Here is a 288358-nt window from a genome sequence, read left to right on the forward strand (position 1 = left end):
TCCAAGTAAGCATTTATATATATATATATATATATATATATATATATATATATATATACATACCCAGTTGTATCTTAGGTTTGTTTCAATTACTAAACCTTAACTGGGTCATCCACTTTTCTTGCAGGTACTGCTAGTAAATTAGATAGCCCTATAGTAAGTTTTTATGAGAGTTAATAGTTGGACAAATTTCAACACTTTGACTCTAGTTTTCTTATCAAGGGTCAACACACCTTCTTCCTTTTGCATGGTTGAATTTGCCAGGCCATAACCTGAAGGTTTATCCCCTTTAGGGGTTCTTATTAGTTTAATTTCTTCCCTCTTCCTCATTCATATGAAATGAGCCTATATAAACTATTATTTACTTATTATTGGATTTAATTGATCCTTTGCCTACCACTTCAAAACTTAGTGGTGGTTTCACTTGTCTTTATAGTGTAGCAATTTTTAATGTGTTGTTCCTCAAGTTATAATGGTTCTATTAAGATGTCATTTTAGGTGTATGTAGTTTTCTTGGGATTATGGTCTCTATTCTTACTATTTTGGTCTTTATCTAACATACTACTTGAACATTTGTGGGAAAGTGACTACGTGTCACTGTGGGTGGGTTTGGCCCTTGTCTTTCTCAATGCCATGGTATCTCCTATAAATATTTTTATCCTTTATGATATTAAATAAATGTTTTCTCATCATTGTAATTTCTTAATTTTGGTAGCATGATACTTATTTTCATTTCTTTAATTTTCTACACCGTCTAGTACTTAAAATTGTTAAGGAATTTTGGTCGAAATTCATGGGGGGATATATATATATATATATATATATATATATATATATATATAGATAGATAGATATACTTTTGGGGTTGTATAATGTAACGTAATAGAAATCATGGTTTATAACTGAGCATATTTTAAGTGCATCCAGTTTGTAACTGAACTTCTCTTAAGTATTTTCATCTGGTGTTATATTGGAACTATGTACTTAAATTAATTGTGTAACTATGTAGTATCACTAGCTGTAAGAATATATCTCTTTACCAGAGTTCGGTCAGGCACTATTTCATGTTATTGTTAGGGCTTCTTTCCCTTGTTTACCCTATTTATGATTTTATACAAATAATGGTGATTCATAATGAGTTTTCAAATATTAGGTACACGATTTGAATCTTCCATTTGACAGAAGAGATTATTCTAGTTTACCTCTTCAAATGTGGCAATCTCTCTTCCATATCTAACTAAACTATTTAATTTATTAGTTTACATCGCATTAGTTACACCTATATTAGTATTTAATTACATATATTCCTATGGTCCAACACAAAATTAAATATGATTCTCTAGTGATGAAAATCTAAAGATTTTCTTCGAATCAACCCCCTTAACACTTTAATCAAAATTATTCAGAGAATTAACGCTTCCCTCAACCATTCACGATATAATTCCCCCTTTAAATTCATAGTGGAGGACTTACCAATAGTCAGGGACTCAACATAGTGGGAGGAGATGGAAGGGAATGAACAACTATATACAAGAATGGTCAGATTCACATATAATAGTCCTTGTAATCTATACCTTTGTGTTCATATATTTGTGTTGTGACCTTAGAGCTCGACATTTTTTTAAAATTGCAATTCGAAACTGTTACAGACTTCTTACCTTCAAGTTATGGGACCTGCCGAAATCATGGCTTTGAGATTTGAAAGCCTCCAGGCTAGATGGTTCTAGGCTTGCCCCCATTCCAATTCAACCATTTACAATGGATTCCTTGTCCTTATCCTCTGATTGGCCTAATTTCCACATGTCAGCGACTTTTAACGAAAACCTCCACCAACCACCTATTCGCTTATTGGCCCCATTGAAATGTATTACTCTTAATTAAAATTACCTCCAGGCTTGATGACCCCATGCAATGGGAAAAAACTTGTACTTTGTAGCTCTCGTCAATAGATGATCCTTGGTGCTTGGTGGTTTTTAAAAAAATGCAATTTGTAAAACCTCGTGGGCTTCTTGGTTTCTGGGAAAACTCTCTTGTGGGTTCTGTTAGTTGTCAACTTCGGGTCCTATTAGATGAAGGAAATACCAAAATAAAGAAATTCACTAAGTATCGTGGTACTCATGTTATATTGGATATTTATATAGACCGATGGTCTGCTCCTCTTGGCCTCTTTTGATTCCTTTTGTTCTACTCACTCTCCTCTAGCATTGCGCCACTCTCTTGAGGAACTCCTCTCTGTAATTTCTCTCCTTAGCCCTTTTCTACTCCTCCTGCAACCCAACAATATATATTGTGTGTGTGTGTGTGTGTGTGTGTGTGTGTGTGTGTGTGTGTGTTGTATGTGTCTTTCTCCTCTAACAATTAAGCTAGGAAAAATAACTAAAGGACCACACACACTATTAATATAAATAATAAGAGATTGTAGAAGGAATGCTTGGAAAATAAAATCAAGAGCACCCTATTGTACCACTCGCGAACTAATTTTTTTATATTAAATCAATGAAATATAAAGATTATAAGAGAAGTTCAATTCAATCTAGATCCACGAATATAGGTTCTAAGGAGAAATTTAGGGAAAATTAAACAAAATTACAATCACTGCAAAAAATTGACTAATTTTCAATAACTACATGGAAATTCTAAACATATCCTATCCTAACAAACCACTCATTGAGGAGCCAACTCCCCTTGTAAATACTTTTGAGCTCTCAGTCAATGAGAATTATAGATGATCCTACATCATACTCACAAGGAACAAATATTTCATGGGCTCCTCTCCATGAGTTCTTTAATAGTTTTTCCAGCTTTTTATATGAGTGCGTTAGTAATCCAAGTTGCATATGAAACTAGAAAGCTTTTCCACTTCACCAAGTATTCAAAATACTTTGTTTCCTTGGTTTTCCTAATCAATCTCATATCCAAAATCCTTCAAGTTGCGAAGGTTCAACTATTGGAAACTAGTTTTCCCACTGTATTGGCTGCTACTTCTTCTCATCACTTTTGATTGTTCTATTTTAGGCTCATATAAATTTGTTACGTTAAATATTGGTGAAATTCCAACTCTAAGTGGCAATTCAAGTTCACAGAAATTAGCAAAGAATTTCTTCAGGATTTTGTAAGGTCCTATATTCTTAAATTTAATTTGTTTTACTCACCCTTTAGGAATCTCTCCTTTCACAGGTATGAAAGTACCAAATCTTCCACTTCAAAATTTTTCTCTCTTCTATATAGATCTACTCTACTCTTATATTTAAGACTATTTTCATGAAGTTTCTACTTTACCTGGTAATGGATTTCTCATATTGTTGTAGAAAAATCTTCTCCTGTTGCACTTCTCTACTTTTTTCTTCCTAAATTTATGATCTCATGCACTCCTTGGGTTCATCCCATACAAAATCTGAAAAGGGATTTTTCCAGTGCTTCTATTGGGAGTGTCATTGTATGCATATTCATCATGTGCTAAAATTTGGTCCCACTATTTAGGATGATCTCCAATCAAATTGCATAGAATGTTTCCCAAAATTGTATTTACTACTTCAGTATGACCATCAGTTTATGGGTGATATGTTGAGTTGAACTATAATGTTGTGCCAAATTTATTCCACAAGGTTCTCTAGAAATGTCCCAAGAATCTAGTATCTCGATCTAAAACAATACTCTTGGGAATTCCATGTAGTCTTACCACTTCTTTAAGAACAAGTTACAAACATGACTAGCATCACTAGTCATAGCACAAAGAAAAAAATGAGCAATTTTTTAAAATTTGTCTACAACCAAAAATATAGAATCATTATCTTTCTAAGCTCTTGGCAGTCCTAAAACAAAATCCATACAGAGTCCCAAGGCCTCTCTAGAATTGGCAATGGGGTATACAATCCAGTATTTTGGCTTCTTCCTTTGGCATATTGATAAGTTCTACATTTCTTTACAAACTTGTGTACATTAGCTCTCAACTTTGGCCAAACATAATTTATTTTCAATAATTCATAAGTTTTGTCTTTCCCAAAATGTCCTCAAAGTCCTCTATTGTGTTTTTCCTTAATCAAATTCTCCCTCATCGAACAATTGGGAATACACAACTAATTGTTCTTAAAGAGCATCACATCTTGGACCACATAGTCAAGCCATGGGATTTAGTATTGAGAAGTTGGGTTCTTCCAAGCTTCAAAAGCTTCTTTGGAATATGTCTCATTCTCATAAAATTTCTTCATAAAATAAAATCGCAACACCTGAATTTGACATTCTTTCAACAATAACTTCCTCTTGCTTAGAGCATCTACAATTTTACTAGACTGTCCATTGATATGATTAAAAGAAATGTAAAAATCTACAAGTACTCGACCCAATTAATGTGAATTTGATTTAGTTTAGGTTTCTGCATAATATATGGGATGGTATGATTATCAGTATATAAAATAATTTCCCTAGACAATAAATCATGCCTCCATTTTTTAAGAACTTAAGCCACTAAATATAATTCCTAGTCATAGGTTGTATACTTCCTTCTAGACTCATTTACTTTCTCACTATAATAACTTATAAGCAAAAAAAATTTCCTCTCGGTTGAGTACTACTCCAATCAAAACATTGTTGGCATTACTTTTCACTTGGAAAGTCTTGTTAGAAACTAGAAGTGCAAGGAATATTTGTTCTGTAATATTATTCCTTAGCATTTGGAACCCCTACTTAGCTTTAGCAGTCAACAAAAATGGTTTTTTATTCTTCTCAATTGTCTCCACAATTGGTGCACTCATTTTTTTGAAGTTCCTAATGATTTTCCTGTAAAAACTTGCCAAAACATGAAAACTTCTAACTTCAAAAATATTCCTAGGAGAGGGCCATTCTATAACAGCCTTTACCTTTCCTGGATCCATCTTCAGCCATTCTCTGGAAATGAAAAATACTAAATATACAAGATTTGGTTTTTAAAAGGTACATTTATTCAAATTTATAAGTAATTTTTCCTGTTGTAATCTCTCCAACGCATATCTTAAATATCATAGATGTTCCTCCTTTGACTGACTGTAAACTAAGATGTCTTCAAGATAAACAATTACAAAATTCCCTATGAATTATTTCAATACCTTATTCATCATTATCATAAATTACTGGGTGCACTAGACAATCCAAATGGCATGGTCATCCATTCATACAATACTTCCTTAATTTTAAAGGAATTTTTCCTCTCATCTCTTTCTCTTATTCTAATATAATGGTACCCACTTTTCAAATCAATTTTTGAAAACTAGCTAGCACACTTTTTCCCCCACAACAAAATGGGCCACCATCCGGACACTCTTTGCCCTAGCAGCTCAGAACGGTTGGAAAGTCCATCAAATGGATGTAAAAACTGCTTTCTTAAATGGAGATCTAAAAGAGAATGTTTTTATGTCTCAGCCTAAAGGATTTTTTGTGAAAGCACATGAACATAAAGTATGCAAACTTGTGAAGTCCTTGTATGGCCTCAAACAAGCACCACAAGCCTAGTATGAAAAACTAACTGAGCATCTTCCAAAACTCAATTTCAAACATTATGATCTTGATGATGCAACTTCATTTGTCAAGAAAGTTGGAAAAACAGTTGTATATCTTGTGGTATATGTTGATGATCTTTTGATGACAGGGAACAATGAAAGCTACATTGCATCCATAAAGAAGGAATTGGGGAAAAGTTTTGAAATGACTGATTTGGGCTATGTTCATTACTGTCTTGGCATTGAAGTAATCCAACATCCGAAGTCCATATTTCTTTCTCAAAAGAAATACATTGGAGATCTGTTGAATAGGTTTGGCATGACAAAATTCAATCCTCTTACTATTCCAATGGAACAGAACTTAAAGCTCACATCTATTGAAGGAAAAGAATTTGAGGATGCAACAAATTATAGACAGCTTGTAGCAAGTCTCAACTACCTAACTACTACCAGACCAGAGATTCTGTTTGTTGTTGGAATCCTCTCCAGGTTTATGCAAAAGCCTTGTGAGGGACATTGGTCTACTGCAAAAAGAGTTCTAAGGTACTTGAAGGGAACTCAAGACTTTGGAATCAAGTATACACAGGTGGACGACTTCAGCTTGATTGGATACTCTGATTCAAACTTCGATGGAGACAAAGAAACTGGGGTATCTACTTTAGGATATGCTATGAGTCTTGGATCAGGAGCTATCTCCTAGAGATCACGCAAACAATCAGTTCCAACAGATTCCACAACAGAAGCAGAATACATGGCAGCAGATGAAGCAACAAAAGAAATTGTGTGGCTCAGGAAAATTCTTGAAGATTTGCAGGTAAAACAAGTACAATCAACTCCACTCATGATTGACAATACCTCTGCAATAAAGTTTTCCAAGAATGCAAAGTTCCATGATCGAACGAAGCACATCAATACTAAATATCATCTGATTCGACATCATGTTGAGGCCAAAACAATCCATCTTCATCATTGTTCCACTAATGAGCAAATTGCAGACATCTTCACCAAAGCGCTTGGAAGAGAAAAGCTTGAACGATTCAGAATGATGCTTGGACTCACCAACATCCCTTCAGATTAAGGGGGGAATGTTGACACCTAATCCTCAGGATTGGGTGAATGTAATGTAAATAGATAAATAATTAATATGAACAGTCATCGGGAGATGAAGTGAACAGTCTCTCCCTCATGTATATAATGAAGACCTACTTGATGGAATAATATACGAATCATTTTTGCCTTGAGGAGTTACTGCCTGGCCTGACATAAACTAGTACAAGTGGTGTGTGCAGTCAAAGAAGGGCCAAAAGAAATTGCGCAATTCTCAATGAGTAGTTTCCTTAGGGGTTAATTCCTCATCAAACAGCACAAGGAAATAGGAGCTTGGCAGGCTGAAAATTTGGCTAAGTATTAGCTTGAGGCAGTCTGTGAGGCAATGAAATAGATTATATAGTACAGAAGTTGCTTAGGCTTGAGCAAGAATTGTGTTTCTTCTATCTTCTTTGATTAATGCAATACATATAGTATGGGGTTTTGAGAAAAAATTTCCCCTAAATAAAAATCTATGTATGTATGTTGAATCCTGATGCATGTTAATGATTTTTATTCTCGATCGTGATTCGCTTTCCACAGATGAGTAGATTAGCTTCAAGTCCTATGATCTAGTAAATTTCATGAGCATTTTTTAATCTACACATTAAATTTATACACATTTTTTATAATAGTTTTATCGTCTTGGTAGGGAATGCAATATGACAATTCTAGGTCTTGTAGATACATTGCTTCCATACTAGATCTCGTGAGATTGGTACCATTATTGAACAAGAGTATTGTTTTACCCCAATAGTTATTTAACCTATCACATCTTAGAGTTGAAGCAGGGATTCAATGGTGGACTCCATGCACACTGTATTGGGTATTGTTTCAATTTCTTTAACTGGGGAGAGATCTATACCACCACCTATATATCTAGAGTCTGATTTGCATTTTGTGGAAAACACTATACTTGGGTTCATAGCCACAAGGATTTATTGTAGTATGTTATTAGTGCCTAGAATGTGTATTTTAGATTACATAAAATATGTGGGCTAACTTATAAAGTAAAGATATAGTTGTGTGCAATTATGCATGTTTGAGTCATCTTTATCAATTGTTAATTGATCATATTAATACATGTAGAATTAATGCATTAAATAAAGATTTTTTGCTATTATAACATACAAATGTCTATATTACTAAATGAGCCTTACTGTAGCAAAAAATTAATTTCTTTTCTATACATGATAATTGGAGGGGACTTTATTAGTATATATTTGAATTCTAGAATTTTCCATTAATATAAATTACACAAATTTGCTTACATATATTTACAATTTGTTATTTCATCCTAACTTTCTTTGCATGTCCCTCATTTAGATTGTATAGGGTAAAGGCAAGGGTGTTTTTAATGATACTAAACCTATGGTTGAGCATGAGAACATACCCAAGGCTTGATCTCCATATATTATCTCTACTATAGAGGTAGGTACTCAACTTAATTTCCTAGACAATGAAGTACAATTGATGAATCAATTCAATTGAATCTAAGTTATACATCAATTTTTGAAACATTGAAAATTGTAGCTATTTTTTAATTTGAATATTTGCATGTAATGTCATCACACAAATGTCTAGGTGCAAAGGGTAGTCTATATGGAAATGATGGGAAGCATAAGTGGAAGACAATAATTGTGCAACACAATGAGAGTTCATCGATGATCCCAAGATATATCACACATGTATGAATCAATACAAATAGGTGTATAATTTGAGATTGAAATGTTCATTTGATTTTGAATGATAGGCATGTTTTTTTAATAATCATTTGGTTTCATGTTTCTAAAACACGGACATGGACAATCAGGTTCACTAGCATATGACTCACATAAGCACAAAGATTCATTTTCCATCTACACAAACTCAAATCCCATATACAACTTATTGTTAACTTGACACAAGTAAATTGATCCATCTAGTTAAAATTTGAAAATATTGTCAGGTTGTAAATTAGGTACAAAAATTTATTTAAAATGATTTTAAATTTGAATTCTAATGCAAGGCATTGGACCCCCGGATGCGGGTGACACGACAGCGGGGAAGGTGGTGCCACATGGTCACCATGGGCAGCTCCATGCATAAGCTGTGCATTAACTGCGAACCGCCGCCGGGGTACTCAAGCGTGGGTGCAGAGGCGATTAGGGACGGCAATTCATTGCTGCGTCCGGGGTTCAATCGAGCATTCAGTGAGCAGTTATGGCTTGTGGAGATCGAGGAAGAGCAGAGGCGCTTAAGTATGGTGAGGCTTGGGAAGGTCAGGTGTTCGGTGGCGTTCAGATCTCAGGAGTGGGCTTGTGGTCGAAGGCTCACAGAGCTGGAGCTCACGTCGCCCCTTTGGCATTTAATAGAGGTTTCAGGTCTGAGAAGGGAGTTTCAGGTCTCAATTCCTCTGTTTACTCTTATCCTGCTCCGTTTCGTTTTCTGTTTAACAGTGGCATCATGGTCAAGCCCCGTCAACGCCTCCTCAGCCGGAGAGGCTCTAGCAGAGGCGGGTCCTCTCGCCCCTCAGAGGCAGCTTCCTCCTCCCGCTGCTGTAGATGTCTTTGCCACCAAGTGGCCGAGGCTAATCCAATCCAGTCGAGCCACTTCATGGACGCCAGCGATTCAAATCCGGATTCAGCTCCGCTACCTGCGTTTGGAACCGCAGTCTTCTCCTTCAGCAATTCTCAGGGCAATTCTCGCATCAACGCCCATGTCTCAGTCCTTTTTCTGGAAGAACCGAAGGAAGAGGGCGCGGAACAGCCCAGCTCAAAGCCGCACCAAGCTGGAAGTTCTGGGGTTGCTGAGGGTCTGCCAGAGGACCGCCCAGAGCATGCTGACATTCCACCTTCTTCCCAGGCAGCACCTCCGCCATCGACTCAGGCAGCACCTCCGCCTGAAAAGGATAAAGCCGCATGGGACCTTCTCCCGGAAGGAATGTGCTGGATCATTGAGGAGGAACCGGACGAATAGGACTCCGCTCGCTCCGGTCTTCCACTCCAGGCGCTGCTCAGGTTCTCTTTTGTTATGCTTCGTGTGTTTTCATGGCCCTCTGTTCACTGTTGTTGTTCCTGTGTGGTTCGAAAATTTTCAAGTTCAATGTTTGTCAATGCCCATGCAAGGGCTCCATATGATAGTTTTCTTTCTCATTTTTGTGCCCCTGCGTGGGATGTTAATTATCGCTTTTGCTGCTCCTAATCGGTCTACCGCCCCTGTGTGGGTGTTCTGTCTCAATGGTGGCGCCCCTGCGTGGGTGGTTTTTCTCAATGGTGATACCCCTGCGTGGGCGATTTATCCTAGTGGCAATGCCCCTGCGCGGGTGAAGTGTCTAAGTGTTAGGGCCCCTGCGTGGGTGAAATGTCCTGAAGCAATGGCACAGGTGTGGGAGGTTTCTCTGATTACTGTCAGTCCAGAATGCCATTCTTGGCTTCTGGCAACATGACCGCATGACTGTAAAATGTTTTCCTGTTTATGTAAATAATAGCATAGCATAGTCTTAACGAGAAAAAAAAAAATGCAAGGCATTGGACATTATTTTCATGAGTTATATGTGTGTTGATGCTCCTGCAAGTGGTGAGGGTTCTAGTGCAGGTAATAGTAGTGGTGGCTATGATGTTTGTTATGAGGGTGATGGGGGCATAAAAAAGTGGCAATGGCAATGACGGTGGTCGTCAAGTTAGTGGTGCCACATGATTTACATTTGCAATGTTTTCTTATAGCCTAGTGCTCATTTCGTGTCGTTATATTTACCATGTTGCTTTGATTTGTACTAGATCTTATTGTTATATATATGAACTTATTTTTTGGTTATTTATATCGACTCCATGAATTTTGTTGGACTTTATAATGAATATTGAGAAAATAAATCATGAATATTGAATGTGCTATATTAAATTAATATCAAATTCTACATTGAACTTCAACTTATCTATCATTTCATAAATATTCGATTATATAGAAAAGTGTCTGCATGATGTTTTTTTTTTTTTTTTTTTTTTTTTTTTTTTTTTATTTAAAAAAGTCAATATAATAGCTTGTGGTGTTTAATAACAATTAAAAATCAAATGCAAAAAATTAGTAACTATAATTCACAAATATATCTTTTTAATTATTTTCAAAACCAAGAAATCACAGTATGGTGTGTTAAAACCAAGAAGTTTCTTTCCATAATTGTTCAAAATTATAGTGAAAATTGTGTACTTTTATAATTTTGAGGACTAGAAATTTTATGGTGTCTAATTTTATTGCCTATGAACCAAATTTATATTAAGTTTAAGAGATATGTTGATGTGTTTCTCCATCAAATCTAGTTCCTACTATATAAAGGGATCTTCAACAAGTATTGGTTGCAAAGGTAAGGGTGTAACTTTATGTTTCTCTATAAGCATTTTTCGAAGGATGGAAAATGTTAGAAACTTATAGCCATCAACAAATAATCTTCATTCTAAATTGTTCTAAAATTCCTTACTACATTGTTCCTAACGAAAAATGCACATAAAAAGTCATGACACATTCTTATAATACCCAACATGAGAATAATGTTTTTATGTAATTTTTTAACTTGAATTATTAAATAACATGCATACAAAATTAAAAATTGGAAGAATTTAAAAATATCATTAAATGGATATATAATTTGTGGTATCGAGATGAAGGTGAATCTTACCTGCATTATCAGATTCATTCACTATTACTAGTGGACTAGTGGATCATTTGCTAATGGATCTAAAGAAACAAAAAGCTTTGCATTCTTGACATCCAACCCTATGGACTTTCTTGGTTGAAAGGAAAGAATAAAAATGTTATTAATAAAAAGAATAACATAATATTTTCTTATAATTAATGGTTACATCCTTAATACTAACAATATAACATATGAACCCCAATTTATAGTTGTAATCAACGTAACTTAAAAACTACAAGACATAAGGTATACATTATGTTTACATAATTTCAAGTTGAATACATTTAAAGGAGTTTTAAAAAGGTTAAATTTAAATAGTGTAATTTGATTTCAACAGTTTCGTTATATAAGGTAATAAAGGTTCAAAACTTTTCATAGTAAGGAGACACCAAAATAATTCAACCATGTTAACGGTCAATGCATCCTACACTAAATGTGATCCATGAATGATTTTGATGTCTTAGATACCCCTAGTTCATGATTTCTTAAACCAAGGGTTATTATGCAAGTCATAGACACTAATAAACAGAGAAAGGGAATGTATAAAATAATTTCTAAATATTCATTTAAAAATATTTTACATATTATATTATATTCAATTAATTCTTAAACAAGAAAGGCATAATTTAATTAATTATACATTTAAATAATTAATGAAAATCCAAACTCAATGAGATACACAAATGAACTTTTAATTCAATTTAATTTTTTGAACTTTAAATCAATTATATATTATGAATCAAAACAAATGGAAAAAAAATGTGCAATATGGGTGATATTTTATAATTGACTTGTGTTTAAATGATGAAAATGTCAAAAGCATGTTTAAGGAACTTCTTTCTTAAGGGTTTTGATAATATAAATATGTATCAAGCAATTTAGATAATATGAAATGCACATAGTAAGGGAATTTTTGTGCATCATTCGTAGCACAAATTGTGATTTCTTTCAAATATTGAGAAATTTAAATTTAAAAGATTGATAAGTAGTGCATTTACAAGAAAAAACTTAATTTAAAATATTGATAAATACCAAACATATACCATATAGTGACATGTTAAATAAATAATTAAGAAGGAAAATCACACATTCAGAATTATTTTATATATTCATTTCCTTTCATATTTGTTTATGTCTTTCTCTAATTGTATAATTGTCATTTATCACAATCTATGCAAAGTTTTTTCTCAATCTTAAAATTAAGTGATGACTATCATTGAACAAATATAATTGAATCCACAATGAGTGATTATTGATCAAACACAAAAAGAACATTATGGAAGAGTAATAATAATGTTTAACTAAATGCACTTAAAGGTACATAGTTCAAATTATTTATTTTGTATAAATGGTGTTTTAACAAACAAATATAATCCCGATGCATCGACCCACACATGGTAGAAGATGGAGAAAATGATGGAATCCAACCTTAACCATCGTTAACTTATTATTCAATATAAAATACACATAAAATGATTAAAAACTACTTATGTCTAATATGTAAAATGAGAGCAATCTGATTTTTTGGCATGTTGGAAAATTCATGTTTCATGTATCATTTCCAAGCCTAGACATCGAATCATTGGCACCATGAGATTAGTCAATTTTCATATGCCATCATGGAAAGAGGCATAGGAAAAATTATATTCCATACCATTCAAGAGGAGGAAATCAATCAGAGTTTAGAGGAGTTGTAAAAGACAACTCAGTCTAATTCAATACTGAAGGAAGTTTCCTCGAACTTGAATAAAAAAAGCAATGAAAAGCAAGATAAAGTAAACATGGTAGCCTTTTCAAATTACAAAGAGGGGACATACAAGAATTTGCTACATTTGATGGATACCCAATCAAAAGCAATGAAGAGCAATATAATGCAAACATGGTAGATTTTTCAAGTTACAAAGAGGGGGCATAGGAGAATTTTTTGCCTTTCATGAAATAACCAATCATGATACTACTATGATCAAGGATTTGAAGGATATAGTTTTTCTTAACATAGGTACAAAATGTTAGAAGATATGGAAAATAAGTTCCTCTCAATTAAATATTCATCATATAAAAAAAATGTCAATATGAAACTATTTTTTCTATTCCAAAATAATTAAGGAAAGGGAAGGAAAAGGATTGCAATTTTGAATTGTTAATCAAAGGAAGGCATAAATCCATTAACCAAATTATTTATCAATGATATTCACACATAGGTTTGTGAGGCTATAAAACATTTTGGTAACATCAACAAAAGAAAAGTTATTCCTTTATATCATGCATTTCAAAACCATCTAAGGGACATGCGTAAGTATGTTCAATGATTTTTATTAAGATAAATTATATTAGTCTCCATGTTTTATTTAATGTAGTAGAATCCTTATCAATCATATCTATATATAAAATCTCATAATAAAGTTAAAACTTTTGATGGTGACAATTACTTGATGTAGGAGCATATATGAAAGAACTAAGCATATAATAAATCACAACATATAGGGATGCGCACATGGATTTGAACACACTAGAAAAGAAAAGCAAATGAAAGGAACACACACACACACACACTAGAGGAGGGTTTGACATAATTCAAGCACCAATAGATGTGGTTCATGAACATGATAGTAAACTATGTGCATGAAAAGTGTGATATATACATGATATGGAGAGTGCATGGTAGAGAGAGAGTTGAAAGAGAAGTTGGATGGAATTTTATACATATAGGGAGTTCAAGTGCACAAGAGGTTAGCTACATATAGTATATGCACCAAGAAGAGGAACACATGATAGAGAAATGAACAAGAGGCATAGAAATGCATAAAAGCTCGCATGAAGAGTGTTGCATGAGGGAAGTTAACGTGATTTGGATGGAAAGTGAAGTGTTAAGCAAGGAGAGGAAGAACATTATCACCACTATGATGCACAACCTAGGAAGAAAACGCATTGTAAACAATAAAAATGGTTATGCTCAAGGAAGAAAGTCAATAGTCAATGAAGAAGATCAAAAATTTTATTGGTTAGGAATAAATAGGATGTTAGCCTAGAGGAATGCTTTACCGTGTCCATAATGATAGATGATCATTTAGAGTTGGTAGTGCCAATTGAGGGACACATTGGACACTAAGGCACATATATAAATGTGTTATTGTATCTATATCTATTTAATAAGAATGAGTAGATATAATGCACTTGATACAAGTATCAGAGTCAGGATTTGAACCTGGGCCTATGGGTTATTGGCCCATTGTGCTTCTACTACACCACTCTGATGTGCTTTCAATTATATTTGATATAATTGAAAAAAAAAAAATTAGTTATATAATATAAATTAAAAAAAAAAAACAACAAAAAAAATTGCAATCCAACAAAGCAAGGAAATAAATTTCAACAAACATAGGATAAACATGCAAAATAATGTAAACACTACATTAACTCATTAGAAAAAAAAGTGCATCAAAGGGTTAACCTTAAAAAAGGCATATAGTTTATTCATCTAGTCATTGGATTATAGCAATGCAAGTCTCAATAATACGCATTCATGTTCAGTGTTTGTCATCTTCCATCTCCTCAATTCACCTCTCTCTCTCTCTCTCTCTCTCTCTCTCTATATATATATATATATATATATATATATAATCATTGTCTTTTTCCACATTTAAAAAAAAATAACCCATCATAACCATGCCACCAATTTAATGTGTAATCTCTATCATGTTATGATAGCACCAACTCATCAAGTAATAGGCAATATTTATTCATTTCCCATGGTGCAAAGACAAAAAATACATCACCATCCACCACAATCCAAAATATTAATCAATATATGTTTATTTGAGCTTGAAAGTTTAAGCATTAAGTTAAAACGGCCAAATAAAAGCATCATCAATCTATAACAAACCCATTAATCAAGTCATACACTTCTCAAACAACATTAGAAACTCATATAATGATCCAACAAAGCCATGGCTTCTTTAGCATGCATCTCTTGTCATGTTGGTATTAGATGCCACCCCTTTGGATTAAAAGGGACATATAATTCCATTGGTTCACATTTATCAAGTGCACATTCATCTATATCAACACAAAATCCACAAAATCATGTGTACTTTGACATCTCGATGGCAAAAATGTCACCACGTCTTTTCTCTTAACAAAGTGTAATTTCCTTGTGTCGATTTTATTTTCACAATACTAAGACATGAATCCATTCACATTGCCCGGTGCAACATTTCCAAAAGAAATTGTATCAAAATATCAAATATAATTTTTATACTAAGCATGTGTTCCAAAGTATGTTGAAATTTTGAGCTTCAATTTTTACTCCATAACCTCTTATCTACACATCAACCTCACTTGTCCATGAACTTCATGGACTGAATGCAATTTTTTAACTCAACTACTTCAATAGATGATTTGAATTGGACTACAACATGACTTATTTGGCACCTCCTAAGTGCTCATCTCACAAAAGCACCCACACCATTGTGTTCATCCTTTCCATGACTATTTTAGTAAAGCTCAAGTATGTTGAACTCGTGTCTTATTATGAAGTCGACGAACTCATGTCTTATTATGAAGTTGATTCAACCAACATAAAGAGTGGTAATTTGAATTCCCCCCCCCCCTCCACACACACCAAACAAAATGTAGTGTTCTATAAATGTTATCATGTTTTTTTTTCCTAAATGGCTCATAGATCAAACCACAACAATGTTGAACAGGCAACGCATTTTCTCACGTTCATCACTAACATAAAAATGATACCCCTTAATCACATGATTCTATAAAGTTATCCCTACCATCAACACTCATCGATGCACATCTATACAAGACATTCACAAATATAGACACTTTTGACATATAAGTCATCCATTAATGGAACTTTAATTCCATAGCACAATACCATAAAATGTGTGTGTCTATCTCTATGTGTGTGGAAACTACACATAAAATACTTAAAAAAATAATACCTAGTCAAAATAATAGTATTCATTCTATCTCTCTACAGAGCAAATGTATAATTCTTGGCAAAGTCGTCACTGATAAAATTGTGAAGGCTTAAATATTTCACAAGATTATTTGAATTAGGAAGCTTGCCACTTGCACCTATAAGAGTGTTTGATATATTTATAACTTTGATTTTGAAACTTTCCAATGATTTTTGAAATAGGGATATCATCTTCAGGTAGGTCAATCTTCTTAGAGGCCACACAAAAAGAAGTGGATGGATTCACAGTAGCATACCCATACACACCCCCCCACCCCCCCATGTGACTATGACGTCTAACAATACAAAATATACAAAATATGAAGGATCCACTGGAAAAATCCTATGGAACAATGTCAAATTACCACATTCAAGGGATATTCTTCCACCTAAACATGTTTTACTATTAAAAACCGTATCTTCAAGATTCCTCCTACGTAATATCATTGGAATAAAATCATGCACTACAGAAAGAGGGTCACCTTGCCAATGCATTTTGTAGAAATCTACAAATATGTCATAACAAAACTAGATATCAACATGGTACCAACAATTATAAGTGTCACAAAATGTGTTGGGCCTAATAGACCACACTTTCAATATATCAAATATGCTAACGGTGATGTTGACACTAAAGATTGATTTTTTGAAATTCCTCAAATAGTTCAACTTGAATCATCTCCAAAAAAATTCTTACAATTTTCATCATACTCTGCTCTAAATAAGTGTTACCAAAGAAAATGCTTCCAATCTAATATAACATGAGAATAAGTTTTCCAAAACTCTACCACCTTCTTTGTATTTCCTTGTAGAAATTTTTCTCAATAGCGTTTCTCGCATTCAACTTCTTGAAGTCCTTGACAACAAAAATTGTAATTTCCCTACAAACAACTAAGATATTAATGTTTCATAATTTGTAAAAAAAAATGTTTTTGATTATTTTGTGATGTATTCTCATGTGCATTTACATGATTAATATCCAAAAACCCAACAACATTGTTCCTTGTTTTAACATTCTTTTTTGTCAAACCATCTTGAATTTGAGCTTATGTAATCACAATTATTTTGCTCTAAAAGCAACCTAATTATGTTATTAAAATGTTCTCTAACTACCCGATCAAGGCTAATGTCCAAAAAGTATCCTCTTTGCATCCAAACTTACCAAAAAATTAAGAAAAAAAAAAAAAAAACGATTTCAAAACCACAATTCCTAATTATTCTTGAAACCCAACCGGGTACAAAGTTAATTGTAAATCATAAACCAAATATGAAGCAAAACTATGATTAGAATATGAATTTAGGTAATGTTGTGAAAAGTTGCCCATAATGCCATGAAGACTCTCAAGATACATGCATTGAATGTTGGTCAATGGATTGCCCTATGTTTTCTTCATGTTCTCCTCAAATTTACTCATCTTTATCTCATCCTCTCTCTAGCCTTCTTTCAGTGACTTATTTTCTTTTGCGCTATCTCATATTGCCTATCTTGATCACTAATTAATGTAGATTAATATGAGCTTAACATAACTTTCTTATAATTTAGTTTCTTCACAACGACAAAACATGTCAATTGGAAAATTTTTCTTCTATTTTGTTTTATGCGAAAATCTATTAATTTTTCTTTTATTTTAGTTATAGTAATACACCAATCCAGGTCATTCCTTGATCGAGCATTTTTATTTTTGTTTGCTAGCATGTCCAAGATTATTCTATGATCTAAGAAACCAGGACCCAAGAGTATCTAAGTCATCAAAATCACCTGGGAAACACACTTGGTTTGAGCCACATCAACCTTTAACATGGCTAGATTTTAAGTGCCTCCTAGCTACCATTAAGTTTCAAAACCTGGATCACCTTACAAAATGAGGCCCTTTGAAAGCAATCACACTAGCAAGATTTAAGATTGAGCATTTTTTTTAATCCAAGGACTCAATTGATGGTTTGATGAACTTTGGATCAGAGTATTTTGAAATTTTCTTTTGAGCACTCGATCAAGCTATAATGTTCAATCAAGGGTTTAAAAAGCAAAGATCTTTGAACCCTCTCTATAGGGTTTTCTACCACCTCAATTTTTAAGGGGTGAAACCCTACATCTCTACCATCTCATGCAATAGAGTTGATGCCACTAGATTCATCATTGAATCTTTTGTCCAGTGGCATGCCATTTTCACACTTGATTTTATATCTATTTTTAAATTGTCTTCTTCTGAAATTTAACCTTCATTTTTTCCTAAATTATAAAGATATTGGAGAAAAATCAATAGCATAAAAACTAAACCAAAAATTTTATATATATATATATATATATATGGATGCTTCCTCTTCAAAAGATATTTTTTTTTATTTTCCAAGAATTTAAATAAAGTTGTTGGGGACATAAACTATATTCAATTCAATATTAATTTGTTTCGAAATAATAATAATAATAACAATATAACCTAAAAAAAAAAACAAGACAAGAGTCATTGTATTTATTTTTTTATTTTCCAATAATTTATTTTCCAATAATTTAAATAAAGTTGTTGGGACATAAACTATATCCAATTAAATATTAATTTGTTTCAAAATAATAATAACAATATAACCTTACAAAATAAGTACATAAATAAATAAACAATTTGTTTGGAAATAATAATAATAATAATAATATAACCTTACAAAATAACTAAATAAATAAATAAACAAGAGCCATTGTATTTGGGTTCATGCTCGTAGAATTTTCTTTTTGAAAATTATACATTGCACACCAAATTAGGTTTTGGAAACAAAAGCCATTTGTTATCTTTTCTAGAAATTTGCAAGGGAAAACATTGCAAATCTGATCAATTAAACAATATTAATATGTTTTTGGGAAAAATATCGTTAAACAAGCAACATGATTCCCCACAAATTGTTTAATTTTCCATGTCAAAACTGATAAGGCATACATGCGTTTCAATTTAATCGATATGTATAATGTCAAATTTTCATCACTATATTTCACTAAAAGTTGAGATACGTCTTCATAAATCCAACCACCTTTACATGAGATTTTGTGTAATTGAAAGTTGTGACTCATTGGAACCTTCATTCAAGCATTCATTTGATTTTTCAGCTTTTGATATCTCTCGCTTGCGACCACTCAATGGATACTCAAACAAATGATTAATGATCATTTTCTTTTTTCTACTTATGTCCACTATTTACATATGAATTCATCCATAGAGTGATCGTAATGATCAATGAGCGACCACTCAATGGATACTCAAACCAATGATTAATGAACATTCCCTTTTTTCTACGTATCTCCACTAATTACATATGAATTCATCCATAGATAATCCAGATTGGATCATTATATTATTTATCGTCCATCTTGATGCTTTCATAGTGGAAAAAGTGGAAGAATCATATCTCAAGGCCATTTTTACCGGCAACCCCCAATTTGGCAAAACAGAGTCTAAAACCTTCCTAGAGTATTTTGAGACATCAAATGATATTCTTTGGGGGTAAAACTTTCCCACTTTAGCACCACACATTTTTTCCTATTCTACACATAGAGACATTTCCAACGGCACAAGAATCGCATCAATTGGAGTTTGTATGTGAAAGTTATGCCATTCAGAAGTTGACCTCCCTGTTTTCACCACCATAATTCAAGAAGATGCCACGTCAACCCCATTATTCATGAAAAATGGGCTAGCCATGTGATTATGATGTAGAAGACTCTAGAAGAGTCTATATTATAACTCTGGTTAAGGGTTGAGTAGTCAAACCTAAGCACTAGTAGGCTATTGGGTTGTGTTATAATTGGGTCATTATGAGGAAAAGGGTTTCCATTTTTTCCAGTGCATTTGTTCCATAGTTGAGCAAAAATAGCCAAGAGGGATAAGAGATAGAGCACACACAAAGAATTTATGCATTGTAGTAGTCCACAGGCCACACACCATACTTCTTTGTACCCGCAGCGATATTTCCATTCAGAGAAAGAGAGTGGAGTAGTCTCACCTTCCAACTGGGTTTTTCATCTGAAATGGTTTCCCAGATCATATCATGTGTCCAATGTGTTTGTCAGCGTTTATTACTTCGTTCTCTATTTTCTGCATAATTTTAATTCGCATGCATATCCTATTAACAATAATTTACATATCTATAAATCTAAAGAGAAATAAAACTGTAATAGTGTAGATCTTGGAATTTGAAGTATAATTTTATCAGATCTATTGTGACAAGGAGCTCTATGCCTTGGTGCAAGCTGTGAAGAAGTGGAATCACTATTAAATGGGAAAGGAGACAATAATCTACATAGATACCAATCACTACAGTACTTAAAGGTGTAGAGTAAGCTATAACAGACCAGGAATTACAAATGGATGAGGTTTCTACAACAATTTCATCTAGTGATTAATTTACAAGAAGGGCAACACAGACAAGTTCGCTGACACACTCTCAAGGCCACCCACATCAAAGATCATAGCTTTGGGGACTCTTATGGACATCGAGCCATTCAACCATGATGTATACATAGAGGCATATTCAGAGGATGAGGACTACAAGGAGATGTTTTAGTAGTTGCAGAGTCAGAGTCTTGTGCACAATGGCGACAACATCGTTGACTATCATCTCAAGGGATGGGTTACTCTACAGGTTGGATAAGCTGTGTGTTCCTAAAAGTGAGTGATTGCAGCTGATTAGAGAGGCTCACACTTCCAACGTCGCAAGGCACTTTGGTGTAGGGAAGATCGTGGCCAACTTGCAAAGGTATGTGTATTGGCCCAAGATGCAAAAGTAGTTAGCTAGGTTCATAAGAGGATGCATGCTTTGTTGTACCAGCAAGCCTAGGAATAGGAAACAAGGTCTATATCATCCCTTACATGTACCTACTCATCCTTGGGAAAGCATTTCCATGGACTTTGTGGGAGGTGGAAGGGACATAACTACATGTTCATGGTATTTGATAGGTTCAGCAAGATGTGTTTTGATGCCGTATAAAAAGACTATCAATGGGCAAGAAGCAACGAACTTGTTCATTGGACAAGTCTGGGTGTACTTTGGGATACCAAGGAGCATCGTTTTAGACAAGGATATGAGATTTCTCAATTCTTTCTAGACTACATTGTTCATGAAGATGGACACAAAATTGAAGAGATCTACAGCATACCATCCATAGACAGATGGGAAGATAAAAGTAGTCAATGCGACTTTGGTGCATTACGAAGGTATACAACCAGAGGCATCTAGAGACTTAGGATGAAAATCAGGTATACATACAACATTCTTACAACATAGCAGTCCACACTTCTAAAGGGATATTTGCTACCTTCACATTTGGACATTGCATATGGGCAACAAGGAGTGAGGGAAGATCTTACAAGAGACACCTTGAGGGATGAAAAATTTATAGAAAAAATAAGGTAGATCGATCTATAGGTGCAAGAGACAATGCAGAAGTCACAAAAACTATTATAATGCCACGCATGATCAGCATAGAACAGAGAAATCATTCTATGTGGGAGATAGAGTATCGTTACAGTTGAACAAGGAGAGGCTACAAGACCCTACTAAGAAAATCAAGGCTTTGAGGTATGGAACCTTCGAGATACTGGAAAAGGTGGGTGACAATGCTTATCAACTCAGTTTACCACCGTATATGTGCATTTACTCAGTCATGAATATCGAGAATTTAAAACTCTATGAGCCTTCCATGCTAGATCAATAAGAGAAATAAGTCCTACCTTATGTGGAGGATGTGGCACCAAATATGCTTAGGCAGAGTTGATAAAAGATACACTTTTGCAAAAAAGGTCTAGAACTACAAGGCATGGGCAACATGACCTTTGGCATAATGGGTTAAAATCACAACTTCCAGGCAAAGCTCAATGGTACACCAAAGAGAAGGTGGAGGAAAAATTTCAAAGCTAAATGGTACACAAGAGAGAACGTGTTGGAAAAAATTCTTCACTCATTCAGTAGAAGCTTTTAGGGACCAAAAGCCTCCCAAAATGGGGAGGTGTGATCCGGATTTGATCATTATATTGTTTGTCATCCATTTCGATAGTTTCGGAGGGGAAAAAGTGGAGGAATCAACTCTCAGGACCATTTTTACTAACAAGACCGTGTTTGACAAAACAATATCTGAAGCCTTCTAGGAGCATTTTGAGGCATCAAAAAACATTTTTAGGGGTAAAACTTTGTTGCTTTGGCGCAACACCTTTTTTTCCTATTCTACCCATAGAGGCCTCTCCAACAGCATAAGAATCGTGTCAATCGGAGTCCATATGCAAAAGTTATGCCACTTGGAAGTTCACCTTCATGTTTTCACCACCATAATTCTAGAGGATGACACGTCAACCCCATTATTCATGGAAAAAGGGCTAGCCACATGATTATGATGTTGAAGACTCTAGAAGAGTCTATATTGTAACTCTGGTTAAGGGTTGAAGTAGTCAAACCTAACCACTAGTAAGCTATCAGGTTGTGTTATAACCAGACCACTAGGAGGAAAAGGGGTTTCATTCTTTCGAGTGCATTTGTTCCATAGTTGAGAAAAAATAGCAAGAGGGATAGGAGATGGAGCATACACAGAAGATTTATGCATTGTAGTAGCCCACGGACCACGACCATACTTTTTTGTACTCACAGCCATATTTCCATTCGGAGAAAGAGAGAGAAGTGGCCTCACCTTCCAATTGGGTTTTTCTCCCCAAAGGATTTCTTAGATCATATTGTGTGCCAAATGTGTTTTTGAGCTTTTCTTTCGATGTTCTCTATTTTCTGCATAATTTTAAATTGCATGCATACACTATTAACAGTGATCTACAAATCTATAAATATAAAGAGAAATAAAATTGTAATAGCATAGATCTTGGATTTTTAGTATAATTTTATCAGATTTGTTGTGACAAATTGTCCAATGGAATACCCACAACAGTTTACGTATCAATAGAGTAATTGTAATGATCAATGAGCGTTTTCCTTTTGTTGCTTATATCCACTACTTAGACATGAATATATCCATAAAGTAATTGTAACAATCAATGAGCATTCTCCTTCTACTACTTATATCCACAACATACATGTGAATTCATCCATAGAGTAATTATATTTGATTTACAATTGAGCACTTCTCTAGAATCGTCACTTCTTCTCATAGTATCCTAAGGTATTATTTCAACACGAATTCATTATCCTTTTTACTTCTCTAAGAAATTGTGTATTTCCATGGTGAAATATTTTTGTGATTGTAATTAGATCTTTAACATATTTTATTTTTAGTGAATAATTAATTAAGCACGACACCAATCTTTTATAAGTGTATTCCAAAACCCTTTGCCACAAATTGGTCAAAGGTTAATCATTGTAGGAATTAACTTGCTATCCTTAAAAATAGGGATTGACTACAACGTTGGGTGCATGTTTTCTTTGTTGTCTTCTTTAGTCATTGCATTTTGTAACATCATTGGATATAAAATATTTTTCCAGGCTTTTGTCCTTGAATTCTCCAATTTTGGATGGTCTATAAATCAAGTCCCAAAAGGAAGCAACAATGATTGCCATTATTGCACTAACTTAAACCTTCAAGCTAGAGGCGAGGCATTTGAGTATGCCTTGGGAATTGAGCTCAAACATGGGCATTCAATCACCTATCACTCAGAAAACTCCAGCGACATTAGATGTAAGTATTCAACTTATGAGGAGTTGTATGTAATAATTTAAAGAGTGTAACATGGTCATACTAGCTCCTTGACAAAGAAACAATTCTACATTTTAATAAACATGTGTTATTCGTCCACTTAAAAAAAGTGGACCATGGTTGCGACATAAACGGATGGCATGTTTGTCGAGCTTTAACACTTTACTCTTTAACAAAAAAGGTTAAAGACAACGAGGTTGTAAATTTCTCTAGCTTACCTTAACTGCATTTTCAATGACACTTGACACTTAATGTTATAATTTAGATAGTTGGTTTGATCTCTATATGACCAACAAAAACTTCCAATGAACCCACTCCAACTTTGAATATTACGGACAACATGGTGGCAATTACCCTCTCAAAAACAAATTGCTCCATGGTTTTGGATAGTTGTGTTCTCAAGGAGAACTACATCAACATCTAAGATGGGAAGAAAATTCTTTGAAGGCTTCAAGTAACTTTGATATTGAAAAAACCCTTGTAAAATTGCAAACAATTTTTTGTTGGCCTTCTTTTGTTAAAGAGAAGACACAAATGTAGGTCATGCACTTCATGCAACATCGTAAAACTAGCAAACGACAAACTATGAAGGTAATAGACCTATAATAGAGCCATCTTAACCATTGGAATGAATCAACATGGAGACTTTGCCTATCTACACCTTATAAAGCATTTACAGGTTATATCAATGTTTGCAATTGATATGTAGTGTAAAATGGTCATTATGGGTCCTTGCACTAAGTCCATTACTTCTTCAAGATAGTAAATTACTCTTTGCACATGCTTGGGGACAAATCTGGTCCCTTGACCACACTTATATTTGATTATGACTTTATCATTTCTATAAATGTTGTTAGTTCATGCTCAGTCCACAACTCGATGGCATAGTGTATTTCACCTTTTGAAATTGTTAAATCAGAGTTCAATCATAGTCTCTTTCACCATACACGTGTACATCCATCAACACCTTTGCACATGGGAAGTGAACCTACGTTATATTCAATATGGCTATAATAAGGCTCTCCCCAACTCTACAAGCCACAATTTGTCTCAAAATTGTCTAGATTTCCAATCTTTGGGACTTGTATATTGGAATTAAGCGCCACTGACATCAACAAGACCATGACACCCAAAAGAACAGAATAAAGCAAAACAACTCAATCTATGGGATTAGGCAACGCCTCTAACAAGTACCAAATATCCTCCACAATAACAGAAGCACAAGGATAGACATGATGTAAATCGCACCCCTCATTAGCTTTTAATTGGAGTCTAGTAATTGCAAAAAGAGATACGCACAACTCCTCATGACTGATAAATGAAGCCACTTCAGTGTGTTCCATACACCATCATTTGGAAATGGAATTCCAAATCTTTTGCTAATTGGTTGAATCTATATGGAGATTTGGAGGGTGACTTTTGTTTTATAACCAAACCCTCCTACTACTACTATTGTTTTGTGCTAAAAGACTAACGATTGGGGTTTCTATTTAGAAATGGGCTTATAATGCTTTTTACTAAACGGTTTAATCTTTGTGAAGATTTTGTGCTTGTTTCCATTCTTGAAAATTGTAATTCTACTACTGTTTCTCCTGTCTGGTGGGAGGCCCACTGTATACTGCTGTGATACAACTATCACATATTGATCTCATGACGTTGTAATCACAACCCCAAACCTCCCACATTACTATACTTATACCAATTCAACCCATATAAATTAACGTTACTAATCATTAAGTTGATATGGTAAGATATTGTACCCATATGAAACTAGTCAACGATAAAAGCTCATTATCAATATATAGACAAAGCAATCATTAGGTGATTCCTAAATTTGAGGCCGAAATAAAGTTGAAACAAAGTTTATATAATTAGGGATGCTCATAAGTTAATAACATGCATGACTGAATCTTTTTTTCCAAAATAAAACCCTTGCGTGAATATCCATATGGAGGGAAACTCAACTGCTAGCAGTAATAGCAGTTGGTAATCCTTAGGGACTAAACCACCTTCCTCCTTCCCGAAATATCCAGATGGAGGGAAACTCAACTGCTAGCAGTAATAGCAGTTGGTAATCCCGGGGAACTAAACCATAATTGAACATGTGACTTCCGACCTCTCTGTAAACATGCCTTGAATGGATGTTTAAACCGATCATACAAACCCTTGAAACTAGTACATAGCAAAATTATTATTAGTGCATTTAATGCAATTAATTAAAAAATGTGGATGAATTTACTTTTTATCACTAAAATTGCTGGAATCAAGAGTGCACATTTAGTTAGAAAAAGATGTAATAGGAAAAAATAAAAAATGGTTTTGCCTATGAATAATAATTAGTGCCCAGTGTAAATAAATACCAATCCATGTTCATTAGTTTGATTTGTTCCATCACCAACTGTCATTTGCGTTAAATATAAGTTCCGTTCATACATCCTTATGATTGAAAATAAAAATTAGATCAGTCACAATTTGGAAATGAGTTTGGCTAACATATATATATAAACACACTTGACCTTGCTGACGTTAGGAAATGAAAAGTCAGAAGGCCCATGTAAATTTCTGAAACATATTTCTTGAGAGTTATGCAACATGATTGATTAACTTTCCATGATAATTGATTTGCCAAGGTCAGAAAAGCTCTACTTTGGAAGCAATCCAAAGAATTCAACAGCCAGAATTATTTCAAATATTTTAAATTTCTTACCTTTTTTCGCTTTTGTCTGTTATCTATCTTTGGGTGCCAAACTTTCTCTCTATTTTGAAGTAGCATAAATGCTATCGTGACTGCTCTAAATGTTTAAGAATGATGCAAAGCATAATCATAAGATTCTGTGACTAGAAGCTGCAATAAATGACAGTCCAGGAAAAACTAATATTATATTAAAACAATATAACAGAGAAAAAAAATTACATTAAGTGAAATTAAACAAAATTCCAAAGAGTTAATTCAAAAGATTTGTGATGAAAACTGACAGCAACTCTTCTAATTTCACATCAGAATGACCATAAATGACTATAAATTACAATTAAACAAACTTGCATTGGCAAATAACCCACAAATAAAGAAAAAAAAAAAAGAGAGAAAATAAGAGCACACATCAGTTTTCCTTCTTTTTGTGCGAATGATCATGCTTATCCCTTGTATGATACATATAATACACATCTTCATTGTCAGTATCAAAACCTGCATCCATTTGCCATCTAGTTTCCTCTATAGGGGCCAATACAGAAGTAGTCGACTTAGAATGACTCTTGGATTTGTGCTTACGATGCCTAGAGGTATGCAGCTCAGATTCATCTATAACATTGGTCTCAGTATCTCTAGTTTTATCTAGGCTATTTCTTTGATCATTCCTGCTTTTCTTTCTTCTTTTAGAATCCTCGCTGGAAAAATAAAGGTCATACTCACCTGGTGAATGCCTCCATTTCTTCCGATGATTGCTTCTATGCGTTTCATGTTGAACCTTTCTCTCTATGTTCTCTTCTTCAGCAGAGTCGTACCTGCATAATGAATTCGCGTCATCCTCTCCAGCATACTCTGAATATAAACGCTTCTTGGTGTCATTTTTATTATAAGATGTCCGTTTTAGATCTTCAGAAGCATCTACTTTGCTTCTATAACGACTTAGGTGACTATTGCACGGGCTTCCAGATTTCCTGTAAATAATCTTTCTGTCACTGGACTTTTTTGAAACACTCTGTTTGCTAGATTTTAAATATGCTAAATCTCCATGCACGGTGTGACAAGTTTCCCAAGGTTCATCTCCCTCCAGCTCAGAGTTAGATCTTTCTATACTATCTTCAAGGTGAAACTTACTACGGTTTCTGCCACTGTACTTCGGGGACTTAGAGTATCGATGCCACCTTTCTGAATGCAGACTATTACCTCTTTTATCATATGACAAATCATCTTCATCCTCACACATAGATTCTTTTCTTCGACATGCATAACTTTCAGCATATTTTTCTTGGGATCTTCCATGTAGCCGTTTTTTTCTCTTCTGACAATCACTCTCATTTGAAACAGTATCTTGCCCTTGCCATGCATTGCTATCAACATATTTTTCCCAAGAATACTTTTGTGTATGTCTCACACTCTTGCCCTTCTGATGATCACTGTCATCTGAAACAGAATCCTGTCTACGGCATGCATTACTATCAATATATTTCTCCTGAGAATGCTTTCGCATAAGCTTCCCACTTCTGCTTTTTTGATGAATACTTTCATCTGAATAATTTCTAACAGAATCCCGGTCAAGCTCATGTGCGCCATAAGGATTATGATGCTCATCATCAGAGATCTTCTGCTGATCATACCAATGCTTCTGAGATTCTAAACAATGCACTCGGGAGTCACCTTCCATTGAATTAGCCTTTTCTTGAATTCGTTCCCTACAAGTTCAGGGAAAACATCAGACCTCAATACAAATTTAAGAAAGGATACAAATTGAATTAGCCAACTGAAGGATATATAGATTTAAGAAAGGAGGAAAAATGCTCCGAAAATTGACAAATAACCCAAGCTCAATATTTCCAGTCATCTAAAATTAACGCTGTTGACAAGGAACTAGCAGCTTAAAACAACAAATGTGATGATGAGGAATATCAGGTACCTATCCTGTTGTTCTTGCATAAATCTGCGCCGTCTTTCATGATCCTGAAGTTGCATAAATTCTTCTCGGCTTAAAGGCCTTTCAGATGGAGCAACTAGAGAAGGTCCGACATTTCCCATTCTCATGAAGCCACTACATCAACAAGTCCAAAGATGCAATAGGCAGAAGAAATAAATTATTGAATTTACAAAGGTAAGGTTTCTGGTTACATGATTTAGGAAAAGGCAACCTGTACTAAATACAAGTGAAAATAGTAAAATGGAATAAGGTTCAAGTTTATAAAAGAAACCTACCAGTGAATAGGCACACCTGAATACATTGATGGCATATATGGAGGAATGGCATATGGTGCAACTGGCATTATTGAAGTCTCAAATGGCAAAGGTGGAGGCGTTGGCCCATACATACTAGGAAAGGGCCTGACATGGGGCATTGATGCTCCATGCCAGTATGTATTTGGACCATATGCAGGAATATTTCCAGGATACAGTGGTCCACCTGAAGCAAGTGCAAGGAGATGGCAAATGATGTGAAATTTCTGAGTGAAAACAATGCAAAAGAAGAGGCACTCAAATTCAAATATATATTTCATAATACCTGATTCACTCCTGCAAAAGAAAAGACAGTATCCATAACCTAACAGAAGTACATCTAGATTTTAAGAATACTGATTTGCTGAACAGGTAATTTTTGTTTAAATTAGGATCAAGCAGAAAGGATTCTTAGAATCTTACCTGCATGAAACATACCATGCTGAAGATAAGTGCCAGAATTATCTGGACAGTCCCTTGCCAGATGCTCTGGAGAACCACAGACATAGCAACAACGACCACCCTGTCTCACAAACGATACCAGTCAAATCAACGAAAAATGGAAGAAACAAAAACTAAATAAGATAAAAATACATCATGTTTAACTAAGGAAGCTCTGACTTGGATAGCTCACCTTCTTTAGCTTTCCAGAAGCCATGAAATTTGCAACTCCATCTCCTATAAATCAGACATACAAATCAACGAGTTCTAATTATTTTCGCTATGGTTGTTCTTCTGGTTAAAAAAATTGTGAATTCTGCTGAATTCTACAAGTCAATCCTACACAAAAGTGTCAAGCCAAAGCAATACTGCAAAAAAAGGAAAATTTAGCACCATAAATAACAAACCTGTTGCAGACAGAGGAAAAGACTTCTTCCTTTTTCTCCCTGACAAAATTGCAGCCATAAATGATAAGAAAAGAATCTAACAATTGAATGATACTTAGACAATGAATCAAGAACAATTGTTGGATAACTAAAATAGGCCATGTGTCCTTCAGAGAGACAATGCTAATTCTTCAAAAATATAATGAGCTGTCTACTATGATGTTGACTAACAGAAACATATGTTTTATATATGCAACAAAATTGCGGGCCACAATGCAGCTAGCCAATTGGGATAATGGTCCTGATTTCTTGAGATGTTCTCAATCTGATTGAACAGAAAATCCAGCCAGTTCAATGGCTATTTTGGATATACGAAATTTGGTTTTAGATATTCTCTTTAGTTCCCGCAGTCAATCCTAGAAACCGTTTCCTGCAGGCTGGAAACCCTTTCCCAGTTCCAAAAAGTGTCCACTCACTGGAAGCTATTTTGGAAACTGTTCAGTGGTTTCCAGTGGTTTCCAGTGGTTTCAACTGTTCAGTGGTTTCTAGTCATTTCCTGAAATGCTTTTCGAAACTGTAAACAGTTTAAAGAAAATTTTCACTTTTCCAGGATAGTTTTAAAACTAGGCCGGCCTGACTCGGAATTGGCCTGGTTGACTGAGCCATACCCCTGCCCAGACTGACTAGGCAAATTATCCGGTTCGGAGGCCGGTCCGTTACTGAACCGGCTAAGTTGGTCACCGATTCGGCCGGTTCGGTAATGGACCGACTGGACCAACCAAGCCCAACTTAAACTGGTTGGTCTTGGCAGTGGGAAAAAAGGCAGGCTGGGCAGACTCGAAATCATTTTTTTTTTGTTTAAACTATTTCCTAGCCCCTCTACCCTTCTCCCACACCTAGAAAGGTGACCCAACCCCCTCATATTTCCTCACAACTATCTCATTGCATTTATGTGAGCATTTGTGAGGAGTTTGTGAGCAGTTGGAGTTGGTTTTTGGAGCAGCATTGGTTATGTGTTTTTGTTCTGATCTTTATATATTACATGTATTGGACAGTGCACTCGGTGCCAATTTAATATAATAGATATATTCATGAGCATGCTTTGATCAAGTGTTGTCTTCTCTCTATTATTCTAATACTTTGAGTTTCGAAACATGAATGAAAATCTTTAAAAATATGATTTTTCATTAAAATTAAATATTTAACGTACTTTTTACAAAGACCGAGTCATTGGAATCAACTAGTCTGAGTCGGAATTCGAGTCAGAGTTGACCCTCGGAGTCCAAGTCCGAGTTTTAAAACTATGGTTTTCCGAAATGGTCCAAATAGATAAAAATGTTCCTAAACTAACCCTACCAATGACCAGTAGCCCTAATTTGTACAATAAAATCCATTTCAGGTAGAAAACAAACACATTCTAATCACAGTTATCAAACTAGCCAGACCAGACAGGTTCACACCCTGCAGTCCCTGAACAGGCTCTAAAAATCAGATTAGACAACCAGTTCCAATGTGGATGCCGCCAGATCCACCTTTCTGACATTTTAACCTAAGAAACCCGTTTAGCCAATTTTTTAATCCAGTTAACTGGCCAGTTCCCTGCATGACCCTTTGGCTGGTTTCAATTCCAATTCTGGCTCTGAGAAGTGATAACCTTGAAAGTTGATTCTAAGTTCCGATTTTCTAAAGTAGTGTAGCAGACCAGCAAAAGGAAGAGCACTATAGTAGGGTATCTTTTAGCATCTGGAAGCCATTTATAGTGTTCCCCATTTCGCATTGATAGAATGATGCCCCAAGCTTTCCAATATTTTTCTATGCTTTCTGTACCCATTTCTGGAAATCCATTTCCTCCCATTCCCCACTTCTTATCTTTAATACTTGAGGACACAGGTTTCCCACGAGCCAAGCCACTTAAGTGCTCAACAACACAACAGCCAAACCCAGCTGGAAAACATGCAAATCAAATGTATATACACATAGTTGATTCACCAATACAAGAGAATGGATTCCTGCCACAGACACGCCCATTTTATAGTTAACATTCCAAAACATCCAGTTTTCCAGGGCAGAACTCAAGAAACAAAACTTCACATCTTTTAATTTCACAACCCACGGTATAAAAGACAGATTTTACATTCAAGGGCAAATTGGTTGCATTTAGAGACTAACTTTCTACTATCTCTTTAGAGATCTTCAAGTAAGTAGTTGAAAACAGAAGATCTGCATACTTCCCCAAAACAACGAGACTACTATAGTCAGCATCTACATACATAAAACATATAAAAATGCATCTATAATATAAATAAACTAATTTGCATACACAAATGCATATACAATATACATATATGCACAATGCATACATACAAAGAGAAATTTCAAATATACATACGTGCATGTATACCTATAATGTGTGTCTCCATGCATATATGCAAAACATGTTATAGATGAAATAACCTCCAATTAATGGAATTAATTGAAATTAATCAAAATCAAAAACAATGTTATCAGAATTGGACCAGTCATCAAACAGGTCAACCCCAAAACCGGGAACCGGACTGGAACTAGAAAAAAAAACCATAACCAAATAAAATAAAATAAAAAAGGTCAACCAAAGAATACATAAATATCCAAATTTTGGACGAAAAAAAAAAAGATATATATTCATGTACATCCATATGAATCAAAACCAGCGCCTGCACACACAAATGGCAAGGGTGCCTATCACCAAAATGGCACTGAATGTGATCCATCTCTGAAACAAAAATACATCAACAAAGAGGCTCTAGATGGCCTCTAAAGTCCAGAAAAAAAATGATGCTACAACAAATATATATATATATATATAGCAAGGGTGCATATAACCAAAATAGCATTGAATGCAATCCATCTCTGAAACAAAAATATGTCAACAAAGAGGCTCTAGATGGCTTCTAGAGTCAAAAAAAAAAATCTTGCTACAACAAATACCTACATATCATCAAAATCATTGCCTATATTGGGATGTTCATCATCAATTTCTGAGCATTAAAATAAGATAGAAAAAGCTTAACAAGTCAATCGAAATTTTGTTTGAGTGATGGGTACGTTTTTACTAAGGTCATGACAAAGGAGTTCAACAATAAATGACACCAACATCGAGGAACATAGAGGGCTTGGTGCTCTTGATTAATGCAAGTTCCAAATCCTCATACATGACAGAATCCAATGGAAAACATTGCAATCACCCCAATCCTGAAACCCTGAAAATTGTTAAGTTTGTTGGATTTTGACTAAGATCTAAAATTCTACTTTCTCCATATGAAATCCAACGAGGTTGGAACCACTCTCAAACATCCTAAAACAATTAATAGTGATGTTAAAAATTTAAGTAAAAAGATGGTCTTTAAGAATTTAACATTACCATTAATTACATAGCATTAGTAGGGCTTGTTACCCATCATTTTGTGAGTGATATCCCTAGGAGAAAATTTTCTCCAAGATGGTCCTCAACCGGCAGCTAGTAGCCCCTTGCAGCCACCAACTAGCTCATTGTGTCATTTCTCCACTACTTGAGCCAGCGATGTGGTCCCTCACCCACATCTATCATGATCATATGTTTGAAGGTGGGCCTCCTGAACCTAAAGGTATGCCTCGTCATTTGGTAATTGAGTATTGTAGTTTTCTCATCATGGACACTTCTGGGCATGGATTAATGGGGGCAGTTGGCGGAAACTTGAAAGAGTGGGCCAGGTATGTACTCTTGTCCCCTAGGCCTTTTTTGGATGTCAACCTTGGACCTTAATCCCATGGGATATCTTTTACTGACCCTCGGGCTTTAGGGATGGTATTACATGGGAAACCCTGATTTTGGTTGTGTGGTCCCGCTCCCTCATCCATATATATTACTCCCCTTCCACTCATTATAACCTTGTTACCCACCATTTTGTGGGTGATATCCCTAGGAGAAATTTTTTCTCCAAGATGGTCAACCGGTAGCCAACAGCCCCTTGCAGCCACGAACTAGCTTGTTGTGCCATTTCTTCGCCACCTGAGCCATCCATGTGGTCCCTCACCCATCTTCCATGATCGTATGTTTGAAGGTGGGCCTCCCAAACCTAAAGGTATGCCTTGTCATTTGGTAATTGAGTATTGTAGCATGCTTATTGTTACCGCTCAAACTAGCAAGGGTCCTAGAAGAGGATCCTAGAGGGGCAACTGCTAGGTCAAGGGCAATAATGGAGCAATAGCCCACTATCACCTCAGCTAAAACTCCCTACTCTTTACGGACTTCCAACAATGGGAGGAAACCTAGTATGAAGGGAATCACCTAGATAAATGGGTCAATAAAGGGAAAATAGTGATTCCTGAAGAGGCCTATTCACAAGAGAGGCTCAATATATGGCTTACTTTCCAAGAGGCAAGATCAAAGGCTCTCTAAGAAGGGCTAAGAGGGTCTTAGGGGCTAGGTTTTGAAAATAAGCTTTGTAAAGGAGAGGAATAGTCCTAAAATCCCTTGTGACGACTTGGTTTCCAAATGGTCTTTGTGAGATTATCATCAAAAAGTTGCAAAACCACACGGGACCAAGTGGACCCAAAATTAGGTCAAGTAAGAGGGATTGGTCACTCAAGGAGTGCCTTGTCCTAATTGTGGAAGAGAAGAGAATCAATGGATAAATCTTCTTGGAATAGAATGCAATGATCCAAAGGATATCACTAACCAAGGGAAACCTAGGGCAGGAAATGGTCTTCAGTAACCAAGAGATTGTTGGAGTTCTCATGACCTCCCGTTCGAGTAGCTTTGACCACTTCTTCGAGAGATCACGTCCCAGTTGGAGCCAGATGTTACCCACCATTTTGTGGGTGATATGCCTAGGAGAAAAAATTTCTCCAAGATGGTCTCAACTAGTAGCCAGCAGCCACCAACAAGCTCATTGTGCCATTTCTCTACCACCTGAGCTATCCATGTGGTCCCTCACGCATCTACCATGATAATATGTTTGAAGGTGGGCCTCCTGAACCTAAAGGTATGCCTTGTCATTTGATAATTGATTATCGTAGTTTTTTTATCATGGACACTTATGGGCATGGATTAATGGGGGGATTCGACAGAAAAAATGGGCTAGGTCTATTCTCTTGTCCCCTCGACCCTTTTGGATGTTAACCTTGGATTCTAGTCCCGTGGGATCTCTTTTACTAACCCTTTTGGCTTTAGGGATGGTACTTCATGGGAAACCCTGATTTTGTGGTCCTGCTCCCTCATCCACATATATTTCCCCCTTTCCACTCATTATGCCCCCATTCATCATTTGTCCCACCTCAATCCACATTCCTCCACTGGGTCCACATAAGGTTAGCTCTCCCCTTCCCCTTGCCAACACCTTAGGTCAGGCCTGGAATGATGCCCCGAAGGTTGATGCAGCTGAAAAGAAAAGTAAAAGCATAATTGGCCACATTCAAAAGGAAATGTACCACAAAATGCAAAATATGGTCAGAACAAACACATTTAGCACATGGACAAAAGTCAATAGATGAGTTCTACCCCATCTTCATGGCCATCACATTGGTTCCTACAGGCCCTAAATGAGCCTCCTTTATCATTTAAGAACCCATGACTGTCCCAACCCCTAGTGGGCAATGAACCACCCTACCTTAAAAGGGGTATCCACTACCATATCTCACACATCATGCTCTTACCCTTTGAGCCCTGAGCAATTAATTAAAGAAAAATCATAAAAGGAAAAAGGCAGATAAAGAAGGGTGGAAAAATCAAGGTCGGGGCACCTCATGTACTGCGATTGCTCCCTCCTATACATTATATACCCAAGTGTGGGCTTCCCTTGACTAGGTACCCTTGTACCCCAGCATGTGGCCCAGTGTTGCCACGTTCATTCCCTACTACATTCATCTCTTTACCACATACCACCACCTTTAAAAGGATGTACCTTGGACATATTATCCCCTTTAGAAGTAGAAACCACCTAATGGGATACTTGGTTAACCCCATTTGGAGCTTGGAGACATTAGCACATGCCAAGGCCCATTATGAAAGGGCATGTCATTATGAAGTCCCCACATGTTGCCCATGGTGTGTAAGCTCTTTTACTCTATTTCCTTGATGACTTGTTGTATTGGAAGGCTAGGGGACGCATTGGATCTTATGTAGGAGTGTAGGTGGTCTCCATCTTGGGTTTGGTCTCCCTATACAGGGTCCTAACCCTCCCAAGGGCTACATTAGCACATGTAGGGTGTGTGTTGAGAGCTAGGGGTCTCCACAGCAGTAGACAACACTCCATGGATCCCCAGAGATGTTTACATATTGTTCGAGATTCACCTATGGGACGAGAAAGATGCACCTGGTTCACCTTTGCCCAGTCATCCCCACAGTTGTACCATGCACTTGGCAAATGACCTAGAACTTGTATGCTAATGTGGCATCACTTACACCATCATCTGAGCCCTTACATATGGACTACAAGCATCTTCGACTCACTTGGAGTCCCATGAGATCACTTGTGTGCCCTCACAACCATTGGGAGCACCACAGGTTTATTATGTGAGAACAAGGGGCCAACCCCTTGTCCATTACTTTTGTAAGTCCAATTCATCATTTTGGCACTTATGGACTTCATCAGGCCTCTTAAAGAGCCCAATGACATGCATTATTGATTATTTGACCTCTTGGGAGGCTTATTATTTTGTTTATAACCTAATTTGGCAGGCTTATCACCAATAGATAGTTATTTGCACACTATTTTAGTTGATGGGCTAATGTAGGCTCAAATTAGGTAATTTTAACTACTAATGAGTGTATACGAGAGAAATTAATTCATTTGTATCATCACTTGGATTCGATCATATGTTCTTGTAAGATTTTCGCTATCTTTTGAGGATGAGACCTTTCACTATCTTCTTCCTTGTCTTGGAGCTTCTATGATTACCATGATATATTCTTCTTACACGTAAGTACCATTTTAATGCTATTTTGATTCTTTTTGTTGTTGCATTCATGATATTGGGATTTTCGCTATTCTAGGGTTAATTTGTTGCTTTTCTTGGAATGAAATTGTGGGAATTGAATCTCTAAAAAGTGTTGTATCATGATTGGGCCATGTTTGAATGAATCAATGTTCCTAGAGACATCCTTGTCTTGATAAGTCACCACATATTGTTGAACGAAGTATAGATGACCTTGAAGCTACTTCCATTAAGCCCTAATGCCCAACGAAGTTATCTTTTAGGCCTCCTTGACAAGTGGAAATCAATCCAAACTCTAAATCTTCCATGACTACATCTCTCCCAAAGGACAAGGCACTAGTCCTCCTCTGTGATCACTTTAAAGCTAATTTATTTCACCTTCCCCTCTATTCTAGCCCTAGTCTACATAGGTCACCTAGGGCATCAACTATCTCACAATCTAGCCATCCAAATACTTTGATTTTTGGTCCACAATTGCTTTGGTGTGTTCTGAAGAAGCCCACAAAATTTCATGAGATTCCGACAGTCGAATCTTGAAATATCGCCAGCCCTACCTCGAAGACCAATTCTTGTCCTTGGTTTCCCTTAAGGCTAGTAGCCTCATTGGGATCCTTGCATTTCCTTTTATTGAAAATTCATTCTTTGATCCCTTTCTCCTCCCTAATTAGGTCAAGCATATCATTGGTTGCTAAATCCTATCCCCCTGACCTAACCTCAGGTCCACTTGGTCCTCTGTGGTCCCATACATTATCAAGGCTAATCCTTCAAAGATCACTTGGAACCAAAGTTTCCACAAGAATTTTAGGGCCTAGGGATCTCCTTATTAAAGAAACATACTCAAAACCTATCCCTTGAAATTCTCCTTAAGCCCTTCCTTGAGAGCCTTCCATCTTGCCTTCCAAGGCAAGCAAGCCACCATCTTGAGGCTCTCTTGTGAATAGGCTTCTAAGATCACCCCTCATCCTATCTTTGATCTATTCCTCTTCGTGATCCTTATTATATCGGGTCTCCTTCATCGGGGAAAGTTCGTAACGAGTAGGGAGCTTTAGCTTAGGTGGCAGTGGGTTATTGCTCCATTATTGCACTTGACCTAGAAATTGTCCCTCAAGGATCCCCCTTTAGGACCCCTGCAAATTTGAGCGGTAACACTTATCATGGACACTTTTGGGCATGGATTAATGGGGGGATTTGACGGAAAGAATGGGCTAGGTTTGTGCTCTTGTCCCCTAGACCCCTTTTGGATGTTAACCTTGGATTCTAGTTCTGTGGCATCTTTTTACTGACCATTTGGCTTTAGGGATGGTACGTCATGGGAAACCCTGCTTTTGGTTGTGTGGTCCCGCTCCCTCATCCACATATATTGCCCCCTTTCCACTCATTATAACCCCATTCATCATTTCTCCCACCTGGGTCCCCATAGGGTTAGCCTTCCCCCTCCCCTTCCCCACACCTTGGGTCGGGCCTGGAATGGTGCCCCGGAGGTTGATGTAGCTAAAAACAAAAATAACAGCATAATTGGCCACATTCAATAGGAAAATGTACAATAAAATGCAAAATATGGTTGGGATAAACACATTTAGCACGTGGGAAAAAGCCAATACATGAGCTCTACCCCATCATTATGGCCATCACCCTGGTTCCTACAGGCCCTAGAGGAGCCTCCTTTATCGTTTACGAACCCATGATTGTCCTAACCCCTGGTGGGCAATGAACCACCCTACCTTATAAGGGGTATCCACTGCTACAACTCACACACCATGCTCTTACCCCTTGAGCCCCGAGCAATAAATTAAGGAAAAACCATAAAAGGAAAAAGGCATATATATATAAGGGTGGCAAAATCAAGGTCAGGGCACCTCATGAAAGACGATTTCTCCCTCCTATACATTATATACCCAAGTGTGGGCTTCCCTTTTACTAGCTACCCTTGTACCCCAACATGTAGCCCAAGGCTAACCCCTTTGTATTCCCTACTCCATTCATCTCTTTATCATATACCACCACCTTTTAAATGATGTACCTTGGACATATTATCCCCTTTAGAAGTAGAAACCACCTAATGGGATACTTGGTTAACCCCATTTGGAGCTTGGAGACATTAGCACATACCAAAGACCATTATGGGAGGGCATGCCATTATGAAGTCCCCATCTACTATCCATGGTTTGTAAGCTCTTTTACTCGATTTCCTTGACGACTTGTTGTACTAGAAGGCTAGGGGATGCATTGGATCTTATGCAAGATTCCAGGTGGTCTCTATCTTGGGTTTTGGTCTCCCTATACAGGGCCCTAATCCTCCAGAGGTCTACATCGGCACAAGTAGGGTGTGTGTTGGAAGGCTTGTGCACCCACAACAGTACACAACACTCCATGGATCCCCAAAGATGTTTTCCGAGATTGCTTGAGATTCACCTATTGGATGAGGAAGATGCAGTTGGTTCACCTTTGCCCAGCTAGCCCCACAGTTGTACCATGCACTTGGCAGATGACCTCGGACTTGTATGTTGTTGTAGCATCACTTACACCATCATTTGAGCCCTTACAAATGGTTTACAAGCATCTTCGACTTACTTGGAGACCCATGAGGTCACTTGTGTTCCCTCACAGCCATTTGGAGCACCACAGGTTTATTATGTGGAGAACAAGGGGCCAACCCCTTGCCCATTAGTTTTGGAAGTCCAATTCATCATTTTGGCACTTGTGAACTTCATCAGGCCTCTTAGAGAACCCAACGACATGCATTATTGATTATTCGACATCTTGGGAGGCTTGTTATTTTGATTATGAGCTAGTTTGGTGGGCTCATCACCAATAGATAGTTATTTGCACATTAGTTTTAGTCGATGGGCTAATGTAGGCTCAAATTAGGTAATCCAAACTCTTAATGAGTGTATAAATAAGAGAGACATGAATTCATTGTGTATCATCACTTGGATTGGATCTTCTTCTCTCTTGAGAATTTCGCATTTCCTTCTTGGTGGACGAAATTGGACGATGGATGAATTTTGGATTGCATTTTCTTACCTTCGAGCTCCTTAATTGGCAAATGTATTGATGATTGGATATATTCTCTTACATGTAAGTACAACTTTAATGCTATTTTCTTTTACTTTGTCACATACATTGATCATGGAATTTTCGCTATTTTAGGGCTAATTGTTGCATGAATTTACTCCTTCAATGTGGAATTATGTTTCTATATAGCATATCTCTATGTATGGGCCATGTTTGTTAATCAAAATCTCCTAGAGATCAAAGTTATCTTGATAAGCCATCTCGATTTGCAAACGAAGTATAAACACTTTAAGGTCACTCTCTTTCTTTTCCCTAACACTAGACGAAGTTGCCCTTAAAAGCCTCCTTGAGCTAGAAACAAGATCCATTCTCATAATTCTTCTTCACTCCATATCCCCAAAGGAATTAGCCACTGATCCACCATAAGGTGATCACCTTGAAGCCTATTTTCTTCACCTTTTCCCCTTCTCTTCTAGGCCTAGCCATGTTGGGCCACCTAAGGCATCATTTCCCAACAAAATAGCCATTAAAAAAGTTCTATCTCTGGGCCTCTACTGGGTTGGTGTGTCCTCAAGGTCTCTTCCAAATTTGAAGAAGTTCCGACAGTGGGATTGCGAGATATCCCAAGCCCTAGCCCTGAGACTGAACTTTGCCCTAATGTTCCCTAGGCTAGTAGCTCATAGGATCAATTTGGCACCTTCAAGTGGAAACTCTTGTGTTGGTCCTTTCCCCTTCTTTGTTTAGGTTAGGATCAGCATTGGATGCTAAATTCACTCCCATTAACCTAGGCTGGGTCCACTTGGCCCCGTGTAGTCCCATACCTTTGAAAATTCAATTCTTCAAGAACCTCTTGAGAGTCAAGTTCAATAGCTTTTAGGGATTTGGAAACTCCTTTACAAGGCATATTCCTTAAACCTAGCCCTTAAATCTTCAACTCCTTCTAGAAAGACTTGTACCTTGCTTGAAGAGGAAGCAAGCTCCATTCTTAACCTCCTAGGAAAAGTATCATTAAGGTCACTTCAAATCCATTTGTTGATTCATCATTCATAAGTGACTTTCTATATACCAGGTCTCTTCCCATTGGTGAAATTCCATAAAGAGTAGTGAGTCTTAGCTGAGGTGACAGTGGGCTAAGTCATCATCGTTTCCCTTGAACTAGCAGTTGTCCCTTTAGGAGTCCCCTTTTTGGCCCTCTGCTAGTTTGAGCGGTAACATTTTGGCGTCGTTGCCGGCGAGGAAGAAGGTATACCTACCTAGTGAATCATTGAGGAATTGATTCATTAACAACATCTATAAGCATTCCTCTGGCAACTCCACTCATTGTCCAAACCCCTTGTTTACTTGAAGACAAGAAAATTCCTCCTTTAACTAGTGTTGTTGCAAAAAGGGGAGAATGAACTCCATCACATGTTGGAACTACCCTTCTCCCTGAATTCGAGAAAGTCGGTGATTCATCCCCAAAGATGCCATCTACTTCTAACACTGGCCCAAAACAAGACCAACCCAAGATGACCAAAAATGAAGGACACTTGGTTAGTGTCTTTGCCCCTTTAAAATTGAATGATGATCCCAAACCATTACGTGAAAAATATAACCAATGGTTACCCAAGTTCAAAGGGGTTGCTACTTGGACTACCCATGGCTTTATTGAGGAATTTTATTGGCAAATGTCCCCTAGGATAATCTTCGATGAAGATAGGCTCATGATGCTTTTTGCTTTATCACTTGAAGGTCAAGCAAGAGAATGGTACCTTAGCCTTCCCCCAGCATGCATAGAAGACTCGGATGACTTTGAAGACCTATTCATGAAGTGGTGGTCATGCAATGCCCAAGGAACCTTTAACATTTAAAATTTTATCAAATAACAAGGGGAAGGGAAGACATATGGGACTTCATTCAATAATTTGATAGGATAGTCAACTAAGAAACTGGATTCGTTGCCCAAGCCTCACGTGTCCTAAATCGGGCAAATCAGATAGGATTCGGTGGGACACATGTCCTCCGGATCGTGTTCGAGCATGTCCCATCAGGGCACCTTGTGTCCCAATCATGTCCCAACTCCAGGACACTTGTCACGCTTTTTTTACCTTCGCATGGCCATAAAAGGTTGATTTAGGCCATTCTAACTTCACAATACTCATTCTCTCTTGTTGTGGGTTTGTTGTGGATGTGTGAGAGCGAAGAGAAAAGGGTGTGGGAGCATTTTGGAGGCGATTCAAGCAACAGGTAAGTGCATTTTCTCTTTATCTTTTTGCATTTTTATTACAGCAGTTTGCATGTGCATTTTCTTTTTTTTTTACAGCATTCATGGCTCAATCAAGGGCAGCAGGGAAAGGGCAAAGGAAGGTGATACAAAGGAGGACGATGTAGCAGATGCAGAGATGACATTGGATGCAGAGGAGGAGGATGAAGCAGAGGAGGGCAATGGTGACCATGATGATGAGTACACTAATGCTAATTTTGAAGATGAGGATCGATGACTCATGAGCTACCTACTACCTTGAGGGTTGCAGTTGCTTTGCATTTTCTATTTCTATTTGCCATTGGCATTGCCACTACCTATGTAACACATTTTGATTTTGATGACTAAATGAGAAAACAACAGTATCTTGTCTTTCTCCTATTGGACCATTAATGAATATTGAATATGTATTATGTCACAATTGTATTTGTATGCATAATGTTACTCTGTAAAACTTACATCTTATGAAGATCTACGTTTGAATCAATGAATTTGTATCATCAATGAGAATGTGTGTAAGAAATATCTGATTTTTTAAATATATATATATAGATATATATATATATATATATATATATATATATATATATATATATAGCGTCTCATGTTGCGGGGGGTCAACGTGTCCATGTCCAACACTCGAATTCTCATGTCCTTCGTGTCCCGTGTGCCCGTGTCAGGTGACTTAGGTAGTCAAGGATATACCTAATCATTTGAAACCATCTGAAGCTAATATTCTTGATAAATTCATAAAAGTTGTGGGTGGCCACTTAACCTATATATTAAGGGACAAGAAACCTTCCACATTGGCTAAAGCCAAAGAGATAGCAATGGAACTTGAGGAAAACCTACAAATCTCGAAGGTAGATGTCACTAACCACCCTAGACCTAAATCCAAGGCCAAGAAGGAGAAGTCCAAAGATCAACACAAAGAAACCTTCCTTGTCATCCTCAAGAAAATGGAGAAATTCACTAAAGAAGCCAACGCACATGATGTGGAAATTCCAAGCTAGAATCTTGTTGCAGCAATTGATATTATTTCTCCTAACTGTTAATTAATTAACAATTTTATCTGCTACGGCAAATATCGAAATAAATACACTACAACCTTCACAAATAAAATTCTACGGAAAAATAAAATGCTAGAAGCTGAGAAATACTAGCACACACATAAAATTAACACAATTATTTTTGGACAAAAGTCTCCAGAAAAACCCAACTTGGGAAAACGAGTGTAGCAGCTGAGGGTTTTTATTATTATGCAACAATGAGAAATTATGAGTACAACTAGATGCCAAAATCTGGCAATCCTACAGAGAAAAATACTGGCAAAAATCTAGTGAGAAATTTTCCTCACCCCATAGGCAATCTCCCGCATAACTTTCCTTTAGAAACTCTGCCCTCTGACCCTCTGCGTCAACCTCTGCGCAGCATACTGGACGTCTAGCCTCTAACTGGTCTTTGATGAAATCGTTTTGCCTTCTGCTGACTGGAAAGATGCTTCTTCAGCACTCTGGGACTCCTCCTTGGCCTCTGGATGTGAAGACGTCAATCCCTCTCAACAAATCAAACTTGCCTCTAGAAGCTACTACGCAACCCCTGCGTTAGCATCTCTGTGGTTCTTCTACCTCTTTGCAAATGCACTCGCTGGATCTGGAATACTTCCTCCAGCCTCACTGTCTCTACCCCTCACTCACTACTTCGATCTCTAGCTCTCTCTGGCAACTGACTGCTGCTACTCTGGAGATCGATCTAACAAGAAATCAAATTGCTCAAGTGTCTCAAGTGATCCTCCATCGCCACATTGACCTCGTCTTATAATCCTTTGTTGGATCACCAACGGCCAAGATTAAAACATAATCGATGGTTAGGATCATCTCTAGATCAATCTGTGTGAGTTTCTAGATGATTCTCGCCTTGACTAAATTAATATTGATTAATTAACCATATTCCCTAAGTTTAGACTTGGGAAATATTAAAAAACTGGTTAATAATCTAATTAAGTCATATCTAATTAAGTCATTTCCAAGAAGAACTTCCAAAAACAATTTCTGGGTTTTGGAGATCTCATGTATTCTAGTCCCTCCACCGAATTTCGTGGCTAGAACACATCCAATGCTACAAAAACTAACACTCCCTTAGCGAGGAATGTGTTCTAGTGTTGCACATCCTACCACAACACCTTGTCTCTGCATCATCTCCTGTCACGTTGTTGATGTCTAGCGGCTGCTTCCCACCAACCACTGCGCAACTCTGATATACGATGCATCTGTGTTGCTGTTGACCCCACTGTACTACTGCCAACACTGCATCTGCATTGCAACTCCCTCTCATCTATTGTTGTTGCCACTGCAACATTTGCAACTGAAAAGCATACAAAATACTAAATCAATTGTGATCAGTGTGATGCATCTGTCTCCCTAGTCTCCAACTGCTACTAGCATCTGCACTGTCACTGAAGAATTTGTGTTGTTTCTAACTCTACATTGTGCCAACTACACTGTTGCCAACTCTGCACTGCGCTCTCTGGGATCTGACTGCTACTAGTCTACAACTGTCACCCTGGTACTAGCTGCATCTACTGCCATTGATCCATCCTTCTACTGAATACTGTGGGCCACTGTAGCCAGGTCTGATCCATGAGGTGGACTCCTCAAGGACCCTGCCCATATGTGGCACTCTGGGGCTACAAAACCAAGTCACCGCACCTCACTCCTGGAGTTATATCGGCAAACATCGCAAAGTCTTCCTCCAACTTAGAGGAAAACCTGTCGATCTCTGCAGAAGCTGCCTGTTGGTCCTGCTTCTCTTCCTCGTCCTTCTTTTTGAGAGGACACTAGGTACTGTAGTGACCAAGTTCACCACATCTAAATCATTTGACCTTTGACAGGTCTTTCTTCTTCTTTCTCTGCTTCCTCTACCCCTGACTGGGACCCTTAGATGCGAGGGCCACATTCTCCTTCTCCTTCACCTACTTCGATACATTGTTGCTGCCACTGATGGAGCTCTTCAATAGAGCTCATCTCAACTCCTCCTGCTGCAAATCGGCCCACATTCTATCCCAATCTAGTAGCTTATCTCTGCCCAATATGCTTTGGACAAATACCTACCACTCCTCTAAGACATTGTTGAGTGCCAATCGCACTAGATCTGTGGGTTGAGGCAATACCCCAATAACTGACAACTAGTCTCAGAACTCCTGAATCCTGGTAAGGAAGGGGTCTGTGCCTTCCGCTTTCAGCATCTGAATGAGTCTCAACTTCTCCTCTAGGTACATCTTCCGCTGCTCGAAAATACCCTGATAAAACGTGAAGAGAACATCCCACATTTGCTTGGCAGTATCATTGCCAGCTATATGTGAAACAACATGATCCCGGACTCCATCTAGGATCAACTGTTTTGCTAGCGCCATCTCCTTCTTGTACTCTTTCTGTTGATCTGCATCCTAAGGAACCACCACCATTGCATCAATATAGGCTTTCAGGCCATATTCATCTAGAAGGAAGGACATCATTGCCTTCCAAATGACGTAGTTGGAAGCACCATCCAACCTATCCTAATCACAAAGCACTGTAGTGGCCATCTCAATGAACTGTCGAAAACCTCCTCTTTCCTTCTACTCATTTGTTGCTCTGTTATTCGCACTCCCTTATGGAGTGAGAAGATCTGTGCACAACTACTGTCGATCTACAAGGCAAAATCGAACTTCTTGAGACTAGACATTCCCTGAGGAAAATTTTCCCATGAGTGTGCTCCTCTCTTCCACCCCGACGTTGGCTCTGCTCTAGCGAATTGTTGCAAAAACCACTGTGTCTAGCTATAGATCTGCTCAACGAAAAAACTAAGTTTCTCCCTCTACCTCTGGAATCACTCGATCTGGAAGGATGGAATTTTTCTGCCCCTCTCAGAAAAATCGGTCTTCCTCAAGCAACTCGGATTCTCTGGCAAAAGATTGCGGTGCCCTTGGAATTTCGACCTACTTCCCACACTCAGCAGTGAAATTCCTTCTTTTCGCCTCTGAGCTCTCCATCTAATCAACTGCACTCTGATACCATGTGAAAATTCCAAGCTGGAATCCTATTGCAACAACTGATATTATTTCTCCTAGCTGTTAATAAATTAACAATTTATCTGCTACAGCAAATATCAAAATAAATACATTGCAACCTTCAAAAATAAAACTCTGTAGAAATTAAATTAAATTAAAAAAAAAAAAAAAAAAAAATTGGAACCTGAGAAATGCTAGCACACACATAAAATTAACACAATTATTTTACGACAAAAATCCCCAGAAAACCCAACTTGGGAAAACTGGTGCAAAAACTGAGGGTTTTTATTATTATGCAGCAGTGAGAAATTCTAAGTACAACTAGATGCCAAAATCTGGCAATCCTACAAGGAAATACCAGCAAAAATCTAGTGAAAATTTTTCCTCACCCCACAGGCAATCTCCCATCACAACTTGCCTTCAAAAACTCGGCCCCTTGACCCTCTGCGTCAGCCTCTACGCAACCTGTTGGAAGTCTAGCCTCTGATTGGTCTCTGATGAAGTTGTTCTACTTTCTACTGACTGGAGAGATGCTTCTGCAGCACTCTGGGACTCCTTCTTGTCCTCTGGAACTAAAGACATCAATCCCTCTCAGCAAATCGAACTTGCCTCTAGAAGCTACTGTGTAGCCCCTCCATCAGCTTCTTTGTGGCTCTTCTGCCTCTCTGCAAATGAACTCGTTGGATCTGGACTACTTCCTTCAACCTCATTGTCTCTGCCCCTCATTCACTGCTTCGATCTCTGGCTCTCTCCCGCAACTGACTATTGTTACTCTAGAAATCAACCTACCAAGAAATCAAACTACTTAAGTGTCTCAAGTGATTTCTCCATCACCACATCGACCTCCTCTTATAATCCTATGTTGGATCACCAACGGCCAAGATTAAAATATAGTTGATGGCTAGGATCATCTCTGGATCGATCCATGTGAGTTTCTAGATGATTCTCGTCTTGACTTAACTAATACTGATTAATTAACCATATTCCCTAAGTTTAGACTTAGGAAATATTAAAAAACTGGGTTAATAATCTAATTAAGTCATTTCTATGCGGAATTTCCAAAAACAATTTTTGGGTTTTGGAAATCTCATTATTCTAGCATCTCCACCAAATTTCATGGCTAAAACACATCCGATGCTATAAAAGCTAACATGTGACATGGTTATCATGAATAAAATCACTACCTTGGAAAGGGCTAAAAAATCTAGTTATATTCCAAAAGGAAAACCCTTTCCCAAAAGGCAAAGTGAAGAAGATAGGCTAAGCTCGTCTCAATTCCCAAACACTTTGGCTCCAACTAATGTTGTTGAGCCAGACTCATCTTCTGAGGATGAGGGAAGTTAAGAGCAAGAGAGTGAGGATGAAGAAATTGATGAGCAGCCTAACCTTGTGGAATCTAACATCTTCAACATTTTGCTAGGGGGCTCTTACACACACCCTCCCATTAGTGAGGTCACCCTTAAGGAAGAAAAGGAAGAATCCATTCTTAACTCTGATAGAAAGGGAAGGTTTAAAGGGGTCCAATATTAACGAAAGGAAAATAACAAAGACTCTACAACCTCCAAGGAAACCTCTAAAAAAGACGCATTACCCAAGCAAGCCCCTCCTAAGGAGTCTCTCCGTGAAATTCCTCCCCAGAAGGATCCCCCAACCAAAGCCAAATCAAAAAAGGATCCTCCAAGGAAGGAAAACATCAAGAAGGAAGAAAAGGGAAAAGAGGCTAAACTTGACATTGACATAGGGGTTGTCGTAGGAAAAATAACCATATTGGTTCCCTTGAAAGAGATTGCAAGACTTCCTGAGCAACAACAACAAATCAAGAAGTCCCTAGGAATTCAAGAGGAAGAATTACTCGAAGAATTACAAAACATTCATACTCCTGACCGAAACCCTGGGTGTGAACCATTTATGCTCATTTTGGCTATCAATGACCTCTTCTTACACAATTGTATGTTCAACTCAGGGCTTCCACGAATATCATGCCCTTAAAAGTTATGAAGCAATTGGGTCTCAGCATTACTCGGTCGTATAAGAAGGTATGTGGGTTTAACTCCAAGCTTGTGTAGGTGGAAGGTCTCATAAAGGACCTTAAGGTTTCTCTGGCAGGAACCCCGACATATCCCTTCTCATGGATGTTGTTGTCAATGATATCCCTGATGTGTGGGGAATGTTATTGTATAGGAAATGGGGGGCTACCATTCGGGGCATGTTCAAATGGACTTATCATATGCTACCATCCCACAATCTGATGGAACCCTGCAGATGGTCTCCATCTTGGGTTTGGTCCTAACCCTCTAGAGGGCTACATTGGTACATGTCGGAGTGTGTAGAGATCCATGGGCCTCCACAACAGTAGACAACACTCCATGGATCCCCAGAGATGCTCAGAGATTGCTAGAGATCCACCTATTGGAAGAGGAAGATGCATCTAGTTCACCATGCCCATCTGGCCCGACAGTTGTACCATGCACTTGGCAGATGACCTAGAACCTATATGATGATGTGGCATCACTTACATCATAATCCTAGCCCTTGCAAATGGGCTGCAGGCATCTTCGATCTACTTGGAGACCCATGAGGTTACTTGTGTGCCCCCACACCCATTGGGTCAACCCCTTGTCCACTACTTGAGGGAGTCCTATTTTTCATTATGGCACCTATGGACTTCATCGGGCTTCTTAGACGGCCCAACGACATGGATTATTGATCATTCAACCTCTTGAGAAGCTTATTCTTTTGTTTATGATCTAGTCTGGTGGGATTGTCACCAAATGTTAGTTGTTTTGCACATTATTTTATTTTAGGGGCTAATGTAGGCCCAAGTAGCTAAACCGAACTCATTAGAAGTGTATAAATAGAAGTGATGAGGATTCATTTTAGCATCATCACTTGGATTAATCATTCTCTCTTAAGAGATTTTCGCTATTCTTTTTGGAGGACGAAATTGGATGGATGGATGAATTTTGATGTTTCGATATCTTCATTTTTGTCTTGGAGCTTCTATATTGGCATATGAAGATGATTGGATATACTTCTTCTCACATTTAAGTGCTCTTTTAATGCTATTTTTTCATTCTTTTCTGTCATAGAAATGATGATGGGATTTTCGCTATTCTAGGCCGAATATTTGTTGCTTTTCTTTGGTGAAAGGGCATAAATTTGTCTTTTATTAGCATTGCATCATGTTATGGGCCATGTTTGAATAAGTGAATGTTCATAGAGATATTTCATTGAAATTTATCTTGATAAGTCATCACATATTGCACATTGAAGTATAAAGACCTTGTAGCAATTTTCCTCATGCCCTAATTGTCATGTGAAATTGTTCTAAAGGCCTCCCTGACTGAATGAAACCATCATAATCATTGGAATCTTCTTGAATCCATTACTCCCAAAGGAATAGACACTGGTCTTCCATAGGTGATCACCTTAAAGCATATTTTTCTCACCTTCTCACTTTCTTTCTAGGCCTGGCCTACATAGGTCACCTAGGGCATCACTTATCTCACAATCTAGCCACCAAATAATTTGATTTTTGGTCCACAACTGTGGTTGAGTTTGGCGTAGACACCCTCCAAACTTGAAGCAAATCTGACAGTGGGATCTCGAGATATTGCAAGCCCTAGCTCAAGGACCGTTTCGTGCCCTAGGTTTCCTTTGGCTAGTGACCTCATTGGGATTATTAAATCAATTTCAAATAAAACTTCTCCTTTAATTCCTTTCTCCCCCTCAATTAGGTCAAGCACACCCTTGGTTGATCAATTTCATCCCCTTGACCTAATTCTTGGTCCACTTGGTCCTGTGTGATCCCACAACATATTAGAAATAAATCCACAAAGACCACTTGGAATCCAAGTTTCCAAAAGGATTTTAGGGTCTAGAAATCATACACTCAAAACCTAGCCCTTGGAATTCTCCTAAGCCCTTCCTAGAGAACCTTTCATCTTGCTTTCCAAGCAAGTAAGCCATACATTTGAGCCTTCTTGTGAATAGGATTCTGGGATCACCTTTAACCCTATCATTGAACCATTCATCTTCGTGATCTCATTATATCAGGTCTCCTCCCATCGATGAAAGTATGTAAAGAGCGAGGAGCCTTAGCTGAGGTGACAGTGGATTATCGCTCTATTGTTGCCCTTAACCTAGTAGTTTCCCTATAAGATCCCACTCCTAGGACCCCTGCTAGTTTGAGCAGTAACAAGTTCGATCGTTGATATGTGAAGGTAACAAGTCTAAGGTAACTAAGAGATTGTTGGAGTTCTCGTGACCTCTCGTTTGAGTAGCTTCATCCACTTCGAGAGAGATCACGTCCCAATTGGAGCCAGATGTTACCCACCATTTTGTGGGTGATATCCCTAGGAGAAAAAAAATTCTCCAAGATGGTCCTCAAGTGGTAGCCAGCAGCCACCAACTAGCTCGTTGTGCCATTTCTCCCCCACCTAGGCTAGCCATGTGGTCCCTCACCCATCTAACATGATCATATGTCTGAAGATGGGCCTCCCGAACCTAAAGGTATGCCTTGACATTTGGTAATTGAGTATTGTAATTTGCTTGTCATGGACACTTCCGGGCACGGATTAATGGGGGGATGCGGCGGAAAGAATGGGCTAGGGTTGTGCTCGTCCCCTAGACCCCTTTTTGATGTTAAACTTAGATTCTAGTCCCATGGCATCCCTTTTACTGGCCATTTGGCTTTAGGCATGGTACTTCACGGGAAACCCTAATATTGGTTACGTGGTCCTGATCCCTCATCCACATACATTGCCCTCTTTCCACTCATTATAACCACATTCATCATTTCTCCCACTTGGTCCACATTCCTCCACTGGGTCCACATAGGGTTAGCCTTCCCCCTCCTCTTCCCCACACCTTGGGTCAGGCCTAGAATGATGCCCCGAAGGTTGATGCAGCTGAAAACAAAATAAAAGCATAATTGGCCTCATTCAATAAGAAAATGTACCACAAAATGCAAAAGATTGTCGGGACAAACACATTTAGCAAGTGGGCAAAAGCCAATACACGAGCTCTACCCCATCACTATGGCCATCACCCTGGTTCCTAAAAGCCCTATATGAGCCTCCTTTATCGTTTAGAAACCCATGATTGTCCTAAATTTTGGTGGGCAATGAAACAAACTACCTTATAAGGGGTATCCACTGCTACATCTCACACATCATGCTCTTACCCCTTGAGCTGCGAGCAATTGATTAAAGAAAAATCATAAAGGAGAAATGCATATAAAGAAGGGCGGAAAAATAAAGGTCGGGGCACCCCATGTACCACGATTGCTCCCTCCCGTATATCATATAACCAAGTGTGGCTTCCCTTTTACTAGCTACCCTTGTACCCCAGCTTGTGGCCCAAAGCTGCCCCTTTTCATCCCCTACTCTATTCATCTCTTTATCATATATAACCACCTTTTAAAGGATGCACCTTGGACATATTATCCTCTTTAGAAGTAGAAGACACCTAATGGGATACTTCGTTAACCCCATTTGGAGCTTTAAGACATTAACACATACCAAAGCCCATTATGGAAGGGCATGCCATTATGAAGTCCTCATTTGTTGTCCATGGTTTGTAAGCTCTTTTACTCGATTTCCTTGATGACTTATTGTACTAGAAGGCTATGGGACGCATTTGATCTTATGCAGGATTGCAGGTGGTTTCCATCTTGGGTATTAGTCTCCCTATACGGAATCCTAATCCTCTAGAAGACTGCATTGGCACATGTAGAGTGTGTGTTGACAGCCATGGGCCCCCACAGCAGTAGACAGCACTCCATGGATCCCCAGAGATGTTCATAGATTGCTCAAGATTCACCTATTGGACGAGGAAGATGCACCTTGTTCACCTTTGCCCAACCAGCCCCATAGTTGTACCCAGTGTTGCAGGAACCATCCCCCCCCCAAGGATCCAAAGGCAGATCTGCATCCCATACGAATCCACCACCAATCCTTCGACGGAACCGCAAATCGGAAAATCGGATCCGCGGTTCCTCCTTTTTTTGGCGGTTCCTGCAAAATTGGATTCGTGGGGGCCCGATCCGCGGCTCCTACTGCCCGATCCGCGGATATGTGGAGGTTCAGGCATGTATCCATCGCGGGTTAGGAGCGGATCTGAGAGAAGGTGGACGGTTCCACGGGGCTTTTTTGTTTTTGAAAATTCCGAATTGTCCTGTGAGGAACTACACTTTCCGAATACTCCTAAGGTTCCCCTTGATGCTCCCTAGATGCTTACTAGATGCTCCCTAATGGTAATATTAAATTCTTAAAGTAAAAGTGGCATTCTCCTTTATCTTTCATTTCCATCCTTTTACTTAAATTTTTAACATTATCATGAAAACACTCAGGATGTTTGAGAGTGGTTCCAACCTCATCAGACTTCATATGGAGAAAATAGAATTTCATATCCCATTCAAAATTCAGCAGACTTGCCCACGGGGCTTTGGATTGACGGTGAATAGGTGCACTGTTAAGGCACTCCTTGCGATAGGTCACTGGTTCAAATCCCCCATGGGTGCTTACCTACCAAAAAAAATAAAATTTAACAGACTTAACAGTTTTCAGGATCAATGGGATTGTGGCGTTTCATTGGATTATATCATGTATGAGGGCATGTGATTGGCATTTAATCAAGAGCAACAAGCCCTATATGTACCCCAGTGTTGGTGTTATTGATTGTTGAACTCCTTTGTCATGGCCTTAGCAATTATGTACCCTTCACTCAAGTCAAAATCATTGATCAGGCATGTTAAGCTTTCTCTACCATATTATAAGGCTTGGATTAAGCTGTTTGATCAAAATTAGGCAATGTTGACTAAAATCCCTATAGAATTGAAGTAGAGGCAAAGGCTAGACAAGAGAAGAGGAATCTAGATTGTAGATGGTTGATGCTGGAATAATTAATCATTGATGTACAATGGATGCCATATCTATCTTGATTTATGTAAAAATATGCATGTTTTCATGTCTTCTACAACTAATTTGGTATTTTGGATGTTTTTTTAATATAAATGCAATATATATATATATAGTAGATGCTTCTGAGATGCTTCGCTTCCTAGATTTTTGGAAAATGATGCTTTCGCATCCCTGCTTCCAAAAAACGTCCCCATTTCGTCCCCGCTTCGTGCAACATTGGTTGTACCATGCACTTGGCAAATGACCCAGGACTTGTATGTTGATGTGGCATCACTAACACCATCATCTGAGCCCTTACAAATGGTCTACAGCCATCTTTGACTTACTAAGAGACCCATGAGGTCACTTGTGTGCCCTCACAGCAATTGGGAGCACCACAAGTTTATTATGTGGAGAAGAAGGGCCCACCCCTTGCCCATTACTTTTGGAAGTCCAATTCATCATTTTGGCACTTGTGGACTTCATCAGGCCTCTTAGAAAGCCCAACGACATGCATTATTGATTATTCGACCTCTTTGGAGGCTTGATATTTTGATTATGAACTAGTTTGGTGGACTCGTCACCAATAGATAGATATTTACACATTTTTTTTAGTCGATGGGCTAATGTAGGCTCAAATTAGGTAATTCAAACTCCTAATGAGTGTATAAATAGGAGAGACGTGAATTCATTTTGTATCATCACTTGGATTGGATCTTCTTCTCTCTTGAGAATTTCACATTTCCTTCTTAGTAGACAAAATTGTTGGATGGGTGAATTTTGATGTTTGGATTGCATTTTCTTATCTTGGAGCTTCTTAATTGAAAAATGTATTGATGGTTGGATATTTTCTCTTACATGTAAGTACAACTTTGATGCGATTTTCTTTTACTTTTTCACATACATTGATCATGGGATTTTCGCTATTTTAGGGCTAATTGATGCATGAATTTACTGCTTCATTATGGAATTATGTTTCTATATAGAATATCTCTGTGTATGGACCATGTTTGTTGAACGAAATCTCCTAGAGATAAAAGTTATCTTGATAAGCCATCTCGATTTGCAAATGAAGTATAAACGCTTTGTCACTCTTTCTTTTCCCTAACGCTAGATGAAGTTGCCCTTAAAAGCCTCCTTGAGCTAGAAACAAGATCCATTCTCATTATTCTTCTTGACTTCCTATCCCCAAAGGAATTAGCCACTGACCCACCATAAGGTGATCACCTTAAAACTTCTTTTCTTCACCTTTTGCCCTTCTCTTCTAGGTCTAGCCATGGTGGGCCACCTAGGGCATCATTTTCCTGACAAAATAGCCATACAGAAAGTTCAATCTCCCGGCCTCTGTTGTGTTAGTGTGTCCTAAAGGTCTCCTCCAAATTTGAAGAAGTTTTGATGGTTGGATTGCAAGATATCTCAAGCCATATCCCTGAGACTGAAGTTTGCCCTGGTGTTCCCTAGGCTAGTACCTCGTAGGATCAATTTGGCACCTTTAAGTGGAAACTCGTGTTGATCCTTTCCCCTTCCTTGTTTAGGTTAACACCATCATTGGTTTCTAAATTCCCTCCCCTTAACCTAGGTTGGGACCACTTGGCCCAATGTGGTCCCATACCTTTGAAAAGTCAATTCTTCAAGAACCACTTGGGAAGTCAAGTTCAATAGGATTTTAGGGATTGGGAAACTCCTTCACAAGGCATATTCCTTAAACCTATCCCTTAAATCTTCACCTCCTCCTCCTAGAAAGATTTATACGAAGAGCAAGCAAGCTCCATTCTTAACCTCTTTCTAGGAAAATGATCATTAAGGTCACTTCACATCCATTTGTTGATTCATCCTTCAAAAGTGACTTTCTATATAGTGGGTCTCCTCCCGCCGGTGAAAGTCTGTAAAGGGTAGGGAGTCTTCACCGAAGTGACAGTGGGCTAAGTCTCCATTGTTGCCCTTGACCTAGCAGTTGTCCCTTTAGGAGTCCCCTTCTAGGTCGCCTGCTTGTTTGACCGATAACAAACCCCATTCATCATTTCTCCCACCTGGGTCCACACAAGGTTAGCTTCCCTTCCCCTTGCCCACACCTTGGGTCGGGCCTAGAATGACGCCCCGAAGGTTGATGCAGCTGAACAGAAAAGTAAAAGCATAATTGGCCGCATTCAACAAGAAAATGTACCACAAAATGCAAAAGATGGTCAGAACAAACACATTTAGCACGTGGGAAAAAGCCAATGCATAAGCTCTATCCCACCACCATGGCCATCACCTGGTTTCCTGCAAACCCTAGATGAGCCTCCTTTATCATTTAGGAACCCATGATTGTCCAGACCCCTAGTGGGCAATGAACCGCCCTACCTTAAAAGGGGTATCCACTGCTATATCTCACACGTCATGCTCCTACCCCTTGATCCCCAAGCTATTAATAAAAGAAAAATCATAAAAAGGCAAAAGGAATATAAAGAAGGGTGGAACAATCAACACCAGGCCACCCCATGTATCATGATTGCTCCCTCCTACACATTATATACCCAAGTGTGGGCTTTACTTTTTCTAGCTACCCTTGTACCCCAACATGTGGCCAAGGGGTTGCCCCTTTTCATTCCCTACTCCATTCATCTATTTATCACATGCCACCACCTTTTAAAGGATGTACCTTTAGCATAATATCCCCTTTAGAAGTAGAAACCACCTAATAGGATACTTGGCTAACCCCATTTGGAGCTTGGAGACATGAGCGCATGCCAAATCCCATTATGAAAGGGCATTCCATTATGAAGTCCCCACCTGTTTTCCATGGTTTGTAAACTATTTTACTTGATTTCCTTGATGACTTGTTGTACTAGAAAGATAGAGGATGCATCGGATCTTATGCAGGAGTGCAGGTATTCTCCATCTTGGGTTTGGTCTCCCAATACAGGGTCCTAACCTTCCAGTGGGCTACATTGGCACATGTAGGGTGTGTGTTGAGAGCCATGGGCCTCCACAGCAGTAGACATCACTCCATGGATCCCCAAAGATGTTAAGAGATTGCTCAAGATTCACCTATTGGACAAGGAAGATGTGCTTGGTTCACCTTTGCCCATACAGCCCCACAGTTGTACCATGCACTTGGCAGATGACCTAGGACTTGTATTTTGATGTGGCATCACTTACACCATCATCTGAGCCCTTACAAACGGTCTACAGGCATCTTCGACTTACTTGAAGACCCATGAGGTCACATGTGTGCCCTCACAGCCATTGGGAGCACCACAGGTTTATTATGTGGAGAACAAGGGGCCAACACCTTGTCCATTACTTTTGGAAGTCCTATTCATCATTATTGCACTTATGGACTCCATCGGCTTCTTAGAGAGACCAACAATATGTATTATTGATCATTCGACCACTTGAGAGGCTTGTTATTTTGTTTATGAGCTAGTTTGGTGGGCTTGTCACCAAAAATTAGTTATTTGCAAATTATTTTTATTTTATGGGCTAACATAGGCTCAAATAGCTAAATCGAACTCCTTAGAGTTGTGTAAATACAAATGATGAGAGTTCATTTCTCCTCATCGCTTGGTTTGGACCTGTATCTAGCTTGAAATTTTCGCTATTCCTTCTAGGTGGACAAAATTTTAGAGCATGGATGAATTTTGATGTATGGATTGTCTTTTCTTATCTTGGAGCTTCATGATTGGCAAGGTTATTTTTGGTTGGATATATTATCTTACATGTAATTACAAATTTAATGTTATTACTCTTTTACTTTGTCACATGCATTTATAATGAGATTTCGGCTTACTAGGGCAAGTTGTTGCATGCATTTATAGCGAAATTGTTAAATTATGTTTCTATATAGTGTATCTCTATGTATGGGCCATATATGTTGAACGAATTCTCCTAGGGATAATTCTATGATTGAGTTTATCTTGACAAGCCACTTCACCTTGCAAAATGAAGTATAAAAGCTCTTAAGGTCACTCTCCTTTGCCCTAAATGACAAGCAAAATTGATCTTAGAGCCTCCTTGACCTAGAAACGAAGTCCATCTTCATATTCTTCTTGACTCCAATCTCCCCAAAGGATTAGGCACTTATCTACCATAAGGTGATCACTTAAAGAACTATTTTTCTTCACCTCTCCTTTATTCTAAGTTTAGCCACATTAGGGCTCCTAGGGCATCGTTTCCTGACAAACCACCCATAGAAAAACTTTGATCTCTTGGCCTCTACTGCACTGGTGTCTCTCCTAGGCCTCCTCCAAATTTGAGGAAATTACGACGGTGGGGTTGCGGGATATCCCTAGCCCTAGCCTCGAGATTGGTTTTTTCCCCAAGTTTCCCTAGGCTAGTTCCTCATAGGAGTTATTTTGCACCTTTGAGTAAAAATTACTTCTTTGATCCCCTTCTCCTCCTTGTTTAGGTCAAATCTATTATTGGTTGCTAAACTCCTTCCTCTTGACTTAACCTGGGTCCACTTGGTCCCGTGTGGTCCCATACCTTGTCAAAGTCAACTCTTCAAAAACCACTTGGGAAACCAAGTTCAACAAGGATTTTAGAGGTCTGGAAGCTCCTCTACAGTTCACACACCTTAAACCTAGCCCTCAAATCCTCATCCCCTTCTCCTAGAAAGCCTTGTACCTTGGTTAAGAAGCAAGCAAGTACCATTCTTGAGCCTCCCTAGGAAAGGGTCCCTGAGATCACTTCACATCCATCTTAGTTGATCTATCCTTGACAAGTGATTCTCTATATATCGGGTCTCTTCCCATCAGCGAAAGTTCGTAAAGAGTAGGAAGTTTTAGCTGTGATGATGGTGGGCTTTAGCTTCATTGTTGCTCTGGACCTAGCAAGTGCCCCTCTAGGAACCCCCTGCTAGTTTGAGCGGGAACAGGGCCCTAGGGTTGAATATGAGGCTGCACCACTCCAGTTCCATACAATGCAACTAAGGACCCTTGGAAAGCAAATTTAAGAAAAAAAAATAATAATTTATGAGTGGGGCGGTCTAATATTCAACTCTAGAGCCCTACTAATGGCTATGTAATGGTAATGTGCCACCAATGGGACCAGATAGGGCCTAAAAATGGCCAGACCAGCCAGTTCAACTGGGTCCAGTCCAGTTCTGATAACACGGATCACAAGTCCAAGAAGATTAATCACCCCTAATTAACAACAATTTTCCCTAAAACGAAAAAATGAGATTAACTGAAATATTTGGGATTTATTGAAATAATCAAGGATTAATTAGTTATCAACTTTCTGTTCATAGGAAATAATAGACTGTCCGTGGAAAAACATCAATAAATGTGTACAATCCAATTTTTTGGGGGTTATTGTTCTTTTCCACAGTTGGGGTTGAGAGCTAAGAAGCTGGAGAGAGCCAAGCCTCAATCTGAAGATAGACAAAGCATAGAATTCACCAGAAATGAAGATTTTTCTCACGAGGCATGGAAGTAAGTCACTGTTGTTCATGGTTTTCATTTCCCAGGTATGTGTTAATCAACATAATATTTCAATTTTTTGCAAATTTATTCAAGGGTTTGCAGAGTGCACACTACTTGCCCCTTGTTATTGGTTATTCATGGATGGGGCCAAAGTAGCTATCAAATATTTCTATGGAAAATACAAACACATGCTCTTGGAGAGGATTGATCACTGATGGAATGGGATGCTCCATAATCCCATTCATGCAGCAGCACTTGTCCTCAACCCCACCTTTTCTTATCCATGTAGTTTTGACTCCAATGATGAGGTTATGAAAGGTTAAATAAATGACTTCAGAGAATGGACCCCCTTGCAGATCACCAGATAATAATCATTAATTGGGATATGGTGCTCTATAGCAATGCTGCTGCACTATTTGGCTTTGACACGGTTGCCCCAAAAAATGATACTTTAACATCTTTTATTTGGTTTGTGACTTGTGTTTGGGTTTTACGAGACTGAAATGTAATTTAAGTCTTTTCTCTTTTGTTCTTATTTGTAATAAATGTATGGTGGAGAAATTTTGGCGGAAACACAACAAATTTACAGATATTTGCAGTTCAGGTGCTTACCCAAACCTGTAGTGATTCAGGTTATGAGTGCAATTGAGGTTTATTTGAAAAATTACACACAAAGAGGTGGAACAGTTTATAAATTATGACTTTTATAATTTATCACCCTCTAGTTTTTGTTATTTCCCTCAAGAATCAAGACTCATTAAATTTATTATGCCCCTCTTACAATGTAGATTATCAACACCTTGCTGATTTTGTTTATGTCCACTACAATAAGACAGCTTGTACACCCCCTCGATGCGGACGCCATTTCCTTAGAAACATTGACAACTTTGTTAATTTTTAGGGCTAGATTGTTCTCTCCTGTAGATAATTGCACTTTCAAAAAATTTCAACATTTTCATATTCCATTCACCCCATAACAGCATATCATTATTAGCAATTATGTAGAGAGAACAATAACTTCAATAATGCAGTGTAACAGTAAGGAACAACAGAAGAAAAGTATACACAATAGAGAGTCGAGACACTAGGATTTAGGTTGGAGACTAGGGCAAAACCCCACAAGGGGGGAAACCCAACCAGATTTTTCTTCTAAGATATTCATCAAATGTTCAGCTGAGATACAAAGTACAATCATCATGAGACATAAGTCTTTTGTCATCAATCACATTAGGCCACCTAGGGCCAATCCTCGATCATACCATATCCTTATAAGATAGCAAACATACAGACCCTCCTAACCCTGTCATGAGCATCATTGTCATGTACATCATGATCATAACTATCATATGCATCACCGTCGCATCTGTCATCGAGACACTGTCACATCTGTCACACATCACTGCCATAAACAAGGGCATACACCAAAGGTTACTGCCATACACCAAAGGTCACTGCCATACTATTATCAAGAACACTGTAGACATACTATTATCACTGCCGTCTAAATTACTGTTGTCACTGTCATGTCATTCATCAAGGTCACTGAGGTTACTGCCATGTTATTCATCAAGGTTATTGTTATATAGATCACTGTCATGTCATGTCATGTCATGTATGTTATCACTGTTATAAAAGGTTACTGCCATATTAAAGTTCACTGTCATATACCAAGAACACTGTCATGTCATATAGGTCATTGTTATAGGAACTAGAGTTGTTGCCTAAATATTATGGTCATAGGAGCAAGAATCATTGACATAAGAACTATTATCACTTCCATGTATCATGTCCATTCATCATAAATATTACTGTATGCATAACTGTATAAAAGTTAGTTCTCACTGTAGGATACCATGCCAAATATCATTAACACAACCCTATTGTCATGAGGGTTTCCTTAAGTGTCACTACTAGCATATATAACACAGAGAAGTATGCAAGTCACAATGTGAGCCATAGAGATGTAGCAAGCGATGGAGTATAGAAGTATAGTGAGCCAAAGAATATAGTGAACCTCTGAATATAGGAAGCTACTAAATATAACAAACCTTTGAGATAGAGCAAATCTCACCGTAATGACAAATGCGAGCCTCACTGTGATATGAATGTGATCCATAAGGGGATACCCACAAAGTTATGAGATACGAACCACTGTAATATATCAAATGTGAGCTTCACTATAATATGTATGTGATCCATAAGAAGATGCCAAAGAATATTACTATTAATGTGAACCACTATGGAGAGTGCAAGCCACAAATGCAAGCCACTATAAATGATGCGAGATGCAAGCCATTGAAAAGACAAAGTGAGTCACAAGGATAGAGACCGAGCCATAGAAACAAGTGAAAGCTACAGGTGCAATGTGAGCAATAGATAAGAGCGATCCACAGATAAAATAGCGAGCCACAGAAAGAATAGTGCGACCCATCTAAGAAAAATACAACCCTCAAACGTCTGAATTGATGTGTGTCAAATGGAGGAAGATTGACACCAATTTATAGTTGATACTTTGAGCGAAGGATCAACACCACTGGGCAAGCCGACATGTCAATTTGGATGGCCAACATGAAATATTTGAAGGGAAAATTACCCATTCAAATTTACTAATTAAACCTGGCACAAATACATTTGTCACATCATTAAATAATAAGAAGAGAAGTGCCAAACCAATAGTAATTTCCTTCATTCAATTTGAATTCATCCTTGGGGTGAGATGGGCTTCTTTGGGTTCCTATGGGAAAATTCGTCCCATAGCTGCCCCAAATTTCAACAAACTTGAGTAAGTGAAGAGTGGAACCTAAGAGGCCTATCGCTGCAAAATCTAGAAGGCTTTTAGATGAGGTTCACAAGGCGAGGACCATACCCTGTAGCAACAAGGGAGATTGTCACTATAACCACAACTATATTTCTCCGGCAATTTAGTGGAGTTTCACCACAAGGGAGGTTTCCTTGTATTCACCTATAATAATAATCTAGTTGTAAGGCTCCAAAGGATGCAAATAGGATATGTAGAGATGACTTATGTTGGACAAGGATCAATTCTTCTTGACAAGGGAGCAGTGTCTCATGCACCTAGGCAGATAAAGACCTCTACACTCTAGGGTTTATTTGATATGCAATAATAAAGGAATACCTAGACACAAAGAAGCAATGTTCCACCAAGTTTCTAGGACGGGGGCATGGGAACGAGGAGATGGACATGGGGGACGTGTGGGAGCACCCCCAAATTTTAATGAAATTTAGGGGGGAAGGGGGCATCGTCGGGGTGTGTGTATGTATTATAAACATGATTCAAATTCAATAATGAAATACATGGATTCACACATCATAAATGATTCAATGAAATAGAATAGTAAAATATTGTATACGTTAATTTAAATTCATCATTCATTATTCTAGAATCTGATTATTACTAAGCAAAATAGTAGAGATTAAAGTCTAAAGACTGGAATAGTAAATTGAAATTACTCAAAATAAAAAATGGTAAAAAGTGATGAGTCAAAGACTTGGTCTAAGGTCATTGGTACCTAGTGTTGAGAAACCAAGATGCTTATAAATAATGATGATTTCTCTTGACTTGATAATTACTTGTGAATGTTTGTTGGCTTATTATTAATATTATGTTCTCTTCATCAAGCAATTACCAAAACCATAAAGAACACAAAGAGGCAAAGAACACCAGAAATTAGGGTCGAAGCTAGGGCAAAACCCCACAAGGGGGAGACACAAAAATTCTCTTCTTATAGAATCAGATCAAAGTGAGATGTCCAATACCAAGACCAAGACAACCACAAAGACCCCAAGTCAACCCTCCTTCAAGTCTCCTATAACAAAGTCAACATTGGTCAAACCTTCCCAAATCTGATCAAATCACAAAAAAATTTCCCTGCAATTCGTACCTAAAGTTTTGGACATTTAATTTCGCAAAATTGCCCCAGTTCCTTTGCACGTGTCAACAAAAACAAGCTAGAACACTGAATTTCCTCTCTCCTTTGACTTCGCTCTCTCTAACCTTTGACTTTCGTTGATTTTCCTGCCTTTCTTGCACAAAAATCGATGTGATTAAGTGAGTAATGAATGAGGTCGAAGTGTCGTGTATTTATAGTTATCCAGGAGGTCAAATAGCTGCCTCTTTAGGCTAACTTGTCTAGGAAGAGCCAACTTGGTCTTGTGGAGGACACATTGACTCTTTTCACTCAAATAAAAATAATTTATCTTTCCTTACAAGAAGTCCAAATGGGACTTTGACTCGATACATTTCTTTGACTCATAATAAATTTTCTTGACTCAATAAACCCTATAAGCATGAAGAACCAATGTTTTAAAACTCCGACTCCAACTCCAACTCCGACTCTGCTGAGGGTCGACTCTGATTCCGACTCGGTATCGACTCGGTCGGTTCGATTTCAGTGACTCGATCGTTGTAAAAAATATATTAAATATTTATTTATTTTATAAAAAACATAATTTTAAAGATTTTCATTCATGTTTCCAAACACACAGCATTAGAATATAGATAGAAGACAACATATGATCAAAGTAGCCTCATGAATATATCCATTATATCAAAATGGCACCCAGTGCACTATCCAATACATACATGATGATGATATAGAGATCAAAACAAAAACACATAACCAAGGAGGCTAGAAATGGTGTTATCCTCCAAAATAGATTGTAAGTCATCAAGGAACTAATACAAGGGTCCAAGAGTGTTCCTCACTCCAAGAAAGTCCCAAAGTGCATGTGTACATCTTCAAAAGGTGCATCCTCCACCATGATATCATCTAGGAGAGACCCTATGTCACCCTTTTCAAACATGTGAGTGACATGGCACCCCTAAGGGTAAGCATTGTCATCAAAGAGGGATGTGCTAGCCCTCCTAAGTCATCTCAATGATAACCATCCTCATCTATGCTTTGGAAGAAGGCACCATCCACCAAAACAGGGTCAAGGCCAGCCAGGGGGCATCTTCAGTCCATTTGGGCATATCATTAAATAGTCCAACATCCAAGCTTTTAAGTTTAGTGTTTTAGCATTTGGAGGCTCATCAAGGGGTGTAGCATCATGTGGAATCAACTCAAGGCTCGATGCTCATCTTTGGAGGACCAAGGTTGGGGCCACAAAGTTAGGTTTGCTTTAAGAAAGGGGAAAAGAACCTATTGGAAGGTTTTGAAGAAGAATGAAGCTATCCCTTAGGGAATCTCTACTACATATGTGATACCACCTAAACAAACCTCTCAAGATCAAGCGAGATAAACTTATTTAGGGACAAAAAACCATTAAAGTATCATAATGAAAACTTTGGAGTCCCCCAATAAAAATAAAAATTGGTGTTTTTTAGTTCACGGGTCACTGTCATCCAACCCGGCCGAGTAGGCTCGGACTCGGCTGAGCCAGTCGGGTTATTACCAAGCCGACCAAGATGTTAGACAACTCGTCGGCTCGATAATAACCCGGCCGGCCGAACCGGTTCACTGGCCAAGTCGACCCGGTGAGGCCTTGACTCGAACCAACTCGGCCGAGTCGGTTCCGAGCCGGCCGAATCTTAAAACACTGTGAAGAACATGCTCTGACTAGAAATAAAAATAATAATAATGAATGTAATAAATGAATATAATAAGTACATCAATGATACCTTTGAATTACATTATGAAAATCGATACTAGTTACATTTTCAACACCTAGAGTCAAGACTCAAAAGTTAAAACTAAAAATGAACAATGGACAATGAACCAATGTTATCAAAGCCACACCGGTGATCGAACCAGTCGGCCCCAAAACTGGGAACTAGAAAAAAAATGAGTTGACCAAAGAATATATAAGCATTCAAATTTTGAAAAGAAATACGTAAATATTCATGTGCATCCAATATGAATCGAAACCATTATACATAAATATGCAAAGTATCTGATATATCTATAGCAAGGGTGCCTATAACCAAAATGGCATTGAGTGCAATCCATATGTGAACCAAAATACAATAACAAAGAGGCTATATACAGCCTCTATAGTCCTCCAGACACCAAGCAAGAGGATCTCAACATGTTGCATCTGTATACTTCTAGATATTTATCCAACATACAGCATAAATATGTAGAAGTATAAATGCTGCATCTGTAAGCTCAATATTGTTCTCTGGAAGGTGCAAAATGGCCTAGACAAGCTTTGTAGTGGAGAGATGTAATGTTCCCTCAAAGACCTCTATTGTTGTGTAAAGGACCACCTGACAAAACAATCTAAAGATCAAGAGAAAGCCACCAATCATTAGGGACAATGACCATGGATACATCATAGTGGACCATACTTAATTATTAACGGCACAATAACACTTCAAACTGAGAGCACCTTCAAATATTGAACTAGACCAAGTCCCATAAAATTGTTCCCTACCTACATTAGAGATGGCTAGATGACCAACCCTATTAGGTGTTTCCAACCCCTAAAGTGAGGTGACATGTCCTATGACAACCCTTTAATCCAAAGGTGCTTGTGATAATGGTGGCAATGGAGGGGAAGGACTTCAAGGCAAGGTGTCATGGCCAGGGGACTAAGTGATGTAGGTCCATCATATATATATATATATATATATATAAGGAGAGAGAAATCAGGGAGGCATGAGATACCCCTTTCCTCATCCTGCTCTTTCCGCCCCTCTAGTGTGCCTTTTACTTCTTTTTTATAATGCTTTGACTAGGAGCATAGCTTAGGAGTCCAAGCTTTCCTTTAATGATTTAGCATTTATTTACCCCTTAATGATGAGTCAGTTTCTCGCTCATCAGGGTTGGGACATGCAAGGGTTCCTTTATTATGTGATGGAGCATCAAGTGCTCAAGGAACTGGGAGATCGCTAATAAGGGGGTAGAGTTCATGCTAGGCTTTTTCCCACATGCCAATTAATATCCGAACCATCTTTTGCATTTTAACCTTTTTTTTCTTTCATTATGATCATTTTATGCTTTTAACGTTCTTTTAGTTACATCAACCTTTCGGACAAAGTTTCTGACCCAGACTCAAATGAGGATAAGAGGGTGTCAATCCCAATGAACCAATAACTGTAGGAATTTACAGGGTAAGTTCCTCAGAAAGAACACCAAAAGGACACCGCTCACAACCAGATCTCAAATCAATACACCAGTGTTTTTGACGTGGTTAAAACCCTCAAAGTGCAAGGAGGGAAACAGTCCACGGCCTGTCCCAACGTGGGTACTACAGGCAATTTATTAATCAAAGAATGAAAATTTACATAAGCTTCTCTCATGCACGGATTACCCGAACAATGACCCTCCATGCGCTTTAAATAGAACTCATGGACCAATCGGGTGTCAATCCACGGATCAAGTGTCGGTAATACCGAGGTGAGAGTGAACCGTCGGATCACTACATATCGTGACCATCGGATTGTAAGTTACAAAATGTACAACGGTAAAGAAACACACTTTACCTAACTCTAACCTAACTCTATACTAGACCAAGTTGAACTTAACTATATCCTATGTGTCGGAATATCCTAACATCCCCCCTTAAGAACAACTTGGGATAGGATTGAAGGATTTACAAATATGACACAATAGGAGAAGGAAGGAGGCACTAGAGCCTATCCCCCCTTAGTGACAACTTCCTGAACTCCAAGCATATATCGAAGTTTAGTGAACTTCGTCTCTGTGAGAGCCTTTGTGAAGATGTCTGCAACCTGATCATCTGTTGGACAATATTGCACTTCAAGAACATGGTCATGAATGAGCTTTCTGATGAAGTGCATGTGTAGTTCAATGTGTTTGCTGCGCTGATGCTGGACTGGATCTTTGCATAGCTGAATGGCACTTTGATTATCACACCAAAGTGTGGTTGGATGTTGCTGCTCAAAGCCAAACTCTGATAGGATCTGACGAAGCCACAAGGCTTCCTTACTAGCTTCCACGGCACCACGATACTCTGCTTCTGCTGACGAAAGAGAAATGGCAGCCTGTTTCTTACAAGCCCATGTAATAGGTCCTGAACCAAGAGTGAAGACATAACCGGCAGTAGACTTCCGATCATCAGGGTCACCAGCCCAATCAGAATCAGTGAAACCAACTAACAGAGGAGCTGCTTTGGCACTGTAATGAATCCCAAACTGTACTGTACCTCGAACATAACGAAGTATTCTTTTAGCTGCTTTCCAATGACTTTCACGGGGGTTTTGCATAAAACGAGCAACAAGGCCAACAGCAAAGGAAAGATCAGGACGAGTATGGGTTAAATACAAGAGTTTTCCGACAAGTTGACAGTATAAGGTAGCATCAACTTCAGGAGAAGTACAAGAGACTGAAAGTTTGACTCCAGACTGAAAGGGAGAAGGGGCTGGCTTACAGTCTTCCATGTGAAAATGACGAAGAATATCACAAGCATACTTGGACTGGGAAAGGAAAATACCCTCCTGGGATTGCAAGACTTGAAGACCGAGAAAATAGTGTAAGTGTCCTAAGTCTGTCATTTCAAATTTTTTTTTAAGGCTGGACTTCACATGGTTTATAAGGTTGGGATCACTACCAGTAAGAATAAGATCATCAACATAAAGAACAAGGATGATAAGAGAGTTGCCCACTTTCTTGGTGTAGACAGTATTGTCAGAATGACACCTAGAAAAGCCTGATTCTAAAAGAAAGCTATCCATTTTGGCATACCAAGCCCGAGGAGCTTGCTTGAGGCCATAAAGGGATTTCTTAAGTCGACAAACAAGGCTGGAGTTTGTTTGTATGAAGCCAATGGGTTGTTCCATATAGATTTCTTCCTGCAAGTCCCCATGTAAGAAGGCAGATTTAACATCCATCTGATGGACTTCCCATTTTAAAGAGGCAGCAAGGGAAAGAACAAGGCGGATAGAGTTCATTTTGGCAACAGGGGAGAAGGTTTCAGTGTAGTCAATGCCTTCAACCTGTGAAAAGCCCTTAGCAACGAGACGAGCTTTATGTTTATCAACTTTCCCATCTGGTCCATACTTGGTTCTGTAAACCCATTTACATCTAACAAGTTTGCGTCCCTTTGGTAGAGGAACAAGATCCCATGTATCATTTGTCATCAATGAATGATATTCTTCATTCATAGCTGCTTCCCAATGTGGATGGCCTGAAGCTTCTGCAAAAGTGTCAGGATCATGATTTACTGGAGCTTGAGCCAGTAAAGAAGAGGCTCTTTCAAACTGAGAACGTGTACGTCGCTGATCTGTAGGATCACCGGCAAGATCACCTGCTGCATCCCGAGTAGCACGGACCCATCGTGGAAGTTGAGGATCCTGAGAAGGTGGGGGAGGATTATCATCCTCGCTTTCATCATCTGAAGAAGAAATGTTTTCAAAAGTAGAAGAGATAGGAAGAGGTGGCACATCCGCCGGACTAGGCTCGCAGGCCGATTTATTTTCATCAAACTTTACATCTCTTCTAATGATAACATTTTTGGACTTAAATGGAATAAGTCTATATCCTTTTACATCTTCAGAATATCCAACAAAAGTACATTTCTCACTCTTAGGTTCTAAAGCTTTATGCTTTTCATCTGGAATATGGGCCCATGCTTCACTTCCAAACACACGAAAGTGACTTACATCTGGTTTAATGGAACTCCAAGCTTCTTCTGGAGTGATATTCTCTAGAACCTTAGTAGGAGTGCGATTGATTATATAATTTGCACAATTAATTGCTTCGGCCCAAAAACTAAGACTGAGTCCTTTAGATTGCAGCATACAATTAGCCATTTCCTTTAAGGTGCGATTTTTCCTTTCAGCTACACCATTTTGTTGTGGAGTGTATGGAACAGTATGTTGCATTTGAATTCCATTTTCGGTGCAAAAGTTGATGAATGTGTTTTTAACATATTCTCCACCATTATCAGTTCTTAGCTTAAGAATTTGATGTCCAGATTGTTTTTCAACAAAGGCTTTGAAGGCCAAAAAGGTGTTAAATACTTCGCTCTTGAGTTTTAAGAAGTATACCCAAGTGTGTCTGGAGAAATCATCAATGAAGGTTAAGAAGTACTTGCAGCCAGAGAATGAAGCAACAGGAAGAGGACCACATAAATCACTGTGCACAAGCTGTAAAGGGGCTGAGGCGTGCCAAGAGGCACGTTTGTCAAAACTGTCCCGATGATGTTTTCCGAGTACACATCCGGAACAAACACCATCTCTGCAAGATACCATAGGAAGACCTGTCACCATATTTTCTTTACATAGATGCTGAAGGGAGCGATAGTTTAAGTGACCAAATCGCTCATGCCAGAGTTTGCTCACTTCATCATTATGAGCAATAAATACTGAGGGAAGATTTGATGACCCAAAGTTGTGAAACTTATACAACCTTTTGGAATCATCAGCAAGACCAGTAGCTAGAATCTGTTTAGGATCTTTTAGATCCTTGATTACAACATCATGAGGTGAAAATTCAACAATTTTACCTTCACCTGAATGAGTTATCTGATAGACAGATAGAAGGTTGCAGGATAAGGTTGGAACACATAATACATCATTAAACTGACCATTGTCTAGATGAACAGTTCCAGTCCCTACAACATTAAGAGATCTATCATCACCAACATATATATTTTTGGTCTTACAATCATTTAAAGAAGAAAACATGGCTTGGTTTTTGGCCATGTGACAAGAGGCTCCAGAATCAATGAGCCACTCATGAGAATGAGAAGAAGAAGAAGATACATTTAATGCATAACCAGACTGAGATGATTGACAATGACATGCAGAAAGTGCCATTCCGGAAGTTGAAGTTGAAGTAAGCTCCACATGGATGTTATGTTTCTTCATTGCGGCTTCCAAGGCTTCCATCTTCTTAAAGCATTTAGATTCTAACTGGCCATCTCGATTACAAAAGTTACAATGTCTATCAGTCTTCTTCCATTTGTTTTTATTGGTCTTATCATTTTGCTGAAATGATCTTTCATTTTGAGGCTGAGATGGTTTAGGACCATTCTTTTGAGGATATGACTTCTTAGGATTCTTTGAATTTGGTTGCTGCTGGGCGGCTAACGCTTTCGTGGAAGAGTTTCCAAGATTAAGAAGACCAAGGTGTAAGAGTTTTTCTTGTTCTCTTATTAAGGAATCACAAAAGGAGTCAAAGGAAGGGGCCTTGTAGTCTTTTCCTTGACAAATGAAAGCTTCCCTTGTAGAATGGAAAGTGGAAACAAATACAGAGTAAGCTGGTCCCAACTTAGTAAGGATGGAATAAATAAGGTTACCATCTTCTTTCTTAACTTTAACACCTTCCAAGAGATATCTAAGGGTCTTGAATTTGGACAAGAAATCTTCAATGCAAGAAAAATTATTAGGATCCAAAGTAAGCAGCTCATTTTCAAGTTGATGGGCTCTAATTTCATTTTTAATCCCAAAAACTTTAGCGAGTTTTTCTAATGCTTCATGAGGAGTCTCAAGGTCTGCAATGTGGAATCTAAGATCAGGAGAAATAGACATCCCTATCAAACCACGTGCTTGATCTTGTCTATTTTCCCATTTTGCAACCTTGTCTTCATCTTTTGGTTTCTTCTCTTGGTCTGTGGCTATTCTGAAGAGACCTTTACTTCTAAGTAAATCTTCCATGTAGGCTACCCATTGGAAGTAGTTAGTGCTGTCAAGAATGACTTGGCATGGACTTTCCATTTTAAAAAAAAACTGAAGCTGAAGATGCTGAAAGTAAGTGTTCCAATGGATAGATCTCGAAAAAATAGGCGGTTTTAAAAAAAACGGCTCTGAAAAAGGCTTCCGGATGAAGAAGTTATGACTTTTTGAAAAAAAATTGTTGAAGTTGCCGGCAAAGTGCGCGAATGTGCGGGAATGAAAAAATCCGCCCCACAAAATGGAGACTTGAACCCAAGACCTCTACTCTCTTAAAATAGCTTTGAACCAATTGATCTATACAAAAAATTTGAGAGAGAGAGAGAGGGGGGGGGGCCTTGGTTTGCGTGCTTGCCTTGAGAAAGCTCTTTTTCCCTACAAAACACAAAACACAAAACCCAACACGAATATGCAAAGAAAAAACGAACCTTGCGGCTCGCAGTTAGCTTTAGCCAAAAAAACTAGAAAAAATTTTTTTAAAAAATCTCAAAGTTAGCTTTAGCCGAAAAACTAAATATTTTTCTCAATGTTTCTGATTTTCCGAGATCACACTAAGGTGCAGGGAAAAGAGCATACGCATGAGAAAAATCCTTCCTTTCTGTTTCTGATTTGCCCAGATCGCACAGAGTCGCAGGGCAAAGAGCATACGCAGAAATGAAAGGTATAGATTCGGTTTAGAAAAAAAAGGGCTAAATAAACCGAAACCGAAATAAGCAGAGAGAAAATAACAGTAAACTGCAAAAAAAAACACTGTATACCTCCCGATCTGAAAAATGATGCAGCTAGGGCTACCGGAAACCTTTTCGCGTGAAACGAAAGGGGTTCCTCACTGGAACAGATGCTCCGAACGCAACAGAGCAGTCCTCTCGGCCCGAAAGCAGTCAGAAACAGCAGATCTAGGAAACGACAGCCGCATGCAGTTCTACCGGCTTCAGATTTGGATCACCAACAGACGCGGCCCTCAAATAGCTCTGATACCATGTAGGAATTTACAGGGTAAGTTCCTCAGAAAGAACACCAAAAGGACACCGCTCACAACCAGATCTCAAATCAATACACCAGTATTTTTGACGTGGTTAAAACCCTCAAAGTGCAAGGAGGGAAACAGTCCACGGCCTGTCCCAACGTGGGTACTACAGGCAATTTATTAATCAAAGAATGAAAATTTACATAAGCTTCTCTCATGCACGGATTACCCGAACAATGACCCTCCATGCGCTTTAAATAGAACTCATGGACCAATCGGGTGTCAAGCCACGGATCAAGTGTCGGTAATACCGAGGTGAGAGTGAACTGTCGGATCACTACATATCGTGACCATCGGATTGTAAGTTACAAAATGTACAACGGTAAAGAAACACACTTTACCTAACTCTAACCTAACTCTATACTAGACCAAGTTGAACTTAACTATATCCTATGTGTCGGAATATCCTAACAATAACCACAAGCAAGAAGAATGGAGATGAATTCTAGGGAATGGTAGAAAGTGGTGGGTATGGAAAGAGAATTATGGACACACTACAACAATCCAAGTTTCCCAAGTAGTGCCCCTTCTATAACCCTAAGGCCTCAATGGAGGTCCTTGTTGCTACACAAACTAGCAGGCCCTGTAAAGAGGCAAAATGCTAGAGGGCACAACAACACCCTTGAACAGAGGCCCATTGTCACCACAGCCTAAGTCCCCTTCTCTACTCGGAGTTTCACTGACGGGAGGAGTCTTAATATTTATTTGAAGTGAGGCAAGGTAACTCATTCAATGGAAAGGTTCAATGAAAGTGTGAGCTTTGGCAGAAGGTAGGAAGACTTTCCACGAAAAACCCCTTGAAAGGAAAACTACACGATACCTAGGGTGAGATGTTCAGCAAGATATGAGTTCATCCAAGGTCAAGTTAGTCCAGAGAAAAGGCAATGAATGATATACTTCAATAAGTACTAAAGCACAAGCCTTCAAAGAATCCCCAAGTTGAAGGATTAACACCTAGGGTTCCCTCTTGATGTGATGGCTAGGGCATCAAATTTTGTGGAGAATCCACCATGAAAATTGCCTCAAATCTGGAGGATAGCTAGAGGAAACACTAGTGCAGTAGGTTGTCCAAATCGTTTTGCAAAAGCTCCTCTCTAATGCATTTCGCATCAAGCCCTAAGGATGCCTCCTCCTCAAAGAGGCAAGGAAAAGGGGGAAGGAAGATGGTGAAAAGGGAGATGATTTGTCGATTTAAGGTGATCACTAAGGACTTAAGACCAGTGCCTAGCAATTGGGAGAATTGGAGTCGAGGATAATTTCAATATGTCAACTTGCTCCTTCAAGGAGACCTAGAAGGGATTTCACTGCCCTTAATGAAGTAACAATAAAACAACTTCTAGATATTTATACTTCAATGACACCTTTGATGGAGTTTCAAGGATGCAATGTTAAAATGTAGCAAGAAAAGGCTTAATTTTACTAGTGCCTTAGTCAGATGGAGAAATTTGATTTTCCACATCAGCAGGATGACTTGGATTGCAATTAGCTGGAGTGACATGGCTTTGTCTCCTAGTTAAGTCAATATATTCGAGTTATAGGCCAGAAGTAGAGTTGTGCATGGATTGATTGCTAAAATTTAGGAATCTAGTCGATTTATTGTTAGTTAAACTCAATTAACTAAGCTCTAGTCTTTAGTGGAATCAGTACGAGTTCAGTTGAGTAGTTATAACAGTTGTTAACTCACTAATCTCTCAGTTCACTGATCAATTTACTAAAAATAAACCCAGTCATGCATGGAATTCAAATTTCTTAGTTGGAGTGGAGGAAAAGGCACATTGTAATTATCAATTGTATACTAGTTGAGTGTACAGACTTTTGCATTGAGAAGGTGGCCAATTCCTCTAGCAATTGCGCAAGGAAATAGGGAATTTCCCTATTATTTAGGAGCTAATTTCCTCCAGGATTTTGCAAGGAAATAGGAGGAATGTTGAGGCTTGAATTAGCCGAGTGTTGGTCAGAGCAGGTCAGTGAGCAAGAGATCAGAATTATGGTGTAGGGTGTGCTTCAAGATTGAAGCAATACATTGTAATTGATCCAAGACATTGTAATTGATCCCCTGTAAAATCTGTGTTCCTTGTGTTTTGATGGTTGCATGTTATCGCATGTGTTTTTATCGTGTTTTCCTTTTCGCATAATAGTAGAAGAATTTTGTCTCTTGATTTCAGTTTGATTTCATTAGCAGTAGCAAATTTCTTGCCATTTCTACATAGTATCAGAGCCTTAGAAGACTACATAGAAACCTTGTTCTAGATCTTCTCTCAGAAAAATTTCGATTTGCAGAGCTTTTGGGTGTCATTTCTCTTCGGTGCAAGAAAAATGTCTTTCAACGGATTGTGGCTGGAGTATGCATTGGAGAGCACCTTGAATTTTTGTGCTTGGAAAGACAGGATGGAAGTTGTCCTAAATGACATTGGAATATGAGAATATACACAAACTAATATTCTGAAACCAACAGCATCAGATGCACAAGCATTCGCTTAGTGGAAGAAAGACAAAGAAAAGCCCGGGAGGATTATTCTAGAGGGTGTCAAAGATCATGTGGTTTCAAACTTGCATGGAAAGGAGACTCCTTTTGCAATGTGGAAAACTCTCATAGATCTCTTCTAGAGCAGCAGTGATGCTAGGAAATTGGCATTGAGAGATAAACTCATAAGCATTCGAATGTGGAAAAATGAAACCATTCCACAATACCTATCCAAATTCACTCAAGTTCGAGACAAACATGGAATAGTAGGCGAAAATGTGCCATTATTCGAACGTGTGAGCTTAGCAGTCCTTGGCCTTCTGAAATCCTGCCACAGCTATCAGGATTCATTTAATGGAAGAGACAAGCTACTAGATTGGGACACTTTGGGTTGATTTGGTGCAAGAGGAGATCAGAAGAAACACTAGAGATGGTGTCACAGCCAGAGCTGAGGAGGAAGAAAACTTTGCCTTGGCAGGCAAGGGAAAGAAGGCCCAAGGCAAGCCAGAATCCATCTACAACCAGGGAAAGAAGAAGGACCTCAGCAAAATTAGATGTTTTCACTGCCATGAATATGGACACTATGCAACCAAGTGTCCCCACAAGAAATCTGGGACGAAGCCTGCAGGAGGAGCAGGAGATGATGCTCTTGCATGATTTCACCCTCATTGCATGCATGGCAAGTACTATACGAGGTAGAGTATGGTACTTGGACTCTGGAGCCTCATTTCATATGACAGGATCTAAGGAGTTCTTCAGCACCCTGCAGGAGAAGGACCTCCAATTACACATAGAACTCGGAGATGATGGGCGGTATAGAACCCAAGGGATTTGTACTGTCACCTTTAAGAGGGAGTCAGGCTCCCATCTTCACCTGAAAAATGTAATGTATGTTCCTAGGCTGAGGAAAATTTTGATTTTTGTAGTTGTATTGGAGGACAGAGGTTATGATGTAGTGTCTAGTAAAGGGAAAGCCTTTCTGAAGCATGTTGCTCTGGACAAGTAAAACAAATTGGTGTTAGAGTGAAAAATCTCTACAACCTAGAGGTGGATGCATGCGTTGTATTGAGCAGCAAAGTAGAACATGTTCAGATTCAAGATGTTGGAGAACTCTTGCATAAGCACATGGGTCACCTACACCATGGAGCTTTGAAAATCATGTAGTAGATCACCACAGGACTTCCAAAATGCACCCTTGACCAACATGATGTTTGCAAGGGATGCACTCTTGGAAAATATGTCAAAGCCTCCTTCCAGGGCCGAGATAGCAGATTTGGAGCCATCTTGGAGCAGGTCCACTCAGATGTGTGTTGGATCTATTTTATGAAGAAGAAAGATGAAGTGTTTGCAAAATTTGTTGAATTCAAAGCATTGGTTGAAAATGAGATTGGTCAGAAAATTAAATCCCTGAGAAATGATAATGGAGGAGAATTTGTGTTTAATGTTTTCAAAGATTTTTGTGCCAAGGAAGGCATTAGAAGAGAACCAATTGCACCCCACAACCCACGACAAAATGGGGTGGCAAGAGCAATGTTGAATGATCAGGGACTGCCACTATATTTGTGGGCAGAAGCATGCAATACAACAGTTTATTTGCAGAATCGGAGCCCTCACAAATTACTTGGCATGATCACACCTGAGGAAGCTTTCTCTCGGAGGAAGCCAGATGTATCCCATTTTTTTAATTTTGGAGCTACAGTCCATTGCCATGTCTCCAAGGATAGCAGGAAAAAGTTAGAGCCTGCAGCTGAGATGTGGATCTTTGTAGGATACACAGAGACACCTCATAACTATCGAGTGTATTTTCCCTCACTCAGGATGACAATGATGAGGAGAGATGTCAGATTTGATGAGGAGAAGGCTATGAGAAGCTCTCTAGAGAGAGAGTTGAGTATTCCACCAGAGGAGCTTCTAGCTCCAAAGGAGGAACCTCGGTCAGAGGCTCAGGGTGTTGTGGAGCAGCCACATGTGGAGGAGCAGAAAGGAGGCAGAGTGGAGGCACCCACTCAACCAGAATCTTCTAGAGAGGGGAGGAAGAGAACCAGAGAGGTTGACAGGTTGGTGCAGGATGCACAGGAGCATGTGGGAGCTCCTACATCCTTGTGCAGGCAGAGGAGATCACCAGACAGGTATACTAGTTATATGGCACTTATGACAAAACTCATTGATTTTGAGCCTTCTTCATTTGAGGAGGCAATTTCCCAACTAGTGTGGGTAGATGCCATGGTGGAGGAGTATGACTCCATCATGAAGAACAATGTATGGGAGGTGGTGTCAAGACCAGAGAACAAGTCAGTGGTTGGTTCCAGATGGATATACAAAGTGAAACATATAGTTGATGGCAATATCGAGAAGTACATGGCCAAATTTGTGGCCAAAGATTTCTCACAGGTAGAGGGAGTTGATTATGAGGAGACATTTGCTCCTGTGGCAAGATACTCCTCCATCAAAACCATTCTAGCATTTGTTATGCAAATGGGGTGGAAGATCCACCAGATGGAGGTAAAGATGGTCTTCCTCAATGGAGTGGTTGAGGAAGAGATTTATGTAGAGCAACCTGAGCTATTTGAGACATTTGATAGGGAGACACGTGTGTAGACTCATGAGAGCCCTTTATGGTCGCAAGCAAGCACCCTGTGCTTTGTACACTTGGATAGACACATCTCTCAGTGGATTGGGATTCACCAAAAGTGAAGCAGATGCCAATGTCTACTACATTCTAGTAGATGGCAAATTGCTCATTCTAGTCCTATATGTAGATAACTTGATACTGACAGGGGATGAGAAGTTGTTCCAGTCTTACAAGGAGGATCTTGCAAGAGAGTTCGAGATGAAGGACATGGGCTTAATGCACTACTTCCTTGGTTTGGAAGTGTGGCAAGGAGATGGAGAGTTGTTTAGAGGTCAGGAGAAGTATACTTCTGAAATACTTCAGACATTCCATATGCAAGACTACAAGTCTGTGGGCACTCCTCTAGCTACTTACTAGAGGAAGGAGGATGCTTCTACAAGAGAGGTGGTAGAAGCTACCATCTACAAACAGCTGGTGGGGTTCTACAGAAGGCCTAACATATGTTATGTCTTTAATCAACAGAGTCAATTTATGGTGAGGCCTACCAAGCTTCATTGGAAAGCAGCAAAACATGTGCTTAGATTCCTTAGAGGCAAAATAAATTTTGGGTTATGGTACAGGAAGACTTATGGTGTGAAGCTCCAAGGCTTCACTAATGCAGATTGGGCAGGGAGTCCATCAGACAGGAAGAGCACTTCAAGAGCTATCTTCAGTGTTGGGTCCAGGGTTGCGGGGGAACGCCCCCTGCCCCTCGAACCTGCTCCCAAAGCACGCTCCGCTCGACAGTGGACGTGGATCAACCTCATGAGTGCTCCCTTTAAAAAAAATTAGCTCCCTGGTTTTTCGAGAGCATACAAGGGAGCGGTCAAGGAGCATTTGCTCCCTAGTCGCTCTCGTTTGCTCCCCGTAGGCGAATTTCGTGGGTTGTGCTACGAACAAAGGAGGGAGGGGAAGGGCCAAAAGAAATAAAAGGCCCTCCTCCCCTCCCATTATTCAACATTTGCATTGAGAGAGAGCAAGAGAGGGCTTTTGGAATTAGAGCTTGAGTTGAGAAGGAAGAATGAGAGAAAGGTTGAGAGTATTGCTTGGGAGCTTGAGGAGCTTGCAAGGGAGATTGGAGCTTGGGATTGAAGGCCAAAGAGATAGATCTTGGCTCTAATGTAGCATTTGTATTATATGTTCATTGTTAAATGAAAATGTTCTCTTCTCTCTTTCCCATTCCCATTCCTCCATTTTATTGTATATGTTACATTCTCTCCTTTATGGCATAAGTTACTAAGGCATGTGTTGATCTCCTTTATGGCATAAGTTACTAAGACATGCGTTGGTCTCCTTTATGGCATAAATTACTAAGGCATGTGTTTCTGCCCTTAATGGCATGAGTTACACTCCACTAAATGGCATATGTTACTCTTCCTCAAGGCATGTGTATTGCTCGTCCTTTATGACAAGAATTCGTTGCTCCCCCTAAATATACCTCATATCATCTCATCTCCTCACTAATTGTGCATTGTGAAAGAAGAATTCGAACTTGAGAGAGAGAGTTGGAGAGACTTGAAGAAGATTGTGAGAGAGAGACTTGGAGAGTAAGAGCAGAACTCGATGAGCCAAGGTCGATTCAGTGTTTCAGTGTTGATTCAGTTGAAGGGGAGTTTGATTCAGTGTTTGCATCTGTTGTTGCTACCAGTGATCTTGATGCTACAACTTGTTCAAATTTGGGCGAATTTACTCATTCATTGTACTTTCTATCTCTGTTGAACAATTGATATCTAATAGAAGAAGAATTTGGTTGGGTTTTCCCCAGGTTTTGCTCTAGTCATTGGAACTGTTACCACTCAAACCAGGAGGGGACCTAAAGGGTTCTTAAGAGGGCAACTGCTAGGTTAAGGGCAACTATGGAGGCTTAGCCCACTGTCACCATAGCTAAGTCTCCCTACTCTTTACAGAATTTCGCCAATGGGAGAAGTCCCGGTAGGGTAGGTACTAGGGATTCACTTGTAAAGTATATGTTAATGGATAGTGAGAAGTGACCTTGAAAACCCTTTCCCAAGGATCTAGTGAAGAATGGAGCTTGCTTGCTCTTTAAGCAAGGGACTTGGTCCACTAGGGATAATGGGTGAGGATTGGAGGGTTGAGGGAGAAAGGATAGGCATATGAACAAGTTTCTCAATCCGTATAATCCTTGGAAAACTTCGATTCCCAAATGTTCCTTAAATATAGTCTTTATTGAGAAGTGGGACCACAAGGGGCCAAGTGGACCCAACCCAGTTTCAGGAATGGAATGTAGCAACCAATGATGTTCCTATCCTAGACAAGGTGAGGGGAAAGGACCAAACAAGAATACTTTCTTCAAAAGGTTGAATTGATCCTATTGGGTTCTAGCCTTGGGGATGCCTAGGCACAATTCAATCCTAGAGCTAGGGCTTGAGATTCCCAGGGATTCCACCGTTAGAATTGCCTCAAATTTGGAGGAGAGGGAGCGGACCCACCAACGCGGTAGCCTATAGGAGATCAAATTTTTTCCTTGGGTCAATTTGCGGGAAATTGATGCCCTAGGTGACCTAATGGGGCTAGACTTGGGCAAAAAGTGAAAAATGGTTAAGAGAGAGTTGAAATGATCACCTTTTTTGAGGGATCAGTGCCCTGTTCACTTGGGGATATGGAGTCAAGGATAATGATGAGTAAGAACTAGGCTTCTTGATCAAGGAGGCCCAGAAAGTCAACTTCGTCCAATGTTGAGAGAAAGAAAAGAAAAGTGACCTTCAAGCATTTATACTTCAAAGAAAATGATGCAAGCTTCTCGAGATAAATAAATCTCCAAGACATTTCATTCAAATAACATTGGCCCAGACATTAAATTAGCTAAAACATGCTCAATTCCACATTTCCATAATGCAGCAACTAGCCCTAATTTTAGAAGTATGCAACAACAAGGATAATAGCATCAAATTTTACTTACAACGTTATAGAGTATATCCAACCATCATTTCATTTTCTCAACAAAGCTCCAAGATGAGATATAGCCCAAATCCATACATCAAAATTCATCCATCTCCAAAAATATCCACCAAGGAAAAAGTGTGAACATTCTCTATGATTAGAGAGATCCCAAGTCAAGTGATGATACAAATGAATGTATCTAACATCAATATATAGCCTCCTAAGGAATTCAAACTAGCCTATGGACCTACGTTAGCCCCTAATGATAAAATAATGTGCAAATAAAATCCCCATTGGTGACAAGCCCACCAAACTAACTCAGAAGTGTAAAAATAAGCCTCACAAAGGGCCAAATAATAATGTGTACATGTCATAGGGCCCTCCAAAGGCATAATAGTATCCTGAAGTGTCATATTGAGGAATAAATTCCTCGAAATATGATGGACAAGGGGGTGGCCCCTTGTTCTCCAAGTAGTAGACCTGTGGTGCTCCCATTGGGTATGAGGGCACATAGATGACCCCATGGGTCTCCATATGAATCGGAGATCCTCTGCAAGGGTCCAAGTGGTGGAATGAATGCTTCCATGACATCGTACAAGTCCTGGGACACCTGTCAAGAGTGTGGGGCTCTTGTGGGGGCCTGCTGGGCATAATGTACCAAGCATATCATCATCATCCCAAAAGTGGATCGTTAGTAATCTCTGAGCATCCATGAAGATCTGTAGAGTGTTGTCTGTTATTGTGGAGGCCTATGGCTCTCTATGCACACCCTACATGTGCCAATGTAGACCTATGGGAGGATCCCATATAGGGAAACCAAACCCAAATGAAAACCACCTGTAATCCTGCATAAGATCCAATGAGTCCTCTAGGCTTCCAGTACAACCAGTCATTAAAATAATCGGGTAAAAAGCTTACAAAACATGGATAACAACGTGGGCACTTCATAATGGCATGCCCTTCCGTAGTGGGCTTTGCCATGTGCTAGTGTCTCCAAGCTCCAAACGGGGTTAGCCAAGTACCTCATTAGGTGGTTTCAGCCCTTAAAGGGGATAGTATGTCCAAGGTATATCCCTCTAATGGGGGTGGAAAGTGACAAATAAGTGAGATGGAATAGGGAATCAGAGGGGCAGTCTTGGGCCACATAATGGGGCATAGGGGTAGCTAGATAAGGGGAAGCCCACACTTGGGTATGTAATGTATACAAGGGAGCAGTCGTGGTACATGAAGTGCCCCATCCTTGATTTTTCCGCCCTTCTTCATATACCCTTTTTCTTTTATGAATTTTCTTTAATTAACTGCTCGGAGCTCAAAGGACAAGAGCATGATGTGTAAAATATAGCAGTGATTACCCCCTTTTAGGTAGGATGGTTCATTGCCCTCCAGAGGTTGGGGCAATCATGGGTTCCTGAATGATAAAAGAGGCTCATCTAGGGCCCACTATTTTAAAAAATGGTCGAGCCAACTCCAACTCGGCCGAGCCAACTCCAACTCAAATTAATAATTATTTGATTACATTGGGATAATATTTCTAAATCCATAACAACTAGTTTTCTAATTAGTCAACTTCTAACAAATAAATAACTACTTTACATTAATTCGATAATATTAAAATTCAATATTTTATTTTTAAATACTCCTTAACAACTATTTTTAACTAAACATAGAATATTTTAATAAAATAACTCCTTACCACTAACTCCCTAATAATTAATTCCTTTACCTATTAACTAATTCACCAACAGCTAGTTTTTAACGACTAATTATGGGCAATGTTGCATCCTTACTATTTATTCCTTTTGATCGATGGATTTCTCAACTAGTCCTGAAAATGAACCACATTAGTTGGTTCGAAACATCAACCAAATCCTATCAATGTGATTAATCCGAAAGACTTTCTTCAACATTATGGATCACAAAAGTCTTAGATCTAACTCCATATATTTATCAAGGATTCTTACTACTTAGAAAAAGATAGATGTTCAAAAATACAAACATAGGGGTTTGATGAATATCAGATTAATTTTCAGTTTGTTAAGGTTTTGTTAATTGTCATTGATTTTGCTCTTGATTTCATAAATCCCTCCAATATAACAAATCTTCTCTAGCCAATCTTTTGTCTGCATATAGTCAAGAGACCAAGCAGACGTTGAGAAGATTGAAATATTCAAATAGGTCTTGACGGAATATCTCAATTATCCCATGGGCCTTTTAATTTCCATGCAAGGAAGATAGATACCATCTGCCATGCATGACACATTCTTTGAAGGCGCTGAACTTGAAAGCACAAGGGCTGTAGCATTTCTGATTACATAACTAATGATGATGATAATATGTTGAATGTTATAATAATCACTAATGATGATGACAATGTTTATGCTGAAAATTTTCAGTATCTGTTTCAAACCCTGGGCCTTTTAATTTCCATGCAAGGAAGATAGATACCATCTGCCATGCATGACACATTCTTTGAAGGCACTGAACTTGAAAGCACAAAGGCTGTAGCATTTCTGATTACATAACTAATGATGATGATAATATGTTGAATGTTATAATAATCACTAATGATGATGACAATGTTTATGCTGAAAATTTTCAGTATCTGTTTCAAACCCTGTATCCGTATCCGTTCTTGTATCTGTTTCAATGCAACTAAGATATACAGAAAACAAAACCAGAGAGAATGCTTTGCTCATTCAATCCATATTATTATTCAAAAAGCCTCACTAGTGCATCAAAACATACCTTTGCTAGCCTGAAACTCCATAGTTATGCCTTCATCTTTATGAGAGAAAGACTGGAGTGCCTTATAGACCGTGACACCCTCTCCATTGTCAAGAATGGACTTCCGGACCTCAGACAGACCTGGGAATAATATACCAAAGCCTTTGCTTAGTTAAACATTGAACTTCTGGTTGTTCCTGGCTCATGATCCTCTTTCTTTTAATGTCTTTTATATCTCTTTTATTTTGATAACACTTTAGTATCTATGAGGGCTCTAGACACTCCCATCGCCTGGTGGCCACTGCTGTACTCTGTATACCCATTGACCTATTCGTTGGTTATTTGTGGACAGTTTAAAAAAAAGATCTTATTAGCTTTGGAGTTACAATGGAGTTGCATTTGCACTCCCATGTCTTGTATTTACACTGGATGTATGCTTTAGTCCGATTGACCAACTTTTGTGGTCACCCGAGGACATTAATAAAATTATCTTATCTTGAGATATTATCAATCCGTATAAAGGCCACAATACTAAGCAGCATAATTCTGACTACAAATAACCAGAGCAATAATAGACAGTTTTTTTTATATTTCCAGTTATGAAATCACCTGCAGATTCTAGAAAAACGTTATTACACTCTTTTTATGTTGGTCCAAACGTTGCCTATGGGGATTGCAATGCATTTAATTTACCTTGCCTGTGAGATAGGGCTTGTGAGGCTGCTGCCTTTGCTTGAATTCCAGATTCCCCATCTGCAAACAATAATAAAATTTGATTTTTAGAAACGTTATTTTAAGTTAAAATTATGACATCCAATAAATTGAATGCAGTCATCAGTTGCCCACCAGGTGCATGTTTCGCTCCACAATCTTCTGCAGTACTGATTGTCACTTGAGACTCGAGAAAGCGTTCAATTGCTTGACGAAGAGCAATATTAGGAAGTAGCTCATCAATCTTGAATTTAGTAGAATTACATTGAGGACATTTACCCTTCTCAACCAATACCTGTCTAATACCTTTAGACACAAGCAAGAGTTTCACAGTACATCATGAATTGATTCATATTAAATACAAAGGCTACTCAGATTCAGAACATGCTTGAAAATTGACACATGCTTTAAAAGAGTTACAGTCAGTTGTAAAAGAGCTTACACTCATGGCAGAAGCTAAACTGACAACATGGTATCATAACAGCCCCCCGAAAGATTCCTTGACAAAGTGAGCACCTCAATTCAGATGGAAGCTCTGAATTCGGTACTGCAGGAAGGATGGCTTCTAATTTTTTTGGTAAAGCCATTCTGAAATGAATAACAGAAATAGGTTTTATCAATGATGTTTAAACAGAAATCCACAAGCCCTGGCTATCAATGTAACATAACAATAAACCAAGGAACCATATGAGAAAGCATCATACTGATCAGATTTCATTGCATTAACTAGTTGCTCGGGGAACTTTGCTATCTTGTTATCATATGTTGGATCGGCATTTATTGGAGAGTGTTTGTCATAATGTCCTGTTGCAGTAAAGATTACCCAACAAAAACCATCAGTAATTAAAAATACAAAGTAACTGAAACACTTCCATACATAAACTGCTTCTACCAAATTCACCATTGCAATAGCAAATAAAACCATAAGGAATCAAATGCCTAAGATGGTATGGTGAAATAATTAAGATAGATCTCTACCACATATGATTTCCTTTTAATACCTCTTGCCAAGGCTCTACCAGAATCACCAGCTTCGAACATTTGACTGCCAGAAGATGGCCCCTGACTCTGCCTGCAAGACAGAGGCAAGTTAATTGCCCCAAACAGGAACCAATAATGTCTACTAATTAGCTTTGAATATTGTTACACACCATGAACAACTATAATGAGGCACACTCAATTTGGTTTTCACTGCAAATATGTAAATTCATAGACATTAAAAAGAGAGGAAAAGCAACCAGAAAAAATATACTGAAGATTTGATAGAAAACCAAAGCTAAGAAAGCAAAGATGAATCTCCATTGTCTAAGCCAACCATGAAAAAAGTAGATAAGCAAAATTCAGCATTTTAAAAACATGTACCAGAAAGAGAGGTATCCCAGAACCTGTTAGAGGTAGTTAGAGAAATATATTGTTCCAATGCATTCTTCTATATCATCAGTGTTCCAATGCATTCTTCTAGAGATGGTTGTTTTCCAATGTAAATGTGAGTTATAACCACGTAGATATCACTATCGTCCAGTAATAATAAGCTTTCCCATTGCAATAAATATGGGGCTCTATTGTGTGTTTGGTGGTATCAAATATAATAAAAAACTCTCTTCAAGAGAGCTTTGCTATCTTGTGTTGTTTCTATTTTTCTAATTTGGTATCAGATCCAGAGGCCTGTGATCTGAGAGCCCTGAAGGCTCTGGGATGTTAGAGAGGGCACATGAATGTGAGAAGTTCCAAGATCTGTGAGGACTGTAAAATCTGAGTGCCGCCAACTTTTTTCCCACAGAGTGTTATCCCCAGAATGAGCATGCTGCCCACTGGTAGTTATCGTATGGAGAAAACCATCAGGTGAAGAGGTGGAACCGGTTGAGAGCGCATCAATTTATGTGGTACATTCATACTATGTACTTTATATTATTAAAGTCACTTTATGTTTTTAAGTTGACTTTATGTGAAAAAAGGTACAAAGTACAAAAACAACATTAAAGTGACTAGGGAGCTCATTAATGAGGGGGGAGACATAAAAAGGGGGTCAACGGGAGATTAGATCTCCACCCTTGATCTAGGAGAGCTGAGATCTAATCTCAGCCCTTGATCTAAGGGTTAGGGTTCTCTCATGGTGACGAGACTAAAAAGGAAGGGAGAAAAGGCAAGAAGGCTCATTCTTCATGTGAATTTTGTTGGAGAAAAGAAGCAAGGAGGATGAGAAGAGTTGAGGCTGTGACAGCTATTTTGCAGGAGGAGATAACCTACAGCAAGACCATAAAACTCTAGTTACCAGGCTTGAAGAGCAGCACGTAGGAGTGATTCTAGCACTGAGTTCAAGGTTTGAACTGCGTATACCAAGCAGAAAAGGCCAAGTTATTAGGCTGGGAATTAAGCAAACAGACCAAGGAAATAAGCTCAGTTTTAGCATGAGTTACCAGGCCTGAAAATTTTGGAGCAGCGCAAATTCCAGGCTAATTGTTGTCAGGCCTGTGGCATGCTTTTCCAGGAGAGATTCTTAGTTTGTCTACATTAAGTTCAAGGTTGAAGACTCAAAGTCAGTAGCATGAATTTCAGTGGGCATTAGTTATTGTCTGTGGCACGAGATTCAAGATTTGGGGGTCTGACATTCTAAGCAGAGAAAAGCAGACTGGCACAAACTTCAATACTGAGATAGCTGAACCTGTGCACATAGTTCCAGATCATTGGTCAAGTTACTTGAAGCAACAGGGAGAGATAAGTACCCTGTATTTGTAATTGATGCTGTAACAATTTTATGAGATTAGCAAAATCAAAAGCCTCCTTAATGTTGGTTTTCCCCTTGTGGGTATTTCCAGGGTCAAAGTTGACCAAAAATAAGTGTCTCATTTATGTGTGTATGCTTGTCTTATTTTCTTATCAACTATAAAGAGAGTGAAAGAAAAGTAGAAGTACTCCTTTAGTGTTTCTCTTGCAATTTGCATTTAAGTTTTATATGCAATATAATGTGGTTTGGGCATTAAACTTCTATGCAAAACCATTGGAACGCAGAGCCTCAGAATTTTCTGTAGAGTGCAATCCATCCCTGAACCGAAAATACATCAACAAACAGGCCTTAGATGGCCTCTAGCATCCAAAAAAATCATGCTACAACAAATACCTACATATCATCGAACTCTTTGCCTACATTGGGATCTTCGTCACCAATATCACCCTCTAAGTATTAAAATAAGATAGAAAAAGCTTAGGGTGTCAAGTCAAGATTTTGCTTGAGTGATGGGTACATTTTTAGCAGGATCATGATACAGGAGTTCAACAATCAATGCCACTAACATCAAGGTACATAGAGGGGTTGGTGCTCTGGATTAAATGCTAATTCCATACCTTCGTACATGACAAATCCAATGGAAACATTGCAATCCCCCCAATCCTGAAATCCTAAAAACCTATTAAGTCTACTGGATTTTGAGTGGGATCAAAAATTCTACTTTCTCCATATGAAATCCAATGAGTTTGAAACCACTCTCAAACATCATGAGTCAATTAATGGTAATGTTAAAAATTTAAGTAAATGGATGAGAAAGATAAAGGAGAATGTCAATGTTAAAAATTTAAGTAAATGGATGAGAAAGATAAAGGAGAATGTCACTTTTACTTTAAGAATTTAACATTGCCATTAATTGCATAGCATTAGCAAGGCAATATGGTCAAATACTAGGCTTCCCCAGTCATAAATCATTGCTTTAAAAAACAAATGCATTCAAAGGGTCCTTGATAGCATAGAACAAAACCAGCCGGTTCAATATCGAACCAATCAATTCAATGAAAAAAGGTTGGTTCGTCACTCAACAAGTCAAAAACGATTTAGTTCGCCAGTTCGAACCGATTTTTCCCTCCAACCGTTGGACCGGCCAGTTATGACCAGTTTTGTCTAGTTCTAATAACATTGCTCCCAGATCCCATTCTGCATCAACGCCAATGCTATCCTCTCCTTCCAAGGACTGGAGTTGGATACACCCTCCAACCAGTCTTCAAATCTCACTACAATTGCAGCCATCCTTCCAACCTCCAAATCAAATACTCAACCCAGAAAAATATTACTACTAGAAATTATTTTGCTGAAACCCTAGAGACAAATCGATCTTCCACTCTTAAAGATTTAAAAGCTTTGATACCATGTTAATTTTTTGAATACCAGATCTGATTTAAATTCCTAGCAATTTATTTTATGCCAAAAAAATTATTCACCCCAATAAATTATTTTTTGAAAAACTATTGAATACAAATACATTGGTATTTTAACTTGAAAATATTTGCAGCAAAAAAACAAGTGAAAAAATAATAACAAACATAGCATAATGTTTTCCCTCCAATTTATCTCTCATTAAATTGCTTAGAAAAAATAAGGGCTCCCTTAACAAGGAAAATGGCCCTCAGAGAAATATATAAATTATAAAACAAAATGGAACCTGGAAATATCGACCCCTTGGAAGTTTCGGCCCTCTAAAAACTTGGCCACAGGGAAACTTTTGGCCCTTGGAAAAATTGACTTCTCCAACCTACAATTCCACCTCCTCTCTCCTAGCCATGTATGGCTTGCGCACTAGAAGGATAATTCACCCTTCACCTAGGTCGTAATGCAACCCTCTAAGCTGAGTTTTAGCTTCCCTGCAAATTTAGCCTTCTCTCTCCATACCTTGACCCCTTCAGAATTCTCTCACAGGAATTTCCTTGCTATAACTCTTCCTTCTCTTAAGCCTTGAATCTCTCACTTGAAAAATATATCTCTCAATGATTCAATGTGTCATTCTCCTCCCTTGGGCTTTATTGTATAATTATCATTGAGCCAAGACCCTAACCCTCAATCTCCAAAGTGATAGTTGGCTAGGATTAAATCCTAACCCACTTAGTTAAACAATAGAGATAAAGATCTAATTCACCAAAGTAATTAAATCACTTTTCCTCATAAAAATTTAGCCCAACAGTCAACATTAATTAAATAATTAATCGATGTGTTTTTCCTAAGTTAAACTTAGGAACAGTGTTGATAACATCGACATTGGAAAAAATCAGTGAGGGTCCAGAAAATATCTTCACGAAAACATCGGCAAAAATATCGACAGACCACAAAAAACAATAAAAAATACAAATAATCGTTGTTTTCAAAATTTTAAACATAAAAGCAGTGTTGCACATATTGCGATAATATTGGAATTATCATAATATTATTGCCAAACTGACCCTCGCAAATATTATTACCATAACTTATCGCGATAATTTCTTTGTTTTGAATGTATAATGATAATTTAGGTAATTATCGCCCTGTCTCTATCAATTTCAACATATTACCAATTTTTTTCTTTTAACCCTAATTTTTTTTAAATGAGTTGAGGATTGAGTTGTGAGGATACTTTGCATATTTCCATCAAGTAAACAAGGGGAAATGTATTGTTTTCATTTACCAAGATTCATTTCATGAGATACATACACTAGTAGTTAATGGAAATATTAAATTCTTAAAGCAAAAGTCTTTTTACTTAATATTTTAACATTACCATCAATTGACTCGGGATGTTTGAGAGTGGTTCCAACCTCATTGGACTTCATATGGAGAAAGTAAAATTTTAGGTCCCACTCAAAATACACCAAACTTTACAGTTTTTAGGATTTCAGGGTTGGCGAGATTACAACATTTCTACTAGATTTTGTGATGTAAAAGGGTATGGAACTAGCATTTAATCAAGATCACAAAGCCCTGCCCTCAATGTACCTCAATGTCGGTGGCATTCACTATTGAGCTCCTCCTTCATGACCCTATTACCCACCACCAGTGGGTGACCTCATAAGAGAATTTTTCTCCTAGATTTGTCTTTAGCCAGCAGCCCCTGACAACCACCAATGTAGCTGATATATTGTGCCAGTTGATCTCCACTCCCTAAGCCAATCATATGTCCCCTCGCCCATCTATCAAGAGCGTATGTTTGAAACTTTGAAGGTGGGCCATCCAATCCTAAAGGTATGTTTTTCATTGTGCAACCGGGTGCTTATGCTTATTTTTCCTTGGGCACATTGGGTATGGATTATTGGGTGACTTGAAAAAAGGGTTTTGACTGTAATCTTGTTCCCTCACCTTAAATGGGGGGGTTAATCCTCAATCCTAGTCTCGTGGGACCTCCCCTATTGCTTATAGGCACTACTTGGAAGACCCCAATTTTGGTAGCGCGATCATGTTTTCCAGTTTCATATTTTTCACTCCCCTCCGCACATTACAAGCCCTATTTCATAATCTTCCCTCTCTAGGTCCACATGACCACTAGGTCCAGAAGGCTCTGGTACTCCCCCTCCCTTTGTCCACATGTTTGGGTTGGGCCTAGAAATGTTGCCCCGAAGCTTGATGCAGCTAAAAAAAGATAAACGCATATCATGGCCACATACAAAAGAAAATAATATCAAAAAATGCAAAAGATGGTCGAGACACTATAATAGCACATGGGAAAAGTCAAACATGAGCTCTACCCCTTCATTGTGGTCATCACCCTAGTTCCTAGGGCCCTATTACCCACCATTTTGTGGGTGATATCCCTAGGAGGACAAATTTCTACAAGGTGGTCCTCAGCCGGCAGCCACCAGCCACCAACTAACTCGTTGTGCCATTTTCTCTGCCACCTGAGGCAGTCATGTGGTTCCTCACCCATCTGTCATGATCGTATGTTTGAAGGTGGGCCTCCCGAACCTAAAGGTATGCCTTGTTATTTGGTAATTGAGTATTGTAGTTTACTTATCATATACACTTCTGGGCATGGATTAATGTGGGGATTCAGCAGAAAGAATGGGCTAGGTCTGTGCTCTTATCCCCTAGACCCCGTTTGTATATTAACCTTGGATTCTAGTGTCGTGGGATCCCTTTTACCGACCAATTGGCTTTAGGGATGGTATTTCACGGGAAACCCTGATTTTGGTTGTGTGGTCCCGCTCCCTCATCCACATATATTAACCCCTTTCCACTCATTAGTACTCCATTCATCATTTCTCCCACCTGGGTCCACATTCCTCCACAGGGTCCTCATAGGGCTAGCTCTCCCCTTCCCCTTGCCCACACCTTGGGTCAGGCTTGGAATGATGCCCTGAAGGTTGATGCAACTAAAAAAAAAGCAAAAAAAAATATTGAACGCATTCAACGGGAAACGTACCACAAAATGCAAAAGATGGTTGGGACAAACACATTTAGCACTTGGGAAAAAGCCAGCACATGAGCTCTACCCATTCATCATGGCCATCACTCTGGTTCCTATAGGTTCTATGAGCCTCCTTCATCATATAGAAATCCATGATCATCCCAACCCCTAGTGAGCAATGAACAGCCTTACCTTGAAAGGGGATATCCGCTACTATAGCTCACACATCATGCTCTTACCCCTTCAGCCCCGAGCATTTAATTAAAGAAAAATCATAAAAAGGAAAAAGGCATATAAAGAAGGGTGGAAAAACCAAGGTCGAGGCACCTCATGTACCACGATTGCTCCATCCTATACATTATATGCCAAGTGTGGGCTTCACTTCTACTAGCTACCCTTGTATCCCAGCATGTGGCCCAAGGTTGCCCCTTCTCATCCCCTACTCCATTCACCTCTTTATCACATACCACCACCTTTTAAAGGATGTACCTTGGACATATTATCCCCTTTAGAAGTAGAAACCACCTAATGGGATACTTGGTTAACCCCATTTGGAGTTTGGAGACATTAGCACATGGCAAAGCCCATTATAGAAGGGCATGCCCTTATGAAGTCCCCACTTGTGGTCCATGGTTTGTAAGCTCTTTTACTTGATTTCCTTGATGACTTGTTATACTGGAAGGTTAGGGGACGCATTGGATCTTATGTAGGATTACAGGTGGTCTCCATCTTGTGTTTGGTCTCCCTATATGGGGTCTTAACCCTCTAGAGGGATACATTGGCACATGTAGGGTTTGTGTTGAGAGCCATGGGCCTCCACAGCAGTAGACAGCACTCCATGGATCCCTAGAGATGTTCAAAGATTGGCCCGAGATCCACCTATTGGACGAGGAAGATGCACTTGGTTCACCTTTGCCCAGCCAACCCCACAGATGTACCATGCACTTGGCAGTTAACCCAGGACCTGTAAGATGATGTGGCATCACCTAAACCATCATATGAAGCCTTACAGATGGTCTACAGGCATCTTCGACTCATTTGGAGACCCATGAGCTTATTATTGTGCCCCCACACCCACTAGGAGCACCACAGGTTTATTGTTTGGAGAACAAGAGGTCACCCCATTGTCCATCACTTTTGAGGGTCCTACTCTTCATTATGGCACCTATGGACCTCATCATGCCTCTTGGAGGGCCCTACGACAGGTATTGTTTATCATTTGTCCACTTGAGAGGCTTATTATTTCATTTATGAGCTAGTTTGGTGGGCTAGTCAACGAATTCATCTTATTAAGCCATCGCCTTTTGCAAGTCGAAGTATAAAAGTTGTAAGGTTGTTTCCCTTTGCCCTATAAGGCAAGCTAGCTAGTCTTAAGGCCTCCTTGACTAAGAAACAAGGTCCTCATTCATATTTATCATAGACTCCATTCTCCCAAGATTAAGGCATTGATCTACATGGACATTGAGGGGTCATCCCCTTGTGCATTAGTTATGAAGCCCTCTCTCTCATTTTGACACTTAAAGGACTGAATGCGGCCTTCCAACGACCTCACTTCATCATAACATCATCATTTCGGCCTACTATTGGATGGATTATTCATAATTTTTTAAGCTACTTGGTGGGCTTGTCACCAAGGCCTTATTTTTGCACATTAAAATAATTTTAGGGGCTTTAGAATAGGAATTCGACCTCTAGAGGTCTCATATAAATAGAACTTGTTCTCATTGTGAGAGAGCATCATCATCACTTCGATTACTCTTGTAAAATACATTCACACTTTTTCTCTTGGATGAATTCGAGACTCTTTGATGCATTTTGATATCTTTGGAAGCTAGAATTTCATTCTTCTTGGAACTACATCTTGTTTTATGGTTGGATATATCTCATTGTCATCCTGTAAGTGCTCTTTTGATCCGGATCTTGGGAGGAGGCCCCCAAGATCTAAAAGATTGAAATGGATCTTGGGGGGAGAGAACCCCAAGATCTGAAAGATTGAAATGGATCTTGGGGAAGAGACCCCCAAGATCTGAAAGATTGAAATGGATCTTGGGGAAGAGACCCCCAAGATCTAAAAACTTGAAATGCTAGAAGAAAAAGAGGAGAATGCCCCATAAACAAAACCACAAAGAAACTTTTTTTATTAAAACCGATAATAACTGTAAAGGCTACATTGTGGCGGACCATCTGTCCTTTTACAAAATGTGACTTGTTACTTATAGTATTTTTCAGTTACAATACCACGGGTCAATTCCATGGGTGAATGAATACCATGGGTGGATTTTACAATACCACATGCAGATGCCATTTACAATACCATGGGTAAATTCCATGGGTGAATGAATACCATGGGTGGATTTTACAATACCACGGGCGGATGCCATTTACAATACCATGGGTAAATTCCATGGGTCGATGAATAATATGGGTCGATGAGTACCATGGGTTGATGCCATTTTCCATTCAGATCATTCCTCCCTCCTTAAGAAGCAATGGTCCCCATTGCGTAAAGTTCCCTCCTGCAAAGCCTTTGTTGAATATGAAGATCCACTGAAGATAAGGGTTTTACGTGGTTAACCCAAAACCCTGATAAATGAAGATCCGAGGATAGAGATACCCTGTAATGCTTGTGACCAACTGTGATTCTGACAGTGTGTGGCCTAGCAAATGGACTTCGATGAACTGTGGGTTTGTGGATGACCCATAACCATGAAGAACGAAGATCCGAGGATAGAGATACCCTGTAATGCTTGTGACCAACTGTGATACTAACAGTGTACGGCCTAGCAAATGGACTTCGATGAAGTGTGGGTTTGTGGATGACCCACAACCATGATGTTGGTTGCTGATGAAGTAGCAGGTGCCTACATAACCTGGGGTGGGAGGGCACATCTCCAAATAACTCAAGCCGATTGCTGCTATGTTGAAACTGATGAATGTGAAGCAGGTGCCTACTAAAGTGGGGTGGGAGGGCACGTCTCCAATGGAAACCCACTCCGAATGCTGCTCCAGAATTAAAATGGACATAACTCGGCCAATATAACTCAGAATATTTATTATAACCTGTTTTTGGAAGCAGAAAGACCATTTTGCATCTGCCCATATGATAGAAATCCTGATCCAGGCACTAGAATTCCAGATCTGCGCTGCAACTCTCCCGCCGTCACCAAAATTTCTGCAAAAAGGAGCTGATTTTAAATCAACGATATCTCCCTCATCCGGACTCCGATTCGACTGATTTTTTTTTTGAAGTTGGGTAGTTTTTCCCAAAGAATCCAGATCTGCAATTAGATTTTGCAGATCTTGTACCAGGACATCTATATCTGCGCCGCAAAATCGCTGCCCTGAAAATTGTCTGCAACCCCACTGATTTTTAAATCAGCGATATCTTCTTCATCCGGACTCCGATTCAACCGATTTTTTTTTGAAATCGGCTATTTTTTCACCAGGAATACAGATCTGCAATTATATTTTGCAGATCTTGCACCAAAATGTACAGATCTGATCTGCAAAGTCGCCGCCCAAAAAAAAAATTCTGCAAAAAAATGAGAAAAGAAAAATTCTTCTTGCGTGACCCAAGAAAGTGCTATGTGGAGGTTGTAGCACATGCCTGACGTTTGTTGAATATTGCTGCAAAATTTGAAACTGAAACATGCATCAAACCCTCGTTCCCATGGAATCATAACCTGCTCTGATACCACTGATCCGGATCTTGGGAGGAGGCCCCCAAGATCTAAAAGATTGAAATGGATCTTGGGGGAGAGAACCCCAAGATCTGAAAGATTGAAATGGATCTTGGGGAAGAGACCCCCAAGATCTGAAAGATTGAAATGGATCTTGGGGAAGAGACCCCCAAGATCTGAAAACTTGAAATGCTAGAAGAAAAAGAGGAGAATGCCCAATAAACAAAACCACAAAGAAACTTTTTTTATTAAAACCGATAATAACTGTAAAGGCTACATTGTGGCGGACAATCTGTCCTTTTACAAAATGTGACTTGTTACTTATAGTATTTTTCAGTTACAATACCACGGGTCAATTCCATGGGTGAATGAATACCATGGGTGGATTTTACAATACCACATGCAGATGCCATTTACAATACCATGGGTAAATTCCATGGGTGAATGAATACCATGGGTGGATTTTACAATACCACGGGCGGATGCCATTTACAATACCATGGGTAAATTCCATGGGTCGATGAATAATATGGGTCGATGAGTACCATGGGTTGATGCCATTTTCCATTCGGATCATCTTTTGTTGAAGAATTCTCGTGAAATAATGTCTTATGAGTGGAATTATTGCAACTAGTTAATTCTCTTGTGCCCTAATTTGTTGAATATCATTGTAAAAAGTTATTTGGTTGTAAATTGCACATGTTACTCATTGCATGACAATTAGATGAATGTTCCTAGTGGATGAGAACTTGTTTTTCTTCCATGAAAATCCATAAATATTGAGTAGGTAAATGTTGAAGATTGGTTGCTAGGGCATCACTCTTTAACCTCCTTGATCCAAAATGGATCTTGGATAAACCTCTAAGTCTAAAAGACTTCATATAAGAGGTAAAAGGTGCTAAATGGCACAAATCCTTTATAAATCTGAGTCAGATAAAGAAAAGGGTCAAAGGCGGAGTTTTATATAAATATCGCATCGGAAAGGTTCCAAAGGGAGGACTTAAGCAAAGGCGGAAGGACTCCCCGATTAGCGATCTCCGACATATTGCATCGAAGGAAGGCGTCATGCAATATCGGAACCTCGGGCCGTTTACATGTGCGATTAGCGATTGCGATATCGGCGATCGACGATCGAGTCACGCAAATACCAAGGGGGGCCGTTACATGCGACATACGTCGATGCGATACGCCGATGCGATGGGCCGATAGCGATAGCACTGATAGAGCGATCGGCGATCGGTGAATCCCCGATACAAGGGCCGTTGCGGCTTGCGACATGCGATTGCGATATGCGATCGGCACAAAGGAGCCATGCTAATGCAACGTGCGATTGCGACATGCGATAAAGCCCGGACTTATAAGGTTAGGGATGCAATTTCATAATATTTCAAATCCAGATTTGCGGATTTTCTTTGTATTTCCGTGTCATTTGGTTTTTTTGGCCATAAGCAATGCGATTGTGATATGCGATAGAATGACGAACCCGAGAGGATTATAGGGGCGATTGCATATATTTTGAGTTCCGGTTAAACAACTCATGATGTGTTTTGCCTGTGTATTCCGTTATTTGGCTATTTTCGGGATTTCTGCACAAAAAGGCCAAACAACCACGGTTCCTGTGCCCGCCAGTTCATTTCCATTGGAAACAGTCCATTGCACCTGTGCCACACTATGAGCGGGCGTTTCTGTAACAGGAATGCGTACGAAGCACGAAGAGACAGAGCCGGAAAGGGATGATTCCTCATGATTAGGGGACAGAGGAACGGATGGAAGCCGCAGAGTCGAAGGATTCCTCAAAGGCTAGAGAGCCAAGCGAAGGAGCAGTTTTCCCTTTAGAGAGCTGATAGAGGCAGAGCCACCAGAGGTTGGAGGTAGAGCCGCAATTCCAGAGAAAGCCAGAGAAGCCACCAGAGGTTGGGGGCAATGGCAAAGGGGTGATTCCTCAGAGAGCTGAGCGCAGCAGAGTTGCAGAGCCAGAGAGCTGAACGTAGCAGAGTTGCAAAGCCTGAGAGCCTAAGAGCCAGAGAGCCAGAGGGCAGACAGAGCCAGAGAACAACAAAGAGATCAAATGATCAAGCTATTGTTGATGTCCGATGTGTGTTGAAGACAGAAGAAGGAATTCCAAAGACAGTGAAAGAATTCAGAGGGAGTTGGTGCAAGCTAGAGCTCAAGATAACTCAGAGCACTGACTGAAGGAGTCTAGTCCAGAGAAGCCTAGATCTGTTTGCAGAGTATGGACAGCCAGAGGGATAAGATGGTATTCTAAACCCATAGGTTCAGTTGTAAACCAATGGAGTTGAGTGTGGAACTTGTAAAAGAAGCATTACCATAATCCCAAAGAGCCTAATCGAGTTGATTGGAGCTCAAGGAGATGTAGCCCAAGATATCAGGGTGAACTCCATATTAAGCTTGTTGTCTTGTGGTTTGTTTATTTGCTGCATCTTGTTGCTATGTGTATGATGTTTATTGCTGCATTGTTTCACTGTTATATGCTACATATCAGTTTATGCAAATGGACTTAAAGCAAATAAACAGTTAAAGACAAACACAAGCATAAACCTCTTTCAAGTTCTTTTATTTCCGCAAATTGTCAATCATAATCCTAGATCTTGGGAATATATAAGCTTTGGAGCGGGAGAGGTTCTTGTAAGCATGACAAGAAGCCTTTAGTGCCCCATTTCAGATCACTCCTTGAAGACGTTTTTGGCAAATATTGAATCATCTTAGACTCCATAGCCCAAGGATTACGCGTTGGTCCAAGAAAAATTGGTGATCAACCTTTCCTTCCCAACCGTGGTTGTTTTGCCTGTGTATTCCGTTATTTGGCTATTTTCGGGATTTCTGCACAAAAAGGCCAAACAACCACGGTTCCTGTGCCCGCCAGTTCATTTCCATTGGAAACAGTCCATTGCACCTGTGCCACACTATGAGCGGGCGTTTCTGTAACAGGAATGCATACGAAGCACGAAGAGACAGAGCTGGAAAGGGATGATTCCTCATGATTAGGGGACAGAGGAACAGATGGAAGCCGCAAAGTCGAAGGATTCCTCCAAGGCTAGAGAGCCAAGCGAAGGAGCAGTTTTCCCTTTAGAGCGCTGATAGAGGCAGAGCCACCAGAGGTTGGAGGTAGAGCCGCAGTTCCAGAGAAAGCCAGAGAAGCCACCAAAGGTTGGGGGCAATGGCAAAGGGGTGATTCCTCAGAGAGCTGAGCGCAGCAGAGTTGCAGAACCAGAGAGCTGAACCTAGCAGAGTTGCGAAGCCTGAGAGGCTAAGAGCCAGAGAGCCAGAGGGCAGACAGAGCCAGAGAACAACAAAGAGATCAAATGATCAAGCTATTGTTGATGTCCGATGTGTGTTGAAGACAAAAGAAGGAGTTCCAAAGACAGTGAAAGAATTCAGAGGGAGTTGGTGCAAGCTAGAGCTCAAGATAGCTCAGAGCACTGACTGAAGGAGTCTAGTCCAGAGAAGCCTAGATCTGTTTGCAGAGAATGGACAGCCAGAGGGATAAGATGGTATTCTAAACCCATAGGTTCAGTTGTAAACCAATGGAGTTGAGTGTGGAACTTGTAAAAGAAGCATTACCATAATCCCAAAGAGCTTAATCGAGTTGATTGGAGATCAAGGAGACGTAGACCAAGATATCATGGTGAACTCCATATTAAGCTTGTTGTCTTGTGGTTTGTTTATTTGCTGCATCTTGTTGCTATGTGTATGATGTTTATTGCTGCATTGTTTCACTGTTATATGCTACATATCAGTTTATGCAAATGGACTTAAAGCAAATAAACAGTTAAAGACAAACACAAGCATAAACCTCTTTCAAGTTCTTTTATTTCCGCAAATTGTCAATCATAATCCTAGATCTTGGGAATATATAAGCTTTGGAGCGGGAGAGGTTCTTGTAAGCATGACAAGAAGCCTTTAGTGCCCCATTTCAGATCACTCCTTGAAGACGTTTTTGGCAAATACTGAATCATCTTAGACTCCATAGCCCAAGGATTACGCGTTGGTCCAAGAAAAATTGGTGATCAACCTTTCCTTCCCAACCCCTCTTCCCTTGGACATCTATCTAGGGCATCCAGCAAAATTCCTTAGAGGAGGAATTTTCAAATTTCGTTTAGATAGAACTCTTCCATTGTGTCTCCTCTAGAAGACCTCAAATTTTGGCAGAATTCCCACCGTTATTTCTCCATAAATTTGTGTGCCCTAGAAGGGCAACCTTGTTAATTTCCCTTGGATAGGGTGGCCTTCTTGAGGGTCATACAAGCCTTGTATTCAATAGAATAAATCATAAGAGACCCTCTCCTCTCCCTTTGGCCTAGAGAGAATACCTTGGAGGAACTTCTCCCATGATTATTCCAAAACCCTAGGTCTAGTGTAAGCTCTTTCTAGGTCTATCAAAGGAGCGAAGAGGCTATTTGAAGCATCAAACCATCTCACAAGTTTCTTAAGAGGTCCTATCTCATCTTTGGAGTCTTGACTTTAGACATACCTATCATCATTGTAAATCTTGAACCCTACGTCTTGATTTTCATCCTAGGTCTTTCATGGAGAGCCTTTAGCTTCCTTAAAGCATTGAACCATTATTATGTCTCTCCTTGAATGGGCTTATTGTAATCACTTCACACATTAACCCTTTCTTTCCTAGAGTGGTTCCTCTCATATTGGGACTCCTCCCTTTGGTAAAAGTTTGTAAAGAGTCGAGGGCACTGACTAAGGTGACAGTGGGTCTTTGTCCCATTGTTGCCATTTGGCCAGGTAGTTGTCCCGTAGGTTTCCCTCCTAGGGCCCTGCTAGATTGTAGCAACAGACCCTAGTAAAAAATGTACGCTTCACTCAAGCAAAATCATCGATTAAGATGTTAAGCTTTTTCTATCTTATTTTAATGCTTAGTGGGTGATCTTGATAAGTGGGATCCCAATATAGACAATGATTTTGATGTTATGTAACTATTTGTTGCAGCATGATTTTCTTTGGATTTCGGAGGCCATTTAGAGCCTCTTAGTCTCTATTAATCTATTTTGATTCAAAGATGGATTGCACTCGGGGATATTTTGGTTATGTGCACACCCTTGCCATACGGGATTTTGCATATTTGTGTATAATAATTTGGATTCGTATGGATGCACGTGAAGTATATGTTCTTTTCAAAATTTGAATATTTTATGTATTTTTGGTCGTCCAATATTTTGGTCCAGTTCTAATAACATTGCAAAGGATGATGTGACCATTTCACATCAAGCAAACAAGGGTAAATCCATTTGTTTCATTCCCATGATTCATCTCATGAGATACATTTATTTTTGTTTTGATATGATTTTGCATCATTCTATTAGATCTTGTGACTTTGGACAAATATCATATTTCAATATCGATATCTAATGTATCGATTGACATCTTATACATCTTATATATCGATTTTATTTTCATATTTACATAGCAATGTGTTTGTTTGATGTTGATATTGTTTTATAAGTTAAAAATTTGAAAAAAAAATATTATTATTGTAATTTTTAAGTTTCCAAATTATTGTTGATATTTTATGATATATTCCGTGATATTGTTGATAATTTACATCATAAATCGTCGATAACGATTAATGTAACATTGAAATAAGGCAACAACAACACCAAAAGAACACATTGACACATAAATATGGAGAAAACACAATATTTATATAGTGGATGCCAAATAAAAAATGATACATCACAGTCGATATTGAATCTTGAACCCTAATAGTTGTCCAATCAAGAACTCAAAAGTGGAGAACTAAGGACTTGGACCTATTTTTCACCTTTCCTTGCTTTTCTATTAACTTGATTTTCACTGGGAGGATCAACAAATTTGTAAACAATATGATATAAAGGTAGTTGAGGATGAAGATCATTTTTTGTAACATGCCCGACCCTTAACAATATTCTATATAGCTTCTTCTCATTTCGTTGGCCTAACCTAGAGGGGATTTGAACCTTGAATCTCATGGTTTACATAATTCTTCATAACAAGGCAATCACACATGGTGAGATTATTGCCTATACATATAATGATAATTTGAAGTTTTGAAATTATCACAATAATTTCAGTAATTATCACAATAATTTGGAAATTAATGCCCTGTCTACGTCAATATCACATTAAAACGTAAGTCACATGACACGATGACACGAAACACAGAGTAAACAGAAATACAAATGTCTAACATGGGACACGAAGACCCCGCAAATAGGACATGGTTTACACACACACACACACACACACACACACACACACATATATATATATATATTGAATCGTTGAAAACTTTATGTTCTATGATATTGCTAAAACAATTACTTAAAAATAATACTTCTTCAAGTTGCAATATCAGTTAAGCGTTTGTAGATAGAACATAATCCATATAAACCCTATGAAAAATAGCAGACAACCAAGAATAGAAGGAGACACGTAAATTTAGGTCCAATGACCAAGGAAAAACCCACAAGGGAAAACCCCAATTAGATTCTTCTTCTATTAGAAATCAATTGTTCTGCAGAGAAATAGATTATAATGAGACAATGAAGTTCACCCAAATCTGAAAAAACATCTTTGATAGTTGTAGTTGATGCAAACATTGAATCACTTTGGCTCAACAAGTTTTGCTCTTACTCTCCAAGTCTCTCTCTCACTCTCTTAATCCTTCACTAGTCTCTCCAAATCTCTCTTTCACAAGTTCGAAGTCTCCTTTCACAATGCACAAGTGAGTGAGAGTGAAGATAAGAGGCACATATCTATAAGAGGAGCAAGGAGATCGAGCCATGAAGGAAAGAGGTAACTCACATACCTTGAGGGGGAGTTACATATGCCATTCAGGGAGGTACGCATGCCTTTGTAACTCATGCCATTAAGAGCAATATGCATGCCTTGAAGGAGAGAGTGTAACTTACGCATTGAAGAGTGCGTAAGAGGAATCTTTTATTACGAGACCTTAATGTGTGTAAGAGAAGTGCTATGACGAATCTTTAATGCACATAAGAAAGTGTAAGAGGAGTGCAACAAATCCATTAAGTGAGAAAGAGAGAGGGGTACAAGTGCCATCAAAGAGAGAGAGAGGTACAAAGTGGCATGATTGAGTGCCAAGTCGGAGAGGTGACATGTATTCTATTTTAATAATAATAATATTATAGTAACATAAGGATAATAATAATAATAATGATGATTAAATAAAAATTGAACAATTGAAATTGATTAAGGATAAGTTAAGTGATTTTCCATCATCTATAATTAATTACCAACTGATCAACATGATTTACTTTTTTGGAAAGTCATGTTTGAAATTATAGACATGACTTTTTATTTTTAGAAAGTCACTCTAGAATAGTTAGAAATGAGATTTTATTCAAGGAAATTCATCCCTTATCAGCCAATTTTCAACACGCCCTCTCAGCAAGGGAGGATTTCTTTCTGAAACAGGGAACTCTGCTTTGAACAATGATGTTACAATCTAATGAAGAAGAATCATCATAGGGGAGATTCATCCATCACCCTATATTCACTTGAGGGGATTACCACTTGCCAACACACGATAAGGATCTCGCACAACCAAGTTTGATCTCTGCTTGCGGGGATTACCACTTGTCAAGGATTACACACAAACAAATCTCTACTTGGGGGGATTACCAGATGACAAGGACCACACACAACCAAGTCTCATCTCTGCTTGGGGGGATTATGTTAAATTAGCAACTAGGGCCAAACTCCACATGGGTCATCTATTTATGACAGTTGATATTTTCTTGGATTCCTCTCTCCGAGAGGTGTAGGATTGATCTAAAAATCACCTGATTTTGACATGCACAAATGAAGTTATGAATTTATTTTGATCAGTGTTGATAATATCGCCGAAATATCGGCGATATTCGCAAATATCGCGATATTTTCGGCGAGCCGAAATATCGCCCCCGAAAAATCGCGATATTTGCCTGTTTTCAATTTCTCGCGAGATTGGCGATATTTCGGCGATATTTTCTAAAATATCGCGAGACGATAGAAAATATCGCCGGCGGCCTGTTTAAATTGGTTTTTCAGTTCATTGTTTCACGTCATTTCGTTTATTTCGTTTTTGTGAGAGCTGGAGACGCTGCGAAGGAGGGTTTGGCTGCGAAGGAGGGTTTGGCTGCCACGAACAGGTTTGAATCCGACACCAACCCGCACGTCCATTATCTGTCTGCCCGTCCATTATTTGGCTGCCCGCACGTCCATTATCTGTCTGCGTTGCCAGTGACAAGTGTTACATTTCGTTTTTTGAAGCTGAACTGTAGACAGAAACCATATAAGTATTAAGTAATATAGTTTCAACTTTATTCCCTCGTAGTTGTTTAGTATCTCCACCGCTGCTTGACCATTGAAAGTTCTCGTTTATGGGATAAAGTTATAAACACGTTTTTCATCATAAAAAATTCCGAGATTCAAGACATACCGAGAGAGATCCCATAAGCGAACAAACACCGATGTATACCATAATATGAGTGGGACCATAATATGGAACAAAATGGAAAATGATAACTATAGTCGCTGATACAACCAACGCCGCATATAACAAGAAAGCTGTTTGCATAAAATGACAGTTTAAACTTTAAATTTTTAAAACATATGTCAGGAGTCGAGACAAAGATATAGTTCGCAAGATATCATCGGTAAATAGTAAATACTAAAATGCATTGCTACATAGGTTAACAGTAAAGCAACGGAGTCATGAATATTAATTGTTATTGGATATAACTTAGTGCCTGTAGATATGGGTAGACATTGATCCTTATGAGGAAAGCGACATTAAATGAAAAGGGAAAAACAAGGATACTTAAATCATTTCCATTGATATACCTCCAATAAATGAAAGGATATGCCGAGTATCTACTGGTAATATATGCAAAAGAAGGCACAGCTTATGTCCAGATCTGAGTTACCAAGTTAGTAAACAGATTATGAATTCATGTATCTTCATGTATAACAAGTTGTACATCCATTACATGATAAAAGTGCTGTTATTGTTATGCCAGTTTAATATTGAGGAACTTGGTCAAAGACTCATCATAAAGACCCCAAAGAAAACCTGATCACAATAGCAGACTCTCTTGAAGTTAATGGCAGTCCAATAAAAGGGGTCAACACAAGACATACTGGATGTAAGAAGCACCGTAAAAAGTTTTCAGTGTTATCACATACTTATCATTTCTATTTGACATCATATATATCAGTGTTTTCTTCATATTTATGTGCCAATGTGTTTATTTCATGTTGTTATTGCTTTATATGTTTAAAAATCTGAAAAAAATGAATATATTATGCATTTTTTATGCTTGCCGATATTTGCTGATATTTTGCCGATATTTTCACCGATATTGCCGATAAGATATTTTCTGGACCCTCGCCGATATTTTCCCGATACCGATATTATCAACACTGATTTTGATTATGGTCAAATTGTCAAGGTCGGCCAGCAAACTTATGTAGGCTCAAAATCCCAATAGTCTATTCATCCTCAACGATGCATATAAATAGAAGGTGACTTAGCCTCATTAGGACACTCATCTTCGCACTTCTCTCTCTCCACATTGATTGGGTATGGGTTTCTAGGCCTCTCTCTCTCTCCACATGTCCGAAATTTCAAGAGGCCGAAATTTCAGGAGGCCCAAATTTCAAGAGAGCGAAATTTCAGGATGCCAAAATTTCAAGAGATCGAATTTCTAGACAGTTTGACCAAGCGTTGACCAACTTGCGTTGACCTCCTTTGACTGCATTTTTGTGAGGGCTATCTATGTTTGGGCAAGCCGCATTTCTGGGCACAAAAATCAAGGCTAAACATTGATTGTTGACCAGCGTTCAGTGCAGCTAGGGCTGACCATAGGTGGGCTATTTGACCAAACTTTGACTCAGTTGAATTTGATTATTTTGAGGGTTGTTTTATCTTGTTGTTTGGAAGCTGAAGTTGACTGAATTGTTGAGGGTCAAATTTGCCTTATTGACCAGCGTTGACTTTTCTGGTTAGGGCTCTTTTGATGCTGTTGTAAATTATCAGATTTGTAAATTGAACTATCTCTCTCTGTTGAACTATTGAAGACTAAAAGAAGCTTTGATCAAAGGTTTCCCCACATTGAGGTTTGTCCCTGGCTGGTGCCACATTTTGTGTCCTCTTGTCTTGGCTTGTCTTCTACTGTTTATGTTTATGTTCTATCGGCATTTTACTATCATGTTGATGTGATTGCTAATCTGAATATTGATACTAGCCTAATAAAGAAATTGAAGTAAAATTTCTCTAAAGCATTGAACATACCATTGTTGCCTTAAATTAACATGGTATCAAAGTTGAGGTGAAGACAAAGCCCAAGCAAGAGTGAAAGAGCAATCACCAAAGACAGTTGGACAAGGACAAAAGATTGAATGGGTTCCTCACCCTACTTCTCAATTGAAGACAAGCTCCATGATAAATCTGACTATCATGGATGGAAGATGTCTCTTGATTTGACCTTGGAAGAAAAAGAAGTGATGGACTATGTGCAAGGTAAAATCCCTGAACCTCCTTCAAATGCATCGGCTACTACGAAGACCAAGTACAATAGGGCTGAAGTCAAAGCAAAGAAGATTATTAGGGATTCCATTGACAAACATTTGGTGGCCTACATCTCCGAATTGAAGACCTCCAAAGAGATCTACGACAGGTTGGTCAGCTTGTTCAAGGTTAGTAATGCTAATCAAATTCTATTTCTCAAGAATAAGTTGAAGGATATTAAGAAGGGCAAGGACAAAGATATTCAATCCTATTTCTTGAGGATTACAGAGATCAAGAATGATCTACTCTCGATTGGAGAAGTCATTTCTAACAGGGAACTTACTCTCACCACCCTTGGAGGACTCCCACCTGAGTGGTATGTATTTAGAACCACCGTCCTCAACAATGATCGAATTCCAAGGTTTGAAGATTTGATGTCAAGATGCATTCAAGAAGAAATAAGAATGGTGGAGCAAGAAATGCCTTCTAATAGAAGCAACCCCACTGCATTCTCCGCTCATGTCAAAACGAGAAATAATGCAGGGTCTAAAGGTCATTTCCATGGAAAGCTTGGATCTAAGTGAGGAAGGAAGGTCAGGTGCTTTGTTTGCAATAAGTTTGGCCACTATGCAAGGGAGTGTCCAAATAGAAGGGACACATCGCATGATGATGATCACAATCATTCCAGGGGCAACTTCAACAACAACGATCAAAGGAATGGCAAGTCCAATGGCAGAGGAAAAAGGAATGCAGGACATCAAGGAAATGGTCTACCCTCCAAGAAATCAAGGAACTCCAGGTATGAAGAATCAAATGTTGTTAACAATAAGCAAAAAGAGTACTATCTTATATTAGCCCTCTCCGCTACCTCTCCTCCAGACACTTTGGGAAATTGGTTGATTGATAGTGGTGCCTCAAGGAACTTCACCAGACACAAGGAAGCCCTCTCTAATCTGATAGAAAAGGAGACAAACTTGGAGATCATCCTTGGAGATGATGCCACGTCTCCCGTGAAGGGAGTAGGGAATGTTACCCTTCAATTGAATCAAGGTAACACTATTCATTTGCAAGAAGTACTATATGTACCTGATCTCAAGAAGAACCTGGTGTCCATTTCATCCATGGAGGACAAAGGATTCAAGGTGGCATTCATCGATGGAAAGGTACGTGTTTGGAAAAGAAATTTTAAAGATGCTTTTACTCTTGGGTTCACAGTTGACACTTTGTATCAAGTTGGAGGAAGTCCATTGGAAGCCATGTCTTGCGACACATCTCTAAGATCTTAACTATGGCACTGGAGGTTTGCCCATCTTCATTATAAGGCCCTACCCAATGTGAGACAGATGGTGACAGGGATGCCCGAGTTCAAAGTAGAGCATGAAGGTGTATGTCCGGGATGTGCCGAAGGAAAACTTACAAGGGGACCATTCCCCTCAAGTAATAACAAGACCCACTCCGACATATCTGGTATGATGCCCGTAAACTTTTTGGGAGGATAATTATATTATCTTACCTTTAGAGATGATTATTCTCGCAAGACCTGGATCTACTTCTTGAAGAAGAAGGATCAAGTGTTCACCTAGTTCTGACACTTCAAAGCCTTGATCGAAAACCAATCCAATAAAAAAATCAAGATATTGAGGACTGATAATGGGACCGAGTACGAATACAATGAATTCCAAGATTATTGCAGAGAAGCTGGCATTAAGAGGGAGACTACAACGCCATACACTCCTGAGCAAAATGGTGTGGCTGAAAGGAAGAATCGCTCTATTGTAGAAGCAGTTCATGCCATGCTTCATGATCAAGGCCTTTTGAAGTTCCTATGGGCTGAAGCTACAAATACCGCCGTGTATGTCCAAAACCGATGCCCTCATCAAGCATTGGACTCCAAGACTCCCGACGAAATGTTCACTGGTAAGAACGCTGATGTCTCTCATTTTAGAATTTTTGGAAGTCCCGTATATTTTCATATGCCGAAAGAGAAAAGAAGCAAATTGGGTGCATCTGGGAAGAAAGGAATCTTTGTGGGCTATAATGAAAATTCTAAAGGATATAGAATTTATGTGGCTAGTCAAAAGGAAGTTGAGATAAGTCATGATGTCACCTTCGACAAAGATATGGCCCTTAGAAAGATCAACAACCTTCCTATCCTAAGGAAGGACAAAGAAGCTGACACCGGAAATCAAGGTACAAAATAAGACGAAACGATGCCTGATGTTGATGAACCTATGGATCCTATTGATCCTCCTCGTCATGAGCCCCCTCCTCCAAAAGGAGACACTCATGGCTTAGGGAGACTCTTGGTTCAGGGTTGACACTTTGTATCAAGTTGGAGGAAGTCCATTGGGAGCCATGTCTTGCGACCAGTGTTGCAGGAAGCGCCCCCCCCCCGCTCCGAAGCTCGGAAGTGTGCCCCGTACGGAAGCGCCGTACGAAGCGCCTTCCGAAGCGCGCTTCGGAAATTAGGAAGCGCGATTCCTAAAAAAAATTGCGCTTCCTGGTTTTTCCGAAGCGCCAGCTCCGAAGCGCGCTTCGTACGGCGCTTCGGGCCGCCGAAGCGCCACGCTTCGGAGCAGGAAGCGTGCGCTTCACGCACGCTTCCGTACGCTTTGGCGGAAAGGGGCGCGCCCAAGAGAAAAACAAATTTTTTTTTTTATTTTTTTTTAAAGTTAACTAAAGCTTAAGGGAGTGGGTTAGGGTGAGGTTAGGGTGAGTTTAAGGTGAGGAATGAAAAGAATAAAGCCACCATTCATTCCTCATTTTCTCACTTTGAGTTTATGAGAGTTGGAGAAGAGAAGAGAGGAGAGGAGAAGAGAAGAGAGGAAAGGAGAGGAGAAGAGAGGAGAGCTTGGAGGAGTGAAGAAGGAGGAGCTAGGAGAAGGAGGAGGAGCTTGGAGCAAGAGCTTGGAGGACTTCATCTACAAGAGCTAAAGAGGTAAGTTCAAACCCCAAACTCCCTTGTTTTTTTGAAAAAAAAATTGTATTTTTCTCCTCCCTCTCCTACTCTTTCCCATTGTTTCTACTTGCTCCTTTATTTACAGGTTGCCGTTGTCCACCACCTATATCCATATTCCAAGATGGTGTTCTTTTGGCTTCTATGTATCATTCCACTCTTGGTTTTAATGATGGCAAGGGTGAGGAATAGAAGGGAAGAAACAGAAGAGGACATTGGTGATGGTCCTAATAGTAGTGACCCAATGTATGATGAGGAGGAAGGGTTTGAAGAGGAAGGGGATGAACTTGAAGGGGACACTGAAACACAAGATGGGAAACAAATTTGCCCAAACATTTCAACTGAAGAAAGAAGAAAATACATCCAAATAGAGATGGCTGCACAACAAAAAAACAAGAAACAAAAAACTCATTCTGAATCAAGTGCAACCTCTAAATTTGGTAGTTGCTCATCTCCTCATGGTACTTCTGCAAGCTCTGGAGGTAGAAGAACAATAGGGGATTTCCTTAATGTTGCTGGGAGGGATGATGTGGATGGAAAGATAGTCCGTTTTCTTTGTGCTTGCGGTGTACCATTCAATGTGCTTCGCTCTCCCTATTGGCATGAAATGGTAAAGGCCATCAATGAAGCCCCAAAAGGATACAAGGCCCCCAACTATGAGAAAGCTAGAACAGTGTTATTAGAAAAAGAAAAAGCTAAGGTTCAAAGAGCTTTGACACGTTTTACAAATGAGTGGGTAGATTCTGGGGTATCCATTGTATCAGATGGGTGGACAAATATTAGAAACCAACATTTGATAAATGTTCTTGGTGTTTCTTCTAGTGGTGCAGTATTTATTGCATGTCATGACTCCTCCTCCATCACTGCATCTGCACAAAACATTGCAGATCTCCTATTGAAATCAATCAAAGATGTTGGTCCGAATAATGTGGTTCAAGTGATCACAGATAATGCAGCAAATTGTAAGGCAGCAGGAAAAATTATTGAGCGTACTCATCCACACATCTTTTGGTCTGGGTGCCTGGTTCACACATTGAACCTTTTGATGCATGATATTGTGAAACACAAAGATTGTGGGTGGATTGCTGAGGTTTACAGGAAAGGGAAGCAGCTCATTAAATTCATCACAGGGCATACAAGGGTAAACTACTTCTATGGCACTTACTCCAAGTTGCAATTGCTTAAAATTGCAAAGACAAGATTTGCTAGTTATTACCTCACCTTTAGGCGGCTAGTGAGGGTGAGACAAGCTTTAACTAATCTGGTGTGTGCTGAAACATGGGATGAAATTAACACTGACACAGATGGTGCTAATGCAGTCAAGGACACTGTTCTTGACAGTTACTTTTGGTCACAGGTTAAATATGTTTTGCAATTCACCAAACCAATTTATTACATGATCAAGTTTGCAGATTCAGATCGACCAGTAATTGGGGAGGTGTATGAGCAAATGGATAGCATGTTGGGGCAGATTAAAGACATTGTTAAGCCTAGAGATACCACCTTGTACAATTATATTCGTGTAGAGGTGCAAAACCGATGGGAAATGCTAAATATTCCATTGCATGCATTAGCATATGTTTTGACACCTAAATACTATCATCCATCATGGCTTTCAACACCAGCACCTGGGGGGGGAAGCAGGAGAAAACCACACCAAGATAAAGAGGTTCACGAAAAATATATGGCTGCATTGAGTAAATTAATCCCTGATGAGGAGGACGCTGCATTGGTACGGAGACAGGTGAGCAACTATACGCTCAACACTGGTCCATTTGGGAGCATGCATGCAATTAAAGATCGAGAGACTTTTTCTGCTCTTGAGTGGTGGAACATGCATGGAGGGGGTACTCCACTTCTACAGAGTTTGGCATTGCGGGTGCTATCACAGGTGGTAAACACTTCTTCTGCAGAGAGGTGTTGGAGCTCTTATTCTTTCATCCACAGTGTTAAAAGGAACAGGTTGAGTTTAGACCGGGCAGAGAGCTTGGTTTATGTTCATTACAACTTGCGATTGTTGTCCCATTACTGTGAAGATGCAAAGTCTAATAAAGACTTGTTGATTTGGGACAAGAATCCAGAGGAGCCCAATTTGGAGGATGGAGTGTTGCGACTAGAGCAATTAGAGGATGCTCTTATCCAGGTATGTCCATTGTGGTATGAATTTTCCAATTTTCCCTTATAAAGCATTTCTCTAATTCATGTTTTTAATTTTTTTGTTAACTAGTGTTTTTTTTTTTTGCATGAATTTTTTGAGCGATTCTAGGATGATGATGACCGTGTTGATATGCCACCACCCCCACCCCCATCTGGTCCCTTGGTTCCTAGGTTCCATGGTTCAACACCAACAGCAGGGGGTTCTTCTTCATCAGTTTCAGTGCCACGACTTACACAGGCACCATCTTCTTCATTGCCACCGCGTGGAGGCCCGCCACCATGTTCTATTCGTGGTGGAAGGAGGAGAGATTAGTAGATATATTCACAATCTACTACTTTTTGTCATAGATTACTCATTAGACTTGTAGACTTGTGAATTTGAATTTTGAACCTTTTTGGCTTGGCGGTGACCAAGTGACATATTTTGTAAACATTATTATTTGAATTTTGGACATGACAAATGTTGACAGTTGCTCACTTGCTAGATAAATCATAATATGCTCTATGTTTTATGTTTTATAATATGCTTAAATGTTTTATGTTTTATAATATGCTTAAAAATTTGATGTATGTTTGTAATAGCTAGAATATAGATGATTGTTGTACATACTAGTAACTACAATGGAATCATGGATGCCATATCTATCTTGATTTATGCAAAAATATGCATGTTTTCATGTCTTCTACAATTAATTTGGTATTTGGGATGTTTGTTTTGAGTATAAATGCAAAAAAAATATAAAAATATATATATATATATATAGCAGACGCTTCCGCGAACGCTTCGCTTCCTAGATTTTTGGAAAATGACGCTTTCGCGCTCCCGCTTCGTGCAACATTGCTTGCGACACATCTCTACAATCTTAACTATGGCACCGAAGGTTTGCCCACTTCATTATAAGGCCCTACCCGATGTGAGACAGATGGTGACAGGTATGCCCGAGTTCAAAGTAGAGCATGAAGGTGTATGTCTGGGATGTGTCGAAGGAAAAATTACAAGGGGATCATTCCCCTCAAGTAATAGCAAGACCCACTCCGACATATCTGGTATGATGCCCGTAAACCTTTTGGAAGGATACTTATGTTATCTCACCTTTACGGATGATTATTCTCGCAAGACCTAGATCTACTTCTTGAAGAAGAAGGATCAAGTGTTCACCTGGTTCCGACACTTCAAAGCCTTGATCGAAAACCAATCCTAGAAGAAAATCAAGATATTGACGACTGATAATGGGACCAAGTACGAATACAATGAATTCCAAGATTATTGCAGAGAAGCTGGCATTAAGAGGGAGACTACAACACCATACACTCCTGAGCAGAATGGTGTGGCTGAAAGGAAGAATCGCTCTATTGTAGAAGCAGTTTGTGCCATGCTTCATGATCAAGGCCTTTTGAAGTTCCTATGGGTTGAAGCTACAAATATCGTCGTGTATGTCCAAAACCGATGCCCTCATCAAGCATTGGACTCCAAGACTCCCGAAGAAATATTCACTGGTAAGAAACCCGATGTCTCTCATTTTAGAATTTTTGGAAGTCCCGTATATTTTCATGTGCCAAAAGAGAAAAGAAGCAAATTGGGTGCATCTGGGAAGAAAGGAATCTTTGTGGGATATCGTGAAAATTCTAAAGGATATAGAATTTATGTGGCTGTTCAAAAGGAAGTTGAGATATGTCATGATGTCACCTTCGACGAAGATATGGCCCTCGGGATCAACAACCTTCCGATCCTAAGGAAGGACAAAGACGCTGACACCGGAAATCAAGGTACAAAAGAAGACGAAACGATCCCTGATGTTGATGAACCTATGGATCCTATTGATCCTCCTCGTCATGAGCCCTCCTCCTCCAAAAGGAGACCCGCATGGCTTAGGGATACTCTCGAAGATGCCGAGAGACACATTGCACCAAGGGGGACTTTCCGTGAAAGCAAGATGCCGAACAGGTATCAAGGATATCTCACTGCCATGAGCACTATCATTCAAAATGAGCCTTCATCATTTGAAGAAGTCGTGAAGCATCAACTATGGAAGGATGCTATGAATGAAGAATATGAGTCAATTATGAAGAATGATGTCGGGGATGTGGTCCATAGACCCCAGGACAAATCAATTCTCACCTCTAAGTGGCTCTACAAAATCAAGCATGGCGCTGATGGAAGTGCAGAAAAGTTCAAGGCTCGCTTTGTTGCTCGAGGCTTCTATCAAAAGGAAGGTGTAGATTACGATGAGATATTTGCACCTGTTGCCCAATACACCACCATCCGCTCGATCATAGCCCTACTGCCTTGCAAGGATGGATATACATCAGATGGATATCAAGACCGCTTTCTTGCATGGTTCAAACAAAGAGGAAGTCTATGTGGAACAACCCAAGGGGTTTGAGGTTCATGATCGGGAATCTCATGTATGCAGGTTGAAGAAAGCTCTCTATGGATTGAAGAAAGCACCTCAGGCTTGGTATGAGAGGATTGATAACTATCTGATGAAGTTGGGATTCACTAGAAGTGTAGTTGATCTGAACCTTTACTTTAAGGTTGAAAATGATAAACCTCTCATTCTGGTACTTTATGTGCACAACCTCTTTCTGACAGGTGCAGACCCTCTCATTCACAAATGTAAGAGGGAGTTGGCTTCTGAATTTGAGCTAGAGGGACCTAGGACCAATGCACTATTTCCTAGGGTTGGAGGTTGTCAAGATATTGGAAAGATTTGGGATGGTGGACTACAAGCCTGTGACTACTCCGGTGGAACTTAACTTTATGAAGTTATGTGGTAGTGTTGTTGGACCTGAATTGGGAAATGCTTCTAAGTATTGTCAACTCATAGGAGCATTGATGTTCTTGGTGAACTCCCATCCGGACATATGTTTTGCAGTTAACACATTGAGCCAATATATGGTTGAGCCTCATCATATACATTGGATTGGTGCCAAGAATCTTCTGAGATATCTTCGGGGCACAATCACTCATGGACTGAAATAGTTAACGCATTAAGCCAATATATGGTTGAGCCTTATCATATACATTGGATTGGTGCCAAGAATCTTCTGAGATATCTTCGGGGCACAATCACTCATGGACTGAGATACACTGCTGGAGATGTGAGGTTGCATGGTTATTCTGATGTTGATTGGGCTGGAAGTGTGGTGGATCGCAAGAGCACTTCTAGATGTTGTTTTTCTTTGGGTTCTACTTCGATATCCTGGATGAGCAAGAAGCAGAAATCAGTTGCCTTGAGCACCGCCCAGGCCGAATACAGAGCTACTAGTATGGACTCTTGTGAAGTTGTCTGGTTGAGGAAGCTCTTCAGTGCGCTGTTTGGACATGTGTTGGATACCACTGCGATCCTCTGCGAAAACCAAAGTGGGATCCGATTATCAGAGAATTTTGTGTTTCATGATCGCTCCAAGCATATAGATATCAGTTACCACTTTATCCGCGATATGGTACAACGAGGAGCAATAAGGCTCCATCAAATTGGGACTGATGAGCAGGTCGTCGATATTCTTACAAAGCCCCTGGGGAAGGTCAAGTTCTTGGCCTTCCGAGAACGACATGGAGTCGTGGAGAGACCCTCTTATGAGGGTCCTGTATGAAATGGACATTGAGCTTTGGGAGCTCCAGGGGGCTTGCAGTACTTCTTGGAGCGATGAGAAACCATAGGGTAAGTGGTTCAGCCTTCCCCTAGTGGTTTGTTGTGTACAGGGTGAGTGGTTCAGCCTTCCCCTGTGATACCCCTTGGCGACATGTAGGCAGGATGAGTGGTTCATCCTTCTCCTGCTGAGACATCCTACCCATGCAGTCTGGGACTCATGGGAAGTACCTCTCATCTGGCCAATGAGTAGGCAAATGAGGATAGGGACCATAGTACTACCAATGGACGCATCATGCGCTACCGTACTCCCTATGCTAGGATGACCGATATTGATCTAGGATCAATTGGAACTGATTTCGGGTCAATAAGAGTGGTATGAGGCACTCTCTTTTGATTGGAACTGACTTCAAGTCAGTAAGAATGGTATGACACACTCTCCTTTGATTGGGACTGACTTCCGGTCAGTAGAGAATGGTATGATACCACTCTCTACATCCCCATGTGAGGCTGCAGATGGAGTTCTCCCTAGTTGAGAGGGAGTGTTAAAATTGGCAACTACGACCAAACTCCACATGGGTCATCTTAATTATGACAGCTGATATTTTTATTGGATTCCTCTCTCCGAGAGGTGTAGGACTGATCTAAAGATCATTTGATTCTGACATGTACAAATGAAGTTATGAATTTATTTTGATTATGGTCAAATTTTCAAGGTCGGCCAGCAAACTTATGTAGGCTCAAAAGCCCAACAGTCATGTCTATTCATCCTCAATGTTGCATATAAATAGAAGGTGACTTAGCCTCACTTGGACACACTCATATTCACACTTCTCTCTCTCTCCTCATTGATTGGGTACGGATTTCTAGGCCTCTCTCTCTCTCTCCACACGTCCAAAATTTCAGGAGACCGTATTTCTGGACAGTTTGACCAAGCATTGACCAGCATGCGTTGACCTCCTTTGACAGTGTTTTTGTGAGGGCTATCTCTGTTTGGGAAGGCCGCATTTCTGGGCACAGAAATCGAGGCTAAACGTTCACTGTTGACCATCATTGACTGCAACTAGGGCTGACCGCAGGTGGGTTGTTTGACCAAACTTTGATTGGGCTGAATTTGACTGTTTTGCAGGTTGTTTTATCTTGTTGTTTGGAGGCTGAAGTTGACTGAATTGTTGAGGGTCAAATCTGCCTTGTTGACCAGCATTGACTTTTCTGGATAGGGCTCTTTTGTTGCTGTTATAAATTATCAGATTTGTAAATTGTACTATCTCTCTCTGTTGAACTATTGAAGACTAAAAGAAGATTTGATCAAGGATTCCCCACAATGGGGTTTGTGCATGGCTGGTGCCACATCTTGTGTCCTCTTGTCTTGGCTTGTCTTCTACTGTTTATGTTTATGTTCTATCTGCATTTTACTATCATGTTGATGTGATTACTAATCTGAATATTGATAGTAGGCTAATAAAGAAATTGAAGTAAAATTGCTCTAAAGCATAGAACATGCCATTGTTGCCTAAAATTAACAGATTACCACTAGTCAAGGATCACACACAACCAAGTCTCTGCTTGGGGGGATTACCACTTGATAAGGATCACGCACAACCAAGCCTCATCTATGCTTGGGGGGATTACCACTTGTCAACGATCACGCACAACCAAGTCTCTGCTTGGGGGGGATTATCACTTTACAAGGAACACGCACAACCAAGTCTTATCTTTGTCATCCATGACCGCCCCCCTAGAAGGGTCACATCTGTCAGTCCAAGTTGCTCTCTAAAAACCAAGAACTTTCCTTTAGGCAAAGGCTTGGTAAGTATGTCATCCATTTGATCATCAATCGTAATATGATGGAGTCTCACTGCTCCTCTCTACACCATATCCCGAATATAGTGGTATTTGATCTCAATGTGCTTGGACTTCTCATGGAACACAAGGTTTTCAACAAGTCGAATCCCTCTCTTATTGTCACAGTAAATAACTATTGCATCCAATACATGCTCAAAAAGCTCTCCAAAGAGATTTCTTAGCCATATTGCCTCACAGTTAGCCATGCTAGTAACAATGTACTCGGCTTCAACTATGCTAAGCGCTGCAGACTTTTTCTTTATGCTCATCCTAGATATCATCGCAGTTCTCACGCTGAAGCAGCACCCAAAAGTGCTTTTTCTATTAGTAGAGTTAACAGCCCAATCAGCGTCAGAGTACACCCATGTAGTCTTATGTCTCAAGCAGTATATTTCAATCCAAGATTGATAGTCCTATGCAGGTATCTTAACACATGCTTTGCAGCAATCTCGTGTGCATGTGATGGCTTAATCATATATTGGCTCAGAGTATTGACCGCGAAACATATGTATGGTCTAGTGTTCACTAAGAACATTAGTACCCTAATCAGTCGACGATACTCTGAAGGATTAACCAAATTAGGTCCTACATAGCTTCTTAAAATTCATCTACATTGGAGTATTCATGGACTTACATTTTGTCATGCCAAATCTTTCTAGTAGCTTGACAACATATTTTCCTTGAGACAGGAAAACTTCACCAAACCTTTGCCATACTTCTAGACTTAGAAAGTAGTTCATCAAATGAAGATCTTTCATTTCAAATTTAGAAGCTAACTCCGCCTTACACGGGAGGATAAGCGATTCACCACCGATCAAAAATAAATCATCAACATATAATACCAAAATCAAAGGCATACCTTTCGAACTAAAGGTTGGGATCAACATTGCTTCTAGTAAATCCAAGCTACATCAAGAAGCCATCAATACGGGCATAACAATCTCATGGGGCTTGCTTCAAACCATAGAGGGCTTTCTTCAATCTACACACATGAGTTTTCTAGTCATGTACTTCAAAGCCTTTTGGTTGCTCCACAAATACTTCTTCCTTGAGGAAGCCATGCAGAAAAGCAGTGTCCACATCCATTTGGTGAAGAGTCCATCCTTGGCTAGTAGCTAGAGCCACAATAGATTGAATGGTGGTGTATTGGCAACAGGTGCAAAACTATCATCATAGTCTATTCCCCCTTTCTGAGAGAAACCTCCAGCCACCAATCTAACTTTACGTTTTTCAATACAGCCATTAGCACCATGCTTAATTCTTCAACCATTGCATCTTTCCACACTTGATCTTTCACGGTTTCTTCAAAAGTGCATGGTTCTGCTTGAATAATGTTGCTCATGGCTACAACATATCCTTGGAACCGACATGCTTTCTTGCTTTCTCTAAAGGTTCCTCTGGGGACAACATGTTTATCATCATCTTGAAGAGTGTAACGAAGCCATAATAGCCTCTTTCTAGCAAGAGGTTCACATGGAGAACGATCCAAGAGGTCTATGGGCTCCATGGGAGCATCAACACCATCAGTTTCAACTTCGGGATCTTGTTTCTCATATACATCATCTTGTCTATCAACATTAGCAGGAGGAAGAGGAGTGTCTCTTGCCTTTCCCAGAGTTGCATCTTCATCAAATGTTACATCCTTGCTAAACTCTATATTTATTTGATCACGTATATTTTGTAACCTTTAGAATTCTCACAATAACCAACAAACATAACTTTCTTACCTAAAGCTTCCAACTTGTTCCTCTTTTCTTTTGCTACATGATAGTAGATAGGACAGCCAAAGATCCTCAGGTGCCCAACCTCGGGCTTTGTTGTCAAGTGCGCCATCAGCTTTATACTTGTTCTTGTAGACCCACTTGCAGCCAATTGGTTTGGTTCCCAATGGAAAATCAACCAACGTCCAAGTGCCATTCTTTATTAAGGCATCATACTCCTTTTGCATTGCTCCTTTCCATTCATCATGGGAAGCAGCTTCTTTGAAGGAAGTTGATTCAAAATCTGTAGACAAATTCAATTCACAATCATAAAAAACATCCATATCAACAGGTGAATGAGAGTCATCTACATCACCTCCATTTTGTCGGGTTGAATTTCTAGTTCCCGTCCTTCCAACCTCATCAGGATGAACACTTTCAAGTGTCTTTGTCAACCACTTTGGGGGACCTTTCTGAGATGGTCCAGGCTGCTTCGTTGATTGAGTTGGGACTGAATCAAGATTGAGTCTCCCTATTTTTTCAATCACATTACTCAAAGTATCATCCATTGTTGGAGTTTCATGTGGGGGAGAGAGTACTTCAGAAGAAGATTCCACAGGTTGATCTAGTATAGGAATCCCCCCTTCAAGATGTGGAATCTGATTATCAAATTCTTGAAATCCAAGCAATCAAGTTTTCGCTCAACAACATTGTCAGTTTTGGATGATTCAAGAAAGATTACATCTCTAAATACAGCAAACTTTTTATTGACTTCATCATAGAGACGGTATGCTTTGGAGGTGTTTGAATACCCCAAGAAGATACACTTACGACTTCTTGCACCAAGTTTCTTTCTATGTCCCTTTGGTATCAAGGCATAACAGGTGGAACCAAAGACCCTGAGATGCTTTACTGAAGGAATGTGCCCATACCACATTTCATAAGGAGTCTTGTTTCTAATAGCATTAGATGGACATCTATTCTTTACATATACAGCATCAGCGCAAAACATCAATTTTACATTTTTGAAAAACATCATGGAGCACACCATATTTAAGATTGTCCTATTCATTCTTTCAACTACTTCGTTCTGTTGGGGATTATAAGGCACAGTTGTTTGATGTTTGATCCCATGTTGGTGAAGATAGTTTTCAAATTCATTTCAAGTGTATTCTTTTCCATTATCAATGTGAATAGAACCAATATGAGATTGTGCATCATTTTCAATCCATGTATGAAAGTTCTTGAATGTTTGAAAAGCATCAGATTTGTTCTTCAATAAATAAACCCAACACATTCTAGTGTAGTCATTAATAAATGTCATCATATATTTATTTCCATTTGCAGAAGGAACAGGCATTGGACCACATAAATCTAAATGAATGAGTTCAAGTTTTCTATGTGCTCTCGAATGTGAATCTTGAAAATACTGTTTGTTATGCTTTCCTAGAATGCAAGCATCACATTGCTTAACTTTCCTAGGAATTGTAGGCAAACTAGTAACACCATTTTTCTTCAACAAGCGGAGGTTGTCATAGTTAAGTGTCCAAATCTAGCATGCCATAATAAACTTGATGGAAATGTACCTTCTTCATAATGAGAATTGTATGAGAAATTTTGTGCACGAGCAGAGGTACCCTGCAGCTTGAGAAGCCTTTCTTCTTCTATCCCCATCATGACAAATGAGTGGTTTGATGCTTTTCTCACCTCAAGCTTCAAACATATGAATCGAGTGTCCTTGTTGGCGGATGTGGACCAAGGACAGCAAGTTTCTCCTCAGCTATGGGAGATATAAAACATGATGCAGAAGAAAGTCTGGAATACCAGGCAATTTAAGCCTGATTGTACCAAGCCCTGATGGCTTGAGTTTTGATTTGTCTGCAAAGTATACTACTCCTACTGCTCCATCAACATTGTCAGTAAATTCTTCAAAAAAATCTCTTCTAAAAGTCATGTGGCAAGTTGCTCCTGAATCAAGCAACCAATCATTTTTCCAAGAAGCAAGTGAAGCATTAAATAGGTCTTATTTACTCCAATATTACAGTGTGCCACAACATAGTGAGCAGATTCAGGTGCTTTACCTTTCTCTTTTTCATTAGTTTTACCTTTCGGTTGGTTTCTTTCCTGCTCAATTCTGTCCCAAGGAAACTTGCATGTGGATGCATCATGTGATCCATCTCTTTTGCAGCGTATGGAGTGCAAATCTGACTTTTCTCCTTGAGAGTGTATGTCCCCCTTGCCTCTGAAATTTCTTCCTCTTCCTCTTCGACCACCTCTTCCTCTAGAAGAATCTTGAGCAAGATTCTTCTCTCTATGTGCAAGACATACAGCCTCTTTAGAAGACTGAGGAGTTTTCTTCTTCCCAAAATCTTTCTCTCTTTCAGCAAATTTTTTCACAAGGGAGTAAAAGGTAATATCTTTGAGGTTTCCATTTGCTTGCAATGACTCAAGATAATTTGAGTAAGTGGGATAAAGTGCCTTGAGAAAATCTATCAGAGGAATGTCTAGTTCAACATTAGTGACTTTGATATCATGCATAATAGATTTTACTTCTAATGCAAGAGCAAGAGGATCATCATTTTGTAATTCAAGGGTGAACAATTAATCATGAGTTGAAAAACTTCAAGTGCAAAGTGTGAGTCATAGAGTTCCTTCAGTTTTTGTAAGGCTTCGAAAGCATTTGAAAATGGCGAAATATGGCGACTCACCTCTTCATTTGCTGATGCTACAATCAATGCATAAGCGTTGATGTTCTTATTTTCCCAAATGGCGAATTCCTTGTCTGAGGTACGTTGTTCTGGCTCTTTGTCCCCGTTTCCAACACACACTCCTTTCCACAGCTCATTAAAAATGAGAGTGTGTTTGATTTTCTGCGACCATTTTGGATAGTTCTCCTTCTCGGTGAGAACCACTCCCACAATAGATATCAATGAATGCATTTTAAAAAAATGTACCCTGCTGCCAATATATAAAAAAATGCACTTCTAGTAATAGATATCAATGAATGCATTTTAAAAAAATGTACCCTGCTGCCAATATATAAAAAATGCACTTCTAGTGGTTAAAAATTGCACTCTGATATATTAAAAACAGAGGTATTATTTTGGGGAGGTAATATATGGGGGAGGGAATATTTAGGGAAGGTGGTATATGGGGAAGGGAGAATTTGGGGGAGGTGGTATATGGGGGACAGCGTGGGAGCCAAACGCAGGAGCGTTAATATATGAAAACAACAGAATATAGGAAAACAACGTTATATATGATACAGCGTTATATATGAAAACAACAAAATATATGAGACAGCATTATATATGAGACAGCGTTATATATGATACCACCACAATATCGCAACACGGGAGGCGCTATACCACATACCACGTGACTGTGTATTCTCGGATGGGAGGTATGGTTCTGTTGCGCAGTGGAGAGGAGTTTATACCAGAAACCGGAGCAGGTTGATATATCGTTGCAGAGTTATATATCGCAGTTACAAAACCTAGTATGGTAATGTGGGCCAGACGTTAATGTGAAAATGTTCATTAAACGCAGTGGGTCGGAAGCATGGAGTATAATGCCAACACAGGTGCGAGATGGTATAAGAGTGATGGTGTTGGAGCAGCAGTGGTATAGAGGCCGCAACATAAACTTGGCATGGACCGGGCGTATTACGGTATGGGGAGACCAATAGTCACGATTGCAGCAGAGTTATATATAAAACGATGCCGCAACACAATAATAGCACTCAACGCATTCAAAAACACAGGCACGCCATATAAAACGACACAACACAATAATAGCACTCAACACATTCAAAAACACATTGAATGCGGATGGTCTGTCCAAATGCAGAGAAAAGAGGCAGAGGGCAGGAAACTGACAGGAGTTACAATGCGGAAAAATAAAAATAGAGGTTGGCTCTGATACCATGTCAGGCCAGGAGGTAACTCCTCAAATGAAATTGTATTATTCATTTAGGTTGTTCATTATTATATACAAGAGGGAGTGATGGTTCAGTTTCATCTCCCGATGACTCTCCATTTCCTCTATTATTTATTTACACTAATTGCATTTGTTCACCCAATCCCTATGATTAGGTGTCAACAAGTTCCATACCCTAGTACATGACAAAATCCAATGGAAACATTGCAATTCCCCCAATCCTGAAATGCGGAAAAACAGATAAGTCTGCTGGATTTTGAGTGAGATCTAAAATTCTACTTTCTCCATATGAAATCCAATGAGGGCTAAACCACTCTCAAACATCTTGAGTCATTTCATGGTAATGTTAAAAATTTAAGTAAAAGGATGAAAATGAAAAATAAAGGAGAATGTCACTTTTACTTTAAGAATTTAACATTACCATGAACTGCATAACAACACTAAGGCCATAGGCTTGAACATTAGGCTCACCCACTCAAAAAAATCCTCTTTTTTATAACTTGAGAGGCATCTAGAAGCATCCAGAAGATATTTTAGTCGCAAATAAAAAATTATAAGCGAAAAAATAAAAATAAAAATACAAGAAAAAGTCAAGTTAGAAGAGGAAACTTCGTCGTACGGCCTGGAAACTCGTTTCCGACCGTACTGGCCACGTTTCCTCCTCGAGAAACGGGCCAGTATGGCCGGAAACGAGTTTCCAAGCCGTACAGTACGAGTTTCCTCGTTTCCATTTTGTTTCCGGCCAGAAAGGAGCCTTCTTCAACGTTTCCTGCAACTTAGATATGACACGATTGAGTCTCATGATTGAGAGACTTGAATTTCTTTTTAATAATAATATAATAATAACATAAAAAAGATAATAGTAATAATAATAATAATATTGATGATTAATTTAAAAATTAAACAATTGAGATTGATTAAGGACAAGTTAAGTGATTTTCCATATGATTACGAATTGATGGAAAGTGATTTACTATTTTGGAAAGTCAAGGTTGCAAAGATAGACATGACTTTCTATTTTTAGAAAGTCACTTTAGAAAGGTCAGAAATGAAATTTTATTCAAGGAAATTCATCCCATAGCTGTCACACCCCTTCATGAGCTGGGGTCAACCTGTCCATCATGGAGCCTACATGAACCATATATAAAAAAATAATTTTTCTTTTGACTTTTTGACTTCAAATACCGACCGCAACTACACATTTTCAATACTCCCTCATAGCCAATGAGGTATTTTCTTCTTGACTTCAACAAATGTCCAAATTTCATCATAAGGAAATGTTGATAGCAACAAAACCCAACTAACCAAGGGATCAATCAACATCGTTCATGAGGCCAAACTCTCCAACCATATGAAATGGTTTCTCACTCGAGCACAATGACCCAACAGAGTAATCAAAATCAATCTGTTCGACCATAACAACGATCTCTCAGTCCATGACCTAAGGGAGGAATCCCTATCTCGATATCAAACTCCCCGACTATATAGTCTCTCAGTCAAACACAATGACCTAAGGGAGAAAACTCAAAATTAGTGTCCCTGACCAAACCACCTGGTTTCTCAGTCAAACACAATGACCTAAGGGAGCACTCCAAGCCTCAGAACTAACCTCCCAACCATAATGGTTTCTCAGTCAAACTCAATGACCTAAGGGTGTAATGAAGACAATCTTCCCAACCATAAACCATGGTTTCTCAGCCATGCCCAAGGAAGATTGCTATTCTCATGATGTTATACATTCAATGTGTTGATTCCTGTTAGCATCGGATGTGCTCTAAGTCTCAAATTTTGCAGGAAGGCTTAGACACATGCATTCTCCAATACCCAAAAATATTTTTGGGAAATTCCACCCAAAAATAGTTTTATTAAAATAGTTAATTTTTTTAATGGGACCCTAAGTCTAAACTTAGGAAAATAAAATAAAGGGTATTAATATAAATTGTGGGTGAACTTCTAGAAGAAGGCGGAGATCAAGTCAATATGATCCTAACCATTGATTAGAATCTAATTTGGGTCGTTGATTGATCAACAAGAGGATTATAAGAGAAGGCTTGATGGGCACTCGGAGAACACACATGCAGAGTTCAGAAGTTCGCTTTTTTGAAGCAGAGCAGAGGAGTTGCCGGGAGAATTTCGATAATGAGCTGTTGCAAATAGGGGCAAAGAGAGTTTGGCTGGAGGATCATCTCCGGAGCCAAGAATACTCAGCAGCGAGGCAGAAAGACACACAGGAGGTAGCGCAGTGGGAAGAGAGGGTGACGCAGAGCCAGGGAGGCCCCACGCAGAGCAGCACAGTAGCTTCCAGCGCAAAGGTCCAAATTTGCTGAAGGAGCTGATGTTTTTGAGCCGAGAGAGCTGGAAAAGGCTCCTGAAGGCAGATTGATTCTCAATTGGGTTGACGCAGTGACTTAGAGGCTAACGCAATGCCCATGCAGGGGCAGCACAGAAGTAGTTGGGGAACTCGCAGTTCGACTACCGGATCAGCCAAGCTCATCATGTTGAGTGAGGTAATATCACCAGTCTTTCTTGCCAAGTGATTTTCTTTGTAACTGGATTGCCAGGAGGGCATCCAGAGTTGTATTCTGAATACTTTTTCATAATAATAAAAACCCTCATATCTGCAACACCGATTTTCCCGCATTGGGTTTTTCCAGGGACATTTGTCCAAAAAAATCTGTGTCACTTGTGTATATCTTTCTCTATTGTTTTGTTCTTGTTTTGGGCAAATTAATTAATTAAGTGAAGGTTGCGGTTGTATTAGCTTCGATATTTGTTGTAGGAAGTAGTAAACAATTTGTTTCAATAATTAACAAATAGGAGAAGTTTAATGAGTTGCTACAGTAGTAGATTCGAGTGGGATTCTCGAATTTTCACATGCTATCAAAGCTAGTGTAGGTGAAGCAAGAAGAACGGTGCCAGAGAACCCAGTGTTGAGCAGAAGAGAGAGATCGAAAAAGTTGGAGAGGCAGCAGTTCGAAACCCCAGAGGGTTTGCGCAGTCCTAGCAGGAGGGCTGATTTTCGAGGCAATCTCTCTCTGAGTGAGTCCATAGAGAGGACGGACTCCCACTTCGAAAGTTTGTCGGAGCAAAGGGAGCAGCACTGAAGCCTCAGCGTGAGGAGAAGCTGGTGGCACGTAATCTTTTCTGCAGGTCGTTAGCATGAGGAGAAGCTGGTGGGACGTAATCTTTTCTGCAGGTCGTTTTGTTGGGCAGAAAGACCTCAGAAGAGAAGGAAGAAGCACTGTGAGGGAACCTTTCCTCGGTAGACTTCCCGCCAAGAAGTTTGTTTTCTTATTTGTTGAGCAGCGGCAATAAGCAACAGAGAGGAGCAGTTCTACATTTTCGTGTGGCAGAGATGGCAGCCACATCTCCAGGAGGGAGGTGGGGAGATTTAGAGTTGTAGTTCGAAAGAGCTACAAATGGGCAGGATCCTTGAGGGACCCACCTTTCGGATCAATTCCTTGCTAAGGGAGCCCAAATCAGAAGTAGCAAGATGGACTAGTGTCGAGGGGTGTCAGAGAGATAGTTACAGTGGCTAGGAGTGCTAGAGACTGAGCAGAGTTGGCAACAGTGTAGATGGCACAGAGCAGAGGTCAGCAGCAGCGCAAAATATTCAGAGGGTCAACGCAGAGAGTAGCAGCAGTCAGGCCCCAACATTCACATGGTATCACACTGAACATATTTAGTTCAGTAATTTGGGATGTTTTTCTGTTGTTGCTGCAGTAGCAGCAGCAGTTTGCAGTGTAGTGGCAATTGGCAGTGGCAATCCCTACAGTAGCACAGATGCAGAATTTCAGAGGGAGTTGCAGTACGGATGCAGTATTGACAATGGCAAGGTCAGTAGCAGTACAAATGCAGCATTTGCACAGTGGTTGTTGGACAGCATGTCAGACATCAGCAACGCAGAAGGAAATGTTACAAAACAGAGTGATGCTTCAGCGGTTTGCATTGCTAGAGCACATTCCTTGCTAAGAGGGAGTGTTGATTTCTGGTAGCATCAGATATGCTCTAATTGTCAATTTTGTAGGGAGGCTTAGACACATGCATTCTCCAATACCCAGAAATTGTTTTGGGAAATTCCACCTAGAAACAATTTTATTAAAATAATTAATTATTTTTAATGGGACCCTAAGTCTAAACTTAGGAAAATAAAATAATTAAAGGGTATTAATATAAACTGTGGGTGAAACTTCTAGAAGAAGGTGGAGATCAAGTCAATATGATCCTAACCATTGATTAGAATCTAATTTGGGTCGTTGATTGATCAACGAGAGGATATAAAAGAAGGCTTGATGGGCACTTGGAGAACACACACACGGAGTTCAGAAGTTTGATTTACTGAAGCAGAGTAGAGGAGCTGCGAGGGGAATTTCGAGCGTACATTGTTGCAGAGAGGGGCAGAGAAAGTTTTCGCTGAAGGATCTTCTCCGGAGCCAAGAATACCCAGCAGAGAGGCAAAAAGACACATAGAGGAGGCAACGCAAAGGGCAAAGAGGGTGACGCAGAGCCAGGAAGACCCCACGCAAGCCCCACGTAGAGCAGCACGGCAACGTCCAGCGCAGAGGTCCAAATTTGCTAAAGGACCTAACATTTCTAAGTCAGGAGGGCTGGAAAGGGCTCTTAAAGGCAGATCGATTCTCAATTGGGCTGACACAGTGACTTAGAGGCTGACGCAGGGCCCACGCAGGGGCAGCGCAGAAGTAGCTGGGGAACTCGTAGTTCAACTGCCGGATCAGCCGGGATCAGCAGTGTTGAGTGAGGTAATCTCACCAGTCTTTCTTGCCAAGTGATTTTCTTTGTAACTGGATTGTCGGGAGGGCATCCAGAGTTGTATTCAGAATACTTCTGCATAATAATAAAAACCCTCAGATCTGTTGCACCGGTTTTCCCGCATTGGGTTTTTTCGGGGACATTTGTCCAAAAAAATTTGTGTCACTTATGTGTATCTTTCTCTATTGTTTTGTTCTTGTTTTGGGCAAATTAATTAATTAAGTGAAGGCTGCAATTTTATTAGCTTCGATATTTGTTGTAGGAAGCAGTAAATAATTTGTTTCAATAATTAACAAATAGGAGAAGTTTAATCCATTGTTCCAGTAGTAGATTCGGGTGGGATTCTTGAATTTTCACACAATGCTCTCTCTCTCCAGGAAGAATTCTCTGCCACTTCAGGCTTCTTGCAAAAGCAAGAAAACTTCATCCAGGATAGTGGCTTTGTCAAAAGATCAGCAACCTGCTCATCAATAGAAATGTATTCAAGCCTCACAACTCTTCTTTGGACAACATCCTGGATATAGTGACACTTGATCTCAATATGCTTCGACCTATCATGAAAAAGCAGATTCTCATAAATCTTTACACGGCTTTGATTGTCACAATATATCACGGTCGATTACAACACCAATCAAACAAACCAGCAAACAACTTCCAAAGCCAAACTGCTTCACAATAGGTTAAACAATCAGTTGCATACCTAGCTCCATCCGTGCTAAGTACAACAAAGGTTTGCATCATACTCATCCATGATATCCAAGCTAAAACAGCATCCAAAAGTGCTCTTTCTATCTTCAGAACATCCATCCCAATCAAATTCTGCAAATACATGTAGCAGATAGTTCAACGAACCAATTAGTAGGATCAACCATGTTAGAATCGAAGTCTCATAACTTCTTCAAATTTGTCATCACGGGAGTCTCCATGGACTCCATGAGGCCAAATTTCAAAAGGATCTCAACAAGGATTTCACCAATCTTTTGTCATGCTTTTGATCCAATGCATTAGACCCAGATACTTCATTTAAAATCAGCTCCCTCTTACACTAGACAAAGAGATCCTCAACCCTTGCCAGAAACATATCATCAACATATAGTAGAAAAATCAAGGGCTCATATTCAACAGCTTTGTAGTACAGATTGGGATCATCATTGCTCTTCAACAAATATCAATACAAGCTCGAGGTGCCTGACTTCATAGTCTTCTCCCTCTTACTAAGGTAATCCTTCACTTTGTACTCAATCTTCATCTTCGAATTCACAACTAACTTCTTTTCGACAAAGATCAAAACAAGCTTCAATCTGGTTGATCTGTCTGCTCCCTTTAAGTCCAAAGCTCATCTGAAGCATAAAAACTGATAGCTTGTTGACTTAAATTTAAAAATACACAAAAGTATTTTGTAATAATAATTTATTAGATATAAAAATGTATAAGTGATGAATGTTAGAATGAGGACTGGACTTGTCTTTTAGACATGCCTTTTCACTTAACTTAATGACTATTTAACATGACCAATATTTGATTATTTAGCATTTACATTAATTTTATTTATTTTACTTGTTATGAATTATATTCATAGCATAGCCCCTTCCTTCAGAAGCCTTGTCCTCAAAGCTTTAATGCTGTGGGTTTTCTTCACTTAGTGTTTGTTGTCTCGATGTATATAATCTGGCCATCCTCTCATCATCATAATATTCCCTTGGATTTTTTTATTTTTTATTTTTAATAAATTTAATTAATTAAACTATGTTAAACGTAACTATATAAATTAAAGTTTAAAATATGAATTAAAAATATGGCGAGTAAGTTAAATTAGAGTTAAAAATATCAATGTGCACTTCTTTTGTTTCATTTCCTTCCAGCATTGCATGGAATACATCCGACTTACTCGCCAAGATGAGATAGTGTGCGTGAAACAAAGTTCCATCAGAATTGCAAACTATGGTAACATCAGTAGTCGAGGATGCTTCACCGGGAGTGAAGTCCCACTTTCTCAAAAATTCAACCTCTTCGTTCGAATTTTGAAGAGCTTCCAACTCACATGAATTTTTCGTTCGTTGGTTTTCAAGCTCTCGTTTCAACTCGTTGAAACGAGTCCACGTATGATTAAAACAATTAGCACATGCACAATTAACCCCTAGCACAAAATCACAGAGTCTGTACAAGGTCTGATTTGGTTTAGAATTGACACCATGTGCCATGCCAGGTTGTGGATTCTGCACCAAATTAACACCATGTGCCATGCCAGGTTGTGGATTTTGCACTAAATTGACACGGTGTGCCATGTCGGGTTGTGGATACTGCACTAAATTGAGACCTTCTGCCATGCCAGGCTATGGATTTTGCATTTTTTAATGCAAAACGAATCAATAAAAAACTCATTTTGATAAATTGAATACACTACTTGAGAACGAAGCAACAAGTTCCAGAAAATGCTTGCTCCGGCCAAAACGAAATTATAGAAGCAATGAACCAGCACTGCGGCACCTTGCAAATCAATTCGTGTAGAAATACAAAAAGAAGCGGCCAAGATACTGTGAATATGCGTTACCCAACTGCTATCTTCGAACATAACAAATCACCCATCAGGTGAAAAGTTAACTTGGCAAGCATATCCTGCTGCAATATGCCCCACAAACCTCTTCTTCTTATTGAATTGGAACCTCTCCCTTGTACTGTAGATCAGAATTTGATTATCCAAACTTTATGCAGCAAGCCAATTTGTGATTGCATGAAGAGAAATCGAAGGCATTGAATGCATGTGAGGCTCACTGATGTATTTAATGACCACAGGAATGCCGAATTCCCAAACCCTCAGGGACTTGTCATCGCTCGATGTCACAAACCTCCTATTATTGTCTACAAAAGTAATGGTATTCACAGCACCAAGATGTTGATCATACTCTTGAGTGATCTCACCACTATTCATGTCCCACTGCACGATCTTCTTATCACTCATACCTGCTAGTAGCACATTTTGCTTATCCTCGACCGGGTGGAGCTTCACAACATATGGTATCTTCCCTGTGGAGAATGTCGAAATCACCTTCCCTGTCTCAGTTTCCGACAATTTGATATTCCTATCATACCCAGCACTCAAAAACTTGGAACCATCATTGATTAATGATATGTCACGCACCGCCTTCAAATGACCCATGTAAGTCCTCACGCATTTCTCACTGTTAAAAACATCCCAGATCTTCACCTTGGTATCCATGCCAACAGATAACAACAGATGGCCATATTTGGGGAAGAGTCGGATCGCAGAAACCCCCTTTGTATGCCCACTCCGTGTATGCACCCAACTCTTCGGAATATAACAATGATCATTGGTTGCCTTGGCATCCTTGGGAAGATCAATCCAAGACCTCCCCTGGTAGTCCCTCTCCTCCTTGCCATGGAAAGTAGTCTTATCTACAATCTCAACCTTCTCACCCTTCTTCTCAGCCTGTTCCTGAGCATACTTCTTCTGCTCCTCAGTCAATTCAGTGTGCAAACCCTCCTTCTTACCAGCCCAAGGGCTTTTCCTATTCTTCTTCAGCCACTCTTCCGTGGAAGGATTATCAACTTCCTCTCCAACTTCTTTTTCCTCCTCCTCGTTCTCGTCCTTCTGTATCATTTTTTTCTCGAGTTTCTGCTTCTTATGCTCACTTTTAGGTAAATTATACACAGATGCCCCATCGTTTTTCTTCAAAGACTCTAAATCACCAACAATATGACTACCCAAAGAAGCAGAAGGGTCGGCAATGTAACCATACCTGTGAAAAGTATTCTACTGCTTGTCGAACATGAAGGGTTAGATGGTCGAATCCTTCACAAAACCAAGTTTGTGGTTTCTCATGCCCTGAGCGATCCCGTCCTTGACATAAGGATGAGCAGGGCCGTAAAGTGGAGCCCAGAGCTGATCATAACTTGGATTGAACGTCACGATGTGCTGCGTAGCATCGATGGGCTTGTTGTAATTGTTAGTGTCAGTCTTTCCGGCCTTCCTCCAGTGATCAAATATGCTCTTACAAAGTGGTCTCAGAGTGTCAAGGTCAAATTTTGTCATTTCAAAGAGTTTTCAAGCAAAATTTGGTCACTAGGCATTAGGTCTAGGGTTTGCTTTCACTCCTTCTAAAGTTGTCCAAATGGCGCTCCATGTCATCATTCAGCTGAGTCTATCATCATTCATAGGGTTTTCATTATCATCTCAGTGTCTAATGAGTCTTTTTACACCTTGTCCATGCTTCAGTTGCGCCTAGGTAAGGTCATTTTCCTCTCCTAGGGTTTTGAGGGCAATTTCTCTTGGACGGTCAAATCATCGGCAAAATTTGTATCCTGATGTTCATACACCTTCCCCTATCCTTAAAGTACCTTACCAAATGCTTCCCATCACTGAAATCCCCCAAATTCCTCATTTTTGCACAAACCCTAGTTTCTAGCTACAACCTGGCAATTTTCTAGGTTGGGCCTGTGTTTTGCCCTTTTGGACCCCTTCCCCTCGCTCAATCTCTGAGATTCCACTTTCCCCTGCTTCCTAACATCCCTCCCCACTCCCAAAAATTTCCCCAAGAATTTAGAAGCCCCCTATACCCTTCATTTCGCTCCATTTCGACAAAATTCCTTGTTTCACACATCGGGACAAGTCGCACTCAAATGATGTTCCAGAGCAATAAAAGATGAATTTTGGAAAACTGAGAGAGGTTTTTGTCCATAACATGCCAAAGAAGAAAAACCTCTTTCACTTTTTGCACAGGTGTCATGGTTTTAGAGAAATGTCAAAATTGCAATCGCCAGATCCAAGGAGGTTGGCCAAGGCACTAAAACGACGGAAAAGGCCCGATCCACTCTAAATTTTGGCCAAAGCCTCTTTGACTGACCAAGGCACTAAATAGCCTAGCCACAGCACAAATCCCAAGAAATTTTGAGCATTTTGGGTAAATTTTGGTTTTTTCAGGCAATTTACAGGTTTTCTCCATTAACGGGTCTCACCCCCCGCGCGACCCTTCATCCTAGCAACTCCATTTTGCAAAAACTCAGCATTTCCAGATTTGTCATGAGAAGTTACATATGCTCATCCATGGACGAGATTTTATGAAGTTTTGGGCCTCCAAAAAGTCAAAAAACAAGCAAAAAATGACTTTCTGCCACATTTTTGAGACACAGAAAGCAGTCTTGGGAGATTGCACTTTTGGAGGGGCAAATGACCACCAAATTCAGAAATTCCAGTTGGGTTGGAAAGTAGACTCACAGACCTTTCCAACAAGCCTACTCTTGCTCAATTTGGACACCTGGAAGTGCCCCAAAAGTGGTCCCAAAGGCGCGCGACCCGTCAGGCAGAGGCGCGCGACCCGTCAGGCAAATTTCTCCAAATTTCAGTGTACAGCTCAGAAAAACGCAATTTGACCCTGTTTGACTTTTTGGGGTGGATTATTATGCTCTTTGATGTAATTAATGTACTTTTATGACACTTTTACACTTATGTATCTCTTCTAGAAGATTCATTCATGAAAAAGGTGAAAATTAAATGAATGAATTGGTTTCCTAGCTTATAGAGGCAAGTTGTTTTGACTGCCTAGTTTGTAGTGTTTAGTTTAGAAGTGGTTGAAACAACTCCTAGGATAGTGAGCTCGACCCATGGAGGCAGGGAAAGAGGTTAGATGATCTATATTATGTACTTTCTTGCTCATTTTCATGGTTGGACTCTTGAGGGATAAGCTATCATTGTATTATTCACTGTATCTCTGCAATTTTTGGCTAAGGAAGACCAGGGTTTTGCAGTCCTCTTTGGGATTCTTGTGGTTACATGTATTGATGGTGCGTTTCTCTATGTACCTGTAAGTGTGTTATGTGAATCATTTCCTTTCTTTTCCTTCTGCACATTAAGCAAACGAAGTGTTAAAGTAAGAATTCATGACTGTCATGCTCTGCTTTTAAGTTTGTTTAATTTCAATGTTTTCTACTATTCAAGGAGAATTCAAAGTTATTGTTTGCTCTCCTTAGCTCCTCACCTGTCATTCTGGACCATCCACCTCAATCAAAAGCATCAATACTGTCTCCTATCTCGCCCCAAAGAACCCCCTGCAGAAACTGTGTCCAATCCTCGCACCCAAAATTGCCATTTCCCCAATTTTCCACCAAAAACCCTAAAAACCCCAAATCAACCCTTTTGATCAGTTTACTAGCCTAAAATCAGTGTTACCCTATTGGTCATCTCGTCCATTGAAGATCTCACCGAGATAGATCGGAGAGAGCCCTCTCCCGCCCCGTAGGGCTAGCTACGAGGCGAAGTGGTTTGATGTTGCCTTGAGGTTTACCTTTCTCAGCCTGAGGTGAAATTTCAAGCGCTAACAGTAATTATTTTTTTTCTTGGAGCCTGGAATTGTACATGGAGGTAACATAGAAGATGAAAGAGAGTTCTACATAAAACCACTAGAATGTGAAGCAGTGGAACCTTGAGAGGGACTTGTCGCTGCCAGAGTGTTAGCACTCGAGACCGAAAGAGGAACATGCCCAGCGTAAGTACTCTTATTCTTTCCAACAACAACCATTTTGTATGATGGAGGCACCTGTGAACTTTGAGACAGCAACATGCTATTTGAAGCCATAGAATCTCCAACTCCTAGTCTTCCTGATGCACTGACAGACCGTGACAACAATGGAACAGTTTGAATGGGTACAACAAGAACAGCAGGTCTTGGGCCTGCAGGTATCAACGAAGCACTTGATGGCCTTGATATGCCTTCATCATAATATTGAACATTATAATCATCTACTGCTTCATCTTCTTTCTTTTCTTCACTATCGCTATCATCTCCCTTACTATCGATTTCCTTTCAACATGCTTTAACTTCTGCACATGATTTTTCTAATCGCTGAAATACTTCTTGAATTTTATTAAACTGCTCAACGCAATCAAGACATGAATGTAATGGCACATTGTGCAGCGAACAACGTTCAAAGACTCGCATGATTATATTGTGCGCCATGGCTCTGATACCACTAAGGCATAAAAATTGATAGCTTGTTGACTTAAATGTAAGAATACACAGAAGTATTTTGTAATAATAATTTATTATATATAAAAATGTATAAGTGATGAATGTTACAATGAGGACCCGCATATATATACCTAAGTAGTGTCCTTTCGTGACTAGGCATGTCTTTTAGACATGCCTTTTCACTTAACTTAATGACTATTTAACATGACCAGTATTTGATTATTTAATATTTACATTAATTTTATTTATTTTACTTGTTATGAATTATCTTCATAACATCATCTCTCAACACGAGCCTTCTTGTCACAAGCTTTACTTTGTTCTTCCAATATTTTCATCTATTGCCACAACCTTGGCAGCCTTCATTATGTCCCTGCAATCCTCACTAGGAGGCCATGGAAGAACAAATACAACCAAGCAAGACAAGCAAAGGTAAGAGATAATAATAGTAATAATGAAGAAAGAGAGATACAAAATACTTATCTTTTGAGAACATGTCAGCTCCCTCTTGATCTTAGACTTCTTGCATCCAACTTGCAAATCAACTTCGTCCACATCATGATGTCATTCCTTCCTTGCAGGAGCTAGGGTTTCTTCTTTCAGCGGAAACAATCAATCCTAGGGTTTTGTTCATAAACCCTAGGGTTTTACTTATCAAGCCTTGTTGCTTACAAGGGTCTTCAAATCTTTGATTTTCAATAAATGTCAAAACCCTAGATTTGTCATGCACTTTACATTAGTGATGAAACTCATCATTTTTTTGTAGGTTGTCCTTGGTCCAAGCAACTCTACTTTCTCATTGTAGCAACATAAATTAGGTCTTCATTTAATGTGCAAGAAATCAATCCAAGTACCCAAACCATTAGTAGATGCAAGGTCTTTCACAGTGGCATATCTGACCTCAACAGGTTCATCTTATGATGGGACAATATTAAATCAGTAAATGACTTTGATCTTGAAGTGGGACTCAACCTCTTTTTCCTGGTAATCAAGATTACTATAACAAAAGTGTTATGATAGTGATTTCCTTCTTTCAAAATTGATCATCCATTCATCATAGAATAGATATCATTCTTCAAATATCCTCTCTTACAGCTCGAATAGTAGTTACAAGATTCATATCACAATATTTCCTTGAAGAACTTTATCATATCTGTCCTTCAAAGGTTTCATCCAGGACTCCTTTTCATTCATGTAACATTATGCTGAAGAGTCTTTCAACCTTTCATCAAAGTTTTGATACAAGATCATCAAGAATTAAGACATACCTCTTGATCCACAGACGTCTAGCTTTGCTGATCTTTGTATTGATATACCTCATACTCAAACAACGCCCTCCAAATCTATGAGATTCATGAAATGGACCAATCCCTCCTCCACAACAGCCTTTCATAGTTCATAGATTAGATTTTATGCATAAAAAGAGACTGTTAGACATGCTCAAAACATGCTCCAATTGATCAATCATCTTGTTGGCATTTGTGACAAACTAATTTCATTTTTTGGTCTTAAATACAGAGGCTTAGATGATCATTCACAGATTCCTGAAACAAACAGTGATACCTTTAAGATTATTCGAAGAAGACATTCGATCTACCATAGATTTTGTAAGGTAGGACATTGACATGGTCTTTAGGTACACTTGTTCCAAAGGGATGCAAATCTTCAAACCTAAATTTCGATTTCATTGACAAAGCTCCCTTTTTAAACATGATGCAGTACCTTTAAAGAAGCACAACTCATTTTGTAAGGCGGGACATTGACATGGTCTTCAGGTTCACTTTGTCCAAAGGGATGCAAGTCTTCAAACCTAAATTTCGATTTCATTGAAAAGGCTTCCTTTTTAAACATGATGCAATACATTTAAAGAAGCACAACTCAACATTGGACTTATTTTGCTTTGATTGACTTAAACTAGGACTTCATCATGATAACAAGAGATCATTTAGATCTAAGATACATTGAATAGAAATTATAGGGATAATATTTACCTCATATTCAAAGAGTTTGAGGAGGCATCTTCCAACTTAGTTCTTGAACATGCTTTACAAGGAGACCATTTCAGGCACAGAACTTCAGTGAATCATCTAAGATTTTCCAACCTTCCATAATGGGTCGAACGTTATACTTCTTTCCAAGATCAAACTTTCTTTTATAGAACAAAACTTGCCCCTACAATTCGGTGGTCTCCCTCTTATTTCAGTCTGAGCAGATTACATGTTACCCAAAGAAGTTCGGCCTACAATATAGAAGGTGACTTGGCTTTTCAAGAACCTTGATTCTTAAGATCAATATGGTCATCATTCTCATGGTCTTGATGCAATGGATGCAATGGATACAATGGATGTTCCTGCTTCTTCCTTTTGAAGGAATTCATACATGATGTGAAATTTATTCATGATCAATATGAAAGTAAATTCTTTTACTTCAAGATTTCAATGAGCCATACCTTGTCAAGCATCTTCGTTTGGAGGTTGCTGACATCAATCTTTCCTTATTCCATTCCTTTTTCAGGATTGTTGGCAAGCATCTGAGACACTTCAGACTTAAATTCATGGTAAATGGCTAAAATTCGGTCTTGCAATAGAATTAGAAAACTCTATCAAATCTCAAACTTTGACCTATGGTCAAAGCTCTGTCAACACCTAGAAAATAGCTCTACAAACTCGGTCAACAGCGGGTCAAAGGTTCCAAGAATATTCAGCCTTCTTCCTCAGTCAAAAATTTGGTCAAACAACAGCAGAAAGGATAGAGTCAACATTGGTCAAACAAATAGAAGACTTGGTCAAACCCATTGGTCAACTTCTCCTCCTTCGCATGTGTGGACAGAATGCTTCTTGAACAAATCGAACTTGTTGTTTGTGATGATGCCCAATGAGGAGGTCGAGTCTCTTAATTGACCAAGTCGAATAAACCCAATGGTTACACTCCTTCATGAGGTGGAGCCGACCTGTTCATCATGGAGCCTACATCAACCATCTATAAAAAATACATTTTCTTTTGACTTTTTGACTTCAAATACTGACTGCAACTACACATTTTCAATAGAGAGGACCTTGAGGAGGTCTTGGGAGGTTGATCAAGTAGAGCGGCAAGCTCCTTAGTAGGGGGCCACACCGCAAGTTTCAATATCTACTAGTGGTGCACTAGGGTCATGAGAATCACCTACTTCTAGGGTGACAGGTTCACAGAGTTTAGAATCACAAGGCACAAGATCTCAGAGTACAAGTTCACCATAAACCATAGGAGGGGAATCATCATCAAGAGGAGAGGTTCCAGGGGAGCATTTTTCCACACCAGTTATGGAGGCTACTTCAAGGAAGAGGAAGCCAAGATGACTTCATGAGACCCTGTAGGAAGCACAGGAGTCAGTGGGGAACCCCAAGTGGTCAGTGAGTGAGAGCAAACCACCAAAGTGGTTGGGTGACTATGTGGTGGATGTTGTGGTGACTATGCCAGTTAGCTTCGAGGAGGTTGCGAGTAAGAAAATTTGGAGGGATGCCATGGTGGACGAGTATGCCTCCATCATGAAAAATGATGTATGGGTGATAGAGTAGGGACCTAAGGGGAACTCAGTGGTGACTTCCAGGTGGGGCTCTACAAGATCAAACATGTTGTGGATCGCAGCGTGGAAAAGTTCAAAGCGAGATTTGTGGCTCGAGAGTTAGCATAGGTAGAAGGAGTTGACTATGAGGAGACCTTCACACCAGTTGTTCGTTATACCTCTATTAGAGCGGGGATCTCCATAGCAACTAAGATGGGGTATAAGATCCACCAGATGGATGTGATGACTGCCTTTCTCAATGGGGTCATACAGGAGGAGGTGTACATTGAGCAGCCACAGGGATTTGACGTGCATGGGAGAGAGTCGCATGTGTGTAGGCTTAAGAAAGCCCTATATGGAATGAAGCAGGTGTCGAGAGCATGGTACGAGATGATTGATGCCTACTTGCAGCATATGGGTTTCCAGAAGAGTGATGCAGATCCGAACCTATATTTCATTATGGTTGGCAAGGATCCACTCATTCTGGTCTTGTATGTGGATGATTTGTTTATTATAGGAGAAGAGAGACTCATCAAAAACTGCAAGAGAGACCTTGCTTCAGAGATTGACATGACTGATATGGGATTGATGCACTATTTTTGGGGTTGAAGGTTTGGAGGATGGGCATATCTTCGTGAGCCAAGGAAAATATGCAAGAGGCATAATAAGGAGATTATGTATGGAGGATTGTAGGCCTATGGCTACTCCGATGATCACCACTAGAAGAAGTTACATGCTTCAGATTCTGAGGTGTTGAATGTTAGTTTTGTAGCATCGGATAGGTGTTCTCCATAACCCAGAAAAAAGTTTTGGGAGAAAACACCCAAAGACAGCTCAATTAAATTAATTGATCGATAATTAAAAATTGCCTAAGTTTAACTTAAGGAAATTGATTAATTAAAGGGAATTAATTGAGAAAAGTTAGAATGCTATAAAAACTCACACAGATTGAGTTTGAGATGATCTTAGCCGTTGATGGAGATCTAATCATGGTCATTGGTTCACCAACGAGAGATTATAAGAGCAAGACGTTGGGGATGGAGATAGACACACCAGTAAACAGAGTTCCCTCGCAGATCAAGCAAACCAGTCGCAGAGATCGAGCAAGGGAGAGAATTTTGAGCCAGAAGTGACGCAGAGACAGGTTGAGGGCCAACAAAAGGATCGTGAGAGAGAATTCCCGAAGAAATTCTCTACAGTTGCCAGTTATTTCAGGAGTTGCGCAAAGGCTATAGAGCCTTGCGCAGTGGGGCAAAGGGAGCAGTTCCATTTGGTTGTTTGAGAGGAAAATTGGGCTCTAGATTGCTGAGAAGAATGTCCGGAGGTGGCCAAAGTGATTTTCTAGGAGACAGTAGCTCAGTTTCTTCAGCAGTTATTTGTCCCGAAGTATCTTCAATGCAGAGTTGCGCAATGCTTGCGCAAATCTAGGAGAAAGTGCTTCAAAAGGTGGCTGAGGAAGCCAATTTTGGCATGGATTTTTCGTAGAAGGCAATAGAGAAACTATAACCAGAGAATTGCTAGTATTTTGGCATCAAAATATTGTACTATCATTCCTTGCTGAAGAATAATAATAGAACCCTCATTTGTTGCACTCATTTTCCCACATTGGGTTTTTTTGGGGACATTTGTCCAAAAATAACGGTGTCAATTTTTATTGTGTGCGTGCTCTATTTTCTCAGTTTCAAATTTTATTTTCTATAGCATTTTTATTGTGAAGAAATTGCAATGTGATTTATTCGTTATTTTGTCGTAACAAAATAACTGCATAATTAATCAATTAGAAGAATAAATTCTAGTTGTTGCATTTCAAGGAAATTTTCTCATGGTATTAGAGCATGTTTCAAGACAGATCAGTGGCTTAGTGATGAGGGAGAAATTTCGCAGTTCAAATGGAGTTTGAGTGAATTTCTTCCAAGTCTATGTAGAGGTTCAGCCATGCAAGTCGAATTGTTGGGCAGGAAACTCGATTTCCAGTTGCAGGTGCAGGCAAAGTTCGAATATCCACTAGCAGTTCCAGCAGGCAGTGGATTTGTCGAGAAGCAGTTCCGGTGAACAAATCAGACAATTTGTTGAGCAGATCTAGGTGCAATGTTTTTGCAATGGCAGAATCAGCGTCGGGAGGAAGAAAAAAGCACACACAAAGGAATTTCACAAAGGGTTTCTGAATCAGGTTCAGGAGGGAATCCGCAATTTCCAGTAGCAAAAGGCAATAGCAACGGGAAGAACTGTGCATTTTCAGGAGGGAGTGAGAATTGCAGCGTAGGCAGCCAAGCAAGAAAAGAAGGAGATTCCTGTTTACTTTCCCAGTTTTGAGTTTTGCAAAAATGGACTCAGCAGGACTTCGAGATCAGGATAGGCTAGATGGAGCCTCAAATTATTGTCCCTGGAAAGCCAAAATGTCTTTCCTACTAGATGAACATGGTCTGAAGACGTATGCAGAGAGTTGTAGCCATACCTACAAACCCGCAGCAGCTAGAGAATTACAATAAGGATATGGCCAAGGCGAAATGGTTGATCCTCGATTGGGTTGAAGATCATATAGTCTCACACTTAGTGGCCAAAAATATGGCCAAAGAAATGTGGGATGTGTTAACCCTGCAGCCTACACCTACCTACAAGGTGTGGTTGGTGGCAGGGAACTAAGAGAAGGGGTTGTCACACTAAATCATCTCTCTCTTCGTTTAAGCTATCTCATAGGTTAGCTATGGGGGGTGGTCCCTAATATGGAAAAGTAAGATAAAAGAAATGCGAGGTTCTAGGAGAGATGTTAAAGTGAAAGTGGATTACTTTTAAGAATTATGAGCAAAATATGATATGAGCAATAAAAATCATTAACATATTAAAACCATAAAACCAGTGTTTTAAGATAAATTGCTCAACAGGAATAAAAGATATATTTGCTCAAAACAAAAGTAGAATGCTTCAAAAAAATGAAGACAAAGATGTTAGCACGATAATCGATACAAGATATAAAATGCTTTTAAAATATAATCAATGCCTAAATCAAAGCATATAGAGATATCTTGTGAAAGGAAAATCAATTAGTGTTCTACTTGCAAAAGGAAAATGAAACAATGCTTGCCAACATAAAATATTCAATAATGACAAGTAAAATGGACAATTGCAAGTGAAATCATAAAATGTATTAGCATGAGATGCACCTATACTAGATTTGAATGCACTTAGTCTTGGTTATTTTTAATCTAAAATGTCTAATTTAGATGAGAAGTCCTTTTCTTAAGCTCTTACCAAAGGGTAAAAATTGGGGTGACTATAAGAAAGAGGGGGCAAGGGCGCGGAGGTGTCATTAACGATCCCCATCCCCAGAGTCTTACAAGCCAGCGTGTGCCTTCGTTCTTGTCCCCATAGTCTGCCTTCATTCCTACAAAGGGACAAGCCACCTTCATAACTGCGAGGTCACAACGCTTTTACTTTACTTCGTATCAGATGGAAGAATATTTCAAGAAAGTTTTTTTCCCTATACTTTCTATAGCAAATTTGTTTCTTGTATTTTCTAAAATGTTTTTGGAAGAAAACTTTAAACTGTGTGTTGATTACTTGATGGCAGTGTATCTCGTTACTATATCTGCGTGACAATCCTTTCACTGGGCCAGCGTGGAGTAATATTAATTTGCATGTGCTGGAAATTCTAATTTGGCATATGCGTAGCTCCCTTTGAATGCCTTATGCATAGACAAGGAATCTGAGTGGGGTCCATTACCCACTCATTTTATTAAAGTTCCAAACTTAATCTCCATCATAATGTATTAAATCAATAATTCACTTTTCACCATACGTAATATTTCAACGTTGCCTCTTTAACTCAAATTGGAACCTTTTGACTTGCCACTTGAAACTTTGTCTTTGACTTTCCTCCATGTGGTGGGCCCCACATGGCTGCCACATCAAAATTTGACTTATTTTGACTTTGAAAAAACTTATAAATTTTTCAATTTATTGAACTTTTTTTAATGTTTTCCTCAATTTTGCCACTGTCATTAGGAAAATCGGCTTTTGAGGGATTATAAGTAGTTTTTTGACCCGCAAAGTGGGTCCTAGGATAATGTTGGGTCTCTGAGGATGAATTTCGAGTAGTCACACACCCTAGACATTTCCCAAGGCCACTTATTTACATCATTACATAGAAAATAATTAAAAAATCTCGTTTTGCGGGAAATTTTTAATTATTAAAAAATCCCACTTAGACCTAGCCAAATTCCACAAGATTTTTTGTGTGATCTAGTATGGTAATATACATAGACTCTAGACACTAAGATGTGTTCGGGGTTCAACCTTCAAACCGTCACCCTGGCTTTGGGATAAAACGTGAGTGAAAAAACCCAGAAAATTATCCACCTCTAAAAAGGAAGGGATAATTAACCAGATAAGAAAAACACTCCAAGGTGTACTCATTTGTTGATCGAGTCCCAACATCTTAAGCCTGTTACAGACTCAAAAACTCATCATTACTAGTATCACTTATTATAATTCCCCGCAGGGTGTGGAATCTAGGTACAAGAAAGATGATGAGAAGATAGAAGTAGAGTTAAAAAACTCAGTTGACTGATGATATTTGATGCTACAAGTGTCCCCTGGATCATCCTTGGGAATGGATTCTTTCATGTAATAATCAAGTGCCACTCCAGTAGTCAACAGGATGCAGTGACCACACTTCTCTAGAATCCTTCCAAGAACCAAAAGATGTTCTTGAAAGAAAATTTGAGGACCACCAAGATGCATAAGGGTGAAGGAGTCACTCCTGATCTCAATAGGATTTAGTATGTCTGAGATGAGACTGCAGCAGTTGGAAAAGTACCTCAAGAGAGTGAGCTAGTGCGTACAGCTCTCAATGGTTTCACCCCACAGTTGACTACCTTCTCCAAGGTATCACTAGACGAGATAATCTACCTAGTTGGGATCGATTGTGGGTTGATTTCACACAGGAAGAGATGAGGCTTGCTCTAGTTGAGAGACATATCAGTGGCAGAAGTAACAAAGGACAGAAGAGTGTGAAGAACGAGGAGAATGTCGCCCTTTCATCAAAGGGGAAGGCAAAGAAAGGTTGCAATCAGGGACAAGGCTCACAGGAAGGAGAAAATAAAAAGAAGGATTTGTCGAAGATCAAGTGCTTCAGATGTGGGGAGTTTGGTCACTACAATGCCCAGTGTCCAAAGAGGAAGAAGGACAAGAAAGAGAAGCAGAAGCAGGCAATAGCTTCGGTAGAGATCGACAATTTGTCTTCCAAGTTGGAGGACGAATTTGCTTTGTATGGAGCTATACCTCCAGGAGAAAGGTGGGGAGACATTGAGCTCTAGACCCCAAAGTTGCAGAGATATGGGCAGGGTCCATAGAGGAGCAACAATAGTTGCAGCGTACTCCTCTCATGGATCAATACCCTTGCTACAGTTTTCAGTAGCAATTGGATTAGTGTTGAGCAAGGCGTAGTCAAATCTTAAGAGACAGAAGCAAAACTAGTTGCAGTCAGAGGCATAAAGCCAGTCAAGGCACAGAGAGTTACACAGTAGACAGTGCAAAGGCTAGTTGCAACCAGAGACTCGGGAGACAATTGTAGAGCTAGTCCGAGGACACAGTTGATTCAAAGTTTAGTTAGTTGTAGCAACATGAGATCAGTGGTAGCGCAGTACAGTGTTGGCAGAAATACAGGAGTTACAGTGCAGTGTCAGTAGCAATGCAGATGCAGTATGGTTTAGTTACAAAGTTAGTAGATGAATCAGAGTATGTGCAGTGGTTGGTGGGCAGTGGTAGTTTGTCACAGATGTCAGACATTAGCCGCATGAGGGAAGATGTTATGGGAGAGAACACCTTCCTCGCTAAGAGGGAGTTTTAGTTTTTGTAGCACTGGATAGGTGTTCTAGACTTGACCTTGGTCAGAGAGTCTAAGAAACACAAGATCTCCAGAACCCAGAAAAAGTTTCAAGAGAAAACACCCAGAGACAACTCAATTAAATTAATTGATCGATGATTAAAGGGAAATTGATTAATTAAAGGGAATTAAATGAGAAAAGTGAGAATGCTCTAGAAACTCACACAAATTGAGTTTGAGATGATCTTATTCGTTGCTGGAGATCTAATCATGGTCATTAATTCACCAACGAAAGATTATACCAACAGGACACTGGGGATGGAGATAGACGCACCAGTAGAGCGAGTTCCTTGGCAGATCGAGCTACCCAGTTGGAGAGATCAAGCAAGGGAGAGAAGTTTGAGCCAGAAGGGAAGCAGAGACAGTTTGAGGGACAGCAAAAGGATTATGAGAAAGAATTTCTAAAAGAAATTCTCTGTAGTTGCCAGTTATTCCAGGAGCTATGCAAAGGCTAGAGAAGCCTATGCAGGGGGGCAAAGAGAGCAGTTCGATTTGGCTATTTCAAAGGGAGATGGAGCTCCAGATTGCCAGGAAGAATTTCCGGAGGTGGCCAAAGCAATGTTGCAGGAACAATCTCCCCCAAGGATTAGGAGGCAAAAACGTGTCCCGTATGGATCTGTCACCAATCCTCCAGCGAATTTTCGGATCCGCGGTTCCACCATTTTTTGGAGATTCCTGGAAAATCGAATTCGTGGGGGCCCGATTCGCAGTTCTGGCTGCCCAATCCGCGAATACAAAAAGGATCAACTGCGGATCGGGGGAGGATCAAGTGTGTATCCGTCGCGGATTGCGAGTGGATTCGAAATAAGGTGGATGTTTCAAATGGTTCCACGTGGCCTATGCCTTCCGAATACTCCCAATGTGCCCCTTGATGCTCCCTAGACACTTCCTAGATGCTCCCTAATGGTAATGTTAAATTCTTAAAGTAAAAGTGACATTCTCCTTTACCTTTCATTTTCATCATTTTAATTAAATTTTTAACATTACCATGAAATGACTTACGATGTTTGAGAGTGGTTCCCACCTCAGCAGAATTCATATGGAGAAAATAGAATTTCATACCCCATTCAAAATTTAGCAGACTTAACAGTTTTCAGGATGAATGGGATTGTGGCATTTCATTGGATTATATCATGTATGAGGGCATGTAATTAGCATTTAATCAAGAGCATCGAGCCCTATATGTACCCCATTGTTGGTGTTGTTGATGGTTGAACTCCTTTGTCATGGCCTTAGCAAAAATGTACCCTTCACTCAGGTCAAAATCATCGATCAGGCATGTTAAGCTTTCTCTACTATATTATAAGGCTTGGATTAGGCAATTTGATCAAAATTGGGAAATGTTGACTAATATCCCTAGAGAATAGAAGTAGAGGCAAAGGCTAGACAAGAGAAGAGGAATAGATTCTAAATGGTTGATGCATCTAGATGGTTGATGCTGGAATAATTAACCATTGATGTAAAATGGATGCCATTTCTATCTTGATTATGTAAAAATATGCATGTTTTCATGTCTTCTACAACTAATTTGGTATTTTCTCTGTTTTTTTCTAATATAAAAGCAAAAAAATATAAAAAATAATATATATATAGTAGACGTTTCACTTCCTAGATTTTTGGGAAATGACACTTCTGCAGATCCGCTTCCAAAAAACGTCCCCGCTTCATCCCCACTTCGTGGAACATTGGGCCAAAGTGATTTTCCAAGAAACAGCAAATCAGTTTATTCAACAGTTATTTGTCTCGAAGTATCTTCAGCGCAAAGCTGCGCAATGCTTGTGCAAAGCCAGGATGACGTGCTTAAATGGGTGGCTAAGGAAGCCAGTTTTGACATGGATATTGCGTGGGAGGAAGTAGAGAAATTATAACTAGAGGATTACTAGCATGTCGGCATCTAGATATTGTAATCTCATTCCTTTTTGAAGAATAACAATAAAACCCTCATCTGCAACACTGATTTTCCCACATTGGGTTTTTCCAAGGACATTTGTCCAAAAATAACAGTGTCAATTTTTATTGTGTGCGCACTCTATTTTCTCGGTTTCCAATTTTATTTTCCGCATCATTTTTATTGTGAAGAAATTGCAGTGTGATTTATTCATTATTTTGCCATAGCAAAATAAGCTGCATAATTAATCAGTTAGAAGAATAAATTCCAGTTGTCGCATTTCAGGGAAATTTTCATATTGAACCCCACTTTATACAGTCAGTTGTTCAATTCATTGATGTATATGGTCAACACTAGACTGGATATTCGTTTCGTAGTCAACATGTTGAGTCAATTTATGATGGATCCCAGGAGGATGCACTAGTTGGCTGTGAAACATGTGTTACGATACCTACAAGGCACAGTGGACTATGGACTAGACTATATCTGGGGGATGGAGTCAGGTTGACAGGATGTACAGACTCAGACTGGGCAGGAAGTGCTATTGACCGAAAGAGTACTTTCGAATGTTGTATCTTGTTGGGTTCGGCAATGGTGTCATGGTTCAATAGAAAGCAGAGATTAGTGGCACTAAGCTCAGCTGAAGTCGAGCATATTGCAGCTAGTCAACCCAGTTGCGAAGTTATTTGGCTTCACAAAATGATGTGTGGCCTATTTGGTCAAAGGTTGAGACCAACTACAATATATTGTTTTAATCAGAGTTGCATTAAACTCACGAGTCACGAAGAATCCAATATTTCATGATCGGTCAAAGCACATAGAGATCAAGTACCACTTTATCAGGGATTGGGTTCATAGAGGAGTAGTGTTGCTTGAGTACATATCCACTAAGGAGCAGGTCACAAACATTCTCACCAAGTCATTGCCAAGGGGAAAGCATGTGTATTTCACAGATAAAATGGGAGTGGTTTGAAACACCTTCCTCGGTAAGATGGAGTATTGAAAAAAGGTACCAAGGAGGTGTTTTCCTAGCGCTTTTGCCTTTTTGCCTACGAAAAGAAATGAGAACACATTTTTAGTAAGTGACTTTATGAGTTATTAAACTCATGTTTCTTAAAGTCACTTTAGGACGTACTTTAGTACTATGTACTTAATATTATAAAAATCACTTTACGTTTTTAAGTTGAATTTACGTGGAAAAAGGTAAAAGCTACAAAAGCAACATTAAAGTGACTAGGGAGCTCTTTAATGAGGGGGGCGATATAAAAAAGGGGGTCAATGGGAGATTAGATCTCCACCCTTGATCAAGGAGAGCTGAGATCTAATCTCAGCCCTTGATCATAAGGTTAGGGCTTCTCTCAACATAATGAGACTAAAAAGGGTAAAAAGGCATAGAGAGCTCTCATTCTTCATGTGTATTTGTAGGAGAAGAGGAGGAGAGCAAGGAAGAAGAGAGGGCATGAAGCTGAGATAGCTCAGGTAGCTGAAGGAGAGAAAAACGTACAACAGAGAAGAGAGTTACGGCTCGAATCCCAAGGCAGAGATTGTTGATAAAAAACATGAGAAGATTCAGACTTCCTCAGCATGATTTTCAGGTGGCTGAGGACAAAGAATCTGTGCAGTTTTGAGGGGATTCTCACAGTATTAAATGATTCTGACAGGCCCATAATTTGTGGCAGAGATATCGGCTCTGTGGCATGAATTTCAAAGGCTGAGGAAGCTGTCTTTCTGAGCACATAGTTTGAGGAAGAATTGCAGAGTTCCAATGCAGAAATGGAGAGTAATAACAGTTGAGCAGAGCTCAAAAACTCGAGGTAATTATTGCAAACCTGTGGCAGGAAATCTGAGGAAGGAAAAGGTCTGACTAAGGCACATCTTTCTCAGCAGCAGTTCAATTTCCTAGGAGACTGGCACATACTTCAAGGGAGAGATAAGTACTTGAAGTATATTAAATGTTGTGTAAAAAATTCTCTGAGATTAGCGAATAAAATCCTCCTTATAACTGGTTTACCCCTTGTGGGTTTTTGATAGGTCAGTGTTTGACCAATAATAACTGTGTTCAATTTATGTGTGTGCTTGTTAAATGTTTCTTATCAGCGGAAAAGTAAAAGAAAAGTAGAGGTAATCCTGTACTGTTTCTATTTCAATTTGCATTCAAGTTATTTATGCAATGTGTTGAAATTTGTAACTAGGTTCGGTCTTCATAAATGTATTTGAGATGTACTTATCAAAAGAATGAAGATAATATTTTTATTATTATTTTATGACTTATTAAAGCATGGGTTTCATGCTTGGGTCACATGTTTTAGGTCAAAGTCCCCGTTGAGGACTTCTAGGATTTACTCTAACTCATTAGAGTCATTGTACATTAAAAGGGACCCTTCTTGGGCTTTCAAATCATGTAAAATGAATTATTTTTGAGTCAAAAATAAATTTATTCTCCTCCACACCAAGTTGGCCTCAAGACAAGTAATTCGACCTCCCTGGAAGGCTATATATACAAGGAGTTCAAATTCATTTGAAGCATCTTATTCTCTCTCACATAGTTCGATTTCTGAAACTGGATCTTGGAAAAGTGCGAAGTTGAGAAAGGGCTAGAAGAAGGGCTGGAAAGGAGTGCGAGTTTCTGGAAGGAGATAGTAAACCTCAAGATCAAAAATTTTGGGACAACGCTCACCTTGTTCTGAGGTGTATCAAGGGAGATCAAAGTTCTCCAGGTTTGGACAAAGTTGTTGCTCCTACTGTTGTTGGATCGAAGTCCTTTGATCTAAGATTTTGTTATTTCATTTTGTTTTCTAGTTTTTAGATTTAACATATTTTGGAAAAACATTTTTATTTGTTCTTAAGGGTATAGGTATCCCTCAAGCTTGGAGGGAGCCTTCACCAACCTCCAAAGATAAGTATCCTATTACCATTTTCATTTTTAGTTTTCCTTATCTAGTTTTGTTTGCATTAAATACTAATCACATTTCTACTCTTATTTTCCTTGTTTAGGAAAACTTGTTGAAGACTCAAGGAAGAAGGCCTCACAAAAACAAAGCATTGGAATTACAAGGTTTGTTAAGAAACAAGAGGTATGTTTTGAATTACAAGTTTTGCTCTCTCCATATTCATTCTTGATAAACTATTACTAACATCTTTTTGTCTAGCTTTCCTGAATCTTAAAGATTCTTGATTGGGTGATTCATCATTAGATAAATCTACCCTCCTTATATCTTTGATTATTCCTGTGGAACCCCAGAAAGGTTCGTTGTGAAAACCCTAACTTAAGAGTATGATGATGATAGTGTGTGGAACCCTAGCCTACTTAGGGTTATTGTTGAAGTCAAGAAAATGTTTGATGTTTTAATGAAGTCATGTTTGGCGTTTTGATATGGTTATGGAAACCCTAACTTGTTATGGTTGAATGGTAATTTCTCAAATCTTGAACCCTTGAAGTATTGGTAGGGTTTGCTATGTTTTGTATTGAAACCCTAGATCATTAAGGTTTGGTAGGGTGTATAAGCAAGACCATTATAATGTCTTGGAAATGATTTCCTTGGGATATGTGCATTTGCCCGATCAAACCCTAATCTAATCAAGTTTGTTATATGTCTAACTCTTATTGATATTAGTGAAGTTGGCTTTAATTAACACATGTTATGAGATGCCTATGTATGATGATGAAATCCTAGATGTATAAGTTGACCTGTTTGCTGGTGGTCATGAGTCATAGGGTTTGGAACTAAGCCCTAGTCAAAGTTTGATTCTCTAGGATGATAGTTTTGTGAATTCTAGGGTTTTGTAATCAAACCTTAGTAGAAGTCCAAATCTCTAATATATGATGACAATGTGACAATTTGAGATTTGTGTAGGATTGTTGAAATCTGATTTTTAGTTATGACTAATGTTTGATTGTTTGAGAAAAATCTAACGTTTGCAACTAACCCTAGTGGAAGCTAGTCATGTTGTTGATTGAGCTGTGATTGGTTTTGATTCTCATGTATGAAATCTAGGGTTTGTATGAAATCCTAGTAGGAAGTCTAACATATGAATTCTGAAAGTTGTTAGATACATTGTAGATTTATATTTGTTTGAATTGTTTCTAGGGTTTGCAATATGTTGTAGTAGGGTATGTCATACCTCTGGAAGAAACATTGAAACCCTAGATATAGTGAAAGTTGTAATGAAATGCTCAAGGTCTTGATGAAGTAGTCTAGGGTTTATGACAAAAACCCTAGCAAGAAGTTGAAGAGTATGTGTCTCTTGTTTGCAATTAAGTTTGAGCATCTGATATATAAAGTTGAATGCTTTTGTGATTTTGATATGGTCAACTTCATGCTTCTATAGATTTGGTTGTACTTGCTATCTAAGTTGTGCAGGTACACAATCTTGAAGATGTTCGTAAAGTAAAGTTGATATGATAAGCATGATGTGAATAATGATGATCATGATAACTCTGATGAGAAGGATGAAAGCCATGACAAATTCTCCAATCTCGTAGAAAGAAGTAGAACTCCCCAAATTAAGAAGGAGCCTGGATGAAATCTCCCTAGGTTAAGAGGGGGCTTGATTGAAAGAAATCTCCCTAAATTAAGAGGGAGCTTGGATGAAAGGAATCTCCCTAGTTGAAAGGGAGGTCATATCATAGTCATGATGGACACCTTGATAGAAGAAATATGAGAATGTATTTTGAAGGGCTGCTAAGATAAGAAAAGCCAAATCGATTTATGAAATATGTTGTTGCATGAGAAGTAGGAAAGGAAGCTGCGTGGTTGAGGAATCTTTTGTCAAGATTCATTGGGAAAACTCTAAGTCCTACTGTGAATAGATGAGAAGCAACATCAAGTTGTCTGGAAGACCCCAAAGGTTTGTATCTATTTATACATTTGAAAGTTTGTCACTGATTGGGGTTGTGTTTGTACAGGTAAATATCTCGGAAGTTTGATGGCATGTTTTCACATGCTGAAGTGTTGTCAATCAGTTTGATAGGAGAGATTTGTTGTCGATCTGTTCGATTAGGGAGGATTTGTTACCGATTGAGAAGTTGAGGCTTTGTGTAAGACATTGCTTGGGAGGACATATGGCCGACACTTTGTGTTAATGTCTAGTTCCCGACGTAGGAAGGATGGCGTTGGTCATAGAGCTCTTGACTCTATCTACCCTTGTTTGTATAGTCACTAATCTTCTGACCATTCCATCACCCCGTTTATTTTCTATGCTATGAAAACAATGTTTTGCTAAGCTATCTCTTCACAACTCCTTGAGCCTCTTTGTCATAGCCTTAGCAATCCTACTTGGAAATAACCCCCCTTGTGCTGGAGGAGAGTGAACCTAAACTGAGAGTGCAAGTTACTGAGGTGACAATTGGTAGCTCCTCTAAGTTTCCCCTGGGTTTTCCCTTTGTGCTTGGGACTTTTACACATATAAGTGAGAGTTTAGGAGGTAATAGGTTGATTTAGAAGATTGAAACCTAGGCCATTTGGCCCCCAAATAATAATAAAGGAAAAGTTAACAGTTTCTTGGGTTAGTTGGATATGAAACAGGTTTGTAGAGGGATTCTTGAATATTATGGTGCCACTCTTGTAGCTTCAGCAGAAAGGGAAAAGGTTCTTTTGGATTTCTTTGCAAACTTGACTCCTAGTATTGTAGCATTAATCCTCAAACACAAGGATGACTTACACTAATCCCATGCAAGATGTTACATTGTCGGCAAACAATCCCCAAAAATAGATCATCCAAAACTGCCAGCTTCAAATTCATCATCTCCTTTTAACTGCTGGGCAGTTCATGCCCACAATAGGCCTTGTGAACAAGTAAACACTATAAGACTGATTAGGCAGTGTAAAACTCAGAGACCCTAACCAATTGACTAAACAAATCTCATCACAGACTTCATCCCAGGCTTAGATGTTAGCAAAGCTACTAGTTGACATTGTAAGTTGGTTCCTTCCATCTCATCCTCACTACTTTTTAACCATTTTTGGTTATTTGCTGCTTCATTATATTCCTTGTACAATCTGCATCATTACACTTCCCATTATTACTCTTTGCTAATGATGTCATTACACCTCCCATTATTAAGCTGAAAATATAACCTCATCAAAGGATTTGCAAACAAAGCCTGACATCAACAAGAACTATACATTGCACATGGGGGGCAGCTCAATTGGCGATCTCCATGTTATGAAGTATTATGTAAAACCAGGCTTAGATGTTAGCAAAGCTTCTGATTGACATTGTACGTTGCTTCCATCCATCTCATCCTCACTACTTTTTAACCATTTTTGGTTATTTGGTGCTTCACGATATTCCTTGTACAATCTGCATCATTACACTTCCCATTATTACTCTTTGCTAAAGATGTCTTTGACACTCCCCCAGTCTGGTGCTTGTACTTTTGCAGTTCATAACCATCTTTAGCCTCTATCCCAAATTAATATTTAAATTTAAACTGAGTTAATAGCTCAAGAATGTCACTCTACAAAGCATTATTAAGCTGAAAAAATAACCTCATCAAAGGATTTGCAAACAAAGCCTGACATCAACAAGAACTATACATTGCACATGGGGGGCAGTTGGCGATAGTATTATGTAAAACTATGAGATTCAAGGTTCAAATCCACGTGGGTCAAAGCCAACTTATTTAAATAAAATAACTCAGGAACTATACATTAAAGGAAATTATCCATGTTGATGTTAAGCAGTAGTAAATAGTTCTAAGCCAATCTCTTTTCCATCAACTGCCTCTGACTCTGAAGATGACAAAGCAGTTTAGTAACAATCAGGAAATTCTGTAGACAGAACCTAGCTTGGTTTTCTCTTCCTTTTCAGTATAGAATATATCTAAATATCTAACAAATAGGAATTCGACCTTTGCCTGTCCCTATCCAAATCTTCTTTGTTGACTATTCCCACCATGTCACTTTCATCCATGCATGTTTCAGGAAGGCACGGTTCAGAATCAGCATATACATCTACACCAAAGTCACCAAAGCCATCAATGTCTGCATTCTGTTACACCAAACATAAGGCTGTAATCAAAATGGTGCTAGAAGGGAACTAGGTAATATTACACGATAAACATCATTACTTTGTGCAGCTATTCAATGAAGACTTTATACTCTGGTATCCTTAACACCAGAGTCAATATTACAAATTTATTAAAAGAACGTTTAAAAAAATAAAAAAGCTATCTAAAAGATATTTCAAAGGGAGAAAAAAAAAATGCAATTTGCAATTTCAATAGGACATGCAAAATCCAACTTTATTCTCTGTTATCTTTAACACCAGAGTCGATATTACTGACTTATTTAAAAATGTGCAATAAAAAAGCTGTCTAAAAGATATTTCATAGGCAAGAAAAACTCTAATTTGCGATCAATAGGACATACATCACCAAACTATATATTCAACCTCCATCTAAAATTTTATTTACCAGAATGCCATAAGTCATATGCATAGATGAATCCAACCACCATAATGTTTATGGAATCTATGAACCGATTAATAATGTTAGTATAATACATGTTTTTGTTATTGTTATAACATTATTTTATTAGACTGCTTTGTTCTTTTTTACTTGTCCATCAAACTCAAATACATCTTCCTGTTTTATGGGATTACTTTCAACTAGAATATCTCAAGTTTGTTGAGCACAAACAATTTAAGAACACCTTTCAAGCAAAATAACCAGCATAAGCACATGTTCGTTAGTAGTAAAAATAACAAACATTTTGGTCTAATTACTCTTTGAGAGTTCACCAGCCAAATACATTTGCATTGCCCCAGGAACTTTGTAAACCAAGAAGTTATTATACCAGGACTGCACATGCCAGTGCCACTAGACAAATTTGTACCTACTTCTCTATAATACTTACTCTAATTTATAGGAAAGTTTCTTCTTCTTCTTCTACAAATCACTTTATCTCTTTACATTACACCTTTAATGGACATAGTGAATCATTGCACATTTCTCAATCTCAACCTCTAAATCTAGTGTGGAGAAAGGCCTTTTAGGGTTTATCTTCTTGATTCACCCTTTCCTACTCACTTTTCTTTCATTTTGACATTGTATCTATTTATATTTTGGCAAGTTTCTTGTGATTCTTCTACAAATCACTTTATTTCTTTACATTACACCTTTTAATGGACATGATGAATCATTGCACATTTCTCTATCTCAACCTCTATATCTAGTGTGGAGAAAGGCCTTTTAGGGTTTATCTTCTTGATTCATCCTTTCTTACTCACTTTTCTTTCATTTTGACTTTGTATCTGTAATATCCCCAATTTTGTGAGCATGGAAATCACTAAAAAGATTTGCCCAATTTTAGTAATATTAATTAAAAAGGGGCAAATATTATTGGAGAAAGGTGGCTAGTATTATTTTATTGGAGAAGAGCGGCAAATTATTATTTTATTAAATGGTGGCAAAAGTAACTTAGAAAAAAAGGCCCCCACCAATAAAATAATATTAAAAGGATTCTAGAGGCATGAGGAGAAATTATAGAAGGAAGATGGACTCATTTTGTGGATTACCTTTTTCACCATGACTCTTCACATTACATCTTCTGAGAAGTGTTGTTTAGCACAGGAGTTCCAAGTGGAATTCTGCTCTCATTTCGGAGAACTTCGAGTGTCTCCCTAGTGAGGAAATTTGGGGAGTCCAATTCAGGATTTCCACAGAGCTTTATTGCAGATCTTCACCCAGTTCTGCACACTTCCTGGGCACAGAGGCAATTTATGGAGCACAAATTTCTTCAGCTAGAGTGAGTCGGGAGATCCGGTGATTTGCAGAGAGATTTCCTACCTTGAGACTGAAATTTTCGTAGTGTTTTGCAAAGCAGAAGTCTTGGCCATTTGGTGGGCTGAATTTCTCCATTTTGGCAGTGCGCAGAGCTCTCTAGAGAAAGTTTGCATAGGGGAAGAGGGAAACTAATTTCCAAAGTAGATTGGCTCGAGGAGAAGGTATATTTCGGAGGGGATTTTGTGTGGAATTTTAGTGGCATTTCAGCGAAGGATTTGGGAGTTTCTAGAGCATTATTTCATAGCAGTGCATGTAGCCAGCTAGAGGGCCACTCGCACTATTTGGTGGCCTCTCTCGCCACTCGGAATCAGCCCAAACATTATTTTGTGGGTATTTGGAGAGGAGTTTGTGGCTGCATTTTCAGCGTGATCCAAGCAGTATTCAGGCCAGAAATTTGCTTTCTTTCAGTAGTGCGTTTTACTAGAGTGGGTTTCTTGGAGAGTTGGTTTGGGGCCAATCCCTTTCTGGGTTTTGTTGGCCTTGTTGAGAAAGTGCACTAGCTAATTTCTCTAAAAATTTTGAGCACTTTTGAGGGAAGATTTTTCATTTCCTATCTAACAACGGCAACAAAAATTTATTGGGTCAACGCAAAAATTGGGGAGGAGCTTCTATAGCACTTGGGCTTCATTATTATCACTTGAGTTTTGCCTTGCTTGCTTGTAGCAAGCCCAAGTTCTATTATTACAATCTATTGTACCCATTCTACTCATATTAATAAAATGGCTCAGAGCTTGGTTCATATTTTTGGTGTTTAATTCATGTGCTTGCATGTTTTTGAGATTGCAATTTGTAGTTAGTTCATAGCCATTGTTATTTCCTGTATTTTCCTATTAGGAATATTACAATGGTATCAGAGCATGATCTTGGCCAATTGTGGGGAAGCTAGCAAGATCATGAAGGTATTGAGCATGTATGCACAATGATGGGTGAAACCCTAGACAAACCCATGGCTCAAGGAAGATTTAGTATGCAAGAATTCTAGGGTGGAATCTACTGGAACGACAAGAGGTTGGCCCAGTTAAGGAAGGTGACAAACCAAAGCCAACCACATCCATACAGCAGTGACACTAGAGGTGCAGCAGGCCATGAGGTGCAGCCATTCACACTATGCGGGGAAAGTTGACAAAATCAGGGAAATATACTTCCTCAAACGAAGTGGACAAGGCAGGGGCAGCTAGAGGGTGAGACTAGAGGGTGCTTCTTCTAGTGGAGACCTAGCTTTAGTTATAAGGAGCCTGAGGAGGAGGTTGAGCATGAGGCAGAGGACATGCAGGGGTATGAGGAGCATGTAGATATACCTAGTGAGATGCGGGTGTCACCCTTGTTGGAGATCCCCTTGCTAGCTCCGGTTGACACCTTAGTGGAGAGAGTAGAGCATACACTCAGAGGGCCATCTATTGAGGAGGTGCCACCCATGGATGAGGTGTCGAAAGTTGATGAGGTACCCAGCACTATGACCGAATTTTCGAATGATGGTTGCCCACAACAAATTGATGAGGTGCCTGGAGACATATTTGTTGTAGACAAGGTGCTAGAAGACACAGAGGGGTCCAAAAATATTACTGAGTTTACAGATGATAGTCGCCCACAACAGTTTCATCAATTCCAGGCCAGCCTTCTAGCATTGAAAAAGAAGGCCATGACAGTACGAGAGGCCATTCTATAGTAGAACAAGGAGATGGAGGGCATGAGAGCAGTTTGTGCCAAGTCAGCGACCAAACTGACTCATGTTGAGGAGAGATTGGATTCCTTAATGGTACAACTAGAGTACACATTGCAGCATCAGAACAGCCCTTTTCAAACATACATAAATGGGGCTTGTAGCACTAGTAGGTTGCCTCTGCACGTTGTAGAGGGAGAGGCAACGTCACCTCAACAGATTTTATGTGTTGACCAAGATCGTGAGATGAGGCAACATGAGTTGTGCAGGGTGCAACATTCACAAGATGGAGGGCTTGTTTTGTGTACAGGAGTTCGTGCATTCAATTCCTCGCTTGGGCTTGGATGGTGAGAGATTCTATGTTGATACCTTGTGGAGTGGGTGAGGTGTCAGGACTCAGGATATATCCCTGGCCATAGTTCCGCAAGGGTCGTGGGTTACTAGAGGGGCTCCAGGACTAGACTATTACTGGGATCCAGGTGGGAACCCGCATCACATCAGGGATTTGGTCAGTGATAGCAACAACTTTGTGATGGATCCAGTGCTTGAGCGCATACACACTTTCATATTTCCATCGGAATTTTGGACAACCCTACTGACAGCATGGATTGGCAGGGGAGCAGGTAGATTCCGTGAGTTGCCATGGCAGGTTGGCCGGACATGGGGTCGTAGGAGGATCAGCAGACTCTGGCAAGGGCTAATTGGAGGAGGTGGCATAGGTCGACCACCAAATAGAGCATTGTATGGGGATGAGTATTTTCCACGAATATGTGTGGCACAGAGATCATAGAGCAGCAACACCTTAGTGACACCGCCACTGGCACTTAGGGAGGTTTTCCTGTCAGATCTCTATGAGAGGATCAGGAGGGAAGGTCCACTCATCCAAGGTTATGGAGGTGTGGTAGTAGAGATGGCGACCCTGACAAGATGTGGGTTGATGCTTATGGACTCAGTCTTCGACCTTGATATCCATGGGTATATAAGGGTATGCAGCGATGTGTAGCACTATTCGGAGGAGCACAGAGATGTGCAGTGGTGTGCAGGGTTGCACCGTGGTGTAGGAGTGGTTCACATCACAGTGCATTTCCTCAGAGTGAAAGACACATCAATACAGAAGGAATACCAGTTGATCTGGGATGATGCAGCAACATGTAACAGGGTCCAACGGTGCACAGAGATGTGTGATTAGGTGCAATTGTACGCAAGGGGACACAAGGATACATGGTTATATGCAGTAGTGTGCAGGGCTACACTGAGGACTGAGGGAGTGCTACTAGCAAGGAGATTCCTTGACGAGGATGTCAGACATGCCATGGGGTAGACATACCCAGGTTGGGAGAGCAGATCGGTCACAGGATGGGTCGGGAGCGTCCACACGGGTTCTTGATCATGCCCATCGGATCACAGCATGGGTCGGGAGCATCCACACGGGTTCTTGATCATGCCCATCGGAACCCACGCATCTTCCAATCATTGGCACCACGTGCGATTGAGGGGAGCCTTATTGTATTCAATCCAGACCCACGATGTGGATAGCAGGACCTGAGGGATTTTCCCAAGACAACGCTATGAGATTCGGTGCCTCAGGGGCACGATAGATATTCTCTAGTGGAGGAGAAAGGTCAATGCTTGAGTTGATAGCCAAAGGCTGGGAGATGAGGTGATCTTCTCTAGGGGTGGCATACCATTCATCATTGAGCCTACACCTAGGGAGATGGTCACGAGGGAGACATGTGCCACTCTTTCGACAAGGCATGTTGGAATCTTGCATGAGCACAGGATACTGTGTATGACTGAGGTAGTTTTCCAGTGGGTGTTCGAGCTCCAGACATTGTATTGGCACATTATCGAGAGGGCAGATGGTAGACTTAGTGATGATGGTTGGCAAGAGCAGGATGGATACATATACACTGAGTCGATTGCGAACATCAGATACCCCATCTATTGGTTCCATTCAGGGGGTAGCTAATTGGCACATGTGGTTTCCAGTGGTCCACAATACTACACAATGGGAAAGCACAAGGCAGTTTAGCATGCATCAAATTAGTTCATGATATATGGAGCCTATATATTGATTGCATGCAGGTATTAGAGACGAGGCACAAATGGATTCCAACAGTTCTCAAAGTTGTGCTGCAGTTGGTCTGCTAATGGGATCTAGGGATTCAGTTGGTTGACAGATCACTCTGTCTCGTGATGAGCGGAGTCATGGCAGAGAGTGATCTAGTTCACTCTTGGGTTGACAGATGGGGGTTCGCGGAGACCTTAATCATATGGTGAGGCAGGCTTTCCCTGTTGTTGCATAGGTTCGGGGTTAGCTTTGGATGGGTAGGTGTTGGCATCGTGGAGATGCTTGGGCAAGATGTATTTGGTCTTTATCAATATTTCACCATCACGCTCCAAGAGAGGAGGATACGGTATGTGCACGATGGGCAGCCAGTTGTAATTAGAGTGGCACAGCGTCAACATGGTGGCATCTTTTTTAGATTAGCATGAGACCCTAGTATCGAGGGATTCATTTATGACAGGATGGTGCACGAATTTAGGGTGACTCAGTGGCACATTTGGGACCCCAGTATTGTTTGCAGTGACAGTTAAGGTCAACAGAGAGAGGGAGCGCTTGTCCGAGCATTGCTTGAGGACAAGTAATTTTTGGTGAGGAGGACTATAATATCCCCAATTTTGTGAGAATGGGAGTCACTAACGAATTTTGCCCAATTTTAGTAATATTAATTAAAAAGGGGCAAATATTATTGGAGAAAGGAGGCTAGTATTATTTTATTGGAGAATAGCGGCAAATTATTATTTTATTAAATGGTGGCAAAAGTAACTTAGTGAAAATGGCCCCCACCAATAAAATAATATTAAAAAAGGAGTCTAGAGGCATGAGGAGAAATAATAAGAGGATGGACTCATTTTGTGGATTATATTTTTTTCTATTACACTTCACATTAGATTATTATCTCTTGGAGTTGTTTAGCACAAGAGGAGAAGTGTTGTTTAGCACAAGAGTTCCAAGTGGAATTCCACCCTCATTTCGAAGAACTCCGACTGTCTCCCTAGTGAGGAAATTTGGGGAGTCCAATTGAGGAATTCCACAGAGCTTTATTGCAGGTGTTCACCCAGTTCTGTGCACTTCCTAGGTGTAGAGGCAATTTGTGGAGCACAAATTTCTTTGGCAAGAGTGAGTCGAGAGATTTGGTGATTTGCAAAGAGACTTCCTACCTTAAGACCGGAATTTTGGTAGTGTTTTGCAGGGCAGAAGTCTTGGCCATTTGGTGGGCAGAATTTATCCATTCTAGCAGTGCGCAGAGCTCACTAGAGAAAGCTTGCATAGGGGAAGAGGGAAACTAATTTCCGAAAGAGATTCGCTGGAGGAGAAGGTAGATTCAGGAAGGGATTTTGTGTGGAAAATTAGTGGCATTTCAATGGAGGAATTGGGAGTTTTTGAAGAATTATTTCACAACAATGCATGTAGTCAACCAAAGGGCCACTCGCACTATTTGGTTGGCTCTCTCGCCACATGAAGTCAACCCAAACCTTTTTTTGTGGGTATTTGGAGAGGAGTCTATGGCTGCACTTTTAGCCTAATTCAGGCGGTAGTTAGGCTAGAAATCCACTTTCTTTCAGTAGTGTGTTTTACTAGTCAACTGGCAATTTGCACCACTTTGTTGGTTTCCTGGAGAGTTGGTTTGGGGCCAATCCCTTTTTAGGTTTTGTTGGCCTTGTTGAGAAAGTGCACCAGCTAATTTCTCAAAATTTTATGAGCACTTCTGAGGGCAAATTTTCCATTTCGAATCTAGCAGCAGCAACAGAAATTTATTGGGTCAATGCAAAAATTGGGGAGGAGCTTCTACAACACTTGGGCTTCATTATAATCAACTGAGTTTTGCCTTGCTTGCTTGTAGCAAACCCAGGTTCTACTATTACTATATATTGTACCCATTTTGCTCATATTTAATAAAATGGCTCAGAGCTTGGTTTATATTTCTGGTGTTTAATTCATGTGCTTGCATGTTTTTGAGATTGTAATTTGTAGTTAGTTCATAGCCTCTGTTATTTCCTGTATTTTCTTATTAGAAATATTACAATATCTATTTATATTTTGGCATCCAAGAGTATCCTTGTCAATCCCACATGTATGTGACTTGCTATATTTTCTACTCCCATTAACCTACTCTTTTGTGCCACCTATAAACATAATATAGTTATATTTCCTTACCTTATCTAGAAAAGTAAACAAATGCTATGTTGGCACTTCTCTAAAGAGTAATCATCCCAAGGTTTTTGTTACCTTCTTTTGTGTTTTTGTGATTCGTCTCCTTTTTCTTGTAAGATGGAATGTATAAGTGACAAGGAAATTGTTATTGTAAAGGCACTAAACAACCTCTTAAATTTATTCGACTAAAGCATTCCATTTGTAGGACCTGTCGTATCAATAACTGTGCTAGAATAAATATGGTTAATTGCTAGAGTAGTAAATTAATGAGACGTGCCTCATGCAAGGTTTGTGGGGTGAACCTGGAAGGACATCAATATGACGTTGACCCCTCATAGAAAAGACTAGTGGGAGATCTTTAGACCAAACCAGGATTGCAGCAGAGGGTGTGTGGACGAGCAGGGCAATTAAATTCGGAATCATTCCTTTTCTCCACAGCTCAAGTAATGATGGTTCTAAGACGTCATGGATGGTATCCACTTTTTTGGGATTTGGTGTTTCTATATCACCATCTCCAGAATTGTAACATAGACAGCGGCCAACCTAGAATCCAGACAATGCACAGGGCACAGAATCCCTATGTCTCTTCCATAATGAACATTGCACTAAAATTTGAGAAGATGAGAATCTCACGAGCTAAAATTGCTCCAAGCATTCACGCTCTCTCTTCTCAAAATGCAGATTACAACCCTGATGATGGGCTCACTTAGTTAGTCCGAAACGTTGGTTATAAAATGATAACAGGTTTTTTCCACAAATATTTTTGAAATTCAACCAACCTGTATGGAGCCACTCTTTAACACCATTGAGTCTCACCATGGAAAAGACATAATGAACATTGCACTAAAATTTGAGAAGATGAGAATCTCAAGAGCTAAAATTGCTCCAAGCATTCACGCTCTCTCTTCTCAAAATGCAGATTACAGCCCTGATGATGGACTCACTTAGTTAGTCCGAAACGTTGGTTATTAAATGATAACAGGTTTTTTCCACAAATATTTTTGAAATTCAACCAACCTGTATGGAGTCACTCTTTAACACCATTAAGTCTCACCATGGTGTTAATAATTCTTTTTAGTATTTACAAGTTATAATGTGCCCAACGGGGTCTTCAACATATGACAATGACTCTTTTGACTTCTTGACCTAAGACAAACCCTAGAAGCACTCAATCAGTGCTTGACCTCTAAAATAAAAGACATTGAGCATGAAAACCATGCTTCAAAATAGCAATAATAAATTTTCTTTCATTTTACAATATACAAGAATCAAAAGCACATTTCATATTTATTAAGACCGAACCTAGCTACACATTTTTCAACACTCCCTCTTAACTAGGGAGGTATTCATAAATGGTACATGGACATTCTCAATCTCAAGAGATCTCATAAGGAGAGTCGGATTGGTAACCTATTTGTTTAGCATCATATCAACTAGCATTGTCACATAGCAAGGCCTTGACTAACAGCTTTATCTCTCCACAAGATCAGAGCACAATGCTGGCAAGACCAATGATTTATAGACACCTTCATCATTGTCTCTCAAGGTACATACCCTACCCGGGTGTTCACAGGCTATGACCTTCCAAGACTATTCTTATCTTGGATTCCCAGTCCTCAAAGAATATCGGTCCTCTACGACTACTCTTATCTTGGATGCCATATCTCATCCTCAAAGAGTATCAGATGTCAGATGCTTACCCAATCCTCCATTCTTTCTTCCCAAGTGAAGACAAGAATGATGTGTCTATCTCTCCCTCTCAACTAGGGAGAACATATCAATTAATCCAACCTTGTCTCTCAAATACACAAGCTTCTTATTAGGAAGCTATTTTGTCAAGATGTCAGCTACATGTTCATCAATGAAGATATACCGTAGTTGCAAAACACCATCCTGTACCACCTTTCAAATGTAGTGATACTTGTTGTTTATATGCTTTGTCTTCCCATGAAATATTGGGTCTTCAAACAACCTTATATAGTTGGTGTTGTCACAATTTATCACTCTAGGGTCCATTGGTCCTTCAAACAAGTCAGACAGCAGCTTCCTCAACCAGAGACAGCTTCTCTGCTTCACAGACTGCAATATATTCAACTTCAACACTACTCAAATAGATTGATTATTGCTTTTTGCTCATCCATGAGATCATGGAGGATCCCAAACGGAAACATCCTACAGTAGTGCTTCTTCCATGTTGCTCATTGCCCCCCCACTCGGAATTTGTATATCTAATCAAGTGGATATCATTTCTCTTATCATACTTCAGGAAGTAGTGGATTGTTCCTTGCAGATATCTCAGTATATGCTTGGCTGCTATCCAATGGTCATGCTTCAACTCAACTTGGAACTGACTGAGAGCATTCACTGCAAAACATATGTCTGGTCAAGTATACACCAAGAACATCATTGAGCCTATTAGTTGTCTATACTTGGTCACATCCGCAGGGCTTGATTCGGAACTTCTTAGCCTCTTCAAATTTGTGATCATGGGGGTTGTCATAGGTTTGTGATCCACATCATGTCAAACCTCGTAGGCATCTCAATCACATACTTTCCTTGACCTGGATAAATCTCATCAGGGCCCTGCAAAACTTCCAGTCCCAAATAGTAGTGCATCAGCCCTAGATCCTTCATATCAAATTTTGTTGCTAGTTGCTTCTTGCACTCTTGGATTCAACCTTCCACACCTGTCAAGAGAAGATCATCCACATATAGAAGAATGATAACAGGCTCATTCTTCACAACCTTGATATAGAGATTCAGATCAACAAAACTCTTTGTGAAGCCCAATCTTTGTAGGTATGCATCCATCCTAGCATACCATGCCCTTGGTGCTTGCTTAAGGCCATATAATGCCTTCTTCAACCTGCAAACATAAGCCTCTCTATCTTTGACTTCAAATCCCAAGGGTTGCTCTATATAGACTTCTTCATCAATGGTGCCATTCAGAAATGCAGTCTTGACATCCATTTGGTGGATGTTCCATCCCATCAATGTTGCCAAAGAGACCAACAAATGTATAGTTGTATACCTTGTTGTGGGTGCATATGTCTCTTCATAGTCAATGCCTTCTTCTTGAGAGAAGCCCCTAGCCACAAATTTTGTCTTATATTTATCAATAATTCCATTCGCTGCATGTTTAATCTTGTAGAGCCATTTGGAAGTTACCATAGATTTGTCTTCAGGCCTAAGCACGATCTCCCAAACTCCAATTTTCATTAACGATTGATACTCTTCATTTATGGCGTCCTTCAATTCTAGGTGTGCGAGAGCTTTTTCAAAGGTGGATGTTTTTGCTTCTATCAGTTTCATCATATAGGCTACATATCCAGAATATCTTTTGGGCTTCTTACTTTCCCTGAATGTGCCTTTGACTGCTCCATGACCTTCTGCATCTAGTAGAGTAGACTTCAACCAGTTAGGTCTCTTTCTAGTTTCAGGGATGACCACTGGTTGCACTAGTTCACTGGGACCTTCATCTTCATGATTTGATTCTTCTTCCTCCCTTGTACCTTCCTCTTCAAATATAGGAAGTTCTTCATCATCAGAGTCCATCAGGAGATCCTTTGATTTCTTGAATGCAATACTTTCATCAAATATCACATCTCGACTAACTTCTATTCGGTGTCCTTTTATGTAGATCCTATATGCCTTTGAAGTATTATTGTAGCCAACAAATGTTCCTTTCATGCCTGAAGGATCCAATTTCTTTCTCTTGTCTTTCGGTATATGAATATAGACAGGACAGCCAAAAATTCAAAGATGGTCCACACTTGGTTTCTTCCTAGTGAATGCTTCTTCGGGAGTCATGTTATCTAGTGATCTGTGGGGACTTCGATTTTGTATGTATACAATTGTCTTAGTAGCTTCACCCCACATAAACTTCGGCAAATCTTGATCATGTAACATGGCTTTTATACTTTCTTTAATGGATCATGAAGCGTATGATCTGGACGCTTCGTTCTTAGACTTCAATAACTTGAAACATAATTGACTTATGTAATTTTTATATATTTTATTGAAAATGAATTGATGATTACAAGGTTGTGGCGGTGCTCCATAAATAGGAGTTGACTGCCCATGCCTATTCAAAGAGACATGTCCATTGGGACTGTTGTCTCTTCATTTAGAACAACTAATTTAATGATTCAAAATTATTTATTTATTATTGCATTAATTAAAATAATATTAAAATATCAAATTGTTATGAATTTTAAATTCATAACATTGCCTTCCCCTTAAAAATGTTTTGTCCTCAAAGCATGGGTATCGTCGGGTGTTGCTAAAGAAAACGTTCTGACTCCCAGGACGAATCTTCCTCTAGTAATTTCTTCCATTTGACGAGGTACTCCTTTATTGACTTGGAACATAGTACCAGTGTTGATAATATCGCCGAGCTATCGGCGATATTTGAAATATCGCGATATTTTCGGCGAGCCGAAATATCGCCGACCAAATATCGCGATATTTTAGGGTTTTGAAAATCTCGCGAGATTTACGATATTTCGGCGATATCTCGGAAAATATCGCGCAACGGAAAATATCGCCGGTGACACTGAAATCATTCCGCGCGGCCTATATAATTCGATTTTTGGTTTTTTTCAAGTCATTTTGTTTTTCTGAGCGCTGGAGAAGGAATGTGGTTGCTGCCAAGGAGGGTTTGAAGCCATTATTGCCAATTTGCCACCAACAACGAAGATTTCTCTAAGCTGCAAGTGCCAAGAACAGTAAGACAATCTCGATTCTCATTCTTCCGGTTCCCTACAATCATTTTGCTTGGTTTTTGTTTTGCATTTCAAATTGCAAGGGTTTGCAAAACATAGTGATTCTCAGAACAAACATATATTCCAAGAATCCAAACATTAAATGGGGGCCGTTTGGAATTATCCAAAACATCAAACAGGTCTTCTTGAAACAAATGTGGCACGTTATAATCTTTCAATAAATCTGGTGCAACTTCACCGAACTCAGAACTGCACAAGAGAAATGGTGTATTAGCATTGAGCAATACCACACATATTTATAGAAAATAACTTCATATTGATATCACTGTCAAGGTAAACCGTAATACAATATTACAAATACAAAAGTGGTCACCTACAGCAGTGGTATCACCTACAGCAGGTCTAAATTATAAAGTTATAAACCATTTGCAAACTACATAAACCATCAGTAATGTGATGTCAAGTTTATGAATGGAATGAAAAAGTGTATAAACCATTTGCAAACTACGGACAACGTTTAGCTAACTTGTACGCCTCTAAAACCTCTCAATAGGTATAATGCTGGCCCATGGGGATATTGAACCGTCAAATATTTGATTACCCTCGAAGAACAAAAATTTCAGGCCTATACACTTTAATAGAATGCCCACAATTATCTAAGTTCCTGACTTCTTCTATTTTCAACATACTTCAAGAATGTCTACCTGATGGATCTTAGAAGCCAATGATAACGCTTACAAAAACTCAGATGAAGAGAAGGATGATGATATTCTCAAAGATCCAAACCTTTTCAACTGCTAAAAACATGTTGTCATGGATAAGTATCAAAGTTTGAAGAAGTACTGTTGGAAACCTCATCTTTTCTCTCCCATATCGATGCAATCATCAAAATCCTCCCTCCATCAGCTCAAAAGGTGCTGCCTTCTTCTTCAAAGATTGCACCCTGCCTTGCTGGTTAAAGATGTAACTTTCTCTGTGCTATGAAGTCTAATAATGCATTATGCACCTACAGCAGTGGTATAACAGTTATATATTTTTCCCATGCTTGGCATAATTCTGAAAGAAATTGTTCTCATTCCGTGCCAATTTGCTATGTGTTTCATTTGCCATTTGGATACCTCACGTTACAACATGTTCATACTCTTTTGTTCAAGAGTATTCAACAGTCAACTTGTATTACACTTCTATGACTAGGCCTGGTTATACTATAACTATAATTATTAATTAATAATTAATTATTATTAATTACGTAACAGTGATATACAGTCACCTCATTTCCTTGGCATATCATTTGCATTGTTAGAACTTAGGCTCTTTCATTGCTTGGAAGTTGGCATCTTTGGTTAAAGTGGCAATTATTGCATGATACAAGCTCACTGCCCTCTTAACTTTTAAGTCTGCTCTTTTTTCATGCCCATTGCAAAATTGCAAATTTGCAAATAATGTAGCAAAAAAAGTTAAAACTGTTTTGTAAAATGATGTGGTTATTTGTAATTTGAAAATTTCGTATTACTTATTAAGTTACTAATTCCAATTTTTTTTTGGTGCTCTAGGTTTCCTTTTGAGTTAGCCCACTACAAAATACAAATATGCCAAAAGCCTTGGACCCATTTTGGGAGTATGGGAGCCCTGATGGTGGGACAAATCGTGCATATCTTACATGCAAATTGTGTGGGGACAAGATGACAGGTGGGATTACACGACTGAAATACCATCTTGCTAGACTCAGTGGACATGATGTTGGGGTTTGTACAGTTTCTAGTCCGGAGCTTATACAAAAATCTCTTGAGGCAATTGAAGAAAAGGACAGAAAGAAGGAAGAGGCGGAAAGAAACAAAGCTGAACGTGCAGGTAGATCTTTCGGGATATCTTCTCCTGATTTTGGTGTTGAGGGTAGTGGGCCTAGTGGCCCTAGTGGGAGGGGCTCCACAACTAGCACACCATCACATGCTACTGCAAGTGTGAGTGCGAGGCCATCATTTTTTGTTCCACGAACAGGAGCTGGAGCACAACCTGGCATAAAATCGCTTGTTAAAAAAAAGGAGAAGCAAGAAGCAGATAGAGTCATGGGGAGGTGTATTTTTTGGAGCGACTTACCTCTCAGCATCACAAAAACCAATCCATTTTGGTAGCCAATGTGTGATGCTATTGTTGTTGTGGGCCTAGGGTACAAACGTGCCACATATGAGGAGTTGCGGGGGCCAATTCTTCAAGCAGAAAAACAGGACATCGACTCTAGATTGGCGCAGTTGAAAAAGACATGGGAAGTCAATGGATGCACAGTGATGTCTGATGGTTGGACAGATAGGAAGGGTAGGACCCTTCTAAATTTCTTGGTACATTGTCCTAAAGGTACCATGTTTATTAAATCGTTGGATGCATCAGAACATATCAAAGATGCAGCAACGATATGTGAGTTGTTAGATGGGTTCATTCGGGAGATTGGTGTGCAGAATGTGGTGCAAGTCATAAGAGACAATGCAGCTAATTATGTGTCTGCCGGCAGAATGCTTATGGAGAGGCATCCCACATTGTTCTGGACTCCATGTGCAGCGCATTGTCTTGATTTGTTGCTTGAGGATATGGGGAAACTCTCCTTCATCAAGGAGGCAGTTGATATGGCTAGGAGCATCCCCAAGTTTATTTATAACCATGCTTTTGTTCTTAGCCTTATGAGGAGGTTCACTAGAAACAAGGAGTTGCGGCGTCCTGCCATCACACGTTTTGCCACAACCTTTATTACTCTTCAGTCTTTGCTTCGATGTCAGTTCGAGTTGAAGCAAATGTTTGCGTCTGATGATTGGCGTAATTGTAGATACAACAGGAGACCTGATGGGAAAGCCATTGGAAAAATGGTGTACTCTGAGACATTTTGGCGTGGAGTAGAAGAAGCATGTGCAGTTAGCGAACCTATAGTAAAGGTTCTTAGATTGGTGGATGGAGAGAAGCCTGCAATGCCTTATTTGTATGAGGGCATGGATAGGGCCAAGGAGGCCATTCGTTCCTATTATGCAAACAAGGGTTGCCTTGATAGGCAGATGATGTTATGGGATGTGATCGATAGTCGGTGGACAGGGATGCTTCATCGACCCATTCATGCAGCAACACTCTTCCTCAACCCCGCATTTTCATACAAATGCAACTTTGATTTTGATGGCGAGGTGATGGAAGGGCTCCATTCCTGTATTCAGAGGATGGTACCTGATCCTGAGCTTCGTAGCAAAATCAATCGCGAGATACAGTGTTATCAGGATTGTGTTGGCCTATTTGACTTTGATGATGCCATTAGGGAAAGGGCCCTCTTCATGCCACGTAAGTGACAAGTCATCACTCATTAGAAATTAGATATTTGAATTTAATTATGTTTTAACTTTTAAGTTTTTGAATTTTTTATTTCATTATTTTGTTGTAGATATTTGGTGGCGAAGCTATGGTGCAAGGGCACCAAATTTGCAAAAATTGGCTATACGAATCTTGAGTCAAACATGTAGCTCTTCAGGGTGTGAGCGCAATTGGAGTGTATTTGAGAAAATACACGCCAAAAAGCGCAACAGGTATAACTTTGAACTCAAGCCTTCAGTTGAGCAATTACACTTATTGTAATTTTTAATTTTTAATTTATGACGTTCAAGTTTCAAGAGTCAAGAGTCAAGACTCATTACTTTTTTTGACACTCTTACAGGTTGGAGTTCGCACGCCTCAATGATTTGGTGTATGTGCATTACAACATCCGACTTTGAGTGAGGCAAATAGAATCACCAATGGATCCAAATGCCATTTCCTTAGACAATATTGATGTATTGTCTCCGTGGAGGGTGGAGTCTGAGGAGCCCATCACCTTCATGAGAGAGTCGCAGAGCAGGAGCAAGAGGAGGACTCGGAGTCAGAGGAGCAGCAGCACTTAGAGGAGGAGCAGGAGGAGGAGGACACTGAGGGAGCATCAGCATCAACACCATCTGCTATAGATATAGGAGAGCATAGCTCCATGCCTAGCGCTCATTATTTGACATTAGGTGCAGAGGCAGGGTCAAGGCCTTCTACTACTAGGGGCAGGCCTGGCAAACAGCCCATCATGTTTTCCCGTAAAAGGGGGAGAGGGCAGTAGATAGATAGCTGCTAGTTTTATTTGTTATGCTACATGTAACTCATGATGATGAGATACTTTTATATATGTGATGTTATTTTGTATTGGTTCTCCACATTTGAGTCCTTGAATGGACAATTATCAGCGATCAGCAGGATTTGGTATCGCCTTTGATATATCATTTCTATTTGAAATCATATATATCAGTGTTTTCTTCATATTTATGTGCCAATGTGTTTATTTCATGTTGTTATTGCTTTATATGTTTAAAAATCTAAAAAAAAAAATGAATATATTATGCATTTTTTATGCTTGCCGATATTTGCCGATATTTTCGATATTGCCGATAAGATATTTTCTGGACCCTCGCCGATATTTTCCCGATACTAATATTATCAACACCTTTTCTCGGGTAGCGAGTATACCTTCTGGTTCTAGGACAATTCTTCCTTCTTCATCGGTCTCTTGTATTTCTGTTTGAGATACCTGGTTTTGCCCTAGTACTTTATTCAGATTTGATACATGAAAGGTGTTATGGATTCGACAGTTGTCAGGTAACTTCAGCCCTGTTGATGCCTCTAAAATCCTAGCACCAACATTGGGGATAACCACCCGATCCGGACCTTAGTACAACTCCTTTTCCGTTTCCTCTGATGATAAAACTCTGTCTTCATCTTCATCATCATCTAGATTTGATTCCGCATTAGATATAGCATTAGGTGGTTTAGGGTCAATTGACTGATTTCTTCTAAAGTTTCTAAATGGTTTTTTAGTAGAAGTTTCAGCTACCTGCTTTTTTATTTCCACCATTTCATTGGACATAGTTTTCAGAACCTTTTGTAAACCTTCCATGTCATATGGGTCTTTAACTACTTTCTTTTTTGAATCATCTTTGAAAGTAACCTTTTTGGATTTTCTTTCTTCAAGAGCGTTTTTCTTTTCCAAAGCAATGATACATTTTTCAACAGCGATCGCTTCCTTCATATTTTCTGCTAATGTGGGTTTGGCAACCCTATCAACGAAGATGGCTATGTTTGAAGGCAAGGCAGAGATATACCATTCGCTTCGGACTTCTTCACTAGGCTTGGATGTTGCAGGAATTTTATTCAGCAGTTTATTAAATCGGGAGTTGAAGTCTTTGATGGGTTCCTTTGATTCAGATTTCAGATTGGAGAGATCATTAATCAAAGTCGTTGTGGACCTATCGTCTCCAAACTTGGTTAAAAATTGCTCCTGAAAAGCATCCCAGCTATTGATGGATCCTGGTGGTAATGAAAAATACCACGATCCAGTTGCTCCTTGTAAAGTGTATGGAAATAGTCTAACAACAACGTCTTCTTCTGTTACCCCATTCAAGTTTATTGATAACATAAAATTGTTTATATGTTCTTCTGCTAATATGCCAATGTCAGGATTAAATTTTGGTAACCATTTTTCAGGATGGGCTGGTAATTGACTCAAAGGTGCAGGCATTGCGATAGCTCCTGGATTGGTCCATGGCCTTGGTTGAGGTTGTGCCATTGTTGCACTAATAGTAGAAGAAGGTGAGGAGGCAGTTGAAAGTGATTGGGTAGAGGATGTTGGAGTACCTGTACCCTTTTGGACTATGATTTGGAGTTGTGAAACAGATGGATGACTTTGCAATGGTTTAGATGGAATGGATGATGATGAGGAAAGAGTCTCACTGTTAGACTCTAAAGGTGTCTTCCTAGCTTTTTTGCAACTTGGCAAAGGAAATTCAGTTGGTGGAATACCAAGCTTTTCACTCTGTGCTCTAGTAAGAGGCTGGGATGGAATATATTGTGAAGTCACACTGCCTTGGGATAACTCAGACTGTTCTTGGGATATCGAAAACCCTTGGAGTTTATGAATCAAGGACTGTACTTCAGGGGGTTCAAGAGAAGAATTGTCAGGTGTGTTTAAGTTTTCAACAGTGGGTGTTGTATTTTCCTTTTCAACTTCTCGCTTAAAAATAGGAGATTTAGAATGCAAAGGAGAAGTTGGAGGAGATGGTGAGGGAGTTTTACTCTTAGAATGGCCTATGGATTTGGATTCGCTCGCCATTCACAGTTCATGCCCTCCTTCTAGTGCCAAAAATGTTGATGCCTCTAAAATCCTAGCACCAACATTGGGGATAACCACCCGGTCCGGACCTTAGTACAGCTCCTTTTCCGTTTGGTATGGTGGCTCCGACTGGATATTATGGGACCAATTTCCCAGTAATGTATGATTTGATGGATGATTGTTTTATAATGTATAATAAAGATGTGATAACTCTATCGAAAATCACATATCGCCACGCTTTAAGAAAAAGTCCCAAGTGTTCCATGGAAAACCTCCGATGCGATAAGCCAATCGCAATCGCGCATCACTAAAATCATAAGACACATCCTGAAAGCTCCTTTGAAATCTTTCGATGCGATTTCATTATCGTATACCACACGTTCGATAAAGGATATAAATATGAAGTATTGTGAACATGTGCAGTTTAAAGTTATAAGTCAATTATAAAGAAAATTTAAACGATTTATCAATTTTAAAGCATGCCGCCTCCCCATGCCAGCTCACCACTGATCGCAATCGCAACCATGCAGAGGAACCATTTAAGCATGGCACTTGTAAGTCCCGATCTGCAATATGCGATTATCGCTAATCGCCGATCAGGAAGTCACGATACCCATTCTAAAAAAGGATCGTTATAAAGTTGCGATGCGACATACCATCACGACATTAAAGTTTCACGTTGGAAGTTACGGGGAAATCATTAAGGAGCAGTTATGGTTGAATCCTTCAAAGATTTCATCCGTGGTGGCTTAATATATCCTAGATTCGTAGCATCTATTATGCTTAATTGTTGTTAGTCTTGTGTGCTGTGTATTAGCATTTAACAAGTTTTTCTACTGTTACGTCCTTCTGTTTCATTTTGCAGAGCTAATCTGAAATCATCAATCCAGAAAAAATGTCTAAGAAATCTCGGAAAGTAAAGGTCCCCGTCATAGCGAAAGATGAACTAGCAAAGTTGGTGCTGATCACTGATACTACCTGTCTAGGCCTTGGCAAGACTTCATGGGAGGGCATATATAATCTACTCGAAGCCGAGGATCCAACCAAAATTGAAGAAGAAGGAGGAACGGTTGATTCAAGTGATAAATCAGAAAATACTCTTAAGGATTTAGCCAGCTCCTTCCTCCACAAAATAGCAGCCCGTGCGAAAGTGTTACCATACAATGACCTGGTGAGATGGGTAATAGAGAGTATCAACATAACCAACAAAGCATTCTTTACAGCCGATGGAAGGATGTTCGGGACATTCAAGGCAAAAGATGTCAAGATGTATCATTTGCCAGACCCCGAGAAACATTACAACAAGGCATTTTTAGAAGCTTTCGCCAAGGAGAACGAGGTAGAGTCGAACCCTATCAAGCAATGGAGACATTTCCCAAACAAGCATAAGCATGAATCCTCTGGTATGTACTCCGTGAACTCCTTAGCATCTCGCTATTGCTATGCTAGTGCTATGATATGTAGACTCTTTGGAGCCTCTGATTCAGCTAGATTTTCCATAGAAATGGTGCCTTTAATGGAAGCAACAATTAACTCTTTTATCATGGATTGGGCAACCATTTTATCAAATAAAATGGCCAACCAAATCCTTGATTATAGAATAAATAGGTACGTAACTACCCGGATAGTACCCCCATTCTATGTGAGCGCCTAAATTATGGATACCATCTGTTTCAATTCTGACTTCCCCATTCTAGGTTGGAAATGGACTCCTCAAGGCCCAACTCCTATTCACATTTATCATAAGTATTTGTGGAAGGCCCATTATAAAGATCATATATATAGAATTTTCCACGGTTTTGTTTTACCTGTCCATCAAACCATATTCAACAGACCTGCTCCTCGGTTATCCGATGAGGCCAGCATTGACCTAACATCAATCGGCAGTTGGTTTGGTGAAGAAAAGTTCACCTATGTCAGACTTTTTGGCAGCACCACAGATCCACATGTTCTCCCATTGTACATTCCTGATAAGCTATTGGCTAGAGAAATAGCTTACCAGATAACGGAGAAAGGAATGTCCAGGAACCTCAAAGAGTCCAAGAAACAAATGTGGCCTACATTTCCCCTCCGCTGTGGTACTTACTCACTGCATGATTTCAAACATGCTGAGAAAGAAGCAAAGAAGATAAAAATTCTGAAGTTAGCAGTCATCCCTAAGAGACAATATGACCCAAAAGAAGTGGCTTACAACTTTACCACTCAGGTGAAACTTGCCAAATTTGAACATGAGAAAGATGACTATGATGACTTGTTCGCTTCGGCTAAGTCGTTTTCACAGGTAAAACATCTAGCAGGGATCAAATTGGGAGCAAGGGAGATAGATAAGTTTATGCAATTCAGGACACAGAGGTTACAAACACTACCTCTGGATTTATTGAACACTACCCCTATGGTGCAGCAAGAAGGCCACAGTGAAGAACACACTACTGAGAAGATTCCCGAAAAGGAGTAGACAAATGAAAAGACCAGCGAGCTCCTAGATACTGATGTGCATATTGATGCCAACTTAATCAAGGAATGGGAGCAATTCGATCAGCAGATCAAGAACCAGAATGACTCCCAAAACATCATTATACCAAAATCGCCTGCAACACAGGAGCCTATTGTTACTAGTATTACAATTGAAGGGGTAGTCGACACAGTTAACACTCAGCATGATATTGAAATAATTCCAGAGAATCCTTCTGAAGAGATTGTATTGAAGGTTGAGGAAATACCACCCCTGGATGTATTTTACAGTCCAAAGCATAGGGTTGTGGTCAAAAGACAGAGGAAAAAGAGGAAAATTGACCAAGGACCATTCTCAACTCCTCAAGCTGAACTTATGAATGTGGTATGGAAAGACTCAGAAGTCAATCCTTCTGAGGATTTAACTAAGTTATCTCAATATGCAGGTGCCTATACAGCCACTACAATGGACAAGGCCTTTGAAGTTAGCCAACTGATCAAAGAAAAGGATCTAAGGATCACCCAACTTGAAGAGCAAACGGCAGTGGAACAGCAGAAGATCGGTCAGCTTGAGCAACAACTAGCGGAGCAAAAACAGCAGAATGAGCAACTGAAAGAACAGTTAAATCTGGATAGAAAAAAGATCGATCAGCAGGCTCTCCAGGAACAACAAAAGTTGTCTCAAGAACTCAGCAAGCTTCAAGTGGCAGGCAAAGAAGGCCAAAGAATAACGAATCGCACAACCGCAATTACAGATAAAGAAATTCAAAGGTTATCCGAAGATTGATGAATTCAAGAAAGAAGCCCTGGAAGTGACTAAAGCCTTATCTCGACAACTGAATATCCTTTGCCATAAAATATCATTGGTTGACCCATTGTGCATCATCACTGCATCACTCATTGAACAGGCAGTTAACACCAGGTTAGAATTTGAAGACGCAGATGATAAGGTCACAAGATTTATCTCTTGGCAAAGTACAGAAGAAGGCATGGCTGCTAATCTAACGAAAATCCAAGAATCCCACAAACAAGACTTATTTTCGGAGTGGGAATCACAGTTAATAAAGGCCGAAAGAGCTACTTCCAGAGCCAGGGATACAATGAACAGTGTGATCGAGTTGGTAAATGATAGCTTATATGGAGCTAACTTGATCTCCGATTGCTCCCTAGGAAAGCTCCCGAAGGCAAAAGCGCTAGAAAATCAATGGAGACAGGATCTGGCCAGCAGAGAAGAACAAATTGGCAAAGTGCAAAACTTGACTTGGGATGCATTTTGGTTCTTCCTAGTCAAGCCGCACAGCTAGCAGATGGCCACCAAATGCCTTGTCGACACTGTCAATCGCATGGTTCCCGAGCTTTCAGATGCCACATACATAGGTCAACTACATTCCAGGCTGAGTCATCCTCCAGAAATTCAGGAAATGCTCTCAATTTGTCAGCTGCGAGTGCAAGAGAAGAAGTAGATACAATGAATCAGTTCAAAGGCTATCGCACTATTATTTTCATAAATCAAATCCCAGATTTTCATGTTTGTAGTTTCAACAACTCAAAGCGATTTTTATTGACAGTTAGTTTTTATTTTATTATTTAAACCCTTTCATGTCTTTTAAGAAAGGGTCCTCAATTTGTATAAAACTTGACTTGAGAAGTTACACTTTTGTACTTCTGAATATATTTTTATCAGTAGTGGATCAAGGTTCTACATTTTTGTGAAGAAACTTTTTCAAGACCTGCACTTTTGTATCTCCTGGAAGTTTTCTCAAATAAGAAAGTGGAATTGGAGTGTTATTTACATTGGAAAGACTCAAATGCATGCGGTATTTCTATCACTGTTCTTTTGTCTTGTTTCCTTATGTGATGAAGCATTCCTTTTAAAATTTGCTATTGTTGATATATGTATGCTCTTCAAACAATTCTTTATCATGTCATTTCTGAAGATTTAGAATTGTTATACTTTAAAGATATATGTCAACAATATACATTGTTATGAATGCGATATGTTTTTTATAATTACTTTGTTTAATTTCTTAAACAAAGTAATCATTATATATGAATGCATATTTCTATTGATAAGTAAGCCATCTATATGATTATTTGTCTGTTAGGAATAATCAGAAATCGCATTGTTAATACATTACCCGGGTTAAATAAGTATATTTGTATATTTTTTAGTTATAGGTTAAAGCACTTATCATCTTTATTATACATTATAAAACAATCATCCATCAAATCATACATTACTAGGAAACTGGTCCCATAATATCCAATTGAAGCCACCATACCAAACGGAAAAGAAGTTGTACTAAGGTCCGGACCGGGTGGTTATCCCCAATGTTGGTGCTAGGATTTTAGAGGCATCAACAAGCCCATAAGCCACACTAGTTATTTTTTTTATTATTTGATATGTATTATGGACCATAATATTTAGTTGATAGTTTATTCCTTCCTTGTTTTAATGACAACTGCTTATATGGTTGAATTCTAACAAAGACCCACTCTCCTTCTTCAAACTCCCTTTCAATGCGATGTCTATCAACCTATTGTTTCATTCTATTATGTGCCATCGTTAGATTCTCTTTTAATAAGTTAATGATCATGTGGTTCTCTTCTAGGTGGGTTTTGACCGCTGGAACCCTAGAATCAAGTAGTGCAAAATCCTTCCATCTGGGTGGTTCATAACCATAGAGAGCTTGGAAAGGTGTCATTTTACCTGATGTATGGTAGGTGGTGTTATACCACCATGCCGCCAAGTGTAGCCACCGAGTCCACTTATCTTGTTTATCGATGACGAAGTAATGAAGATATGTTTCCAAGCACTTATTCACGACCTCAATTTGACCATCTGTCTGGGGATGATAAGTTGAACTCATTTTGAGGGATATTCCTGCCTGGTGGCAGAATTCCTGCCAAAAATTGCCTTTGAACCTTGCGTCTCTATCACTCACTATGACTTTGGAGAACCCATGCAGTCTGTAGATGTTTTGACAAGACATATCCGCAATTTGCTTAGTTGTGTCTGCTTTTTTTATAGCCATAAAATGGGCATATTTAGTGAGTCTGCCGACTACAACAAATATCTTGTCCTTACCGTTAGACGCAGGTAGTCCTTCTATGAAATCCGTCGAAATCTCTTCTCATTTCTGGCTGGGAATATGTAGCAGGTGTAACAAACCTGAGGATTGAATATTTTCACTCTTGTTCCTTTGACAAATATCACATTCTGCAACATATCTCTGAATTTCCTTGCTCATGCCCTTCCAATAGAATGATTGTTGAACGTTGTAGTAAGTCTTGTAGAACCCGACATGTCCGGCTACAGGTGAATTGTGAGATTCTTTAAGAATTTTCAACTTAAATTTGGATGTTGGTGTTAGGTAAATTCTACCTTTGTACCACATTATGTCATTCTTCCACTCGAAATTGGTATGTTGATTGATATTCCTAAACATGGAATCACAATCCTCATCCTTGGCATACTCGGCTTGTATTTCATCTAGCCATTCTGGAACAACTATCAAGTGGCACATGTTGTGTTGTCGTCATCCTTACGTGAGAGTGCATCAGCTACGACATTCTCCTTTCCTTTCTTGTGCAATATTTCTAGGTCGAAAGCTGACAACTTCTCCATCCACTTTTGTTGTTTTGTTGATAATGTCTTTTGCTAAAGTAAGAATTGAAGATTGTTGTGGTCAGTTCAGATTGAAAATTTACTCCCAAGCAAGTATTGGTGCCACTTCGTTAAAGCATGTATGATGGCAAGCATCTCCTTTTGGCATGTTGATTTTAAGCCTTCTCATTTATTAAGTTTCCTACTTTCAAATGTTATAGGGTGGTTGTCCTACATTAATACGCCTCCAATTTCGAATCTTGAAGCCTCACATTCGACTATGAACGATTTGGAGAAGTCAGGAGTCGCTAGTACTGGTGTGGTTGACATTACTTTAAATTCTCGAAACACTTGTCTGCTTGGTCATTCCACTGAAAAGCATTCTTCTTTAACAAATTGGTCAGGGGTGCTGTCAGATGTGCATAGTTTTTTATAAATCTTCTGTAATACCCGGTTAGACCTAAAAATCCTCTTAGCTTGGACATGTTCTTGGGTTTGGGCCATTCTTTGATTGTCTTGATTTTGTTGGGATCCACTTGGACTCCTTCCCTGGATATAACATGTCCTAGGTATTCATCTTCCTTTTGCCCAAACGTACACTTTGATAGCTTAGCGTAGAACTGGTTCTTCTCCAATACAAACAATACTTCTTCCAGATGCTTGAGATGTTCCTTCCATGTCTTACTATAGACCAAAATATCATTGAAGAAAACTAATACAAACTTTCGCAAATTTGGGTGAAAAAGATCATTCATGGTTGCTTGGAAGGTGGTTGGCACATTTGTTAATCCAAATGGCATAACTTTAAACTCATAATGTCCTTCATGAGTTTTGAATATTGTCTTTTCGATGTCTTCTAGTCTTACTCGTATTTGGTAGTAACCTGATCTTAGATCTAATTTGGAGAAGTATTTTGCACCGTGTAGTTCATCTAACATTTCATCAATGAATGGAATCGGAAACTTATGTTTGATAGTGATTTTGTTTAACCCTCTGTAATCTAAACATAATCGGAAGGTTCCATCCTTCTTCCTGACCAATACTACAGGTGCAGCATATGGACTTCTACTTTTCGTAATGATTCCATGCTTCAACTGATCTTGTACTAATCGTTCTATTTCTGTCTTATGGTGATGGGGATAACAATATGGTTTAACGTTTATCGGCGTCGAGTCTGGTTTGACTTCGATGATGTACTCAATTTGCCTTTCAGGGGGTAATTTCATTGGCAGATCTAGAAAAACCTTCTCATATTTCTGGATCAAGGATGAGATTTCTTATGGCTAGTGAGTCCCTTCTATTGATAATAACTCCAACTGTTGACATTGTACGACAAATGTTGGGGCTCCCTTGCGAATAAGTTTCTTCATCAGCTAAGCGAAGATGACTTGAGTTGGTGGAGCTTGAAACCCAAACAGCTTATATTTCCTTCCATCTAATTTGAATTTAATGAACTGCTTTTGGTGATTTGTTGAATACGTGCCTAGTGTTTGTAACCATTGTATCCCTAAAACAACGTCTACTCCTGCTAGGGGGACTGTATAGAAACTGGACTCCATTTCATATTCGCTTAGTTGCAACTTGACTTTATGGCAGTTGCCTACTCCATCTATATGTTTTCCATCTGCTACCGTAACTTTTAAATATGTTACAGGGTAAGCAAAAATGTTCAATCTCTTTGCAACATTTACATCTACGAAGTTGTGCGTACTCCCCAAGTCTATTAGAACAATAACGTTTTGCTTCTTGATGTGACCTTTAAGCTTTAGTGTCTGTGGCTGAACTATTCCTGTGATCGCTGCCAAAAGAAATTCAAGGCATATCTTCTTCTGATTCTGGGCTAGGGTTTGCATTTTCTTCATTGTTCTCTTCGTCAGAGCTACCTTCTGAAGATTATTCTTCTTGTTCGGCTTCCGTTGCCCATTTGTGTCTTGCGGAATACTTGTCTCTGCATTTCCAGCATTTGCCACCCCTTTTCATTTCAACACTAGATTGTTGTTTTCCTTCATTTCGCATTGGTGGTGGAACATACTTGCTAGTGTTCTTTGACGATGGTTTACTTGACTTCCCCTTGGAATAGTTGTTAGTTCTTTCATTACTTGCATATGGTGCCTTGTGGGGTTTATATTTCTGCTCGATAATTATAGCTGCGTGTCTGGCATCCTCAATGGTTTTGGGTTTATGCAATTTTAATTCTTCGTGAATGTAATCTTTAAGGCCACAGCATTACATTTTTAACGGCTCTTCACCTGAGAACCCTCTCTACCTTACTACTAATACTTCCCATTCGTGAGTGTATTCACTCACTTATCCTTTTTGTTTCAGGTGAACGAATCTCTCATAGACATCATCCTCCTCCTCCTCATGAAACCTTTTTAGCAGGGCGTTTTTTACATTTTGCCAATTGTACAAGCAACCTGTGCATTTAGACAACCACCACAAAAACCAATCGTACACTTCAGCTTCTAGGTAGTTGGATGCAGTCATGACCCTTTCTTGCTCGCCGAGTGGGGGGTTTGCTAAGAAAATGACGTCCATCTTATTTACCCATACGACAGCGCCTTTATAGTTCTTACCATCATACTTAGGTAATTCATTTTTTATTTTAAGATGGTTCCTTTCGAAAGATTTGGTATAGTATTGGCTTCCTTCAAAGTGTATTTCCGAAATTCGCAGCTTTCCATGCATCTGGAACTCCTGATCTAGTGAATTTTCTCCTTCCGAGGTCGGGGACTTTGCGTGGTTGAAGGTGGATTGGCTCCTTTATTAGATTGTCTCACCATGTCTTTTATGTCTCGGATATTTTGTGCCATGTTGTTTTGAGTCTTCCCAAAATCGTCTTGCTTCCTTTCGACATCATCAAGGCGTTTCTGCAGCCTATCGAGGAGTTCTTGAATTTTTTTTGAATTATCATCATGACCCATTTTGTTCTTTTTCTTCCTATTGGACCCAATTTTTAATAATAATAATTTATTTATTTTTTAAATAGTAATACAAATTATTTTTTAAATACTAAAACAAAATTAAATAATAATAATTTTTTTATATAATTATATATATTATATAATTATAATTTATATATATTATATAATTATAATTATATAAACCTTATATACGTTTTAAATATGTTACGACCCCACCACCGTGTACGATCGCTTGACGAAACAGTCACGACGTATCAGGCGTTGACGACAAATGATCGAACTGTGAAAAGGGAATCCCGGTTGCCTGAACCTGAACGACGCAAACTATGAAAAGGGATCTTTCGGACGCCTAAGCCTGAACGACGCAGACAGACGCTAATGGTGGCACCACTGTTCCACGCCAGAATCCGAAGACAGCACGATTGTTTCTCCACGCCACGGAGCACAGGGAAACTCGCAGACCACAATGCTAGGGTGAGGTGGACACACGGTGTGGTGTGGTAGATGTAACAAGAATGTGGAGGGAGGCAGCAGTGTGGAGCACGACAAGGGTGAAGTGTGGATTAGTGGACGCGGCGGAGATGTGCAGGAGCAGAGGGGCTGAGGACTAGTAGATGGGAGGCCCACCAGACTTGACGTCCAGCAGGGTGATGTGGGGGGTGTCACTAGACGTTGTTGGCTCTGATACCACTGGAACTTAAGATCTATACACTTCGTTATTAGACCTCAGTAACTTGAAACATAATTGACTTATGTAATTATTATATATTTTATTGAAAATGAATTGATGATTACAAGGCTGTGGCGGTGCTCCATAAATAGGAGTTGACTGGCCATGCCTATTCAGCGAGACATGTCCGTTGGGACTGTTGTCTCTTCATTTAGAACAACTAATTTAATGATTCAAAATTATTTATTTATTATTGCATTAATTAAAATAATATTAAAATATCTAATTGTTATGAATTTTAAATTCATAACAGATCGATTCTTTCGTTCTGCAACTCCATTTTGTTCGGGATTATATGGGACTTCAACTGCCTCTTAATCCCAGACTCCTTATAGAAGGCTATAATTTCCTTTGATGTGTATTCTCCTCCATTATCAGACCTTAAAATCTTGATTCTCATTTCTGTAAGGTTCTTTACTTCAGATTTGAATTCTTGAAATTTGATGAATACTTCATCCTTGGATTTCATTAAATAAACCCAAGTCTTCCTTGAATGGTCATCAATGAGTGTTACATAGTATAGATGACCTCTAAGATATTTTGGAGTCATAAGACCACAGACATCGAAATGAATGAGATCCAAAATTTATTTTCACCTTGAAGCATTGCGTCCAAATGGTTTATTGGTGTTTTTACCCAATGCACATCCTTTGCATACTCTGTCATGATCTTCTTCTAATTCGGGGATGCCATTCAACATTGAATTTAGGGTTGGTAAGATTTTGTAGTGAAGATGACCAAATCTTCTACGCCAAAGTTCATATGGGATAACTTCAATGTGAACCAAGGCTTGAGCAATGGGAGTTCACAAACTATAAAGTCTTCCTTCACGGATGGATTTCAATGAACGAGCATCTCTAGGAACATTCATTCATAATATATGGCCCATACATGAAGCATCACTATCTAGAAACCGAATTTCCACAAATTCGCATAAATGGATGTAGTAAATTAGCCCTAGTATAGTGAAATCTCAGCAACAACGTATGACAAAAATAGAAAGAGAAAATAGGATTAAATTGCACTTACATGTATTAAGAGCATGTCCAACCATCAAGAATTTTCCAATCAAGAAGCTCCAAGACGAGAAAATAATCCAAACATCAAAATTCATTCCATACTCCAAAATTTGTCCTCCAAGAAGGATAGCGAAGTTCTCTAGAGAGATACAAGTCCAATCCAAGTGATGATGCTAAAATGAATTCACATCACTTGTATTTATACACTTCAAATGAGTTTGATTTAGCTAATTAGGCCCAATTAGCCCCTAAAATAAAGTAATGTACAAAATAACTATTTTTTGGTGACAAGGCCACCAAACTAACTCATAAACAAAAGAATAAGCCTCTCAAGGGGTCGAATGATCAATAATGCATGTTCTTGGGCCTAAGAGGAGGCCTGATGAAGTCCATAGGTGCCAAAATGTGAAATACGACTCCTGAAAGTAGTGGATAAGGGGTTGGTCCCTTGTTCTCCAAATAGTAAACTTGTGGTGCTCCCAACGGATGTGGGAGCACACAAGTGTCCTCATGGGTCTCCAAATAGATCGAAGATGCTTGTAGACCATCTGCAAGGGCTCGGATGATGGTATAAGTGATGCCACATCATCATACAGGTCTTGGGTCATCTGCCAAGTGCATGATACAACTGTGGGGTCAGCTGGGTATGGTGAACCAGGTGCATCTTTCTCGTCCAATAGATGAAACTCAAGCAATCTCTAAACATCTTTGGGGATCCATGGAATGTTGTCTATTGTCGTGGAGGGCCATGGCTCTCTATAAACACCCTACATGTGTCAATGTAGCCCTCTGGAGAGTTAGGACCCCGTATAGGGAGACCTAACCCAAAATGGAGACCATCCCCAATCCTACATAAGATCCAATGCGTCCCCTTGCCTTCCAGTACAACAAGTCATTTAAAGAAATCGAGTTAAAGAACTTACAGACCACCGATAATAGGTGGGCACTTCATAATGGCATGCCCTTCCATAGTGGGCTTTGGCATGTGCTAATGTCTCCAAGCTCCAAGGGGGGTTAACCAAGTACCCTATTAGGTGGTTTCTACTTTTTGGGGGGTTATGTCCAAGGTGCATCCTTCAAATGGTGGTGGCATGTGATAAAGTGATGGAACAGAGTAGGGGATGGAGGGGGCAATCCTGGGTCACATGCCAAGGTACAAGGGTAGCTAATAAAGGGGAAGCCCACACTTGGGTATATAATGTATAGGAGGGAGCAATCGTGGTACATGAGTTACCCCGGCCTTGATTTTTCCACCCTTCTTCATATGCCTTTTGCCTTTTATGATTTTTCTTTGGTTAACTGCTCGGGGCTCAAGGAGTAAGAGCATGATGTGTAAAGTATAGCAGTGGATACCCCCTTTGAGGTGGGGCAGTTCATTGTCCATCAGGGGTTGTGACAATCACGGGTTCCTGAATGATAAAAGAAGTTCATCTAGGGCCTATAGAAACTGAGGTGATAGCCATGAGAATGGGGTAGAGCTCATGCATTAGCTTTTGCCCATGCGCTAAATGAGTTTGTCTCATCTATCTTTTGCATTTTGTGGTACATTTTCCTTTTGAATGTGGCCAATTATTTTCTTTTCAGCTACATCAACCTCTTGGGTATTGTTCCAAGCCCAACCCAAGGTGTGGGCAAGGGGAAGGCGAGGCTAACCCTATGTGGACCCAGTCGAGGAAGGTGGACCCAAGTGGGAGAAATGATGAATGGGGTTATAATGAGCGGAGGGGGAGTGATGTATGTGGATGAGGGAGTGGGACCACGCAACCAAAATCAGGGTTTCCCATGAAGTACCATCCCGAGAGCCCAAAGGTTAGTAAAAGTGTTCCCACAGGACTATTGTCCAAGGGTAACATCCAAAAGAGATCTGGGGGACAAGAGCACATACCTAGCCCAATCTTTCCGCCGAATCCCCCCATTAATTCATGCCCAAAAGTTTCCATGATAAGTAAACTATAACACTCAATTACCAAATAACAAGGCATACCTTTAGGTTTGGGAGGGCCACCTTCAAACATACGATCATGACAGATGGGTGAGGGACCACATGGCTAGCTCAGACGGCGGAGAAGTGGCACAACAAGCTGGTTGGTGGCTGCAAGGGGTTGTTGGCTACCGGCTAAGGACCATCTTGGAGAAGAAAAATCTCCTAGGGATATCACCCACAAAATGGTGGGTAACACCACTCTTTTTGCTTCCTCTCTTTCAATCTTGATGAAGATAATTTCCTTGGATAGTTTCTTGTTCTTCTTCTTGACGTTATCATTTTCTTCTAATGCATTGTAAGTTTTGCTTCAAGATCCACTATGCCTTAAACAATTTCTCCTTCTGCGTTTTCTTTTTGCTCCTCTAGCTTGTCTATGTTGGATTCCTCATTTGTGGCTAAAAATAGGATCTCTCTTCTATCATTATCGTAATCATATTCTTCTTCTTCAGAAAAATCATTATCCTCTTTGGAATAGAGATATTTCTTTTTCGAAGATTTTCCATTGAATACCCTTTTTTCGGATTCTTCTTCACCATCGCTATCTTCCCTGTAAGGACACTTAGCAGCAAAATGTCCTATCTTACTACAGTTAAAACAAATGAGAGGTAACTTACCTTTGAATTTGGATTTTCTCTTTAGTTTTCTGACTAGCTAAGCCATTTTTGTATCAAATTCATCACTAGAACAATCATTAGACTTGCATTTTCTTGACTTCATAGATGCTTTAAATGCTTCTTCCTTATTTGATGAGTTTCCCATCCTCATTTTGTATGCAGTGAGAATTTCGTGAGGCTCGTCCCTTTTCAGATTCTTCGAATCTCTTAATTCTTCTATGGCAGAGACCGTGGTATCAAAACACACAGGGAGAGACCTCAAAATGTTTTGAACAAATGTTGTTTCTTTAACCTCTTCACCAAATCCTTTGAGAGAATTAACAACTTCAGCTACTCAAAGAAAATAATCAACAACATCTTCATCACTCATTTTCAGGCATTCAAATTGTCTCTACAAAGTCTGGAGTTTTTCCTTCTTTACATTGTCATCTCCATCATAGTTGCTTGTAAGCTTGTCCCACATCTCATTAGTTGTTTCACACTACATGACTTTAACAAATTATGAATCTGACAAGCCACTTAAAATGGAGTTCATAGCTTTTGCATTGGAGAAATAAGCCACTCTCCCATTTGATCAGTTGAAGGAGAGCATGACACCTTATATCCATCTATAATGAAATGTCAAACTTTAGCACCAAGAGACATCAAGTGTGTTCTCATTCTTAACTTCCAAAAGACAAAATTGGTTCCATCAAAGAAGGGAATTTTTATTGATGCTTCTCGACTAGTTGTGGCCCCTTGTATAATCTTTCTCCAGGTGTTACACTATTCTTAAAGAAGCCTGCTCTTATACCATTTGTTGGAAATACTGAGAGGAGGGGGTGAATAAGTGTTTCATTACTTCTTACAATTTTTCACTTAGTTAATCTTGAAACTGAATTAATATCACATAATCAATCATCCACAATGTATGAACAAATAGATTAAAGTACAAATCAAAATTTCAAGAAGAAATACTTGAAAACAATCATTAAATTATTACAATCTCCTGTGAGGACACCAATTCTCTGTAAGCACCAACTAAATTCAAGCTCCAAACTGTCAAGAATATGAGGACACCAATCCTCAGTAAGCACCAACTTACAGTAACTGCAGGCTCCAACCTGAACTTGGCCTTTAATACACCAAAACTTGGACTTCAAATCAGGCTTGAACTTGGCCTTCAAGACACCATGACTTGGCCTTCAAACCAAGCCTGAACTAGATCTTCAAATAGTATAACTCGGCGTTCAAACAGCAGAACTCGTCCCCTTAAACTTTGCTTTCAAACAGTAGTACTCAACCTTGAAAAATAGATCTCAAACAAACCATAAACCCTTCCCAAGAACAATGTCAAAAACCCTTCAAAATATGTTCCAAAACCCTTCCACAAAAAGTTGCTTCAACTAGGCTTCACTTCACTTCTTAGTTCATGAGGTATGAACTTCGAACCTGTTTCTTCGCACTCTAAAACACAGAACCGAATTCTTGAGTCGAGTGGTTAGAAATGCTCCTTCTCATGCCTATGTATAGTACGTTGGGTTAGGGTCGACTTGTCCATGGCTAGATCGACTAGTGCAATTGGCAAAATTTATAGTGAAAATTCAAAAATTCATTTCTCCTCGGCCGTGAGTAGTTAGAAGGCATGCCATGTATCGTTGGAAAGGTCTCTGAATAAGCTTTCCAACTGTATATCCTATGCTCCCATTTAAGCTAGGTAATTGGAGTAAAATGCCTTCAAAGATAGGGTATCCAAATGTGGCATGCTTGCACTTTGGTTGGATCATCTTGACAAAATATTGCATATCTCCTCATTCCTATGGAATTAGAGGAAATGCCATATACCGTTCAAAAGGTCTCGAAATATGCTATTTGACTTTGTAATTTCCTCTTTCATTTGGACATCCTTTGACATCAATAACAACCATTTTCAACACCAATAATCCTCAATACCCTTTTAGAGAGAAAAACAATTTGCTTCACATAAAGACACAAGCCAATCTAGAATGATAGCCTAAAAATTTTCATTTTCTTTATATTTCCCTTTCTACCTATATACTTAAAAATTTTATATTGTCATTAATTGCTTCAACAAGTTTAAGAGGGGTGTCAACCTCATCAAACCTCATATGATGAAAATAGAATTTCACATTCCATCCAAAATTCAACAAACTTAGCAATTTTGTGTAATTTTGATTAGTTAAATTACACCAAACCAAAGACAAACCCACTAAACCATCAAAAGCCACCAAATGTTATCTTTGTCTTCTACCACATGCCCTATGAAATGTAGACCTAAATATAGTAATTTTGACTCCTAAAAGATAGGAGTTCCAAAATATGAATACTGAATAGAATACTCGATACAAATCCCAATGTATTGAATGATATTGATTCAAGATCAAGGCTCACAATGGGTAGAGGACATGCTCCTTGATAGAGTTTGATCTTGATATTAATGACATGTGACAAATTGGTTTGGATTCAGATACACTAGTAGGAGTAGCACTAGGCATCGCAGGCACTACTCTTGCTTCTACTAGTTCTACTATTGTGGTTGTATATCTCCTCAAGAAGTCCGACAAGTCCAACCCAAACGATGGTCCTATATCACATGTTGAGGATCCCATTTCTAGTAGAAGTGATGAGCTTGATGGTTGAACATGTTAATTAGTGATATGTACCAAGCTAGTAGCTTGGAGCATGTTGTCTTTTGGACATTAGAGACTATTTAAAACCTAACTGATTATATATTTTGTCTTGGTTATTGTCCTTGCTTTCTGCCTTAAACATCTTGGATAAACAAGTTACAAAGAGAATTTTCTCTCCCTTCCAGTCGAGATAGAGATAGCTTTTAGATTAACGCTCAACGCCAATTAAATAATTCAAATGTAATAACTCCGACAATGAATAACACATGCATTGGGGGGAGGAAGAAGAAATATCTTCAAGGGGAGATACCTGGGGAGATATATTTGGGGCAAGGAAAGTACATCATCAAGTTATTGCAAAAATTTGAGATGATGAACTCCAGGCCGATGGTTACTCCTATGATCACCAACCTCGAGAAGTTGAGGAGCTCCAACTCAAGTCTCGTGGCTCCTACCTCATATCATCAGTTGGTGGGTTCCCTGATGTATCTGGTAAATACTAGGCCAGATATATGTTTTGCAGTAAACATTCTTAGTCAATTTCAGTTGGAGCCTCGTCATGATCACTAGATAGCTGCCAAACATATATTGAGGTATCTTCGTGGCACTATACATCATTGCCTAAAGTATGATAGTAAGGAAGTCAAGCTAATTGGCTTCACAGACTCTTATTGGGGTGGCAGTGAGACCAATGGAAGGAGCACTACTAGAGGATGCTTTATTCTGGGAGCTACTATGATCTCATGGATGAGTACGAAGCAAGATCTCGTTGCATTGAGTAGTGTCAAGGCAGAATATGTGGTTGCATGTGAAGTAGGAAAAGAGGTTGTTTAGTTAAGGAAGCTTCTAACAGATTTGTTCGAAAAGCCTCTAGATCCTACTGTGATTAACTGTGATAATCAAAGTTGTATCAAGATGTCTGGAAATCTCGTATTTCATTCAAGGACGAAACATATCAATAATAAGCTCCACTTTATTAGGAACTTGGTGCAGGTTGGGATCATGAAGTTAGAATATGTTCCGACAGACGAACAGGTTGCAGACATACTGACAAAGGCTCTTCCTAATAAGAAGTTTGAATATCTAAGGAACCTATTGGGTATGGTAGATATTGGCGATTGTATTAATGATAAAGAAATGGAAGAGATTTGTTGAGGCTTTGCGAGTGAAGCATTGCCTAGGGAGACATCAAGTCGGCACTCTGAGTTGATGTCAAGAATCCCGAAATTGAAAAGATGGTGTTGATAATTAAGCTCAGTTTTGGATACACACCTGTATGTTTGGGTTGGTGATTAGCAAGTAAGCATGATGGTACCTAGAAGGGCTGAAAGCTTGAGTCCACCTTAGTCATGAATCTAGTCCATGGCATTGCGGTGCCTAAATTGTTGAGTGACTGGTTGGATAGATTGCCCTAGTCAAGAATCTAGTCCATGGCATTGCGGTGCCTAAATTGTTGAGTGACTGGTTGGATAGATTGCCCTAGTTAGGAATCTAGTCCATGGCATTGCAGTGCCTAAAGGTTCTTCATGTTTTCATATAGTTTGAGATCTTCCACTGTATTTGTACATTATGAATACCTCCCTAGTTAAGAGGGAGCGTTGGAAAAAGTAACTATGTTCGGTCTTCAATAATGTACTTAAGTCATTATGTAATGTACTTATCAAAAGAATAAAGAAAAGATTTTTTATTATTGTAACAATGACCTATTAAAGCATGGGTTTCATGCTTGGGTCATCACTATATTAGTCAAAGTCCCCATTGTGTACTCGTAGGATTAATATTGGGTTTATAGAGTCATTGGACATTCGAAGAGACCCTTCTTGGGCTTTCAGATCATGTAAAAAGGTTTTGTATAAAGTCAAATATGAATTATGTGTCCTCCACATCATGTCGGCCTAAGGAAGATCAAGTCAACCTAAAGACCCACAAGAAGCCTATATATTGAAGGAGGTCGAAGTCATTTGGAGCACTCACTCTCTCAAGCAATTTGATATCTCTAGAAGAGCTGGGAAGTGCGAAGTCTACTGCTGGAAGGAGAAAAGGAGTGCGAGTTTGGGGGAGTCTCTAGAGAAGAAGAAAATCAATCTTTTGGTCTCTCTCTCTCTCTCTCTCTCTGTTTCCTGGTCTAGTTTAGGAGATCGAAGTCCCCTAGGGTTTTGTTGCTGCATGTTGCTGGAAACTGCTGCCTAGTCAAAGTTGCTAGAAGGGGTCGAAGATCTGGAAGGCTGACATGGTGTGGAGGGAAAGTCTGGTCTTGGTCTAGGGTGAAGAGTCTCAAAGAATACTATTGAAAGGAAGAATTATCTTGACTGGGTTTTCCCCTCAAGGGGGGTTTTTCCCTAGCATGTGCCTATATCTTGTGTCTTTTGTTTTGTGATCTTCATTTATGTACAATTGCTTGATGAAAGATAAGATAATAAAGAAGTAAAAGAAGCCAACACACTCACAAGTAATTATCAAGAAAGGAGAATCAAACCCTAATATAATATCTTTGATTTTCCAACAGGTCGAATGGGTGCCTCTTAGTGCCCAGCTAACCTAAGACAATTTGAGGCCAACATGAAAATTTAGAGGGAAAATAATCAATTCATATTTACAATTTTAATTTTATTTTTCTTCCTTTAATTTTTATTGATGGAAATGTCAAGTATAGCTACAATATTCAAAACTTCCTCTTGGCCAAGGAGGTGTTTTCATTATGTCATCATAAGCAAAGTAGATAGCATCACAATCCAATTTCAACACTTCCTCTCGGCTAGGGAGGTATTCTGTCAGTTGTTCTATAGATCTCATCTAGGTTGAACAATGATCCTCAACGAATGATAGGGGAGATCAATTTACCACAACCAAAGTCCATGGCAGTCACATTTGACCTTGGAAAATATCATACACCCTACTGGTCTCCAGGTCAAACTCCATGACCTAAAAGAGTATATCATAGATCTCATCTCAGATGTACATGTCTCAACATAAGGAAAATTGATAACTGTGTCATCATCTCATCTCATCTCGGAAGAATGATCCACAATGACAATAGGGGAGATCGATTTACCACAACCAAGTCCATGGCAATCATAAATGACCTTGGTAAAGATCACACACACCCTATGTCCACTGACTGACCCTCACCCAACTTGATCCTCAGTAATCAATAGGTAGAACACCTACATCTAATACTTAGGGAGACCAATTTACCATAACCAAGTCCATGGTAGTCGCGTCTGACATTAGGTAAAGATCACACACACCTAAGTCTCCTCACCCACTAGCCAAATGGGTGGCAATCCTGGCAAGCTTAACCAAGTCCATGGCCCTTGGTCAATAAAGACACAAGGTGACTTGCGGGTAGGATGCATACTGGGGTAGGTACTCAGCCAAGTCCATGGCTCTAAGTAGTACCCTCACACCCAGGAGACTTGCTGCTCAATCCCCCTTCACCAAGTCCATGTTTAGTCGAAAGACTAGGGGAGAGCATATGCTCAATGTTCTCGATCAGCATTGTTCCCTCTCAAGGAGGGATACATTCTCTTGCACTCCAAGTTGCTCTCTGAAGAATAAGAACTTTGCTCTCAGCAAAGGCTTGGTGAGAATGTCTGCAAGTTGCTTCAACTATTGAAGCCTCACTTCTTCGGTTCTGCAACAAGTCACTATTGGAGCCTCACTACTCACTCTATGCTAGAGCCTCATCACTCCCTCTGTGTTGGAGCCTCAATGCTCCATCAGTAGCACCATGTCTGACAATCTTGTGGATGGATAGCTTTTGAAGCCACGTTACTCGCAATTTAGACATACAAGCTACAATATGATCGGCCACTAAGGGCAATGGAAGTCTGTTATCGGCTCATCAGGAAATCAAAGCAAGACCCATACTAAAACAACATCTTCTTGTTCACAACATTCATGGTTTACTTAGCAATGGCATATCTCTTCAATCACAGCATATCACAATCATATCTAGCACACGATCATACAACTTTGCAAGGAGCTTTCACAGCCACACTGCCTTATAGCTAGCCATACTAGCTGCAATATACTCTACCTCGGTTGTACAGATTTTTGCTTCCTAGTCATTCAAGAAATCATGGCAGATCCCAGGCTAAAGCAGCCCTCCATGATGAGTAACACTCACAGCCCAATCACATAGTCATCAGCAACCGGCTCAACAGCAGAAAAGTTGGACATGGCAATCTTCAACGCTTTATCAAACGTTCTAATAGACAGCAACATCCAGCCATTCATTCAACTTTAGTTGGGGCTTTTTCACAGAAGCAAACAACCCGGCAAATAACAAGTGGCTTCTCACAGAAGCAAATATCACCCTACTTGTCAGCAGAATAGTGTGCCATGGTTGAATCCATCGGCTTCTCATAAATATCAGCAACCATCGTCGAATCCAGCAGACAATAAGAAGCTTATCACAGAAGCAAATATCTTATCAGCAACTAACTTCACAAATCAGCTACATTTCCATCTTCAAGCGTGCTACATGCAGCAGGACCGTCCATGATATTCAAACCAATACATCTCCCAGAATTCATCTGATCCAGAGATAGTCAATAACAGAGCCTCGCAGCTTCTACAAATTTTCATTAGTCCATTATGCCACACATTCAATTTCACGAACAATCAACTCACTCTTAACTAGGCATAGAGGTCCTCAGCTTTTGTCGAAAACATGTCATGAGCAGATAGCATGTTTATCTCCAGCAGATTCGGATCAAAATTGCTCTTCAAACTCATCGCCATCTTTATCCTGGAAGTCGTGACAGACTTCATTTCTTCATGAATAAAAAACAATGGTTGATCTTATCTACTCCCTCTAAGTCCAAAAACTCATCCAATCATGAGTCTTCTTGTCTTTAAAACAGTGGTTGATCTTATCTACTCCCTCTAAGTCCAAAAACTCATCCAATCATGAGTCTTCTTGTCTTTTTTCTTCCAACCTCCTTCATCTGCTGCCACAGCCCTGGCAGTCTTCAATATGCACCTGCAATCCTCACTAGGAGGCCATGGAAGAACAAATACAGCCAGGCAAGATATACAGAGAGAAAGAGACTCATAATGAAATAATAGAAATAATTGAAAGGTACTTATCTCTTGAGAGTGTGTCAGCTCCCTCTTGACCTTAGTCTTCATAAGTCTAGTCAATCTCACTCAACTCATCAAGGAGCCCAAGTCCACTTTATTAAAGAGAGTCAATCTTTGAGGGCATGACAGCACCCTCTTAATTTTAGTCTTCTAGCATCATCCTGCAAATCAACCATATCAGCATGTCAAGTCTTCTTAAGCATAAGCAATCAGGTAATAAACCCGAGGATTTCTCAAACCCTATTTGGCTAGATAGGGTCAACGTTTGATTGGCTAGGGTTTTGCGAGATGTATAGTTAGGGTTTTCAACTCCAAACCCTAATAATTTCTCAAATTGGTCTAGGGTTCACAAAACCTAGACATGAAACATACACCCTTGCCTTTTGACCAACTTCACTACCCATACTGACAGCATTAGAAGAGATTTGATCATAGACCTAAGGGCATTCCTAATCAGATCCTTACAAGGGTATCCAAAACACAGGTCAGACATTCAGTGCTCCAAACCCTAGATGCTGCAACCTGATCAAATCTTAGATCCTTAACAGCAATTTGACCAGGCTTTTAAGCTCTAAAAGGGATCTTGTCCTTTTTATTATTTCTTCCTTTCTTTCAAAACTACAACGTCAATGTTAATGCTCCTTTTCTACCAGATCTTAGGCATAACAAAAGCAGTGACTTAATACACTTGAATAACCAATGAGATATAGAGGCATCCAACATAAACTATTTTGAGAAATTTCAACAATCTTGATCGCATTGAGAGGAGGATAGACCTTGTCGGCTTCTTGCAATCGGGTCAGCCTTGACCCAATTGTTCAAAGAGATGACGTCCTATATGAATATAATAGGGTGACCCCTAAGCAGTCTCAAAACCATAGATCTGTAACAGCAATGGATTCAAACTGCAGGCCATAGATTTCAATCTTCTCAGATTTGGGTGACATCATATACAGAGAAGATCTTCAACCTCAATAAGGATGTACAAACTTTAGTTTTATGCATCACGGACTGCTTCTTCTACAATTAGACTCAGAGAACAAGGCTCCGCAAACTTCAGATTTTTGCAAGGAGTCACAGATCTAAGGATAGGCCACAAACACAGACAAATAGGCCACAGATTGCATATAGTGAAATGAGCCTCAGTCTTCATGCTATATTCTTCAGATAAGCTCACATAAAGATGGACTTGAATCATAATGGAACGAAACATAGAAGATTCGTCTGACTAGAGTGGAAATAGACCATAGAAAATAGCTCACAGTTTCATGAGACTTGCTTACATTGCACGTTCTGCTACAGACCTTTGCTCAGCCCTACTTCGCACCATTTCAGAGAGACAAGATGCCACAGATCTAGCATAAGGGAGCCAAAAAAAGAGGCCTGCTTACATGACTATCTAAGGCTCCCTCACATGCATAATAGAGTAACGTCCCATAGAGTTCAGATCCATAGGGACTCTCATAGAGAAGGCTTAGGTTCCCCACCAAAAGAATGGCAGCTTGCAATTTTTATAATGCCACTCTAAAGTACAGCCTTCCTTGGACGCAAAGAGTAAGTATTGGTTTAGGCCTCTCGTTCAAGGGATCTCAACTGCCAAACCACAAGAAATACACAAGCAGATTCTGGTAGGAACATAAATAAGTCAACTTTACATAAGGCTTGAATCATGCACAAAGATCTCACATTATGATAATACTTGGAGCTCAATCATCACTAGTTGTCCACAAAAGAGTAGGCTTCATATTTGCACAAGACAAATATCGCAGAAAGGTGTCATTACTTACCTTCGGCTGCCACTCGGACTTTGCCTTTAACCATAACCCATAGCCTTAGGTCCACACTGAAATAGGTGATCATCTTCGCAGAGAGGATCACATACTAATCATAGAAATCGAAAATTCAAGTGATCTGGATGGGAACCATAATAGTTCGCATATCATCAGGGAAGAGGAGCCTCAGGAAATTTGGATGGCACAGAGATCATGTGCCTAAGAGAGACTTGCGTACAATACCGCAAAGATGCTCACTTGATGCCATAGAATTCGCATATTGTTTGAACTTCAATTTAGGATAAGGACAGACCCAATCACCACAGCAAATTTTCTACAAAACATCAACCATTATATACTGTATTGAACTTAGCGACCTGCCAACTCGTCACTGGACTAGCGCATCATCTCCGTACCTATAGCAGCCTTCTTTGCCTTCCAGGCTTCCTCTTTGCACCAGCTAAGGAAACTCGGGCTTCAATCTCAAATTTATTACAGGCCTCTCGGCCTACCAAATCAGCGACAGATACCTTGGCCTTTACTTGTAGTAACTCGCACTTTTCAGCCTTCCTTCGTTGACTGAGATAGATTAGGTTTGCTTCTAGGCCAAATACATGACTACAATCACAGATATAAAACCTCGCAGAACAGAGATATTCTAGACCGAAACAAGAACAGAACTTGGCTGCTACAAACCTTGAGTTAACCCGAATGCATACAAAGAAGACATACCTCCAAACCACAGTAAACTCGGACCTAGAACAGAATCACCTTTTCGCTGTAGCTTCTCTTACATCCTTTACTCGGTGTCTTCTTATGATAAAATTGGACTTCAAACTGCTCAATGATTGTTATTCAATGCCCCCCAGCTCTGATACCATGTTAAATTTTGCTAGGGGATAATTAAAACAAATTTGCTTGAACAGTTGATAGCTTGACATGATCATTATTAGTTTCCATTTAACATTAAGCTGTTAATCAACCATTAAACCATGAAAGAGCAATAAAATAAACCATGAAACAAGAGACACATAAATTAGACCTAAGGCAAGGGGAAAACCCAGAAAAAATCTTCCTTATGAGAGAGAGAGAGAGAGAGAGAGAGCTCATAGTACATCAATACATCATAAATAACAATAGCAAGACGATAGCCAACTAGTAATAAAGATCATGATGAAATGCCAAGGCAAAATCCAAGCTCCTAAGATTTCAACCCTCCCTGAATGTTCAGCCCTTCCTGAAATTCCGGCCTCCTCCTCTTGTTCCCACCTTCGCTGGATCAGAGCTCAATAAGAGACATTGATGTGTCCAAACGATGGAGGAAGCCTCTCTTTATATAGACTTTCATGGGGGTCGAATGGGTGCCTCTTAGGGCCCAGCCAACCTAAGACAATTTGAGGTCGACATGGCAATTTGGACGGAAAATAATAAATTCAAATTTACAATTTTGATTTTCTTTTTCTTCCTTTAATTTTTATTGATGGATATGTCAACCATGGCTACAATCTTCAACAAAATGACAGAAATTCTTTATTTGGGGCATATAATTAGTGCAAAGGGAGTATAGGTTCATCAAGAGAAGATTCAGGCAATATTATATTCGCCCACACTCAAGAATCTGACTAAGTTATGAGGCTTTTTGGGATTTGCAGCTATTACTGACGATTTGTCAAAGGATACTCTCAATTAAGCACACCATTAACAGAAATGACAAAGAAAGCAGCATTCAGGTGGATGGAAGAATCAAACAAAACATTTAACAAGCTCAAAGGAGTGATGACCTCATGTCCAGTCTTGGCCCTCCCCAACTTTAGTCAAGCCTTTGTATTAGAATGTAATGCATCGGGAAACGGAAAAGGGGTTGTCTTAATGCAAAGTGGCCACCCCATTGCATTCAAAAGTCAAAAGCTCCAGGATGCAAAAAATCTTTACTCCATATACAAAAGGAGATGTTAGCTATAATGCACGCTTTGGCAAAGTTCAGACAATATTTTGTGGGAAACAGGTACATAGTCAGGACAGAACACAACAGGATGCATCATTTCTTGGAGCAAAAGGACTTGAACGAACGACAACAGAAGTGGTAAGGTCCAAGCCTACGATTTTGATATTAAGTATGTGAAGGGGAAGAAGAATGTTGTGACCGATGCACTTTCCAGGAAACCGGCAATATGTTCCCTCATGGAGCTTACAAAAGATTGGAAGGCTCATCTCTTAGCAGAATATGCCAAAAAACAGTTTGCATGTGCACTGGCCGAGAGACTCATTCAAGATGACAGTTACAAAAGATTCAATGATATTATTCACTATAAAGATAGGATATACTTGGTTCATGAATCCGAACTCAAGGAGAAAATTTTGAAAGTTACGAATGACATTCCATCACCTAGACATCAGGGGTTCTTCAAAACCTACCGACAAATTAGGGAACGATTTTCATTGAAAGGTCAAGGAAGATGTGATGAAATATGTCAAGGAATGTGTGATATGCCAACATAATAAGGTCGAGCACACACATCCTGCAAGTCTTCTCCAACCTCTACTAATTCTAGAACAAAAATAGGAGAGCATGTCAATGGACTTCATCACAAGGCTACCCAAAGCACAAGGTAAAGATTGTATCTACACCATGGTGGACAGGTTGACAAAATTCGTACACTTCTTTGCAATCTCAGCTGATTAGTCGGCCAAACAAGCAGCAAAACTATTTTTCAAAGAAGTTTTCAAACTCCATGTGGCATGGACTACCTAAAAATATAGTCAACAATCGAGATAGCAAATTTATGGGTGCATTCCGACAAGAGCTTTTTAGGCTAATGGGAACAGAATTAACCCCTAGCACTAGTTGCCACCCACAAACAAATGGTCAGACAGAAATCGTGAATAAGTAGATTGAGGGCTACTTATGTAATTAGGTGACAAGTCAGCAAAAAGCATGGATCAAATGGTTGTACCTTGGGGAGCATTGCTACAATACCACTTACCATTTATCCATTGGGATGATGCCTTTCAGAGCACTATATGGGTATGATGCACCATCCTTTATCGACAAGATTTTTGGAGATAGCAAGGCACCAATTGCTAAAGACTAGATACAAGAGAGTCAGGACATTCTCAGGGTACTCAAGGAAAACATGCAGGCTGCTCAAAATCGGAAAAACATGTACACAAACCAGCATCGAACAGAACACAGTTTTGAGGTGGGAGACCTCGTTTTCTTGAGATTGCAGCCCTATAGACAATCTACACTAAATAAAAGCGGTGCAGAAAAGTTGAAACCAAGGTTTTATGGACCTTACAATGTTTTCCGAGGGATTAGCAAAGTGACAAATGAGTTAGAATTACCAAGAAACAACAGAATCCATAATGTCTTCCATGTCTCATGTCTCAAGAAGGTTGTGGGACAACAGTTTACTACCCCTCTATCGAATTGCCACCATTAAATGAGGGACAACTAGAATTGAGTCTAGAAACAATCAAGGTCGTACGAGAAAAGAAGTTAAGAGGACGAGTAATTCTAGAATACCTTATCAAATGGAAGAATTTACCAAAAGAGGACGTCGCATGGGAAGGAGAACAAATTTCACAGCACCCAAATCTTCAATTGCTTGAGGGAAAACAATTTCGGGAAGGGGGGACTATAATGTCCTCTTCAAATTGAGGATTATTGAGAGACGGATCAGCATATCTTGATAAAGGGGTAAAAACGCACCCACAATCCCTCACATCTTGAAGCCCACGAAGAAATGTATAAATAAGAGAGGAGTTGAGATCGAATCATCATAAATTGTGAATCATTTGATCTGTTTTCTTGAGCTTAGCTCTGAGGGTTTTAAGACCCCTTCTCTCCTATCAATTTAGGTGGTTAAAGATTCCACCATAGTTAATAAATTATTCTTTCTATTCTCTACTTATTTTGGAACAAGGTTACTAAGTGAATTCTCTGGTCTAAGGATGTTCATTAAGACAAGCAATTTCGTTCTAAAGCAAAACCCATCTATCTGAATTCACTTCTGGGCCATGCGAGTTAATCTTAAATTCTGAGCAGACTAACATTGAAGCAGGCATATTATATATTCTTGTAGCACACCGAAATCAAGTAAGGGACAAATCAGGTACACATCTAGTCATGCGAGGTTTTGATAATTGACTTATGACCAGCTTAGATCAATCTTAACTATGGATCTATCAAGCACCAAGAGGGATCAAATCTCTCGAGGTGCAAACCTCTTTTTTGAGTGCAAAACTTGAGGAAAGGTTTGCATCTCGAAAGATTTGATCCCTCTTGGAGCTTGATAGATCCGTAGTTAAGATGGATCTAAGTTGGTTTAACTATTAATCTAAGTCACCTGACACGTGGATTCGGGATTCAACAGATACAGGGATTCGAGTGTCGGATACGGGCACGTTGACCCCCCGGAATAGGGCCCGTTCGGATAGGTTATATATTATTTTATTAAATATATATATACACACATATTAAAAATTATATATTTATTACACAAATTCTCATTCATGATACAAATTCATTGATTTCAAACATAGATCTTCATCTAGATGTAAGTTTTACTGTTTACAAAGTAACATTATGCATAAGACATACAAAATTCAAATACAGTTGTAATTTGTGACATGTCACATAAATGATAAATCATAAATTCATAATACATATTCAATTCATCAATGATCCAATAGGAGAAAGACAAGATAGTAAGATAAAGATACTGACAACTGTAGTTTTCTCATTAAGTCAACAAAATCAAAATGTGTTACATAGGTAGTGCAATGCCAATGGCATATAAAAATAGAAAATACAAAACAAGTACAAGTATCCAAGCCTCAAGGCAGTGGGTAGCTCATGACTCATGAGTCATCAATCCTCATAGTCATCATCAAAATCAACATCACTGTCCTGATCATCATGGTCACCACTGCTCTCCTCTGCTGCATCCTCCTCCCCTGTATCCAAGGTCATCTTTGCATCTGTTGGTGTGGAGGATGACCCCTCTACAGTGTCACCATCATCAAATCTGACAGGCTCTAGCACTGGATCATTGAGATCCATGTTGGCCAATGCCAACTCAACACTGTTGTCCAGACCCATATCATCAGGAAAGACATCCCACATCTTTGTCTTTCCCTTCAACCACTCATCCCTATGCTTGTAAATAAGACGAAGGTTGGTGTGCACATACACCATTGTCTCTGCCTTGTACTGCTCAAGCCTGCTCTTCTTAACACTATACAAATTCCCATATGTGCTCCAGTTCCTCTCGCAACAAGAGGATGAAGTCACCTGAGGAGCCTCGTGGTTAACTACTATAGAGAGGGCTTGTTGCCCCATGATTTGCCCACCAAGAATAGGGCTTCTTAGCCCCCCTGTCTCTAATCAAATCATATCCTGCAAATCGACTAGTGCCAGTGGAAAACTCTACGAAGGCATCCTCCACCCCATCAAGCAATGCTCTATCCTGAAAAACCTGCCTGAATGCATCTTTCCTCCACTGTGAGATTTCACCATCCATGTGAGGAGGGAATCTACGGGAAGGTCCACCATTTAGCCACTCATAGCTGTAGTATTTTTGGTTCAATGAGTGAGCCAAACAACATAAAGGTGTGCAATTCTTGTCCCATCTGCTGACAAAAATATTTTGTATAGAGGTGAAGAAGGCCTCTAGTGATGTTTCATACTCGGGGCACTCACTCTGTAAAATAATGCTCCTCGCGGACTCAATCATGGAATCCCATCCCTCATAAACCTCTCCTAAGATGGGTTGGTCTGTATCTGCAAATCGAAGCAAATAAATGATAGGGTCCATGATCTAAATAAGTAGATCTAACCTCTCCCACCAAGCATCATCTAGCACTATGTCCTTCACTCTTTTAGAGGCAACTTGATCTGTCTTTCTCCAAAAAGACCAAAAATCTGAAATAACCATGGCCTCAAGAGCGGTCTTGACCTCCCTCAACCTCTTCAACATGATGAATGAAGAGGCAAACCGTGTATCCGCAATCTTCAACAATGATAGATTGTTGTACTCCTTGTAGATAGTGAGGGCATTTGTATGATTTTGTACAAAGTTACGAATATGGCGTGCATCCTCAATAATGTCACCAATCCAAAGCATATCAGAAGCAATGGATTTCAGTGCTAAGTTTTATGAATGGACAATGCAAGGTGTCTAAAACACTTGTGGATATTTAGCTTCCACAATCATGCCAGCAGCCTTGCAAACAAGTACATTATTTGTAATGATTTGCACACAAGAATCAACACCTACATCTTCAATAACTTTAATAAACAACTCACCCATATATTGTGCATCCTTGTATTCTCCAAGTGCATCCACTGCTTTCAAGAAAACTGGACCATTCAAGGAAGACACCATGAAGTTGATGAGTGGGTGTCGTGCTGGATTTGTCCATCCATCAAAAACAATGCTAACCCCAGATGTTGGCCATGATGCTTTAATACGCTCAAGCATTTTTTGCACCTCTTTTTTTTCCTTAGTCAACAATGTGGTTCTAAGTTTCTCTGAACCAGGAGACACATACCCTAATGGAGCCCCTTGAATTAGAACTTGGCACATCTCAATAAATAAGGTGAATGTGCAACATTAAAGGATATACATACCCTAATGGAGCCCCTTGAATTAGAACTTGGCACATCTCAATAAATAAGGTGAACGTGCAACATTAAAGGATATGAAGTTTTGATAGAAAAAAGGCAATGGTGAGATCAAGCTCTTCTCGTCTCTCCTTTTGAAGAATCTTGTCCATTGGACCAAGTGAAATTGCCTTTCTTTTCGCTGCTTGTCCCCCGCTAGAACTCTCAAATGGGAATTTGTTGTTGCCTTTCCTCAAAAATGGAAAGGAGTCATCGTTCTTGGTTTTTTTTTTAATTTTGCAGCCACATTTGCCATACCAACATTGGACTCTCTTTCCATTTCTTTCCTCTTTTGTAAAGCCACTTTTGTACAAGCTCCAACTCCACAACCTGGTAAAGCCAACAAATGGCCTCTCACACGGAAATATGTGATCGTGAAAGTATTGTGGCAAAAGTTTCATCTCCAATTCACATTGCCTCCTCCCTTCACCTTGTTCTCTTGTAACATATTTCCACAAGGGATATTTCTCAATGTTACATTGAGGAGGAAGTCTTCCCTCGACATTACTTGCAATAGAGGGAGTACTTGCAGCAGACTATGATGAAATTAGGAGAGGAGGGCATCTCCAATGGGGGCATTCTTCCCCTTCCTTTGCCCCTTCCCTGTTTCCCTTGATTGAGCGATGAACACTATAAAAAAATAAACAAAAAATGCACAAATTTGTAAAAGAAATGCATATGCAAATTGTTGTAATAAAAATGCAAAAAAATAGAGAGGAAATTCACTTACCTGTTGTTTGAATCTCCTTGAAAACATTCCCACACCCTTTGCTCCTTGCTCCAAAACTCTCACAGCAAACCCACAGCAAAATAGAGAAGTGAAAGTGAAAAAAAACAACAACAAATTCGTCTTTTAACGCCACGCGGGTGACATTTTATGGATTCGTTTCCAGAAATCGGGACACGATCCGGATTCAATTGTGCCCCAATCAAACACGACATGTCCCGATTGGCACGAATCATGTCGGATTCGACGGATTCGCGACACGTCCGTTGTGTCCGATTTCCAGACACGAATTGGCACGAATCATGTCGGATTCGTCGGATTCGCGACATGTCGGCCCTTTTGAACGAATCCGTTTAGTATTAATAATTAAAAATTGTACTTAATAATCTTATTAATTTTTTCTTTAATTTAATTTTCATTTTTGTGTAATTTTGCTTTGCCAAAATGTTTTAATTAATAATTTTATTTTTTTACTTTTATTTTTATGTAATTTAACCAAGTCAAAATGTTTTGATAACATAACATAGTAGGACATTACAACATCTCTTCTAAACTAGGCTAGAGAGTGCCTCTTCATGCAAAAATGTAATAAAATTAAATTTAAAAATATATAATATATTTTGATTGAAAATTGAGAGATAGTTTTTGCGCATATGATATTGATAAGCCATGGTATTATAACAAAGCCTATTTACAAGTTAATAAAATCCATGGGAAAATGAGGGTGAATATCCATGATTAAAAATCTTATTATAGTGTAAGTATTAAGTTTTTATGTTGGTTACAAAATTATTATTTTAATTTATATGGTGAAATGGATCTTAATTTATAGCTATTATTTATATCTTATATAATTTAATGTGATAGAGGGTTTAGATATATCTCGAAAGTAATTATAAAATATTTTGATTGTGAAATGAGAGATGGTTTTTGGGCATGTGGTATTGGTGAGCTATGGTATTGGCCCATAGTATTGTAACAAAGCCTATTTACAAGTTAATAATATCTATGGTAAAGTGGGCATGAATATCCATGGTTAAAAATATTATTATATTGTAAGTATTAATGTTTTTATGTGCTTATTAATTAAATTTACATATGGTTAGATAATCATTATTTTAATTTATAAAGTAAATGGATCTTAACTTATAGCTACTATTTATATGTTATATATTTTAATGTGATATGTATATTATGATTTTCTTTTATCTAAAAGGTTATTCATAATTTTATGAATAAAAACAAAATTACAACATAAAAAAATTAAATTTTATTATTTTTATCACTTTTAACATTTTACGAACACTACAACATCTAGCCCATATTGGGTTCTATATTAGTTTTAACAAATCTGTTACCTTTTATAAATTCAACATATTGAGCCAACATGTAAAAATGTTTACAAACTTTCTTACATTACACCTACACATCTACCCTATACTGGGTTGTAGAGCGCCTCTCGGAGCAATTACTTCTAGGGTAGATCAGGGTATTGAAATTAAGTGAGGACGAATTCAAGGCCTCTATGGCAGACCGAAAGTGTTGGCAAGCTTCTGTAGTGACTTCGCTAGTGAAGCGAGATTTTTTGTGAATGAAGCGGGTCCCTCTATGATCATTTCGTGGACTCTTGAAGAAGAGCAGACCATTCGTTGCGGAAGTCGTAGGACAGATCCTATAACAGGGTTTTGTGGCCAGCAATTATAGGGAGTTTGGACAGATCCTGTAACAGAATAAGGAAGCGATTCTAAGGACTTAGACAGAGAACTACTCCAGATCTGAGGCAAACTCAGTAATTTTTTGAACAGTCTAGGTTTCATTTAGGGTTTAGCAGTTAGAAGAAGTTAAATTTTTGGTTAGGGTTTTGTCAAATTGTTGCAGATTGTTGAATGTGGATCATATTACCCTATCAGAATGGATCTATAAACAATACATTGCATTATTGAGGTTTACTGCTATAAAATTCATTGCTCTATTTAGTTTGAAGAAATTGGCACTATTTACTGAAGAGAATGTTACTTGTATGGACTTAACTATGTATTGAAATAAGAATTTTGTTGAAATCCGACAAAACCCTAGTGCAAAAAATTGCCCTAGATTGTTACAAATGGGGCATCTGAAAACGAAATGTTCCTCTGATTCCACCTACAAACACCGTAGCTAACATACCCTCTACTCTCGTGTGATACAATGCTCAAACTCAATCCAATGTTGATGAGAGCCTACCCTGAACTACATGATATGGGAAGTTGAGGCCATGAGACCAATGCTATCAATTATATATGAGACATACAATGAGACCATCCCTCGAGCTCATAAATTGCTTAAGTGGAAGACCATCCCAGGACCAAGAGCTGGGAAAGGGGAGACCTAAGTACCTTGTATATGTTGTCAGTAAATGTCATCTTGGATCACTCTACTGATCTCCACAGGGAGAGAAATAAGAAGACCAGGACCATCCAACGAATAACTTAAGGGGGCAGACGTTCAATGGATTGACACAATGAAGAGGCTTCAGAGACCCAAACTTGTTATCCCAAGGGAGTGGCGCTGATCTCTATCACGGAGAAAAGGGCAAGGGAATGGACAATCTCCATCGAGAAGCAAAGGGCTAGGTAAGGGTATCTATCACATCTTGACATTGAAATAGCCATGGTAAAACCCCGATGAGAAGGAAACCAGTCTTCAAACATTGTCAAGGAGTAGGATGGGCACCAAACTCAGCATGTACAATGGCTTGTGAGGTTGTTCACTTGCATTGGATCCTCCACAGCAACATGAGACACTATACTTAATGCGTGCCCACCTAGTAGGTAGCAAGATATAGCCACAAATCTCAACCCCATAGAGAAAGAATGGCTTGATAGTCGTGTTGAAAGATGCATCTTAACCAAGATGTCCTAGACATACGTGTGGAAGCTTGCCACTCAAGCATGAACAGAGACAACACCTTGCTAAGTTGGGGTTTCAGAGAAAGCCTCGAACAAAACCTGGCAACTAGGGGCCTGTGAAGTGGACCACCAAATAAGTGGTACTAATAAACTATGGTGATCTCATTTCACGTCCTCTAGAAAAGAAAAGGTCTGCTATGGCATTTTTTTACTGTATTTAAGAGGGTGACCTTAGTCTTGCTGAGGCCTACAGTTGCAGAAACCAACAAGGACATCTAGTTGCCTTTATAAGAGCTCGAGGGTTGATGTTAGGAGGACAGCGTCGTCCACATAAAAGATTTAGGAGAATCAAGACCTGATGTATAACGCAACCATCATCAGCATGTGAGTGCTCCCTGAAGTAGGTCTCTAGATCAGCAATGTAGGCACCACAAGAGATTGGCAACATGAAACCATAGTTTTAAAAAACGGTCGTTTCGAAACGGAAACGACCGAGTTGGTCCGTTCCATTGCCCTCCGGAGTGACTCGGTACAAAAAACGGCTTGGTTGGCCGAGTCATGGCTGACTCGGCCAACTCGGCCGTTTCCCGTACTGACTCGGCTGAGTCATAAACAGTGGCCCATAACCCACTAAAACAACGATTTAACATTATTTTAATGAAAATTTTAAGGGGTTCGCTGATTGGTTTGGACTTCAAGGTGTTTTATGAATTAGCTAAATGTTATTTGGGGTCCATTTCCCCCTCCGAAACCCTATTTAACACACTCAAATGCTCTCTACTATTGATATGCTATTCAAATTTCATGGTAATGTTAAATTCTTAAAGTAAAAGTGACATTCTCCTTAATCTTCATTTTCATCCTTTTACTTAAATTTTTAACATTACCATGAAATGACTCAAGATGTTTGAGAGTGGTTTCGGCCTCATTGGATTTCATATGGAGAAAGTAGAATTTTAGATTTCATTCAAAATCCAGTAGACTTATCAGTTTTTCAGGATTTCAAGATTGGAGGATTGCAATGTTTCCATTGAATTTGTCATGTATTAGGGTATGGAACTCGTATTTAATCAAGAGCACCAATCCCTCTATGTACCTTGATGTTAGTGACATTGGTTGTCGAACTCCTCTGGGATTCGCTCCCAACCCAGGAGCTTCTAAAAATGTCGCTCCCGCTCCCGTTTTCACTCCTACTCCCAAGTAACACAAAGAAGAGAAACCGTTTGGATCAAAAACGGTTAAATGATCTAGTTTATGTCCAATACAACCTCCGGCTCAGACGAAACCATTTGCTGAACAAAAGACCTGATTCAGATCCCATTGTGTTGGAAGACATTGATCCAACATCAGATTGGGTAGTGGAGAGTCGTCCAGCAGAGTTTGATCCTGATGAGGATCTTGATTTAGATTTAGATATCGAGACATCAGTTGAACTTGAACATGTTGTTCAGTTGAATGCAAATCCCAATCCACCAGCCTCAATCTCACAGCCAGCAAGGACTCCAGTTGTAGGTGCTTCCTCTACTCAGCCACGACAGAAGCACAGCCGCATATCTACTCTATCTCAGCTTGCATCTGCTGCAATTGCACAGCTTGCTAGTGGTACCACTTCTACAGCTGCAGTTGGAGATGATGATGATGATGATGAGGAGCCATGGGGCCCCCGATCTGACTCTGATGATGATCCAGATTCCAGAGATTGATCGACATGATCTTGGCTCCTCTGGCAGTAGCTACTAGCAAGTAGTTGTAGTACTAGTACTAGAGTCTAGTCACAGATTACTTTTGTTGTAGAGGCCATTTCTAGCCTCCTTGGTTATGTGTTTTTTGTTTTGAGTCTTTGATCATGTATGACAGTTGACTATGTATTGCCATTGGGTACCATTTTGATATAATGGATTGGTTCATGAGCCTACTTTGATCATATGTTGTCTTCCATCTATATTATAATGCTGTGTGTTTGAAAACATGAATGAAAATCTTTAAAATTATGTTTTTTTATAAATAAATAAATATTTAATGTATTTTTTACAACGACCGAGTCATTGAAATCGAGCCGACCAAGTCATTACCGTTTCGGAGTCGGAGTCAGAGTCGATCCTCGGCCGAGTCGGAGTCGGAGTTTGAAAACTATGCATGAAACAACCCTGCGTCACTCCATTCATGCCCCGTATGAAATCAAAAAGGCCCTAAGGATAACAAGTCTGGCAATAGCAGTCTCATAAAGCCTTATAACAGCCATGATGAGAGAATCAGATGCTAATGTCACAAAGTCTCTGAAACAAAGAGTCCCTCTGTACAAAGACAAAAGCCCTCCAAAAATCTATGTAACAACAGAAAACATTGGAAGAGAGCTGCCTAACTTTCTCAATGATAGAATAATAACAGGATCAGTGAAAATAGCAAGTACCAATGATCCAAAATAGAAGACATCTGTCCATGCGAGATTTATGTTCGCAGAGGCCATTGGTGACCCAAAATAAAACACAACATATGTCTATGTAAAGTGTATGTATGCAGATGCCATTATCTCCACTTTAAGCAGGGAAATAGCAACACATCAAAGAATAGAGCTTTGTAGTACCCTGTTCACATAAGGTCATTAGCTACTATTGTTTTCTAGAGGTCACATGCTATAAGTAACAATTGAAGAACAAAAGTGGGCTCAAACTCCCATACATTTATCATGTTGAAATTCCCCAGTAACTAGGATTACACATCAAAACTATTTTTGTGCAAATATAACCCAAACAAATGCATCTGCCCGTAAACAGAAGCCTCATTACCTCAGCAAATAGTAAACTAAGCTCAACATCAAATAGAGATTTGACCAATGAATAGAGTGTCCACAATACTTACAGGTGATAATGGAGATTTCAATACATCATCTTTGTCTGTGTTTTTGCTTGATGAAGCTTTAATGACTGAATCAACATCAGACCTGCTAGTACAGCGTTTAAAGTACATGACAATGAATCATTTACAATTTTACATAAATTGTTTTAAGAGATAATTCTACTTGAGATGCTTCAAAATATAAATGGCAGTCTAAGAGGATTAACTTCAGAGACAGATAAATAGAGAACCTAAAAAAAATTGATTCACATCCACCAAGTATCTATTTCCTCTGCCTTCAGATTCAATCTAGAGAGTCTAGTTTCTTGAGCTTTATAGATCACACAAAGTTATCTGCCTATGCATCAAAAGTATGCAGGTTACCAAACTAGAACCTAACCACTGCAATGAACATCATATTTATTTTAAAAAGTTATGTTTTGTCCACTGCAGGTTAATTATTCTAAATGCTGTTCTCTTAGTTCTACTCTGAATTTTTCTTAGCATAAGCCAGTCTCTGTATACTTATGTTACAGCTTAATAAGGAAAACATTAATCATTTACTACTTACAATTCATACGAACATCATCACAATTGCCCAGTAATTCTATAATCTTATTTTTGTATTGGCCTTGTTATAGAAATGCTTCTCTATGATTGATGACTTTTCCAAACCCTTACCCATTTGCAATAATAAAGGCCACACAATCAAATCAAAAAAGAATAGTAATTGACAAGTGATTTGAATTTTTCTCAATTCAAAAATATCACTACCATGACATGCTTTAAAAACCATGAATAAATATGGTTGGACAACTAATAATAAAACATGTTGCATAGGAACTGCATGTCCCGAACATGTGTTGGACATGTGGATTCATGGGCACATGGGTCCTGTTACCCACCATATTGTGGGTGATATCCCTAGGAGAAATTTTTTTCTCCAAGATGGTCCTCAGCCGGCAGCCCCTTGCAGCTACCAACTAGCTCATTGCGCCATTTCTTCGCCACTTGAGCCAGCCATGTGGTCCCTCGCCCATCTGTCATGATCGTATGTTTGAAGATGGGCCTCCCAAACCTAAAGGTGTGCCTTGTTATTTGGTAATTGAGTATTGTGGTTTACTTATCATGGAAACTTTTGGGCATGGATTAATGGGGAGATTTTGCGGAAAGAGTGGGCTAGGTCTGTGCTCTTGTCCCCTAGACCTTTTTTGGATGTTAACCTTGGACCCTAGTCCCGTGGGATCTCTTTTACTGACCTTTGGGCTCTCGGGATGGTACTTCATGGGAAACCCCGATTTTGGTTGCGTGGTCTTGCTCCCTCATCCACATACATTACTTACCCTCCGCTCATTATAACCCCATTCATTATTTCTCCCACCTAGGTCCACATTCCTCCACTGGTTCCACATAGGGTTAGTCTCCCCTTCCACTCGCCCACACCTTGGTCGGGCCTGGAACGATGCCCTGGAAGTTGATGCAACTAAAAAGAAAAGTAAAAGCATAATTGGCAACATTCAACAAAAAAATGTACCACAAAATGCAAAATATGGTCGGGACAAAGTTGAGTCACAAACACATTTAGCATGTGGGAAAAAGCCATTGCATGAGCTCTACCCCATTTTCATGGCCATCACCCTGGTTCCTATAGGCCCTAGATGAGCCCTTTTATCATTCAGGAACCCATGATTGTCCCAACCCCTAGTGGGCAATGAACCGCCCCACCTCAAAGGAGGTATCCACTGCTATACTTTACATATCATGCTCTTACTCCTTGAGCCCTGAGCAGTTAACCAAAGAAAGATCATAAAAGGCATATGAAGAAGGGTGGAAAAATCAAGGTCAGGGCAACTCATGTACCACAATTTCTCCCTCCTATACATTATATACCCAAATGTGGGCTTCCCCTTTATTAGCTACCCTGGTACCTGGCATGTAATCTAGGATTGCCCCCTCCATACCCTACTTTGTTCCACCACTTTATCACATGCCACCACCATCGAAGGATGTACCTTGGACATATCATCCCCTTTAAAAGTAGAAACCACCTAATAGCGCACTTGGTTAACCCCCCCCTTGGAGTTTGGAGACATTAGCACATGCCAAAGCCTACTATGGAAGGGCATGCCATTATCAAGTGCCCACCTATTGTCCATGGTTTGTAAGCTCTTTAACTCGATTTCTTTAAATGACTTGTTGTACTAAAAGGCAAGGGGACGCATTGGATTTTATGCAGAATTACAGACAGTCTCCATTTTGGGTTTGGTCTCCCTATATGGGGTCCTAACCCTCCAGAGAGCTACACTGGCACATGTAGGGTGTGTGTAGAGATCCATGGGCCTCCACAGCAGTAGACAGCATTACATGGATCCCCAGAGATGTTGAAAGATTGCTCGAGTTTCATCTATTGGATGAGGAAGATGCAATTGGCTCACCATGCCCAGTCAACCCCACAGTTGTATCATGCACTTGGCAGATGACCCAGTACTTGTATGTTGATGTGGCATTACTTACATTATCATCTGAGCCATTACAGATGGTCTACAGGCATCTTTGATCTACTTGGAGACCCATGAGATTACTTGTGTACCCCCACACCCATTGGGAGCACCACAGGTTTATTATTTGGAAAATATGGGGCCAACACCTTGTCCACTACTTTTGGGAGTCCTGCTCATCATTATGGCACTTATGGACTTCATCAGGCTTCTTAGAAGGCCCAACGACATGTATTATTGATCATTCGACCTCTTGAGAGCCTCCCGTGTGGTCCCATGCACAATCAAGGTTAATTCTGCAAAGATCACCTGGAATCCAAGTTTCCACAAGAATTCTAGGTTTTAGGGATCTCTTTTATAAGACATACTCAAAACCTAACCCTTGAAATTCTCCCCAAGCCCTTCCTTGAGAGCCTTCCATCTTGTCTTCCAAGACAACCAAGCCACATATTTGAGCCTCTTTTGTGAATAGGCTCCCACGATCACCCCTCGCCCTATCATTGGTCCATCCATTTCTTGATCCTTATCATAACGGTCTCCTCCCATCGGTGAAATTCCGTAAAGAGTAGGGAGCCTTAGAGGAGGTGACAATGGGCTATCACTCCATTGTTGCCCTTAGCCTTGTAGTGGCCCTTCAAGGATCCCCTTTTAGGACCCCTGCTAGTTTGAGGGGTAATAGGTCCCACGTGTCTGACATGCGCGGGAAATGTGTCTGGTGAAGAACATATGTCCCACGCATGTCAGACACTCACCCCGCATGTCCTGGCATGTCAATACTCAAAAACAACAAAAAAATAAAATTAAGAGGTGTGCATATGAGTCCAAGTCCCAACATGTGCTTGAGCAGTTGTTAAATTTGGCAACTAGGGCCAAAACTCCACCTTGGACAACTCATATGATGGAGATGATATTTTTGTTGGATTCCTCTTTCTGAGAGGCATAGAATTGATCTAAAGATCACCTCATTCTGACATGTATAAATGGAATTATGAAGTTATTTTTTCTATGGACAAATTGTCAAGGTTGACCAGCGATGTAATGTAGGCTCAGAAGCCCAAAAGACATGTCTCTTCACCCTCTTCATTCATTATCTCACATATCTCTCTCTCCTCATCTGATAGGCTCATACAACTTCAAGATAGCCGTCTTCTCCTCCACACGTGCGAAGGGTTGACTCCGATTTTCTGTTTCTAGCGTTGACCAAGTTGCGAGAAGTTTGACTAGTGTTGACCGAGCAACGGTTGACCTTGTTTGACTGTGATTTTTCTTGCAGAAATTCTATTTGGGCAAGCCGCATTCTGGGCACAAAAATTGAGGCATTTTGAGTTGTTTGACCAATGTTAACCGCAGGTTTGTCTCTGCGTTGACCGAATTTGATTGAGATTTTCAGGATTGTTTTAAGCTGATTTAGACTATCCTTGGAGGCCGAATTCGCTGGGTTTGACCGAGCTAATTTGGAGGAATATTTCTACTAAGTTGACCGGCATTGGCTTTCTGGTTAGGGCATCATGTTGACTGCAGTTTCACTGGACAAGTTTGACTGTGATTGGGCAAGTGAATTTTGTATATTGTACTCTCTCTCTGTGCTGAACTTTTGAAGAATAATAAGAAGACTTGATCAAAGGGCTTCCCCACATTGGGGTTTTTCACTAGCATCTGCCAAATATTGTGTCCTCTTGTTGATCTGAAATGGGGCACTAAAGGCTTCTTGTCAACTTACAAGAACCTCTCCCACTCCAAAGCTTATATATTTCCAAGATCTATGCTTATAATTGATAAATGCAAAATTAAAAGAACTTGAAGTAGGTGTATGTCTTTGTTTGCCTTTAACTGTTAAGTGCTTATGTTCATTTGCTTAAACTGATATGAAATGCATATAATAGTAAATAAAGCAGCAAATAAGCAAACCATAGGAGACAACAATATAATATGGAGTTCACCCTGATATCTTGGGCTACGTCTCCTTGAGCACTAATCAACTCGATTAGGCTCTTTGGGATTATGGCTTCAATTCTTTTACAAGTGCTACACTTAACTCCATTGGGTTACAACTGAACCAATGGGCTCAGAATGCCATCTTACCCCTGGTTGTCCTTACTCTGCAGACAGATCTAGGCTTCTCTAGACTAGACTCCTTCAATTAGTGCTCTGAGCTATCTTGAGCTCTAGCTTGCACCAACTCCCTCAGAACTCTCTTAACTGTCTCTGGAACTCCTTCTTCTGTCTTCAGCACACTTTGGACATCAGCAATAGCTTGATCATTTGATCTCTTTGCTGTTCTGCAACTTCACTATAGCATCATGGCTCTTAGAAGTCTGCTTTGAGCTCTCTGGCTCTGCGGCTCTGCCTCCAACCTCTGGTGGCTCTGCCTTTGTCAAGCACTCTGGCTCTGCGGCTCTGGTGGCTATCCTCTGTCCCTCCAGCATCTCTGGGTTCATCGCGTTTTATAACACGTTTTGTTACCACAATCGCTTAAAGCGTGGAAACCGATTGTCCGTCTCTTCGCCTCCTTCTGTGTTTTAATTCGTGTTTTCATGACATGTTCTGTTCATCATTTCCTTACGGTGGGGAACAATGATGTTTGAATTAGAAACGGTTTCATAATTGAAAAGGAACCGGCATGCGCAGGCAACCCGATCGTTTGGCCTTCCTTCTGCCTTAATCTCGGAATAGACACATAACGGAATACACAGGCAAAACTCACAAAAACACATCATGAGCCTTTAAGTCGGAACTCAAATAGAATTCAATCGCATCTATAATCCTCTCGGGTCCATCCTTTCATCGCATATCGCAAGTCGCTTTGCGCATTGCCCACAGCTAAACCCGAACAAAACCCAAATAATGGAATACATGGGAAATACAAAGAAATCCAATGAAAATCCGCAAAGCCGGATTTCAAACGGAATTCAATCGCCCCTTTAATCCTATCGGGTCCGTGCCTTCATCGCAAATCGCATGTCGCATGGCCCAATGCTCCCCTTTGCATTGCTGCGATCCGATCTCTGATCAGCGCTATTGGCCCATCGCTATATCGTTGTTTCGGCATATCGGCGGTCATTGCTTCCATGGTCCGCAACCCTTAAGCTTTCCCGATCAGCGATCTCCGATCAGATCCTGACCGTTGATTCCTTTTCCGATCCGACGGCTCAAAGTGCTCATCGCAATCGGCCTATCGCATATCGCAATGCCCTCGGCCTTTGGTTAAAACATCGCGACTTAATCTTGTTCGTCGATTTACCGTTTAATCTGACGGTTCGCACTAAACCCGAAATAGCAAGTAGTCCGCTCAATCTCCACCGTTGATCCGCGATCTCTAATCCGACGGCTGACAGTCTTTTCGGGTGGCCCACTTGCGCGGAGATTACCCACCCGAAAAAGCAGTTTTCTCTCTCCTGCGGCCTGCTACGTGTCGGCCAGTGTATGGAATCGGGTTCAACCCTTCCAATACCATTTACCGCCTGGAGCCTGCCCGAAATACTGTTTACCGCCTTCCTTTCGGAACTCAAAAGGTTTTAGCTCGTTTTATATAAATTCTTCAGATCCACCTGGCCAAGACTGCCCACGTGCTTTTCAATGTAAAACGTGCTTTATAAAGGTTTAGCGCTTAACAAAGGTTTTTAGCGCATAAGGCTAATATTAACCCTTAGGCCAAATTTAATAAGAAATGCCTCCTTTTCTAAGGACATTGGGCAAATCTTCTTTTTACAATAACTCCTTCATCCGGAGTCCATTTTGGCCTGTTCAAATTGCGTTGGATTCAGAATGAAACAATCTACGAAATGAGACTATTTTCAAAATCATCCAATGACTTTCATTTTTCCTCTGTGAGGAAAATTCATAGACTTAGAAGTCTATGTTAGATCCATTTTGGATCACTTGTCTTGGCTTGTCTTCTGCTTTTTATTTATGTTCTATCTGCACTTACTATCATGTTAATGTGGTTGCTAAACTAGAAGTTGATATTGAGCTAATAAGAAAAATTGAAGTAAATTTCTCTTAAGCATAGAACATACCACTATTATCTAAAATTAACATGGTATCAGAGTTGAGGTGAAGACAAAGCCCAAGCAAGAGTGAAAAGAGCAATCACCGAGATTTGTTGGACAAGGACAAGATTCAATGGCCTCCGCATCTTACTTCAAACCCAATGACAAGCTCAATGATAAGTCTGATTGTCATGCATGAAAGATGTCTCTTGATTTGACTTTGGAAGAGCAGGATGTTATGGACTATATGCAGGGAAAGATTATTGAACCTCCTTCAAAAGGTGCACTGACTGCCACTAAGACAAAGTACAAGAAAGGTGAAGTCAAAGTTAAGAAGATCATCAGGGATTCTATTAACAAGCATTTGGCTGCATACATCTCTGATTTGAACACATCTAAGGAGATGTATGACAGGTTGGTTGGCATGTTCAAAGTTAGCAATGCAAAGCAAGTCCTCTTTCTCAATAACAAGTTGAAAGACATAAAGAAGGGAAGAAGTGAAGATATCCAATCCTACTTCATGAGGATTACCGAGATCAAAAATGATCTTCTTTCAATTGGAGAAGTTATTGTTGGTAGAGAGCTCACTCTTGTTGCCCTTGGAAGTCTCCCTCGTGAATGGCATGTGCAACACTACTATCCTCAACAATGACAAGATTCCAGGTTTTGATGAATTGTTGACTAGATGTACTGAAGAAGAAACAAAGATGATGGAGAGAGACATGCCTTCTAAAAGAAGTGATACTAATGCATTCTCCGGTCATGCTAAAAAGAAGAACAATACAGGTTCATAGAAGCAATGTCAAGGAAGACCGAAATTCAAAGATGGAAGAAAGGGAAGATGCTTCATTTGTAACAGGTTTGGTCACTATGCTAGGGAGTGTCCTAATAGAAGGGATACACCTCGGGATGATGACAACAACAACCACAACAATTTCAGGGGCAATAACAATCAAAGGAATGGCAGATTCAACAACAAAGGAAAAAGGAATGCTCCCGTTAATCAACATGGAAATGGTCGACCTCTCAAAATATCAAGAATCTCCGGGTATGATGAATCTAATGTTGTAAATAACAAGCAAAAATAATTTTACCTTATATCTGCCCTCTATACTGCCTCTCCTCCAAATACCTTGGGAAATTGGTTGATTGATAGTGGTTCCTCAAGGCACTTCACTGGGTATAAGGAAGCTCTTTCAAATCTGATAGAAAAGGATACAAATTTGGAAATCATTCTTGGGGACAATGCCACCTATCCCGTGAAGGGAGTTGGGAATGTTACTCTTCAATTGAATCAAGGTAACACCATTCATCTACAAGAAGTACTATATGTACCTGATATAAAGAAGAACCTAGTATCTATCTCGATGATAGAAGATAAAGGACTCAAGGTGGCATTCATCGATGGAAAGGTATATGTTTGGAAAAGAAATTTCAAAGAAGCATTTACTCTTGGATTCAGGGTTGGTAGCCTATATCAAGTTGGAGGAATCCCATTGGGAGCTATGTCTTGCGACACATCTCTTCAATCCGAATTATGGCACCAGAGGTTTTCTCATCTACATTATAAGGCTCTACCCGATGTGAGGAAGATGGTGACAGGTATGCCCGAATTTAAAGTAGAACATGAAGGTGTTTGTCAGGGATGTGCTGAAGGAAAACATACAAGGGGACCATTCCCCTCAAATGATAGCAAGACTACCAGCATTTTGCAATTGGTTCATTCTGATCTATCAGGTATGATGCCTATGACATCCTTTGGTAGGATATTTATATTATGTTATCATTGTGGATGACTTCTCTCGCAAAACTTGGATATATTTCTTGAAGAAGAAGGATGAAGTATTCTCATAGTTACATTCTTTCAAAGTCTTGGTCAAAAATCAAACCGGGAAGAAAATCAAAATATTGAGGCCCGATAATGGAACCCAATATGAATCAAATGAGTTCAATGACTATTGAAAAGAAGCTGACATTAAGAGGGAGACTACTACCGCAAATACTCTTGAGCAAAATGGTGTTGCTGAAAGGAAGAACCTTTCTATTATAGAAGCCACTTGTGCCATGCTTCATGATCAAAGCCTTCCGAAGTTCTTATGGGCTAAAGCTGCCAACATTGTTGTGAACATTCAAAATAGATGCCATCATCAAGTGTTGGACTCCAAAACACTCGAAGAAGTTTTCACCGGTAAGAAACCTGATGTTTCTCACTTTAGAATTTTTGGTAGCCCCGTATATTTTCATGTGCCAAAAGAAAAGAAAAGCAAATTAGATGCATCTGGGAAGAAAGGAACATTTGTGGGCTACATTGAAACTTCTAAGGCATATAGAATCTATGTACCTGATCAAAGAGAAGTGGAGATAAGTCATGATGTCACCTTTGATGAAGATGTTGCCTTTGGGAAGATTAGTAACCTTCCTATTCCAAGGAGGGACAAAGAAGCAGATACAGGAAAGCAGGGAGAACCGCCGGATGAGCCAATGCCCGATGTTGAAGGACAAATGGATCCCATTGATCCGCCTCCTCAAGAGCTCTCCTCCTCAAAAAGGAGACCCTCATGGCTTAGGGAAACTCTCGAAGATGTCGAGAATCATATTGCTCCTTGGGGAACTTTTCATGAAAGTAAGAAGTCGAATAGGTACCAAGGGTACTTAACTGCCATGAGCAACCATTGTTCAAAATGAGTCTTCAACATTCAAAGAAGTTGTGAAGCACCAAGTTTGGAAGGATGCTATGAACAAAGAGTATGAGTCGATTATGAAGAATGATGTCTGGGATGTGGTCCCCAGACCCAAGGACAAACCTGTTGTCACCTCGAAATGGCTCTACAAGATCAAGCATGGAGCTAATGGAAGTCCTGAAAAGTTCAAGGCCAGGTTTGTTGCTCGAGGCTTCTCTCAAAAGGAAGGTGTGGTCTATGTTGAGATATTTGCACTCGTTGTCTGATATACCACCATCCGTTCAATTAAATCCTTTGTTGCCTCACAAGGATGGAACCTACACCAGATGGATGTCAAAACTACCTTCTTGAATGGTTCAATTAAGGAGGAAGTCTATGTAGAACAACCTGAGGGGTTCGGAGTTCAAGATCATCAGACACATGTATGCAGGTTGAACAAAGCCCTGTATGGGTTAAAGCAAGCTCCCCGGGCTTGGTATGAGAGGATCGACAGTTATCTGATGAAGCTAGGATTTACAAGAAGTGAAGCTGATCTGAACCTTTATTTTAAGGTTGAGAATGGCATACCTCTCATCTTGGTACTTTATGTGGACGATCTCTTTCTGACAGATGCAGACCCTCTTATTCATCAATGTAAGTGGGGGTTGGCTTCCGAGTTTGCAATGAAGGACCTAGGTCTGATGCACTATTTCGTAGGGTTAGAGATCTGGCAAAAGACAGGTGAGATTTTCCTTTCTCAAGGAAACTACATTGTGAATATACTTGAGAGATTTGGGATGGTGGACTGCAAGTCCGTGACTACTCCGATGGAACTTAACTTCAAGAAGTTATGTGGAAGTGTTGTTGGGCCTGATTTGGAAAATCCTTCTAAGTATCGTCAACTCGTGGGGGCCCTAATGTCCTTGGTGAACTCTCGTCTGGACATATGCTTTGCAGTGAACACATTGATTCAGTTTATGGTTGAGCCTCATCACATTCATTGGATTGCTGCCAAGAATCTCTTGAGATATCATTGGGACACAATCACATATGGACTGAGATACACTGTTGGGAATGTGAGGCTCCATGGTTATTCTGATGCTGACTGGCCTGGTAGTGTGGTGGATTGTAAGAGCACATCTGGATGTTGCTTCTCACAAGGTTCTGCTTCGATATCTTGGATGAGCAGGAAGCAGAAATCGGTTGCTTTGTGCACCGCCAAGGCTGAATATATTGTTGCTAGTATGGCCTCCTATGAAGTTGTTTGGTTGAGGAAGCTCTTTAGTGAGTTGTTTGGACAGATGCTAAATACCATCGTGATCTTCTACGACAACCAAAGTGGGATTCGTCTTTCTTACAATCCCGTGTTTCATGACCGCTCCAAGCATATTGATATCAAGTACCACTTTATCCGGGGTATGGTACAACAGGGAGCAATAAGGTTCCATCACATTAGGACTGATGATCAGGTCGCAGATATTCTTACGAAGCCCTTGGGGAAGGTCAAATTCTTAACCTTCCCTGAACGACTTGGAGTCGTGGAGAGACCCCCTTATGAGGGTCCCATTTGAGTTGGATATTAAGCTTTGGGAGCTCTGGGGGGCTTGGGGTACTTCTTGGAGCGATGAGCGACCATAGGGTGAGTGGTTCACCTTCCCCTAGTGGTGCGCGACGTACAGGGTGAGTGGTTCACCTTCTCCTACCGATACATCCTAACCATGCAGTCCGAGACTCATGGGAAGTACCTCTCATTTGGCCAATGAGGATAGTGACCATAGTACTACTAATGGATGCATCATGTACTACTGTACTCCCTATGCTAGGATGTTTGATATTGATCTGGGATCAATGGAGACTGACTTCGGGTCAGTGGAGAGTGGTATGATACACTCTCGATTATTGGAGACTGACTTCGGGTCAGTGGAGAATGGTATGACACATTCTCGATCATTTCTTCTTCATTATTTCTTCATGGTTCAGTAGAGCAGAGCAGAGTGTAACAGGGATGGCAGAGATGGTACAGATTGACAAGTGATTTGGCAGGTGGAGTTCTTCCTACTTGAGAGGGAGTGTTAAATTTGGCAACTAGGGCCAAAACTTCACCTTGGACAGCTCATATGATGGAGATGATATTTTTGTTGGATTCCTCTTTCCGAGAGGTGTAGGATTGATCTAAAGACCATCTCATTCTGACATGTATAAATGGAATTATGAATTTATTTTTTCTACGGACAAATTGTCAAGGTCGGCCAGCAATCTAATGTAAGGCTCAGAAGCCCAAAAGACATGTCTCTTCACCCTCAACATTGCATATAAATAGAAGCTGCATCTACCTCATTTGGACATCATTCATTCTCTCACATATCTCTCTCTCCTCATCTAATTGGGTTGTACAACTTCACGATAGCCTTCTTCTCCTCCACACGTGCGAAGGGTTGACTGTGATTTTCTGTTTCCAACGTTGACCAAGTTGTAGTAAGTTTGACCAACGTTGACTGGGCAGCAACTGACCCTATTTGACTGTGATTTTTCTTGGAGAAATTCTATTTGGGCAAGCCGCATTTTTGGGCATAGAAAATCGAGGCATCCTAAATTGTTTGACCAACATTGACTGCAGGGAAGTTGACTGCAGGTTTGAATCTGCGTTGACCGAGTTTGACTGATATTTTCGAGATTTTTTTGGGCTGATTCGGACTATCCTTGGAGGTCAAATTGACTGGGTTTGACCGAGCTAATTTGGAGGAAGATTTATGCTAAGTTGACCAGCGTTGGCTTTCTGGTTAGGGCATCCTGTTGATTGCAGTTTGACGGGACAGATTTGACTGTGATTGGGCAAGTGAATTTTGTATATTGTACTCTCTAGCTCTCTCTGCTTTTTGAAGAATAATAAGAAGACTTGATCAAAGGGTTCCCCACATTGGGGTTTTTCCCTGGCATCCACCAAATATTGTCTTGGCTTGTCTTGGCTTGTCTTCTACTTTTTATTTATGTTCTATATGCATTTACTATCATGTTAATGTGATCGCTAAACTGGAAATTGATATTGGGCTAATAAGAAAAATTGAAGTAAATTGCTCTTGAGCATAGAACATACCATTGTTATCTAAAATTAATAGCAATCCAAAAGATAATACGCTGGCGTATGTACACACCAACCTTAGTCGGATATAGAAGGCGAGCTAAGTTGCCGGAAATGCCTAGGAAAAGCGTTAGAAACGTTGTTCGCAGAATCAAAAACAGCTTTTGGTACGAAACGGTATGGATAAAGAAGGAAAACGTATTTGTGGTGTTTTAAAGATGTCGAAAATGGCAAATCGTTTTCTCCCGCGTTTTGGTTTTTTTGGCAATTTTTTATCTATTTCCGGAAATCCAGGTATGGATCCGATAAAATTGTGATCCATATCCAAATTTCCGGGAACGGATCACGCAAAGGGTCACCGGGAATGCATCATTTATTATCTCGGTTAAAAAATCGGCGTTTAAGCTTTAGGGTTTTCACTATTCACGTTTTAACTTTTATTCATTCACGTCACACTGTGCATAGCAGCACATTACATCGACGTCAGACGGTCATTGCCACATTGCGTTGCAGGAGTCTTGAGCTTGGAGTCCAGGGACCAGGAATCGTCGCCACATGTTGAAAGAGTCTTGGAGCTTGGAGCTTGAGGAGTCATCATCGGTCCAGTAGGAGAAACTCATAAAACTTAAAAGCCTATCTGTTATATTTGATTAAAAGCCCTCTGCACCTCTTGCATTAATCAATCGTGACACGATAAGCCTTTATAACTTATCTCCTACCTCACGGTGCAACATTTGTTCGTAGTCAATTATAAACTACTTGCCTATAACATTTTTAATAAGATATACTTCCAAAAAGAGCATCTACTTTTATGCTACTCCTAAGAATAAAAAATACACTTGTGTCAAGCAGCCATAACAAAAGGGCATTTAAAATTCTATAAAAAAAGAGACCACTTCTAAATGCAACACTGACCATGGTGGCAATGGTAAATACCAATCTTGCAAATATCTCCAATTTCTCCTTATATTTCCGATTTTTTCTTTGCTTTTGATGTTTCCATTGTTTCTGAATCCAGAGATGGTGCGTTTTTTAAGGTTTAGTGGACTTTTCAGGCGTTGGCAAGTTTTTAAAAACTTGGTTGGATTTTCATGACCCCTCTAAGTCCATTGGTCAAATGCAGTTTGAGCTTAACCAACCTATTTTAGTGGTCGGGCTGGATAAAATTAGGGGTTCTGGGTCAAGCTGGCAAGTCTGGTAACTTTGCTAGCTCTCTTTATTAGACTTCTTAAATTTTCTGGAATCATTTCTACTAATATATGTTGAAAGGCATCTTCTCAATGCTTGATTACTTGATTATTCAATGATGCAATATGTAGAGAGAATAATTTATTGTTTAGTTGATCATATGGTGATGCAATGCCTCAATATAGTGGGATAGGAAGAAGTACATTAGGGAACTATAATTTTTTTCTGAAGATATAAGCTCACAGGAAACCTCTCCCATCTTCCCTGGAATTTATGGATGGATGAGCTGCAAAGGTGACTGGTAACCCCAAGGGACCTGACAGAATGGGTCTTAAGACCTCTTGTGAACTTTTTATTGGAGCATCTTACCAAACTTTTAACTTTTAATAATGATTTTCTTTTTCAAGGCTTGTAAGTTTGTAAATTGTTTTGAAATACATATTTGTCAATTTTATTTTGTAGTTTCATTTACATCATCATCATCATTTATCGTAACTTCAAGTTCAGCCATTCGTCAGGCAGAGGAAGTGGAACATGAAATTGAATATGCCCCTAAAGTTTATCCAAAGTCACCACTTTGGAAATATGTAACTATTGTTGGGAAGATCCAAGGAGGGGCATCATTGGCATGGGTTTGCAATAAGTGTAAAAAGGAGTATAAGGGATCATACACATGGGTTAAAGCACATTTACTTGGGTTAAAAGGCAATGGAGTTTGAATATGTCGTGGCCCACCTAAAGAGAATGTGGCAGATGGAAATGGTTTAAGCAAGGCAAAACTTGTAAAATATCATAAAGAACAAGACGAGGCAAGATGCTAAAGCAAATAAGGCAAATCCTGCCTCTCAATTAAAACACCCAACAAGGTTGGGAGCATCTTCATCAAAGCCTCCACTTCATTCTCATGGAATTGTTGGTTCAAAGCAGTCTAATTTGGAACCACTTGAAAGGAGTTTTAATAATGATGCTCGAGAGACGACAATCGCAGCTATAGGTCAATGCATTTATGCAAATGGCCTTCCCTTTAACCTTGTGCGATCTCCATACTGGGCAAAAATGATAAAAGCAGTGAATGAAGCCCCAAAAGGGTTCAAAAGCCCTGGATATGAGAAGGTTTGCACCATAATGTTGAGTTTTGAAAAGTTAGATTTGGAGGCTAAATTAAGCCCCATTCGTAATTCATGGTGCATTTCAGGGGTGCCCATCATTTCTGATGGATGGAAAGATCAAAGGACTAGGTCGTTGATCAATGTGATTGCTCATAGCCCAAAGGGGCAACATTTTTAAGGCGGTGGATTGTGAGAGGCAGATGAAAGATTCTCAATTCATTGCTAACATCTTGATTGAAGCATTTGAATTGGTGGGGCCAAAAAATGTTGTCCAGGTAATCACTGACAATGCAACGATGTGTAAAGCAGCAGGCTTAATTATTGAAGGCAAATATCAACACATCTTTTGGACCCCTTGTGTTGTACGTTCATTGAACCTCATGTTAAGCAAGATAGGGAAGCAAATTGAGTGGATTCGAGTCATTTTTGAAGAGGCAAAAGAAATTCAAGCCTTCATCACAAACCACCACATGTCCCAAGGCATCTACAGGGAATTTGCGAAGTTGGAGCTCCTTAAGGTACCTAAACTTTTAAGTTTATTTCATAAATTCTAATTTCTATGACTCTAAATTCACATATGTAAATTGGATTCTCAAATGTCATGATTTGTGAATCATAATAGTTATTCAATCAAATTATGATTTTTAATTTATTGAAACATTGGCAATTTGGCACCTGCAGGTTGCCGAGACTCATTTTGCTTCTCACATCATAGTCTTAACAAGGCTTACGCGGGTGAAAGATGCATTATAATTAATGGTATGTAGTTCTCTTTGGAATCAATGGAGGCAATCCCAATCTAATAGAGCACAAGCAGTGAAAAAGTTGGTTGTTAATGATATGCCTAATTTGGGAGATGTGTATGAAGGCATTGATTCCATGATAAAGAAGATAAGGGTAGTTATAAATTCCAAGGAGAATGACCAAGATGAATTCTTTTACAGAGAAGTAAAAGATATATTGACTAAAAGGTGGAACAAGATGACCACCCAATTGCATCTTTTGGCCTATGCAGTGAATCCAAAATATTGTGCTGCAGAGTTGCTAAGTGATCTAGAAAGAACCGCACCAAGCAAAGACCCAGAAGTCTCACAAGGATTTAAAAAGGCTTTTAGAAAGTTTTTTGTAGATCCTGAAATTGGGCTTCAGATTCATGGAGAGTTTGCTCATTTTGTGAGATCTGAGGGTTGGGGCTTTGATATTGATTATATGCGGGACAAGAGGGCAATGAGTCCAATTGATTGGTGGAACTACTATGGTGGGGAACTTCCACATATCCAAAAATTGGCCATCAAGATCTTGTCACAAGTTGTTGGTTCTTCTTCAGCAGAAAGGAACTGGAGTACATACGACTTCATCCATTCAGTGAAGCGAAATAGATTGGGCTCTAAGAAGGCTGAGGAACTAGTGTATGTTCATTCAAACCTTCGCCTTTTCTCACACAAGAGAGAGGAATACAAATTTGGGGCTACCAAATTATGGGATGTGGAACCTGAGTTATCTGACTTGGATATGACGTTGAATGTCAAGTTTCATATGACTTTGTTTGATGCAGAGTCACCAATAGGTGGATCTTCAAGAGGACATGGTAGCAATGCTCCCACTTCTGGAGAGGATGTGGATTTTCTTAGTGACAGGAATGAAGACATATTTGATGATATATAAATGTAATTTATGATGTTTTAACTTTTAAACTTTTGAACAATCATATGAATTATGAATAATGATAGCAGACTGTCAATCATAGTTCATTTTGTACTATGTAGTGTGCATTACTAATTTTTGTGATGATGTTGTAACTTGTCATGTTGATGATTGAAATTTGAAACAAAAACTTGATGATATGTTGAATCATGAATGTTATAATAATCATTAATGATGATGACCATGTTTATGTTGAATTGATGATGATGATGATAGATGATAATTGATTATGTATTTTTAGATATAGAATCTAGATTCTAAAAGATGAATGGTAATATGAAAATCTTATTTTGTCATATATATGTGTGTGTGTGTGTGAGTGTCGTTTCCTGCCGTATTGTATCTAGATTTTTTGAAAATTTGTCGTATCCGTTTCAAACCCCGTATCTGTATCCATTGCGTATCCGTTTCAGTGCAACTTAGATGGCGAGGGAAGAGTAGTTGATGGGAAGAAGAAAGATGTGAGATGTATTTCCTGATAATATGGGTATAAGATGCAAGAGGACAAGATATAGCCCATGAGAAAACTACAGAACTTCTGACTCATGAGTTTATGCTTCATTCTGTTGTGTTTGAACTTTTCATATAGTTCTATTTTGTAAATGCTGAAATAAGTTACACCTTGATTCCTCTCTCTCTCTATATATATATAGAAAGAGAGAGAGAGAGAGATCATGTGTTAGATTTTGGGCACTAAACATAGTGCGCCCACACACACACACAAGATCTGGTAACAATTTCCTATCAACTTTACACAACTAATGAACTAAAACACATTGATGCATCTAACTTTTCCACAGCAGAAACTTTAAAACTAGCAATTAGATCATGCACAGTAACACAAAAAAATTAGCCTCAAAAACAGAATTTTTATTAGTCTTTCAACAAGAATCTAGGGCTCTCATACAAAGGATAATGGCACTCGAGGAAATTACATATACAACAACTACAATGGATCTGATCCAGTGGATCAAGCCCTAGATCCGTCCTTGATCTGGCTGATCTGGATCTCCTTTGTTGCTCTGTGCTCTTTCCTTGGACCCAACACAACTGAATATCTCACTCACAGCAAACCTGCAATATTACTCATGCAGATCTCTTGCTTACCTGAGAGAATCTTTCTCTCAATGTATCTTGCTCTTGCACGCCTTCGTACCCTGCTCAACCCTTCCATCCCTCTTGGCCTTCCTCGGGCCCTCTCGGCCAACTCAGCTCTCTTGCCAAGGCACACGAATGAATCACTCACCCCATGGGTCATTAGAATACCATGGGTCTATGGGTGCAAAGCCCCATCACTTAGCCGACTTTCCCCACACATGAGAATACTCCGGATGCTACCCAAAACATCAACATCCTGTGCATCATATTTTGGAGGTCTACGTACCTGTGTTAGACACTCAAGTCCATGTGTCCCCATGTCAGGTGACTTAGTTTGACAAGAGAACCAAGCAAAAATCCACAAAGAGAACAAATTTGACCACAAGTTTGTGGAGCAAATATTCAGGTTGATTTTTCTAGTGAGCTTTGAAAACAGTTCTTTATAGTGTGAAATTGCTTAAGAAAATATATCATTAAACAAAAGTGCTCAAGCTATTATTTCCACAAAACAGGAAGTCATTAAATAAAAGCTAAAATTTGATGGAGTTTGGTTTACAGTTTGCACTCAAAATGTCATATCTCCCAATGGTTTCCTCAATATTCACAGCACTGTCATTATCAGTTCCTTTGCATCAACCCTCCGATAGGTATACTTGCCCTGGCCTTGAACTTGGATGAACTTGTTAGCCATTTGATAAAAAAGCTTTGTAGTTGGGGAAGCAGTTGGTCCAACTGTTCGAAGAAGCTAGTCCTAGAACTGGGAAATAAGGATTGAGGTCTTAATGGAAGATACCAAAAGGTAATTTCAACCCAGGGAGAAAAGAGCTTCTGGTATAATGAAGTTGCAGTAAAGCCTACAAAATAATATTTGTGATATGCTTCCACATGTGCACCAGGGACATATAAAACCTATAAACATAAATATGCTTATTGACAGGCTTACTAGGATCAGTGGGAAAAGTTGGGAGCATAAAACCTAAGTTAATATGATATTCATATAGATATATGAGGTGTGCAAAGTTGCTTCAGCAACAAGTGACCACCTTGCAACAGAATATGAGTTATCAAGAGAAGAAACGTGAACAGTGGGGAAAGTTCAAATACAAACAACTCTGTAACACAGATCAATGAGCAAAATAAAAATTTGAAACAAACGTTTGGATACACAGAGGGCACATATAGAGAAGATAACATAAATGAATACAGTTTTTTAAAAGAATTCCAGGACAAGATTCTTGGTTTCGAACAAATGGTGCAATATGGTACCTCAGCCAATCAGCAAGATGAACTGAACACAAACAACTCATCTTTTGAAAACATCCTATGCTTGTTTGTCAAGTCAAGGGCATAGTCACAGGACTTCAAAACTTGGTGAGATATGGCCAGTCAACTCAACATGCCCATTTCCCAAGACAAGTTGAAACTTTCAGCCAACTCATTAGGTTTCAATCAAACTCGGCGACTTTGACCAGGCCCCAAAAGTTTCATGATAAGTCAGCAAGCCAGTACTGCTACCTCAACCACTGGCAATATAAAATAATAAAAGACATTGATTTTTTTGGATTTTCACTATTCTTTGTCATTTTTGTCTGTTGTTTCAACTTTGAGCAAGGGCTTCCAGCGGTGAAGTGCTTTGGAGTGCACTTAGAGACCATAAACCAGTGCTTTTTAAGATCTTTGTGGCCTTTGGAAACTAAACAGTCATTGGGGAGTACAGATGCTGCATATCCAGGCCATAAACTGTTCAAGCAGTGTTTTTTTTCTTTGTAAGACACATTGGGAAATAGATTCAGCATCAGAGGACGCCCAACAAAAATAATGAAGGTATTTTGAAGCATTTTCACCCATTTTGTTGTTAGTGATAGTGCTACACCTCCACCACCACATTTACACACTCCTATACTCTCTCCTTTTGCCTTAACTAGTACCTATCTGATCTCATTTTGTACTCTAAGGTGGGAAGGTATCATTTAGTTTCATTCAGATGCATTGGGAATAGATTTAGCATCACAGGAGGCCCAACACAAAATATAGAAGTTATTTTCAAGGATGTTCACCTATTTTCCTAATTAGTGCTAGTGATACACCTCCACCACCACATTCACACACTCATCCTATGACCTCTCCTTTTGCCTTTACCAGTATCTATTGTTGGAAAATTTGACAGTGATGTCAAAGGGTGTATGGGCCAGCATTCATTTGATGATTTGCATGCACAAATCCAGTGAATTTGGTTACAAGGACCTCCTAGATTGGTAGCCCTTGTCATGCCATTTTGTTTGATAGGTGGCACATTTTGTGGATGCTCCTGGTTGGAGAGATATTAATTTTTGAAGTCTGATGCCCCCAAGATGGGTTTAGCACTAGTACTTCTGCCCCAAGAATATCTCCCGTTATCACTTGTTTGCAGCTTTTAGATGAAGGTCAAAATCTATAATTTAAGTTGAATTAAACTTATGTGCCCTAATCAGCCCTAAAAAAAGATTATATAAAAGACAAAGTTGATTTTTTAAGTGTCCTAAAGTCTCCTCTAAACAGGTTGGTTCATCTTCATCGGGTCGGCTTCAAATACAGTCATGTCCATTCATAAAAATATCATTCTGTTGCTCAAGTCGGCCCCAGTTAAAGGTACCCTCCAGACTCATATCTATAGATATATATATATATATATATCCTCTCGTGGAAAAATCTGAAGGCATCAATTCGATGGATCTGAGGCATCAAGGAAGTTATTTCAGCATCTAGATTCTACATGATCTTTTGTCTATGTTGTACAATCTAATCTTATGGATTCGTCATAAAATGGACAATCAATGAATTTTTTCATTTGAAATTTTAAATCTTTTACGTTCTTTTGATATGTTGGATTATAGTCGAGTTTTCCCAAATTATCGAGTTGACTCTCCTGGGTGGGTTTGTCAATTCATTGTCAAGTCTGAGCAAGACATGTGCCTCATCCAACAACTCTCTTGCTCCCTCCTAAACAACAATGTCTGCCAAAAAACAAAAATAATGCTATCGTTAGACCAACATTTATTACTCCAAATGCACTTCCATGTGTTGGTTTATGTTCTTGCTTCTACTTGTATTCCCTCTAATGAATATATACCTTATTTTTAACTTATTTATATTTGGAAGGGGAGGAAATAGATGTTAGTGGTAAAGTTGTATCTATACAGTAGTGTTTTAATTTTTTTTCCAAGAAAAACCTTGTGAAGAAAACCAAGGGATCCCCAGTAGACCTATAGAATTAGGCTAGTTCACCTTACCCAAGGGTATTTGAACTAGGCACATGCCTGCAAGGAACTAGCCAAATGCCCAACAACATTGCTGACAACTAATTAAGCTCATCCCTTGGGCTAAATTAGAACATCCTCTTGTAATAAAATGGGAATTGATATGTTGAATTATTTAATTTAGGAAGTGATGTCTTTGTATTGTATAATTAAGTCTTAACAAAGGAACAATTGTGTAACGTGTTCATAATTGACATTGCCAACTTCCCAAGAGTGAGTTTAGCCATGTACAGAAATGAGAGAAAGATGTAGAGATTGGCCAATCACAATGATTCTCTACACACAACTCTTGAAAAAACCACAGCCTGCTCTATTGTTGTTGCTACAAGTGTTTTATCCATGTAAGTGCATGTCGTTTGAGTCATGCATGTATTTTTGCTTTCTCTCTTTGGTTTTTTTTCATATCATTTTCAATACCCTAAATTGGGAAGCTTCATTAATAGTATTGAGAATGATTGTGTTTGCTTAAATTAATTAAGTGCATGGTTGATTGAAGTGTAGCAGTATGTGATGCAATATATTCTAAATATGAATGAAGTGGTTGTTGCGGATATTCATCTAGTTGGTTCAACAGAGGTAGAACATAAGGCTCGAGCAATTAAACATTGGAAATCAATTACATGGCAATGACTATTGCCAATGCATTGACTCTGAGGATTGTATACATGCCGTACCTCAATGCTGTTAACTTCTAGAGTATCTCTCCTTTTGGAGGGGCAGCCAAAATTGGTTGCCAATTTCAAAAATTAGTATATGTTTATGATAATGTGATGTTATGGCTTGCCCGTTGAGGCATATAATTTCAGACTTTATGGTATCTCTAATATGCATAGTTTTAATGCCAGAGGCAGATTGTGATTGATTATAAATCTATATGTATTTACTGTGGAATTCTACAGTGAAATCTCTTACTTCTCCCAGAATTAGCATTATGGTGGCAGCCGCCATTTTTTCGCTATGCGATGTTATCTATACTTCAATTTATAATTTATGAAATTTAAGAAGCATATTTTGAAATAAATAATAATATCGAAATAAATTCGAGGCTTAAGAAATTACAACACAACAGCTGACTTGGGTCGCGCAACTGGAACTCTTTTTATGATCACGCTTGTATTCGTCGGTATCAGGATGCTTTCGTCGTTATACTCTGCATTTCATGAACAGGATCAGCGACATAGAATTGGCCTAAATAGAGACGTCACTCCACTTGCCCTTAAATAGTCAAAAACAAGATTCACCATTTTGGGAACAACCAATGAAAAGTGAAATCCAATCCATATCTATAAGTAAATTACAACCCATCTTCCGCCCAAAATCTGAACGAAAAACATAAACATACAATGATTTGTTCAAATTCTGTGTGATATTGTACTGTGTGAATCGAGATGATTTCGTAACACAATCTTTTATGAGTTTTAACACGATTTAATCCATTAACATTAATTGAGTGGTGGATTTAAAACCCTAATTACACCAACCGCCATAAATTTCCCCCGGTCATATTATGTGCTCGCATCTATCAACAATTTTAACCCGAAATACAGACCAGACGTACCTTCCCCGGTTTGAGCATCGGTGATGAGGAGATCGAAATCCTTGCATTTGCTCAAATTCTTGTGCTCTGCAATCTTTTGCTTCAGATCGCCTACAGATATGAAGGGTCCTTCAACTCCCACCGAATTAAACTCCACCGCGCTTCTGAACTTAAATTGAACAGCCATCTCCCCACCCCGGAGATGAAATTACAACTGATTTTACTGGGGGTATTAAGGGAGGGATTAGTGCGGAAGCCAAATTACCAGGGAGAAAACTGCCAGTAACAATCCTGGGATCATATTGAAACTCTGTTTATTTTAAAGGCTGCGATCCGCTAATTATTTACCGGTAGAACCTTCGTCATGAATCACCACCGCCGAACCCCTGGTGTCTGTTTGATCTCTGTTTTTGTTCTGTGTTTTCGAGGTCGACCTCCAATTTATTGTTTTTCGCCAATTTCTCCTTCCTATTTTATCTGAATTATTGTTCTGATTCACGTGGCAGCCACGTGTATATATTTTTGTGACGTGGATAATACTTAGTTGACTGCAGCAATATTGGTGGCCACATCTCAAGGACAGGCTATCCACAATGTAAATTATCCCTTAAAAATCAAGAGCCAAGGCTTTAAATATAATATGTTTTACATGGTGGGAATACTCACGGGCGCTAAATAATTTAAATGGTCTTAAAGTGGGATTAATGTGTTTGTTATGTAACCGTTATTTTGTTGGTTAGTTAAGTGAGCTTGGTGATACTATTTAATAAATTAATTGATTGTTCATGTAAATGTTATTTGGTTACTTAAATAGGGTGATGATAATATTTAATAAATTAATACAGTTATATAAATCTAATGGCTAGTAAATGTTGATAGAATCTACGATAAGTATTAAAATATTTATAAGTAGAACTTCGGCGTAAATCACATAAAGAGAGACATTTGTCAACGAACCAACCAGTGTGGCTCATCGTCAGGACAAGTTGAAGAAACAGATCCAGCTATGCATGCTAAATAGTTTGAGCAGAGCTTCCATTCAACAAGTATTAAAATATTTATATATCTTACATTGTTTATATTTTAAAAATTTATAAAAAATAACTAAATTATAATCTTATTTTAAATAATTAATATATGATTTAAAGAATATTCTTAATTATGGAGATTCACCTTTATTTTATTATTAAGAAAAATAACTTGTAAATAGTTTTTATTAGAATACTATGGCTTATTAATGTCAAATGCCCAATATAACACGAATTGGCATGACATTAATACTCTGGCATATTTCATGGAAGTTAAATTTATATCATCCACTTACTAATACCTGATAATTAAATTAAAATTATGAAAGGTCTACGCTGAAATAGACCAGTTAAGTTTGTTGTACAATTTTGTGTGTAGTTATGTTGATAGTGTTGAGAAATGGCAACAAGAAATTCCCGTTTAAAATTTGTCCTTGAATTTAAATTGTGAATTAAAATCGAATTCTATTCTCTAGCAACTTGTAAATAGTTAATTAAGTTTAATTAACTTAATTAGCTTAGTAATTTCGAGTTGGAAGTCTTTCTGAAGTCATGCATATGTTCTCCCTAAGTTTTAGGGGTCCGAGATGAGTTTAATTATGAGTTGTTATTAGATAACTCAGTTTACTGAGTTATGTTCAATTAAACTAGTTCCAAACTCATGTATATCGATTATGAGAAATACCCAGTTGAGACTAGAGGTGTACTATCAGTTGTGTGATTTATTGAGTTGTAAATATCATGCATGCAATCAGAGAAGGACCTATGTTTGGATTGGGCAGTTTTTGAAGCACAAATTCTCTTTAAATATGGGTTATTCATCTTAGGAATTACGCAAGAGATTAGGGGCTTGGAGAGTTGCAGAATTGGCTAAGTGTTGGCCAAGAGCTTGCTTGTGAGGTAGAGAGTTGAGCATAATTGTGTGGAATTGTTCTTGTGAGAACAGGCTTTGTATATCTTCACTCATATTTTTTATATATGTAATACAGATAGCGGGGTTTTGAGCAGTGGCTATCCCAGTGGCTTTCCCCAGATACATCTTGTGTTATGTGTCATTGATTTATCTTCTTCTTGTTCATATTGTTTTCATCGATCTATTGGCTTCTGTTGGTTGATAGTAGAAGTAGATTCGTGTCTTGTGCTTTAGCACATTGCATAAGCTTGTGAATCTACAGGAAATTTTACAGATAGACGTTTTTATTTTGGAATAGGTTTCCATAATTTTATTTTAATTATCAATAAGTATTAGGTGGATGGTTAGGATTTAAACTCCATGGAATATTCTTAGTAGTATACACAAATCAAAGACAAATTTGGCTATTTATTTTTAAAAACATTTTAGAGTACTGGCGGCGGAACGAAACGAGTTTCCCAGGTTTCGATCGTGAGACTTCCGAGAAACATGCATCCTTTCTTCGTTAAGGGTTTGGATGGCAGAACCAAATGCATGCAGGTTTCTGCATCTCTCCGTGCGGCTTCGGATCAGAAGGACAGGTTTTTGGATCAGATCAAAACCCCCTCGCAGCTTTTGAGGATCGTATCGGACAATTGCCAGATCGGCGAAGACACCCCTCCGACTGATGGACGCGTCGGCTGGTACCCACAGATCCATCTCTTTCTGCGCTTGAGAAGGGGTAAAGGGGGTTTCGGCCCTATTCCGAGGAGCGACGCCACCAAGGTTGGTCAGAGGAAGACCAGAAACGCTGATGCCTACGACGACAAGAGAGGGAGAAGGCTCCGCCATGTGAACGATAAGAAGGGATCTGAAGTTTTTCACACAGATCCGGAAAATGCAACCAAGGAAGGGGGCCCGAATGCAGAAGATCTGCCCCCTCACACAACAGATCGGGCCAAATCTGGTAGATCTGGGAAGGATTACACCGACCTGGAAACGGCAATCAAAGAAAGGGGCCTGCATGTAGCAGATCTACCCCCTCCCATAATAGATCGGGCCAAATATTGCAGATCCAGGACGGATCTATCTGATCTGTCCAGATCCAGGCAGAAGATAGGTGGGAACCCGCCAGATCCAGAAACCAAATCCATAAAACTGGAACTGGATAAGGCAGACTTAGTGGATCTGAAGCAAATTTTTATTCGAACAACAGAAGGCAGACATGTTTATGTGCAGATCTGGAAATGGATGAGTGTATTGGATCTAAAAAAAGAGATCCAGGACAAACTGGGAATTCCAGCTGCATTACAAAATCTATTATTTTCAGGGCTCTGTTTGCAGGATCAACACACACTCCAGCACTACAGGGTTGCAAAGGACTCAACCATCACTCTTAATCTCAGATTGCGAGGTGGATCCAAGGGAGCTCCCTCAAAATCTACAGGTACTTACCGTGATGCAGCCAAAGGGAAAGAACCTCTAAAGGGGAAAGAACCTACAACTGTTAATGAACCCCCAGGGCAGTATATCGTGGATCAAATGCCGGAGAGCCCATCTATTTCCTTGGACATACCAGAGGTAAATTACATTTACTCAGATTTACAAAAACATGCTGTTATTTGTAGATTCAACGGTTTTTGGCCTAGAACCGATGCACTATACCAATGGATCCACACGGCTTGGACAAAAAACTGCCAAATCCACCTATGTTCTAAGGGTTTCTTCATAGTAATTTTCCATTCAGAAGAAGAAAAGGAAAAAATTCTCAACCAAGGGCCATGGTTCTGGGGCAGTGCTGGACTTTTTGTTACTCCATGGTTCCCAGATTTTGATGCCAATACTTTGGTGGTATCAAGGATGCCAGTATGGGTTAGGCTGCATAACCTCCCGTTACATTTCTGGCATTCCAAGGCTTTAATAGCTATTGGAAATACCCTCGGGAAAATGTTAAAGATTGATGCAGAGAGACATATAAAGGGAATTTTTACTTTTGCCAGAATATGCGTCGAGGTAGATCTCAGCCAAGGATTACCTGAAAGTATAATTCTGAACTTTAATAATTCATAGTGGAAACAAATATTGGACTATGAGAATACAGCTTTCAGATGCAGGGGATGTCAACAAACAGGTCATCTGTACAATGCATGCAAAAATCTCAACAAGAGCAAGACACAACAAAGGAAGCCCAAAGGATGGCAGAATATAGATGATGTCGCAAAGAAGAGAGATACTGAAAAGAAAGAACACAATACAACTTAGGAGAAAGACCAGGACAGCAAGGAAAAAGAGATTTTTGAAGAAAAGGAAGAAGATCTTCAATAGGAAATAAGCAGGAATAAGCGTAGTCACAGTCCTGAAGGATCAGATTCAGATAAAGAACAACAAATGAATCCAGAGGAAAACCAGCTAGCTATTACTGATTCCATGCACAACACAGATGGTTGGCGAAAAGTGGAAAAAAAGAAGGGTCGAAAGACTTAGGTTAGCTGGTCATAGTTTATCTGGAAAGTTTTTTTCTCTTATGTTTGTAGTCAAAAAGGTTGAAAATTGATACCAATCATCAGAAGTATCAGAAATGCTTACAGCATATGCAATGTAACTTTTTATTTTTCTTAATAAAAAGTTCGCTTTTTCTTCGGAAAAAAAAAAATAAAAAAAAAATCAAAGACAAATTTATTTCCAAAATAGTTATAAATATTTTTCCTTTTGAATAAATCCATTAATTTAAAAAACTGTCATATGAACAAGTGTTATATGAAATGAATTATGGTTTTTTTGGCATGTGGTATTTTATAAACCATGGTATGTATTATAACAAAGTCTATATTTATTCTTTTTTTCCACCTCCCTGAGCTCTGCAAACTGCTGAGTGCACTCACGAGCTGGTTGGTCGCGCTAGGGCTGCGCCCCCTCTGCCATGGATGAGCTAGGCTCGTCCCAGGCTCCTCCTATCAGTCTTCCGTCCTCCCCTAAGGCTGAAGATGTTGCGTTCAAGACTCTTTTGGCTTCGATGCTAGCCAAGAAGAAAATGATTGCTTCGAAGTTTGTTAAAAAGCTAGAAAATATACCGGAGGTCTCCCTTCCTCCGAAGGGGCTGATCAAGGTAGCTCTATCGCTCGCAGAAAGGGCCCTAGTAGGACAGTTCACTGGCCTTTGGCCTTCTCCCAAAGCCACAGAAGCCTGGCTAAGCAGGAACTGGAGACCGTTAATCAAGCAAAGTGTCACCTCGTATTTTCTAGGGCGAGGCTATTTCCTGTTCGAGTTTATTTCAAAAGAAGACAAGGATCTAATCTTCAGGAATGGACCCTATTTTATGGGCCCTCAAGGTCTCTATTTGAACAGATGGACTCCCGATTTTAATCCAGCTGAAGATGTTTTGTCGGCAGTTCCAATGTGGGTAAGACTTCTGAATCTTCCTGTACATCGCTGGAACTAGGATTCCCTCCAACATATAGGCAACGCACTGGGCAAATTCATAGATCGTGCAAGTACCAAGGATCAATATGACTGCGCTAGGATCTGTGTCGAAGTGGATCTAGAAGTGGGGCTGCCGGAGGCTATAAAGATAAATGTAGGAAGCTAGACTCATGTGCAAAAGCTCGACTATGAGCAACTTCCTTTCAAGTGCCACAAGTGTTAGGAATACGGACATTTTGCCAAGAACTGTACTAAAAATGAAGAGGCGGTGCAAGGAAAGGAAGAAGGATGGAAGCAGGTCAAAAGATCAAGGGCTAACCCTAAACCCTCAAACCCTCTTGGAGCTTCAAAGGGGAAAGGGCCGAACCTTCTTCTAGTGGCCAAGGACAACATCCAAAGGCACAAGAGAATGTGTTTGCCCCCCTTTCCTCAGCCTCAATCGAAGTGCAAGAAACAGAACAACAGCAGAAGGAGGCAAATGAGAAAGAGATTCTCGAAAACTCCAGGCAAGGCGAGAGTGCAGCAGTAAGCCCTAAGGGAAAGGCCACAGATATGGAAGAGGAAGACCAAGATTCGAAAGAATCTGAGGAGGAAGGAGAAATAGGTGACTCCCAAACATTGTCCTGCAGATCGACAAGAGGAAGGAAGTCTGACCGGGAAAAAAGAGAGCGAGAAACATATAAATACAAACTCCAAGGCAGTCAGCCAACGTTGGAGAAGCTGCTAGCAAAAACACCAAAGATTACAAGAAGTCATGGACAGGGGCCAAAGGGGCCACCCAAGCTCAGAAAAGGTAAATAATGAATATTGTCTCCTGGAATTGCAGGGGGTTGGAGAGCAAGCAAAGAGAGGAAGCAATGTGAAGCTTGATTAGCATAGAAACCCCAGATATCCTACTGATCCAAGAGACTAAGCTGGAGGAGAAGAGATTCCTCCAAGTAAGCATAAATTTTTGGAGAAAAAGTGGAGGGTTGGCTGTCTCAGCCCGAGGTGCATCGAGAGGGTTGGGAGCTCTCTAGAATGAAGCCAAGTTGGAATTGGTCAATGGAAAGCAAAATACTCACTGGCAGCTTATGCAATTCATAAGTCGAGAGACAAGGGAGACCTTTAGTCTCTTTAATGTTTATGTGCCGGTAAACGCAGGGGAAAAGAAGCAGTGTTGGGACTCAATCAAACTCATGGCTGAGGAAGAAACGCTGAGAAATATTATCATCGCAGGGGATCTGAATATAACTTTAAGCTCTTCCGAGAAGAGAGGTGGCAGCATAGTAAGAGACCCAGCGAGGGAATGGGTGGAGGACATCATGCAAGATTGGGACCTGCTCGACATCAAGCCCTTGAAAGGTAAGTATACTTGGTCAAACAAAAGAATGGGTCCTGGCCATATTGCTGCATGATTAGATAGATTTCTTGTTCAAAGTTCCTATCTTCTCCTTGGTTTAGAAGCTAGGATGCTCATTCTGCCATGCAACATTTCGGATCATAAACCCATAAGGTTGGAGCTCTCATCACACAGAAATTTTGGGCCCATTCCTTTTCGATTCAGTCCTTTATGGATTAGGCACCCAGATTTTATGGATAAGGTTAAAGAAAGCTGGAATCGACCTATCACGAGGTCTCCTTTCTTTGTATGGGAAGAAAAATTAAGAAGAGTAAAGGTTGTTCTAAAGAGCTCAGCTAAAACTCTCCTGAATCCAGCTGATGAAAGGAAGATGGCTCATGCCTCCCTCGAGAAGCACCAATTGCAGATGGAAGAGGAGGACCCCACGAAGGAATCCATAGTCATAGAAGGAAATCTGCAGCAAAAATTCCACAAAGCTTGTTTGCAAGAGGAAGAATATTGGAGGCAGAAATCCCGTAGCCTGTGGTTGAAAGCGGGAGATAGGAATACCTCCTTCTTCCACAAGCAAGCCCAAGCTAGAAGGTCCTTCAACACAATTTCTGAAATAAAAGAAGATCTTGTTACCCACAAGGACTTCACAAGTATCAAAGGGGCTACCTTCTCTCACTTTGAGAAACTATATAGTGAAGTTGAGGTAATGAGTCAGGACACTATGTTCTTGGATGTTATCCCCCAAGATCTCTTCAAATATGAATCAACAGCTGGAAGCTAAAGTTACCAGAAAAGAAATAAAGGATGCGCTCTATGAAATGGAGTCGGACAAAGCCCCGGGTCCGGATGGCTTCACAGCCAGATTCATCCAAGTCTGTTGGCAAATAGTGAAGAAGGACCTGCATAGAATGGTTTCAAAATCTCAATACTGCCAGAAAATTGGAGGCAGCACGAATTCTTCCTTTCTCACCCTCATCCCAAAGGAGAAGGGAGCCAACACTTTTAATAGGTTTCGTCCGATTTCGCTATGCAACATTGGCTACAAGCTCATAACAAAGGTGATTGCCAACAGATTGAAGGTCCTCTTGCCCTCCATTATTCCTGAAAATCAAGGGGGGTTCATTCAGGGTAGGCAGATCGTGGACAACATAATCCTCGTGCAAGAGGCTATTCATTCTAGCTTGCAGTGGAAAGAAAAAGGTATGGTGGTCAAGCTGGACCTAGCTAATGCGTTTGACCGAGTTCATCACAATTTCCTCTTTGATGTGATGCACAAGTTTGGGTTTGGTCAGGAGTTTATTAGATGGGTCCGGGCTTGCATCTCTGAGCCCTGGATTGCCCCTCTAGTGAATGGAAGAGCAACGGAGTTCTTTAAAGCCTCTAGAGGGTTGCGCCAGGGCTGCCCTCTTTCTCCTCTTCTTTTTGTTTTGCAAGCTTCAGTTCTGAGTTTTTATTTAGAAAAGTGCCAAGTGGACCAAGAGTTTATGGGTCTTAGGATTGCTATAGGTGTCAAGGATATTAATCACGCATTGTTCGTTGATGATTCTCTTCTGCTGGGTGCTGCCTCTGTATACTCTGCCTCCAAATTCAGGAAAGTGTTGGACGATTTCTGTGGTATTTCGGGCAGTAAACTAAATGAAGGGAAATGTCATTTTTATGGCTGGAATATCTCCAACAGCGATCTTTCCTCAATTTCCAGATGTTTGTGCTTCGTTGGCTCTACTTCTTGGAATTATTTCATCTATTTGGGCCTCCCTATCTTCCAAAGGAGGCACTCTAGTAAAGATTGGCTCCCAATGGTTGAGAAATTTAAGAAAAAAAATTCAGTCTTGGGGTTTCTCATGGCTGAACCTTGCTGGGAAGACAGTGCTTATTAAGTCTGTTCTGACCAGCCTGCCTATCTTCCAATTCTCGGCCATGTTGGCTCCCACCAGCATCCTCAAGAAGATGGAGGAGTGGATTCAGAGGCTCTTTTGGAATGGCGGCAAGCAAAATGACAGGAAGATCCCCCTTGTCAGTTGGGACAAAGTTGCTAAGCCTCTACTAGAAGGAGGTCTAAACTTCAAGGACCTGAGGACACAAAATATCGCTATGGGGGCTAAGATTTTGTGGAGACAAATAGCCCCAAAGCCGGGTTGGGCTCAAAAGGCGTTATGGAAGAAATATTTCAGGGGTCAGAGGTTATGAAGCTTAGATGACCTCACCCCCACCATTAAAGGTTCTCAAATTCACAGGCTTTGCATGCAGGCCTTACCAGTGGTACAAAAGCATTCCTTTTGGATCTCGGGTAATGGCGAGCTATTAATATCTGGATCAATAAAGTCATGAACGAAGAACCTTTAGGTGATGTCCAAGAGCTCTCTGAGCTTCGAAGTTGGATATTGAACAACGGCATCAAAACTTTGTGGGATATCTCTAGTTGGAAAGACAATGCGTGGGCAGGCTAGAAGAAACCTCAAATGCCGGATGCTCTAGATCAGGCGTGGTCATTCCTACTGGCTAAGCTGAAAGGAATGAGCCCGTTTAACATTAGAAAACAAGATAAGAGAGGTTGGGGCTTTCAAACTGGTTCATATACAGCTGCACAAGGCAATGCACAACTCAAAAAAATTCCTCATGTTCCTTGTTGCCTTGCGACTTGGAGAGGACTTTGGAGGCTGAAATGTGTGCCAAAAATCGATTTCTTCAGCTGGTTATTGTGTCACAACAGCATTTTAACAGAGGACAGGCTTAAAAATAAATGCTTTTTGGGCCCTTCCAAATGTACCCTTTGCCTAGAAAATGCCTCTCACTTATTCATTGAATGCAGGTTCGCCAAGAGTATTTAGGCTGACGTGTTTCCCCACGGGGATCCACTGTTAGTCTGCCCAATTCGATTGCTCGTTACTTTGCTGATTGGGCTCACCTCTATCCCGGAAAGTTCCCAAAAAACAATTGGTTCAAGGCAGCCTGGCTGGCCTATCCAAAATTCATCTTATGGAAAATCTGGATTGAGCGCAATCATAGAATTTTTCAAGAGAAAGGTCAAAAGGGTAACCTTGTTTTGTCAAAATCCAATGGCCTGCTCAAGGAATTCCTCGATGAGAAATTTGAGAAGCCGGAAAACAAAAATTTAAGTTCTCAAGAACTGGTGTGGGGGAATAAGCTTGGCCTCCAGTATTCTGATGGTGAGAGACATATCAAAATTATGAAAGACTAGCAGATCAGGCTTACTGAGGGCGATTTAAGCATGTGGCTCCATAAGCGTGATAATCCCTCCTTATTTTTTGACGGGGCTGCCAAAGGCAATCCGGGAATTGCTGGGGTTAGAGGTGTCATGAGGAATGAGGATGGCAGCATAGAGAACAGGTATGCCTGGGGTTTGGATCATAGTTCCAACATGCAAGTTGAGGCCATGGCCCTGTTGCAGGGCCTTAAGCATTTACAGGATCTTGGTATTGAGAAAACCATTATTCTTGGTGACTCCTAATCCTTGACTCGAATTCTAGTGGATAACACGTCCCTTAGGGACTTTCGGCTAGCAAGAGTGGTTGCCAAAATAAGGAAGTTAGTTGGCTCCTTTCTTCAGGTGAATTTCTTCCATATACTTCGGCAGAACAATAAGGAAGCGGATGCGGAAGCTAACAAAGTTGTCCTCCTTCCCATTGGCATTCGGATAAGAGACGGGGTTGAAGATTGGGATCCAATCCCTTAATTCTGTTTCTCATGTATTACTGTCTTTTACTTCAGCAATTTGTTTGTATTCACAAGCATGGGGAAATTCGAGAAATTGACTCGGCTAACGGAGTTAAGAAGATCCAGAACATTAGGGATACGGTGTTAGTTTATCTATATGATGAGGACAACCGATTCTTGGGCTTCCTGAATGTAACTGGCCAACAGGCTTTGGCTTTATTTTAATACAAAGTATAACCGTTTTCGTTTAAAAAAAAAACACAAAGTCTATACTTACAGATTAAAAATTCCCATGATAAAGTGGGAGTGAATCTCCATGGTTCAAAATCTTGTTACATGCGTTTTATAAAATGTATATATGTTAACTTATATATTAATTTTTTTTACCATTAATCAATAATAATAATATTTTTAAATAAAGTTATAATTTAGTTAATATTGGCAACTTGAGATGTATGATGAAGTAAGTGTTTTTATGCTTATTATGGATTGATGTCTATTGACATTTACCAGCATTTTAAGTAACGTTTAGCTGTATAATTTTATGTGTAGTTTTAATGACATTTTTCTTAAGGTAGTTTAAAATTCATAGATGTTAAATCATTTAAAATTCTTTGCTGAAGTTTTAATTTAAGTTATAATTACGTTTTTCTAATTAATTTTATTGTTTGATTAAGTGGGGTGATGATAGTCCTAGGTTGGTAGTTTGAATGGTTGGAAGCATGGTTTGTTCTCTCATCCACCCATGTTCAATTCTAAGGGACATATTTGGTTCGTTGTGAGAAATCTTGAAGAGTAGGCGCCCCCACCCACGTGATGTCTTAGCTCCTGCTATGTCATAAGTTATCAGTAAAAATGGGGTGATGATAGTATTTATCAGGGTTCAATTTTGATGTGTTAAGCTTTTCATTAAGAAAAGGTAATCATGCTCTATGTAGGTATAACTTAGTTGTTACCCATTAGGTGTAGACCTATTGATTTGTATGGGGTCTTGTCAGGCGGAAAGAGTCGATTGTGCGGACACAACCAACCTCCCTAAGAACCTAAGACTCTCTAGTGACAAACAAGACAAACAAGAGCAATCCTTCTCTAAACATGCATTTACTATATAAGAAATCAAGTGTTTAGATCCTACCTGTAATCCAACGCTGTTGTAGCAGTCTAGCTCCGCTGATCCGGATGAGCTCCTCCTTCACTTTGAAAACTGCATGCACTAACAATCAAACGATTAAACAGCACTTGATAATCTCATAGAATAAAACATATTTAACACATAGACCAAGGAGTACATGAAACAACTCATAAATAACAAGTTATTGAGAAGAATGGACTCATTTGCATTAATAGGTAACAAAAGGAACAAATACAACCTGAGCCTTGGTGTTGTGCAAGTCCCTCCCAGGGTCCATCAAGAGTTCTCCTTTACTTTGACAAAGCTCACCCACTTCCAAATAGAACAAGCAAAGATGGCAATCTCTCCTCACAAGCTTCTAAATGGGAGTCCTAATTCCAGCAGCATCTACCCTTAGAAATGTATAGCTTCCAACCCCCCCTCCTTCTGGCCCAATGCCTATATTTATAGTGCTCAAGAGGAAGTTATTCAGGTCCACCATCAATGGGATAATCCCCTCTTTGGATGGGATAGCTCCCTTATTGATGGGATAAGTTCCTCTTTGGTAGGGGTACATGAGCCATCTGGAGGCGCTCAATACACGTCGAACAACCTTCTAGAATGCTCTAGAAATGACCACAAGTAACTTTTTAAAGATGAAACTTGCGCATTTTGACCCTTACAGGGGGACGCACCTGCCCCTTTACATACAGAGCGTCCCAAGATGCAGCTTTTGTGAACATTGGGTGCGTACCCGCAGGTAAGGTTGAGAGAACCTGCGTACCCAGAGATAAATACATTTATAAAGACTTTCTCTCTTTTTGGAGTTTGACATGGAGAGCAGAGGCATAAGACTTGCCTAAGAGGATAGCATGACTGTTGATAGAGCCATACTAACTGTAAATAGTCATGGTGACATTTTTTAGTGTAACAGATTGCCCCCTAAAGTGCGAAGCCTGTAATAGATTAGGGTTTTGTATTATCTAGGAAGGGTGAAGCGCTTTATCATTTCAAGGATTATCTCGTGGAGAGCCTGGTCAGAACCTGCAATTTTCAACACAAAATACATGTATAAGATTATATCATCACTGAGGTAGGCATTCCCATACTCAGATCAAAACTTTAACTAACAGACTAACTACTCTGATATAGGAATGATCTTGCAGTACATCATAATCATAGACTTTTGTAGACACAGTATGGGCGCAACCATCTGTTTATGATTAGTCTACTTAGATAATGAATACAAAACTCCTCGCAGCCTGGATGGTGGAAACTAGATCCAGGGTCTTTATTTCTACTTCCCGAATTGGTACAATTCTAACCATGCGAATAAATGAGTTGATGTCGAACATGGTAGAAACCACTTGATTACCAGTCGATGATGTAAACTGTTAACAAGTGTGAGAGAGACCACCAGTAATGTCAATGGTTCTCAAAGTACCCAGTACAATCCATAAGATGTGAATGAATGAGTTGATGTCGAACATTTCACAGAATCCTTCGATCGAAAGTCAATGATGTAAACTGACGTCAAAGGCGAGGAACCTGCCATTGATGCATGCAGACTTCAAGGTACTGACGATTTCTAAGTCATCTCTCTAGATAATGTGCTGATGTCGATAGAAAGTGACCCGTTGTAGGCAAGCCCAAAACACGAAATCATTGTTCAAGTTGAAGAAATGTTGCTGTAAGGACTGACTCAGGGATGGTCAAATGGATGACAAGTATTTTGCAGATGAAAGTTTTGCTTGCAGACCTCTTGAACACATAACGACACGACAGATGGCTTGGTGATGAATAACTCAAAGTTAATCCCCGGAACCCGGCTGAAGACTTTCAAAGTGGTTTGATCAACTGTGAGGTAAAAGAATTTCCCAACCCAGGTGAATGAAAAGTGTCGTGTCCAAGAGTGGTAATAAAGTTTCTTCTGAGACAAAAGATAACAAACAGGTTCATTCTTCTCTCTTTTCCCCCACCATTTCTGGCAAGTACCTCTTTATTTTTAACAAGCTTGAGGAGGATAACATATGCTTGATTATAAGCTCATCCTTCGGATGAGTCCAACCTAGTTTTGATTCGAACCCTAGGAAGGAGTGGTTCGTTCCTGTTTGTAATTGAACAGGTCCTTTACTGTGAAATGTTTAACGAGCCCAGTATAGGAAAAACTCGGTGTTTTTCAATTTTAGAGAGTCTGAAAAACTTAAGAAGACTCCAAGTTGAACTTTTTCGTAGATTTGTGTCCCTCAAGCCCGAAAAAGTATAAAATAATACCTGGGGGAACCGCTTGATCTTGCGACCAAGGAGTACTTTCATAATTAGTGCCACTGACCTGAAAAGTAAAAAGCGATCAAGGACACGTCGTTTTATTTCCAATATCGAGTTTGAAACGACAAAAACCCGGCAATCTTTTCCTGTTTTTACGGTCAGAAAAGGGCTATAAGGGGACCGTCTTTTAATTCCGTTTTAACGAGTGTAAAAGAAACGCTCGGCAATCTTTTCATATTTTAGGAGTCAGAAAAGGGCTTAAAAGATGACTCTGATATTTTGGTTCGTGAAAAATGACAATTTTCCCTCTAAATCCCTTTGTCCTGCACAAAAACGACACATTACTCATACATGTTTAAGATAGGCAAAAATACATTGAAAAATATCCTTCCATGGTGAAAAATGAACAAACCTAGCATTCATCCATCCAAAAAACCTATAAAAAGACTTTTTACCATGTCATTTTTACCATTTTACTGTTGAGGTTGAAAAAAGGGCTTTTGGCAAGAAACTTCTCGTGGTCGCTGCGGAGAATCCGACCGTCAGAATCGAACGCCGTCTCCTCCAGGTATTTCACAACATCCTCCTCTTCAATTTCATCCGATTAAAATTTTGTTTTAGGTTTTAGTTTTGATTTTTGGGGGGTTTTGGGTTTCAAAAATCGCTCTGCGGGGTACGCAGGTGCCCTAAGGGTGACCTGTGTCCCCCGACTTTTTCCCACACAGGAAAAAGGTCGGGGGACGCAACCCACCTTCAGGCCAGCTGCGTCCCGACACTCTGTGTTCTAAACGCGGGGTGCGTCCCCCGCGAAAGGCGGAAATTGAAAACCCCAAATCAACCATTTAAAATTTCCCAAACTAATTCTAATCTTTGTTTCTTGGTGTGTAGGGCACTCACCATGTTGGATTGGAGAGAAAGAGAGCACGAGGACGTTGATTTAGCCGCAATTAATCATCAACCTTCCATTGATGCCCTAAAAGCATGCAGACTATATAAATACTGGGCCATACCTGGCATGAGGGCTCAGGTGAGATTCTTGGAGTGGCTGGTTGAGAGATGGAACATTCATGAGCAATGCTTTTACATCGGAGGGCACCAGCTCGAGATAGAGCCCTCTGACATATACTTTCTCACTGGCTTGCCAAATAGGGGCGAGCAACTCAATTTAGCCGGGACTAGGCCGGGTGGCCAATCCCTTGCTAGTCTCCGGGCAGATTGGTGCACACCCAATGCACACCATGCGAAAGGCGTAGAAATCAAACACATCTCTCTGCGTGAACTCAAGGTTATAGCTTTCACGGTTACCAGAATTTGCGGTGCAGCCGCTTTACATATTGCCACCGGGTCCCAAATGCGGATGGCGATTGACTGTTTCCAAGGCACCATTTTCAACTGGTGTGATGATGTGTCGGCTAATATGAAGAGCCAACTGACTAGGGCAAAGAACGGACAACTGAAGACCTTTGGATATGGGCCTCTAGTTGTGAGCTTTGCCTTAGAGAGAGTTCCGATGCTGATCCCTCAGCAACTCACTGTTGAAGTCTTGGGTCCTCGGGAGCCAAAGCTGATACGATGGGTTACGGTGATGGCCCGGCATCCTGACGAGGGCGCGGCGATTGTTCGATTCCCTGATAGTTATTTTCACTGGTTAGAGGACCAGGTTTTTTCGATCCAGGACTTTCCGTATGCCGGAGTAGATTTTCGAGGTGATCCGGACATGGTTCTTCCACAGGGAGAATAATGGGACGACAGAGGTACTTTATTTTCCACAAGTTTTCAAATTGTATATATTTTTTTGTTTTTTATATATATCGTCTCAAAACTGACAGTAAAAATTTCAAAATGCAGATGTTGGTCCACAGCGCCCAGCCAACCTCCGGCCTTTTGAGAGGAGACATCCAGTTGCACCGGTACCGGTCCCACAGGACGCGGCTGCAGAGTCACTAGCTGAGTTGGAGCAGGATCTAGAGCGTCTGACGGTGGATATACCTGAGACTACCATAGATGATATTCCTATCAGGCTTCAGCGCTATGTAGTCGCAGTCCCTGGACCGTTTAGGAGATTTTTGTGTAAGGTAGCCCATGCAGTGGTGTCGTATAGGGAGCACCACCAGTGATTGGCTAGTCACTTTTGTAGACACATATGACATTTTTGGCTTTTTGTACTTATCATTTTTGCCGATCATAAGGTGTTTTTCAACCTATGATCGAAGACGATGTATATTTTTTGACACACTCCTATCTATATATATATCACTATTACCGGCTTATCTTGTTTAACATATGTGATGAAATGTTTTTAAATTTACTTGCATGATTATTGTAAATGTCTGTCCAACATTCGAGAAGCAATTGCATCTGCTAATGTATTTAAAGACCTTGGAATATGCTGATATTCAATGTAATCAAATTCACGTTCCAAGAGACGCACTCTCAAAAACAACCTTAATAACACAGGATTTCTAATGGCATACACTCTATTAAGCTGTAATACAACAAGTTCAGAATCTAACCTCACTATCAAACGTCGAATTCCAAATGAAATAGATTCGGATAATAATTCAACCACTGCACTGTATTCTGCAATGTTGTTCGTTGTTTGACCGAGGCTTACCCCATGCATAGAAACTAACTCGTCAGAGGGCGAATAGATAACCCAAGCTGCGGAAGAGATATTCCGTGTACTACGACAAGCACCATCAGCAAATCCAATGTATGTTTGGAGAGGCGTCGACATCTGCAATATCAAGAGTAAAACCAAGATAAGCCAGAATAACGACGAAAAACACACTCTCTAAGCTAAGCACACTGACTAAACTAACAAATCACACTAGCTAGAAAGAAAAACTAACCTAACTAAAAATTCTCCATACCCACCATTTAAGCATAATACCTCTTTAGGTAAAGTCCATTTCTGGGTTTACCCAAAGAGTCCCCATCAAAATCTACCAGCTCATAAGCCCCTTTTGCTAGCTTTCGCTTTACAATGTAGGGTCCATGCCACATAGGAACGAATTTTCCAGCACCTAGCTTATCGTTAGCTTGATCATATAATAGCACTAGGTCTCCCTCCGAAAAACTTCGAGGGGTCACATTTCTATCATACTGAGCTTTCATTCGCTTCGCGTGAGTCTCGATTGCCAATGCAGCGTCACGTCGAGTCTCATCTAATTTAGCTAAGTATAATAAACGTTTCTCCTCTTCGGAAGTAGCTGGAAGTAATTCGACAGCCATTTGAAGTGATGGGATTTCGCATTCAATGGGTAACACAGCTTCCAAGCCATAAACTAGCTGGAAAGGAGTGAACCCTGTTGAAGTTTTCACTGAGGTTCGGTATGCCCATAGCGCTGAAAATAACATGTTGTGCCAATTCGACCGATGAATACCAATGGTTCGTCGGATCATGATAACCAGAACTTTGTTGATAGACTCAACCAAACCGTTGGCTTGCGGATAATAAGGAGTAGAGCTATCGTGGCGCAAACCAAGCTGGCTTGTAAGCTCAGTCATCATGATGTTTCGAAAATGGCTCCCATGGTCAGTAATGATTGCTTGTGGGACACCAAACCTAGTTATAATATGATTGAATACGAAAACTGCAGTTGTTTTGCCGCTTGCGTCGAATGTAGGCATCGCCTCGGCCCATTTAGTAAAATAATCAACCGCGAGGATGATATACGCATGCCCCCCGGCCGAGTGAGGGTTACAAGTAATAAAATCGATACCCCATTTGGCGAATGGACCAACGGCAATTATAGGGTGGAGAGGAGCAGGTGGTGCGCGCATCTTGCGATCAAACACTTGACAGTTGTGGCACTTCCGGACTGCAATGATACAATCTTTGAACATGGAGGGCCAGAAGTAGCCAGCGCGCAACACCTTCTGAGCTGTGGCATACCCAGACATATGACCGCCACATGCTCCAGAGTGACAATCATTCAAAACCTTCTCAGCCTCTTCGTGAGTTAAACAACGTCGAAAAACTAAGTCTGCCCCCCGGCGATAAAGTGTATCTCCAATAATTTTGTATTGCTGGGATTGAAACCGAATTTTTCGACGTTCCGACTTTGAAGCTTCAGGCCGAAAGGTTTGGGTTTGGAGATAGATGATTATATCCCCGTACCACGGATCTAAAGTACTGATAAGAAACAAAGATTCGTCCGCAATGGACTCCTCTGCCACAGTTTCTGTGTCAGCACGCGGGAAATCACACATCAATTCCGCAAAAACTAAGGATTTCTTAGACTTGGACTTCTCAAACTCCAAGTCGAACTCTTGCAGGATAACGATCCATTTAGAGTACTTGCCCCCTAGCAGTTGTTTGGTCAAAATATAAATCATAGGGTTTCAATCGGAAATAACTGTAGTTTTACGGAGAAGAATGTAGTGACGAAAACGCTGGACAGCTTGAACGGCTGCCAGGGCCAATTTCTCCACATGCGAATATTTTAACTCAGTGGGATTTAAGGTCCTACTAAGATAATATATCACATGTTCCGCTCCGAATTCATCTTCTTGAACTAACACCATTCCAATGGTGGAATGCGAAGCTGCGAGGTATAAGAAGTAGTCCTGGTTGTAGTTGGGAGGATGCAACAACGGTGCATGGGTCAACGCGTGTTTAAGTGCATCAAAAGATTGTTGGGCAATCTCGTCCCAAAAGAATTGAGTGTTCTGTTTCAACAACCGTGTAAAACCTTTAGTGACCTCGGCGTAGTTTGGAATGAATCGGCGTAAAAAGTTCGCTTTCCCTTGCAAACTTTGGAGTTGGCGCAAACTCGAAGGAGGCAATTTGATGATAGCTTCGACCTTCGAGGGATCGACGCGAATGCCGGCTTTTGAAACAACAAATCCCAGCAATCGACCCGTCTCTATACAGAAAACACACTTGTGGGGATTCAACCGAATTCGATAATGCCTACACCTCATAAAGATTGCTCGTAAGTGGACAAGGTGATCAGCTCGATGTAAAGAATGAGCAGGCAAATCATCGAGATACGGTTGCACAATGTGCTTGATGTCATGAAATGCATAAGACATCGCCCGTTGAAAAGTGGCCCCGGCATTCTTAAGCCCAAAAGGTAATTTGCAATAAGCAAATGTCCCCCATGGACAAATGAATGCCGTTTTTGGTTGGTCGGCAGGTAGAATATTGATTTGATTATAGCCCGAAAAACCATCCATAAAGGAAAACATTTCACTTCCGGCACAATCATCAATAATTTGATCGATATAAGGCGTAGGATAGTTGTCTTTTGGACAAGCTCGATTGATATCCCTATAATCGATACAGATTCTTATTGTTCCTTGTTTCTTGTTGACCGGAACAATATTCGATACCCAATCCGTTAACGGGATCGGATAAATGAAACCTGCTTTCAACAGCTTCTCGACTTCTGCTTTAATCGCAGCCGCTTTCCGAGGGTGAATCTGACGCAACCGTTGCCGGACGGGTTTAGCATCCGGGTAGGTCTTTATTTCATGAACAACAATGGCAGGATCGATTCCCGGCATTTCCTTGTAAGACCAGGCAAACACATCGCGGAATTCTTGGAATAGGGCCTTGTAAGTTTGGATTTCATCTTCTGTACATGAGGCACCTATATGAATGTTTTCCTCAATTTCGGGCTTCACTGAAATATCAATGGGAATAGTGCGAGAAATATTCCCTAAATTCAACTCTGAATCAGAATGTTTCGTTGGATTCTGAGCGTCTTTGACATATTCAGCGGTAAAGATAGATGAAAAATCATTTTCAAAAGCATCATCCTTAGGTAAAAACGAAGATCTGTGATGGAGATCTTCCCATGGTAGATCGTCTACACTTAGGATTTCACGAAGTTGTTCGTCAGATGACACGACTTCGGGAAACGCTATCCGTTCTAAGGTTGAGGTGAAAAGTGATTCTTCACTGACCACATTCATTTGGTCGAGCTGGGTTGAACGCGAGTCGGTAAAAGACATGACAGCTTCATAAGCAATTTCATATGGACTCAAAGGCATAGCATCACCGAATGAGTCTATCTCAGATTCAGATGGGACAATCCAAGGATCATCATAAATAATGTTGTCTGATGTAATCATATGAATTGATGCAAATGAAGGGTCTGCGTTGATTGGAGGGAAAGGAAAAGTTCCCAGTAAACCGGAATCTTTAACTAAACCTACGCCAACGTCCCTATAAGGGATTGTCGTCTTACCGACATGCTGGATACTCTCTGAAGAGGCTGGGTCGGATGAAAAGTATGTCAGCTGATCAATAGTCACGATCTTACCGTTATATGGAAACTTAATTACTCTGAAGACCGATGAAACGACCGCTGTCATAGCATATGACCAACTTCGACCCAAAAGAAGGTTGTAGTCTAGAGGGGCATCAACCACTTCCACATCCAGACTAACGGTTTTACCTTCTACCCCTATAGGCAATTCCTGTAGAATACCAAACGGACGGAACCCACGGCCATCAAAGGCCTTAAGGATGGTCGGGGATTGGTTCAATGAAGGAGAACCAAGCGATCTCCAACATTGAATCGACATAATACACGTAGAAGCTCCCTCATCAATCACAGTCCGATGAATAGGCCTGTTTTTGACTATCACTGGAATTTGGAAAGCCATTTGATGGGGGAGACGCGGTGTACTATTTTCTAGATCGAAGATTATTAGATTCGGGTCCTGAACATCAACAGCTCCGATAGCCGACAAAAGTAATTTTCGTTGTGCTGGGCATGATTGCAGCACTTCTAAAGCCGACATTGCTGAGGGTGAAACAGCTAAGTCCTCAACAATGTTGTAATTCTGGGCCGCTCTCGCATGCGGATTGAAAGCAGACCTTCGAAGTACACCCTTGGCGGGCGGTTTAATTACTAAGTCTGGGTTAGGTTTCTCGATCTGTGTGGATCGGAGGGAGCTGAGGTTGATGGGTTAGAGTGAGAAGATTCTGCTTCCTTACCATCAACAGGATTCTTACTACCATAATCTTGCGATCGAGTCGCAATCCTCACATGAGACATCATCAAAATGGGTTCTTCACTGGCATTCGAGGAAGAACCTATCATCTTATTCTCCTGCTCCGGAAATGGATTTTTTAACACAGCAGGAGTGGGAGAACCTTTGACTATTTTCACAACCTCGGCCCGATGAGGGCAATCTCTTGTAAAATGATCCTCTTCACAAATAAGACAAGGATATCGAGGTTTGCGCTTTTCGTCATTGGTTTCCGACTTTTCCGTTTTCTCCTTCGGAGCCTTGTCTGCTTTAGTCTTCTTCTTTCCTTTCTTCTTTCCACCGTTTTTTGATTTGGCCGTAGATGACTCTACAGCGTGAATATCGGCGGTAAGTTCAGGAGAAGACTCTCCTGTCGGGGAATCGGGCAAAGTGATTATAGGAGTAGTCGAAGCCTTGGAAGACTTCTTCTTGCTCTTTGTATTCACGATACCAATCATACCATCAGCGGCATGAGATCCCGAAGGAGCAGCAGCGATTTGATTCGATTTTGGAAGATCCGGAATCTTCTCGTGTAACGTACCCGACTGAGTATAAACTAAGTCAAGGTATTGCGCCTGAGCAATGACTTGCTCCTCAGTAACTACTCCGGCCTTAGCTACATCTTCAGTAATCTTCGGTAATAATGATTTAACAAACCATTCAGCTAGGATTTGGTCCGGGATAAAAACTTTCACTAACCTTCTTCGACGCCTCCACTCATGAATGTGATCAGAAATATACGTGGACGTCGATTGTTTTAGTGAAGTTAATAATTCCGTGCCGTTATCGTATCTGACCGGCAACTGAAAGTGAGTTAAGAACGAGGTAGCTAACTGGCTAAAGTTGTAAAAAGAGGCCCGTGGTAACTCAATGTACCACTTGGCCGCGAGACCAATGAGTGTACGCTGGAAAAGACGTAAGCGGATCGAATCATCCGAGATAGAATTTGAAGCACACCAGAGGTGGTAAGTCATCACATGATTGGACGGATCCTCTCCAGACTTACCTTCGAACTTGGGTATATCACTGGGCAACTTATTTGGCATTGGCGGCCAGAACTTAAGATATTGAATTGGATCGTTCGTTAGGCGCGTCAAGTCTGGTAAATCCAAAGTTGCGATAAACGGTAACTGCCGGTTAGGATCTCTAAAACTCTGGGTCACAAGACCAGTCCCAGGAGGAGGATATCTAGGATAACTAGGAACAGGAGTCGCATTTGGGATATTATATCCTCCTGGAAAACCAGGATTAACCGGACCGTACTGGGGTTGTTGAGGTTGTTGATAAGTGTACCCAGGATACGGTTGATACTGGTAAACCGGCTGTTGGACAGCTTGCCCAGGTTGGTACTGTCCCTGGTACGGTTGTTGGACAAATTGAGGTTGAGTAGTGACAACCGTACTTATACCAGGCTGACCTGTAGGCATCTGGACCGTGGTTTGAATCGTAGATCCAGACAACGGTAAAGATGTCTGAGGCGTGGTCGCAGAGACAGTAGAAATCGGAGCTGTCGATACTCCAGAAGTAAGTGCGGCAGATGTAGCGGTAGTTGCAGCAGCCGTTTGAGATGGAGTACTAGGTGCAATTGGCGGCTGAGTAACTACCGAAGTTACAGAAGTTTGAACATTTGACTGGACAGGTTGCGGTTGCTGGGGTGGACCAGAAACTACGGGTTGTCCAGCTTGAGGTACCAACTGTAAACTTGGCTGCAACACCTGTTGACCCTGTGATGGATCCCACACTAACATTCCGGGGTATTGACCCGTAACAGGTTGAGGATACTGAGATCCATAACCGGATTGAGGATAGGATTGATAATTGTAAGGTGCAGTTCCCATACCTGGAACATATGACTGACCTTGAGGTGGTTGATAACCTTGACCTGAGTATTGACCTTGAGGTTGATAACCTTGAGGTAAATACGGATACTGGGGTTGATACCCTTGGGGTTGCCATCCTTGAGGTTGCCATCCTTGAGGTTGATATTGATACTGAGGTTGACCCTGGGGTACATATTGAGGCTGGGGTTGACCTTGAGGCATGTATTGCACCATAGGAGCATACTGACCTTGAGGTTGCCCCCCAGACACGATTTGTGTACCTTGAGGTTGCCCCCCAGGCGTTAACTGAGGTTGCCCCCCAGGCGGTAATTGGCCACCTTGAGGTTGGGAAACGGGAACTGAACCTGACATCATGTAAATGTCTCCTACACCCAATGGTATATTACCACTGTTTCCAGCTAATAACCCATGATCAACGGGCTGAGGAGATGCTCCCGCAAAGGTACCAGAAAGTGATTGATACCCGGTGGGAACAGAAGGACCGCCGTGTAAGAAAGATTCAGGACTTTGAGTAAACACGGACGACTGACCAGACATATTTACAGGAGTATAAATACCTCCAGGTGGAAAAGGAGTACGAGGTGTAGAAAAACCTACCCCTGAGTTGTCTAAATAATTGGTTAACGAAAGGTACCAAGTAGTACTTCTAGGAGGACTGTAAAAGATGGATTCACGCTCCCTTAGATCAATAGTAAGTTGATCTTCAAGGTTAGAGACACCTATTTCTTCCTCTGGAGCAAGTTCTTCGATAGCAATCAAACCAATAGGAAGATTTTCGGTGATAACTCGTTCTATTCTCGGTGAATCTGGAACACTAGAAGTCGGAGTAACAGGTTCAGATATTTCAGGTTCTTCGCCTGTATCACTAGCAGACGAAAAACTACGAACAAGCTCGGAAACTGTAACAGCTTCGGGATTATAACCTGTCTCTAAGCCTTGGTAATCTGAATGGACTACCAAGGAAGATTCTCCTTCTTCAGGTGAACCTACTCTACTGCCACTAGGAGGAGTTACAAGGACCTTTAACCCTTCTAGATTACCGGGGTCGTCTCGAGGAGGTGATCCCCTAAGTCTACGGGATCTTCTCAACAATTCGGCCACAGAAACAACTTCAGGAGACTGGCCCCGAAGTCTACGGGACTGTCTCGGTAATTCCGCCACAGCTAAAAACTTTTAACTACTACACACGAAAACAAAGTAAAATCTCAAATCAAAACACCTAAAGTCTCTAAAGAACCAAACAAATTTGAATCACACGCCTAAAGAATCTAGGGCGTCAAACCAAGCACAAACAGTAGCCTTCCAGACCGAAAGCGCTAGTTGGTGATGAAACCCAACATCGCCGGATTCAGTACAGAAGTGGCGGGTGGAACAGTTACCCCGGCAACCTGCTTAATGAATAGACCGGCACAAGTTCCTCCACTTTAACCGTCTCGAGTGAAGTGAACCCCCCGGAAAATCCAAGTGAGTCTAGCCGACGTCTGCTCCAGGTACAGTGGGATCTTCCCTCCACCGTCACCTCGGTAGAATCCTAAAGATAATGGTCACTAAAGTTACCAACCGCAACAAATGCACCTGGGGGAACAGTCTACACTCCGACAGCACGCAAGGGCAGAGTATCAAGCTCAATCCCCTTGCCGATTCCTTGACAATAATCCAAGGTTTACCGACAAGTGACCCCTGGCTCCTCGACAATGGTTAATCCGAGGTTTACCGTTTGTAATACGTGCGTGTCTGGCATCGTTCCCAACGAGGGGGGATTGATCCCCTCACTGGTTCGGACACGAGCTCGTGCTTCTCCTTTAAGAGGAGCTTTCCCAGAGTACAAATGAGACAATTGGATTTATTCTATCACAAGATAAGCTACTTGTTTGGTTTTGTTGTCTTGGAGAGTTAATTACTCACCTACTCCAAGACACTAGCCTGATCTAAATTGGTGTTTCAGAGCCCTAGTAAATAAAAGTTACTACGTTGATTTTACTTTAAGCGTTAATTTTATGGTTTTTCTTAAAGACAAAAGGTAGCGGAAGTGAAACCAATGGTGTGTAGACTCGACTCAAACCACTACAAAGATGCACCTAAGATGATTTACACTACTTTTCTTTTTCAATGAAATTCTTAACTAAGAGAGTTGAGAGATGCAAATTTTATAGAAAACAACTTTCTTAGTAAAGACAATCAAAGAAACAATTCTCTTTATCTTTTCAAGCATACAAACATGACCACTCCTTACGTGCACGAAAAAGTCTTTTTCTTTCAAAACTCTTCAAAGCTATTTGAAACAAAACTTTTCAAAGGAGATGTTTTTGTATTTTTCTTTATTTAATAAAGCATATAAATCTATTTTAACAAAAATCAATCTCAAAAGCTATAAAATCTATGAAAACTTCACTCACAAGCAAATCAAAAAGGAAATTACTCTAAGCAAACCTAACGAGGCAAAAGCCTACAAAGATGATTCTAGGTTGTTTTACTTGACCAAAATCAAGTCAAGGACCAGCTAATGCAGAATCAAAAGACTAGTCAAAACAAAACTCAAATCTTTTTGTTCTTTTTGTAAAATGGAATTCAATACTCAATCAACAAGCACTTCGAAATTTGCCAAAGAAACAACTCAAAGGTAAGTTGCTCTCACAGGTAGACTTTATGACAGGTCTGACTTCTAAGAATGCTGACAAAACCAGAGAGATCTAAGGCTTGACAACTTCTACCGCCAAAGTCACTACAAGACCTACTCAAAAATCAAACCCTAGGGCTTAAACTTCTATGAAATCCACTAAAACACTCAATGCTATCGAAACAAGTTCAGGTGAAGATCTTTGACAAGAGACTAATGGATCTGGGCAGTAAAAACTGAGAAAAAGCAAAATCTAAGAGAAAAAATGCAAAAAATTGAATTTTCTCAAATTTTAGCAGGGGACGCAGGCAACCCGTTAAGACAGGTGCGGGCCCGCTCTGTGCACACAGCGACAGTGCGTCCAGGGACGCACTGTGCAATACTCAGAGGGTGCGTCCTACTGGAAAATTCAAGAAAAACAAAAATGAATCTAACCCTAAGCTAACCCACCCAAAAACAAAGTCACAGAGCCAAAAACCAGAAAAATAAACCAATTTTCTCAGAGCAAAGTTCATACAAAGGAAAAGACTTTCACATCAATGGAGTCCCCAGTGGAGTCGCCAATTTGTCAGGCGGAAAGAGTCGATTGTGCGGACACAACCAACCTCCCTAGGAGCCTAAGACTCTCTAGTGACAAACAAGACAAACAAGAGCAATCCTTCTCTAAACATGCATTTACTATATAAGAAATCAAGTGTTTAGATCCTACCTGTAATACAACGCTGTTGTAGCAGTCCACCTCCGCTGATCCAGATGAGCTCCTCCTTCACTTTGAAAACTGCATGCACTAACAATCAAACGATTAAACAGCACTTGATAATCTCATAGAATAAAACATATTTAACACATAGACCAAGGAGTACATGAAACAACTCATAAATAACAAGTTATTGAGAAGAATGGACTCATTTGCATTAATAGGTAACAAAAGGAACAAATACAACCTGAGCCTTGGTGTTGTGCAAGTCCCTCCCAGGGTCCATCAAGAGTTCTCCTTTACTTTGACAAAGCTCACCCACTTCCAAATAGAACAAGCAAAGATGGCAATCTCTCCTCACAAGCTTCTAAATGGGAGTCCTAATTCCAGCAGCATCTACCCTTAGAAATGTATAGCTTCCAACCCCCCCTCCTTCTGGCCCAATGCCTGTATTTATAGTGCTCAAGAGGAAGTTATTCAGGTCCACCATCAATGGGATAATCCCCTCTTTGGATGGGATAGCTCCCTTATTGATGGGATAAGTTCCTCTTTGGTAGGGGTACATGAACCATCTGGAGGCGCTCAATACACGTCGAACAACCTTCTAGAATGCTCTAGAAATGACCACAAGTAACTTTTTAAAGATGAAACTTGCGCATTTTGACCTTTACAGGGGGACGCACCTGCCCCTTTACATACAGAGCGTCCCAAGACGCAGCTTTTGTGAACATTGGGTGCGTACCCGCAGGTAAGGTTGAGAGAACCTGCGTACCCAGAGATAAATACATTTATAAAGACTTTCTCTCTTTTTGGAGTTTGACATGGAGAGCAAAGGCATAAGACTTGCCTAAGAGGATAGCATGACTGTTGATAGAGCCATACTAACTGTAAATAGTCATGGTGACATTTTTTAGTGTAACAGGTCTAGTAATACATCAAGTTATTGGTTTAAATCTCATGGGGAGGTGTTGAGGGTCGAAGCCATCTATAGGAAATAAAAACTATCCACAAAGCATCCTCGTGATAGCATCTCATAGGTGGATAGATTGTTCTTACTTCCAACATTAGGGCTAGAACCAGCCTAGGCTCAACATAGCTAGAAAAAAAGAAAAAGTATTATTTAGTTGCATAGTTTCTAATGTCATTGATTTTCTCTAATTGAAATATTAATTACAAAATCACTAAAGTTAAATAAGAAACATTCAACTTTTTTAAGAAGATAAAAAAAATTGAAATTTATATTATTGAAAAAATAATTCTTTTTTCTAAAAAACCCTAGCAGTGTCGCCCTTCCGTTGTTGTCGACAGCTTCTAGCTCTAGGGGGGCATACTTTTCTCCTCCATCTCTTGATCCTGATATTGCTACCTTCAACGCCCTGGTCACCAATGACCCTATTAGCTTTGTTGGCGTTTGGCCCAAAAATGGATCCAAAATACTCCCAAAGTCTCCAAAGTTTGCTTAAAATCATGCAAAGGGATCCAAAAATGCTCTTGGAATCTTCAAAAGTGCTTAAGATCATCCCAAGATCGAAACAAGCAAGGGTGGAGAGCCCTTGGAAGGGCAAAAATGCACTATCGAGAGGCTAAAACACTTCAAAATTAGTCAAAAACCCTTATCGCAAGCTTAAAACCCAAGAATGCACAGTTGTCGTTAGTTCTGGTCGATCAACAGCTCAGATCTAAGTGGCAAATCGCAAATCGGCGGTACCAAACATGGCAATAGGAGCTGGACACCGTCGATCAGCGATCGCCAATGATTGCTATCGGCGGGTTGCATCGGCGGAAGTATCGGCGCAGGTTGTGTGGACTGAGCGATAGCGATCACCGATTCAACATGGACCGTCGATCATGCGCACAGATCAATGGCTCACATTGCATCGGCGGATCGCTATTGGCGGAAACCAAAGGGGCGGGGCCTTTACATATACATACGAGCGACCCAATTTTGCGGACCCGACGACATTATAAATGTTTTCTTATAAAATTTCAGGTCCGCGCCAAAGCCTTGTTTTAATGATTTTTCGTGTATTTCGTTATACAACGAAATACAAGGGATCCTTTGGGCAGTGCGTTTACGATGAAGCCCAGACCCGAAAGGGTCCGGGAAGTAGAATATATACATTTTCAAGTCCGCAAAAGGCTGGTTTTATGCATTTTTTTTTTTTTTTGTGTATTTTCGTTATATAACTAAATACGAAGGAAGCTTGAGGCAGTGCGATAACGAAGGAACTCGGACCCGATGGGTTTCCGGAATGAAAATATATCATATTTGAAATTCGCGTAAAGTCCATTTTGAATGTTTTTCGCAGTTTTTATGTATTCACAAAATACAAAGGGAATCATAGAACAGTCCGAGAGCGACTTGCGATAACCCTAAGGGCGAACTTAATAGGTAATTAAACCATACTTGAGGACTTTTGAAGTCCAAAACACACAGGGAAGGCGGGATTTATCATTTGATTGCAGCTTTTTCTGTGTAAATACAGGAAACAATCAAAGGAAACCTTTAAAGGGTTACAAAGGCCCAAAGACCCGTTCCACTACATGGCAGAGTCCAGGAGGCACGCTTCCGGAAAATAGAGACTAGAAAGGGAAAGAGAAGGGCCACAACACACTGAAGCCCAAAACAGAAAGATGAGGGAGCACAAACAACGCAACAGCCACAACAACAACTGATCATGGAGCATCAACAGTCCTGCCAGCGCAGCCAAAATATCTGAATATAGTTACTCTGCTGTCAGAAGAATAATCCTCCAATCCCATGCTTGCCTAGTCAGGGCATCAAACGGTTAAAGGGACAGAGAGGATAGATTAAGACTTTGAGCCTCAGTAGGCTCAGGAGCATTGTAAACAGGCTATAAATAGCTGAAAGCTAAATGTAATAAAGGTTCAACTTTTTGAGATTATTCCTCCTCTGTTCATTCAAGCTTCTCATCTTCATTCTAGCAATATAAGCTTCATTTGCCATTATATGTTCAATGTCCATTCTCTTTGCTATTTTATGATTGCACTTGAACAGTTTGTTCATGTTTTCTTTGTGTCTAAGGCCAGATAATTGTCATCTTATCTCTGCTTTGATACATTAGATTTGCAAGCTTCTTTGATGCCTGTAGCTAGCCATCCATATGTGGTCATACATGCATCTACCAGTACAGTTAGTATTCTCTTTTGCTGCCTATAGCTAGCCATTGATGTATGTTTATGTATGTAATCTGTTGGTATAGTCAGTATTCTCCATCTATCCATTGAATTTATAACTTATTGAGCATTAGTGGTCTAAAGCCTTGTATTGGTGAGAGCGCTCATGCATGCATTGAGTGAAAACAGAGCTGAAATGGTTATCTAACTTGATCCAAACCATCATTTATTCCAATAGTTCAAAGAATAATATTGAAGATTATATGTTACCAGGCATCTCCGAGCTACAACCTAGGAGAGTTTCTTGGAGTGATAACATAATTGGCATCGTTGTCGAGGAGAGGAAACTGAAGCTCAACTTCCCTAGGAAACGACACAGATCCAGCTTTGATGATAGGCAAAGTCTGGGCACATTTTTTGTTGTAATCATCTATCTGGTGACTCTACTGGAGGCCGAACCTCTTGGCAACTCCACTTCATAGTTCTGGCTCAGTTTGTGAGGCATACTTGGAGAAACCCTCAGAAGCTACAAGCTGACCCAATACCTGACCCTGAAAAAATAATCAAAGAGAAAAAGGTATCACAGAAAGGAGCATCAGGATCAAGTAAACCTAAACAATCTTCTATATATCTTCAAGAAAGGCTTGTAATAGAACAAATACATGTTGAGAGTATAACATCTAATACTAGCAGTGAAGAAAAACTATTAGAGATTCATAAAGCTCCTTATTCTTTAGGTTCTCCTTTTGTTGTAAGCCCAAAGGAAACCTCACCTCCTATCCATCATACTCCTTTAGTCTTATCAATCACTCCTCAGCCCTCTATCATTCAGACTGCCAATACTCTTTTAGCCACCACAACTATGGCAAGTCCACAAGCACCCACCAAAATGGAAAGAATCATAGCTGCTAGGTATGGACCTCTAATACTACCCACTCCTTTGAATGCCATGCCTACTGGAGAATATTAGAAATATAGGCCTAAGTTCACTGGGACTGAAGGTGTTACTGTTGAAGAACATCTTGAGTCATTCTATAGCTATGCTGATAATCTGGACATTAGTGAAGATGATGTGTGGATGAGAGTCTTTGTCCAAAGCCTAGATGGAGAGGCTAGAAAATGGTTCAGGGAACTGGCCCCAACATCTATAGCAGATATTGAGGCCTTAGATGATGCATTCCTAAAGCATTGGGGGGATAAGAAGGATCTCCTTTACTACTACACTGAGTTTGGGAACTTACAGAGGGAAAATGGTGAGCTGTTGTCTGATCCGAATCAGAGATTTAACTGTATGTACAACAAGATACCAGCTGAAGTGAAACCCACCACTACCTCTGCTAGACTCATCTATGTCAGCGCCTTTGCTTTTGACTTCTGTTTACTGTTAAGCGAGAGGCGATGTGCTTCTTTGGCTGATATGCAAGATGCAGCCTTGGAAGTAGAATCAAACATCATGGCTGTAGAAAAGCTCAAAGGTAATGCTGATAGAAGGAGACAGAGGGGCGAGCCTTCATCATCTTTAGATCCCAAGATCGATAAAATAGCCAAGATGATAGAGTCATTAGCCTCTGAAGTTTCCAAATTAAAGGTTGAGCAGCATTCTGGGAAAGGAAGGGTTCCTAATACCTTTGCTCCTCCAAATCCAAATCCATATAGAAGAGCAAATGAGCAGTTGCAGATTTTACAAAGAAACAAAGATGCCAATGAAGACCAAAGGGTGAAGACCCCTCTTCAAAATGTATTCATGGAGGAATAGCACTTTGAAGAGGATGATGAGATCCATTGTATGGAAGACAAAGGCAACGCCACTTTTTTAACCAAAGTTACCTATGAGAAGTCATTATTCAATGGCCAGTTCAGCCAAGAATGGGATGGTGAAGCTATTCTACAAATTGTAGATCAGCACCAATATAATCTAAATTCAAAGATGAATAATATCAAGGAAACTCCTGCTCATAAAGCTGTTGTCCCTGCAGAACAACAAGCTAATGAGCAGAAGAAACCAGCAGTTGATCCTATCATCCTTAAGGCTCCAGCCATAGAGGTAAGAGACCTTGACAAGTCCCCTTCTTCTTTCAGTTTTCAATCAGAAATCCAGAAGCCAAGAATAACTATGCCCCTGATTGAACCAGTGAAGAATAAGTCCTTCAATATATCTATCCTTGAGGCTCTTGAGCCTAAAACCATCCAAGCTTCCACTGACTATGTAAATCTGCAAGATGACCAACCAATTGTTATTCTCAGCCCAATGATTGAAAATTGTGAAGACAGCTTACCATCATTCTATGTTTATCTGTCTATTCATGATGAAATCCTTCACAATCACCCTCCAGACACTGGAGCCAGCCATAATTCAATGCCCAAGGCTCTCATGGATAAGCTCGGTCTTGACATTACCAAGCCTTATCAGTTGGCCTCTACGCAGCTTAAAAAATCAGTTTGCTAGATCACAGAGGAAGAAGGCCCACGAATTTGGGACATGTTCTTTGATGGGGCTTGCTCTGAGGAAGCTGCAGGAACAGGTGAAGGCCTTGTGTCCCCCATAGAGGAATACATTGATTCATCTTTTATATTAAATTTTCAGGTCACAAATGACACAACAGAATATAAAGCAGACCTTATTATTCAGCAGGTGTACAAAACCTTCCAAGCAAAACATCCAAGGCTAAAAGCATACAAAGATGAAGTGAAATATAGACCATCTCTACCTGATAATGTCAAATGCTGGAAAGTTTTTGAAGTAGAGGATCAAATCAATAGGCTTTTGCAAGTCTTTGATGAATTGGCTGATATACACATTAACCAAGAGAAAGAAACCTTTCATAGAAAGGTAAAAAGGGTCAATTTTCAGTTTGGTGACTATTTTCTCAAAAGGAATGCATCAAAGGAAGGAGGAGATGTTTTTGATGGCCCATTCAATGGGTTGTTCTTCGAACTTTATTTCAGTTAAGGCTTTCAAGCCTTGGTATTGTAAATATGTTGTTTTCGAGTTTTTATTTCATGCTAAATAGACTCCGTGCCCAATGCAACACTAGGAGGAAGATTTGATCTTGTTTTTTACAGGAAAGGCATTGATCTGTAGTTATTGAAACCTCACAGGGAGACTTTCATCCCCAGAAGAAGCCAATGTTAGCTTTGTTGGCGTTTGGCCCAAAAATGGATCCAAAATACTCCCAAAGTCTCTAAAGTTTGCTTTAAATCATGCAAAGAGATCCAAAAATTCTTTTGGAATCTTCAAAAGTGCTTAAGATCATCCCAAGATTGAAACAAGCAAGGGTGGAGAGCCCTTGGAAGAGCAAAAATGCACTATCGGGAGGCTAAAACACTTCAAAATCAGTAAAAAAAACCCTTATCGCAGGCTTAAAACCCAAAAATGCACAGTTGTCGTTAGATCTGGCCGATCAACGGCCCAGATCTAAGCGGCAAATCGCAAATTGGCGGTCCCAAATTGGCGGCAATCGAAGCTGGACACTGCCGATCAGCGATCGCCGATGATCGCTATCGGCGGGGGTATTGGCGCAGGTTGTGTGGACTGATCGATAGTGATCGTCGATTCAACGTGAACCATCGATTGCGAGCGTGGATCGACAACCCACATCGCATCGGTAGATCGCTATCAGCGGAAACCAAATGAGTGGGGCCTTTACATATACATACGAGTGACCCGATTTTGCAGACCCGACGACATTATAAATGTTTTCTTATAAAATTTCAACTCCACGCCAAAGCCTTGTTTTAATGCTTTTTCGTGTATTTCGTTATACAACGAAATACAAGGGATCCTTTGGGCAGTGCAGTTGCGATGAATCCCGGACCTGAAAGGGTCCAGGAAGTAGAATATATACATTTTCAAGTCCATAAAAGGCTGGTTTTTAGGCATTTTTTTTTGCATATTTTCGCTATATAACGAAATACGAAGGAAGCCCAAGGCAATGCGGTAACGGTGGAACACGGACTCGATGGGTTTCCAAAATGAAAATATATCATATTTAAAATCCGCGTAAAGCTCATTTTCAATGTTTTTCATAGTTTTTATGTATTTACAAAATACAAAGGGAATCATAGAACAGGCCGAGAGCGACTTGCGATAACCCCAAGGGCGGACTCGATAGCTAATTAAACCATACTTGAGGACTTTTGAAGTCCGAAACACACAGAGAAGGTGGGATTTATCATTTGATTGCAACGTTTTTCTATGTAAATACAGGAAACAGTCAAAGGAAACCTTTAAAGGGTTACAGAGGCTCGAAGGCCCATTCCACTACATGGTCGAGTCCAGGAGGCAAGCTATCGGAAAATAGAGACCGGAAAGGGAAAGAGAAGGGCCACAACATGCTGAAGCACGAAACAGAAAGATGAGGGAGCACAGACAATGCAACAACCACAACAACAACTGATCATGGAGCATCAACAGTCCTGCCAGCGTAGCCAAAATATTTGAATACAGTTACTCTGTTGTCAGAAGAATAATCCTCCAAGCCCATGCTTGCCTAGTCAAGACATCAAACGGTTAAATGGACAGAGAGGATAGATTAAGACTTCGAGCCTCAGTAGGCTCACGAGCATTGTAAACAGGCTATAAATAGCTGAAAGCTAAATGTAATAAAGGTTCAACTTTTGGAGGTTATTCCTCCTCCGTTCATTCAAGCTTCTCATCTTCATTCTAGCAATATAAGCTTCTCTTGCCATTATATGTTCAATGTCCATTCTCTTTGTTGTTCTATGCTTGCACTTGAACAGTTTGTTCATGTTTTCTTTGTGTCTAAGGCCAGATAATTGTCATCTTATGTTTGCTTTGATACATTAGGTTTGCGAGCTTCTTTGCTGCCTGTAGCTAGCCATCCATATGTGGTCATATATGCATCTGCCAGTACAGTCAGTATTCTCTTTTGCTGCCTGTAGCTAGCCATTGATTTATGCTTATGTATGCAATCTGCTGGTATAGTCAGTATTCTCCATCTATCCATTGAATTTATAACTTATTGAGCATTAGTGGTCTAAAGCCTTGTATTGGTGAGAGCGTTCATGCATGAATTGAGTGAAAACAGAGCTAAAACGGTTATCTAACTTGATCCAAACCATCATTTATTCCAATTTTTCAAAGAACAATATTGAAGATTATATGTTACCAGGCATCTCCGAGCTACAACCTAGGAGAGTTTCTTGGAGTGATAACAGACCCAAGATTTCAAAGATCGAAGCCAACATGATTTGTGAAAAAGTTGGATGATGTCCCAAAAATTGTTGTCCATGCCAATAAGTTAAAAGAAATGACCTTTAGGCTAGCTAAGAGGGGTCTTATTGGTTAGTTTATGGGATTGTAGTTATCGTCGCGCTCTCTGAATCAATGGGTGGATAAAAATTGGAGGCCCAAGATAGAGGGACAAGTCTCGGTATCCTTTTTTGAAAGGGGGTTTTCACCTTCTTCTTTGAATAAAAAGAGGATCATGATATGATCTCTCACAATAGGCCTTACTTCATGGGAGCTCCAGGTTTGTATTTGGATCATTGGAGTCTTATTTTAACTTTTGTACCAGTTTGGGTTAAGCTTCCATATTTTCGTCTTCATTGTTGGAATGAAGGAACCTTTGAAAATATTGGAAATGTTATAGGGTGATATATTGTTTAGGTTGAGTGATGAGAAGGAATGTGATATTGCGCTCGAATTTGTGTTGAAGTGGAACTAGATAATGGGCTACCAATAGCAAACAATTTGCAACTATACAATTGGATTCATTATTAATAGGTAGATTATGAAAAGTTACCATTCAAATGTAAGATTTGCCATGGATATGGGAATTTTGCATGTAGATGTCCAAATATGGAAGAGACCCAGAAAAATAATGAAGAGAGTGATCAGTGGCAATAGTTAAAATGAAGAAAGGGAGCTCTGAAGTAGAGTGTAGTTGCAAAACCTCAGTAACGAAATGACTCAAAATCTAAAGCCCCCTCTTCTCCAAATATTTTGGCCTCCTATAAGTGAAGGATCTTCCTCAAGTAAACTCTGTAGTGCCCCGATCTGGTTGACTAACCCTGATATTACATTAGCCTTGACATAACCTTAGGGCTTATACATTATTCTTTGAAGACCTCAAGTCTAAGATTCAGTTATTTTACTTTTACTGTTAGTGGATGTGATAATAATTATGATATGCCAATTTGATGTTTTGATGACAATGGTTGTGATGGACTTGTTTAATGACTATGTCTAATCATGTGATGGGTTCATTATGTTGTCTTGTTTACATTAGCTTCATGTGTATAGTTAGTAATTATGATAATTATGTCAGGATGATGATTTAGCATACACAATTATACCAATGACTAACAATATGAACATATATTCCTAATGATTATTAAGTGTGGCAAGAGACCACCAAAATGTATTTGCATGTGATGATTCGACGACCTCTAGTTTGATTGAATTGCATACTATTGTCTCAAAAATTTAAAGTTCAAATTAATATTTTGCTATGATTACTAATGGCATGTTAGTGGCTACAAGCACAGGTCAATTGCTTAGCCAAATGACTCACACATGGGTGATGGGGTTGTACATATAAATGGAACTTCATGGGAGGGGTGGGACAACATCCCTAATTTCACCCGCTAGCAGTCCCATCGTGACTTGTGTTGGAAGATGTTGGGATACCTTTACCTTGAAGATCACAATGTCGCAAGGCCAAACCCCAAATTGGATCCCTCGTGAGGATTTCCTAGGGGGCAAGCATCAAGGCAGATTCATTGATCCCCAACACCATTAGTCTCACTATAGAGGGAAACACAGGAGACAACAATGGTCTTTGTCGTCGTGCCCAGATTTTTCCCCTAATAGTCACTGGTGTCTGAAGAGTAAGCAGTGTGGCACCTTTTGAACTTCAAAGGGAAATTATTGAAGGGCACGACTGACTTGGCATCAAGAAGAAAAGTTGAAAGATAATTAAGAGTTGATAAGCAAACAATGATGAGCATTCATTCACAACACATAATAAGTGAGGTTTATAACAAAATTAACTAAGTCAAGAGTAACTCTTCGAATAAGGGGAGGATAGGAAGAATTATAAAAGCTAGACCATATAAGTAACTTTACCCTACTCACGTTTGGAAAATCTTAGGTAGATATTGTGGATTAAAATAACTCCAAAGTATACAAGTGTTCATATAGTAAAACGGGAAGGGGACATAAAGTTAATTAGAAACATTAATTCAAAGATAGTTCAACCTCATTAAGTAAAGAGGGTGGGGTATGAAATTAAAGAATAATAATATAAAATTTGAGAAATTTAGTTTCATGAGAGAACCTTCATGTGGCAAGACCACAACACAAAACCCTCATCTAAGAGTTAAACTTGAGATAAACTAGGGTGTAGTTGAGGAAGAAAATCTAAGATATGTCAATTGACTTCAGTAATGAACACAAAATAAAGAGTATAAAAGGGGGATCAAGAAAACTGGGACAAGAAATAGGGAGTCATGTTGGGATGAGGGAAATTAGGTTTTTTAATAATAATTTAAAATAAATAATTTAGGAGAGCCTTGGTAAGATGCTAACACACTGATGGGTGAATAATCAAACTTTTAGATTAATAAAAATTAATATTTTTGCATGAAGTGACAAGTGTCACCTATGGAACTTTCTATAAAAGGAGCAAGCTATGGGAGAGGGATCACTTTTTTAACTACTGTTAGATGAATTGCATAATGTTATTGTGATAGTGACTACTGAGTCTATATTGAGTTTGGTGTAGTGGATACCATTAGAGAGGGAGCTCTTGAGCCATGAGTGCTCTCCTCCACTAGCTAGTATTCATCGTCTACTTTACAACCCCATTGTAGCTCAGAGGTCGATGGGGAAGAAGAGAACCCAAGGAGTATGTTAGAGTTTAATCAGTGAGTCATCAACATTTGGACGAGATGCAACATCCTTCACACATGTATGCAAACAACAACAAGGGAGCGCAAGAATTGATGAAGCTGAGATCAAGACTCCACCCTTTGGTGCACAATACCTTGGGTTCTCGTAAAGCTCTCTTACATGCTTATTCATTGTATATAATTATCATATAGTAAAAGTGAAGGATATGACGTTTGAGTTGTAAATTTATGGACTATTGATGTATGTGACTTAAAATTAATATGTGCTTCTCATGTTTGATGTGCCTTGATTATTATGTGATTCTCATATTGGAGGTTGCTAATGGATGAATGGTTTTAAAAGGAAATATTTATATTGCATTATTATTTGCAATACAGTAACTTAGATTATGCCTCTTATTTTGTTATAAAAATGTGAATATGGTTCTTGCATCTAATAACATGTTGCTATTAATTTGCTATTAACTTGAATCCTTGAACCTAACAGATGAAGATGGGGAAATTTCATATTCAATCCATTGAGAGATTCCTCTAGCAAACTCTTAACGCATCAGCTCTAAGGGCCAAAATGTTGGCATGCCTCCCTTAGAGGATATCCTTTTTCAGGAACAAATTGATACAAAGGAAGAAGTTGAAATGGAGGAGGAGGAAGTCATTCACTCCCGCAAAAACACAAGAATCGCACAAGGATATTTTGTCTTTGGATCGATAGATGAAATCAGAAGGTGAAAGGGAAAGTATAGAAAAATTGCATAAGAAAGTGGGACGACGAACAAATCGAGATGTGAGAAGCACATGGGTAGAGAGACATAAAGAGTTGGGTTTCCAAAGGTCATTAGAAGTAACTTTATCGAAGACTCTCAAGAAAACTAAAAAAGCAGGCCCTACCTTTGTACAAGGGAGCTCTAAATCCACAAGTAAATGATGAAAGTACTCTCCTAGAATTGTAGAGGATTAGGATCAAAAAAAGAAAAAAAGGCTGAAGTTAAGAGCTTGGTTAAAAAAGAAAAACCCCCGGTCCTCCTTCTCTAGGAGACTAACTTGGGGGAACAAAATGTTCTCCGAAAATGTTCAAATTTATGGGAAGGATGTGAATTTCAGACAATAAATTCTCATGGAGCCTCAAGAGATTTGTGCAATGTGTGGTCTTCTCTTCACTTTCATATTCTCTCTTGTCAATCAAATTTTCACTGGCTCGCGGTTCAACTTTCGAATTGACATTCTCAAAAGAGATGTTGTTTGTTGGCGGAAAATTGTAAAAGGTAGAGACCCTGGGTGCAGACACAAGGGCCAACAAAGGATCTGATGTAATATAGCGTAACACTGGCATTTTCATCTTACTCAATAAGAGTAAGGCGTCTCATCTAAGGCGGGCCGCAACGTTACTAGTATAGGGATTAGGACCAGGCATCAAGGAGAGTTGCATAAAGAATATCATTCCCATCTACTCTAGAAATCATATCATCTGACATATAATCATCACAAAGTGTAACTTGCAAAGCATCCAAAGAGACAAAAGACATCCACATTCATTCATAAGAAAAGTTTTTAAAGAGGCACATGCAAAGCAACACATTTAGAACCATAGATCAATCCCACAACTCTTCCCATTGAACTTAAAACATCATTACATTCTAGTGCTATGGCCCTTCAGATAGGAACATAAGAATCAACATACAAGTAGCTCAGAATTAGATAAATATAGAATGAGGTCAGATCCAATAGACTTAGCGACAACATATCGACATGTGAGATTCTCCTCTCCCTTTGTTGTCTTCTTCTTCAACTTTTATAAATTTCGCTCGCCTGAACTGCCAATCTCTTCCTTGGATGCCATGCACTTTCCTCCTTTGCTGCTTTTGTGGCTCGGTTGCCACTGCTCCATCTCTCGTTGACGGCCTTTGTAGCTCGGTTGAGCTTACATGTCCCCATATTTTATGCTTGCTAACTTCAGTGTATGACAGATCTTAGTGTATTTTCTCTCTTTCCCTCGATTTTTTCCTCCACAACTACCGTTTGATCGGACTTGGTCAAAATGTGTCAAAAACTTTGTCTCCAAAACGAAGGACCCAACAGGCCCTGACCACAATCGATTAACTCATCCTGAGTTAATCCTTGGCTGATGTTGTTTTTTCTTCTTATTGTTGCGGGGCTCCTGTTTCTATTGCTTCTTCTTTAATTGTTTCTTCGTGTGTTTTAGGTTCTCCTTCAAATGAAGGACCCAAATTCAGGATAGATTGGATGGTTGCAATCTTGAATTGGGTATATTCAGTAAGGGATGACCGCCAGGGATCCGTCAGAGTGATAACTTGCTTAATAAATTGCACGATAAGTTCAACTATCAGTTGGTCGGGCCTTGCATTCAAGAGAGAATTCCACTGAGTATCTGCTTCTACCCTAAGTTGCTGCAATTTCTGGAAATGGACCTGTGTTGGTGGTTTGAGGTTTGAGTAAAGCTTTGGTGGCGTGTGATTCATCCTCAATTTGTTGGATCTGCCTCTCGAGCATGTTAGTTTGTGCGAAAATATCCTTTTGTTAGTCATGGTCAAATGTGGTCAAGGCTTGGTTGAACAATTGGTGAGCTTGTTATCGCAGAGTATAGACCGGTTGATTTTTGTTTGCAAGGAACCCTTACCACTCATGAACCTGAGTGAAAATTTATTTCACCTCTCTCGTAGTCTGATGAAGGGAGGCCTTCACAGAAGCCACATTGGTGATCATCTGCTCAATATCATTGGCATACAAGATGGCTAGATCAGGGAGCACCCTTTGGCAGGCTACGATAGTTTTCTAAAGCTCCTTGTTTGTTGAAACAAGGTCGTCACATGCAGTTCTGATGTGGTCACAACACTCTGAGAGGGTGTAGGTTGAGAAGTCCTCTGGTGCGTTTGGTACTACCTCAACAATGGTAGGCTAAAGAGCCTGGAATTTGGTGTTGATATCATCAACCTGTTGTTGTAGCGCTTGATTTTCTTGGAGAAGTTGATTGCGCTTGGCTGTAATGGAGAGAAGTTGTTGTTGCTATTGCTCATGTTTGACTATCAAGGTATTGTGCAGTGCCTTTGCTTGGGGAGAAACCAGTTGAATAAAAGTAAATAACTGAGAGGATGACTAGTTTTGAGGGTGATCCAGATTTATGTAGGAACGAAATGAAATACATATTTAAACAGAAACACAAAGCTACAACAAAAACTGAACTTCAATTCATTGATAACAAAGTACAAAAAGTTGTTTACATGTAGAATGGAAATAAACTAACTCAGACGATGGTAGCTTATCTCTAATAAGAGATGCGGCGGCTACATGTCTTCTAAATTGTGTTACAATGAGGCTTGAAGGCCTATTTATTATTGAGAAACAATGGAAAACCCTAAACATCCAAAAACCTAACCCTAGGAGATGAAGCTTCAAAATTTTGTGGGCCCCATTGGAGTAAATTAGTACATCAACATCCCAGGGTCGTAACTTTGGCATACAATCTTCGTTTGACGCTTACGATACCTCATTAGAAAGACCTATCCTAGGACTAAAACTTTTGACTACAAACCTTTGACGCGAGCTACATGTTTTCCCATTTTCCAAAAAAGATGTTGTTTAGGGCCTCAAAATGGCTCTGGAAGTTCAGGACCTGAAACACTGCCAAAAATAGTAAATTGTACTACAATTAAGGAAATTGAAATAAACAATTGTGGGGGTCCAAGTGGAATAGGTGGGTGGCCACCAATATCCACCTGGATTAGTCCTCTCCTTTTAGAAAGTAATGGTCCCCATTATTATTAGTTCCTAAATGAGACGGGGAAACTTTTATTGAACTTGGTCCCTGGCGAGTCACTTACCTTGGTGCAGGAGTTGGCCAACTTTGACATCTCAATACAGTTGGATCTTCTGTTGGCAAGTGCTCTTGATTTGTGTGTCCATGATCCAATCAATTATGGTCTGTTGCATGCAGTCTGGGTTTAGCTCTATTGGTGTGAGTTGTTCTGCAATGTCTGATGTGTTCAGTAATGGTGGAAAGTATGGACGAAGGCTGTCCACATTGAACACTAGGTGCAGACCAAGGAATGGGGGAATGTTGATCTCAAAATAATTGTCTCCCACATCCTTGGTGATGGTGTAAGGCCCATATCAAAGTGTCATGAGCTTTCGATGGGCTTCGGTAAGGTGTTCTTTCTGCAAATACAACCAAACTTTGTCGCCCTCCTAAAACTTGTGTGGCACCCGATGTTGATCATGTCGCTACTTGTACTTGGAATTAGACTTCTCCAAGAAGTCATTAACACGTTGGCGGAGGTGCTAGATGAATTCAATAAACCTGGTTGCTTTATCAACCTCGAACTGTACATGTGTGGATTATGTCTGTTTAGTCGCGTGAGGCATGGGAACATCAATCAAACACAATGGATGAAATCCCAGATCCACTTGAAAGGGACTACGACTAGTCAAGTTATGGAGAGCTCTGTTATAGTTGTGTTTCACATAGGGAAGGCTCTCATCCCAGGTTCGTGGATGCTTAGAGTTGTACATGCGCAATATGTGCACTATCATCATGTTGACGACTTATATTTGGCCATCAGTCTAGGGATGGAATGCAGTCGACTTAGTGATCTTGGTGTCCAATAAGGTCCATAGGATCGACCATAATGTGCTCAGGAACCTGTTATCGTGATCTGATATAATGGTTTGCGAGACCCCAAAATGTACCCACACTCGTTCAAAGAAGAGTTTAGCAATGTCCTCTATTGTGATCCTCTTCTTGCAGACCAGTAATATAGCCATCTTAGAAAATTTGTCCATGATCACAAATACACAATCATTACCATGCTTGGTAGAAGGGAGGCCAGACATATAGTCCATGGAGATGGATTCCCAGGGTTGGTTGGGAGTAGGCAGAGGAGTGTACAGGCCTTTCTTCTTGATGGTAGGCTTGGCGGTGACATAGGCAGTGCGGGATCTAATATATCTTCCAACATCTTATTGGAGTTTTGGCCAATAAAAGTACTTTTGGAGTACGACCACAGTTTTCTCCACACCAAAGTGTCCCGCGACTCGATTGTAGTGTGCCTCCCAAATCAGCTTGGCACGCTCACTTGAAGGAACACAAAGGTGGCCCAGGTAGCACAATAATGCGTCCTGGAGGTGGAAATCGGGAACTTGTTTTCCGTCCACTAACATCTACTATGTGGTGGTGAACTCTAGATCATTTTTGTACATTTGCGGCCATCCAGAAGTCTCATGGCCACAAGTGTTGAGAGAAATAATCAATGCTGCAACTAGGGGTCGGCTGAGGCAATTTGCAACGTGATTGGTGTTACCCTTTTTGTATTTAATGTTCAAGTGGAATTGTTGCAGATATGTAGACCAATTCTAATGGCGATCATTCTATAACTTCCCTTGTGTCTGTATAAACTAAAGAGGTCGGTGATCGGTGTGGATGACCATCTCCTTCCCCATAATGTAATGTTTCCATTGTCGGCAAGCCTGCATGATAGAATACATCTCTTTATCATAGGTGGGGTACTTCTGAATTATATCGAAAAGTGCCTCACTATGATAGGCCATTGGATGCTCGTGTTGGGTGAGGATTGCACCAATAGCATAATCGGAGGCATTTGTCTTAATTTCAAATGGTTGCTACAAGTCTCACAATGTGAGTATAGGTGTAGAGTAGAGGCCGTGCTTTAGTTCAACGAATGCCTTATGTTGGGACTCGAACCAGGAAAGCTTTGCTTTTTCTCTTCCCTTGGTAATTTGAGTGAAAGGCCAAGTGATATGGGAGAATCCCAACACGAACCTCCAATAAAAAATTGCAAGACCTAAAAAGTTGTGAAGCTTTGTTAGATTGATTGGGGTTGGTGTTACCGGGAAAAGTGTCTATTTAGAACTGCTCTATCCCACTAAGGTGTGACAGCTGCCTTAGAAACAAACAGAGAAAAACTACTTTTGTATTTCCTTTATGAATTATAGATAGAGAGGAATAGAAAGAACCAACCTGTGTCTTGCGCTAATCCTTTGATCCAATCCCTCTCTTCTTTGATAGTCTCCAGCTACCTGCTCCCTTGCTTGCCCAGCTTCACAAAGTACCTGTAAGATCACAGAAGAAGAGCACTATACAAAGACATGGATCTATATTCATAAACAACTTAGGATCAAATTTAAGTTAACCATACAAAATGTAACAAGCATCAATGATACAAAAGCATGGAGGAAAACTCAAATAGTTTTTATTGATAAACAAGAAAAGATCCAGGAGGAGTTACAACCAGTGGTTCCGACCCAGCATCAACCTCCCAGCAAAGAAGCCCCTCTTCACCTCAAACAAAGCATAAATCACCCAACAATCTGATGTTTGTCTCTAGAAACCAACATAAATTCCTTACAATATGCAAAATTCCAGCCTCTCCAACCTCTGGATCTCTGGGATGAGAGATCTATATATAGATATTTGCAGAGGTGTGAGTCAGCTCTGGGGTTTTGATTAGTGTCTTCTCTCTGATAGTTCTTGATGCCACTTGGAGATCTCATTGATCTCTTACTCATCCTTGGGCGATTCTGAGAGGCAAGTGTCCCAGGAGAAGTTTCTGGAAGATTCCATGATCATCCACCTCGCAAACTGTCTCCGCCACTTGTCTTTTCTCGTCCATCGCACCCCATAGAAGGGCTTTTTGAAATGCAATGCACTTCCCGTGTGTACAAGGTGCAATGCATCGCACTCTGGCCATGGAGCAAGTGCAATGATCCAATTTTGACCAGTTCTGAGTAGTTTTTCATGGAGAACTTCTGGGAGAAGCTGTAATTTGTTGACCTTGTTCTTTTAGGGGTTAGAACAACACTTTTAGGGACTTAGGAGCCCTTGGTTTATGGACATTTCATGCTTGGGGTTGTAGGGCCCAAAAATGTCTATAACAGTTGCCCCCTAAAGTATGAGGCCGTTAATCTTTTGGTGTTGGGTGAAATGCTTTATTATGAGGATCCGAAGTTCTTTCAATGCTGGGAGGAGACCTGTAATAAGATACAATATAATACATTATCTTCATAACATTTTCATGATCTAGCTGAGGCGGGCATTCCCATGCTCAGCTTTATAAATTCATTTTCATGTACATAGGACAGACAATCGTCTGAGTGTAGACTGATGATTCTGGTAGAGCCATCATCCTTTTGATAGGATGATTATATGTGCTGCAATGTTGTACATTTAATGTCTTTATTTCCCTGAATATATATCGCAACCCGGATGGATGAAACTAGATCCGGGGTCTTCAATCTCGTCCGATCTTCACTCGAAGTACAAGTCGATCCATGTGAGAAATGTTCTGAAGTCGAACATGGAAAGACATCGCTCGATTACCAGCCAATGATGTAAACTGTTAACAAGCGCGAGAGGAATCACCAATAATGATAATGATCCTCAAGGTACTGCAGTACAATTCACGTGGTGTGAATAAAGGACTTGGCGTCGAACACCACGCGAAATCTTTCGGTCGAAGGCCATTGATGTAAACCTGTCGCCGGAAGTGAGAAACTTGCCATTGAGGCATGCAAGCTTCAAAGTACTGAATGGGGTGTTCCTAGATCAACTTCTTGGATAATGAGCTGATGTCGACAAGAAGTGATCCGTCACAGGAGGGCCTTAATGAATCCCACATCAATGACACGGAACGGAGCAAATGATTTTGATGGAGGTGAAAACGATCTGGTGATATAAGGTTCAGGGTGGCGGTCATGAAAGAATGGAGTATAATGTATGGTAGTGGGTGAGACACAGGTGACTTCTCTGGATGACTTCTCTTGAACATATCGGCGACACTGATGTGATGGATTGGTAGCATTAACCCAAAATGTGGATGGTATGGCGTGACCATGGTGATGTGACCGGTGAATGAAACAACCCAACCCGACTCGGACACGGAGTGGAAGTGTCATGTTCAAGAGCGACTTGCTACCAACAAAGTTTCTTTGAGTTTTCTTCCCAATTTTTCCCCAGTCATTGCTGACCAGTACCTCTTTATTTTTGTCAAGCTTGAGGAGGATAACATATGCTTGTTCTATAATTTTCCCTTCGGGCAAACCCATCGCTATGTTTTAACGAGCCTAGCGATAGTGAAACTCGTTCTCGTCTATAGACAAGTTTGTCGCCATTAATCTTTTTAACGAGTTTAACGACAAAGATAACTCGGTCCTTTTCAATTTTAGAGAGTCTGAAAAGGAACGTAAAGGTAACTCCAAAATTCCTTTTTCGTCATCTAATCCCTTAAGTTCGAAAAAGTATAAAACAATACAGAAGGGATGAATTTTCGATACTTTTAACGAGCCGAACAAAACAAGCGCTCGATATTTTTGTGTAATAATCCCTCAGGTCCAAAAAGATTAAAATCTAGAGGAGGGATAGCACTTCCTGTCCCTTTAACGAGCTGGAGAGGCTAATGGCTCGGCAATCTTTTCATATTTTACGAGTCAGTTGAAAAGAGCTTAAAGGAGACTCGTCTTTTGAGGAACGAGTGATAAAACGGGTAGCAGCTGATTCCAGGTAAGGTTTGGAATTTTCTAATCACGGCAGTGTCACAAGGATGGTTAGTGAAATCACTCTTCGCAGCTGTTCCTCAAAATGGGTAAACAATCAAATGGAGGTGAATGATCGGCCAATGAAAAAGTGGAGGTGATGGTGCAAACACGACCAAGGCTTTAATGGCTGAAGTACTACATTCACGATGGTTATTTACCGGGGAATAGTTCATTTTTAATGAGCTTAAACGCGGGTGGAAACATTTGCTCATGTCTTATGTTTATTTTTTAACGAGCTTGAACTATGTGCTAAAACTGCTCGATGCAGGTTTATTTTTTAACGAGCTTGAACCCTGTGGTAACATTGCTTGTTGCGGGTTTATTTTTTAACGAGCTTGAACCCTGTAGTAACACTGCTCATGATAAGTTTGCATGCCCCCAGCATAATAACGCAAATCAAGGTGCATGCCCCCCAAGCTTCATTGCATTCAACTCGGTGGTTGGAATGAAGGTTTACCTTTGAGATTTGCAAAGGGGATTTGTTTCATTTTTTTAATGAGGTTGACATAGTAAAAGAACTATCCTCATGACTCCTTGTTTCATTTTTTAACGAGGTCGACACGAGATAAGGACCATCCTCGAATTCCACCGTATTTACAGTATTTGATAGAAAATCAAAAACTGATGGATGATTAAGGTCATTGGAATAATCTTCGTTGTAATCTGGGAGATGGGAACGATGGTGGTGATCTTCCCATGGTGCCTCTCCTATCATCATTGATTGAATGATTCCTTGGTCTGTAGAATATACATGCAACCAAGGACCTGAAGAGGTGCCATATTCCTTAAACCTATCTATCCAAACACTCGATGAGCGTTGATTTGGGTTTGCCCCCCAAGCCAAGAAAATTGATTGCTACAATATTTCTATAATGGCGATGATCCATTTTGACAAAATGTTTAGGAATATTCTAAATCCATTAGATATAGAAGATTTCATATTGCAGGTTTCCACTGTGGCCACTTCCTCCAAATTACTCGGAGGCGATAGGGCAAAAGTACCCAGTAAGGCAGGGTCTTTTAGGAGGCCTACTCCAATATTTTGAAGCGAATGATTGCTTCCATGGATCATTGGAATGCTTCCCGTAACTTGTGAACTGTTGGGGAGAAATGTTTGTTGGTCGACGATTGTAATTCCTCCTTGGAAGGGAAATGCAATCTTCCTGAAGTAGGTCGACACAACTGCGGCCATGGCATATATCCAGGGCCTTCCCAGTAGGATGTTGTAATCGAGGTTTCCGTCGATTACTTCAACATCAATTTCTACTGTTTTGCCCCCTAGTTCAACTTGCAAGTTACTTAAAATCCCGTATGGAGTGTATGATCGTCCATCAAATGCTTTTAACATTGTTGACGATCGCGACAAGGGTGGTGAGCCTAAATTTTTCCAGCAACTCAACGACATAATACATGTGGATGCCCCCTCATCAATAATTGTTCGATGAACAGTTTTGTTGAGGGCTTTCACTTGAACAAGGAAAGCTAGTTGAGCCGGTAACTGAGGGTCATATCCTTTATGATCAAAGGCCACAAGATTGGAATCCATTGGGTCAATTCCACCTATTGCTGATAATAAATCTTGCTCTTGGGAGGGGCAATTTTGCGGTACCTCAAGTGTCGACATAGCGGACGTGATTGGGCTAGGTCCTCTACTATATTATAATTCTGTGCTACTTTGGCACGAGGATTAAATGTCGATTTGTGTACTATTCCCTTTGGCGGCTTTATCATTGGTTCAGGAATGATGGGTGGCACAACTTCGGTCAAAGTTGTTGTCGAACTACTAGGTTGTTCATTAGCCTTGTTATTCGACAGCTGTGGATTCCCGTAATCTTTATTCCTTGTCAAAGCATCATTTTGTTGTTTTGAGATAGACAACATAAGCACTTGGGATCGGGAAGCATTTTGATTAGCAACCAATTTGGTTCCCGGGTTTGGAAATGGATCAGTCAATACTGCTGAGGTTTTTGAACTCTTAAAGAGTTTCTTAACTTCAGCTTTATGTGGACAATCTCTCGTCCGATGATCCTCATCGCATATATGACATCCCGCAGGGGGTTTCCTTTGCCCAGAAGGGTTTGTAGAAGGTTTTCCAGGAGATGACTCATCCTGCTTCTTTTTTCTCCCTTTCTTTTTCTTCTTGCCCCCTGGTTGCTTCAGTTGTTTGCCTTTGTCAGTCGACACGACATTTACTTCCGAGGCAAGAAGTTCCTCATTTTCATTTTGATTGGAAATATTACGGGCCTTTTTAGATGTAGCCTTTGTCGATTTCGTGTCTGTTGCACCAATCATGCCATCGCCGGCATGAGAGTCATTGTTTGATTTAGGAGGAGGAGGAATTGAGAATTCTGGTCTAGGGGCGTCAGTTATTTTATCGTAGAGCGTGCCGGACTGAGTGTAAATCAAGTCCAGATATTGCGCACGAGTGATAACTTGCTCTTCTGTTACGACTCCCCCCTTTGCCACATCTTCCGTGATGGAAGGCACTAATGACTTGATAAACCATTCAACTAAGAGCTGATTGGGGACATACGTTTTTACCATTCTACGACGACGTCGCCACTCATGTATATGATCAGATATGTGAGTGGTCGTTGTTTGTTTGAAATTGGTAAGAAGTTCCGTTCCCATTTCGTACCTTATCGGTAACTGAAAATGGGTCAAAAAGGTTGTGGCTAGGGTACTGAAGTTGTCAAATGAAGCTCTGGGCAATTCGATATACCATTTTGCTGCCGGACCAGTTAACGTCCTCTGAAAAAGGCGAAGCCTAATCGAATCATCATTTAAGGTGTTTGATGAACACCAGAGATGAAAGGTCATCACATGATTCGACGGATCTTCACCCGAATTTCCATTAAATTTAGGAATATCTTATGGAAGTTTATGCGAAATCGCTGGCCACCAAGGGGCATAAGCAATTGGATCATTCGTCAGCCAGTTTAGATCTGGTAATTCTAGAGTTGCTACAAAGGGCAACTGTTTATTCAGGTTAGGCGAAGCATACCCAGGATAAGATGGAATCGCCTGAGCAGTGGGTCTTTGCATACCAGCATAATGTATTTGATGTTGGCAACTTTGACAAGGTTGATGGGCATAACCATTATAATATGGTTGTTGATAACCGCTTTGGAAATGCGATTGCCCATTACTTACAAAGACTTGTTGCTCAGGTCCTTGATATGATTGTTGGAATGGCGGTTGTTGAGAATGAATCAACCATGGTTGTTGGACCATTTGTTGTTGCCCAATACTGGATGATTGACCAATATGAGAAGTCATAGTACTTGTTTGAGCCTGAGTCGCTCCAGATAAGGAGGCATTAACCTGAGGTTGTGATTGAGTCGTTGAGACAAGAGGCTATTGTATTGCAACCTGAGAAACTTGGGGTTGACATACAACAGGTAGCGCTTGTACTTGCGACGTAGTCACCATAGCAGGTATAGTGGGAATATTCGACACAGGGTGGACTGGTTGCATTGAATATACAACCCTTGGTTGCTGAGGCAGTATTGGTACCCAACCGCTGGATGTAATTCCAGTTTCACCTGAACTTTGTTGTAAACTCCCACATGGTTGTTCTCCGGGAGGGAATAATGAAAAGGCATACTGCCCTCCATATGGTGGCAATCCAGTACTTAAAGGGTAGATTGGCCTTTGAAGACACATTGGATCGATTTGTTGAGTTTCAACATAAGAAATACCAGATGATAATCCGGATGAAGAAATAGGAACTGACCATGTCATCGAAACAGTCCCTGATTGGACTCCGGCTTGTTGTTGACAACTTGCCAGGACAGATGGTATACCGACGAACATCGTTGGAGTAGCAACAGGAGGTTCTGCTGCTGCTGTGTCGGATGACACAGTCCTAGATGTCGACGGTTGTTCAGACATATCTAGTCTATCCAGAAGATTTTCTAGCGATTTCGATTGACTTTCTTCCATGATCACGGATTACTCGATCAACTAAAAATCAAGGGGAAATATGTTTCCGAATTAGATGAATTTTAGACGCTTTGACACAACTTGTTTTTTCAGTTTTTAAGAGTCGAGAAAAAACAAAAGATGACTCTAGTCTCCTTCGATTTTTAATGAGCCTGAAGTGACAAGTGCTAAGATGGACCTTTTCCGTTAAGGAGTCTGAAAAGGAACGAAAGGGACTGCTCTGGAAATCTAGGTAGAGGGAGTACCAAACCAATCGCAAAACTGCAGAATACTTTTTACGGTACGACAGTCAATCTTCCTGAATGCTGTGTTCAATGCATTGCGATCGATAGGGCGGCAGACACGGCTTCCTATGGATAAAGGATTAAGCCTATTGGGGTCTCCCAAAATATGCTCGACGGTACGTGGGAGAACAAGTCCGTACTAGCACTTATCGTCTCAAAGTGGAGGAATCACCCAACCATCAGTGACAACAACAGTTACCAGGCTTTACGAGGCCGGAATGCGTCTCTAGCCTATACTTCTAAATGTTGTGCGTTAAGTTCCAAAGCATTGTTAGATTCATTGAATTTATTTTAAGTTGATCTTGTTTATGAAGTTTGCCTTTCGGGTTCACCACGAGATGTAGATGTAATTCCTAAAATGCAATCTAAGATGATAAACAAACTTTTTATCTCTTTTATGCAATGAAAATCCTAGCTACTAGGGAAAAGAAAGACATAATCTTTTCACAAAGAGCAAAGAGCACACTCTAAATGCACTTTCCTAAATCGAGCCAATCAGACTGTCTATATGCAAATGCACATGCATGTATTTGTTTTCGACTTTCTTAGTATATGGATGCTAAAAAAAAAGTTGATGCACAAATATGAATTTCTTTTCAAGCGACAAATATCAACAAGCTTCTTTTCGAAATCAAAAAATGGAGACGATTACAACACCTTACGATTTTGAAATGAATACTTGTTCTTGGCACTAGAAAATTACAAATTCAGACCAAAAGCAATAGTAACAGGATAATCGACCATCAACAGTAATCAAACCTTTTCCTACGATCGAAATCGACACTTGCGACAGATTCAAATCAAAGGACGACAGTACGACTATGCTACTTTTGCAAAGGAGAACTGCAAATGACTCAATAAAAACACAAAAACATCTACAGTTATTTTGTACAAAGGAGGCGGAATAACAGCAAGGAAAAGGGGTTTCAAATAGACATATACTGATCACAGGCAGCAAAATTCAGGGATAGAACTGGAAAGAATGAAGCACAAGAACCACAACTGCACAGAGCCAGTTTGATCAGCGCACCTGTAACACAGAGAATCTGAAATGCAGCGCAGGTTGCCCCTTCGGGAAGTGCGCTGAAATTCAGGATCTCTGAACAGTACCTGCGTTGGGCCAGAAACGAGACTCTGTCCGGGTTCCGGGTCACAGTTTGCAGTTCAGTCCTTGGTTTTTGGCCGAGTAAAAAGCAATCAGTAATGCAACAATCAGGGGTAGATCTAAGGAGGATCTAAGAGCTATCACAAGGGCAATCAGATAGTTTGTGAATCAGCTGTTTAAATCATAAATAGATCCAGTGAATGGATTGAAGTAGCAATTATCTACTTTGCATTTGTTATGGCAAATGCAGTTCGAAAGCTACTTATAAGTTTATGAAACAAACAACAAAGAATGATACACAAACAAACTAATTAGACATTCCCCAGCGGAGTCGCCATTTTGTTACCGGGAAAAGTGTCTATTTAGAACTGCTCTATCCCACTAAGGTGTTACAGCTGCCTTAGAAACAAATAGAGAAAAACTACTTTTGTATTTCCTTTATGAATTATAGATAGAGAGGAATAGAAAGAACCAACCTGTGTCTTGCGCTAATCCTTTGATCCAATCCCTCTCTTCTTTGATAGTCTCTAGCTACCTGCTCCCTTGCTTGCCTAGCTTCACAAAGTACCTGTAAAATCACAAAAGAAGAGCACTATACAAAGACATGGATCTATATTCATAAACAACTTAGGATCAGATTTAAGTTAACCATATAAAATGTAACAAGCATCAATGATACAAAAGCATGGAGGAAAACTCAAATAGTTTTTATTGATAAACAAGAAAAGATCCAGGAGGAGTTACAACTAGTGGTTCCGACCCAGCAAAGAAGCCCCTCTTCACCTCAAACAAAGCATAAATCACCCAACAATCTGATGTTTGTCTCTAGAAACCAACAGAAATTCCTTACAATATGCAAAATTCCAGCCTCTCCAACCTCTGGATCTCTGGGATGAGAGATCTATATATAGATATTTGCAGAGGTGTGAGTCAGCTTTGGGTTTTTGATTAGTGTCTTCTCTCTGATAGTTCTTGGTGCCACTTGGAGATCTCATTGATCTCTTACTCATCCTTGGGCGATTCTGAGAGGCAAGTGTCCCAGGAGAAGTTTCTGGAATATTCCATGATCATCCACCTCGCAAACTGTCTCCGCCACTTGTCTTTTCTCGTCCATCGCACCCCATAGAAGGGCTTTTTGAAATGCAACACACTTCCCGTGTGTACAAGGTGCAATGCATCGCACTCTGGCCATGGAGCAAGTGCAATGATCCAGTTTTGACCAGTTCTAAGTAGTTTTTCATGGAGAACTTCTAGGAGAAGCTGTAATTTGTTGACCTTGTTCTTTTAGGGGTTAGAACAACACTTTTAGGGACTTAGGAGCCCTTGGTTTATGGACATTTCATGCTTGGGGTTGTAGGGCCCAAAAATGTCTATAACAGTTGGCCAATCCTGAATGACTTGGATCTTAGTCAGATCCACATGCATGCCTTGCTCATCTATGATGTAACCTGGATACTAGACCTGGATCATGCCAAAGGTGCATTTCTCCAAGTTGGCACATAGTTTTTGTTGTCGCTGGGTTTGAAGGACATGTCAAATGTGTTGCAAGTGCTCCTCCCGACTCTTGTTGAAGATGAGGATGTCATCTAGATAAAGAACCACGAACAAGTTAGTTGATGGCCGCAAGATGTCATCCATAAACATCATAAAAATAGCAGGGGAATTTGTCAATCTGAAGGGCATGAGCAACTATTCAAAAACTTGGCTTTCCTTGGATTTGAAGGTAGTCTTCCATACATTTGTGGGCTCTATTGGAACCTGGTGATAGCCAAACTTCAAATCGAACTTATTGAAATACTTATCCCCCTTGCGTTAGTACAGAAGGTCATCAATCAATGGGATTGGATACCTGTTCCTAATAGCGATTTTGTTTAGTGCCCGATAATCAATGCAGAGCCTCCAGGTCCCATCCTTCTTCTGTACAAGTACAATCAGGCTCTCAAATGGTGAGGAAATTGGTCGGATGTGCCATTTTTCTAACAACTCTTGGATTTTCCACTTGATCTCTTCATTTTCCAAAATGGAGTGGCAATATATTGGCCCATTGGGTAGAAGTGCTTCGTGAGTCAAATCAATCAAATGTTTGACCTGACAGTGCAAGGGTACCCCTGTGGGTGAGGAGAAGATGTCCCTGTATTCTTCCACGACCTTATCCACCTGCTTCTGTTGTGTGGAGGAACCCTTCCCAGGGGCCATGGATGTGACCATGATCTTCCCCTTACTTTGAGAGAGAATAAAAAAGAAAATGAATTTCTCGGTCTGGGAGATGATCTTACTACATTGCTTCGGAGAGATTAAAGAGATGGCGGTAGGTGGAGTGACCTCCGGTATCCTGTATAACTTATTTCCTAAAGTAATAATAACAGTGTGAGGCTTAGACTCGTACACAACATGACGCTTCCACAAGTATGGTTGGCTTAATAATACATCACAAAATTCAAGAGGAGAAACATCACATAGTACCTCATTCATGAAGGGCTTGATGTTGTAGGGAAGGAGACACTGTTGGCTGACGCGGAGATCTCGTCCTTCGTGAAGCCACCTGATAGTGTACGATTGTGATTGTGGTGTGGTCGGTAGCCCAAAACACTTCACGAAATCTACTAAAATGAGGTTCTTTTAGCTCTCGTTGTCAATAATGAACTACAACGGAGAATCCCTCACCCATATCTGTGAGTGGAAGAGACGCTCCCCCTCCTTTGGATCTTCGGGCTCGATAATATAGACCTTGGTGGTGGAAACGGTGGCGCTGGGATTTTTATCCCTTTATCATTCCCCTTGTTATGTTCTAACTTAGAGTCAAAGCATGCATCTGGTTTTGAAGCCTTCAGTTTGGCTACCAGTGACTGCTTGGCTCAACACTCACTTGTGTTGGGAGTGGGGCTCTTATGGAATTCACACCACTTTCCTATGTCCTTATTTTTCTTCATGGTGTTGTTTTTTGCCTTCGCCCTTGGCGGGTTGTCCTAGGTCACTCTAACTTGGATTTGTCCTTTGTTTTGTGGTTTGGGGGAGCCTTTCCCTTGCTTTGTATTCGAATATCCAAAGTATCACTTCTTCTATTTAAATTTTTTCTCGATCTTGACAACATATCGATAGGCAATGCCAAGCGAGGAGATGTCCAGGAACTCCATCTCATTATGGATGTATTTGTGTAGACAACTGTGGTGCTTGAGTACTAGAAGCCACTCCAAATCCTTGATACCCAACTTCATGCGAAGGGTATAAAAAATATTTGTGAACTCCGAAATGTCTTGGTCCCTTCCCTGTCGTAGTGTGGTCCACTTTATGTACTTATCTTCATAGCTCCCGACAGGCTAATATTGTTCTTTGATGGTGTCTCGAAAAAAATCCAAGTGGGTGTCGCTGAAAACAGTAAGGGTTCCCTCTCGTCCCTCTGCTCACAGTAGGTTTCCCACCAGTTCTTGACGTGGGGGGCGACATTGAGGAGTGCAAAAGTAATATTTTCCCTATTGGAAAAGTCATGAACTGAAAAATATCCTTCTAACAGATTTAACCATTTACCTATGACATTTGCATCTATCTAGCCTTAAAATATGGGAATGTCAAAGTTGACTTGTACCTTAAAGGTAGTGGCGCCTCTAAGGTGGTTGCTAGATGAAGATGCATTGTTTGTGGGTATTCACTGAAGGATATGGGCTAAGTTGTTCATCATTGTGTTCCTTTGTCATTCGAGGGATTCTTCAAGTAATATTTTGTAAGGATCCCCTGCTCCCTAGGCTTTCTTTTCTTCCACCATGGGAGCCTGTCCGGGACAGTGAGGCCAATCTTGCAAAGGTTCAACCAGTTCGAGCTGTAACTCCTTATACCTCGACCTCGTTGGGGACATGCAAAGAAAAATAGAGAAAGAGCAAACCACTTTAATACCACTGATCTAGATTTATGCAAGAACGAAATGAAATACAAATTTAAACAGAAACACAAAGCTACAACAAAAACTGAACTTCAATTCATTGATAACAAAATACATAAAATTGTTTACATGCAGAATGGAAATAAATTAGCTCAGGCGATGGTTTTTTATCTCTGAGAAGAGATGTGGTGGCTACATGCATTCTAAATTGTGTTATAATGAGGCTCAAAGGCCTATTTATTATTGAGAAACAATGCAAAACCTGAAATATCCAAAAACCTAACCTTAGGAGATGAAGCGCCAAAAATCTGTGGGCCCTGTTGGGGTAAATAGGTACATCAACTTCCTGGGGCCGTACATTTGGTATATGATCTTTTTTTTACACGTACAATACCTCATTAGAAAGATATATCCAATTACTACAAATTTCGACTGTAAACCCTTACCATAAACTATGGGTTGCCCGTTTTCTATTAAAAAAAGGCTGCAGAAGTTCAGGACGTAAAAAGATGGCAAAAATAGTAAATTGTGCCACAATTAAGGAAACTGAAAGAAATAATTATGGGGGTCCAAGTGGAATAGGAGGGTGGCCACCAATATCCACCTATATCATCGGGTGTCATAGTAGCAAGTGGAGGGTATCAGGCTTGCAGCGGCTGTCCACTGGCAACTGATTTCTTGGATTTTCCTTGGAGTGATATTTCCCGTTGTAGGGTCTCTATAGTGTGGGTGTTGGTGTGGTCTGGAACAAAATCTGGTGGTGAAATGGGAATTGGGTTGGATGCCTAAGGTAATATGTTTATAACCTCTTGGCCATGTGGAATAGAGTGGATATGCTAGTCGTTTGTCGATTGAGGACTTGATGCTAGTAACAAGGATAATAGAGTTATGATATCTGAATCCATAGTTGTAGGGTGAACAATAAGGGCATCTTGGTGTTGACAAGGTTAATACTCTCTACGGACAAAGACGACCCCTCTAGCCCAATGAGTGGGTCTAGCAACTAAAGTGACAATCAACTAGACATATTCCTAGGTTACGATTGAAAATAAGAACGAAAGAAATGGTCTACCTCGTTATGATGTTATTCCGATTTCCTTTATTGAGGACCCTTAACCGCTTATGTCACGGGCTTGTTCCTGCTTCTCTCAGTATTTATGCGTCTGCACAAGTGATCAAGACACAACAAAGCATGTCAAAACAAATAGCAAATCTAATAACAATTGACTCAATCGATCAAGGAATGTCACGCTAAATGATACATGAACATTCACATTTTGGGAAGATGAACCAACAGTTGTATATATTAGGAATAAAAGGAAGCTTACAACCAAAGCCTTGATGTTGAAAGGCTTTCCTTGAGTGGTAATCCAAGTCCAAGCCAAGAACTCTCCAAGCACTCGTCCAAGTCAAATGAATAGCCTCTAGGCATAAGCTCAGCATAAGGGTGAAAATAGACATAGACCAACCATTTGGGAATGGGAGAAGATGAATTTATAGGCTGGGAAAGGGAGTTAGGACTTATCCAAAGATAGGATTAGGCCCTCATCTCAAGGAGGTAGCTCATAGGGATAAGACAACCTCATCTATGTGAAACAACCTCCAGCATGCCGCTCTGGAAGCTTCTAGATCACTAAGCTTCTCATCCTCTTTGGGAAAATTACCTTTTTGGGATCATCGTGGGTATGCAAGGGAATAGAGTGATGCCATCATTGGTCAAGTATAGTGTAACAAGCGATCATCGCTGTTTTAAGCCTCATAAGAGCGATGACTCTCATTTTAGGGTTTTAAGAGCTATTTCTTCAGGGAAAGCTCAAGGCATTTTCCAATCAATGTCGTAGGAGGGATCTGAGATGTATACGTGGATGAGTATATTGTATAATGGTAATGTTTTGGGAACTTCGATGTATGTCAAGGGAAGTGCATGAGGTGTGACAAAATACTGTGTAACAGATGCCCCCTAAAGCATGAAGGCAGAACAAGGAGTGATGGTTGAGATGCTTTACGAGCTCTTGCAAGGACGAGGACATGCACTATTAGGAGACCTGTAGATAAAGGACGCATATACATATACATATTTGAGATAAAGACATGAATCTACGACATGGACGCAGCCATCCAGATGGTGAATACTGTTGAGAATGCAACAAGATGATGGAGCTTAGTGGAAAGAAGTCGCCTTCACTAAGTGGGCCCGCAGGCTATTTTTGGCGCAAAGTCTATTTTTAGACTATGTCTATTTTTAGACATATGGATCATGGTCTATGAGTTGTAGTATGCTATTTGTGGATGATTGGTCATGTTGGTAAAAATAGATGGACTTCTATTTTTAGACATATGGGCAGGTTTCTATTTTTAGACTGCCAGGCTAAAAATAGAACAGTCGAATATTATTGTCTCATAATAATATTTGGACTATAAACATTATATTATCCTCTTGGAGCACTTCAGTTTGAGCTACAGATGTGGAACATGCAGATGTTAGAAGGAAATATGATTTCTTTGTGGGTCAGTTGAGCTATTGCATGCAGGACTTCAGTTAGAACTCATGTGGTTGAGTTTGGTGGAGTTGATGGAGTTGTGTTCAGTTTGACTTGGTTGAACTAGTTGTATTTTAGTCTAACTAAAGAATACACTAGTGATGAGTTGTGTGAATTAATTATTAATTAATTCACTAATTATTAACTCATAAAGCAACTGAAGAATACATCATTTAACTCAATGCATGTATAGTTCAGTGGAGACAGGTGTTAGAGGTTGAGATTGCTATTAGTTGTGACTATAGTTGTGCATGAGATCTTTCACAATCAATGGGATTGAGTTATGCCAATGAGGACTACGCAGTGTGGGCCAATACCAAGGCAATTGTAGCCTGTGCTCACGTGATTTTCACTTTGCATTGTGCAGTGGAGGCAGGCAAAGCAGCGGAGGAGATTTGAACCTGTGACTTGTTCGAATCTGAGCTAGTTTTGTGTGTAACAGGTGGAGATAGTACTGAGTACTTGGGAGGAGTATTGTACTATGTATTGTTACATGTTCTCAATCATTATAATATACAGATAGTGTGGGGTTTTCAGCTGTATGCTTTCATCGGGTTACATAATGTGTTAATGTGTGCATGCGATTGATGTTTCATTGTTTTTAATGCTGCTAAATTGATGATCAACGTAGAGGAGGTTATGTATTATGCATGTATTCCGCAATAGTGTATAATCGAGATAATATCTGTGAATAAGTGTCATATTATTCAAAATTTCTACATGGTATCAGAGCAGTTGATCATCAGATCTATTATTAAGAAAGTGTTTACATTTTATTTCTTCAGGCAGAGTTTGTAAATGGGCCAGGTAGCCTCTGGATTCATCCTTCCTTTGGAAGGTGAGATATCCGGTAAAAGCCCATACAGTCAATCTCTATACAAGAAATAATTTGTTCTCACGAATTCTAGATCAGAGGCGGTTGAGTTTGGAGCTGGTGGAATTCGAATTTGCAGCAGTGTTTTCTTGGTATCAACGTGGCAATGTCTTTCAACGGATTGCGATTGGAGTAGGCTCTTGAGGGCAGCTCAAACTATATTGCATGGAAGGATAGGATGGAGGTGGTGTTGGATGATAATGGGCTGAAGGAGTTCATAGAGGCTGAGGTCCCAAAGCCTACTGATACTGCACAGGTTGATGCTTGGCAAAAGAAGACAACAAAGTGTTGAAGGATTCTGTTGGAGGGCATGAAGGATCACATTGTGTCCAGCCTGCATGGAAAGGCTTCTCCATAGTTGATGTGGAAAGTGTTAACAGATCTATTGCAAAGCAAGAGCGATCAGAGGAAGCTGGCGCTCAAGGATAAACTCAGAAACATTAAATGCGAGAAGGGAGACAGTATGCCCAAGCATCTCACGAAGTTCACTCAATGCAAGGATGAGCTAGGAAGTGTGGGGGTGACTGTCGATGATGAGGACTTGGTGAGCTTGGCTCTACTTGGTCTTCCGAAGAGTTGGCATTCCTATCAGGACTCTGTCAATGGTCGGGAGAAACTGCCAGGATGGGAGAGACTTTGGTCAGATCTTGTATAGGAGGAGATCAGGTGGAATACCAGGGACAGATCTTCATCAAAGGTACCTGATGAAGAAAATTGCGCTTTGGCTGCCAAAGCAAAGAATGGGAAGAACAAGAAAGCTTCTCAGTCTGGTGCGAAAGGCAAGAAGCAGGACATGTCCAAGGTGAAGTGCTTTCACTGTCACCAGCATGGACACTATGCCACCAATTGTCCATAGAAGAAGAAGAACAAGCAAGCTACTGGATCTGTAGCAGGAGAGGCTCTAGCCTTGCAGTTTGAGCTTGATTTTTCATTGATCGCATGCTTGGTTTCAAGTGTGATGGGATCGGCGTGGTTCTTGGACAATGGTGCGTCTTTTCACATGACAGGAGATCGAGATTTGTTTTCTGATCTAGAGGAGAAAGATCTTGGAGTGCACATCGAGATGGGTGATGATGGTAGATACAATGCGACCGGTATCGGTACCATTTCCTTTTAGAGGGAGTCTGGTAAACCCTTCGTATTGAAGGAAGTGATGCATGTTCCAGGATTGAAGAAGAATCTTATCTCTGTGGCAATGTTAGAAGACAAGGGATATGATGTTGTTTTCAGCGAGGGAAAGGCTTTCCTACGCAGTAAGACAACTGGAGAAACCTGGAAGATAGGGGTTCGAGTGAGGAACCTTTATCAGTTGCATGTAGATGGCTGCGCAGCAATGGCATGCAAGGCAGAAGGATCGGTGAGCCGGGATGATGGCGAGCTGTGGCACAGGAGATTGGGTCACCTTCACCATGGAGCCTTGAAGATACTGCAGCAGATCCCTACAGGGCTTCCTAAAGGCACTATTGCGCAGTCAGATCAGTGCAAGGGGTGTACTTTGGGAAAGTTTGTGAAAACCACCTTTCACGAGAAGGATAGTCGCGCCACGACGATCCTTGAGAGAATTCACACAGACGTGTGTGGACCTTTCTCAGTAGCTTCGATAGCAAAACACAGGTATTATGTGATCTTTGTTGATGATTTCTCTCGTAAGTGCTGGATCTTCTTTATGCAAAAGAAGAGCGAGACATACTCAAAGTTCTGTGAGTTCAAAGCACTGGTTGAGAAGGAGTCGGGGAAGAAGGTGAAGGCTCTTAGGAGCGATAATGGTGGTGAATACATCTCTGGCGAGTTCAAGGGTTTCTGTAGTGTAGAAGGGATTCAAAGAGAGCTCAAAGCTCCCCATAACCCACAACATAACGGGGTTGCTGAGCGAAAGAACAGAACGATCGTGGGTGCTGCACGGGCGATGTTGCATGATTAAGGCCTACCCCTTCACTTGTGGGCGAAAGCATGCAATACTGCAGTATATGTGCAGAACCGTTGTCCTCACAAGATACTTGGCATGAGTACACCCAAGGAGGCTTATTCTGGTAAGAGACCTTATATTTCTCATTTGAGGATTTTTGCTGCTAACGTTTACATGCATGTGACGAAGGATGCCAGGAAGAAGTTGGAGCCGACCACAGAGGTTGGGATATTTGTGGGGTACACTGATACGCCCCACAACTATCGCGTGTATTTGCCAGACAGTGGTAAGACTGTTGTGCGACGAGATATAAAATTTCAGGAGGAGAAAGCCATGAAGTGTTCGCTTGAGAGGGAGCCACACTTGCATGCAGATGAGGAGCTATTGGTTCCTAAAGATGAGCTTCAGGATGTGGATCAGCCACAGGACGAAGTTCATGGAGTGGAAGAGACCACTCATGCAACGCCAACCATCAGAGGGCGAAAGTGCTTGACAGAAGCTGAGCGACTGGCTCATGATGCAAAGAAAGTTGTAGGACCACCTACAGCCAACGCAGGCAGAGACAGTCACCGGATCGGTACACTGGATACATGGCTCTTGTGAGAAAATGTGTTGTGACTGAGCCATCCTCTTTCGAGGAAGCTGTGAAGGATCCCACATGGGTAGACGCCATGGTGGAAGAGTATGATTTGATTGTCAGAAACAGTGCATGGGAGATTGTTCCTAGACCGGAAGGGAAATCAGTGGTGGGTTCGAGATGGATCTACAAAGTTAAGCAGGCAGCTGACAGAAGTGTAGAGAAGTACAAGGAAAGATTTGTTGCCTGAGGCTTTTCACAGATAGAGGGGATCGATTATGAGGAGACATTTGCACCTGTCGCAAGGTATTCTTCCATACGGATGATTCTTGCTCTCTCAGCACAGATGGGATGGCACAGTCATTAGATGGATGTGAAGACTGCGTTCCTCAATAGAGTCATTGAGGAGGAGGTGTACATAGAGCAGCCCGAAGGTTTCGAGATCTTCAGCAGCGAGTCGCATGTGTGCAGGCTCAAGAGAGCGCTGTATGGGTTGAAGCAAGCACCACGTGCTTGGTACACATGGATAGACAATTATTTCACCGGACTTAGATTCTCTAAGAGTGAGGTGGATCCTAACCTATACCAGATTGTGGTGGAGGGTAAGTTGCTTATCATTGTACTTTATGTAGATGATTTGATTCTAACGGGTGATGAGCTGTTGATACTTTCATGCAAGGATGATCTTGCTAAGGAGTTTGAGATGAAGGACTTGGGCCTCCTTCATTATTTCCTGGGATTGGAAATTTGGCAGCGTAGTGATGGACTATTTGTTTCTCAAGGTAAGTATGCCCGCGAGATACTGGAGAAGTTCAACATGCATGGCTGGAAGGCTGTTGATACTCCTCTTCTTGGAGGTTGGTGGAAGGAGGATGCCACTTCAACAGAAGAAGTGGATGCCACTGTTTATCGACAGTTGGTGGGGTCGCTTATGTATCTAGTCAATACACGACCCGATATATGCTATGCTGTTAACCAGCTTTCACAAGCTATGGTTAAGCCAACCAAGCTCTTCTGGAAGGCAGGCAAGCATGTATTGCGTTATCTTAGAGGCACATCGGGATATGGTTTGTGGTACAGACAGGAGGATGAGGTGAAGCTATGTGGCTTCACGGATGCAGATTGGGCAAGGAGCCCAACGGACAGAAAGAGAACATCTGGAGGGGTCTTCAGTATCAGGTCGACAACAGTTTCTTGGTATAGCAGGAAGTAGAGATCCGTGGCACTCAGTTCAGCAGAGGCCGAGTATATGGCAGGAAGTTTGGCTGCATGCGAGGCTATATGGATGAGGAAGATCATGGTCGGGTCGTTCGGTTCTTACTTGGAGCCTACTGTGATAACCAGAG

The 288358-nt window shown here is 39.8% G+C and overlaps 1 protein-coding gene and 1 pseudogene across 2 annotated transcripts; both read right to left on the reverse strand.

The window, feature by feature from the left end:
- Positions 1–26764: 26764 nt before the first annotated feature.
- LOC149251825 (uncharacterized) lies at positions 26765–226912 on the reverse strand. Of its 2 annotated transcripts, XM_089459586.1 has the most exons (16): positions 226482–226912; positions 225983–226073; positions 204327–204408; positions 149681–149820; positions 83232–83302; positions 82935–83034; positions 82673–82818; positions 82366–82536; positions 82213–82272; positions 81541–81660; positions 29646–29684; positions 29432–29475; positions 29221–29320; positions 28780–28984; positions 28487–28618; positions 26765–28265 (listed from the first exon to the last, which is right to left on the reverse strand). In XM_089459586.1, exons 1-16 carry the CDS (start codon positions 226645–226647, stop codon positions 26972–26974), a joined length of 2961 nt encoding a protein of 986 aa, XP_089315712.1. In that variant the 5' UTR covers positions 226648–226912; the 3' UTR covers positions 26765–26971. The 2 variants fall into 2 exon arrangements, with proteins under 2 accessions (XP_089315712.1, XP_089315713.1); XM_089459587.1 differs by lacking the exon at positions 81541–81660.
- On the reverse strand, positions 124836–138462 carry LOC149251826 (uncharacterized; annotated as a pseudogene).
- Positions 226913–288358: the final 61446 nt, after the last annotated feature.

The sequence above is a fragment of the Pinus tabuliformis genome, chromosome 7 (assembly GCF_031772625.1).
Source record: "Pinus tabuliformis cultivar Carrire ecotype Pingquan chromosome 7, CPIR1, whole genome shotgun sequence".
In the NCBI taxonomy this organism is placed as follows: Eukaryota; Viridiplantae; Streptophyta; class Pinopsida; order Pinales; family Pinaceae; genus Pinus; species Pinus tabuliformis.

Bases quoted from the DNA above. Each gene is read 5' to 3' on its own strand.
- LOC149251825 (XM_089459586.1), bottom strand. From the start codon at position 226,647: ATGGCTGTTCAATTTAAGTTCAGAAGCGCGGTGGAGTTTAATTCGGTG. The intron at 82,537-82,672 runs GTAAGCTCTTTT...TTGTGTCTAAAG, and splicing joins GTTTAGCTTCTGCCATGAGT to GTATTAGACAGGTATTGGTT. The intron at 82,273-82,365 runs GTGGGCAACTGA...TATTGTTTGCAG, and splicing joins TGGAGCGAAACATGCACCTG to ATGGGGAATCTGGAATTCAA.